Genomic DNA, 288,358 nt, shown 5'->3' with positions numbered 1-288,358 from the left:
CCTTGTTCTAGACATCGAAGGAGAGTACCATCAAGACTGCGTCGGTATAGGGTTTCGGCAATAATGGTATATCGAGCAGTTTGGCGAATGAAGGTTTTACGTTGGTTATTTGATTGGTTGGGAGGAAGGGTGTGATCGCGGAGATAGGTGTAGAACTCACCGTACCATGGGGATTCAGAACCAACAAGGCAACATATCATTTCAGATTCGGGGATATCATAAGCGGGGATCCAAAGTTGTTCTACCAAGAACTCATAGCGTGTTGAATTCTGTGGAAGATCTAAGAGAGATGCGATGGTAGCCATGGCGTCAGCAGCTCGATTCTGATCTCTTGGTATCTGCTCAAAAGTGATAGTAGTAAATGATGTCTTTAGAGTGTCCACCATTTGCTTATATGGCATGAGTTTATCATCCTTGGTCTGATATTCATCGGTTGCTTGTCGAATGACCAGTTGTGAGTCGCCATATACTTGTAGTTCTTTTAATTTCCATTGTACGGCTAACTTGAGTCCTGTGATCAAGGCCTCATACTCTGCTATGTTGTTTGTGCATGGAAATGTGAGCCTGTAAGACTTCGGGATGCTATCACCTTGAGGTGTGATAAACAGAATGCCTGCCCCCGAGCCGTGCCTAGTGTATGAACCATCAAAATATAGTTTCCATGGTTGTGCTTCTGTGATCATGAATATATCTTCATCTGGAAAATTGGAAATGAGAGGATGATCGCCTATGAGTGGTGCATCGGCCAATTGATTTGCAATGACCTGACCTTTGATAGCTTTACGGTCCACATACTCGATGTCGAATTCACTTAGAATCATTACCCATTTGGCCAAACGACCTGTCAATGCTGCTTTACTGAGTAAGTACTTGAGTGGATCAATCTTTGTGATGAGTTGTACCTTGTGTGTTAATAGATAGTGTCGCAATTTAGTGGCTGCCAAGATTACTGCTAGGCAAGCTCGCTCAATAGGTGTGTAATTGAGTTCATAGCCAACCAGTGTGCGAGAGATGTAGTAAATAGCACACTCTTTACCTTCTGCATTATGTTGTGCCAGTAGTACACCCAATGCTGTACTTGTCGCTGAGATATAAAGTAACAACGGTCTACTTGGATCTGGTGGCATCAGCAAGGGTGGATTCATGAGATAGTCTTTAAGTGCCTGAAATGCTTGCTGGCATCTGTCATCCCATTGAAAGCGGATGTTCTTGTGTAGCAGGTGTGTGAATGGGTGACACTTATCAGCCAATTGTGCAATGAATTTGCGGATGGATTGAAGCCGTCCTTGTAGTGTTCTTAGCTGACTGATATTCTTTGGAGGTGGCATGTCCATGATTGCTTTAACCTTTGCTGGATCGACCTCAATGCCTTTGCTTGAGACAATGTATCCTAGAAGCTTCCCGGAGGTCACTCCGAAGACACATTTCTTTGGGTTGAGTCGAACATGGTATTGTTCCAGTCTATCAAAGATTTTATCTAAGATGTGAAGATGTCCTTCTCTAGTAAGTGATTTTGCTAGTAAATCATCCACATAATCTTCCATTATAGTATACATCATGTCATGGAAGATGGTGGTCATTGCTCTTTGATAGGTCGCTCCTGCATTCTTTAGACCAAAAGGCATTACATTCCAGCAGTATGTGCCCCATGGACATGTGAAGGCTGTCTTATGTTGGTCCTCTGGTGCGATCTTTATTTGATTGTATCCTGAAAAGCCATCCATGAGTGAAAGCATGGCATGTCCTGCTGTCAAATCTAATATGATGTCAATATTTGGTAGAGGGAAGTCATCCTTAGGACATGCTTTATTTAGATCTCTAAAGTCTGTACAAATGCGGATGCCCCCTTTTGGTTTGCCAACTGGCACAATATTGGAGATCCATTCTGCATAATCAATTGGTCTAATGAAACCAACATCCAGGAGTTTCTTGAGTTCTGTTTTGACTAGCACGGCAATCTGAGGATGCATCTTACGAAGCTTCTGCTTGACAGGTTTGGCTCCTTTTGCTACTGTGAGATGATGCATAACTAAATCCGGATCAAGCCCAGGCATGTCTGCATATGACCATGCAAAGTTGATCTGACGCTGCTGGAAGAACTCTATAAATGTAGGTTGTTCCTCTGGAGTGAGAAGAGATGCCAGATGTATAATATGAGGGTTTTCAGGAGTCCCCACATTGTATTCTTTGGTTTCCTCGATAAGAATCGTTGATCGTTCCTGTTGTGTACTAGCAGGGAGGATGTCAAACCCTTCATCCTCAGGCGCCTCAGAGAGGTTTTCATCATTGGATACGCTCTTTCTTTTTACTTTTGTCGGATCAAATAGTGCCACAGTGTGGTTTTCACTGGAAGATCCATGTTTTATTGTTATATTTTTGCAGCTGAAGGGTTTGGCATCCACCCCGAAGTATGCTGCGCTATTAAGTTCAATGGCGAATCTAGCTTTGTGATCCCCGCTTGGTAGATTATCCCTTAATTCCAAAAAGTCAATGATAGCCTCATCGTTCTGGAAGAGGTCAAGACATGGGGGATTTGGTTGGTTCCATTCAATGAGTTCAGGGTGGATAATGGGCATTACTTCATCGATTAAGTTAAGTGCGGGAGATGTATCAGTGAGGGTTAAGACAGTGTGGTGAAGGTCGTTGATGGTACTCTCCCTGTCAGAATCAGGCATAGGATGAGACGTAGGGTCTGTGGAAGATGTTTCCAGCTCAGGTACCCAAGTGGTCTTTATCTGTGCTTCTCCGTAAACAGGGATGTCTTTGCGGGGTGGAGGTGGTGATGTGTCTTCCTCATCTGAAGTGTTAAGTTGCACTGAATCGAATTCCCACTCATGTGAGTCGGTCTCTGAATCACTCTCCAACATCCGATTGCTATACCATACTGGGATGTCTTTGGAGTTAAACACGGCAGGTGTGATTGGTTTATGTATCCTTGTAGTGATCGGTGCTGCAGGAATTGTGATGGGGTTTAATGGATTTGTCACTGGAAGTATCAGTAATGGTGACTCAGTGGCTTCTGCTGGAACTACTGGTGCCATAGATGCTGCTGCGGGTTCCAATATAGTTGCTGCTACAAATGGTGTTGCTGATAGGATTACTGGTTCGTTTGATGGGATGAGTGACATTGGTGATGGTGGAGTTGTGAGCCTTGAGGGGGCAGTGGGGATAGTGCTTGATGGTGCTTTGATTATGAAAGGTATCCTCTTTGCAGTAGGTGGGCAAAATGGTTTGCTGGGTTTTCCTTTGAATTTGAGTTTAGGAAGGATCTCTTTTTCAAAGCCAAGGCCTGTATTACCTTTGGGCTTGAATTCTGGTAGTAGAGGTTCGTGTCGTCCTTGTTTGCAGTATCCCAAAGCACTCTGACCATCATATCCCATTCTTTGCATAATGAGGAGGCCTTTGCCATATTGTTCCGTAGGAAGTGTAACTTGCGGTTTGTCAGTGGTGATGGGATCTTTATAGATCCAGTCCGCCAGGTCCTCATCTTGTGTCTCTTCCTCTTGACTCTTTCCAAGAATGAAAGGCGTTAAGGCACATGGAGGCGTGATTAGTGGTTGCTGGAGCAACTGTTGTGGTTTACCATGTGTTCTTGGAGAAGTGGGCATTTGTCCCACACAAAAGAGCTGACTCAAGTTGTATTCTCCAGGACCTTCCTCTGCGACTTTCATCTTAAGCTTTTCTTGCTTGGGTATAGGGGTGTTCGAACTGGCAAGAGAGGCGGGATTTACATATGATGTGGAGGAAATGGCTTCCCTATTATTAGGAACAGTAATCTCTGGTTGATGGCTGATGTTATGGCAAAACGCAAAAGGATTTGCATCGCCCAGGATTGTGATCTCTGCACCATTATGTGGGAACTTGATACATTGATGGTAGGTAGATGGAACAGCTTGCATTGCATGTATCCAAGGTCTCCCTAATAATAGATTATATGGCAGAGGAAGGTCCAGAACTTGACAAATTATGTGTTTTACCACAGGGCCCACTCGGATTGGTAGCACCACCGCTCCTTTGGATGAACGCTCTGCATCATCATAGGCCTTGATGGTGATCTTCTTGCGAGGATCCACTGATTCTATTGCATATCCCAATGCTGTGACCAACTGTAGTGTACAAATGTTTAGGCCTGCTCCATTATCTATCAAGACTCGCTTGATCCTGTGTTGGTTGACAAAGCCTTCAATGTGGAGTGAGGCGTTATGAGGTTGCTGGAACGAAGAGTTGTCACTTTCGGAAAAAGTGAGACAAGGTGATGACTTTAGAGTTCCAACCATGGCTTGAAATTGGTCCGTGTTTAGGTTTGCAGGGACTAACGCCTCTTGGAGTGCGTGATCCAAGATTGTTTTATGAGAGGGTGACAGACGCAAAAGCTCCAAAATGGATATAAGTGCAGGGGTTTTGTCTAATTGTTCCACAAGATTGTACTGCTTTGGGATGGAGGTGGTGCCTTGTGGAGCTGCCTTTATGGTGACCTTGCCACGATGTGTAACAACATTGCAATTTGAGGTGGGATTTTTGAAGGTGATAGTTGCAATTTGTTCACTGGCATCATACAGGTGATTGACAGTGTAGTTATACGCAGCTTGCGTATAATCAGTGGTATCAGGACCTCGTTTGGACGTGGAAGGACCCCTTTGATCTTGTGATGGAAGTGGATTTTTGAACATCTGATGATCATTATTGGTTGTTTTTGGGTCATGCCCTTCAATTTCAATTTCTCGTTGCCTTGACCGTGATCGAGTTTGAGCCATTTTGTTTGCAAGTTTGTGTTGAAGTTGATTGAAGATGATGATGAGTTGTTTGATGAAGGATTGATGATTAGTGGATTGTAGATCTCTAGCACTCTAAAGGTAAATGTAACCAGAATTCTTTCTTTGAATTGCTTGTTTGTTTTGATGAGTTTGGATGTGATAAGGTGTAGAGAAATCTGAGATGTGTTACAGATTTTGACTACCTAGTAATGAGAGGATTCACTCATGAACTAGTTTTAACCTGCGTAGATGTGTCTCTTAGGATGAGCTTATCCTAGATGTAGAAACAATCTAAAAGTGATGTGATGTGTTTGATTTCAAGCAATATCTAAAAAGGAATCTTGGGACAAGAACCTCTTAATGTTTTGAGAGTTTTGGGATGGATTGATGATGATGATGTATGAATGAGATGATGGATGTTTTGTTTTCAACTTTAATAAAAACTTTGTGTTACAAATGGAACAAACTCTACTTCTTCCCTTTCAGGCGTTGGTGGCATTTCTCGAGCTGTGTTGTAGGTGATACAGATGTTTGGGAAGAAGTTGGGATTAATCTTTCCTCCTTGATTTTTGTGATAACTCAGAGCTCTATATTGCATAAAAGCTCTACTGTTCAATGATTCTGAATCAAACTCGTTTGTTTTACCTTAAAGGTATAGACGCATGCGATGTAGAAAGACTCTATGGGAGACAAAAATTTGTCTATTGAGATAGAAGAATTTCCTCCTTTTGATCAAAGCCTTTGAGCTTAGTGGTCTCCTTTTCAAGGTGATATTCTGATGACACTTCTTCTTTCGCAAGATGTGAAGAATGGTCATAAAATTTGTCTCTTTGTTGTTTTGCACTTTGTTTTTGGTACTTTTGGTTGTTTTTGAGAAATGTTGGATGAATACTTTGTTTTTGGGATTGATTTTCTGATTTTTCTTTGACAAGAAAACAAAGCAAGCACACAAACACAAAATTGTAGCCTCAAAGGCACAAATGAGTATGGGTCTAGATCAACCCAATCCTTGGACTTGTTTTTGACCCTTCCTTTAGATGTATTTTAAGGTGTATTTCCAAAGCCTGAAGTCGGCTCAATTTGCTCTAGGTCTGTAAAACGAACACACTTCAAACACTCTTTATCCCTATGGTCAAATGGCCAGTTGTGATAAATTTAGCCCACATCTTGATATTTCTTCAACTTTGGTACTACATACCTTATGAATCCCGCCGTGGCAGGTAAGGATGTGATATACTAAGTCTTGCACGAGCATAACAAATAGATGATCCCTATGATGGGGGAGTCACCACTTTTATCAAGCCACAAGTGACTTTTCAAAAAGCTATGTTTCTACTCAAGGAAATATGTATGGTGAGTATCTTGGGAGCAAAACCATCTATGCTCTTGCACTAAATTATACCTCAAATATCCTCAATCAATAGAACAGGTGGGCTACTACTTAAAGGTGTTTAGTCATGTTCGATGGCTTTGGACATAAGTTCATTCTGCAGTGACTCACTTAAGAGCCTTGTAACTGGTGGTGGGGCCCATTTGTCCTTTCGGCCAGTTACACTATAGGAACAGCTATACCCAAGGCTACAGCTTTCGCTCTCACCTGATTTCTATAGCGGCTCGAAGGATTTACCGCTCGAGGTCGTTCCCAAGAGTATCGATCCCTTGGCAGGCCTCTCTTAAAAAGATAAAATGTGAGTGTTACTAACACTTTTCTCTTGCACCTAGGACCACGAAAGCCAAGGGAGAGGATAGTGTGTGTTAGAAGTAGGACCACTCGACCAACTCTTTGCACAAGTGTGCCAAGCACGAAAAACACCTGTTCTTTTTAATCTATCATTGCAATGTGATCTAACTATTTGGAGATGTTGCTCCAACAATCATGGTGTTCTTTTTAATTTTCAAAGGCAATTGTTTGAGTAAACTAGAATTTGAAAATCCTGGTCAACTTAATGAAAAACACGTTTGCATGAAGTAAGATTGCTTTAAAAATGAGACAAGTTGATTGTGAATTTTATTTGCACCAAAAATGGAAGTGTGGATTGTGAGTTTTATCTTGATGCAAGAAATAAAATTTGCCTTGTTGATTTTAAGCACCAAAACGAAGTTTGTTTCCTAACTTGCAAAAAAAAAAAAAAAAAAGTTGTTTTTGTATAAGTTTGTGGTTCTTTTTACCTTTGAACAATGAAATTCTTTTTAAGAGCCCCAAACAAATGTGTGATTCTTTTTCAAAAGCCCAAATTTGAAATGTGAAGTTAATTTTAAACCAAAATAAAAAGTGAATTCATTTTTAAAACCAACTTCAAAAAAACAAGTTAGTAAAAAATATAAATCTACTTTTTAATCTAATTTAAATCTGCACAAAAGAGAAAAATAGTTAGTAAAATCCGCCTATTTGGTGGGCTTCTACAAGCCTAATTTTTTTTTTTTTAAATTTTTACAAGGTGATTTGTACAACGTTTTGTTACAATAGCGCTAGTCTGCGTTTGAACAGAGGCACTATTTAACACAAACGCACTAAAAGAAAGGGAAAGACAGAGAAGGGAAAAGCACTGAAACAGAGTGAATAGCGCCAAAATAATGTCAAACGCACCAAAACAGTGTCAAAAGCGCAACCTGTGTGACATTTTCAACATTCAAACATGTTATTGGTTAAAAAAAAAAAGTTGATCTTTTTGGTGTTTGGATTCACGTCGGGTTCACCAAATGATGCTCTGCAAAAAGGATTAGAAAATCTGTTTGATGGCAACACACACAAGAGCACAAGAAACAAACGTTAGTGTTAGCAACAAAAGATTATCCTAAACAGGCATATCAAGAGAGATATTAAGCATGAAATAGAAAGCATATAAACATAGAATGAAATAGCTAATCAAGATGCTCATAGTTGCTCCTCCCTTGTTCCTCTCCTCTCCAAGTCCCAAATGAGTGTAGCTCTCAGCTTTTAGCACTAGCCATGGATGCCATATGGAGATTCAAGATGGTTGAATATGATAAGCAAATACTATGCAAGAATAGATAGTGATGCTATGAAAAAGCTCTATGCTAATGCCAGTATAACAACAATACTCTAAAATGCTTCTCCTTTTGCTTGAGGAGAAGGGTTCTATTTATAGAAGAAATAGGGAAATGAAGGGTTAAGATTGAGCAATCTTAACAAGGGTTAGGATTGAAAGTTGGGGATCCATGTGCACAATTGGCACCAATAAAATGGTGACAAGTTTCAACATAGGATTGGGTTGAGAGAAGAGGTTGGAGGCATTAAAGGCCTGAGAAGACCTCATGGTTATCTAGAAGGCAAGGGTCAAGTCTAAATTAAGATTACCCACTGGATTAAGAGTTAATCCAAGGATAAACCTTTGTGCAAATGTTTAAGAGATAATCATGGTCAAAGCATTAATGGCCTGATGAGACCTTTGGGTTGGGTAGAGGTTGAGTCAAAACAAATGTTTTAACCATGTGGGAGGGTTGAATTAACCATTAATGGTTATTGGAGACTTTGGGGATTAAGTGGTTGAAGGTTGGAAGCTTTCAAAGGTTATCCAAGACTTTGAGGGTTAATTTGTTGAACACACAAAGCATTAATTGCTTTTCAAAGACTTTGGAGTCTTTGAGAAGTGACTCCAATTTGCTTAGGAATGTGACAATATTTAGGGGATGGATTAGGCTAATTAGGAAGGGTTTAGAAGAATCTAGAAGGGGTTTAGGCATACAAGTGGATTTTGTAGGAAAATGCAAGTGGGAGAAATTTTGGTATTTTCAATTAAAATAAAATCATTTATTTCAATTAAATGGTGTAATTTGCATTTGGATAAATATTCAAATAAATATTAATTTATTTAAATGAGAAAAATGAAGATAAAGCATTAAAATGCTTGAAGACTTTGAGGGAAACCATTAAAGGCTTGAAGACTTTAAGGAAAACCATTAAAGTCTTAAGAAGACTATAGAAGGAAGCCATCAAGTTTGAAGACTTTAAAGCCATCAAGTTTGAATACTTTAAGGGAAACCATTAAAGGTTTCAAGTGGGTGAGGATAAATAGGATTTTAAATAAATAATTTATTTAAAATAGTTGTGCAACTTGCTTTTGTAGGAAAATACAAGTGGGTGGAGGATAAAGGTGATTTAAATAAATTATTTATTTAAAATAATTGTGCAACTTGCATTTGTAGGAAAATGCAAGTGGGTGGAGGATAAAGGTGATTTAAATAAATGTTAATTTATTTAAATGTGAGAGGTGGGATTTTTGGGGGATTTAAATAAATATTAATTTATTTATTTAAATGTGAGAGAATATTTAATTAAATAAATATGATTTATTTATTTAATTAATGGTCTGAATTTGGTTAAGTGAATTAAATCAAATAAATTGAATAATTTATTTAATTAATAGGAGAAGAGGGTTAAGATGAATTAATTAAATATTAATTTAATTAATTATTAATTGATGGTTAAATAATCAAATAAATACTAAGTATTCATTTAATTAAGTGGACAGATTTATGTGACTACACCTGGTTTACAGACCAGGCTTATATCTCAGTCGGCTTGAAAAGCTTGTCGAAAAGCTATTGTAGGGGAGACCAATATGATGAATACTAAGAGGGGGGGGGTGAATTGGTATGCCAAAAAACTCTGCACTAAAACACTTACACAGTCTAAAGATAAACCGGTAAAGCAGTCTAACAGTCAACCGGTTACCACACATGCAAACCAAAATGTGAATAAAGCATTCACCCACAAAAGCAATACAACCATAACACAAGATATTTGACATGGAAACCCAATTGGGAAAAACCACGGTGAGATGGAACTCACAAGTCACTATTTGCAGAATAGAAACCAGACTGGTTAAGGTCAGACTGGTTAAGGTCTTACAATGTTCTTCACTAGAACAGATCCTATTAGGAATCTCACTCTCTGTTAGGAGATAAGTTCGATTAAAGACTACCTTGTTAGAGGAATTTAGATTCACATGTGTGAACCACCTTGTTAGAGGATTTTACAAAGGCTTTAAGGCCTACCCAGTTAAGGGCTACAGACTTGTCAAAGATGTGAGTAATCAACAAGTGTTTGATCTATCTAATATCACAAACTGCTTGGTTAGATCCAGTATTGCTCACAGCTAATGCATTCTAGCATTACTTTAGTCTTCTCTATCTCTCTCTCAGTTACAACTTGATCTTCTCAGATAAGATCATTCTCAACTTCCACCTTAAACCCTAGCAAGACATTAAACCTTTCAGCAACAACTTAAAACCCTAGACATGATGTCCTTTTAAAGGAATCTGATTTCATGTCGGTCCAATAGGATTACATTACAATTTCCTAGGTTCAATGCATCTAGACATACTCAGTAACACGACACAAAAAGCACCGTCGATGTATCGGCACCGTCAAACAATCGGTGGATTGGTAATTCATCACAAAATGCCGGTTGGTAACTCATCACAGAGTATTACCAGTTCATACAAAATACTGGTTACTGGTTTGACAAAAATGAAGACTGGTAAGAATGTGTTGTGCTGCTTTGCTCCCTCACGCCGCTTGGGATCTACGAAGCGCTTGGGGTCGACATGCCGCTTCAAACCAGTAAACACATTCTGCAAAATCACCACTAGTCTAAAGACTAGTATACAACATACCGGTTGGAACAAATACCGGTTGAGCTTGAGCTCATACATATAAAGGGGATCTCAATACAAGTGTGTGTCCATCAATGACAATCACAACATAAACAACAAAAATGCCAACAATCTCCCCCTTTGGCATTGATGGCAACACTTAGGAAAATAAAATTTTGACATCTAAGTGTTTTACAACAAAAACTTTCCATTAACAAAATTGCTCCCCCTAAGCATATACACTATCCCTTAATCAACACAGTGGATAGCAATGTTGCATACAAAGTATAATCATCAGAGCATATAGCATATATCACAGTATATATCAAAATTTCAAAACCAGATACTTCTCCCCCTGTGTCAGATGATCAAAATTTTAAAAGCAAAAACCAGATATGCTTCTCCCCATTTGCCAACAATGACAAAACACTACTGAATAACCCTGTTTTCATATATGTATAAAAGAGTTTATGACAATAATGAATAATACTTGTCAAAAACCAATTTATAGTCCTGCAAAAATTGTTTCATGGATAGAGACCAGGACTCAAGTAGGGAGGTTGCCACTTCCTTCTCTGTTTGCATCTGGGATACCTGTTCCTCCATGGCATCTACTGTGCTCAGTTCCTGTGTGAATGTCAAGGCATCCAGGTTCAGATAACACTTCTGAAGAATTTGTAGTCATGGAAGTAAAACCAGTTGAAGCTCCTGCAAATCCTTAGACCGTGTACTGATCTCTTGCTCCATCTTGGCTGACTGGATCTGGAACCGGTGAACGGTTTGCCCATATGCTGCAAAGGAATCATAAGGTGTCTTAAATGTACCCAAGTAGGACTGTAAGTCCGTTTGAAGCTTTTTCTTCTTGGCTAGCACATCATCATAGAATAGATGAGGTTGACAGATTTTGCTAAGTAGCAAGTTTCCCTCATCCAAGGTATTCCTTATGTCCTTTTGATCTTTCAGCAGTTCAGTCCTAAGCTCATTCATCTTTTTCACTAGAGCAAAATTAAGAGACTTTTGGTGCTCTTTCTTTACATTGGCCTCTGCTACTTCTTCTAGGCTCTGCACCTGATCATCCACTATAGTACATAGTAGTTTGAGTTATGCTAGTGATGATTCAGTGTCAGGAAGATTGGTACCGGGGATTAAACCGGTAAGGGTGTCTACAGCCGCCTGAATAATGTCCTGTTCCCTTTTCCTATGAATGACTTCAAGGCGCTCTTGAGCAACCTTGATGCTCTACATAAGCTCAAACTCACTTGTAGATTGGAGATCAATAAGACTCGAGATAGCAGTCGGTTTGGCTTGGCTCCCAATTGCCTTAGGAGTCTCCATCTGCGTGCTCTTCATTGCTTCAACTGTCTTGTCTGCTTCTTCCTTCTTTTTACTCTCCTTCTCTTCTTTCTCTTTCTCTTCTCTCTTTTTCTTCTCTTCCTCTTCCATCTTCTTCTTGTCTTCCTCTTCTTTCTGCTACTGCTCTGCTTTTGCCTTCTTCTTTGCTTCCTCTTCCTTCTTCTTCTGTGCTTCCTCTTCCTTCTTTGCTTGTTCTTCCTCTTCCTTCTTCTTCTTTTCTTCTGCTTCCTTCTTCTTCTTCTCTTCCTCTTCCTTCTTCTTCTTCTCTTCTTCTTCCTTCTTCTTTTTCTCTTCTTCTTCCTTCTTTCTCTTTTCTTCCTTATCCTCTTCTTCTTTCTTTTTCCTATCATCTTCTTGCTTCTCCTCTTCCTCTTTTCTCTTCTCTTCCTCTTTCTTCTTTTTCTCATCTTCATCCCTCTTCTTCTTTTCTTCCTGTTCCTTTACTGCTTGCTGTGTGTCCTCAGCTTGTTCACCACCCTATTCGGCTTGTTGCCCCTATTCAGTTCCCTCAGAAGGTATGTCCTGAGTGACATCTTCTACATCCAGGGTATCAACATTGATAGTGTCGATTGGTTCTTCCACCAGGTTTCCTTCCTCATCAAAAACCTCATTTAGTTTGGAAATAACTGGTTCTTTTTCCGCTTGGAGGTTGGCCATTCGTGCTTTGTGAGAGTTGATAGCATGAGCCATATGCTGATGAGTATCTTTTTCAACATCATCAATTCTCCCCTCCAACAACCAAAGTCTTCTTCTCCTTGTGAAGAAGAGACCTTTATTTTGATCCAGGGCATCGAATAATTCTGAGTTTGAGAGTTCGGGAAAGTATTTTGAAAAGACTTTCTCCCTAATCTCTTGTTCCTTTTCAATGGCAATGCGCCATTTATTATCTAATGCTTTAAATAATGAATCCAGTGTCTGAGATTTAATCTCTGATGGTGACCAGTCATTTTTACACAAATAAAGAATGATTTCCTATAGTACTTCATCTTTCTCCTCACTATTAAATTCATCATAATAGTCTACTAAATCATGAAGTAATTTTCTCCTAATATTTTTTACTGTTCTTTGACAATGTGTCAAAGGTTTGTATGAGGAGATATCAATATTTACCGGTGTGGATGCTGCCGGTTCATTCTTCTTCATCTTCTTTATCTGTCTTGCCTTCTTTGGCTTTTCATTAGACTCGGTTTCTTCGGAGTCCAGTTCATTTGTCTTAGTCTTCCTCTTTCTTTCGAAGACTTTTGCCGGTGTTACCTCCAGTTTCTTCTTTGCCGGTGACCGCTTGGTCACTCTTGGAGTCGCAGTGGTAGCCGGTGCCGATGTTGCAGGCACTGCCTTGGCTTTCTTAGCTGTCGGTTCTTTTCCTTTCTTCATCGATGCTTCTTCAATCAGTGCAATCCTCTCCAAGTAGGTTCCGGTCCTCTTAGCCTTTGGATCAAGAGGCGAGGAAATAAGGGTTGAGGCATACCCTTCCAGCATATCATACATGACTTCATAGCCCATTGGCTCCACTTCCTCCATTCTAGGCTCAATAGCCTCCATTAAACATTTGTCCACCTGAATAGTGAAATAGATGTCATATTCGTATTTCTTCACTATGTCACCTGAGATTCTTACCCTCTGACTCATCTTTCTTCCAAACTCATTGAAATATTTGTTCAATACTTTAGGGTAGCCGGTTCCAAGGGCTTGAATGCTTTCCTTTATCTGCTTGGTTACCGATTGGTCAGGGGACCACTGGACATCTCCTACTCCAGGAAAGTAGCCTTGGAAATAGAAGAACCACCCTACTAGTAGTTGTCCAAACTTAAACCTCAGTGAATTGTCCTGTTTGATTGCCTTTAGATTCAACAGGAGTTGCCTCTACATACCGATGCATAAGTCAAAAGATGCATCCTCTTTTATCATTCGGTAAGTGGCATTTACCGTTGCAGCAGATACAGAATTAATCCTGCTGGCTGAAAATGTTCTATATCCTATCACCATACAGGCGTATTTCACCAGATCATCCTTGATAGGATTAACTGTCATACCCTGTGAATCACTGGTTGAACCGATGAGCTTGGCTATTTCGGTTTTGCTCACTTTTCTCAGGGCTGGCACTTTGCCTGTGTTACAAAAGCCGGTGACTGCATGAATTACCTGAGATGTAATATCATGTGTCCTCTCCAGGTACATCTTGTCACCATGGACTCTGCTCAAAATAATTCTGATGTGGTCCTCCGTAAAATCTTCCTGAAAATATACTGCGATATGGAATTTCTTCTTCTCTAAGACACTAAACTCCGGTTTGATCTTTTTGTCCTTGCTGCAAAATAGACCTAACCGAGTGTGAATGGCTAAAGACCCTAGGTCTTCTATTTTGCAATCAATATAATCAGAAATTCCCTCTTCAACTATGACTCCAGCTGGAACTTGTGATAAAGCATTATATTTGGACTTCCTTTAAATAAAACCTTTCAATTCTATGGATGTACTCGAACTGGTATGAGATGCGGAAGCCATTGTAGAGTATTTCAAAAACATGAAAAATACCTTTCAAATGTGAATTTAGGACTTCCTAATTCGGCTTCACTCCACTCTCCGTCGGTTGCCAAATCACCGCTTTGTGTTCTCCACCACCGCTTGCAAACTGGATTTGAATCTCTTTCAAAGTTTATCAATTTCTTGAAATCTAAGTTCAAAATTGCCTTTTCTTCGCTCTGCACTTGAAAACTTCTCTTCGCTCGAAAACAGATAGTGAGAAATGATTTGAAAAATGCTTTTATACATGTCTCTCACCTACCGCCATTAATGCTCCTCTATTAGGGCGTAAACCCTAATTTTCCTTTTTACCATTTTCGGTCTTCTGCCAAGCGACAGGTATAGCATACCAGTTAAGGTCTTTTACCAGTGTCAACTGGGGGTTCAAAAGCATTTCTCCGTTTGCTCCCCCTAAGCCTTTGAGTCTTAGTTTGCCGATTCTAATATTTCCACACTAGGTGCAGAAATCGGTTCCTCTTCCAACATTGTTGGTTTCTTCCTCCATGTTTTCTTCATGTCCCCTTGAACTTTTTCAACATCAATTTCTCCTTCTTGAGTGATCGGTATATCATTAGATATACTTTTTCTACTTCTGTAGAATCTTGCAATGTGACCCGGTTTGTTGCAGTGATAGCAAACAAGTCCAGGTGCTCTCCAAGGTCCATTGTACATGTTTCCATTCTTCCTTCTACATGTTGCAGCAGTGTGACCATGACTATAATAGATCATACAACTTTCTCTCCATCTGGTTGCTGCTTGATGGCCACCGCTTCTTGACTGATGATTGAAGACATTAAACCGGTTGTGGTTCCGGTTCACAAAAGGTTCAGGACCAGTTCCTTGGGTCCTTTGAGGATTTCATCCAGTGTTATCCATCACAGACCTGCATTCAAATGCTCTCTGCCCAAACTTGTTGCATGCATAACAATGACCATTGAACTTATTGGATCTAGGTACATTGTTGATAAAATATGGAAAATTATTGTAGGCTTTGCTCCTACATACATTGGCAGTGTGTCCTTCTTTAAGACAGTTAAAGCAAATAGGTTTGAATTTTTGCTTACCTTTTCCTTTGAGTGCCGGTTGCTTCTTTGATGCTTCAACATTTGTTCCTGAGGATTCTCCTTCCTCATTTCCAGAGAAACTAAGACCATTGGTATTGTTTGCCGGTCTAGATGACTCAAGCTTTTGCTCTAGCTTGACAGTACTTTTGCCAAATTTAGCTAGTATTTCCTTTGACTCAAAGAGTTCTTTGGAAATAACAGTATTTGTCTCCATAAGACTTGCATTTTTAGAGATGGCAATATTTAGTTCTCCTTACATGTCTTCCTTTTCCATTCTGCTCTCATGAAGGCGAGCAGTCAGTGCACTAATCTCTTGTTTCAACTTGGAGATCTCACAATCTCTGTCCTTTATCCGATCTTCAGCTTTTCTCCGGTTCTCAAGCTCTTGAGTAAACCGAATAGTTAGTCCTTCCAACTCCTTTCTCAGATTGGAGTTTGAATCATTCAGCTTATTTACTTCAACAATCATGGCTTCCATGTTAGCTTCATCTTCAGAACTACTTTCAGATAGTTCCATCAGCTTTTCTGCATGTTCTCTCCTTTTTGCTTGAGATGCCTTGTATTTGACCATAAGATCATCATAGGCTTGCTCAGACTTAGTGAGCCATTGAGTAAGTTCCCTCATGGTGTATTCCCCCATATCTCTTTCCAAGTGGTTAAACTTATAGAAAGGTAGGCTCTGATACCAATTGATGAATACTAAGAGGGGGGGGTGAATTAGTATGCCAAAAATCAATGCACTAAAACACTTACACAGTCTAAAGATAAACCGGTAAAGCAGGCTAACAGTCAAACCAGTTACCACACATACAAACCAAAATGCGAATAAGGTATTCACCCACAAAAGCAAATCAACCATAACACAAGATATTTGATGTGGAAACCCAATTGGGAAAAACCACGGTGACATGGAACTCACAAGTCACTATCTGCAGAATAGAAACCAGACCGGTTAAGGTAAGACCGATTAAGGTCTTACAATGTTCTTCACCATAACAAATCCTGTTAGGAATCTCACTCTTTGTTAGGAGATAAGTCCGATTAAAGACTACCTTGTTAGAGGATTTTAGATTCACATGTGTGAACCACCTTGTTAGAGGATTTTACAAAGGTTTTGAGGCCTACCCGGTTAAGGGCTACAAACTTGTCAAAGATGTGAGTAATCAACAAGTGTTTGATCTATCTAATAGCACAAACTACTTGGTTAGATCCAGTATTGCTCACAGCTACTGCATTCCAACATTACTTCAGTCTTCTCTATCTCTCTCTCAGTTACAACTTGATCTTCTCAGATAAGATCATTCTCAACTTCCACCTTAAACCCTAGCATGACATTAACCCTTTCAGCAACAACTTAAAACCCTAGACATGATGTCCTTTTAAAGGAATCTGATTTCATGTTGGTCCAATAGGATTACATTACAATTTCCTAGGTTCAATGCATCTAGACATACTCAGTAACATGACACAAAAAGCACCGTCGATGTGTCAGCACCGTCAAACAATCAGTGGATTGGTAACTCATCACAAAATGTCGGTTGGTAACTCATCACAGAGTATTACCGGTTCATACAAAATATTGGTTGCCGGTTTGACAAAAATGAAGACTGGTAAGAATGTGTTGTGCCGCTTTGCTCCCTCATGCCACTTGGGATCTACGAACCGCTTGGGGTCAACATGCCACTTTAGACCGGTAAACACATTCTGCAAAATCACCACTAGTCTAAAGACTAGTATACAACATACTGGTTGGAACAAATACCGGTTGAGCTTGAGCTCATACATATAAAGGGGATCTCAATACAAGTGTGTGTCCATCAATGACAATCACAACATAAACAACAAAAATGCCAACACAATATTCCTCAGAAGGGATAGCCCGAGCCTTGAGAGCTTGGAAAATTTGATCCAAATCGCTGACATCCTTGAAAGGAATTATTTCTGGTTCTTTGTTGGCTAACTTGAGCATGATAAGGAGTTTGGCTGAAGGATGAAAGAATGCCTCAAACTTGTCCACTTCAGGGGGGTCACTCAATTCTTGAAGGGGTGATTGATCCTGCTCCTTCTACACTATCAAGCTTGAGAATTTCTCAACTCCCATGAGTGAACCATTTGGAAGAAAATGGGAAGGTAGGCCGAGCTTGATGAAACCTTCGAGGCACTTTGTAACAAGGCTGATGGAGTCTTTTAAAACTGACAGACTTGAAGCAGCTTGTTTGGCCATTTTGCCGCAATTGATGAATCAGTTAATCCTTTGAATTACTTCTTAAGAATATGTGATTCCTAATGTAGTTAACTCTTGGGAAGAAGCGACGTAAAGCCAATTAACTAACTTTTGAGCCTCAGAGATTTTAGGGGCTGATGCTTGCATGGTGTGCTCAATGAAAGGGTCAATCTTAGTGCACAAACCTTGAGAAACTGCTAAGAACCACGAAGCTGGTTCCAGGAAGGAAACAAATTGTTTTATCTTTTCCCAGTATGCATTATGAAGCGCTCGTACTAGATAGTGAAATTTGTGAGGGGGAAGCAAGTTGGGAATTCGATGGTTTTGAAAGTAGTTCTACTTCAACCTCTTTGGATTCCAACCTCTCATGCATTTCTTTTAAATCCTTTGCTTGCTATTTCACTTGATGCTACAACACTACTATTCTAGTCTGCTTATCCTGTGCTTCTTCCTGCAGTCACTTGCTTTCTACCTGTTGATTCACAACGATTGCTTGAGATTCACAAAGCTCTTGAGAGAACTGAGCTTGCAAAGTATGGAAGTCTTGCAAGGCTCTTTCCTTTGCTACTCTCTCTTTTGTAAGAAGGTTTTGAGTGTTGACCAATTCTTGATGTTCATTTTCTTTATCTGCAATAGCTTCCTGCAACCGAGCTTGCATTTGAGCCACATCAAAAGAAGCAGCTTGCATACGCAATAATTCTTGCGTTTTATCATATAACTCTTGGAATAATGTATTCTTAGCAAACTTCTCTGCTCGTAGCCGACCCTTAGAGATTTTTAATGCATTTTGGAGTTTGTCTTTCTCGCCCTTTTCTTGAAGTATTGCAAATTGTTGGTGAGTCATCTCCGATTCTCTGGCCTTCCCTTCCTTCATTAGTTGCTCATTTGTAGCTTTTACTCTCTCTAGCTCGATCGTGAGTTTCTCTAGGCAATGGGTATGCTTTAGGTAGTCTGAAGAGACCACCTTCTGTGATTCCTCCATGATCTCTACCTTGTCTTGCGGTCGGGCTCTGCTTAGATCAATGCTAATGACATGTATAAAATAATCTTCAGGCCGCATTTGATAGGCTGGTTTGACAACATCCAACATCATGGCTGCAAACACTAAATTCTGATGATCCCCCCTAAAGATAGTTTGAATACAAGGCTCTGGAGGCTTCTAAGAATATTTAGCCTTCCTCTTTTGTGCCCTCTGAGCTCGCGTGAGCTTGCCCAAATCTGCATCTCGATAGAAATCTGATGGGGAAGAGATCATTTGCATTGCAAAAGGAGCTCTTGCATGTGGGACAAAAGGAACGTGAGCCACACTAGCTTGCAATTGGGCTGGAGTTGTCAAAGAGAGTGCAGCTGGGAAAAAAGGAGGGATCCCGAGGAAAACACCAACAGGCAAGGAGAACAACGACCCACCACTGGACGAGGTGGCGGGTGAAAAACTTGCGAACCCAAGGACGCGTAAAGAAAAATATATCTCAGTTGGTTGGCTTGGGGTCTGAACAGAGTGGGTCATGCTAACCGTGGTGTTGAAAGTGACAACGCTAGGTGGGGAAGACACAAACGGGCTAGCAGAGGTTGCAATTGATTGGGTTTGCATAGAAGGCATGAAAGACATGGTTGTCTCAGGATTACTTATCGCAACAACAGGGTTGATTGAGGATGATGTTGACACAGAAACCAGAGATTGAGAAGAAAGAAGAGGGACATAAAAAAGTACTTGCATTGCAGAGGTTGTTGGTGTAAGTGGGGCTTGCATTGATACAAGAGCCTGAGTCTGCAAACTCTCGGGAATACTAGAAGTGTTATTTTGCTTCTTTTGAGAGGCCGTGACCTCCTCTGGAGAATCCTATTGCTTTGGGGATTGACTTGGCCGCTTTCTTGAAGTCTGAGATCTAAGCCTTTCGACAAACTTCTCTACAGAGTGAAAAGTGGTATCTGGTTCAGAGCCCAGGACAATGATCTTGATTTTCTTTCCTTTCCCTTTGGGTGCCTCAACCACTTCTACAAAAACTCCTTCACCAGTGGCGCTTGGAGGAGGATCATAATATTCCTCTTTGTCACTGTTATATTTACGCCACTCTCGCTTGAAATCATTGTCACTGGGAGGATTTCCTAATCCCAGTTTGTTTTCTTTGATCTCTTGCCTATATCTCCAAAATGCCTGCCTTTTATCTTCAGGCCAACTCTCTTCCTGCATTTTTTTAATATAAATGGAGTGGTAATTTCTTGACCGGGTCATACTTTTCTTTCACCTTATAGAAGGATAGCCAAGGCGGTCTTTCTTCCTTGAGAATGAGATATAGATTCACATATACTATCGGGCTATCTTCCTGTGGGTTTCTTCATGAATCCCAAACATGACCGCATAAAATATGCACTATTGGGTTCTTTCTTGATGCTAGACATCCGTCTGGGTCATAATTCCATTTATCATCAATAACCACAAGGCATAGCTGAACCAACTTTGAAGTGAGTACATTTTTTGCATGCAGCATTTTGATGACAACAATGGGTCTAATTACTACGTTGTCCTTAAAAATGGCAACCCCATGCTTTCCCGAACCTATGCATTGTTCAATAACGACTAGCTACCTGAACATTTCTAGTGCCAAAATGTGATTCAGAATGGATTGCGGGAGGCAAAAAGGTTCTTCAATGAGCCCATGAGTTCTGATGAAAGAAAAATTTGATCCTAGATACCAATCACACGAAAGACTATTGGATCTCATCCAGGAAATTTGTGTTTTTCAAAAGCGCGTGATTGAATCTATATCCATCTTAATCATATCCTGCATTGCAGGGGCCAAGAAGGCATCTGAAAATGTATAAGCATCATGTGTGATAGACAACTAAGGGGATCACATTGTTACCAGAGGTGTACCTGAACCTGCGGTGCCTTTTGAAGTTCATCAACTGCTCCACCATCTCATGTACCAAGATTTCCGCAAAGTTAAGATGGAAAAATTCCTTCGGCTTGCAGAACTTGAATAGGAAACCCATTTGAAATGGGTGAATATCTCGATCATCATTCAGGCCAAAAATGTATGCCAACATAGATGCATCATCTTTCACATCTTGTTGTTTGAAAGTTCCATAAGCTATTGGGAATTAAGGAAGCTTAGCGATATTTGGATCTGTCTGCATCAAGTCATTATATAAACTATCAACGATATCTCTATTTCTCCAATAAGATTCTAGTGCCTTCTTCTTAAAAATTACTGTATTACTGGCAATGTGAGGAATACACAACATATCCCTGATGGATTCAACACTTATCACTACCTTTAGTTGTTTTCCTTCAAATACAGGTGGTTCTGGGTAAAATTTTTAGTGCATTCATTAATAAAATTAGGGCAAGGAGGCACCATAGGAACCATGTACTGTGGGAGGCCAGAGTGCCAAAGCTGAAAGGCAAGCCTAATTGAACCACCCTTCTTCCATCTCTAATAGGTGGCCTCTTGAAAAATATTTGGCTAAATGCGGAAATCTGGGTCAAAAACATCTTCAAACCTATCTACAACCACGATACAACCACGACTGTGTCCTTGACATGGCTCTTTTCTTTTGGTTTTGTGAAAGGATGACCAGGCTTCAGAGGCATTGCATGGGTAGTAAAAGATGCCTCTTGAAAAATGTCCACATACTGGCAGTTGAAAGAGGTACCAGAAACTCCTGCGGATGATGCCATTCTTTTGTTTTTTCTTAGGGTTTGCACTTAGAGGTTGAAAAAAAATTATTCTCATTTCACCTCTCTGTTGCATGCACTTTCATTCTTGATAAAACTATATTCATGAAGATGGGGTCCTTGAAAATCACGCTGCATGGTATGTTAATTGAGAGTTATCTTGATGAAACAACCAACTCACACATATGTGCAAGATTAATTCATGAGCCGTGTGCCTTATTGCTAGCTCACTAAAGAGTGAGGCAATTATGCCCTTTAACGTTGCCATTTGAAAGCTTTTTGCATTGGCTCGTATGATCTTCTTGGTTGAAGGGCTCCCCACTTTATGGAATATTTATGAAAGGGTGTCAAACATATCGAAGCAAGAGATTACCCAAGACTTGTTGCAAAAGGAAAGATCGCGGACGAACGCGTGGAGGCAGCTCGTAATTTGTACCTCCTCCAAAAAGACTGCATAGGAGGGATGGTTAAGGTTGATCTGTGCGGTAATAAACCTCATTAATCGCTGACTTGTGCTAATGCAACAGCCATTGATACTATTTTTGGCATAAAATTTTCTATAAATACCACTTGAGAAAGCAATTTTGATCATACTGAGAATTAATTCTTAGCGGTTTAGGATAAGAGTGAGTAGCTTCTTAGAATAAGAGTAATGTATATCCTTGTTAGGATAGTGAGCCTAGGCCGCCAAGTCGCTTTTCTAGGCAATATATTAGACCATCATCTGTAGAGGATGACATACCACACTAACCCTATAGTCATAGCTGCCATTAAGTGGGTCTTCGGGGAAGAATTTGTAGGCTCTAAGGACTGCTACCATGTAAACATAGACATTACCTCCGACTTTGTAGCTTCACTGCTTGACATTTATATGCCTAAACACCTTGTTCTGCGTCTCACGAACCAAATTTTCCAAAATAAGTACTTAGGTGGGATGGATGATGTAGTCTATTATGAAGACCCCATTTGGGGTATTCTAGTTGCTTCGGACTTGAGGCATTTCATCGACGATGACAAGGTAGTCCCATGGCTACCTTTGGTTTCTAGTTTCAAAACCATGTCTATAATGACACTCCACTATTGAGCATGGTGAGCAACTGATTTTCTACTGAATATACACATGTTGATTGAGGTGATTGGAGTAGCATGGTACTTAGATTTCAAAGACGACATCTTCCCAATAATTCTGACCCTGAGAATCCTTGTATTCTCTAGGTGCATCTGTGCTTCTCTGATTTAGATAGATCCGGATTTTGATCTTGGGGATAAAGACAATGATGATGATGACGATGATGACACTAACTTCGATGAACATGAGCTCAAAGAAGATGATGACTAAGCAAGACAATTCTTCGCAACAACCTTTCTCTCTCTCTTTTTTCATTTTTTCTGAATGATATGAGGGCCTAGGAGACCCTCTTGAAATGTATATATGTAAAGAAGCCATACATATAATATAAAAGACATTTTGTTTTTTTGCTTAACATGGCTTCTTGGACTCAAAATTTTTGTTAAATCTTACTTTTTCTTTTCTTGGGTTCAAAAATAATTCATAACTAAGAGCTTAAAGAAAAATGACTAGGACAAAAGGAACTCCAAAAAATAGGAAGAAAAATTATCTACAATATTTACATATGAAAACAAGGATAAGCCTAATGAAAATAGTTGAGGTTGATCCTATTGACTGGGATCTCTAAAATCTCACCTTGCAAGTCCTCTAACATGAAAGTGTTAAAGCCTTTGCATTCAACAATGCAGAACAAACCCTCCCACAAGCTGTCGAATTTGGCGTGGTGTCCCGAATTTGCACCGTGTTCATTATATTTTAGGACGAGGTCTCCCTGTTTAAAACCAGGGTCTAAGATCCTTTTGTCAAACCATTTCTTGACAATTTTCTGGCATTTTTGGAGAGATTTGAAACCTGCCTCTCTTTCTTCTTGTAGCTCCAAGAGCTCTGCCAACCTTACCTCCATAGACTCATTTTCCTCTAGCTCAAGGGATTTTAGGAGCTGGAGGGTTGGAATCTCTAATGAAATTGGAAAATGTACCTCTTTCCCATATACGAGCTTGTATGAGGAGTTCTTTAACACTTTCTTAGGGGTGACCTTGTCCGCCCAAAGTGTGCTTTTCAAATGGAAATGCCATTTTGTTTCATGTTCCGCTCCAATTCTCTTGATAAGACAGATCATGTTCTTGTTTGTAGAATCGACCAAACCATTGCCTTGTGGGTAGTAGTTGGAGGAGGTCTTTAAGTAGATGCCATTATCTAGAGAAAACTGGGTGACCCTGGATCTAGTGAATGCTCTTGCATTGTCTGATATGATGGTCTTTGGCGGACCAAACTGTGTAACTAGCTCCTCAAGGAAACCCAACATTTCAATTTCGATGGAATTTTTTAATGGCACTGCCTCTGTCCAACAGGTGAAATAATCCATGGCTGTGAGAATCCATTTGTGACTAGTAAAGGATATCGGATTGATCATTTCTATAAAATCTAGCCCCCATTGAGTGAAAGGCTCATCTACTACTATAGGCTTGAGTGGCATGGTTGCATTCTTACGCTTTCCAATGTAGAATTGCCACTCTTTGCATCCCCAGATTAGAGCATGTGCATCCTTGAATAAAGAGGTCCAATAATAGCCTACATGAATAATTTTCATAACAATGGTCAGGACCGAGAAATGACCTCCCGCAAGACCGCTATGGAGCTCGTGCAAGATTTTTTCGGCTTGCTGCTTGTCCACACAATGGAGTAAAAATCCGTCAAAATTTCTTTTGAATAGGACACCTTCTAGCAACCGATAGCCGCTATTCTGGAGCCTGTAAAATCTCTTCTTCTCTGTGGGGAGGTTTGGAAGAAAACCTCTGGTTTGCATGAAAAATTTACGATCCTTTTCCTCTGGCTCTGTATGCATTAACACAATCTTGTCTTAAGCCTCTCCCAGATCTTCAGGTTTCCTGAGCTAAGTACTCACAATCCTCAGATCACCTTAATGGGCTTGACATCAATTTCATACTCGAGGATCTTAGTGATCCATTTGACTCTCTTTTCCATGATTTCTCCTTCCATGCTGTACTCACGGACCATATGATGAGCCACATAGATGGTCGTCTTGTTACAAATAATTAAATACCTGAACTTCTTCAGGCCTTTTACAATGGCAAAGGTTTGTCTTTCCACAAAATTATATTTGATTTCATATGCTTTCAATGTTTTAGAATGGAAAGCAAATGGATGCTTACCTTTAGACTCTGCATCCTTGTGGGTTAACACAACAACTATGCTGAAATCGCTGGCATAAACATATATTATAAAATCCTTGGACATGTTCGGATTAGCCAAAACAAGAGTGGATGAGATAGCCTCTTTAATATTTTCAAATGCTCTCTTGGCCTCCAGAGTCCATTTGAAATGCATATCTTTTTCAAGCATGAGGGTGATAGGCCTTACCATTCTAGCGAAATTCGAAATGAATTTGCTGACGAAGTTGATCTTCCCCCAAAAATACTGGACACCCTTTTTATTTACTGGAAAGGAAAACTCTTTGATGGATTTGATATGATTGGGGTCAATTGACACCCCTTCTTTGGATACCACATGTCCTAGCAGTTTCCCTTGAGGCACCCCAAAGATGCATTTCTTGGGGTTCAAGGAAATTCCAAATTCCAAGCATTTTTGGAAAACCAGTTCTAGATGATTAAAGTGATCCTCTTTGTGTTTTGAAATCATAGTTAAGTCATCTAGGTAAATCAAAATTATCTTGTTTATTAGTTTCCAGAAGGGTATATCCATGGCCCTCAGAAAAGTAGCACCAATATTAGATAACCCGAAAGGCATCTTCTGATAGGCAAACATTCCCCACTTGGTGGTGAATGTGGTTTTATGCTGGTCCTCTGGTTTGACGAGGATTTGATTATGACCGGAGAAACCATCAAGCATGGAGAACATTTCAAACCCATCCACTGTATGCAAATTTTCTCCATCGGAGGTAATGGGTAATGATCCTTCAGGGAAGATCTGTTTAGGTCTTGGAAGTCTACACAAAGGCGGATGTCCCCATTCTTCTTCTAGACTAGCACCAAGTTGGAGACCCAGGTGTTGTGCTAATTGGATATATAATCCTAGAATCAATTAGCTTCCGCAACTCTTGCAACATTAGGGATTCAATCTTGAGGTCGATTGGACGTTGCTTTTGCTAGACAAGCTTTTTTCCTTCTTCCAATTCGATTGTATGCTGGATTACTTTCGAATTGTAGCCCTTCAGATCATCATATGACCATGCAATCACCATGACATATTCATCACAAAAATGGATGAGCCTTTCTCTATCACATCGAAGAACATCTTTCCCTACTTTGAAGTTCTGGCCACCCTCAACTTCGAGCTCCGTGTAATCCCCTTTATCTGCTGTGAACTTCCTCTTGTCATTCCTAGAATCTTCATAATAAAAAAGTTTCTCAAGAGTAGAAGTTTGTTTGTTTTTCAGTTGGATCACTTGGTCGCCATATGCCTCAGACACCTTAGGTTGCAATTGATCCGCAAACTCCCTGAATTGTTGGATGAACATGGCTATATGCCCATCACTTTCAAAAACTTGCCAATGGGTATCGTTGTCTGGTATAACAGGTCTGATGACTACTCAGACTGAATGTTAGTTTTCTAATAATTTTGATGTGGGATCTAACTATGATCTTATCATGGCGATGTGGTTAGCGGATTTGTTTTTCTTCCTAGGAATCCTTTGAATATTAAAAGCTTTGAATCTCTCAATCAGGTCCTAAACTCTATGGTGGTATGAACACATGCGGACATGCTTTGCAACTGATATTCCTCGGACTTGATGAATGACTAATTGTGAATCCCCCAAAACTCTTAGCTCTTTGACCCCAAGGTGTTCTGCAAGGCTCAACCCATGAACCAAACCTTCATACTCGACCTCATTGTTGGAATAGGAAAACTAAAGACAGAAAGACCTCAAGGTCTTCCCTCCAAAAGGAAAAATGAGACAAATGCCTACTCTAGATCTGGTCTTGCATCTATCCCCATTAAAGTGGAGGGTCGAGAGTTTGGAAGTTAGGTCTTCTTTTTCTTTTTCTTTGTCTTGTAGGTCCTTTGACACCTTAGGAATTGGTTGGTCTTTATTAAAAATCACATACGTTCCCATTCTGGTGGCGTGGTAACTCCCGTAAAGATCCACATCTATGAATTCATTCAAGAAAACCTCTTGATCTGCAGATCGGTCTCCAATTATTTCTTCATCTTCTAATAGCTCTACACATTTCATTTCACTTCTAGAGATGGACGTGTGGGCAAATTCAAAGTTAATCATAGCTTCATTGGCTATGTGCTCTGAATGGATATTTTCAGACAATATCTTTAACTTAGACCCATGCTTAGTCCTAATGATAAGGTGGGACCAATCTAAGTAGAGATTTCCCTTGACCTTGGTGGTGAAATCTCAGGACAAACAAAGGCTAAAAATAGGGGGAATGCCAATAACTGCTACCTCTTGGGTCACTATGATGCTAGGGAAAGCGAATAAGGTGAGTGAAAGGATTTTTATAATGCCCATGGTTTGTACTTTGTTTCTATCTAATTGCATGACCCCCTACTTACAAGTTCATATTTTAAATTCAAGAATTTTGCTATTTGCTTGGGCATGACAAATGTACTAGCACCAGAATCAATCATGGAATTGTGAAGTAACTTATCCCCAAGGATAAGAGTCAAAAAGAAAGGATTGGGATTTGGCTTACCTTCCTTCATGTCAGTAGTGACCTCAAGGCCTTTGTTGGGTTTCTTGAAACAGGTCCATCACTCTTCTTGTGCGGTTCTTGTGTCGCTGACTTAGTGGATACCTTTTTATTTTCACCGAGTGCCTCCCGTAAACGGTCTTTCTGTTTAGGAATAGTGAGTATATCCCATAGGGATACATTCATGGGAGCTTTCTTCAACTGCTACACTATGTCAAGGATTGTAGGAATGGGAGCCTTGGAGTATTTGGCCTTGTAAGGTATAAAACCTTTTGCCTTTTGAGAACTGGAGACTACAAAAGGCTGTTCTGTCGGCTTCTCTATATTTTCTTATGGTTACTGCATCATAGGTTATCTGGTAAACCATCGGTTGGAGTGGAGGTTATAATTAGACTGCACTTGCGATACTTTGCAGATGAGGTGGAAGCATCATTTGTGAGGACAGTCTCCCCGTCCTCCATCCATGAAAAGAGGGCATGATTTAGAGCGATCTTAACTTCTTGCTCTGAGGACATGCCATGTATTTGGGTGGTCAGTGAAGCATTATCCATACCTGGAGAAGCATAGACCCTAGCATGAGGACCCATTCCCCAAATCCTTTTCTCATCCACCTTTTGTTGCAAGTTTCCTCTTGGACAATTTCATGGCATATGAGCAGCGTTGCAAGGGAGGCACCATGAATTGGTGTCGTCCGTAAAGTTATTTTGGCCAACCATCAATTCTTTATTGTTATTGGGGGGTACAATTTGCAAAGGGGTAGGCATAGGTACAAGTTGGTTGTTTGAATGAGTTTGATTAGCTTTTGCACCACTTTGATATTGGTTTTGCTGGTAAGGGGGTCTCACGCTTTGGTAATTTTGAAAAGGGCAGTGAGAAGGTGCTTCTTGTTGCCTCTTAAGGTTGATGATCTCATTTGAAAAGGTTCTAAGCAAATTTTTTATATCATTAACCTCACCTCTACAACTAGAGTAGAGGGAGCAAGAGTGCTTGTCTACTAAGCATTAGGATAAATATACATAGATCGAGGTGTGGATGTGCTTGAAGGTGACGATTCAGGTATTTGGCTTGATAGGTTAGGAAAGATGGGGATTGGCAGTCTTGGTGGGAGATTCCCTACATCAATTAAGTTGTTCTCTGCCTGAGTAGCTAGCTCATAAGAAATTGGAAGAGTGTTACCTCCCAAAGATTGGATCATAACAGATGTGTCAGAATTGAAATCTTTCAAGTAGAATACGAAAGCCATGTCCGCAGGGGGACGAACATATATAGGTATTCTTTGTCATGTCTTCTAGAATCTGGTATTAAAATCTATCATAGCTTCTTGGGGGGCCCTTCTTATCATGATCAACTCCTACATCAGGGAAGATCTATCACCCTTTTCAGTAAATCATTTGAAGAAACAATCTCCCAGTTGGACCCAACTTCCTATTGAATTTGGCATGAGGGATCTATACCAATCATGGGCTTTTCTCTTGAAAGAAGTTGTGAGCAATCTTAATGTTATATTTTGCTGTGTGACATTATGTATAGTGCACACATCGGCCACATCCTCTAAAATTTCCTCCAGGGTCTTAGAATCATCTTTGGTGAATTTTGGTAGAGATTTTAATGCAAATGTGGGGATAACATCCCATTGAGTAGAGGAGATAGGTGTGATAAGAGGACTCCTGCTATTCCAAGTGACAAAATTTCTCAGAGGTTGGGCTACCATTGGGACGTGGGCTGCCTGAATAGGGATTTGCACTCCAACTTCTTATACTGCTTGGATCACAACTAGGGGTGGTAGCAATAAACTCGAATTTGCTGTGGTTTGACTCCTGGTAACTGGTCTATGGCTTATACACCCTCTTTAAACAAAGTAAGCAAAAAATGGTTCCACCGAGCGTGCCATAAAAAGAACTATTGATCGATAAAATTTATTTTATGAATACAACCTTATGGGAAACTCAGTGATGGGGGACCTGCACGTGTTCACTGAGTGACCTCCAGGATTTTAGAAGCCGAATCTTCATACATGAGGGGAGAAAAGGGGAAGAAGGAAAACTTAAAGAAAAACTATTCTATAGCGATGCATTGAGATGATTTTACAATACTACTAGCACACATAAAAGTTCACATACGTGCATCTCTAAGGCCCATTCAACAATCTACATGCCCAAAAAATCAATATGAAAAATAAACAACAACCCATTCAACATAAAGAAACATATGCCATCCATCCACTAGATAACAATTTTAAAAGACAATTTAATTTGCAGTCTTACAACATATATTCACGAAGTTACACAAAATTAAAAAATGCACAGAAAGATATCCTTGCACACTGAAATATAGTGATCATAAAGGTTGAAGGCACAATTTGATTATCATAGTCTGAGAAGCACAATTATAAATTAAAGGCGTAATTCCACAACAATTGTCTATAATTCTTCTCAAAATTCTGAACCCCTACAAGAGGAAAAAATATTAGTTAAAATAAAAAGGAACCAACATCTTGGTGGTGAAAATAGAGAGAAAACCAAAACCAAAAGCACCGCTGGTAGTGCCGTTAGTAACCACAAAAAGCCCAATCAGAAGCTGGATTAAGACAACTTCAACCTCTAGCACAACTGCCACCAAATCTACTAACAATGAATCAAAATGGAAGAACTTGCAACTGTTACTCAATGCATGCTGTTGGCAACAAAACCCCCACTAAGACGCCTCAAGAGGATCTCCCATGCGACATGAATGCAAACACCTTTTAGAGACATGAGCCCACAAACAGAGAGAAACAAGGCAACTTGACATGCGTCAACATCTCTCAACTTCTTGGCAGTGGGAAAAAGAGATCTTGGACAACACAAGCCATGCCACCCCATGGAAGATGCGAGGAAGCAAAAATAGAAATTCAACTAGGGGAAAATTAAAACAAACTCACTAAAAGGGGCACGATATACGAAAGTCTATAGATGGAATTGAAAAATCAATGATAAGATGGAAAACAAAGGAGCAATGTCGGTATGTTAAGTGTGCCTTAGAGTATGATGCACATTTGAAGAGACATGCAAAGATCACTGAATGTGGAGGTTCTCTTGAAGCTATTTTTGGAAAGGCAATGGGAGTAGAACAACTGGAAAAAACTGTTTAGTTAAGTATTGTTTTTTATATTTTGACTAGAGGGCATCCTATGATAGACTACTCAGAAATTAGTACTTTAAATTATACTTTTTGGCTGCTACTAACTTTCCTAACACTCATTGGTTATTGAATAGTGGATGGAAATATGCAAGTTGTCTTGCTAATGTTGAGAAACAAGATATAACAGAAAAAATGAGAGAGTCAAACTTTATTGCATTGTCTTTGGATGAAGTTATGGCAATAGATAATATGTATTGGGTATGTATGCATGTTTATACTATATAGAATCGTGTCAGCCAACCTGAACTACTATGTGTTTCTAAAATGAAGGAGAGTTCAAGAACAAAAATTCTATTTCAACTAGTTAAGAATTTTTTAATTGAATATGGAGGTATGGATGACTTGACAATTGAAAAAAAAATGGTATGTGTAGAAGTGGATGGTGCTTTAGTTTTGCAAGGTCATAGGAACGATCTTTGCCTAAAGCTATAAACTTCTTGTTCACCCTACATGACTGCCATTCTTTGCATGGACCACAAAATGAATCTAGCTTTTAAAATTGTGAACAAGTATCCTCTAGTAGCAAATGTTGAAGATTTAGTCAGAGAGATCTACTCATTGTTCTATCGAAGTCCCAAATGGTTTTTGGAATTCCAAAATTTTACCGATCGAATAACCGATGGGAACAGGCTTCTTAAGGATGTTGATACCATATGGATCTCCTTGCATGGTCCAACACATCAATTTTATTCAAAATATCGATCCTTTATTGGATTAATGTACAAACATCGCCACACAGTGGACAAAGCTCCTGACTTGCTTCACAGATTAAGTGATATAGAGATAATCTTAACTTTAGTAGGCCTTCTCCCCATGCTAGAGGAAATGAACCTTCTTGTGAAAAAAGCCCAAGAAAGAGCCATGTTTATTGCAGAATATGCTAAGCTACGTAAAATGACATGCATGACCCTCAATAATCTCTATCACTCAAAACAAACATTTGTAGATGTAAAATTTGCTAGCTGGCATACATTGACAGATTTGAACAATCCTAACAATTTTCTTTCAGTTTAATACAAATGGGGAGTTTATTGGCAACAACAATGAAGGAAAACTGAGAGGGGGGGGGGTGAATAAGTTTTCACCGTATCTAGAAACTTAACCACAAATACAAAACCAATAAACTGCAACAACAACAAAGATAAGAAAATTGATAACACAACACAAAACACCAAGATTTTGACTTGGAAAACCCGGTTAAGGGAAAAACCAGAGTGGGAACCTACCCACAATAAGATGATACTCTGCAGTAGTATGTGAAATGTTACAATGGGGAATGCACCAACATTCAGGCACACTTCCTAGAGCCCACTGCTCAAAATATAATAACCCAGAAGGCTACAACCCTCAGGGAAGTATCACGGACTTACAACAAGATTCAAACTACAATCTGAAAGAAATGAACTACAAGAATAACATCTCCAAATGCCTGATGACAGTTCCGGTTAAGCACATATGTCTTCTCTGCAACACCAATCTCCACATAAAGATAAATTTGCTTAAGCACCACATATACCACTCTCTGATAATGCAGACACTGCATCAACATCCAAATTACATGACTAAACCACCTATTTATACCATTCATCAACCTTGACAACAAGGTCGGCTAAACCCTCAACTCACAATTACAGAATTACATCACATGATACAAAGATCGACCACCAGATGAATATAATGATATACATGACATAACATGCACCCAAAACACATCTTTAAATGACCATCTTCGATAATCATGCCAAGATCAACCGCAACACGCTACACCACCAGGAAAACCACACAACATGAAAAACATCACCAGTTTAGAAAAATCACCAAAAACTCGCACAATGATCAATGCAAATAATCAAAACAAATATGACACAATTAGAAAACACCAACAAGAACATTAGAATCATCAGTAATAGTTGCAGCAACACCACTTATCAAATCTTCATCGATCAACATTTGAACCTCAAGAATACTCAAACAATAACAACTATCACGAAGAAAGATAACTTGCAGAGAACCAAACCACAAACCATCTGAAATGAAGATACACAAGATCATCCCAAACAATCTTTGAAAATATCAACTTAGGATCTGATCACACCGAAATATATTGGAGGAAATACTGAACTCTGCAAAGCACTGATAAAAAAAGTAAACTGCAAACTGGATCATATGATATGATCAATTAGGCTTCCCAGATCACTAAAACCAATAAAAAAAGATATAATGACACTAGAAATACTCCATACATTAAACCATAATCCCAATAAACTAATCCGCAATCATCAGAACAATAAATCACAGGAATATGCTAACATCAATGACAACAACATATCCTAGCAACAATAATGTCCAACAAAGTTATGTGTCAGTGTACGTGGATTTGAGATACCAATGCACCACCTTGCCACGATCACAAAACTAGGAAAGTAAGTGTCACAAGGGAATATTTTAGCAAGATTGTTGATTCTGTGACCGCTAGTCTGAATAAAATCGCCTCTTCTATTTCCTCATGAATTAGAAAATGATTTCCTTGTGATGAGTTACTTGAAGCCATGTCTATTGTGTTTCCTCAATATTGGGAACTCAACAATGTAGCTAATTATCGTCAGAGGATAATGACTTTGATAAACCATTTTTGCAAATCTGTAGAAATCAATGGACAAACTATAGAAGAAATTTTAAATGAAACAATTCTTAGAGAGAAATCAACCCATTTTGCATTAACTACGAGGCATCATTTTGAAGATTCAAAAAAAGTAGAGAACCCCTTGGAAGAGAGATTGGTAACAAAGGTTTGGACAAAGATAGGTCATAGCCCAAAATTGGCTAATTCATTATCAGAATTTCTCAAACTTGTTGATTTATGTCAAAACATGATATTGGATTCAGTGGAGGATGAGAGAGTTTTCCGTGCTTTAGGGTTCTTAAAATCAAAGATAAGGAAAAAAAATAGACAAGAAATTGGAAACTTTCTTATGACTATATACATCGAGATATGATGTCCGAAGTTTTCCTTATGAAAGGGTACTTGGAATCTGGAAGTCCAAAACAAAAAGAAGAGGGTTGGGAGACACTACAGACCAAAATGGGACAATTGATAGTGACAAAATGAATGCCAATGACACTTGTACTAGTAGTATTGAGATGCAGTTAAGAAAAGGTATGCATAGTGAACAAAACACATACAATAATTAAGGAATCTCTCCATTTGATGATTAGGATGAAAAAATGATTTGGCAAGTTTAAGAGATTCAACACTAGCAGTTACTAGGTATTTATTAAACTTTTATTGCATAATGCATTTCATCATTCATATTAAAAAATCCTAAATGTGGTTGATGATATTTTATGTTTTTGCCAATGTCATTTAATATTGATAGGAAACTGCATTTTTAAAATTTCTATTTACAAGTTAATAGCTTAACGTACCACTATTTTTCAGTGTTCAAGAATAAGGTTGCATTAGTAATAATTTATTTGATTCAACATTCAAGAATAAAAAAAGTGTAGTGTTAAATTTAGTAATTACATCATGATCATGGAGATTGTTATTATTTTTTATTACTACCTTCAATCCTAAGGAGAAGCACAACACCAGATTATGGGGTTGGTAACCTAGAACATGAAATCAACACTATCACCACTATCCATAATCAACTTATCATACTGTCTCCAGTCAAATTTAAATATACTAACATAAAACTAAGAAAATCCCATAGTTATGACTGTACCCATATTAGGGTTTGTTCCTATTATTGAGGGTCAGGGTGTTGGCATATGATGAAGCGGTGATAATATATGTTGTCATTGATGTCAATAAGTGAACCGGTATATAGTGCTCAAGCAGGTGAACCAGTATGAACCGGTATGAAGACTAGAAGCAGATATAGTTAATCGGGATGGAGTGAACCGATGTCGGGGTTCACAGCTTGACTACTGGTTTGTAGTCTCTATTCAATTCGAGGGTTTCCCATTTGGCGACATGACTTGTGCGGTGCAACCGATGACATTATGTGATGAGTTAGTCAAGAGATAAGGGTGAGATCAAGATGCCACATCAGCTATGTGCATGTGAATAATCTCTTTGAGGATCTTGCGCGTGAGGAGCAAATGCATTGAATGTCCACCTCGGGAATGTGCGTTTCTCTTAGCGGTATGAGAAAAGCGTGTGATGGGCTACTGATTTCTAGGTGCAGTGAAGGTTGGATGATGCAGAATGACTTGAGATCTTTCTCAGATTGTTCTTTTCCAAGCAATGCATTTTAACGGCCAGGATCAAACCTCTTGTAACTGAAAACCTAAATGTGTAGGGTTTAGGGTTTATGCTACCGACCTAATTGTTGTCTATAAGGTCGATGATGTTTGTTATTGTTTGCGTTGGCAAAATTTTTGTTTATGTCTATGTGTTGAAGACTTGATACTTGCCAAACCAGAGTAAGGAGTCTGTAGAGTGTGATTATAGAAGAGAGGAACTAAAAAGGATCTGCCTTAGAAAAGTAGTGCTATTATCAGATTGGAGTTTTATCTGTTGTCTTCTAACCATTTCAACAGAAATAAAATCCCTTGACCGGGTAGCTTTAACAGGCTTGTTGCAAATCCTATAACCAGGTGACTCAATCTCATTGAGTTCTTTAAATCCTCTAGTGAGGTAACCTTTAATAGGGTTTATAGCCATCCCTTAACCGGGTGATCCCTAACAAGATCAGTTCCTAACAAAACCTTATTGTAAAGTCTTTAATCAGACTAGGCTCCTAATAGAGTGGACTTCAAAAGTGTTCAAAAATAAGCTTGTGGGTATTCATCCCCACCGTGGTTTTTCCCATTTGGGTTTCCACGTGAAAAATCTGTGTGTCATGGGCTATGTATTTTTCATGTGATGATTGAGTAGTTTTTGTTCAATTGAATACACATTCAAAGCAAATGGTTGTGATATTACTAATGCAACTCATGCACGATCAAACTGGTAAAATAGTGATCTAGATTTGAGAATTGTTGGATGGTATTTGAAGTACTTTTGTTTTACCAGTTTAGCTGTTTGAAGTATTTTTGTTAACCGGTATTGCTATGGTTAAGTACAATGATATAGACAATTGATTATTTGTGTTCAGAGAGTGTCATAATATTAAAGCAAGTTTTTGTCTGTACTAATTCACCTCCCTCTCAGTACCGGTTAGAGTATTAGTTGTTCATCATTATTCATCAATTGGTATCAGAGCCCTCCAGGTCCTCGGTGATATAAGCTTAACTGCTTGAGGCAAAATATCCTGCTTTAATGATGAAGAGGGAAGGTCCTAAGTTCAATAGGGACAACTTCAAAATATGGAAGGACATAATGAAGATCTATATCAAGAGTTTGGGTTCTCAACACTGGAGCTATGTTGAGAATGCCTATGTAATCCCTACTGGCACTCTGACCTCAGTGTTTCTATACCGGTAGAAGCTGTAGTAGGAGAAGAAGAAGATGAAGTGGAAGAAGAAGAAGAAGAGGAAAAGCAAGTGGAACCAGCTAGGGTCATTCCTAGGTATGTAAAATTGCATCATGATCCAAAGAAGATCATTGGAGACAAAGATGCAGGGATACTCACAAGGAGAAAGGTGAAAGAAAATTCTTGCATGATTTCAGAATTTGAGCATAAGACCACTAGAGAGGCACTTACCGATGAAGAATAGATAAAGGCAATGGAAGAGGAGCTGGACCAGATAGAGAAGAATGCAACATGGTCCTTGGTGCCCAGACCAAAACACAAGAATGCCATAGGTACCAATTGGGTCTTGAGGAATAAGCTGAATGAAGAAGGCACAGTGGTAAGAAATAAGGCAAGACTTGTATGCAAAGGATATGCTCAGGGAGAAGGAGAAGACTATGGAGAAACCTTTACCTCAGTGGCTAGACTGGAAGGTGTCCGAATGCTACTTGCATTTGCAGCATTCAAAGGATTCAAGATATACTAGATGGATGTGAAGTTTGCATTCTTGAATGGAATCCTAGAAGAAGAAGTGTATATTGAGCAACCAGATGCGTTTCCTTTGTTAGAGGATAGTAACATGGTGTGTAGATTACACAAGGCCCTGTATGGATTGAAACAAGCACCAAGGGCATGGTATGAATGGTTACACTCTCATCTTGTGAAGATAGGATTTCAGAGAACAAGTGAGGAAAACAACATCTACCTGAAATCAAAAGGTGTTCAGATACTGATCTGTGAAGTATTTGTAGATGACATAATCTTTGGAGGAGATGATGAAATGAGTCATGCATTTGCCGATGAAATGAAGAAAGAGTTTGAGATGTCTCTAATTGGAGAGATAAAGTTCTTCATCGGTCTACAAATTCAGCAGATGAAGGAGGGTATCTTCATTACCTAGTCCAAGTATATCAAAGAGGTATTGAAGATGTTTGGCATGGAGGAGAGCAAACCGGTTGGAACATCGATGGTGACCGGCTGCAAACTGACTAAGGAGGATGATTCAGCATTGGTGGATGAGAAGGAGTATCGGTCAATGATCGGTAAACTACACTATGTGGTGCACAATAGACCGAATATTGCTCATGCAATGGACATAGTGGCCCATTTTTTTTAGAGTCCAAAAGAATCCCACTTGGTAGCAGTAAAGAGGATTCTTAGGTACTTGAAAGGGCCAATTGATTATGGATTGTGGTATCCATATAATGGTGACTTTGATCTCAAAGTGTTTACCGATGCAGATTGGGTAGGTAACGTGGATGACTAAAAAGAGCACAACCAGTGGAGCATTCTTCCTCGGTGGAAGACTAGTCTCATGGACGAGTAAGAAGCAGAGCTATATCTCATAGTCTACAGCTGAAGCGAAGTATGTGGTAGCATTTATGAACTGTACTCAAGCAATCTAGATGAAGCATGTACTAGATGGCTTCAAAGTGACTGTATCTAAACCGGTGAGTATTTTCTGTGATAATACTAGTGCAATCAATATTTCCAAAAATCCGGTATTGCATGCTAGGACCAAGCATATTGAGCTCAAGTATTATTTCTTGAGAGAAAAAGTTTAGAATAAAGAGGTTGTATTAGAACATGTTTCCAGTAAGGAGCAGCTAGCAGACATATTCACTAAGCCCTTACCAAAGACTACATTTACCTATTTGAGAGGTGAATTAGGGGTTCTGCTCCTTCATGAAGTAAACTAAAGTTGTGTGCTCCATATCAGTCAGGTACTACCATGTCAGATCCTACAGGATTGATCTGTTGAAGGATGCTACTCCATAGGGGGAGCAACATAATGGAGCTTGGAAGCTTGTGCCTCCACTTTGGCATTGCTGTCAAAGGGGGAGAAGATATCCTATGATGTAGTGCACACCGACCAGTCCAGGTGGTGGTGGTGATCTTTCTAGTTGAATCGGTATATGTTATTGAGCATGGTGCAGATACTGAGCAATGATACACTGAGTATTGCCATCAATGCCAAAGGGGTAGATTGTTGGCATATGATGAAGCGGTGATAATATATGTTGTCATTGATGTCAATAAGTGAACCGGTATATGGTGCTCAAGCAGGTGAACCGGTATGAAGATTGGAAGCAACTATAGTCAATCAGGATGGAGTGAACTGGTGTCGGGGTTCACAGTGTGACTACTGGTTTGTAGTCTCTATTTAGTTCGAGGGTTTCTGGTTTGGCAATTTGACTTGTGTGGCGCAACCAATGACATTTTGTGATGAGTTAGTTAAGAGATAAGGATGAGATCGAGATGCCACATCAGCTATGTGCATGTGAAGAATCTCTTTGAGGATCTTGCGCGTGAGGAGCGAATGCATTGAATGTCCACCTCATGAATGTGTGTTTCTCTTAGTGGTATGAGAAAAGCATGTGATGGGTTATTGATTTCCAGGTGCGGTGAAGATTGGATGATGCAGAATGACTTGAGATTTTTCTCAGTTTGTTCTATTCCATGCAATGCATTTTAACAGCCAGGATCAGACCACTTGTAACTGAAAACCTAAATGTGTAGGGTTTAGGGTTTATGCTACCAACCTAATTGTTTTCTATAAGGTCGATGATATTTGTTATTGTTTGCACTGGCAAAAGTTGTGTTTATGTCTGTGTGTTGAAGACTTGATACTTTCCAAACTAGAGTATGGAGTCTACAGAGTGTGATTGCAGAAGGGAGTAACTAAAAAGGATCTGCCTTAGCAAAGTAGTGCTATTATTAGATTGGAGTTTTATCTATTGTCTTCTAACCATTTCACCAGAAATAAAATCCCTTGACCGGGTAGCTTTAACAGGCTTGTTGCAAATCCTCTAACCAGGTGACTCAAGCTCATTGAGTTCTTTAAATCCTCTAGTGAGGTAACCTTTAATAGAGTTTCAACCTTTAACAAGGTTTATAGCCATCCCTTAACCGGGTGATCCCTAATAGGATCGGTTCCTAACATAACCTTATTGTAAAGTATTTAATTGGACTAGGCTCCTAACAGAGCGAACTTCAAAAGAGTTCAAAAACAAGCTTGTGGGTATTCATCCCCACCGTGGTTTTTCCCATTTGTGTTTCCATGTGAAAAAACTATGTCATGGGTTGTGTATTTTTCATGTGATGATTGAGTAGTTTTTGTTCAGTTGAATACGTATGCAGAGCAAATGGTTGTGATATTACTAATGCAACTCATGCATGATCAAACTGGTAAAATAACTATCTAGATTTGAGAATTGTTGGATGTTATTTGAAGTACTTTTGTTTTACCGGTTTAGCTGTCTAAAGTATTTCTGTTAACCGATATTGCTATGGTTAAGTACAATGATATAGACAACCGGTTATCTGTGTTCAAAGAGTGTCAAAATATTAAATCAATTTTTTGTCAGTACTGATTCACCCCCCCTCTCAGTACCAGTTAGAGTATTAACTGTTCATCAATATTCATTAAAGGGAACATGATATAAGTTGCACGATAAAGCCCAAATATGAATCAATCCCAAGCTATTTTGTACTTTGATAGTAATTACACATTCATAGAATCATAAAACAAAGTTAATTCAGGCCATGACAAATTACAATATGCTTGAAATTACAAAAAAAGTAAAACAAAAAACCTGAAAGTATTTGGGAATATAAGCTATAGAATACATATTATGAAATCGTTGTATCAGCTTCTGTAGCATGCTCCACTCTCCATTTGATGGAAGTCCAGTTTGTTCCAACATATAGTAAGTAACTTGCAATTTTGTCAGCAATTCATAATTGGAAGTGAAACTTGACATCAATGTTTCATCCAAAGCTACATTCAAGGTTATTAATGGTTTGGTGAAGGCCAGAAAGTTAGCCTCATTTGTTTCCTTAGGAAACAGGTCCAAATCAAATTTCATTTTCTCCTTCATCTTATTAATGAAAAGCAACATTTCCAATGTATTGTTGTGTTGTATCAAAAATCTTCGGTAAACCAAGATCTGTCAATCTCTGTACCTTTCCATGCAGCTTCTTCATCTTTTTTTTTCAGCCTTATCCAGACATTTATGTGCTTCCCGTAATTTCATACATTTTTGAATGACAGATGATTCCCTTACTGAGGCATCAATGTGGTCATGAATTCCCTTGGATGCCAAATATTTGTCATTGGCTTTGTAGACTGTTTGCAAAATTTGATTTGCAATTTTCTCTCTTGAATTCATGTTTCTATTCTAAGTAATGTATTCAGTGAGCTTCCCATAATGTACTATGAGATTTCCATTCAATTCAAAAAACTGACACAATTGGTTAGTCCTCTACATTATTTGCTCCCAAATGTTTTTTTTATATACCTCATTGTTTATTTCCAAGATCTGGTTAATTTGTCTTTGGAATATTTAATTTCATTGTATGCCTTCTGCAGCTCTTGTGTTAGTCTTTCATTGTTTTTTCTTTCTTCCTTTTCTTTTTCTTCCCATCGATTTTCTCTTTCCTTCTCATGATCCAATTGGTTTTGCAATTTTTTTGTTGAGGTAGTGACATTCTCCAACTTTTTGTAGAATTGTACTGAAGAGGGTATTTCATTTTCAATTTTTTTGATTCTTTCAGCTAAGCTTTTCTTCAATTCATTCATTTCCACCTTTGTTTCTTCGTTCTCTATACTTATAGATGTAGAGGCATATTTTTTATCCTTTTATGTAATTGACTACTCTTTTTATCTACAACTTTCCTCTTTGCTTTATCATTTTCTATATCTCTCTGTAACTTTTGTATTTCTCTCTCCATCTTTTCTCTCTCTCTCTCTCTCTCTCTCTAACAATGATGTGTACACCACTTCATTGGTCTTTCTTGACACATTAATTTTTTCCACATTTTTTACTCTTGAAAAATCCATTTGGATGGTGCTAACATGAAATTTGGAGGGGTCAATCTGATTTTCTTGTTTATTTTGATTTGAAATTGGGGGCATAACAACCATGTACTCCATCATTTCTTTATTTGGGTCATATGTGGGAAGTACCCTGTTCATTGCAGGTTATTCCTCTACAGCTATAATACTTGCAACCTTCATCATTATCTTCCTATTTTGTTTATTTTTATCTTCTCTCCCTCTAAATTGATCAACAAAATTATTGTAATTAAAAATCTGGGGTTGCTGACACAATTGAAAATATGAAAGGTGAAATAGAACTTGCAGTGATGTAGGCACCTCCACCTATGCTTGTGGCCCTAACTATTTCATTCTGAGGTCTAGAAAAAGATGCAAAACCCATTCCTAATCCCATCCCACTCTCACTTACAGTTATGGTTATCACACTCGTTTGAGGAGTTTGTTGTGAAGCTGGAAATAATACCTTTGCGCTGGAACTTGATTGAGTTGGAGTTGTACTCGTCATTTCTATCATAACCTTTTTCTTCTTCATAATGCCTTGATCATTGGGATTCCATATAGTATCTTCTACTATTGGCCTCTTCTAAGTGATTTTTTGTTGTTACACTTGTTGACCACAACTAGTACTAGTACCCATACCATCCCCAACAGTGGCAGTAGCACTTGGTTTACCACCATGTTTTGGTTGTGATTGAATCTAAGTGTCAGGATTTGAAGCTCTAACAAAATGAGGTTTAGGTGTGTACGTATTACCTTTCCCTATTGATTCAACTCCAATGCTTCGATGATCTGTAGTATTTCTTGGTTGTACCTCCAGTGGTGTCCAAGGGCCTTGTCCTTTGGATCCCATACCAACACCTTGATAACCCATTTTTGCTATTATCGCTGCCCTTGAAGTACATGTTTGTTTCACGGTCTCACTCAAAATAGATGTTTTTGCAGAGTCTGCAGTAGCTGTTGTAGTGTGACCTGAGGGTATCTCATTATCACTATCATTATCTTTATCATCATCAGATTCATCACTACCGTCATATGCTTAAGAGGGATTCTCTATATTCACAATTTACTAAACTCAAAATCCTCTAGGATATCTTTAAAATATGTAATAGTCTTTGGTTCACCTAGATTCTTCCTCATAGACCAAAAATATTGATTTTGTTTCATGTCCAGTTTGCCTCTACACAATATTTTGATAGAGAAACCGGGATACTTATTCTATTAGTTGGAACAATAGCACTTTTGTAAAAATTGTCGGATGTCTTGATTTGGATCTCTTGCTCTGTTGTTCTTTGTGGGTGCAATGCCATAATTTCTGTTGACAATTTTTTTAAAGAAGTAATTTTCTCAGCAACAGTTTCCTCCATCACTTTTTTGACCTCATCCCAAGAATCCTTGTTTTTCAACATTTCTAACAAGGGTTTACTTTCATGTTGGATTTTACTTGCAGAGTTCTTATTCATCACAACCATTGGTTTAATGATGTTGCATGGATCATACTGCAAATAATTGTCAACATCAAAATTATAAATTTTTAAATTTTCATGTACCACACTAAATGCTTTTCTCTAAAATGTGAACCCTCCACATGAAAAAGGTAATGAAGGAAATATGCTCTTCTTTTGCTAACCAGCAAAGTAGAGCTGATCTATACTCTCCATCTATTGTACATATTCCAATGCAAAAACCCTCTCCATCACATGTATTGGAAGTTTGTAGGGTTCTACTCCCCATCGATAAAACCTTTACACAGTATATTCTTCCATGAGGAACTAGTCAACCAATTGTATTTTAGGTCCTAGTTGAATGCAATCTCTACAAGACTTAGGCAATCTAGGCATTAGAGTGTTTGTAAGTGCATGATACATTGGAGCCAAAAAGAAGTCTACAAAATGGTTGCAGTTCCTTCTCTTATCATGTATCCTTATCTTAGTGGTCCATTCATATATTGGACACACTGTTGTTGCATCATCAACCTTATACACCCAAATCTAAAGCTTGTTGGTCTTGAAGGTTCCACAATATTTCACTAGAAGAAGATGGAACATGTAGGTTGTAAACCTAAATGTCTTAGAAGAACCTTTTTTAATCATTACAATTTTATTTTACATGGATTGAACAATATGCTCAATAAAATTATATTAAATAGGTTGATTAACATAATGGTTATTAAATACCATTTCAAGGAGGATTGTAAATACTTCCCTATAGTTTTCCAATCTGAGGCAAAATGTTAGTATGACAATAGTATCCTGAACCCACGACACAAAAATATCTTGTTCATATGGAGGCTTATGATTTTGATCCAATTGGATACCAACCATTGTGATAGCTTTGAGATAATTATTTTTACCCTCTTCATTGATTGCTTCATAATCGTATGCAATCTTTTCTAGGTCAATGTGGACATTTAAGTTTCCAAAATCTTCTACTCCTAACCCTAAGTCCAACAAAATTTTGAATTCTTCATTTGTAATGGATAAAATTTCCTCTTGGATTTTTTTTTAACAATTTTTTTTCTATTTTCATCATAATTTTGGGTGCAAACCATGAAAATTTCCACGCAAGGTAAAACCTCAGGTAACATCATCTGTCCCAATCCAACATCCCACGCTGCAGTTTTATTTATGTTTTATCTTATTATTTTATTGTACACATTTTTGGGTGCCTTGGCCCGTGGGAGTGTGGCCTTGTTCTCAAATGAAAATCTAAGTTCTGTGGTTTGCTTAACATGGATTACAAGATTATAAATATAATGGTATTCATTAGCGAAACTTGGGGTTTTAACCAGTTCAACATAGTCTATTTTTTGTATCTCTTTTCCTTTCCCTATCGCTGGTAGCCTAGTATGATAGTGGTGGTAGACAAGCTTGAAAATATAAACCTTCAATGCCTGGTCCCCTAATTCCATAATATAAACTTTAAGAATGAATTAAATGAAAATATGGGATGTAGGAGTTCTGTATTTCTCTCAGGAAATTAATTGAAATTTGAATTTGAAGCGATGAATAAATAGATTGGTATGAAAAAACTCTATTGCATCCCCAAATCCGGATTCTGAATCTCCCTGGTTTATTGGTTACTCCAAAGTCCAATATCCCTTAATTTCAAGAGCTTCCTCAAAGGAAAAATCCATGGTTGAAATTTGTTTCTTTATCTTTCTATCTTTTCTTATAAGCTTTCATTCCTAACAGTTCTCACACATCTCTATTCTGAAGACTTTTAGTATAGTCTTGTGTCGTTCAGAACTTTGGCCTGAAATAGAGCTTGTGACATTGATATGCGACCATCCAACGGTCATTATATTGAATATAATTTATTAAGTATAGACTTATATTTAATTAGGTATACAATTTAGTATAGTTAATTAGACCGTTCTCACAAGTGTCTCTAATCTATAAACTTCTTGTACAAACTTGTGTCCTTTAGAATTTTGGCCTGAAATATAGCTTATGCCATTGATCCGTGATCAACCAATGATCATAATATTGATTATAGTTATTTAAGTATACAATACAAAATTTAGAATAGTTAATTAGACAATGGGCCCACACACATGACACATGGGCCCTGCTGATGTTTGACTCTTCTTAAGTGGATCAATAAGCTTTTGCATGTTGGAAGTCAAAGGACACATCAGAAAGGGTGGGCCCAATTTATTCACCTCGTTAGCCATGATATTGAGATGTGAGCGGTCACCTCCTGTTAATCAGATGAATTGAATCATTGTGCAGTTGCATGATTAATAAAAGCTGCGTGCCAAAACTAACTCCGCAAATCCGCTTGCACACATGGCACATGAGCCCTACCAACAATGATGACATACACATGGACCACTAAATGAATGACATATGGAAAGCCACATAAAATTGTGAGGACATGGGTCCAACATGCTTGTCTCCTAAGTGTAATAATGTGCGGCTATCTTCTATAAGATCAATGGCCAAGATCTTCATGCGATTGCACAGTTAGCTGAAAGTGCTTGATGAATCCACAATGCTAAAGGTTTTTATAAATGGTGGCAAATAAAAAATAATAAAGAAATCCACATGGACCAATAAGATTATGCATACTGGAGGTCAAAGGACACATGGGAAAGGGTGGGCCCAATCTATCCACCTCATAATCCACAGTATTGAGCGGTCACCTCTTGTTTAATCCGATGGCCCAAATCATTGCACAGTTGCATGATTAATCAAAGTTGCTCACCAGAACTCCACAAATTTGCCCACACACATAGCACACAGGCCCTACCAATAGTGATGACTTACACTTGGACCACTAAATGAATGACATGTGGAAAACCGTGTAACATGGTGAGGACGTGGGTCCAAAATGCTCATCTCCTAAGTGTGTTAATGTGCGTCTATCTTCTGTAAGATTAATGGATAGGATCTTTGTGAGATTGCGTAGTTAGTCAACAGTTCTCAATGAAGATAACTCTATAATGCCAAAGTTTTTTATAAATAATGGGAAATAAAAAAAATAAAGACATCCATGCCGACCAATAAGATTATGCATGCTGAAAGTCAAACGACACATCAAAAAGGGTGGGACCAGTTTGTCCACCCCGTAAGTCATAGTATTGTGCTATCACCTCTTGTTTATCCAATGACCCAAATCATTGCGTAGTTTCATGATTAATCAAAGTTGCTCGCTAGAACTAACTTTGTAACTCTGCCCACATACATGGTGCATGAACCCTACCAACAGTGATGACTTACACTTGGACCACTAAATGAATGATGTGTGGAAAGCCACATAACATGGCGATGACGTGGGTCCAACATGCTCGTCTCCTAATTATGTTAATGTGCAGATGTCTTCTTTAAGATCGATGGACATGATCTTCGCACGATTGCACAGTTAGCAGGAAGTGCTCAATGAAGCTAACTTTGTAGTGCCAAAGGGTTTTATAAATGGTGGGAAATAAATAATTATAAAGACATCTATGCACTTGTTTCTCATTCACCACCGCCTAACAAATAATGTTGGGACCAATATTTAATTCAATGACTAGTCCCTGCCATTAAACTAGTATTCGTTCCTACAGTAAATACATCCAATTTCCTATAATTTTTTTTTATATTAGCTTTACTCCAGTTCTGTTTTATGTTTACCATGCTCTAAAATGCTTTGTATGTTTTTTGCAATTCGAATTTACCATTGTAAAGGTTTATGCTATAGGGTTTTCTGGGCGGGCTATAGTTGCATTTGTTAAATTAATCATTACTTTCTCTATGTGCCTTTCAATTTCATGAGCCTAATTGATCATCTAGAGTTGCAGAGAGAATTGTTTTTTATTTTGAATCCCTACATATTACCTGTTTCTAGTAATGGTCAAGTCTTATAGCTTGGGCAAGAGGAATTTCTCAGAGGAGATAATTGCACAACTTCTTGGATCCACAGAAACACGAAAGAGGTCTAGGCTAGGAGCTAGGCTCGATGAGTTCATAATTTATCATTCTTTGAGATGTAGGATGCTCTAATCCCCACCACGAGGTTTTAGCCTTTGGAGGAGAAGATACAACAAGAAGAAGGAACACATACTTGTGTCTAACGTCTGGATTTGTAATCTTGCAAGGCTTGTAGTCCCAAATGTTTATGTAAATATTGAATTGGTTGCTGCCATTTCCAACAATTATATGCCAAAGACCAAGGAGGTTTTAGCCAAGGAAGGTGGTAGATTAACAACTATCGCAAAAGAGGTAATTGATTAAGTGTTCATGTTAAATCCTAAGTTGGATTGGATGATCGACCCAAAGAAATTGGCAAGAGAATACAAGAACAATGAAGGGTTGTATAGAGAGAAGCTGAAATCTATGAGGCCTCAAGGTCTGAGAAGAGATCAGAGGCAATTAAATTCAAAGGAGGTTTCCCCCAATAATACTAATTTATTTTTTTGGATACTTCAGAGACACATACTATGCTCTGTGTCAAGTATATGCTACAAATGCCAAGAGCACAATTCAAAATTAGATGTTGGTGCTATATGTGGGCATCCAGAATAGAGATATCAACAAACATTTTGATTATGCTACTTTGGTGGCTGAAGGTCTTCACAATGTGCTCTGTGAATTAAAGAGGGAAAAGTCAGTGAACTTTAGGTACTACTCTTTAATGATGCATATTTTCTTGTACAAGGGTCTTAAGGTCTGGCATCCTGACCTACATGTCACTTCTATTGTAAATGGTGAATTACTTCTAGTCCAAGCGTGGACTTATGTTTGGGATATGCCCATGAATGAGTCTAGTTATCTTTCTTTTGAGAACCATTTTGTTATAAAGTTACTAAGTATTCTTCAAGGGGAGGTAAGATGGGGATTAACCAAAGAAGTAAGGAAGTTTTTAAGACTTGGGGATCTTGTACCTGAATTGGGAATCTCTCATAATTGGGGGTCATGGTTCTACTTTAAGGACCATACTATTATTAGGGTTGTTGGTACCCCAATCACCCCTAGGCTTTTTCCTATTACTGTCCAAGATAGAGTTGTTTTCTTGGAAATAATACATCAACTAGCAGAAGTAGAGAAGTCCCTAGTTAGAGGGGCTCATAAGAAAGGTTCATTTCTCTCATCACAAGTTGTGGTATTGATTTATCACTTTATAAATAAGAAAGCATATGACATTATAGACTCTATGCTAAATAAGTATAACCTTCCCCAGGCTAAGTATAGGTACTATGATTTTGAGTGGTTTATTCAAGGCCTTGGGAAGGCAAAGCCTCAACATCATCAATGGGATGATGAAGATTTAGAAGATCTTAGTAGAAATGTTGAAGATTATAATGATGTCTTGAAGAGAAAAGAAAGGTGGTACAAGATAGAATATGAGGAACATAAGAACAACAAAGAGGATAACTCATATGATCCATCATGGTAGGTGCTAAAGATTCTAGAAGAAGAATGAGAGCAATTTTTGCTGCCTATCTAAATATGGACAAAATTCCTTTGCCTCATGAGAGGCCTAGATTGGTGGTTGAGCCACAAGTTGAAGAGGTAGAGGAAGAAAGGGCTATTTCTCCTCAATCTGTTGGATCTCCTATTGGTCATGCTTTCCCTCCACCATATTCCCCACTAGGCTATTATGAGTCCCCATTTTATTCCATTCCTGCTCAAGTTTCAGTACTAGTCTCCCAAGAGCCCCAACCATCTTAGAGGATACTTACAGAAGCTGTAAAGAAGAAACCAATGGTTGCATCTTCCTCTTCAAGTAGGAAACCATATCAGATCAAAGAGTCCTAGAGTTGTGACTCCTTTGCATACATTTTCTCCCAGAAGAGACTTTCCACTTTAGTCCAATGAGGGATTTAATTTTAGGGAGTGGCATCCTTGACTCCACATAGATTTTACACAAGATTTGGTGTCACAAGTCAGGGCCCTTCGTAGGAGTGGGCCCTTGATGATTTTAAGCTTGGAGGTGACCTCAATGAGGACATAAGGTTGAATGCATGTGAGAAGTTTATGGATGACGATGAGTTTATAAATATAAAGGAATTATGGAAATTTGTAATAAGAAATTTGGTAGATTAGATGGAGAGAAGAAAAGGTGTCAAGCTTGACAACTTGAGAGAGGATGAGAGACTTAGAATGAAGAATGAGCTTCGAAGGGCAGCCAAGGAGCAATTGGCTATTATGACTCCTGAAATGGGAAGGCAAACTGTAAAGAAGAGTGGAGTACTTCTCTTAGAAGGTTGGGATATATCATCTGCAGTGGCTTTTGATGCCTTAAGAAGGAAGCATGACATTAAATTAGACACAATCGATCCTGAACATAGAAATAAGGTTCTCTTTGGAGCAATTTTTGATGATCACCTAGATCAATCGGTCATCTGGTATTTGCACCCGATTACAAGAAGGACAACTCTAAGCCATGAGATGGATTAGGTATTTGGGAGTCTGCTTGTCAAGAGAGTGGTAGGTACTATTACCATAGAGGCCATAGGTATGACCATGCAAGTGACAAAGTTTGTTGATAAGGTGGCAATGAAGGTAGATGAGGAGGTTCATATTTTAAGGGACAAGGTAAAATCATTAGAAGAACAATTATAATAAGGCCCAACATACAAAACTCTTGAGATGATTGAATATTCCTCTAAAGAAGGAATGACATTAAGAAGAGACCTAGCTTAGGCTAGAATAGATATGACAAGGATGAATAATGATATTGATATGTTAAAAGAAGATGCCTTGAGGATGGAGAAGAAAACAATTACAGAGACAACTCAATCCTTGCTTGAGTAAAAGTTTAGCACAATCCTAGATCATGTAGTTACGGCCTGGGATGAGCACAAAGAGCTATTGGAATTTCTTAAAGAGCATTTTAAATGGAAGAAGTTTCTTGCTTTCTCTTTAACTCATATGAGCAATTTAATTGCAATATTGGAAGTTGTTTTGACCAAGCCATTTGTTGCCTATTTACATGATGGTTTGGTATAGTTCAAATCAAGGTTTGAGGTAATGAAACAAGTCTTAATTATCCACATGATGTATACACAAAGGACAAGGACTAAGCTTAGAAGCTTCCAGTGTTTGGTTACATGCCACATAGCAGTCTTGTTTGGTAAAGAGAGGAGCAAATTGGAAGGAAGGAAAGTGTTAAGCTCTAAGTTTGTGTGGAAGAAAGACATTGAGACAATATTGGATCCAATATTGATAGAAAGTTTTGTAGATGAGATACATATATTGAAGAAGCTGGAATCACATATGGATGCATTGTCAAGGTTGATAGTGGGATGAAAAAAATTGAGGTGGCTAGAAGAGAAATAGATGATAGAGACTACCAACAATATATCAAAGGACTGCAAGACTTCAAGCATAATGGATTTTTGTGGTCTATTGGATCAAGATGATGACTTAGGCGGAGGTGTATAAATTGGCATTTAATTGCCATTATAGTTTTGCATGACTGAGAATGCTGGGATGGGGTTTGATCATTGTTTATTTATGCTTTGGCCCATTTTGCATGTGTCTTCGGGTAATAGTTGGTGTCTGATATTTGTTCATAGGATTTGGGGGTGAAATTCCGTAATGGTGTATTGTCTCTGACATGTGATTGGGTTAGCCCTTATAAATAATGCTAAATGATTTTTGGTACTTGGTCAGGTTTAATGGTGGTAGTTAGTACTTGGTGATGGGTGATATGTTGTGTGTGTGTCTGAATGGTTCAAATATTCTGCACAATTTTGTATCGGCTATGTATCTATAGATCTTTTATTAATAAAATATACCCATTACCAAGCAATTTTTTTTCTAATATTTAGTATAAAATTTTATATCAATTTTAATATTACATAGTTGTTATATTTGCATGAATAAATAGTATTTTAATTTAATTTATGTTATATTTCTTCAAAGTATTAACTTATTATTCAACATAAAATAGATTTGGCAAATACATAGTTGAATTAAATATGTCTTATATAAGATACACCTAAAACTGTCTTGGCATCAAAAACTTCTAGAAATGATATTATCATGAAAGAGCTTGCATCTATCACATATCACACTTCACTTCAGATAAAATAAAATCTCATATGACATATCACTTCATCAATAATATTTATATAAATCATTTGAACTTATTTTTTTGATAAGCTTATAGCTAGGTAGGGCCAACACCCATTATAATAAGATAATATTAAAAATAAAGATATATAGCAGTATTTGGCTTATAGTAAAAAATATATTCCCTATAGTTTTTCCAATGATCACACTACATTGTATGTCTAGTAGTGACAAAAAATATGGCACAAGTACTTAAAAAAAAAACTTAACAACCCCATAACCCACAATATAAAATTCAAAACAGAACAAAGGAGTTACACCATACTTCAAGACTAGGAGACATTGTGAGCTCGCCTTGATACCTCCATAGTTTCATGTTCCTCTTTCATTATGTCCTACTTGACTTTCTTGGCTTGTAAGATGAGAATGCAATCCTGTCCGTAGTGAGCATGAGCTTCTCTTTCTGCAATTTCCTCCACATTGTGTTTGTCATCCGCAATCCATTCTTCTTTTCTCCCCAACTCCAACGCTCCTACAATCTGAGTTGTATCTGCCTCATCATATTCATCTTCATCTAGGAACCCTCTAGTGGTCAGGTAGTCCCAATGCTAATCGTCCTCCTTAGGTTCCTTGATCTTGGCTACATAAAAGAAGAAATTGATACTACATAGTATATCACTCCTCCGAGCCTGTAGCAACTCCACATTTTGCATTTGCACAATCATAAATTTACACACCTCACCCCTTCTAATGTAATAGTTTTGCGGGAAGGGAATGAGGAGGTTGTCATCCACATTGTTGATCACCACATCAATGTCATGCAAATATGCATGCTTGAACACCATCTTGGTGAGTTTTTTCGCCCACTCCTTGGAAACCCTCATATATAACACCATGACAAGAAAAAAGGTCAAAATGTCCGAATTGACCCTATGCTTGTGACACACCATTGGAAACTCCAAACCTAACACTGTCTTGACTATATGCATTATGTGTAAGTGATCATTCACCAAGACCCCGCCTAACTGTTTATCGGTGACTTCACCTACAAACGTTGCTTGTGGTTTCATTGCACTAACAATAATCGGCGTGTCCATCACTCTCACCTCAATGTTTCCAACTTGAACATGTAATGTAGAAATACAGTAATACCCTAATGTCCAATTTAAAGGCATTCGATCAGCTTCATCATAAATGTCTCATTAAAATGCACACTTACCATAAGTTGCCTTGTGCAATATATATTAATAGTATATGTATCTTTTGTTTTTTATTTTTCTAAGTTTTGATACAAGTTCATAAACCCACTGCAATAAATGTGTATAAATTTAATATCTTCCTTGAAAAGATCCCACAAACATAATTACACTTTCACAAGAGATTTGCAAAAACAAATAAAAAAGTCCTTGATATTATTATTCATGTGATATCAAGAAGTACATTATGGAGACAATATCTATGGTAATTGTCATGACATATCATAAACTAATTAATATTGCTGAAGAAATATTTACATTATTCATTGTAAAAGGCCCCACATTCTAACTTAGATACTACTACTCTACCGTTTTCCAAAGAGACCAAGATTCCCTCTAAGAAAACTCTCTTAATTACAACTTTGAAATTCCTTTTATAGAGTAAGAAATACAACAAGCTTCAGGCTGTTTACAACTACCATCTTCTCATTTGACATATGTTTGTTTTATAAGCATGGAAATGAAATATTCCCAATATGAAACCTAAAATAGAAAAGGATAACTTATTGAACCATATACACTAAAACTATTATGAAACTATCATGGACCACGGTGAAGAATAAAATATCGTTGAAATTCAACTGTTTGAGCTACACCACCATCACATTGCTGATAACTTTATAGATGCAAGATTATAACTATACAAATTATAGGAGGAGCTTTATGGATGCAAGATTCCATCTATAAAAACTAGAGGAGGATCTCACAGATGCATATTGTTGATGATATGATGAAAGAATAAGTATCCGGTAGATTATTGAGAGGGGGGGTGGTGAATCAGTAAACTGAAAAACTGATACAAACTTCCCAATCTCAAACTCAAACTCACAAAGTAAAATTTCACTATCAAGATCAATACTCATAAGAGTACTCAACATCAACCGGTTAACTGTGATAAAAACTTAATAGTAAACAACTTCAATCTTGTAACATCAAAATGCTTAATCATATATCAACACAGTTCATCTCTCAATGCTTCCAGTTATCATGCCTTATCAGAATAGTTAAGTAGTCAATGAAATCAACAAATAAGATCATAACCACAAAAATATTCACCACATGACACAAATATTTATACATGAAAAACCCAAATAGGTAAAAACCACAGTGAGATGAGACTCACAAGATAGCTATCTGAACTCTTCTGAAGTTTGCTCTGTTAGGAGATAAGCCTGTTAAAGAATTTACAATAAGTCCTATTAAGAACTGATCCTGTTAGGAATCACCCGGTTAAGGGATTTACAAAATGCCTTGATGAAAAGAAAATACCCTGTTAGGAGTAGGATTTGAGAATCCAAGCTAATGGACCACCTTGTTAGAGGATTTAACAAGTAACCAAGCTTGTTAGAGCTTACCCGGTTAGGGGATTTTAGTTCTGCTGTAATTGTTAGAAAACAACAGGTTTCTTGATCTATCTGAATAGCACTACATTTGCTTGATCAGATCCTTTTTAAGCTTCAATCAGCTTTTACACAAACTACAGATCCATTCTCTGGTTAGGCAACCACACACTCAACTAATTTCTGCCAACACTTTGGGGTGAACTCACAATAATGGTTCCCACTTTTTTGCCACTTTTGACACCGAGATGTACATTTTAAAAATAATCTTAAACTTTCGAGAACTATAACTTTTAAACTATTAAAAATTTGAAGATGATGTAAATTAGTGATTTCTAGCATTTTGTTTGTAGATTCTATATACATTTTTTTCAAATTTTTTTGAAGGATTTTAATTTTTTTTTTCCATCTCCCTCGAAAAGTAGTTTTTTACAACAAACTACATTTTTAAAGAGTGATATGCCCCCCGAAATGCATAACTTTTTTTTCTATAATTGATAAAGACTCAATTATTTCGAATTTTGGTTTGTAACATCAATATCCAGGGCTTGCATTTGGTTTTATAGTGATATGTTCAATATTTTTCATTTTATAAAGTTTTGAAATCCGACTAGTCATAATTCAAACATAGGTTTACGTTTGAACACATAACTTGTTCTATATAAATCAAAATTCATTTTTTTTTTTTGCTAGAAAGGAGACATCAATACCAGGGGCATAGATATTTTTCAAAATTTTTTTGAATTAGTTTCTTATTTTTCCCAATGTGTTGAACAGAGAAGTTCATGTTCGGTGAAAAACCAATTTTCCATAAAATTAAAAAAACAAGAACATAATAAATTCAAAATATAACAAAGTTATACTCGTTGGAAAGCTTGCTCCGAGTACTACCATCTAATATTTTTGGGTTAGTAAGATTATTTCATTCATGCTTTGAACCAGAGCTCCGAAGTCATTAATTCTTCAGAACTCTGAAATTTTTTGGGAGAAACCTTTAATTTGAGGGTTCGAATGAACAGTAGTTTGAGCGAATTGGGTTCGCTCGAACCTTAAGGGGTTTGAGCAAACCCCCATCTGTTCAAACCAATGGGCTCGATATTGGCACACGCATTTTTGTAACGGTCATGTTCGAGCGAACCCAACCATTTTTAACTGTCGGGTTTCGTTCGAACTCTGGCCGACGCATTTTTTTTTTTCATTTGTGGAGTCATATAAATGTCCATAATTTTTTTCATTTTTTATCACACAAATGATTAAAATAATTTGCATTTTTGGATGAGAGAAGACATTTGAAAATTATTTTGAGGGAAGGTTTTTTGTAAAAGCATGGGGAACAAGAAGAGAAGGCAAAATAAGACTTCAAGGAATTATTCTCCCGAAACGGAAGAAAGATATCGAGAACAAAGAAGACAAAGATATCATGATGCAAGTATGTATTTTTAATTTTATTTCTATTTAATTTAATATTTATTACGTATCAATTAATTAGAACTCAATATTTTTTATCTAATATTTTTAATGAAAATTAATTTAAAAAATCTTAATTAAATTAATTGGAAATAATAGGATTAAAAATAATTTTTTTTTAATTGGAAAGTGTAATTAATTTGAGATAATACATGTGTATTTGCAAATTTCAAATTCCATCAACTTTCTTGTTGTGTAATTGCATTTTTCTCCTATATAATTAAGTCCATTTATAATAGATAAGACCTATTAAGTCATAAAATTAATAAGACCTATTATGTCATAATTTCTAGGTTCTAAATTATATATATTGAATATTTAATCTACATGTACAAGTAATTTCATGTGATAGGTCCTTTAATATCACATAATATATCTGTCTTAAGGGTAGTTAAGTATATTAATTGTGAAATGTTTTTTCATACGTGGTCATATTGATTTTAATAATAAGGCCTATTAGGACTATTACATTGATTATAGGTCTTAAATGTGACATAAATTTATAACCTATTAAACATGTTGAATAATTTAGGTGAACTATTTATATTCAACTTCACGTACGTGCAAAAACATTTCAGATTAGGAGGTCTATTATGCAATAATAGGTCTTAAATATACACACGTGACAAATTATAGTCCACCTACATTATGGTCCATAACAAATTAATATGAGGTCACCTAAGTTATCGTATGCATGCATCAAAATATTTGTACTTTTAATTTTCAAAATTGGAATTTCTAATTTATCAAAATTTTATTTTATGTGTTAAATTAGTGCTCAAAATTAGAGATTGAACTTTAATCCTAACCTGAGAACAAATTGAACTTTAAACCTAAACATATCTAATTTAATTAGAGTTATAACAATAAGGTCCTGAAAGTAATTAAATTTAATAAACCAAATTGAACGGGCTAATTTTAACATGTAAAGCTTTAAGCCAAATTCACCCCTATTCTTAAACCTAATTGAATAATTTTTGATTAATTCAAGAACCTTATACAAACTCTTAAATTATGTGCAGAACGGGTAAACGAACCTATTGAAGAACACAATATAGTTGATGAACATAGGGAGGAGATTGTCCAAGTTGAACCAATGGAGACCTTTGAAGGAGAGGGATCAGGCTCCTTACCTCCTACCACTGATATGGATGAGCATATTGTGGATCTAGCTAAACAGGTGAAGAGAAATATTTCTTATAAAAATTTAGATCATTTACTTGAAATGGATGTGGATGAGTTGAAACGTCTCAGTGAAGAACCTAGACATACTAAAAGGAGGTCAATGAATAAAAGTGGTAAAGAAATAATGTCTCATTTCAACAATCTTGATACTACACTAGAAAAAGCTCAATTGTTATCAATTGTACTTACTCATAAAGACTTAATAGATCCAATGAAATTGTTGGGTATAGATACAACAAGTCAAAAGAGGAAATCTTCTCAGCTACAAAACTCTATTGTTGATAATGTTAAGAAAGGTTTGGTGAACATTGGTAAAAAATCTCAAAAACTAGATAAGACCATTTCAAGAAGAGTGATGTTGACATCTTTAGTAAATGAAAGATTGCCTCAAAAAAGACAAATCTCTTCACTGTCATCTGAGTTTGGTTTTAGTAGAAGGACAATATCTAAATATGTTAAAAGGAGAAAGATTTTGGATGATACTACCTCAGAAGGGAATTGGGCAATTATGTGTAGAGCTCCTCGTTCTGATAGAATTGAAGATGTTGTTAGGAACTTTGTGACAAGTTTTTGGAATGATAATACTCGTCCTTCATCAAATAGTAGAGATGTTATCAAGCAAAGGATTGGTCCTGATCGTTATGATCTCCATGTAAAACATTGGATAGACACAACAAAACATGAATTGTATGTATTGTTTACTAAAACAAACCCTCATATAAAGATTGGACAAACCATGTTTGAATGGTTAATGCCATATTATGTGAAGTTAAACAAAGTTTTTGAAACTTGTTGTTGTCGTTATCACATCGAATTTGACTTGTACTATCAGGTGTTTCGAAAGATTAGAGAAGATAGTGATGGTTATGAAAATGCTCCTCCTAAACGAACAAGTCAATTCATAGCATCAATCTTATGTGATAAATCAGATGATAATGCAACCAGTCAAATAAATTGCATAAGAGGAATTTGTGGAACATGCAGGGACTTGGCTAAATTGCCTTTGAGAGATGAAGATACTAACATGAGGAAGATGGTAAATTGCAAGAGTTACAAGTACAAAAAATTTGAAACAAAATTTGGAAAGGAATCTACAAGGCTAGATTATGTAGAAGAGGAAATACCTATTGGAACATTTATGGAAAATTTTTGTAAGTTGATAAAACCATACATATGCCATGGTTTTTTTGCCAAGTGGCAAGCAGAACAATTTAAAAGATTAAGAGACACTTTCCCACTTGGAACTATTCTATCTGTAGTTGACTTCGCAGAGAATTACTCTTTTGCACATCAAAAAGAGATTCAATCAGAGTATTACTTTTCAAAGCAAATCACTATTTTCGTGCATGTGTGTTATCGACATGCACAGATGAATTTGGATGGTGTTGATAGTACATTTTAAAATTGTGTCATTAAGAAAGAGTACCACTTCTATATCAATGATGATAAGGAGCATGACACACTTTTTGTACAACATTGCTTTAAGAAGTTTTTTGAATATTTGAAAGATAGAGGCATAACAATAGTTAAACATTTTGTTTGGTCTAATGGATGTGTGGCACAATTCAAATCTCCAAGGCCATTTTATGCACTATGTAGATATCATCGAAATGACAAAATACCACATGTTTGGAGTTTTTTTGAGAGTGGTCATGGAAAGGGTGAACATGATGGTGCAAGAGCTTGTATCAAACGTGCTCTAAGAAAACATCGAATAAAGTACATAGGAGAACATATAGAAGATGCACATGATGTTGTTGAATGGTGTAAGAAACACTTTGAGCAACCTAATTATCCTAGGGAATCATCATCAAGAACATACAGGCCCATTCCATATAGAGTGTTTTGGGAGATAACCGGTACGTGTTCTCTTTTAGTATTTTATTTAATTTTTTTTAATTTAACAACTTGATCTACATGTACATTCTTAGTTCCTAGTTCAAATGTTTCAATTTAACAACTTGATCTACATGTACATTCTTGTACACATGTACATTTTGTAGATGTGGATAGAAAATCAATGCATGGATGCAAGAGTGTGGAGAGGACAAGATCTTTGCATTGTGTCATGAGTACAGATAATCGTCCATGGACATTATACACTAGGGATTATTCATGTTTTTGTTCTGAATGCATTTTCAAAAACTATGTTGATTGCAAGAACCAAGAGCTTGGATATGTTAGGGAATGGAAAATGGTGCCACTAGATGTTTCTGACACATACGAGGATTCAAATGAGGATGAAAACTTTGAAGACATTCCTATTCCTTTTCTAGTGATTACGATCATATTTCAGGATTGATTAAAAAAGTTACATACATGATGTACACATGTAAATATTTCCTTAAAAATGACATATAACTTAGAATTTATTTAACTTGTGTCAAATTGCAGGAGATATTTTTGCAGTCATAGCAGAAGATGGAAATATAGAAGGTGTTAGTTATTATTTATTGCGTTGCACAGAAGAGAGAAAGAAGTTATCAAAATCTGAGATGAGTGATGGAATGTCATTTCCCACAGGTTTGAGTTCTGATTTGAATATGTACATGTACAAATCGCTTATGTGGAAATTTTTAATTTCTCACGTTTCTTATATACATGTACATGCAGGATCAGTTGTAGTGCAAGGGACATATTTCAAACAAGTTAAAATTGTTCAACATGGGATTCATTTCACTGAATACCAAATTGACAACAAGGTATATCAGTATAGTCACTTGGTCATTGCTGTTGGCCTAATTCTTCAAATAGTTCCACGTCGAGGGTGGTCTCAAAAGTGGAGACTAGATAGTGAAGATCATGACAAAATATTAAGTATTATTAAAGAGCGTTGTGAACCACTTGATGTGGTATGGACTATATATACATTTAGTAATCCAAAGTACACATGTGGTTCAGCCCACATGAATTGAATTTTAATGTACTCAAGATAAATTCTAGATCTCTTAACTTGTTTTGAAAGTAAAGAATAAATATTTTTTAAGTTTATTAATACATTATATCAAATTAGGTTGTATTCAAAGTTAATTCAAGTACATCTACATGTTTAAATGTGCATGTTTAATTGTATGTAATTGTATTTGTATTTAATAAAAAAATGCATATTTAAATTAGAATGTAATATGTACATTTGTAAAATTGATATTTAATATGGAATTAGGACATTTGTAATTAGGACATGTACATGTTGTGAACTATTTAACTACAATATACATACCTAGAAGCTCACATACCATGTGAACTATTCAATACATGACCTATTAAGTTTAGTTTGTTCATTTCATACATACTCTTTTGTTTGAAAATCAAACATGTATAGTCATACATACTCTTTTGTTTGAAATACATTTCATATAATCAAACATGTATAATCTGATCAAACACTAATCGGGTATAAAGTATAATCTAGAGTCTAAACTTCATTGTACATGCATGAAATATACAATCTAATCAAACATGTATTTAAATCTAATCTAATCAAACATGTATAAATCTAATATAATCAAACATGTATAATCTGATCAAACACAAACCAGGTATAAAGTATAATCTAGAGTCTAAACTTCGTTGTACATGCATGAAATATACAATCTAATCAAACATGTATTTAAATCTAATCTAATCAAACATCATGTATAAATCTAATATAATCAAACATGTATAAATCTAATATAATCAAACATGTATAAAACTTATAAAGTATAATCTAGAGTCTAAACTCCGTGTATAAAGTATAAAGTATAATCTAGAGTCAAACACAAACCAGGTATAAAGTATAATCTAGAGTCTAATCTCCATGTACGTGCATGAATATATACAATATAAAAGTATATAAAAAGATAAATGTAAATGAGCTATAAAGTCTGGAGCAAATCAACAGGGATCATGTCGGCTACGAACTGAGCGACCATTTGAGGGGGAGTCCTGCAAAAGTAGAATTTATTTAAATATTAAATATAATATATCTATCTCTCTAGACGTGCATGTACATCAAATCCAAGTAGAGTTAAATAAAAATTTAAATATAAATTGTAACGTGCATTTACATACATACATGTACATATATGTACCAAAAACCATAACTAACATGTACACTAACAACATCTAAAGAATCTGTCCTACGCACATGCTCAGAGCTCAAGGAAGGAGTGACATGAGCTAACTGTCAATTTAAGGATTAGTCCACGATCAATTTAAATGATCTACAAATTAAAACTTAGAACTCTAGATTATTTATTAAACATGATCTATATATATAGATTTATCCTACAAATTTGCAACATGTATACATATCTTCTAAAAATTTAAATGCACATGTACATGTACATACTTGCGTATCACCTGGAGTAGGCTGTATAGTCTGATCCTGTCCCGTGATCATATCAACAACATCACTCATGCTTGCATATCTCTCTCTAGTTGTACGTATCACTGAGGAGTGCAAGGGGCTAACTAGATGAGTGGGCATCGTGGATGAAGTGTTTGACTGTAGTAGCATGTCCATAAATCCAGTATGGCTTAAATCTCTCAGCCGATCCTCAAATGAGTCCAAAACCTCATCTATGATATGGACCTAATCAGCTTGTATCTCCTCCTCAAACAAATCCAACCGGCCCTCATCTATGATATGGACTTGATCAGCTCGTAGCTCCTCCTCTGCAGCAATAGAGTGATCTGTAGGTGGGTTAGTGCCTGAAGCATGCATAGAGTGATGAGAATGTTGTGACTACCTCGGGGTATGCGTCAATGTCGTTGTAGCCTAACCATCTTTAAGAATCTCCTCTCTAACATCAGCCAATGGTATCCCAAGTCAAGATGAAATAAAACTATAAGCATGTAGTAGGTCCTTGGCTAAATATTGTGACATCTGTACATGTCTACTACCTCCGACTATAGCTGCTACCTCATCTCGGGAGGGGATGCCAACAAAAATATACCGATCATCTGAATTTGAAGCCCCCCCATGACTAGAAGATGCATGATCTGTGGATGATCATGAATGTGGTTGACTCATCATATATCTGCCCACCTTGTCAGAAGATATGGTGGCTGCTACTGTTACAATCTGTCCAATCCTATCAATTGCTTCTCTTTGAGAAGCAATCACAATGTGATCCGCTATGGGTGCCATGGCTGGGACTACTGCAGGAAATCTCTGGCCAACAAGGTCCCTATGTCTAGGCGGAGCTCTATCACGCCTACGATATGCATCTCTATCAACAATCCTGCCCCTCCCCTGTCCATAATATCCTATAATATCAAGGTAGTTTGGTTTCATCTGACAATGAACCTCAACAAATACCTACTGTGCAAAGTATAATGGTATCTAGTCATTATTAGGATAACGACCATGGACAACTAAGAATCGTGGGTAAATTAGTGATGCGACCTGTGGGTCGATACATCTGATAACCTGATATCCCCTCACCTTACTCTTCTCCTGATATTATGGGAAGCATCTCTCCTTGATGGTCTCCTTCGAGACCATCCCCACCACATCAGCAAAAGAATGAGGACCCCTCACCTCACTCCTCAATTGTCTATATATATCCTCTATAACCTTAGGTGAGAATGAGGTATGAGATACTAAGCGGTCCCTCAATGTTTGCAAACTGTAAAAAATGGACGTGCATGTACTCTTGTACATGCCATCAGTACGAGGGTCATCTAATATGGCCCTCAACCTATGTAACTCTTGATCACTGTAATGAAAAATAGTAGCAATGTTGGGCAAGGGGGGATCCTGATGTGGAGGATCCTGGTGTGGTGGCTCTTGATGTGGAGCCTGCACAGGTGGATCCTGATCAGGAGCTTGCGAAGGTATATCCTAAGATGCCATCTATCTAGGTACATGTCATAAAGTTAAAATAAATACGTAAGCACAGAGAGAGAGAGATTATATAAATATAAACCTTCATGAGAGAGAGAGATCATTTTCATTTTCAAAAAATACATGTAAAAATTTCAAATATTTTAGTGAGAGAGAGAGAGAACATATATTTCAGATCTAGAGATAACATATATTTTAGAGAGATAGAGAGATCTAACACGTGTACATATTTAACTCTTTGACATACATAAAAAATTCAAGAATAGAGAGATCTAACACGTGTATATTTAAATCTTAGGACACTATATGATCCTAAGGGGAATGTCATATGTTAGGACACTATATGATGCTAAGGGGAATGTCATATGTGTATAGTAGGATGTTATAAGGGGTCATATGTGACCTAATAAGGGGTCACACATGTGTTAATGCATGTGTGACCCCTTAGGACAACATACGACCCCTTAAGACACTATGTGATGGACTAAGGGGTATGTCATTCACACTAGGATTTTATAAGGGGTCATAGACAGTTCTAAGGGGTCATGCATATGTTATAACACATGCATGACCCCTTAGGACCACATATGACCCCTTAGGACACTATGTGATCCTAAGGGGAATGTCATATGTACAGTAGGATGTTATAAGGGGTCATATGTGACCTACTAAGGGGTCACACATGTGTTAATGCATGTGTGAGCCCTTAGGACCACATATGACCCCTTAGGATACATAGGAAATGTCATATGTATAGTAGGATGTTATAAGGGGTCATATGTGACCTACTAAGGGGTCACACATGTGTTATAACATATGCGTGACCCCTCAGGACCACATATGACCCCTTAGGACACATAGGAAATGTCATATGTATAGTAGGATGTTATAAGGGGTCATATGTGACCTACTAAGGGGTCACGCATGTGTGTCAATGCATGCGTGACCCCTTAGGACCACATACGACCCCTTAAGACACTATGTGATGGACTAAGGGGTATGTTGTTCACACTAGGATTTTATAAGGGGTCATATGCAGTTCTAAGGGGTCATGCATATGTTATAACACATGCATGACCCCTCAGGACCACATATGACCCCTTAGAACACTATGTGATCCTAAGGGGAATGTCATATGTACAGTAGGATGTTATAAGGGGTCATATGTGACCTACTAAGGGGTCACGCATGTGTTAATGCATGCGTGAGACCTTAGGACCACATATGACCCCTTAGGACACATAGGAAATGTCATATGTATAGTAGGATGTTATAAGGGGTTATATGTGACCTACTAAGGGGTCATGCATGTGTTATAACACATGCGCGACCCCTCAGGACCACATATGACCCCTTAGGACACATAGGAAATGTCATATGTATAGTAGGATGTTATAAGGGGTCATATGTGACCTACTAAGGGGTCACACATGTGTGTCAATGCATGCGTGACCCCTTAGGACCACATACAACCCCTTAAGACACTATGTGATGAACTAAGGGGTATGTTGTTCACACTAGGTTTTTATAAGGGGTCATTTGTGGTTCTAATGGGTCAGGACCACATATGACCCCTTAGGACACTATATGATCCTAAGGGGAATGTCATATGTACAGTAGGATGTTATAAGGGGTCATATGTGACCTACTAAGGGGTCACACATGTGTCAATGCATGCATGACCCCTTAGGACCACACGACCCCTTAAGACACTATGTGATGAACTAAGGGGTATGTCGTTCACACTAGGATTTTATAAGGGGTCATATGTGGTTCTAACCACATATGACCCCTTAGGACACTATATGATCCTAAGGGGAATGTCATATGTATATTAGGATGTTATAAGGGGTAATATGTGACCTACTAAGGGGTCACACGTGACCCCTTAGGACCACATACGACCCCTTAAGACACTATGTGATGAACTAAGGGGTATGTCATTCACACTAGGATTTTATAAGGGGTCATATGTGGTTCTAACCACATATGACCCCTTAGGACACTATATGATCCTAAGGGGAATGTCATATGTACAGTAGGATGTTATAAGGGGTCATATGTGACCTACTAAGGGGTCACGCATGTGTTAATGCATGCGTGACCCCTTAGGACAACATACGACTGCTTAAGACACTATGTGATGGACTAAGGGGTATGTCCTTCACACTAGGATTTTATAAGGGGTCATATGCGGTTCTAAGGGGTCATGCATATGTTATAACACATGCATGATCCCTTAGGACCACATATGACCCCTTAGGACACTATGTGATCCTAAGGGGAATGTCATATGTATAGTAGGATGTTATAAGGGGTCCTATGTGACCTACTAAGGGGTCACGCATGTGTTAATGCATGCGTGACCCATTAGGACCACATACGACCCCTTAAGACACTATGTGATGAACTAAGGGGTATGTCGTTCACACTAGGATTTTATAAGGGGTCATATGTGGTTCTAACCACATATGACCCCTTAGGACACTATATGATCCTAAGGGGAATGTCATATGTATAGTAGGATGTTATAAGGGGTCACGCATGTGTTAATGCATGCATGACCCCTTAGGACCACATACGACCCCTTAAGACACTATGTGATGAACTAAGGGGTATGTCGTTCACACTAGGATTTTATAAGGGGTCATATGTGGTTCTAACCACATATGACCCCTTAGGACACTATATGATCCTAAGGGGAATGTCATATGTATAGTAGGATGTTATAAGGGGTCATATGTGACCTACTAAGGGGTCACACATGTGTTAATGCATGCGTGACCCCTTAGGACAACATACGACCCCTTAAGACACTATGTGAAGGACTAAGGGGTATGTCGTTCACACTAGGATTTTATAAGGGGTCATATGCGGTTCTAAGGGGTCATGCATATGTTATAACACATGCATGACCCCTCAGGACCACATATGACCCCTTAGGACACTACGTGATCCTAAGGGGAATGTCATATGACCCCTCAGAACCACATATGACCCCTTAGGACACTATGTGATCCTATGCGGTTCTAAGGGGTCACGCATGTGTTATAACACATGTGTGACCCCTTAGGACCACGTATGACCCCTTAGGACACTAGATGTGATCCTAAAGGGAATGTCATACATGTACACTAGTATGTTATATGTGATCCTCTATGACCTCCTAAGGGAACGTATAGTGTCATTAGGGCATATGTGGTCTTAAGGGGTCATGTTGTGCATGTAATAGGATGTGAAAATGGGTCACATTGTAGAGGAAATTTATTTTGTCTAATTTGTTTAAATTTGTTATCTAAATTTTCTAATGTTTATTTAAATTAAAATTTATTAATTTTTCTAACGTTTAATTTATTATATTTACGTTTGCAACATTTTTCTAATTTTCTCTTTTTGCTAATGTTTTTCTAAGTTCTGATTTACTACCTTAGTTTTCTATGTATTTCATAACAATTTTTTAAAATGTTGAAAAAAATATACATCTATACAATTATGTAATTTTAAAAACAAATTGACACATTTCAGTCAAAACATTAAATTATCAAACATTTTTCTAAAATAATGAAAAACAATAAATTATCAAACATTTTTCTAAAATGTTGAAAAACAATAACTATATACAATTATTTAATTAAAAAAATAAATTAACAAACAAATTATTTACAAATTTAATAAAAAAAGATATTATTAAACCAAACAAAGGGTTATTTTGTGCACCTGATATAATAAAGGTCGAAAACTGAAATAGGAAAGATGCTAGCTGCTGCAGACAAAGCTCGGTGACGTGATGCTGACGACTGGTTTGATCCAACCCCCACCAGATAGAAAAAGACAAATTTGATAATGACCTTTTAACTGTCATTTTCGTTATTTATAAATTTTAAAAAAACCCTAACTGAAAAAGGGTTCGAGCGAATGGGGGGTTCGCTCGAACCCATTAAAATAATAATATTAAGGTGGGTTCGCTCGAACCCAAAAGTCACTCGTGGTTCGAGCGAACCCAGGTTTGCAGTTGGGTTCACTCAGACTCCCAGGGGTAGTCCGAGCGAACAATGCTATTTCACTCGAACACCGAGAAAATCAAAGTTCCCACTTTCACCAAATTCCTTTGTTGGCAAAAGTGGGAACCACCTTTGTGAATTCACCCTTTGCCAACAACTTTACAAACAACTTCATCGACCTTAAATACAAATAAATTAGGTCGGTAACACAACAAAAACCTAATTCTCTCATAGAGATTACAAACAAATCAGTTCAAGTGTGACCATTGGATTTACATAACAATTTATACACATTCTTCAAGAAAATTCCGACCGCTCCATGATCACCGCTTCATCGGACTTGTAACTCATCACGTGTTATGCATTAGATGCAATCCACTTTTCTCATTACCTAGACAATCAAACAAACACGCCAAAACAATCTGAACTTATCCTCATACAATGATCACACATGTCACTATCATTACCGCTCATCATTAGATCTTAAACCAACAAACTTGATTGGTTAGGGTTTAACAAAAACAACTGGTAGGGTTTACTGGTTACATTGCATAGAAAGGGTTTTAACCTTATACACTGGTTTACTGGTTCAACTCACAAACTTACATACTGATTTACAACATCTTCCTCAAAGCTCTTCCTACTGGTTACAAGGCAATATCAATAACAACAATAATATCAACAATATCATAAATACCATTACTGGTTCAATTAACATCAATGACAACATAACATATCATTAATGCAATCTTTATACAAATTCCAACACTTGTCTCTATAAGAAATAGAGGAGGAGCTCCATAGATGAATATTGTAATCTATACATGTAGGTAGCCAGGGAAAGGCCATCTGCAAGTGTAGTGGCATTTTAATACCCCTTTACCTATCTCCCAGGATTTCAATGCCCCTTTAACTACTAAGCAATCTATTGTGCTCCTATAAACACAAACTTCCTGAAATATTCTCCATTTGGTGTCATTAAACATATATCTTATGAACAAACATGAAACATCTACATATGGGCATTCAATTTTTGATACTGTTCTTGAACAGGTGTAGAGGGAAATATTTATAATGGTCCTTGATCAACTCAACAACTATCAATTTATGAAAATCCTTGAAGCTCTAAATTTAGAAGTTCAAAATATTCGTTTCCAACTTTTTGCCTTTTCAAAAAATGAGAACTTATTTGTCACAATCATTTTAAACTTCCATTTCAATTTATTCTTTAGGAACAAGCTAACATTCATACACATGTAGGCATGCAACTCTTCATGCCACCTATTAAAAGGATCATAACTTATCAGTCTTCTATAATCATTTAACCACCAATTCAATATTTTCTTCAAGAAAAAGCTAACATCTGTACCCATGCAACTCTTCATGCCACTGACACACATAAAGTACTCTAACAGGCGAAGTGTTTTCCATGTGAAAGGATCACTTAGAATCTTAGATCAAGATTTTATATGAGCAAAAAAACAGGTTTCTAATTCCAAGGGATATGTAATACACTTATAGCGAAGATGTGAAGTGTTTGCTATATTGATTTTTTTCTCAAAAAATAATGAAAGATTCACCTTAATCATTCTACATTCAATTGCACTTTGATTTTGATGTATTTCTGAAACAAATCTCAAATAGCTTCAATAGACCAGTGCTTATGTCCAGGGCATAGAGTCGAATTAGAGATCAAGAATGCAAGCCCAAGCAATAGATCATTTCAAATTAGTGAGCTACTCAAGCATTAATGCCTAACATTAACACAAATCCATGTTTAGTTGCAGGAATTGTTATTATAGATCCATTACATTACTCTAGACTTACTATAACTTGCAAATAAACTTTAATTCCTATCTTAAAGGAAACCCACATACACACTACATAGTCACACATTGAGAAGGAAATTGCCAAGACAAATCAAAATATCCTTAATATTATGATTCATGTAACATCTAAAAGTACAAATGGAGACAATCTTAGCAACAATATAGTAGTCTATTAAGAACTAATTGAAAAACTACTAAGAGAAAGTGTACATTCTTTCACCATGAAACCACCCTACACACTAGATGAGATAAAGTGTTGTTTCTACTCCCCTAAGAAGAAAACTTATAATTCTTTTTTACAGCCTTGGTATTCCTTTTATAAAAATAAGGAATGCAACAAGCTACCGATTGTTTACATGTGATCCTCTTTTTACCTGCCATTGGTCCATTCACAAGAGAATATTCTCCCAAAAAAACTCATTGCCTCTATTTTATCTTGAATCAAAACCACTAGGCCAGTACACATGAAAGCTTTAGTGTCGATGCACAGAAAGCTTCCATGAATGTCAACTATCTTATGAGCCATACCACTATCACATATTTGTGGTTATTGATGCAGAGAATACTAGGATGAAAGATTCTCATTTAATTTCCTAGTAGAGGAGAACTTTGAGAGTTTTGATCAAGCAGGTATGCTTGAATCCAAAACTGCATCTCTTGTGTCTCCACCTAGCTTTCTCTCTTCATTCTACCCATTATAAGGGGGAGATGGTAGCTGGTAGAGAGATCAAAGTTGTTTGCAATAGTAACCAAAGTCTGTAGTTGCACTCAAGCCTTTCAATAACCCTTTGGTTACCTTTGGCAATTTCAATACCCCTCTAGCTACAAGGTAAGTCATCACTCTGCTTTACTTCATGGCATCTACAAGTCTTCAACAATGTAGTTGTGTGGTGAAAAAAGTGAGACTAGGTTAACATGCCCTAATCCTACCTTTTGACACACATTACGGAATACGAAAGAGCCTAGAGATATCGCACAATTGGCTACTTCTTTTGGTGAAAGAGAGAGCCACAGGATATCTATTAGGATTTCTATTCCCTTGTTGAAATTGTAAGATCAAGTAATGCAAGTTCAAACCCTAATCCCAAAATGCAAGTATGAACTAATAACAAGATTGCAGAATTGAGATTAAACATTGAACAGCTGTAAATACAAGGATGAAATAAGAATGCAGATGTGTACCCAAAGTCAAAATCGGACTGAAAATGTTCGGGACGGGGGCGCGGGCACCACTGTCCTGAAAACTGCACCGGAAACTGCTATTCTGCACTCTGGAACACTGTCGGAAAGCTATCTAAAAGCTGTCTGTCCAGAGGACCAGGGTGCCTAGCGCCTCTGTCTCAGGGACCAGGGCGCCCAGCGCCCCTGTCCTGGCAGGACCAAGGCGCCCAGCGCCCCTGTCCCAGTCTTCTGCTCTGCAATTTGATACAGAGTGTTGTCTCGACCTTCTCTCTCCGGATCTGTATCCCACGGCGTCGTCTGAATCCCGAAACCTGCAATGATATCTGAAAAAGGGTGTATGGGAAGCTATATAGGGTTTTGCCTTAGTCAAACCCCCGCTTCGGTGATTTCCACCTCCACGAATAGCCAAGTTGTTTTGTAAAATGTATTGTGTGTGCAGACCTAGTGTGTGTGCAAGGTCCTAAAATTCAAGAAAGCAAACTAGAGCAACCTAGAAAGTAAAACCTAATTGCTTGTAAATGATAATGTAAATGCTCTAAATCAAGATGCAAAGTGATCTAAAGCATGAATAAATGATGTATTGAAGCTTATGTAAAGACATGAAAACAACATGAAATCATACCCAACCCTCAAGGGAGGAGTACAAGCCAATCTTCAGTCGGTAATCTCCTATTGTTCTTCAATGTCTTCCAAGCCCTAAATGGATGAATGGAATTGATAAATGCTTGATAGAGGGATGTTGTAAGATGTTGAAGTCTTCAAAGATCTGCTCTTTCACTGCATATGAAGTTCCTGAAAACAAAAATCGGATCCTTTCAAATGAAGAAAGAGAGCTCTTATGTATGAAACCCTAGGTCGCAATTTCATCTTTTGGCCGACCTAGAGATTGAATATCCCACCAATTTCTTGGGGTTAAGCTTTATTTTATGATTGGATCACGCTCCTAAAATTTTGGGAAAAATGTTCGGGACCGTGTGCACTCCGAGCGCCACGGTCCCGACAACTTTTCACCAAATTTTCAGGACCGTCAGATATGATGATTTTAGAGAGAATCCTGAAGTTACAGGTGATTTCGAGATGTTTTGACCCCCGAAATTAAGCCCCCAAGCTCAGAATAGGGCCTAATTAGGGTTTTTGATTAAGTGATATATTGGAGGAATAAAATGAAAGGGGCACGCTTTAATGAAAGGGCCCAACTTTGTGATGTGGAAAATGGTGAAATAGCACCTTTAGACCTAATTAATTCAATTAATTAAGTGCTAAAGGGGAAATGTAATGCAAAATGCAACTGCGCCAAGGCGGGTGCTAAACTAAGTGTTAAATTGTACCACTTTTAGCAAGTGCGTACAATTTATGACGTTACATTTATCCCCCACTTTAGCGGTCATATGAGTACTACGTGCATATGCAAGCTAAAGTACAAAAAGTAAACATTATTTGAAAAAGGATATATCCATAAGTTGTCGAACGAAGCCCTCAGCGGTATCTGCAGTACACAGTTAGGAACCGCACCCTACAAAACAAACGTTAGATCACAAAAATCACCTAATGCTTACTAAGGAAAGTGATGAAATTTGTGAGTAGCTGTATGCCCCCCCCTGTTTCGACTTGCTTATTAGGGAGGTGAAACAGGGTAGCATGTTTACTTACGACAAATTGTGTAAGAGAGTATTGATGAGGGATGTTCACTGAAAAGGCTTCATCAAAGCACTTTTTGGAACATCCCGAGAGTAGGGGACTGAAAATACAATTCCTACGCAACAAACGGTTTGAAAATCGCATCTCCCAAACTCAAGTTATGATGAAATGAGTGAAAGAGGAAAATTAGGGTTTTGAAAATAAAGGTACAGGAATGAACGTATATACCTTGAAAGAGACACTTGTATTTGTCACTTTGTTGATTCCGAGTACTGTTCATTGCAGCGGAGCCCACATAGCTATCATCATGCCTTCACGATGACCAGAGCGTCCCACGAGGGTTGAGATCCTGCGCCAGGCCGTGATTGACGACGAGCCACTGGATGAGGTGAGTTGACTGAACTTTGACTTTTGATTTTTTGCATTTTGACTTTTCTGTGATCGTATGCGGACCTTGAAGGCTGACTCGGGGCCCACCCAGGGCGCCATGGTCCCTGACAAGGGTGCCATGGTCCCTTCAGGGCGCCATGGTCCCTGACAGGGCGCCATGGTCCCTGACAGGACACTATGGTCCCCAATCAGGGCTTGGTGAGGGGTTTCAGGACTAGCACACAATGTTCGACAGTTTGCATTAGTGATTTTGATGATTGAGTACTGATTACGGTTATGTTTTTGTGTTGCAGGGCCTTCCGTACATGAGAGAGCATACAGTAGGACATATTCTTCGCAGTTTACGAGATCAGATTCCGCGGCTTACTCAGTCAGAGAGAGACACACTGTCGATAGTAGGATTATGGTATGCGATCCTCATGCCAGCCATTCGGTTCCATCCTGTGATGCTGATGGCATTGATGGAGCGATGGGATCCTGACACATGCACATTTCATCTTCCAGTAGGGGAGCTGACGGTTACACTCGAGGATGTGTACCGTATACTTCGTCTGCCTATCAGAGGAGCGACTGTTACATACGTGATCGATTGGTCAACGGAGGATCATCAGAGAGAGTAGGTGTATTGCATAGGGAGAGTCATGCCGAGCAAGACGAGAGGTCGCATCATGGTCAGCTGGCTCTTACATCCTACAGGGGAGGTACCCCTTCTGAGATGCCTTATGATAGCCATCATAGCACTAGCCATCTGCCCTAATGGGCGAGGGACGCACATTCATGGGGGTCTCACATGGTGTATCAGAGCGATGGAGAGACACAGGAGAGTGTATGCTTGGGGTCGGAGTATGCTTGCACATCTCTATCACGACCTTGAGGAGTACATATTTGGACAGGGGTTCAGTTTGATGACATGCACACTTCTGCAGGTGTAGATTTTAGAGCACTTCACATGCACCAGGCCCGTCGGCTTTCCACTGAGTACAGCGAGCGAGCGACCTAGGGTGTTCGCTTATCCACTTACCAGCGAGTGGAGATTTAGAGATTTATTATATTGGAGAGTGATTTTTGACAGACTGACAACCGAGGTGACAGTGTGGAGACCTTACCTACGGATGCACAGATGGGATGGGATGGAGAGATAGTTAGCATGCCTACAGAGGAACCGCCTACTGCGGGGACGATATGCACACATCATAGTCCCTTTCTACTTCGACCAAGTACGGAGGCAGTTCAGGCTAGAGCAGTGTGTTCCAGCCGATGTGCCCATCTATACTCGACACTCGCGGGTCCTTCCCAGACCTAGAGCAGTAGCGAGACCGACGATAGATGACATCGAGACTACAGACTTAGAGGGATCTGATCAGGATGTAGTCACTAATTACTCTACAGAGCCTGGAGCACAGCGCAGGTACGTCTCATGGTTTATGAGATCATATCCAGGTCCTATCTTTCCACTAGATCATCCGAAAGGATATCGAGGCCCATGGAGACATGGAGACCAAGACGAGGACCAGGGATCTAGGTCAGAGGAGCCAGAGGAGGGAGAGGAGGAGGGAGAGGAGGCGGGAGATCCTGATCCACCTACAGGCGATCAGCCCAGTGCCGAGGAGGAGGAGGATATAGATAGAGAGGAGGATGAGGGAGACGCAGGTGATGACGCGGATGAGGACGAGGATGAGGATGATGAGGAGGACAACGAGGAGGAGGATAGAGATGATGAGGAGGAGTCAGATGCAACTCCCCACCATTCAGGAGATGATACCATAGCTCTGGATCCACCTCTTATTCCCCAACAGGGGGAACATGAGGCGATACGGAGACCTGTTCCTAGTACCGTCCAGCCCACACCCATCGTGCACAGATTATTCGAGCGAGGGGAGCCTAGTGGTGCCCAGGCACAGATGCTACCATATCATGATCCCTACTGGCGTGAGGGAGATCCAGGTATAGTAGTTTTATATTGATTGATTAATGTTTTGATGATATAGAATGGTACTAACAAAAAATCTGTTCTACTGCCACAGCTAATGTGCAGGAGTGGCGTTCCTTAATTCAGCAGGCAATGACAGACATTTCCATGATAGCACAGATCCCCAGTTCCTCACAGATTGCCTATAGGCCTCAGGGGAACGTGGGTCGGCATGAGGACTTGTTTTCCCCATTCCGAGTATAGGTAGATATATGGAGGGAGAGAGAGAGAGTCCTATCAGAGGACCTCCAATAGGCGCGGCAAAGAGAGAGAGTCCTATCAGAGGACCTCCGGCAGGCGCAGCGAGATCTAGCAGCGGCTCAGGCTGAGACTACCACCTATCGCGCGATCCTTATGGATAGGGATCGTAGGAGTTCCTCTCGGAGTCACTCACGGTCTGTATCGCGCTACACACCCATGGGTCCACCTTCATGGCTAGATCAGGAGGGAGCGTCCAGTCGACACTCTCCAACCACTAGCCCTAGGGATAGGAGTTGATCTTATGATGTAAAAGAGAGGTCACATTTTGGATATACAGTGACCTATATTTGTATACGATCCACACATATATATATGTATATATACATGCTTCTCTTTTGTCTCAAATGTGTTATCTTTAATGCTTAAAACAATGTATAGTTTGTTTTGATTAAATTTAATACATCTGGTAAATGTACATGTATGTTCAGAATTTAATTTCCATGTGATTGATTTCTCAATGCTCCATGATTAAATTGATACATGTGTGACTTAATTAAAATATTTAATCAAGTACAACATTGATGATAAGGAAGAAATATGCATTAAGTCTAAGAATCATATAACTAATGTGATTTAATTTTGAACTTAAACACAACATGATACGATTCTACTTAACACATAACGACACTGTATAATATGCTAGCATAATGGAATGTAAATCTTTCACAATTTACATAAATGAATTCAAGACAAACCATGAAGTAAAGAAACACACTTGTCAAGAACGAAGCAAAACATCATAACATTTAATTCTATTTTGCTTTAATTAAGAGACACTAACATATTATCCAATGTTGAAGAATTGAGGAACGAAGAATTAAGCATAATATCTACGCAAGTGCATAGCATTTATAGGTTCTTTAAGAGGCGTACCGTCTACATCCGCTATTTTGTAAGCACCTGATCCATAATCCTCAATAACGATGTATGGTCCAAGCCAATTAGGACTGAATTTTCCCTTTTCTACAGGTAAGGCATTCACATTGCGCTGATTCTCATAGAGGACTAAGTCACCTACTGAGAAGGAATGTTGAATAACCTTATCATTATAGCTTCGTTGTAGAGTTTTGTGATACGCTTGAATATGCTCAAGAGCGTTTATATGCTGTTCATCAAGCATCTCAAGCTGTTGAAGTCGTTGTTCTCTATAAGAGTCATCATCTACTATACCTTTGAGAGAAACCCTAAGTGATGGAATCTCTAGCTCTAAAGGCATAATAGCGTCAGCACCATAAACAAGATTATAAGGAGTAGTTCCTATGGCAATTCGTACACTCATTTGGTAAGCCCAAAGAGCATAGATTAGCTGGTTACTCCAATCCTTACCATGCTTATTCACGGTTTTGCGAAGAATTTGTTCAATTATCTTATTGGATGATTCGGCTTGACCATTTGACTGAGGATAGTATGGTGTAGAAAATTGATGTTTGATATGATAATTCTCGAGGAATTTCTTCACATCCTTGTTCTTAAATGATGTTCCATTATCTGAGATTATAGTAGAAGGTATCCCGAATCGAGAAATGATGTTTTCTAGAAAAAAATGACAAATCACTTCAACAGTAGTAGAGCGAAGGGGAATAGCTTCTACCCACTTCGTAAAGTAATCTGTTGCGGTTATAATGAAGGTGTGTCCTTGAGATGAAGGAGGAGAGATTTTTCCGATGAGATCCAAACCCCATGTGGAGAAAGGCCAAGAAGCTACTTGAGAACGAAGTTCTTGGGCAGGAGCATGAATCAGATTATTGTGTTGTTGACATTGATGACATTTTTTAACAAATGAAAAGGAATCCTTCTGCATAGTTTGCCAATAGTATCCCATATGAAGCAATCTATGAATCAAGGATTTGCCCCCAAAATGCCCCCCACAGGCACCTGAATGTGCCTCTTCAAGAGCAACAGGGATTTCCGACTTGTTAAGACAACGAAGGAGAAGACCATCATAACCCCTTCGGTAAAGGACATTAGAAAGAATGATATACCTAGCAGACAGCTTGCGGATTCTTGCCCTAGTGTTCCTATTAGCGGAATCAGGAAAGATACCATCGGTCAAATATCTTACGATATGTGAGTACCATTCATCTGAGTCTATAAAATCACAACATATTACCAAGCTAGAATCGTCTACAATAGCTGGAGAAATAAGGTTGTGAATAAAAAATTTAAGATCAACCACGGGGTCCTCTAAAGATACAAGAGAAGCCACACATGCCATTGCATCCGCATGTCGATTATCTTTTCGAGGAACAGGTTCCATGGTATAAGAATCAAATTTCTGTAATAAAGAGATGGCAAGATCTTTATATTGTGATAATTTGTCTTGTTTTGCTTGATATATTCCTGTTACTTGTCTTATAATCAATTGCGAATCTCCATAGATATGTATGTGTTTTATGTTCAGAGCTAAGGCTGCTTTTATTCCCGCTATAAGAGCCTCATACTCAGCAATGTTATTGGTACACAGGAAATTTAGACGATAGGATAAGGGAGCAGGTTTCTTTGTAGGAGAAATCAGAACAACACCTGCCCCCGATCCCGTACGACACTTAGAGCCATCAAAGTTTAACTCCCAAGTTTCATCTTTCTCTATAGAAAGAATGAAGTCGTCAGGAAAGGACTTAGGGTTAGGGAAGGAGAAAGGTGAAGGGGCCTCAACTAAGTGATCGGTCAACGGTTGTCCTTTAATTGCTCTTTGTGAAACAAATTTAAGGTCAAATTCAGTTAACATCATAACCCACTTAGCTAGACATCCTGATAAATCAGTTTTAGAGAAAAGATGCTTCAAAGGATCAAACTTTACCATGACATGGACTTCTGAATTTAAAAGATAATGTCTCAATTTCTGAGTCGCAAATACCAAGGCCAAGCATTGTCTTTCTATCGCAGAATATCGGGTCTCATAATCGAGTAAGGTACGACTTATGTAATAAACCGGACATTCCTTACCATCTTTATCATGTTGTGCCAACAATGCTGCAAGAGCATTAGAGGAAGCAGCTGTATACAGAAGGAAGGGTTTAGAAGGTTCGGCAGGTTGAAGAATAGGAGGACTAGCCAAATACACTTTTAAATCTTCAAATGCTTGCTGACAATCCTCATTCCATTGAAAGGTGATATCCTTTTTAAGAAGTTGAGTAAAAGGAAAGGTACGATCCACAAGCTGAGACACAAACCTACGAATAGCTTGAATCTTTCCTTGTAAGCTTTTAAGTTGAGACACATTTCTAGGAGGTGGCATGTTGACAATAGCATCTATTTTCTTAGTATCCACCTCAATCCCACAATGCGAAACTATGAACCCTAATAGTTTTCCACTATCCACACCAAAAACACATTTGCGGGGATTCAAGCGCATGTGATATTTACGAATTCTTTCAAAGATTTGACGAAGGATTTTAACATGATCCATGCGAAGAAAGGATTTGGCCAAAATATCATCAACATAATCCTCTAAAATCTTATGCATATAATCATGAAAGATAAGGGTCATCGCTCGTTGATAAGTTGCACCGGCATTTTTAAGTCCAAAAGGCATCATTATCCAACAAAACGTACCCCAAGGAGTGGTGAAAGCAGTTTTGAATTGATCTTGAGGGTTAATAAAAATTTGATTGTAGCCTGAAAAACCATCCATGAAGGATAACAAGGCATGTCCTGCCGTAGAATCAACTATCATGTCAATGTTTGGAAGAGGGAAATCATCTTTTAAAGAAGCCTTATTTAGATCCCGAAAGTCGGTACACATTCTTATTTTTTTGTCTGGTTTAGCCACAACAACAATATTTGAAATCCATGGGGAATAGTCAATAGGGCGGATAAATCCAGCCTCCAATAATTTTTCAATCTCAGCCTTAACAAGCAGAGCCACCTTAGGATTCATTTTTCGAATCTTTTGTTTCACGGGCTTAGCATCAGGAACTAAGACAATATTATGAGTAACGATCTTAGGATCTATACCAGGCATGTCAGAATATGCCCAAGCAAAGATCTCAGGGAATTCATGCAATAGTTCTTCATATTGTTTTTGTTCCTCTTCATCCAAACATTTCCCAATTTTAATGACTTTCTCTTTATTACAAGGATCCATCTTAACATCAGTGGTATCACTTATGAGAAGATTACTTTGTTGAGGAGTATCCTTTAACTGAGGGAATTCTTTCACAATCTCATCATTATCAATCTCTTTTCCAAAATAGGCTTCAGTGTTCAAACAATAAGGGAGTCCCCTATTGTGATGATAACGAGGAAGAGTGTCATAGGCTCCCAAGAACTTAGCTAAAGCATTGTCGGTAGGGAAGACATCCAAAGCACAGGCACATGAAGGATCCCCATCAATATACTCAGGATGTTGTATTGATAGAGATGTAGAAATAGCATTAACACTAATGCATGGTCTTTTAGAAGCTTTAGTACGTTTGCAGGGATTAAAGCCAAGTCCAAAGGCATAATTGTGAAAATTAGTCTCTAGAGGAACTCTTATCCCTTGTTCATGAGCACCACAACCTTTTCCATGATACCCATGCTTAGCAAAAATGCGAAAACCACGACCATAACGATCAGCCATTTCAGGAAGAGAAGGTGGTTTTTCATAAGACAAAGAATCAAACTCTTCATAATTAGAGATGTGAGGAGAAGAAGTTTGAGAGGCGGCCACAAAATTATTACTCATAGATTCAGGTAAGGTTGATTGATTTTTAGTTTCTTCTTTCTTTTCAACTTTAATTTCTCTAGAAGGAACCTTATATTCACCCACAAAGGTAGGATTAAAATCAAGGGATCCCCAATCGTCGTCTTCGAGGATCTTCCTAGGATCAAAATCCTTCTTATGTGTAGTTTCAAGTCGAGAAGAATCTTCTCCAAGAGCTCCAGACTCATCCAAAGAATTTTGATCATCGGAGAGCGAGGATTCACCGATAGGTATCTTATTTAAAGATTCATCACTAGATGAGGACGGCTTAGAAGAACCCCCCTTAGAAGTGGATGTTTGCAAACAAGCTTGAAAATTAGTATCACCTATCAAGGTATATGTCTTATTGTTATAAATAAATTTAACTTGTCTATGCAATGTAGAAGGGACAACTTGCATACTGTGAATCCAAGGTCTCCCTAGTAGCAAGTTGTACGTTAGATTTCCCGACATAACATGGATAGGTGTAGGCAAAGTAACAGGCCCCACTGTGATGGGTAAGGTGATAGTACCTAATGAAGTTTTAGCCACATTATCAAAGCCTCGAATAGGACGAGAGTCCGGTTCAATTAAGGATGTATCCACATTCATCTTATGCAAAAGATTAATGCTACACACATTAAGACCAGAGCCATTATCTACTAGTGTTCGCCTTATAGCAGTGTCTTTCATGATAACCACAATCATCAAGGGATCATATTGATGTTGGATTTCACTAGTAGGCAACTCATCTTGGGTAAACACAATTTGAGCTTTAGGATTCATCACAGAGTTAACCAAAGATGCTATATTACTAGATGTATTCGGTGGAGGAACATTCAAATCTTTCAAGGCATCTTGTAACATTCCATGATGAGCGGAAGAAGTTTGAATCAAATCCCAAAGGGATATCTTAGCAGGGGTAGCTTTAAGTTGTTCTATGAGATCATATTCCTTTCCAAGAACTTGTGAAATACGTGGAGCTTGTGGAAGAACCGGTTGAGGATTTGGAAGGGAAACTGGGATAATAGGAGGAGGACTAGGCTGCCTATTATTTCTAGTATGATAAGTATGGGCAACCGCATGATAACTCTCTCTAGTTATTTGCTTGGCATAATTATAAGGACTTATAGGTTTTCTTCCTTGAACAGTGATAATTGGTTTATTCGGAGTACGAAAGGAATCATGATCATACCCTCCTTGGACAGTAAGGAGAGGTGACTTAGAAACTTGAAAGGTGGGAGAAGGATAAGCTCCTTGGACTTCAAAGAGAGGCTTTTTATGCTCATTCAAGTTTATCATGTTAACTAATTTAGAAGTTTTGTTCTTGTTTAAAGATTTCGATAAAGCCACAAAGTCATCAAGAGCATCATCCAACAAAGCATGATCATATCTATTGAAAGGTTTATCTTTTGATTCAAAAGGAGACATCTCCTCATAGAGGGGATTGGTGAAAACAACCATGTTACTAGATTTAGTGGAAGAGTTGATAGGAATGTACCCTTGAGAGGACTCATTCAACTTATCTTTCTCATCACAACGAAATGGCATAGTAACAAGGTTTATGAGTTTTTGGTAAAATGAAGGTTTGACATCTTTAGGGTTTAAAAACTCATCTAAAGCTTCATCTAATTCATCTTGGCTATACTCATAATAATCATCGAAAGCATGAACATTTTGCAAATAAAAATCTGACATTTTGAAAAGATTACACAAAACTTAAACACCCAATGCAAAGAAACACACTTTTTTTTTTCTTTTTCCTTTTAATGAAAATGAAATGAAAACACACTAAATCTAGATCTAGATCTAACAAATGCAATGCAAGAGGAAGCAATGATAGATTCACGTCGGGTTCACCAAAATGTAAAGCGGAAAAATCGAACCCTAGTCGTTCTCCCCTCCCCAACTCCGAGGAGGGAGAAGGGAGAGTCACTAGGGTTGATGGTTTTCACTTAGGAGGGACTTTACATTCAAAAGAGGGGTTGAAACCCACAAGATCCAATCCCATGCAATGCAAGATTGGATTCTATATGAGTTTCAAGGGTTGTGATAGCAAGGATACCCTCTTTTGTAAAGAATGTAGATGGAAAGATTGAACTAGGAATGCATAGAAAGTGAGAAAGATTCACTTATAAACTGAGTTAGAGATATAGGATGAAGCTGCAGACCTGGAATTAGCAGTAAAATGTCGAGACGGCCCTGTCCTGCAAATTTGAGCAAAAGTTGACAGGACGATGGCGCCCGGCGTGCACACGGTCCTCCGAAAAATCCGCGAAACGAAGGGGGATCTGTTCGTCTCTGCACAAGGATTCCAGATCTTCAATTTCAGCCGCGTACCTGCAACCTACACACAGAAAAGCGAAGACGATTGGGGGGTTAGGGATTAGGGGTTTGCCCTTAGGTCAAACCCCAGTTTTGGAATTAACCAAGAAATGAGAAATGCTGTAAATGTAATGTAAAACAAGTACTAGTACCTTGTTGTAAGGATGTTTGTATCCTTATGTGCGAAGGTATAGATGTTGTTGTTTGTTGTATGTTGTATGTTGTAGCATGTAATGTGTTGTAAGTGATCTCCTCTTCAATGGTTGAATCCTTGTCTTGAATGCAACACTTAGCCTTGAATGGAGACTTAGAATGATCAATTGCTTGAAGGAATGCTTGAATGCTTGAATGCTTGAGTATAGTTTCCATGTCTTGTACACATATATCCTTCCTCCTCAAATGGGAGAGGAAATGTAATTTATATACTTGCCAATTAGGGTTAAAAGACTGATTTTCCCGACCTTAGGCCGACCAGGAAATGTTATTTCCAATTTGCAAACAAAAAGACTCAAAGTCCCATAGGAGACCAGGCCCAAAATAGGGCCAGGGACTAGGGCATGCCCTGGTCCTGAAGGACCACGACACTAGGCGCTCTGGTCCCACCTCCCGGGACAACAGGGTGCAAGGAGGATCAGGCCAGGGTGCTGGAAAAATGCAGTTTTTGGTGTCATGAGCAAGTTTCGGGGTCTCCATTCAGGTTTAGTGTTGCGTCGCCATCGTGAAGACCCAAATGCGGTCAAAATTGCAAGTGTCGCAATTTTAGGACGCTACAGTAGTCCTCTTTAGCCATATATCCTTATGCCATAATTCAACTGCAACTTCTTTGCACTCTATTTTACAACCTCTACAAGAAGGGAAATAACACTTCTTAATAGTTTATCTCTAGAAATATATCTATCTTCTACATTCTGATATGCAACATGCAAATAATGTAATTACTTTTCTGAGGAATGTTAATTAGAAATGACTAATGACCATATTTCTTGATTTGCGAAGTGGCAACAACTAGTTGTTGTTGGCATTGAATTGCCATTGCAGGATGACAATTCAACAGACTCATACGACAGAGTTCTGGACAGAGATGAGATTCTGGCAAACAGAGTTTCAGCGACTGACAAAGACCAATTTTTTATAAGGACTGAGTTTTTGATGACCGACAGAGACCAGTTTTGGACACAGACAGTTTTGATTACTGAATTTTTGATTTGTTTTCTCCAATTTCAGTATTTTAGTTTCAGTTTCAGGGATGAAAACATAGTAAACATGCAAGATGTATAATGACTTCAATCACAACACACTAACCCTATGGAAGTTGTCTTAGAGAAGAAAATATTTGCTTGCTGACTTAGGTACACACCCAATAGCTAATAAGAAAATGATCGTTGAGTCTCATGCAATGGATTCTCAATGTCGTATTAGCCGACTCCAAACGCTATGGGGGCATGATATAGCAAGTGTCTTGGGAGAGTTACTATCTCTCTTGCACAAATATTATCCCCCTTTCAGAGGTGAATCGGGTAGCCTCTATCTTATAGTTCTTAGTCAGGAATTTCATTCGAAATTATCCCTTGAAGTCATGCAAGCATGATTGAGGCCTAGAGCCCGACAAGGTACTGAAACAAGTTGTATTCACGTAAACATGATTGAGACCGCAATGCCCTACAAAATGCTTGATATGAGAGATCTCAAAGAGAAAACTCAAATAATCCCATCCTCTGAGACTTTAATCATCATAGGCCTATTTATTATAGTGAGTTGGAATACTCAGGTCCAGTTGTACTCACTTGGGTCATTCTCACAAGGTGATTACTTTTTCCCACTGTGACAGGCCTGCTAAAGGTACACAAATCTCAAAACTTAGAAAAAGCTTCGAGGGTCTATATTTTTGATTGTCTGTAAAAGACAAGAGCATACTCTCCTACCTCTAAGATTTTTCTTGAAGCACAAAAGATAGATTTGTTCATTAACCAGATAGCAATTTAAGTGCCTACAAAAATACTAAATGAATACACAATGTTTAATTGATTCTCCTTAGGCAACCTACAAGAACAACACATTAGTAGTCATTTTGCTTTTGATTCTTTGACATGCATATGTTTGATTCATAAATTCTTTGATGCACATTTTGCAGAAAACCAGTTAGGCTGTGAAAAATCTGAGGCAGACAGAAGACAGACCAGGGTTAGCATCAGCATCAGTAAAATCCAAATTTCATTCACAAAAAACCCTGAAAAGTATACTTCTTTTGAAATGATAAAACATAAATTTGTACGATAGTCTATACCTTCCCGTACGAGTATTCCCACACACTTGAATGACAAAACACCGAATCAAATATTCAAAGCAGAAACTCGTACGAGTATTCTTGATGATCCGAACGATAAAATACTGAAATAGACTGAAACTCATATGATGCTTGGTAAATACTGGTATGACCTTTTGCAGAGGCTTGTACAAATGAAACATGAGAAATAAAAAGAAGATTTTGAGGTCGAAAGATTGAATTCCAAGCCCGACGGTGGGCGCCAAAAAAGTGTGTGTGAAAAGTGGATCATATATGTATCAGGAATACACAACACTTCAATTAAGTCATTAGATGCATGGTTAGTAAATCAATCAACAATGAATAATAAACCATCACAAAGCGACCAATTGCCTTCTAGTAGATGCGAGTTTAGTCTTGCTCTCAGATTGTTATATGCAATACTAGTGACTAGACAACACCTAATGAAGGATTTAATCTATATGAGTACGAAATTGAGCTAAATGGATGGAAGATTAAGCTAGATAAATGCAAGATATGCAAGATTAATGAATATTAGGCTAACATGATTAAGCTATGAATAAATATGAAGCTAAATGATTTAACAAATATGCAATAACTAATATGCAAATATTCTCAATATAAAATATTAATGAACCTAGAGCAAAAACAACATGATAACAATATATTCTCTAGGATCCTTGTTTAGGAGATGAGAGCCCGAATTTATAGAAAATTCAAAAAGAAACCGATGGTCGAGATCAAATGATGATGAGCGGTCAAGATTTTCCTAGAAGAAGCACAATCCAGGTGAATTGATGTGATTGGCTGCTTTTCTCAGTTTTAAAGGAAATTGAACTAAAATTAAGATAAAATCAGAAAAAACTGATTTATTCTCTATTTTATTCAATTTTGAGATTTAATTGTTTTAATTGCTTTTCTGAGATTTTTTCAATTTTTAAATTGATTTTCAAGATTATCTCCATGTGATTTCTTTTCTCAATTTTTAATTCTTTTTTCTCAATTAATTCCTTTTTTTTGTGATTTAATGGCAAATTTATTTATTTAATTAAATATACTAGGATATTTAATAAAATAACTAGGATAATTGTTTAAAAATGATTTACTTGAAATGGTCAATTAATTAATTCGGACTGATTAATTTGCCATTTGACATTGATGATTTAAGAAATTAATTGTGTGCTCAAGATTAATTTTAATTACCTTTGGTTAGGACCTTGGTGATGAAATCGAGACTAGGGGGCCTATGGTTTTAGATGACCATTTTTTAGGGTATTATAGGGGGAGGGTTTTTTCTCTCTTTCCCCGCTTTATGAGAGATTTCATTGCATTGGTTTGCATGCATTTGCATTTGTACATGGGTACCTAACATGGCCTCGTAGCCAGGACCCATCTTGCATTTCTTAGTTGCATTGTAGACTTAAGTACATTCCCCTAAGTTGCACTTAAGGGGGGGTGTTGGTGTAATTATTTATTCATGTTGGATATTATTACACCTTTCTTAAATTTACTTAGGTACATGCATATCATAGTAGTTTGGGTGTGAGACACTTGGGTGTTTGTGCCACATTGGGATAGTGTGTGTAGGAGAATTTCCACCTTTTGTGATCTTATCTTGTTGTTACATTCCACCTTCGATGGGTGATCCACCTGAGGTGGAATATTTTATTGTTTCTCCTACCTACCACACCTATTTCCTACCTAGTCTTATTTCTCATTGAGCCACATGTCATGTTTGTGTGCTCACATATCCATATAGCCTTGCCTATATAAGCAGGCTCATATTCATTGTATGTAACGATTGGTTGATGATCCAGTTGATTAGTATTTTCATCTTGATAAAATACAGTTTATTCCTATCAATATTTTGTCTATATTTTGTACTTTTCATTGAGCTCTTTATCTTGGCAAAATCTCATAGTATTATCTTGCAACAATTGTCTTCATGTAGGAAGGAATATATGAGCTCTATATTGTGTTTTCTAGTGTGGAGGAACTACTATTGAATTATCTAAGGGCCAAAGGAAAGAAGAGGAAGAAATCTTAGAGTTGACGTTCAATATACATTAGCTACTTTAGTAAAAAATTACAACCAAAGATCACAGTAAAAAGCTCATTTGGTTATGTCTTTTGTTGAGCAGATGAAAGCCATTTCATTATAGTTATGGAAATCTTTCACTTGCTTTTTTTATGAAATTGAGTTCTAATATATTTCTTTGTAAAAAAATACAATGTTTTATTCTAACAAGTTTGAAGAGGAAAATCCAATACATGGTTGAAGATCATTTGAAGTCTAAGGCCAAGGTTGGTGCTAAGAATTATATTGGTGCTTTAGGAGTAAAGGAGTTTGTCCAAGGTTAAAGTACAATAATGGTGATAATACTATCTTAAAAGGTTATGAAAAGACACTGAAATAAAATATGTCCTAGGAGGAATGAACCAAAACAAGCCTTATACAAGTTCTATGATATTTAGTCATCATAATCAAGTTGTTGGACCTATTGAATGACAATATACAATGGTAATATTTTGGCACTATGTCAACCTAGATGATATACGAGTGATATTGCTAAGGAGTAGAAATTAAAATGCCATGACAGTGATAAAGTGACAAGACAAAGGGATGATAGTACTAATGAGGATGGTACTAATAATGCATGTCATAGTCAAACATCATGAACCTCATGATATTGAACTAAGTAATCATAGTGAAAAAAGGGTTGCAAAGACACTAAACACAATAAGAAACTTAAAAAATGTTAGAATGCCAAGATGAAAGTCTCAAGATAGTGAACAAAGTTTCCATGGATTAACCAATAAAGAAGAGATTCTTAATAAGGACACATTAACAACAAAATAATTCCCTGGGAAGTATTCTTCTCCCTCTTGAAGCATTTTATATTTTTCAAATCCATTCCACACATGAACTATATACATATGAGGTTTGGTTGAACCATTTATTAGGGCATAAATATTGTTGCAGGTTTATTAGAAGTCAGATAACAATGTAAGTCTTTTACCAGCTTCCCCAATAATGTAGGAAAATGGAGAGTAAATGAAAAGGGGCTAGGCATAGATAAATGAAAAATGGTAGCAATCATCATGTTCTAAGTTGACAAGGAAAGTACATGCCCTATATTCATGTTAAGGCAGTTTGGAGCTGATTATGATATTTATGGAATGGGGACAATAGTCACAAGTGTCAAGGGATAGTTAGGATGACTAAAACAACAATTAAAGACATCATGCAAAAACATCTAGGATAAGATTTAGGAGCCAAAAAGATTTAACTTAAAAGAAGGAACAATCAACATTCCTTAATCCTCTACCATGTAAGAGCTTCAACATTCAAGGCAAAGATAAGGATGATTTCCACAACTCAATAGTGGTGGACCAATTCATTGACTTCTTGACACATACCTTTTCATGAATGGATCCTAGGTTGAAAGGTTTTAGTAGTTATCCCTAGGGGAATATCTATGACATCATCTATGTAGCCCCTACAATGCACCAACATGTAGCTTGGGCATATATGTTACACATAGATCATAACTGCAGTTGATAAATTTTCCCTTGTCTTCAACGAATTCACTTTATCTCAACTTAACAGACATAAGCTTAGTTAATTGACTAGTTAACTCAACATACCTATTGCTGTAAATTTTCCACTAGAAGTTGTGAGTGAGATACTGCCTAAAATTATTCTTGATAAACGTTGTCAAAAGTAATAATTGTAAATAAATGTTTTTGCATTCTTTTTAGTTAACTAAGGTTATGTCGGTTAAGTTGAGATAAAGTAAATTCACCAAGGGAAAGGGAAAATTTATCAACTGTAGTTATGATCTATGTGTAACATATATGCCCAAGCTACATGTCGGTGCATTGTAGGGGTTGTATAGATAGTGCCTCCTACCAAGAATTAGTTTAGAGAAAGCACTTTTTAGTTTGACACAAGCATTTTAGAATAAAACGACTCTTTCTTGTAAGAACACATTGTTATGCAACTCTCAACTAGTTTTCTAAAGACTAAAATCAATGTAATTTTCACCAGTTTCAAGAAATATCAATCAATTTTATAGATTATGTACAACTACTCCATTTTGTGCATTATATTGATTGATGGACATTTATATAAAGTCCTATGTACTTCCTTTAATATTTTTCTTTTTCAACACTTTTAGATAAAAAAACATGCTTATTTTTGTAGGTAGTAAGCTATGCGATGGCTTCATAATAGTGATTCAATAGTGGAAGCTATAATTTTTCTTCTCAAATATTCTTGCAAAACACTAATGCATTGGTGTATGAAAACATTGGAGTTGTGTAAAACCAAGTTTATTATTGAATAATTGTGTTAAAAATAATAGTACAAGTCTAAAACATTTTCCTACATCACCATAGTAGTCATAGGTTTCATTCTAAGCACTCTTTTCCCTTTCCTTAAGAAGTTAATAGTTTAGTTTAGATTTGGTAATTACAACAAGGGAACCAAACCTCTCTGGAGGTTTTCACATGTTTCACTAGGATTTTGAGTTGGTAACTCAATAAGGGTGCAAACCTATGTGATAACCAATAGGAAGAAATAGCACATCTACGTCAAAAACAAGGAGAGAGAAAATAATGAGGTTAATGATGACTCACATTACAAGACGTTTACTTGTTCTTACCATCACTAGATACATGACATGACTCTTTGCAAACAATGTTTTCTATGTATGAGAGTCATAATGTAATTATAGTCTTCTTGGAAAATAAATCATCTTAAAGTAGGATTGGCTAATAAAAAATGAGTTATTATTTCAAGATGGAGGGGTTAAAACGTACACTAATGAATTGCAAATTGTTGGTTTAGCTCAAAATTTTATTTATGTACTCAAAATGAATGATCTAGGTGTGTAGGTTATCTCTAACAAGGATGAATACATAATGGTTAAATGGGTCATGGTATCATCCAAATGGATTCTTATTGGAACACCATTTTGTCTTGATACAAGCACTGTGATTGAATATACTAGTATTGAGGCACCTAGTTATGATAACTAGAAACTTCTTACCAAGAATACAATGTTGTGGAATTGGCTAATGAGGAACTTTAGTGAAAGATACAAGGTAATTTAATTATAAGGACATGCTTGAGGAGCTTGTAAATTCTTTTAATTTTGATTTCTATGAACATTGTATCTATGAGAAATAAAATCATGTTTAGTTTTACTTAATGTCTACAATATTTGATAAGATTTTACTCAATGTCTACTATATTTTCCATGGGGATGTGTCCCCTCCCTTTTTCCTCTATTTTTGGTATGGGGATGTCCTTGGGACCTGAGTACGTCCCCACAAAATCATCACTATTTTTGGGATGCCATAGAGATGGTGGGGACAATGGGTATAATGGGACATCCCCAAGACATCCCGAGTTTCTTGTACTTTGAGTTATATTTCATATATAAATTGGTAGGATGTTTGAGAGTGGTTTCAGATCTCTAGGAGTTATAATGTAGAATCTAGGTTTTATAAGATTTATAATTTTTCAAACTTAGGTCAAATTTCAATAATCAAGAATCTCTTGTCAACATTCTCTTGCCCTCTCCATCTCACTCTCTTTATCTCCCTCAAACTCTAGACCTATCTCTCTCCCTATCACTTTTCCCCTCTCCCTTCTCTTTACCTATCTCTATCTCACTCTCTTCCCTCTCCCCCAAGATCTAGACCTATCTCTCTACATCTCTCTCTCACCCCTAGACCCCTTTGAGAGATGCTACCCTCGACCTTGTTTTGGTGTTGTCACCAAATCCCATCACAACTCTTTGTTTTGGTGGTCTGTAATGCCAACTTTTATTCAAGTAAACAAAATTGAAAAGTAGCAAGAATTTTTTTTTTAGACAACAACATATTACATAATCATTAAAAGAGATTATGATTGTACTCACTATAACCTTCAATTGAAACTAAAGTTAATAATTAATCTAATTTAAACAATACTCAACTAAATAAACATGCTACTTCATAACTGATTTTCCTCTTCCTTGTGCAGTACTTGGCCTGGCCTGTCACATGTTCATGTATATATGTCTACACTGCCACTAAATGCATAATATCAGATCTATCAAACATTAGATTCAAGATCAACAAGTTAAACCATATTATTACCTTAACTAGATCAATTGCATAGCAATTTACCATTGAAATCACAAGTACAAACACACAACATTAGACAGGAGTGGCAAGACCAAACAAACTCAAATGAAGAGCCAGACCTAAAGTCTCGGGAGCTCATTGTAGATGGCCTTTCCTACATGAAAGCACAGAGACTTCGTAGTTCGACTTTAAAAGATATAAATTCATAAAATCGGCTATGCAACCCTTTCTAGGGCCTCATACCCTAGATAGTTCTCCCGTCGACTACCACCCACTAAGGTGAAACAAAAATGAAGTCCCAACTGGATCTAATATTAAGGCTATTCTCACATAGGTCTCCCAATGAGGTTACTCAAAACAATACGCTGCGAATGATCGTGTATAGTACACATAGTAACAATCTTACGATATAACCTACCCTATCAATAGATCGACACAAGGGAGACATATCCAAGACAAGACTCACAAAAATAAGAATTCGATAAAAGACATATATGGTAACCGCATCTAAATGATTATATTCAAAACCTTAGTTATTAAGGTAATCCAAAGCAGAAATTAATTAATGTCCAAATGTCTACAATGAGAAGATAATTTAAAGAAAAGAAACATGACCTAGTTTAACATGACTCTTTAATAGGTTCCATTCATTTCTCAAGTATTACAAAACTATAAAATCCCTAGAATCTGTGTTATCGTAACAATATACTTTTCAAATAGGCATGAAATAATATTATCACTATTAACTAAATAAGGTTAATTGAATCATATTATGTTTTAAGAAATGGGTCATTTCAAGAGTCGTCACTAATTGAAAAATTGTGAAATTATTTTACTATATAGTTCCCGAGCTTAAACTTTAGCCATAACAATATTATTACAAGACAATAATTAAAGTTTGATAATAATGATAAAGGTTAATGAATATTTTCCATGCATTTTTTATTTCATCAAAACATCACTATGCATCAATTGACTATGATCTTATTAAGTTACGACCGATTATTCTCCCCATCAATACTATTTTAAGTAGATTAGAGACTTACTTATATTTCCTAATCCTTTCTTAAGGTATTGAGTTAGAGGTGTGTTACATTGTCACCAAACCCCCATCATAACTCTAAGAAAGTAATAGGCCAATGATGGATCATAATAATAAAATTCTACATAATACATATCCTTGGTGCAAATCTTTGCATATTCATAGTCAAACCCACAATCAAGATCCCCGCAAGGGGCATTGCCCTTGACCCCAAACCTCCACCCACAATTCTTATTGTTTATGCAATCATTTCCATATTTTTTATGTTTATTAGTTTAAAAATTTAAACTTCACTTAGTATCCCAAAGTTTCAATTGCAATTCTCATACTTATTCTTGATTTGCACTTTTCTCCCAAAGATCCAAAACTCTATCCACCATTATTAATTTTCAATGCAATCTTTTTTATGTTTTTAATGTTTATCAGTGTAAACTTTGCATAGTGTGACAAAGTTTCATTTACAATTCTTATACTTATTCCTTACACTATAGCTAATTTTTTAAGTAATAAATTTACTTAAACCACCCTCTTCTTTGTCCCCCATCATCACCAAACTTAGGCTCTTAGTCTTGTTATGCCCTGCATACCTAACCCCATTAGTTTCCTTGTCTTGAAAATATCAGTCCCCTCTCTTTAGCTTTTTTTGTAGTTTTCCTTTTTAGTTTTTGCCTTTTGCACCTCGGAAGCCCAAAGTCCCGAGGTGTTCTTTTTTGTTTCAAAGTCCTACCTCTAAACCCCAGAGTTCCGAGGTAGGATTTTGTTTCCTGTTTTCAACCTCGGAACCCCGCAACCTCAGGATCCTGAGGTCTTGCCTTGTTCTTTTTTCATTGAAGCCTCAGAATCTCAGAATTCCAAGTTCTTTGTTTTTTTTCATTTGTTTTTTTGTCAACTTCGGAACTCCGGGTCCCCGGAATCCCGAAGTTGTTTTGTGTTCTTACCTCGGAACCCCGGAGTCCCGAGGTGCCCTACTTGTTTTCAACCTCGGAACCCTAGATTTCTAAGGTGTGTTTGTGGTTTCCTTTTTTGTCACCTTGGAAGTCCAGAACCCCAGACTCTCGAGGTCATGTTTAAGGCAATCGTATGGACATCTTATCAGGGGGTATATATAGGGAGAATGAACTTTTCTAAGCTCATTTGTGCATTCAAGCTTTCTAGTTTTCCAGCTTTGACCTCCCGACTTCATGCCTCCGTGTTGTCGATCTTTCACGCATTTTATCCTAGGTTGATGGATTTCTTCCTTCTCGTGTTTTCTTGTTTAGATTTTCTAAGTTTTTTTAGTTTAGATTTTTTTTCTCTTTCCCTGTTTTGCGTGTTCATGATTTTTCGCATGCCCTAAGTTCAGGATTTCGAGTCCCCGGAATCCTGAAGTCTTGTGTTTTGTCTCACCTCCCAGAACCCTAGAGTTCCAGGCTCCACAATTCTTTTTACCTCGAAGTCCCGAAGTGGGTGATATAATTGATATTTTTACTATGTGATAGGCAAATTTGTGGTTATTTATTGTAGATCAAAGCAATTAAATGGACCCAACCTCCATCAAGAAGTTAAGGAATTGGAAAAGCTACCTGCAACCATGAAGTACCACTACCAAGGACATGCATACACTTCTAAATTAGATGACGAGATCAAATGGGTAATAGATACCGAGGCGGGACATGTTGAACTAGAGGACATCAAAACTCAGTTAGACAAGCCTAGATTGGATGCTCCTTATAGAAGAATTAAGAGGTCAGGGCTAGTGGAGGCAACCATCTTTCCACAGTCTGTCCAAGCCCCAATATTCATTATGGCCATTGCACAATCATACAATGTAAACACCAGGAGGTGCACGAATGATAAAGGCCAAATGGTAATAGATTTTTTAGCGGATATGCTAGGGTTTGTATTTGGAATTCCTTCAAGGGAGGGAGTTTTGCTGACAACTGAGGAGGAAGCTGCTAGGGTATGGGATAAGGATACCACCTCTTGCAAGAGACATGTGAATGAAAAACAACTTGAAGAGGAGATAAAGATAGGGTTGAAGGCCAGTGACATTCTAAGGGTTGATTTCAAGGAGCTGCAATGGGATTTGATTACCATGTTGAGCAAGGCCTTTGGCAAGCTAGATTGTTGACATTTTCACCCTTTGATATTTCAATACATGACTACTATTTTGATTGGGAAGCAATATTTTGATTGGGCCCAAACCCTCTTAGATAATATACATAAAGAATTGATTCATGTACACAAAATATTAAAAAATTCTTCTTTACTTCCTATGTTATCTAGGTAGCTGCTCAGGCAGGTAAGTTTCCAGGACTGCAGACAGAGGGCCAACTAGGTGATGAAGAGGGATAGAAGAAGGTGTGGGAGTATTATACTCAACTCCCTCTGTGTAATGCAAAGATACATTTTAAAAGGATAAATGATGCCTTCTTCCCCATTATTATAAACTTACAGGTGATACGGGTTACCAAATAAGCCAAGAAGCTATGGGGATAATAAGGGAATGGGCATGTTGGTTCATCCAAAATCAACAATCCACATACATCAGGTTAGTGGCTTCACAGGTAATCCCATGCTACTGCCTAGATACTACAATGACCGAGTGATACTCTTAGAGTATGTAAGGTATATGGTCGGGTTTTTAATTGTTGTTGTCCTCCAAACACAAAAGTGGTGTGGAATTCTCTATTTCAATTGGTTATTTTTCTTGTTTAAAAATTCAAGTAGCTAAGGCAGTTGAGCAAGAATTACAAGATTTGCATTTAAAAGAATTTAATTATGCTTGGGAACACTATGATCCATATGGAAAATTGAAGTAGATGATGCCAAAAGGTTATGATGGGCATAAACCGAGGTTAGAGGACTTTTGGGACAACCTACAAGACAATTTTGAAATTAGAGAGAAAATATATTCTAGGCTCCTAGTCCCACAAGTAAAGAATTTTCAAATAGAGACCAATCTCCCTAAAGAATTGAGGGATGATGGTGAATTATTAGATCAAGCATATAGGGAACAATGAATCGATAAGAAGCCCCTCTCTCCAATAAGATGGTTAGGGCAGGAGGAAATAAATATAGAATCAGTGACTCAAAATTTTATAATGAGGACTAGACAATGGTTGAATTCAAGGATTAGACTAAGCACTTCGAAAGGAAAGAAAAAAGAATCAGCCATGAATAATCCCCAATAAAGGGTACACAGGGAATATGCCCGGAGAACCAGGTCGAGTTCAAGAAAGAATACATCCACTAAACTAGATGAGACTGCTGGACTCGAGCCAACCATAGGAGATCTTTTGGAATTGTTCAAGGTAAAAATGAGAAAGACTGAGATATTGAAAAAGGCAACAAATTTTGGAGTAAGAGAGGGGCTAGGAGTTGTGCCACTTGCAGAAGTACATCCCATTAGGGATGCTATTGAGAAGGTACTAGGAGAAGGCACTAAGGAGAAGGATGAGGAAGAGAAGGCTGATAAAGAAACATCTACATCTGCTCAACCCCCTATTGATACAACAACAACATCTACTCAACCTCTGCCCACCGCAACAACACAAGCTCCAATTTTGACATCATCAACCACTACAATCCCTGTGACAACGCATGTGTCTGCACTAGCTGATATTTTGGCTACGACATTAGCAACATTACCTCTATTAACAAAAGTATTAACTCCTATAGAAAAGGTTATCATTCATAACTTTGAGTTAGATTCTGATCAAGAGGATGAGAAACCCATTGTACAATTGGTATAAAGAAAAACTAAGAAGAAGAAAAGAAAGAAGTATGTTCGGCTCGAGAAATAGGCACCGGTGGAACCTATGGACATAGATGAACAAGATTTACCAGCAAAGTAGCTAGTTGAAGAAGGAAGAGAAAAAGTTGACCTTGAGGATGAACATGATGAAAGGTTGCTTTTAACCCTTGAAGATCAAGAAAAATTGTTAAAGCAAATAGCAGCTGAGGGGGAATTGGAAGGAACAGGAAAAAATGATAAAGGAATTGAAGACGAAATAAGTGATAGGTTGGGAGAGTTTCATAACCAACAATATTTGAATATTGATATCTCTCTCTGGTGCAGGATCACCCCTCTAAGGTCTTCCTCTATGTGACCTTTGTTGGAATTTTGCTTCTTTAAGAAGCCATGTAAATGTAATAAGAGCCAAGAGCTCATTGATCTTGTTTAGGTCCTAGTTTAGGTCCTAGGTTCATAAGTCTAGGTTGATTTTTCTTGTGGAGTAGAGGGTATGTGTGCCTTTCATGTGTTTGGTGTCCTTTTGACATGGTTGTGTCCATAGGATAGCCCAAGGTAGGCTCAAAAGTCAAGAAAAGCAACATTGTAGAAGTTGCTCAAAAGTTGTAAAAAGTTGCATGACAACTTTCCAAAGTTGTCATGCAACTTTTCCACCAAATAGGTCATAACCTTAGTTTGGCATTAGGAACCATAACCATGGCACACCAACCAAGGTAGAGACACTATAAACTATTGCAAACCCTAAAATGGGGGGTTGGATGTCAGATTGTACGACCAAGAGAAAAGACCTTGATTGTGACTGTGTTTTTGTTTCCAGTCGGCACAAATGAAGCATTAACAGGTTGATAATGGATTTTTTTGTAAACTGAGTGGTGTTGAGAGTCTTGCATTGTGTTTATACTTTCATTTTGAGCACCTAGGTTAGGTTCTTGTGCAGGTTTTTGTGTGTTTTGTAATTATTTTGTGAAGTTACTCTTTCACTGTCCAGTTTTGGACTGTTTTGTGTAATGGATTGACAACTCCTATCCCCATTGTGGGAACACCATGAAACCATGGGGAATAGGATTGAAGACCTTGTATAGTATCCCAGAGAAAGTAGGGCCCCTGAAGATGCAGGAAATATTTTCAAAGACCCACTCCTAGGCGAGACTGGACTGTGCTCGACTAGGAAGGGTTGAAGTTGCAGAGGTCCATCAGAGCAAGGTAGGACAAGGAAGGAGGCACCCTTTGTAGGAGCTGTAGAGGGGTGAGTGGAGCACCAATGGTGAGAAGGAGGAGCTTCCACCAATTTAGATAAGGTGGAAAAGATAGCAAACCATCATTGTGACCCAGGCAGGCCTTAAAACCCTTATAAAAACCCTCAAAAACCCCAAAATTCACCTAGGGAAGTGTACGGACACTTGGAGGCCCAAAACCAGGAAAATATTTGAGCCCTTTCCAAATGATTAGTAGTCCTTTTGGGAAGTTTCACAAGTTTGTGCATCATTTGCAATAGGAAGTCCTAAAAGTCCGAAATGGAGGCCTAATTGGGCACATTCCTTGTAGCCCTATTTTGTAGGAAAAGAGCAAAATAGTGAGATCGGTAACAAAGTGGAAGGTTAAAACATCTTGGGGGCACTTGAATGGATGGAAAAACATGTCAAAGACCTATCCTATCCTTTCTAGGACCTAAGAAGGTGTAGGAGGAGCTAAACCCTTATTAGCCTCTGTGAGGGTTTTTGATGCTTGTGAGTAGGTGTGACCTTAGGAGAAGTATCACAGGTTGTTGGTGGGTGGATTGGGCAAGGTCAGGGGATTGAAGCAGAAAGACCTTGATGTGACCTTCTACATAGAGGAGTTTCAAAATCTTTGTCTTAGATCCAAAGTCCAAGGAGAGGAATCTATCAAGGTGGCTAGGTATCTAAGTGGCCTAAAGTGGAACATCCAAGAAGAGATAAGCCTATGGACTCCTACCACTATCCAAAAATGTCATCAGCTTGCTACTAAGGTGGAAGAGAGGAACAAGAGGAAGGGAGACTCTAACAACAGGGCTAGAGGCAGAGGTAGAGACCAAATGAATCACCGAGGTGGTTACCAAAGCAAGGCAAATGAGCAAAGGAATCAAGGAGAGTCCAAGTTGACTGAACATAGCAGTGAAACCAATCTTAGAGGAGGCTATTCTAGAGGAAGAGGTGCACAAGGGGGCCCAAATAGGGGTAGAGGTACCGATAGGGGTAATTCCTACTTTGCAACCATGAAATGCTACAACTGTGGTCAATTGGGACACCCGACCTATAGATGCCCTGACAAGCCTACCTCATCAAATAGTGGAAAGAGGGTTACTTATGCCCATGAAGACACATTAAGCAGCAAAACACCTAAGGTGGACCATATTGAATCAGAGATAGGAGAGAATCTGATGTTCAATAGAGTCTTGATAAGACAACCAGTTAAAGATGAACCTAAGCATAGGAGAGAATTATTTAGGGTGAGATGCAAAATCTATGGTAAAGTTTGCAAGGTGACAGTTGATTCAGGGTCAACTGATAACATCATATCAGATGAGGCAGCCAAGAAGTTGAAACTTACAAAGATACCCCACACTAGCCCTTACAAGGTGACATGGTTGAATCAAGGACAAAGTGTGCTTGTCAATGAACAGACTTGGGTAGAGTTCTCTATTGGAGGATACACGGACAAGATCCTTTGTGATGTGTTACCCATGGATGCTTGTCATCTGCTGCTAGGTAGACCCTGGCAATTTGATAGGAAGATGATCTATGATGGAGAAGAGAACTCCATTTCCTTCAAGAAGGATAGCAAAACCTTTAAGATTCAGTCTCTCACAGAGAGTGATGAGGGAACCTCAAGAACACCTAGTGTCTTACTTAATATTGGTAAAGAGTTCTTACACCTGCTACATGAAGAGGAGATAGTGGGATGTGCCATATTTGTGAAGCCAAAGGAGGAGGAAGATAAGTTGTAGACATAGGTACCTAAGGAGGTAAAACAAATGTTGCAAGAGTATGAAGACATAGTGAGTGATGGAGCACCTGCAACACTCCCACCAAGAAGGTCTATAAGCCATCAAATAGAATTTGTCCCTGGTGCATCCCTACCCAATAAGGCAGCATATAAGCTCACACCTGACCAAAATAAGGAAGTGGCAAGGCAAGTGCAGGAGTTGTTGGATCAAGGACTGATCAAGAAGAGCATCAACCCATGTGTAGTCCCGGTAGTGTTAGCAACAAAGAAGGGAGGCAAGTGGAGACTTTGCACTGATTCAAGGGCAATCAATAGGATCACCATAAGGTACAGATTTCCCACTCCTAGAATAGAGGATTTGATGGACTATTTAGGAGGTGCCATGTATTTTACCAAGTTGGACCTTAAAAGTGGTTATCATCAGATTAGAATTAAGGAGGGTGGTGAGTGGAAGACTGCTTTTAAGACCATAGAATGGTTGTATGAATGGCTTGTGATGCCATTTGGACTTACCAATGCCCCAAGCACCTTCATGAGGTTGATAAATGAGGTGTTGAAGGAATTCATAGGCAAGTTTGTGGTAGTGTACTTAGATGACATACTCATCTATAGCAGAACCAAAGAGGAGCACCTTGAACATTTGAGGTTAGTCCTAGAGAGGTTGCATGAAGAGAAGTTGGCAATCAACTTAGAGAAGTGTGACTTTTTGAAGCAAGAGTTAGTCTACTTGGGGTTTGTGGTGTCTAAGGGAACCTTGAAGATGGATCCAAGAAAAGTGGAGGCAATCTTGAATTGGCCTGCCCCTAAAACAGGGACTGAAGTTAGGAGTTTCCATGGTTTAGCCCAATTCTATAGAAAGTTTGTGAGGAACTTCAGTGGTATATGTGCACTAGTACTTGACACCATAAAAGGAGGCCTTAAAACTAAGTTCCAATGGACTAAATAGGCTGATAAAGCATTCCAATTATTGAAGCAAGAAGTAGCCACAAAACCCATCCTACTCTTACCTACTTTTGACAAACTATTCACATTGGAGTGTGATGCAAGTGGCATTGCAGTAGGGGGTGTATTGAGCCAAGAGGGAAGGCCTGTGGCATTTTTCAGTGAGAAGCTTAATGAGGCAAAGAAGAGGTATTCAACATATGATCTAGAGTTATATGCACTAGTTCAGTCTCTCAAGAAGTGGAGGCATTACCTACTCCCAAAGGAATTTGTGGTGTTCACAGATAACCAGGCTTTGAGTTACATCAACACTCAAGAGAAACTTAGCAATAGACATTTGAAGTGGATGGAGTACCTCCAATACTCTACCTTTACCATCAAGCATAAAAAGGGGTAGCTTAACAAGGTGGCAGATGCTTTGAGTCGGAAGTTGTTGACTGTCCAAGAACTAAAATTGCAAAGCATAGGGATAGAAGGTTTCAAGGATCTCTATGAAGAGGATGAGGACTTCTCATCAACCTAAAAGGTCTACAAGGAGTTTGAGAATCATTTTCATGGTGAGTATGTAAATTACACTCTTCAAAATGGTCTCTTGTTCAAAGGCAATCAGTTATGTGTACCTAGAGGACCCATGAGAGAAAATCTCATACAAGAGAAACACAATGGTAGTCTAAGTGGACACATTGGACTCAATAAAACTTTGGATCTAGTATAGAGGTACTACTATTGGCCTAGGTTGCCAAGGGATGTGAAAAGGTATGTGGAGCAATGTGGTGTGTGCCAAAGGGCAAAAGGAGGATCAAGTAATGCAGGCCTCTATCAGCCATTACCGGTCCCAAATAGACCTTGAGAGTGTGTGAGCATGGACTTTGTGGTAGGACTCCCCAAGACCAAAATAGGTATGGATAGCATCTATGTGGTGGTAGAAAATTTTTCTAAGATGAACCATTTCATTCCATGTAGAACTACTCATGATGCTAGTTATATTGCACATCTCTTCTTTAAGGAGATTGTAAGGATTCATGGACTCCCATTAAGTATTGTTTCAGATAGGGTTAGCAAGTTCATGGGCCATTTTTGGCAAACCTTATGGAGGAGACTAGGGACTAATTTGTCATTCAGCTCAGCTTACCATCCACAAACTAATGGTCAAACTGATGTCATTAACAGGGTGTTAGGAAACTTGTTGAGGTGTCTAGCCAAGGAGTATGGGCAGACATGAGATCTAGTTATTCCACAAGCTGAGTATGCCTACAATGATAGTGTAAATAGGACCACTGGAAGGAGTCCTTTTGTCGTTGTCTATGGCAGACACCCTAGAGGAGTGTGTGAACTAAGAGAACTTGGTTCCATGGAGATGAAGAGTGGGCAAGCAGAGGACTTCACACAAACCATCAAGGAAGTACAAGAACAGGTCAAGAGAGCCATCCTAGAGTCTACTCAAAAAATGAAAGCAAAAGTGGATGAAAGAAGCAGAGAGGTTCAGTTCAAAGTGGGTGACTATGTGATGGTCCATTTAAGAAAAGCTAGAATGCAAAGCGGCAAGCCTACTAAGCTACAAATGAAGAGGGTAGGACCTTGTAGAATTCTATCCAAATATGGTGAAAATGCCTACAAGGTGGACCTTTGTTCAGATTTGGTTATATCACCAGTCTTCAATGTTGCTGATCTAATACTATACAAGGGTGAAATAGCAGGGAAAATTGAGAATCAAGCCAAGGTACTGCAAGACTTGGATGTGAATGCCTTACCTCAAGTGAAGCAACCCATAGCAGAAGAGATCTTGGAGTCAAGGGTGAAGAAGTCTACTAGAAACTAGGTCTACATGGAACACTTGGTGAAGTGGGCAGGTCAACCTGAGTCTGAAGCCACTTAGGTTGAAGAGAGCAGGTTCAAGAAATTTGGTATTGACCCGACTCTCATCTCTCCCCTAGTTCCTTAATTTTGTGTAGAGGGGGAGTATGGTGCAGGAGCACCCTTCTAGGGTCTTCCTCCATGTGACCTTTGTTGGAATTTTGCTTCTTTAAGAAGCCATGTAAATGTAATAAGAGCCAAGAGCTCATTGGTCTTTTTTAGGTCCTAGTTTAGGTCCTAGGTTCATAAGTCTAGGTTGATTTTTCTTGTGGAGTAGAGGGTATGTGTGCCTTTCATGTGTTTGGTGTCCTTTTGACATGGTTGTGTCCATAGGATAGCCAAAGGTAGGCTCAAAAGTCAAGAAAAGCAACATTGTAGAAGTTGCTCAAAAGTTGTAAAAAGTTGCATGACAACTTTCCAAAGTTGTCATGCAACTTTTCCACCAAATAGGCCATAACCTTAGTTTGGTGTTAGGAACCCTAACCATGACACACCAACCAAGGCAGAGACACTATAAACTATTGTAAACTCAAAAATGGGGGGTTGGATGTCAGATTGTATGGCCAAGAGAAAAGACCTTGACTGTGACTGTGTTTTTGTTGTCAGTCGGCACAAATGGAGCATTAACAGGTTGATAATGGATTGTTTTGTAAACTGAGTGGTGTTGAGAGTATTGCATTGTGTTTATACTTTCATTTTGAGCACCTAGGTTAGGTTCTTGTGCAGGTTTTTGTGTGTTTTGTAATTATTTTGTGAAGTTACTCTTTCACTATCCAGTTTTGGATTGTTTTGTGTAATGGATTGACATCTCCTATCCCCATTGTGGAAACACCATGAAACCATGGGGAATAGGAGTGAAGACCTTGTATAGTATCCTAGAGAAAGTAGGGCCCCTGAAGATGCAGGAAAGCTTTTCAAAGACCCACTCTTAGGCGAGACTGGACTATGCCCGACTAGGAAGGGTTGAAGTTGGAGAGGTCCATGAGAGCAAGGTAGGACAAGGAAGGAGGCACCCTTTGGAGGAGTTGTAGAGGGGTGAGTGGAGCACCAGTGGTGAGAAGGAGGAGCTTCCACCAATCCAGATAAGGTGGCAAAGATAGCAAACCATCACTGTGACCTAGGCAGGCCTTAAAACCCTTATAAAAACCCTCAAAAACCCCAAAATTCACCTAGGGCAGTGTACGGACACTTGGAGGCCCAAAACTAGGATAATATTTGAGCCCTTTACAAATGATTAGTAGTCCCTTTTGGAAGTTTCACAAGTTTGTGCATCGTTTGCAAGAGGAAGCCCTAAAAGTCCGGAATAGAGGCCTAATTGGGCACATTCCTTGTAGCCCTATTTTGTAGGAAAAGAGCAAAATAGTGAGATCGGTAACAAAGTGGAAGGTTAAAACCTCTTGGGGGAACTTGAATGGATGGAAAACCATGTCAAAGACCTATCCTATCCTTGTTAGGACCTAAGAAGGTGTAGGAGAAGCTAAACCCTTATTAGCCTATGTGAGGGTTTTTGATGCTTGTGAGTAGGTGTGACCTTCGGAGAAGTATCACAGGTTATTGGTGGGTGGATTGGGCAAGGTCAGGGGATTGCACAAACAAGGGAACTCCTAGAGACCCTAGGGTGTGCTTGGAACACCTGGTGATCCAAGGAAAGGATCAAGGAGCATAGACTAGGCTAGTCCAGTCTCGCCTAGGAGTGGGTCTTTGAAAAGCTTTCCTATATCTTCAGGGGCCTTGCTTGCTCTGGGATACCATACAAGGTCTTAACTCCTATTCCCCATGGTTTCATGGTGTTTCCACAATGGGGATAGGAGTTGTCAATCCATTACACAAAATAGTCCAAAACTGGACAGTGAAAGAGTAACTTCACAAAATAATTACAAAACACACAAAAACCTGCACAAGAACCTAAACTAGGTGCTCAAAATGAAAGTATAAACACAAAGAAAGACTCTCAACACCACTCAGTTTACAAAACAATCCATTATCAACCTGTCAATGCTCCATTTGTGCCAACTGGCAACAAAAACATAGTCACAGTCAAGGTCTTTTCTCTTGGCCATACAATTTGACATCCAACCCCCCATTTTAGGGTTTGCAATAGTTTATAGTGTCTCTGCCTCGATTGGTGTGCCATGGTTAGGGTTCCTAACACCAAAATAAGGTTATGACCAATTTGGTGGAAAAGTTGCATGACAACTTTGAAAAGTTGTCATGCAACTTTTTACAACTTTTGAGCAACTTCTACAATGTTGCTTTTCTTGACTTTTGAGCCTACCTTGGGCTATCCTATGGACACAACCATGTCAAAAGGACCCCAAACACATCAAATTCACACATACCCTCTACTCCATAGGAAAAATCAACCTAGACTTATGAACCTAGGACCTAAACTAGGACCTAAATAAGACCAATGAGCTCTTGGCTCTTATTACATTTACATGGATTCTTAAAGAAGAAAAATTCCAGCAAAGGTCATATGGAGGAAGACCTTAGAAGGGTGCTCTTGCACCACTCTCCAAACTAGCCAAGTTCAACTGGGTACGTCAACCCAAGGTAGTCAAATTCTGGATCAAGAGGAGGAAGAGAAGGATGAAGCAGAAGAGCAATCAAAGGTACACAAGGTAACAACAGAAATTACACCACATGAAGGTGATAAGCACAAGGAAACTCCATAGTGGTTGAGATTCACCTTTGAGAAGAAAAAGAAAGTGGTACTACCGAAGATTACCTTGCAACAAGCAATTACTGAAGAACCCAGGAAAACAAAGAAGGCAAAAATTGTGCATCATTTGTCTAGAACCGGTTTTGGTGAGGTTTTTCCGATATAGAAGTTCCTACACAAGTTGAAGGCCAGAGCTCCCCAAAATACCAAGTTTCACAAGTAAAATTGGGCAAACAGACCAAGTGGGGAGAATTGGATACTTTGGAACTAGCTACCAGTGTGGTGAGGAGCAGAATAGAGAAAGAACACATTTCTCACTCAGAGGTGAAAGCATAGTTGGAACAATACAAGAAGTTTATCGTAGAAATGGGCAAGCCACTAGATGTCTGTGTAGATGATAGTTTACCTTCAACTTCATCACTTCCAGAAGGCGACATGAACACACTCATTGAAGTGAGAAAGGTGGTTGCAACTGCAAAAACATGGGCACAGAATAATGCTTCTAAGATTAGATTTTTTTGAAGAATACCATGGAGGTATATAGGAGAGCCACACAGGTGGGCAGAGCTCTAGCTTCATGTTCTCAGCACTGGGAGTGAAAGCTCCACATTTTTTATAAACAATATCAGATTTTGAACAAGATTTTGAATCTCGGGGAGGACATCATAATGGGTGAAGATCTCTTGGGAGGAGATAGTGTTGAAAATTTGCAGTCCTATATATACATTTTGGAGTTGAAGAATGAGATGCTTCAGCAGTATGGGAAGGACATAATAGATGCTTTTTCTCCTCTCCTTCATGTAATAAAGAAGTATGAAAAGTTTGTAGGGCAGTTGTTGGGTATTTTTAAGCTTGGTATCCTTAATGCTAGATGCTTAGAGGAAGACAATGTAGTCCATCAGTGGGATGCATATGTGGCACGATATTTTACAACCTTTGCAGAGTTTAATGTTGAGTTAATGGATAGATATACATACTTAATAACTCAATGTCAATAGGCTTAAAAGATAATAGAGAAGTTAGAAGATAGAAGTAAGAATGTAGAGGAGATTTTGAAGAAGTACAAGTTTAGAATCAAGCATGTTGTTGATCCTCCTACTGAGGTAGTTGCATGCATCATTAGTAACTACAAGAGTTATAAAAAGAAGAAGGAGTTGAACATACAGTTGCTAATGATAGCATGACATTTTTTGAAGAATTTTGCATGTCACTATGACCGAGACTTCAACTGTTGCTCCAGTATTTACCTAGAATTATTGAGAAAGTTTTGTATGATTACAAAGTGTGGGCTCATGCAGCACCATTTTCGTAATGCTCACCCAGTCATAGTTTCATAGTAGTTAATTGGAATTCCTGGCAAAGACTTGCAAGTCAACTGTGACTCCTTTCTTTTTAGAGATAGGTTTATTTGAGGCCCAATTAGATATTTTTTTAGAGTTTTTTATGCATATTTTATGAGTTTGAGTAGATGTTATGATACATTCTTTGGAGTTGATACAAGAAGCATCTTATAGATTGCCTGATCTATGCTTATGTGCTATGAATTTGTTCTTTGCAATCTGGTAATGTTTATTGTTTGAAATCACCAACTTATTTTGATCTTATGTTTTATTGCTTTATGAATCATATTATGCACTTAAGTGGTGTATGAGAATTAATCTGATAGAATATTATTGTGGTGGTATTCGTTTCCATGAATTTGTGAGGTTGCATGACTTTGCATGTTTATTGGAGGTCCGTTGATGAATGCTGGTTTGAATGATATTGATGATATTTATATTGCAGGGTGCTAATTGTGTAGTTCATTAAAATTGTTATTGTATCGTTTCATTGTTATTTTCTTGTTTCCCTTATCCATCTTTTGCAGTTTATTTTGAAAGAGAATCTAAACCATAAAAAATACAAAAAAAATATAAGTTAAGCTATTGGAAGTTGTTTCAACCAGTAGGACCCTTTAATAGGTACGACCACATCAACCATTGAGCTATCCATCACTGTCGAGAACCGACTATAGAGACCTTGGAGCGGTTAGTTCCCAAAAACTTATCGCTTTTCAAGAGAGGTGGGGAGTGTTCACATAAATTACCTATCTGTTGGTGAGAGTGTCAAAACACTTGTCAACAGGTCCCCTCATCCTTAAAACCTACCTCCTTGCCCCCACGCCTTCCAATCACAAAAATTTGTAGAACTTGTAGTGATTTTTTTGGACATGGGTGTGTACACAAAGATGGGGCACCAAAAGTGGCCATCCCACTTTTATGCCCCCTAGAGACCATAATGTGGGCACATTATGACATTCTTGCATTATGAAAATTTTTGAAAATAAAAAGAAAAGTAATCTTCAAAACCCTCAATTTCTTCATTTTCTCTTTGCAAACTCACACCCTACAAGTTCTTTGAATTAAGATCGTGTTGTTGGAGACCCCATTTTCACCATTCTTTTTCTATATCATCATCAAAATGTTGCCATGATGCAACCGAGGTCAAAGAGGTACACATTTTTAGTTTTTTAGTATAACTTTTGGATCATATAGATAGATTCAATCAATTTTTTGAATAAAATTTATTTAATTTTTAGGAGTTGAGAATGCATCCCCAAATGATCAAAACCCTATTTAAGAACAATCACAACAAATCCTCCTTCAATACCTTTGCATCCTCTAGGAGCACAAAAATATATTAGGTCAAATAGAAACAATAATAGAGAACTTGAAGCATTGATTGTAAGATTTAAAGGTGAAACAACAAAAAAGTCCCATAGGTCTACCCTTGTTGAATTATTACAATCCATTGTCTCTCACATAGAATCAATAAGTGGGAAATTCAATAGTTGGTCCAACAAGAGGGAAAAACTAAGACAATTTTATGTTGACAAACTATTTCATGAGCAAGTTAAACAAAAAAAAATGACATAGGATTTGTGTGAACTATTCACCAATCTGCAAACCGATAAACAATGCACATCGCTTGGAAAAAGCTTCCTATCCATCAGTGCCACCACCAAGGGATAAGGAATAATTTTTGGGATAAGTAGTGGATGGTTTTTTACCATCCTTCATGCAATAACAATGAGGTCCCATAATACTTTTTGAGGAAACTCTATTGTGAATGCCCTCAATGAGATCCCTAATTAATTAGACATGAGGGATTTATAGGGTAGATATTAGAGCTTCACATAGGATATTGTGGGGGCAAAACATACCCAAAACTAGGCATTGAGACTCTTAGGTAGACTAGAGTTCAAACATGTCACTATTGCTTCCATTGTGAAGAAGGATGTTGAGGTGGAGACCTTAAATTTCATTAGCTCATGCAACACACTAGGCCTATAACATAGGGTGATGTGGGCAAGTCTTCTAGGCATTGAGTTCCACCTCACTTCTATTAAAATTGTGGGTCTCTTTGTGTTTATGATCATAAGGATGATCAAGATGCATGTGGTCAGGGTGCATCTATGGTGAATCCAATGGTCATGACAAGTGAATTGTTGGATGAAACATTTAGCATCAATAGTAAGGTAAATTTCCACAAGTTCAAATTTAATTTATTATATTTAATTTTGAAATATAAGATTATTGGCTATCCCCCACCTCCTAATTACATGTCAATGTTGAGTCCACTGATTTGCAAGTAGTAAAGAAATAATAAATATAGTACATGTGAATATCGTGTTCTTATATTAATGGCAATATTATAACTTGCATTAGATATTGAATAGGTTAATGTTAGGCCTTCGACATCAACACTTGCCAATCAAGGTGGTCATAAAACTTTCACTTTGACAACCTTGTCTATTTTTTAATCATTAATGATTTGTAAAGTAATGTTAGGTAGATTTTGGTATTTGAATAATGTTTTTTTAATTCTTAGATACTAACATCAAGTACTTTTCTTGCTATTCGTATCATAATGGAGCATGGGGTTGTTGTAGCTATATTTTCTTCAATGCCTTTGACAAAGTTATGAGCCACATTAGTAAATTTTACATTATATTTTTTGTTTTATCTATTTATTATTGAAAAACTAAATGATATTCATTTGTAGATTACTTTATATCTCAATGATTGCCACAAGGCTTCACAATTAGAAATCGTGAACATTCCCTTGTTATGATGAAGAGTTAAAAATATCAATTGAGAGAGATTATCAATATGTGCTAAGTCATTATTCTTTTATATTTTGATTTGTATAATTCAATTTATATGTATTAATGTGTATATTTTGCGTTGTTTTAGTTGGAGGTCTAGCAAAGTTTAGGGAAGAGGTTGAGTTAGCAGTTTCAAAAGCAATCATTATCATGTAAATCTCCCTCCACTCGACTTTCAAACGCAACTTGTGATCTCTTTTCTTCCCCCAGAGGTAAGTGACTACATCAAGGTCCTTGTTTGTATGCATATATGGCATTTCTATACATATATTTTATAATATAGATTTGTGACATTATATGCATATATGGATTTGTTGTAAGCCAATATGGATTTATTGTTATATATTGTACTTTACGTAACATATAACACTATATGCCTATATATTTTTATTGTACATATATTGTATTTTGTCTGACATATAACATTGTATGCCTATATGAATTTTCGGTTAATACGAATCTATTTTACCAATAATTACACAAGTAAAATGGTAAATACATGGACGAGTCTTCAAGAATGACCATTAGAAAGATAAATTGATGAAGAATGAGAAGACATCGTTGTAGGCGATACACCATGATAGAATATGCAGAATGGGCATCTTACAAATGATAGACATTCACACTAGGTTAGATGTGCATGTTGTTTCACTAGGCTAGTATTATTCTTATTTACATTTATTTAAGGTCATTCCATTTTAGTAAGGATAATTAGGTAGTTGTTTCATTCAAACATATATGCATATTTTTTATGCCATTCAATGACACCCAGCTAGTTTAGTTTAAGTTATATCCTATCTACTATCTTAATTTTGTTTTATTTATCTTCAACATATCACACTAGATAAGATTTAGTTAACTCCCACCTAATATGCTAGTTCAACAATAGTTAGACCTATCATGCTAAAATATATTTAGTTAACTTCCATTCTTCATATATTAATTAGCTTTATCTTTACTCCATATAAGAATGGTCTCATCTCTACTATATAAATGATGCAAGCATTGTGATTAATCATTCATTTAGTTAATGAAGCTAAATGTCTATTATTTCTCCATGTTCTCATTATCTTGCATTTTAGATCTAGGTGCAAGGTTATACCACATTACTATCTAGGTTTTCCTTTTTTTGTCCTATTTCCCTCTTGTTTTATCCTATTTAGACACCCATAAGGTTGTGTTTAGGTTTTCCTTCTTATTTGTCTTGTTTCAACACATAAATTTGATAATTTTTGCTCAAGAATTATGCTAAAAAAAATTGAAATATCTTGTAAGAATAAAGATCAAGGTTCGCAACCATTAAGCTCAAAATAATTGAAATATCAAGTATAATTGTAAAGATAAAGGTTCAGTAACTATTGTGCTTAAAATAATAAGATTTTTTTTCAAATAAACATATGGGGTTTGCTAACATATGTGGTTTATTTTATCATCAATGAATTGTAAAGAATATTTGGTCATATGTAAAGTAGTTTTACATTTTTAGTTGTATATGTAACCTACTAAGATTTTTTATTGATTGATCTCTAAACTTGCAAGACTAGTAAAGTTCCCAACCATTATGCTCGAAATAAGATTAGAATTTAGGATAACCCGAGAAAATCATTTCAAGGTGTAGAAAGATAGACTCTAAGTGAATGCCATTCAGAAGTGTATATTTTTACAAAAGAGCCTACTTGAATGAGGAAAAAAGATTCATTATAGCCTAAATTGATGGCTACTCTAGTATTAGTTTAGCTTTAGTTAGCTTCCACCTACCTTGCATTGATTTGCTTCACATTTTCTCATATAAACATGGGCCATTTGTACTATCTAAATGATGAAAGTTATGTAATTAATCATGCAATAAATCAATGAAGTTGTCTACCTATTATTAATCATGCACGTAGTCTATACTGACCAAATTTTCCTTATTTTCCCAATTCCTCCCAATTCTTCCCAATTTCATCCAATTTGACCTAATTTGACTTAATTTGATCGAATTGAGGTCTCTGGACGTCAGTTCGACTCTTTTGGCCACTTAGGTTTAATTAATTAAACCCCCTTATACTAACAATTCTTCTAAGTCCTAAATAAATAAATTTAATAATTTATTTATTTGTCCCCTTTGTCCATTAATTAAATAAATTCATTTTACATAATTAACTAATTCATAAATATGAGCAATAAATTAATAAATGATATTTATCTTCCTCCAAAATAAAGAAAATTAATAAATTTTATTTATTAATTCATCTTTATCTTCTTTTTATGAATAAATCTTATTTATTAATTATCTCTATCTATCCTCTCATGTGAGGATATTTCCTGCTTTTCTTAATTTTATATTCTTTCGTTTTATCCTCTTATGTGGAGATATTTAATAAATTTTTTTTATTAAATCTTCTCATAATATCCTCCTAATTTTTGAATTTCGAAACTAATTTCTTTCCTTGATTTTAAAAAATTGATCTTTTTTTTTTTAGTACAACCTAAGTTGGCCTAGTGGTGGAGAACATGTGCTCTTAAAAGAGAGGTCACGAGTTCAAATCCCAAAGGGGGTAGGGTATGTACACCTTATCGGTTTCGACCCATTACCTATAAAAAAATAAAAAATAAAAAATAAAATAGAAAATCGATCTTTTTGGCAATATCTCTTTAATTTTAATTTTATATTCGAAAAAGAGGTGTGCATCTTTCAAAATCTGCTTTTTTCCATTTCCTTTGTGTTATCATTGTCATCTTCATCCTTCATCGAATGACAACTTTGTTGTGCACTCAATCAGGTCCATCCATCTAATAAAAAAATCTTTTCAATCTTGTTCATTCATTAGGTCTCGAGTTTTCGATAAATTGAGGCCTCTCTTTCAATCAAATCATCTAACTTTAGGCACTCTTATTCTGTTGAATTGTCTAGCCATAATCTAAATTTACGCATCTTCATTCTATCGAAATATCTTAGCAAGTAGTCTCATTTTTCTCTTGTTATTTTGTCAAAATAATCTAGTAATTAGCATCATCATTCAACCTTACAATCATGTTCCTAGTAAATCTTGTATATCATGTCCTTGCTTTCACTTTGTATTTGCACCTGCATGATGAAAGCAACATATCAAAATTGGAGATGAAAGGAATAACAACGAAGTTTAATTGAAGAAGCATGCAAGGATGGTTTGCATTTGATTTAAATTTTGTTTTAGTTATATTGTTGGTCAGATTAGGATAAATTAGTGTGATTGATTATGTTTTGCGATTATCTTAGTTTTGTCTTTCATGCTTTGGTTTTCTCATCTAACCCGAATTCTTGATCCACATCTGGTGAACCCAACGTGAACCGCGTGTCTAATTCAACATTTTTGTAAGTTTTTGATTGTGTGCAAGTGTTCAAGGTTCATTTTTTTGTGGCAAAAATCAAAATTTTCACCTTTTGAGCACTCGAAGGTCAGAACTGAACAATTGGTCAAGTGGATTGATTTTCATTGTTGATCTCTAACATGTGGGGATTTTTCTAGTTTAATTCTATCACATGCAGGAATTTAATCAATTAGGATTTTTCATTTGTAGGTTTTTGAGAATATCTAATTTGTGCTTGCAAGATTTGATGACAATCTAAATGTCTGGTTTCAATCAAATTTCTTAATTCAAGGCTTTAAAAAAACCACAACTTGCACATAGATCTAAATAGGCGGTTAATTGAGTCTCAATTTTAGTTTACAAATTGCACTTATATCTAATTAGGAAGTTAATGAACCATTTCAATTTTAGTTGACAAATTGCACATAGATCTAGATAGGTGTTAATTGAGTTTCAATTTCAGTTGACAAATTGCACATAGTCTAATAAGGGGATTAATTCATAAACAAATTTTCTTTTTTGCATCTCGCTTTTTCGATTTGCATGTCGCTTTTTTGATTTGCATGTCACTTTTTTATTGCATTTCATTTTTTTGATTGCATGTCATGTTTTTTATTAAGGCAAAAACAAGTTTTGAAGGGACCCGAAACCCTTTACACATGATATATCATTTAAGCCCCTCAAAATAGAGTAGACCAAAAAGACAACAGGATAGACAGGAAAATGAGACAAACAAAGAAACACACTTCCCAATAACAACAAAAAGCAGAGAGACCGAACAAGACCAACAAGAGGGACAACACTAACCCAGATTCTTTAAAGTTTCAACAACTTCATCTTCGAGCCGATCCATCTTCTGAACTATATCCTTCAAATCTAGGATATCTTGGGGAATCTTAGAAGACCTCTTTTTTGTACTAGCCCTGGTATTCTTGCTCAGACTTGAAGTGTCCTCACTACCCAAGTCCTAATCCTGGTCTAAGTCAACAATTACCTTGTCCTGGTGAAACTTTTCCAGCTTAGCCACCACAATTCTCATATTATCTGCCGCAGACAACAATTTTATGACTGTCTTCCATATTTTTTGCTAGGTATTTTCACATTTGCTAATCCTCTATTTCACTTCCCTGAACTTGTTATCATACCTATCTTTCATTTTCTCAATAGTCTCCACATTCTTGGTTAAACAATCCACCATCATTTTCTTCTCATTTTAATTCCAAAGGGCACAAACAAAGGTCCCTTGATGTTTCTCCTTCACACCACCATATTGCATCGACTCAGTAGTACCTTGCAGCTTCTCCTCCAAATCCCCCTTAACCTGTAAATCTTCAAATTTGGAGGAAAGGGATCTTTGTTTTAGGTTGAGGCTTTTAATCTTGTAAAAAGCCCATCTAAAGAGTCGAAAGAGATAAACAGAGTTGTTTTTGGCAATCTCCAAAAACCCAATAGCCATCTCTTTCTTGGGCTGAAAGTCCTTTCCCCTTGGTTTTCTTCGTAGACTTATCTCCCCTCATTGAAGGAGAAACCTTTCTCTTACTAGTCCCAAAAGACAAATGCTTATGCTACCTTTTAGGTTTCTTGGGGGGGAGAGGGGGGGGGCTCTTCGTCATCATCCTCAGTGTGCTATCCCCCATTCTCAGAGCTTCCATTGCCCTCCCCATCATAATCAGAGACTGAAGGAGACATATTAGGGTTCTCAGAGGCCCTAGCCCTACAATGCTCATAGATAAGCAAAATTAACCCCTGATGTAGAATTAGATTAATGTGGGGGTTCTCTCTATGTTCATTAATGCTGACATTCAGAGAAGATGGCAAGTAAAAGGGGAAATAATTCTTCACCTTATGACTGAAGTGGTTAAGAAGAATGAAGTGGTATCCATAGATCTTTGTAAACTTGTTGTCTAGAGTTAAGAACTCCATGATGGATTTCAAAAGTTCCCTCCAAATGGGCTTAATTTTATTTGGCTCAAAGTTGGACTTGTTAACCTTAACCAAATCCACCTTCACCCTCGTCGCCTTAGGGAATTTCTTAACAACACCATCAGAAAGCTTCTTGTCCCTGTAAAATTTAATTCCTTCCATAGAAAGGTCTGTAACCTCTGCAACAAGGCTCTCATCCACCACAAACGCCTTAAGAACAAAAAGATTGATCTTCCAATTGTGAGAATTTGTTGAAAATAACCAAGATCTAGGGTACAATGAATAGCACAATAGAGAGAGAAAATATTTGATAAGAATAAACTGTATTCTAATCAAGATGCAAATACTAATCAACTGGATCATCAAGAATTACATACAATGAGAATCCAAATAATATGAAAACCGCGAATACATCTGCGAAAGGCAGAAACCCTTCTGCGAAATCCCAGCAATTTCTACTCGGGTTTGGGAGGCATCTCGGGCAATGGAAGAATAGTTTTTCTCCTCTGGAGGATCAAAATCGTGCTACCCGCCTGGAGAATTATCTTAATGCCCTCACCCCTGAAGTTATAGGGGCTAATTTAACAACTTTAAAGCTCAATGAAATTAGTAGAAGAGCCCTAGGGGCTTTGTCCGACCGTTTTCCTCTTTCAGAAGTTCCCTCCACTTCTCCAGCGGTGAATACCCGGTAACAAACTATAAGAATGGTAGAGTCTCCCTGTAAAATTCAGAAATCCACTTTATTTCAGAAGAAGGAGGTGCCCCTCAATTACTCAAGAGATTTATTATCATCTGGTTGCCCTAACAAAACAAGATCTCCTATCTTGTGGACAGAGACTCTCTCGAGGATCCATGTAAATGTGGCTTCTGGAGCAAACAGAACCAAACTTGGGGTTAGAAAACCCTCATCATATAATCCAAATTTTTTCACTAGAAGAAGGGAGGATGTCCACCCTAAGAAAGGTCCTTTAAACTTTCAGAAGTCGTCCGGCTTCAATACAGATAATATTATGATTATAAGTAATAATCATACCGATGAATTGTGGGAATGTTACAACGCTTGTGGGCTCTTAGGCAAATGGTTCGGTTTTGGCGCTTCGTCCTCGAAGATTCAGCAATGGTTGAAATCCTTCACGAGAAACCAGATAAGTATCATGAGCTTAGAGAATGATTTTTTATTTATCAATTGCAATACTGCAGATCTTAAAGATAATTTACTTAAAAATAATCATAGGTTTTTTAAGGGCTACTGCTTCAAATTTTTCAATTGGAAACCAAATTTTTCCCCTAAAGATGTTGAGAAAATTAGGGTTCCAAAGTGGATTCGATTTCCTAATATGCCAGTCGAATTAATCCATAATGATGTCCTTAAAAAATTAGGAGATTTTATAGGAGGTTTTGAGGGTTTGGAGGATAACTATCTGGAATCCTCTGATATCAAAATTTTAGCCAACATTGAGATAGGTAAATCAACATTTGATCCCATCAAAATTATCACAAACCACTCAATTTATGAAATCAAACCAGAGATCCCCGCGAAAGACTTCACTCCAAAGACTGGAATCTTCCCTTATCAGGGGTCAAAAAAAACATGCATTAAGGCTTCTATGGGGGGGGGATTTGAACATTAAATTCAACCCTATGGGAGGTTTTATGTTTAATAAACAATATCTTGGGTCTATGGAATCAAATAACACACACAAGAAATTAGAATGCAAGGAAAATGAAATTTCACTTGCGGCACCAGTAGAGGAATAGAGGAGGATAGCTCCTGCGAACAAACAAAATTTATGGCCGATTTCCACACCTGCAGCCAACATAGCTCTTATTGATTTAAACATCATAGGTGAACTAATGACTCTCTTATCTTTGAAACCACCCCCATTCACAAGGAAGCTTTATCAGCTCAAAATAAGATCACATTGGAGGAAAACAACACACTAAGCAATCTGGCTCTAAGTATGGAAGATAGGGATAAAAATAAAAAGAAAAAAGAAAAGAAAAAGAATAAGAACAAAAAAGGCAAAGGGAGAAACAAAAAACAAAAGAACAAAAAGGGAAAAAATCACTCAACAGATAAGAGTTCCATGATGATGAGTGTAGATGAAAGAAGAGCCCTTGAAGATAAATGCATACTTGAGTATGTGGGTAACTCTGTTACAGATGACCTTATTGAGTTATTTATTAATGAGATAGCTGGTGAGGAAGAACTTGCACTGCAAAAATCATTGTTAGCCAGAGAGTTGTGCAAACCCATCTTTGAGGATATGGCCACCTCCCCCTTTTTTGATGTGGCAAGCGATATTGTGGAATGCCTGGGGATCGCTAACACTATGGAGCACTGCTCCCCCCCAGACTTTGCCGCTGACCAAAAAAAGCATGGTAGGAAATCCATTTCTGAATTACTCACCAGAGTTGGTAGTGCAGTGGGTCAGACTAAAATCACTAATCTTTTTGAGGTAGGGAAGGGGAAGATCCTTCCCAATGAACTATGAAACTCCTCACATGGAATGTTAGGGGCATGAATGCTCCTAACAAACAGTGTATCGTAAAACAATGCATTGCCAAATACAACCCGAAATTATTCTTAATACAAGAGACCAAACTAAATAACAATGAATTAACAAACTTAAAGAAAAAAATAGGTATCAGAGAACTTCAAGGACAAACTGCCTCTGGAGCATCTGGTGGACTGGCCATCATATGGGACCTAAGGCATGTTTCCTTCAAAATTATAAGGAAGAACCCAAATTGGATGTGTAGAAGGGTTGTAAGCATCAAAAGCAACTTAAATTTCACATTAATTAATGTTTATGGCCCCACACAAACACATGCAAAAAAACAAGTCTAGGATGAAATTGGGAATTTCCTTCTAAATGAAACTGAACAAACCTGCCTAATTGGTGGAGACTTCAATGCAATTCTGGATCCCAAGGAAAAGTGGGGGGGCAATAACAAAATGAGTCAATCATGCTTAGATTTCAGGAATTGGACGCATAAATGTAACTTGTTGGAATTAACAGCCAGGAATGAAGCCTTTACTTGGAATAACAGAAGACAAGGCTTCTGCAACATTGCAGAAAAACTGGACAGATTTTTCCTGTTTGGTAATCTGTCTCAATCCTCTAAAACCTCTGTCCTCCCCCTCTCTAGATCAGATCATTTCCCGGTCCAATTAATAATAACAGAAGCTCTAAAACCGACAAAAACCCCCTTTTGCTTTGAAAAAATGTGGTTCAGAGATGAAAATCTATTACAACTTATTGAAAATTGGTGGAATGATACTAAAGTCTTAGGTTCCAAGACTTTTAGAGTAGTAACCAAACTTAAAAAAGATTAAGCAACAATTAACAATGTGGAATAAAGAACACTTTGGAAATATCTTTTCACAAAAAATAGAGTTTGAAAAGGAGATGGAGATTATCAATGAAGAGGTGATCAAGTATGGGATGAACAACTTCTTATATCAAAGGGAAAAAAGCAATTTGGCTCGTTATGAAGAAATTTTAGCTCGTGAAGAAATTTATTGGAAACATAAATCGAGGGACAACTGGCTTGATGTCGGTGACAAAAATACGAGTTTCTTTCACAATAGCACTAAACATCGCAGAACTATAAACAAAATCAACAAGATCAAATTGGCATCGGGGGATTTTACTGATAACCCTGAACTTATTGCTAAAGCTGCTGTGGGGTATTTTGAGACTATCCTTAATAATAGGGAGGGCTCTAAATGGACTAAGGAGAGTGACTTCTTAAAAAATATCCCGAAATTAATATCAAAAGAACACAACTTAATGCTTAACAAAAAATTAACAACAGAAGAAGTAGAATTAGCCTTATTCCAAATGGGTCCAGATAAGGCTCCTGGTCGTGATGGGTTCCCGACTCACTTCTATCAAAAATGTTGGGGCTTCATGGGTGTGGAAATTACTGCGGCCTTAGAGGGGATGAGAAACTCTGGGAAAATTCTCAGAGAACTTAACAATACATTTATAGCCCTAATCCCAAAGAAGGAGGTCGTGGAAAGTTTTGAGGACTATCACCCAATAGCTTTATGTAACACCCTATATAAATTACTCACTAAAACAATGGCAAACAGATTACTGACCCTCCTCCCCATAATTATCAGTGAGGAACAGACAGGTTTTGTGCCTAATAGATCCATTTATGATGGTATAATCATTGCTCAGGAAGCTATTCACACAATACAAAACAACAAAGTACCAAGTATGCTGATTAAACTAGACATCAAGAAAGCATATGATAAAGTGGATCGACACTTTCTTTGCAAATGTCTGGATGCTTTTAGATTTAATAAGCAATGGATTAATTTGGTATTTGAATGTATCGCTACTCCGAGGATCTCAATCCTTGTCAATGGGGCCTCAGAGGGCTTCTTTGAAATTTCTAGAGGCCTCAGACAAGGGGATCCCCTCTCCCCCTTCCTCTTCATTATAATGGTTGAATCTCTAGGGAGAATGATTAATTGGGCTAGATAAAAGGCTCAGCTTAGTGGTATCAAAATCACCTCTAACATGGAGCCTATTACCCATCAACAATTTGTGGATGATACCATGTTGTTTGGGTCAAGTAGCCATATGGAGGCTAAAACAATTAAAAAAACCTTGAATAACTACACTAGCATCTCTGGTCAAGAAATTAACACTATGAAGTCTAATATAACCTTTTTAACACAAATAACGAACTTCGAACAAAAATTCTGAAAGTTCTTAAATATAAAGCTGTAGAATTGCCATGTAAATACTTGGGTCTCCCCATAGACAAAGGCACTAGATCATCCAATCTTTGGAATCAGGTTGTGACCAAGATTAAAAATAGAATATCCTCTTGGAAAGGTAAATGGCTTTCCTTTGCAGGGAAGGCCACTATGATCAAGGAGGTCCTCTCGACCATGCCTATTTATCAACTCTCAAGTATGGATTTTCCTGCTTCCAAGAGGAAGGAGATTACTAGACATATAAGGACTTTCTTCTGGCAAGGTTCTAAAGACAAGGTTAGACTTTCGTTGATTGCTTAGGACAAGATTTGCTTACCCAAGGAAATGGGAGGTTTGTGTATCAAAGACCTTCTCATCCAGAGCAAAGTGTTGGGGGCCAAGTTAGTATGGCGGATGTATTCTAACCCCAACGCTAAATGGCCGCGCACCCTTTTTAACAAATATCTGCACAACCTAGATCCTATAAGCATCTTTAGGACTGCTCACCCTCCTAAGGGCTCTAGATTCTAGAACTTCATGCTAGAATGTAGAAGCATCATATCTGACAAGTTAACTTGGTGCATTGGAAATGGGTAGGATGCCATGTTTTGGAGAGACTCCTGGGGATCCTTCCCCCCCCTCAACACTCTTCCTAATTTCATCTCAATCATTCCCACCCTTGAAGGACTCTGGGGTACTCATGTAAAAGATTACATTGAAGAATTTAGCATAGGGCGTCTGAAAAAATGGAGATGGAAATCATTGAAGCATCTTGATATCCCGTCCCAGGAGAGATCCTTCCTATCTCAGATCCTGTCCTCAAGAAATATTGCCCTAACTCCTGATTCTGACAAATTGATATGGGCTGGCTCTAAAAAGGGAAGATATGAAACAAAGGAGGGCTACAAACACATGCTAAATAAAAATCATATCCCTCGCTCCAATCTACCCTTAACTTTGTGTTGGGATAAAAGGTGCCTTCCGAAAGCAGGTTTGTTTGCATGGCTGGCTATTCAAAACGAATCCTCACTTCTGATACTTTTAGGAAACTTGGATATGAAGGACCAAGCAGGTGCCCTTTATGTGAAAAGGATGAACAGACTTCTAATCACCTTTTGGTGACATGCGATTACGCTCATAATTGTTGGGGCTGGTTAAGAAAGCAGTTGATCTGGTATTCCCCCATTCCTAATAATATTTTGGATCTTTTCCATGCATGACCAATCCGGAACATTGGTTGCATGTTTGAACATTTATGGATCATTGCCCCATCTATTATGATTTGGAAAATTTGGAAGGAGAGAAATAGGAGGATTTTCAAAGACAGCAAAATGCAATGGTATCAACTGATCAATAAAATTGAAGCCACCATAGTTGAAATAATAAATAACCAAACCCTAAATCATCAGAGAGACATCAATATGTCATACTGGGATGAAAAAATGAGACTAAGATGGAAAGGTCTAAAGATTCCCCCCTTCATTGGTAAAGGTCCCTCAACAAATGGGCTATCTCGCAAAGAATGTAAATGGATCCCTCCTATCAGTGATTGGTTTAAATTAAACTTTGATGGTGCCTCGCAGGGTAACCTTGGGAAGACGGGTCTGGGCTGCTGCCTCCACAATTCAAATGGGGACGAGGTGGCCTTTATGGCTCTTCCCTGCAGATCAAGTACAAATAATGTTGTAGAAATGCAAGCACTTGATGCAGGAATAAACTTAGGCATTATACTTAATATTAAGAGGATTGTCATTGAAGGAGATTTGGCTATTATCATCAATGCCCTTAGAAAAGGGTTTATGCCTGATTGGAGACTAAATGCTTCCCTGGCAAAATTTTTGACAAACATAAAAACATTTGATAGGGTCATCTTTAACCACATTTACAAGGAAGGCAATAGGAGAGCTGACTCCCTCGCCAATATGGGAGCTGATGGCAAGACAATAATTCATATAGCTCCCAACATCAACCCTTAACTAATGGTTGTTATATTAGCAAGAGCTGATTATAAGCCTCTATGACTAAGACAAGTCATCAAACACATCTATCAATCTCTGTATATATATACAGTTCCATTTATATATATAATCACTAATATATATAGACATATAATTAAAATCATATATTCTCATATCCACATATAAACATCATCTTATTCGTGCTTATAATCACTCATTTGAACTATATAGATACCTGTATGTATATATATGGGGAGGGATATATAGATAAACAAGTATTTATATAATCCATTTATAAATAAGTATATTGACCATATATATTAACTTAGATATCCATATTACCCAAAACTCACAATTATAGAACATAACTTACCCTTGTTAACTATAAACACTCTTTTAAACATCTTTAGATACTTATATAATAATAAATAGATTTTACAATCTTTTAGAAAAAAAAAAGAAGAAAAAATAAAACTCTTATTTAGATAATAGTGTATCTAATTTATTTTATAAACCCGAAGTAAATAGCACTAATTAATAAACACTTTCCTGCTAGAAATGTACTCTAGCTCAACCAAAAAACAAATATAGAAATTTTCAGTTAAATACAAAGGATTAAGGCTCTACATTTAAGATCTCGAGTATCTCTATCAGTGGCCTAAATGTCCTTTTACTCATAACATAGAGGTCGATCATTAATTGTGCGATCGGTGACACCCAGACTAGGAATTAAATAACCCATAGTTATGGATTAATTAATATTATAAAATGGCAAGATCCCCTTGTAGTCTTAATAATTATGATATGTTAGAGCTGTAGTATGAAGCATATGCGCTTTCTCTTCTGTCAAAATTATTTCGAGCTCCTCCACATGATTTCACCTCAGTCGGCGCATCATTCAAGGATATGTGTTATTTTGTAACTAATGAAATCCCTCCAAAGTGGAGTTCTGGCGTGATTGTTTTCAAAATGAGCTAACTCAACTCTTTTAAATCATTCGGCTACCAACCTTAGCTTCAGTTCTCACATATTGATACTCTGTAGTTTTCCTGAGACCCCGTGTTGTGAATTTTCAGGCGATGGATACCCCAATTAAACTCTGCAGTTCAAAGAGACAAATGGCCTTTGAAGGGGCCATCACTCGTGACCGCCTCAAGCGCATTATGCGTCTCCCTCACACCTTGGTGATTGATGTAGTTGAGAACATCTTGGGCCCGGATTTCCTCACAAATTCGGACAGAACCAGGGCCAACTCGGACGTGGCCGCCATGTTTCTCGCTGTGACTATGAGTTCCACCAAAAATCATGAAGATACTAGTGCTCTATGTAGAGAGGTCTTCACTACCTCTATTTTGGGCGATCTTGAGCGGGTTTTAGTCAATATTGACAATGAAGGGACTATTCTGCGACCGAGGAATTATAACATTCTCATTCGAAATAATAGGCTGGTGCCTCGATTCCCTATCATTTCCACGGATGGTGAGCCTGTATCCATGGAAAGGATTGAGGTAATCAACAGAAATGTCAACTTTCTGCTTTTCTTATTCCATGTGAGACACCCTCCTAAACCTACATGGTTTGAGGACTTCGTCAGAGCCGAGGGTCTGGTTCTGGAGGAGGAAATGGCTTCTTCTTCGTCTTCTGGGGCGGAATGATGTGGCTCTGCTTTTTGGGAGCCCAGTTCCATTTTTGATATTAATACAGAGCTATGGGGCTTGGCTTAAATTGTAACTGATCACAAGGGGGATCTTAGGAAAATAGGGTACAATTTACAGTTAACAGGAAACCAGGGCTAAGATAGCAAATAGTATCGAAGCTTTAAAAACAAACTTAAGTAACATATAAGACACTAAATTAGTATGATATTAATCCTACAAATTACTGTGACTTAATGGGCATGAAGGAATATCTACTATATAGATATACATCAGCATTTTGCTATTAAAATAGTTAAATAAATACTCTAGATAGTTACTAGCATTTGGATGCATAATACTAGTGGTATTTACTTTGATTTATTTCGAAGGACACTTGCTGAAGTTTTAATGCCATCTGTTGATGTTTTCTATATTTTGATATCTCCATGTCATTTTTGAAGTCGGTGAACTTTATGTGGCTAACATGCAAACTGTGAACAACCATCCATTCAGTCATCTCCTTTTGCTATAAAACTACAGGGTAAGGTAGGCTGGATTGACTGAATCTCCTTTTTCCCACTCTTGTTGTTGTAGCTTGGATTTTACCCTTATTAAGGACAACGTCCAGGAGCATAAACAAGAGTTGGAAAACTGAGGATTTTTTGGTTGGTAGGATCTTTGGGCAATCTAGTTCTATCCTAGTTGTAATCGGTACTTCAATTCTGTCTCTTAAATTTTATTATTTTATAATCTTAGTGGATATGTTTGCTTTGGAAATGACTTGAGGGTTTGTATCTAGCAATAAACTGTCAAATGATATACATGTCCGGATGACACTAACAAAATTGCCAAGTGTTTGAGTAACTGACAATGCAGGCCTAACAAGTTATCATGGGCAATTAAGGAGCGACTCTAAGTAACTAAAGAACAACTCCGGAATCAAAGAGGAATATGATTGTAAGGCTACTAAAAACATCACTTTTGGGCTTGTAAGGGAAGGAAAAATAAAAAACTTTCCCACGTGATCACCCTGGCTCGGGGTTTTCATATATCAATACTGTAACTTTTTTAAGAGATTTGCTGGACTATGGTCTCGAGCAAGGCCGGAGGTTTTCTCGACTCCACTCTTTCCTACCAGCACCCGCATGAGTGGAGTTATGTATAATTTTAAAAATGAATAATAAAATTTTTTGGCCTCGGCCTCTTACTGATTAAAAAAAAAAAGAATTACATACAATGATTAATGAGCCTTCTTATAAAGGCAAGGCTAAGAGACAAGAGAGCACACAATCATGACATGTGGCTCAATGAGATGCAAGGGTAGGTAGGATAAATAGTAAAATATTTCACATGAGGTGGATCACCCATCAAATGTGGAATTATCACTCCACAATAAGTTGATATGATAAAGTAACAATAATATCACGCCATAAAAGGTGGAAATTATCCTACATACACAGTCCCAATGTATGCACATCTCCCTAAGTGTCTCATATGAAAACTACAATGTTATGCATGTACCTAAGTAAACTTAAGTAAAGTGTAATTATATCCAACATGAATAAATAATTACACCAACACCCCCCCTTAAGTGCAACTTAAGGGAATGCAATTAAGTCTACAATGCAACTAAGCAATGCAAGATGGGTCTTGGCTACAAGGCCATGTAAGGTACCCATGTACAAATGCAAATGCAATCTTCCATAAAGCAGGGAAAGAGAGAAAAACCCAATGGGATAAAACCCTCCCCCAAAAGACATAAAAACTATATACAAAGGAACTCTCAAAGAAGTATGCGAAGGACAAAATACAATGTGAGGAAAAAGTCACCCCCCCCCCCCCCCCCATATGAGAGAAGAAGAGAGACCAAGTTGTCCATTGCAATATGCATCTTTTGAAAATGTCAATATCAATTCCTCTAGTTTTTTATGAAACATCTTTGCGTCATTTGGATTATCTCCAATTGAATGTCAAAATTCAGGATACACACAACCCATGGCTTCAAGTATTTCTTCTCAAGGGAATCTTTCACAAATCTCAGTTGAAAGTTCATATGCAATAGACTTTAAATTATCACTAACAGATTTAACAATCCTGTCAAAATCTTCCTTTTTGACTGGCAGTGCTCTGCCTCGCTTGCCCGTCTTAGATTGGTGCATTGGTATCTGAAATCCTTTTACAAAGACACATAACTCATTTTTTGTACTGAAATGTAAAAAAATTTCAGCATGATTCAAATCTATAATTATCTGCCACCTAAAAAAATTTGGGCTTCACCCTGTTAGATCTAGGTATAGACCATCCAGGCTCAAGCATGTCATTTTACGTAGAGTGTTATACTCATTGATATACATAGTTATGTCTTGGGCTTTCTTAACAATTTTTCTCATTGAATCCAGCATGGGGAGAAGACTGGCTAAAGTTAACAGGGTCTCTATATCACTTAACTTATGTAAGAGATCAAGAGCTTTGTCTACTGTGAGACATTGCTCATACATTAGTTCGATAAAGGATTGATATTCTGTTAGAACTCGTTCCGCTGGTCCATGCAAGGAGATCCATCTGGTCTCAACATCCCTGAGAAGCTTGTTTCCTGTTGTTACTCCCTTAGCAAAAATCTAAAATTTTGCAAAACGTTTAGGACTTCGACAAAAGTATGAGTGGAGCTCGTGGACTAGATCTTCAACTTTTGACACTGTAAGGAAATTGCTTACAATTCTATATGCTAAATTCATTCGATGGGCCATGCAGTGAATGCCAACCATGTATGGTGCAATACTAGTTTGTAATCTTGCGGAAAGACCGGTCCTTTGACCTTGCATTACTGCAGCTCCATCAGCTCCAACACACACCAACTTCTTGGCAATTGTCAAGTCATCCATACCAGCAATTTCATTCAAAGCTTTCTTAACTTCCACGTATTAATTTTATGTTGTTGAATTGCCCCTCATTTTACGAACACAAAGTAGATGAGCTCGGTAGACATGTTCTTTTACGGTATACACATGCATACAAACCCAAGCAGTGTTATTTACCGCAGTAACTTCCTCGATGGATAATGAAATGAAATTTGACTCTTTTACACTCTCTTGTAAATTTTGCTTTTCCACCTCAGCGAGACAGTTTGTCATTTCCCATCCAACATTTATTGACCAATGTCACATAGGATAGTGAGGGACATTCAAAAAAGATAATAAATTACTAAATTCTAGGAAATCTTTCATAGGACGTCCTCTCGACAGAATATGAAAAACAACACTCATCTGAACAGTCTTTGCCAGGTTTGCATCTTTCACTGCATGTTCAAGCCTAGCCTTGATTGTATTTCCAAATCCACTATTACCAATCAGTGTCATTTTGTGGTTATGCTCTTCATATTCCGCGGCATACTTAACATGAAGACATTCTTCCTTTGATTTCCATCTTACTACTTGTGTTTCCTTTCCCTCTATGATCTATTTTTTATAAACCTTACCAATATGCTTTTCTATGGTGTCAAGCTTTAGCTGCATCTTCTTATCTCTTTTAGTTTTCCAGCTACAAATCTTACACTTGCATTCTGTTGGTTGTTCATCATTGTTTGGGACTGGTTTAATGAATGGGTACTTTGCTACCCAATCAATCTTAAAACTCCTTGTCATCTCCCACTCTCGCCCTAGTTTTACTTTCCTTTTTCTTTTCTTCCTACCAACATCATCTTCAGTACTAGCATTTGCATCTGAGTGAATTATCTCATTGTGTGTATCCCTTAGAACATCTTTTGTCATGTCGGTATCGTCATCCTCATTTGATGCATTTAACTCAATGACAATCCCACCTTGTGGTGGTGGTGATCTACTGTGAATGGCTTCTGCAACTGCAGAAGTTGATGGACCAGAAACTTTGCCAATTCCAAAGAAAGACTTTATGGTAGTATCTTTAAGTTTAAGTTTTGGGCGTTTTGATGGCCTCTCAATCCCTTCAGTTTCACCACCATGAGGAGTCTTACCCTTGTCTGACATCCCAATCCCTTCACCACCCTAAGGAGTCTCAGTCTCACCCTTGTGTGACATCTCAATCCTTTTACCACCCTGAGGAGTCTCACCCATGTCTAACTGTGACATCTTGAGTCTTGACCTCTCACTACGAATTTAAAGTTAAAACTAATACTATCAAGTATGAAGAAATGATTACTCACCTTTATGCCTTCTGAATTCTCAGAATCAGGAATTAGGAATGCCTGGACCTGTGTTGCAGGATTGTAACTCTGGCCCTCCGCCCTACAATGCATTTTGAATTTCCAACTCAATTTGTGGAATGTGAATCGAGACTCGAGAGCTCCCAATTTACTAATCAGACACAAACAAATTGTAAGAAAGAGTGTATTTATAGCAATCCATGATTGCATTTTTGGCGAATTGCGTGGGGCCCGGGCGTCGCAATTGCCAATAAACATTTAATTTAATTGCATTTTTGGCGAATTGTGTGGGTGTGCAATGAACATTTAATTTAAGTGGGGCGAAATGGGTCCTCGAATGCTTATAATGTTTTAATTGATATTGGTGAATTTGGTCGACGCATGCAATGAACATTTAATTTACCATTGGCGAATTAGGTCCTGGGTACGTGGTCGTTTTACTATTGTTGGTGAATAACGGAGGTGATCTAATACCCACGTCCAAGTGATTCCAGACGAATATTACGGGCATGCTCATCGACAATGTGTGGTCAATGGCGAAGCCAGATTCTATAGTGTACCGTTAACCCCGAAATTCTGGGCGATTTGACCATGATGTTGCCCCAGACTATTCGCGTGGAATTCACCAATTGGCAAAGATTCGCATCTAAAAAACTCTTTGAACCAATGTTTTAGTAGCCTAAAATCCCTTTTCTTTCTGGTGCAAGAGGTTGGACCTCCGAAGCCACCCCACATTGCTACTATTCATTGTAGAGAAAATTTTCCTTGGTTCATAAGATCTCCAAATCTTTGGGAAAAAAAGATTTGGTGTGCCCGTGCCATGGAGGGGAGCCAGTGTCACCAATATCTCTAGCTATCTGCTTTATTTCAGTACTTAGATTTATCCGAGTGGGGACTCAACAAGTAGTATCCTCTTTCTAGGCTAAGCAGTGCATGCTTCAAAAGTGCTTTTTTTTGTTAATACCAGTAAAATTTTGGATAATTTAGGCTCCTTTCTCAACTCTGAGTGTGTTTCAGAGTTAGGTCACAAACAACGATATTTTTCTACTTTGTCTTCTATGACTATTCATGCTAAACATTGTCATTTCGAAATCCAAACATGTCCAAGACTTCATACATTCCCAACAATCGAACAAAAAAGTTGTCCAACAACTTCAAACATTGAAAATCACAAAATCAGTGTCAAAACGTTACAAAATCAAAATTGTCTCAACCATACATAGGTTTCGTCATACATATGCATATTTGTCATAGCCATAAGTTTAGGTTCATTTCCATAAATCATTGTCATTATCCTTGGTTTAGATTCATTTCCATATCATTATCATTATCCTTGGATTAGGTTCATTTCCATATCATTGTCATTATCCTTCAATTAGGTTTATTCCCATATCATTGTCATTATCCTTGGATTAGGTTCATTTCCATATCATTGTCATTATCCTTGGATTAAGTTTGTTTCCATATCATTGTCATATCCTTGGATTAGTTTTATTTTGATATCATTGTCATTATCCTTATATTAGGTTCATTTCCATTTCATTGCCATCATCCTTGGATTATGTTCATTTCCATATCATCGTCATTATCCTTGGATTAGGTTCATTTCCATATCATTTTCATTATCCTTGTTTTAGGTTCATTTCCATATCATTGTCATTATCCTTAGTTTGGGTTCATTTTTATATCATTGTCATTAACCTAGGTTTTAAGCTCATTTTCATACTACATCAAAATCATCTTAGGATTGCATAATTACCAGTATCCTAAGTCTTACACTAATCTTTTCATCAATCCATAAATCATTTTAGGATAATCTCTTAGTAATAATTATTCTCCCTAGTCTCTAGGTCCATCCTAGCATTGTTCAAAAAATCATTGTCAATATAAATCCCATCATTGTCTTAGGGTAATTTTTTACACTCCTTCTCCTCATGATTCATAAGGTCAAGTCATTATCTTCATTTGCATTATTAGGGTGTTCCCTAGTCCAAAAAATTTGTCACAGTAGTCCATTCATTTCCTCTTTAGCACATATCATTGTTATCTTCATTTTAGGTCATATTGTTTCATTAAGTGTTAATCGTCACATTTCACTTAGATCCTAAAATCAAAATTTTGAAAATCCAAGAATGTCAAATCTTATGGACAAAACCTTGTGTTGTTGTCAAAGAAGTCAAAACCTTGTCAAAATTTCATCCATTATCAACACTATCAAGTCAAACCCTATCTCATCAAACTAGCTACAAACCCAATGTTGTCATAATCTTGTCCCTTCATCCTTTAGAGGTCTCAATTTCATTGAAATTTCTCAAGGTCACACCTTTAGACTTGTAGCCTCAAATATTTCCAAAAATCTTGAAAATCAAAACAAAAAACATAGGTTGCATTTGTTATCCTTAGTTGCATTTGTCCATTTTCAAAATTCCCAAAATCCAAAAACAATAGGGTTGTATTTTTCATCCTTAGGTGCATCTCATTTCATCCAAAATTAAAAAAGAAATCCAAGAAGAGTTAAAAAAAAAAACAAAGAAATCAAAGCATTAGCCCAATTTCATCATCAAACATTTTGGACCTTAGTTCAAAAAAAGAATAATGACTCAACATTACTAGTATTGTAGAGAAGTCAACCTTCCAATGGAAAGAGCATCATCCCCATATCAACCTTCCTACTCCCATGGGACCATATCATCGCAATCAACCAATCAATCATGTCAATCCAACGTATACATGTCCCAAATTTTGGATCAAGCTTATCATGACCAAACAAATGGCATCCCCATTTATTCATCACTAGAATAAAAACTAGCTCAAGAAATAGAGATTTTGGAATACAAAGTTAAAAAAAGTGAAGAGACTAGATCCCAGATGGCCAAACTATTTCAAAATTTTAAAGGTCCCAATACAAACCTAGAGTTAGTGGACGTACAAGCTCTTATCACAAAATTAGACAAACCAACTCTCCTCTCACAAATAAACATGAGAAAACAATTTCAAACAATGAACACAAATCAAATCCCATTTGATCAAAGTCCAAATCAAACCCCATTCAATTAAGTCCCAATTCATACCTCGTTCAATCAAGACCCAAATCAAGCCTCATTGGACCAACTCTCCTATCAAACTATGTTCAATCATATCTCGAATAAAAAATTGTTCAACCCAACACAACTAGAGTTTGGTATAATTCAACAAGAGTCACCACCAAAGATTGAACCAATTTTTATTCCAATACAACCAAGTTTTCCTTAAGAAAGAACACAACTCCCAATGCCACAAATAATTGTACAAACAAGTCAACTCCTACCAAGGTCACATACAATCACGCAACCAATTTCACCTTTGGTTGCATCACATGTCAATGAATATCCTCTTATGTCCTCAAATACACCATCGAGTTTGTCCCAAACAAACACAAGTGTATTTACAAATACACCACCCTTTGGATGTCGACCAAACATAGTCAATGTGTCACCTATCACACAACAAGGTCAATCTACAAATATCTTGCAAGATTCAAACGTTGAAACGATATCACAAACAAGATCGCACAAACAACAAAAATGCCAACCTAAACTTCTCGACAATTTTCTTCAACAACTAGGTTGTACACATGAGACTATTTCTGAACATGATTGTCTACCCATGTCTATCAATGACTTGTTCTTCCATCAAGATATTTCTCCTATTGGTCTCCATATCTCCCATCATTTCCTCATCCCCTAAGGTTTCATAAGAGCAGTCTACACCATTTTCATCACATGATACAACCTCCTAAGGGCTATCCATAGTAGGTTTCCAAGCTAATCCAATTCATGATGCAAGTCCCTTCCATGCTTCAGGAATGCAAGACCCAATCACACCATATGCTACCATTACAGAGATTCCCATGCAAATTTTATCGCACTTGTGTCAAAACATTGATTCCTTCCCTGAATCCCCCGTGCATATTCAAAAACATACCCCATGTCAAGAGAATGATCTAGAACACAAAGAAATAAGTCTTGAAATAGATCAAGATCAAGAACTTAAAGCCTTCCCATTGCATCCAACATTTGACCAAGATCTCATATCTTTTGATGATACACTGTCCCTGACCATCCTATCCAAGGTGACCCCTTTTTGCCTCAAGAACACATTGTCCTTTTATTTCTTTCACCTCTTAATCTTATCCCTCCATTTTCTAAAGCATCTTCTATATAAGAGGATACTCTCATCATTATCAACCCTAATGCGTCAACCTTATGCAATCAATCCTTCTTGCGATCAAGCAACTTTACAACCACTATCTGTTCTTCGTTGAACTCTTGTGCATATACAAAATTTGAGAGCAAATATATCAAACAAGATCAATGGATATAGGAGACAATGGAGATTGAAACCCTACTTGGCATGTGAATGGTAATGTTCATTTGTTGATTTGCATGTTCTTAGGTATCTTCATTGGTGTATGGTGGATGTTTGGTTGTAGAACTAGGGTTTATTGTGGTTGGATATTTGTGGTTTTACAATAGTTTATAATCACCATTTTTCACCGTATACAATAACACATTATGATTATTACCCCACAATAGATGAAGACATGTCAGTGTAGTTGATTGTACAATTGTGCTTTGGGTATGTTAAATGAGGGCTTGAAGTGCAATATTTTATTTCTCTTTAATTTTCCTATTAAACAACCTTAGTGCAATATTTCATTTCTTTAATTGTCTTCCCCTTAGCTTATTTGTATACTTTTATCACATTAAGTAGAATAGAATTAGATTAGGGTTTACAATTGGATAAGTGAATATGGATAAATGAAAGGGTATTTTCTTAATTATGAGACAAGGTAGTATTTCAAAATAAGTGGAATGCAAGAATGCCATATACTCTACAATGTAGCACTTGAGCCTTGTCAAGCATCATTGCTTTTATGTTTTATTGGATGTACTAGCATAGTGGAATAATTAAACTATGATATGAGGTCTTTATGATACATGAACACACTAGTTGACATCAATAGAATTGAAATTAGAAGTCATAATAAATTAAATGATGTTGATTTACCTTATTTTGGAGTATTGCACATAACCATACACATAAAAAGAGTTTCAAATACGTATCTTATAAGAGACATGATTGTAGAGGAAAAACAAAAATTTACTTATACGAATATATAAATCAACTGTACATATATACAAATCTACTTGACATTACAATTTTTTTCATTTACAATCAATCCAATGAACCATCTATATTTTCTCTATTATTTATTGTGTCAAGTATTGTTTCATGGCTATATTGACGAGCATTTCACAAGTTCATGTTAAATGGTCTACCACCATATTTGATTAAATCAATGTTTGTTACCACAACAAGGTGTGTGTGTGTGTGTGTGTGTGTGTGAGAGAGAGAGAGAGAGAGAGAGAGAGAGAGAGAGAGAGAGAGAGAGAGAGAGAGAGAGAGAGATCAATAGATAGGAAAAGAGTGAGGGAGGGAGAGGTAAACCCTCAACCATTTTCAATTGTAAACACAAAACCCTAGGCCCTAAATCCTAAATGATAAATAATTTAGAGAAAGGAAGAGAGGGAGGGGGAGGAGAGAGAAACCTAGAGAGAGAGGGTGGGAGGGAGAGGTAAAGAGGGGAGAGAGTTAAAGAGGCGAGATAGATAGAAGAGAGGGAGTGAAGATAGGGAGAGAGAGGTAGGGATGGAAGGATTGTTAGAGAGGGAAGAAGTGAGGAGGGGGAAGTAGACCCTAAACCCTCCATCATCAACCATAACCCCTAAAACATAGTCCCAAAATAAAAAAACATGGGTCCTAAACCCTAGATCTGACTAATTTGAAGAGAGGAAGAGAGGGAGAGGGAGGGAGGAGAGAGGGAGGGAGGGAAGGAAAGGTAGATAGGTAGAGAGGAAAGGAGGAAAGGATGGAGAGACCTAGAGAGGGGAGAGGCAGGTGTGTGTGTGTGTGTGTGTGTGTGTGTGTGTGTGTGTGTGTGTGTGTGTGTGTGTGTGTGTGTGTGTGTGTGTGTGTGTGAGAGAGAGAGAGAGAGAGAGAGAGAGAGAGAGAGAGAGAGAGAGAGAGGCCCTCAACCCTTCATCATCAACCATAAACCCTAAACCTTGGACCTTCAACCCTAAGCCATCAATAATTTAGAGAGAGAGGAAGGGAGGGAGGGAGAGACTTAGAGAGATAAAGAGAGTGGGCGGGGAGAGAGAGAGAGAGAGAGAGAGAGAGAGAGAGAGAGAGAGAGAGAGAGAGAGAGAGAGAGAGAGAGAGAGGTCGTATTTGCCTTCAACCCATAAGATTGGAATGGCATTTCAATGCCCAAAATGTGTTTTTTTAAATTCTAAAAAAGGAAAATTTTGAGCATATGCTCTCTATCAAGTTTGCACATATTTCAATGTCAAGTCAAGAAAAATAACATTGTAACATTGAGTTTTTTCTTAGTTTTCTAACTATGTAATTTTTTATGCGTTTCAATTAATGTTAAGGTTTTGATCTTTAATTTCTTTTACTAATGTCTCCATTTTTTGTCAAAAACCCGTGTATGATATTTTTGGTCTTATTTTTTACTCATTCATCAAAATTTGAAAAAAAAAAAACATTTTTAGAAAGTGGACTATTCTACACATTTACAAAAAAGATTTTTGATTAGTTTTCAATAAGATTAGGGGTTTGCATACTCAATTTTTTGTTTTTTAGGATGTGTCCACTCTAAAATTTAGTAAAAAACATATAATAATTAAAATATTAATAAAAATATGGAGCATAAACTACACGGTGTTAGCTAATTTCTCACCAAACTGATTTTTTAAATATTAAAAATTTAACATTTAGGGGCCACACACTAGATGCAATAATGATTTTTTAACAGAAACAAGACTAGTTTGTGTCACCCCTATTTTAACCCCTTAATCTCTACCATTTAAAAAAATAGTAATTTACAAAGTAGATTTCATAGCACTACAACTCTTGTTCTTGTTGTGTCTTCACAATTTGAGCATAAGAATCTTCAATTTCTCATCCAAAACTTAGTCTTTTCTAATTTAAAAAAAAACATGGCCACTTAAGACTCGCTTTTGGTCCCCCATTTTGTGCACTTATTTGCACGTGTATGTTCTCTTTTTAAGAAAAAAAATCATGCCTTTTATTTATGATTTCTCTTCGAAATGTGGATATTCTTTCCCAAGCAAAAAATTGAGTTTTCATCAAGTTCATTGATTTTAGGACTCTTGTTGAGAACCAACCTAAAATGAATATCAAGATACAAAACAAACAATAGTGGATAATACTATTCAACAAAGTTTAATTTTTTTAATAAGGAAAATGACATATCAAGACAAAGTACAACCCCATATACCCCTTAGCAAGGTGAAGTTACAAATTGAACGAACATAACAATGATGGAAATGGCTACTAGTATACTCAAATGTATTGATATTTCTTAATATCTTATCAATTGATCTCTTCCATTAATGCTTATTGATAAGATTTTTGAGGAGGTCTAGATGAGTAAAAAGTCCTCACTTAAACATATTAGAGTGTTCGATTGCAAGACATGTGTACATAGTGTATAAGTGTATCTTCATTGGTTAAGGTGAAGATGTGGAATGTTACGAGATTTGGAATCTTGAAACAAAAAGGCAATTGCTAGTTGGAATGTTATCTTTAGAGATGTCAAAAATTCTCCTATTCAAAACCTTAGAAGTGAAAAAGGAAGTACAATCATTCTCAAAGAATAAACTTGGGCTAAACTAGAAGTTTAGGACAGTGATGGAGTTGATGTAGATAAGAGCTCAAAAGAAGAACCCCATACCCCACTAGCCAAGAGGTCCACTTGGCTAAAAAGAGCATTATCTACTAATGCTGATAAATTATAAATAGGAATAATCAAAGGAGAGAAAGTCTTGGAAGAAGGCCATGGATGAGATATTTATTTAGTATGAGACTTGGGCATTGGTTCCCTTGTTTGAAAAAGGAAAACTATTGGTTGCAAATGCGTAGAAGTTTAGTTCTAAAGGCAAAATATGATAAAAGAGGTACATTGAGGGAATATATTTTCTCTATACTTGCATAGTTTTCTTCCATAAGATTCATATTATCTATTATTGTTGCATATGATTTCAAAATTAAGTAGATGGACTCTAAGATAAACTTTTTACATAGGGATTTGGAGGAAGAAATCCATATAACACAACCCAAGCACTATATGATCAAAAGCAAGAAAATTGATTCTAGTGAGGTTTTCTCCACATTTACAAAATCAACTTAGTTTTTTGTTTAATTATTATTTATAGGTGTTACAGATGATCTTGTGATTTAGTCGAGGTTTGTTAAGATAACCTTTTTATATAGGGGTTTGGAAATATGCATGACACATCTTGAATGTTATATGGTCAAAGTCTAGGAACAACTAGTTTGCAAGTTCAAAAAGTCTCCCCATGGCTTGAAGCAATCACCTAGAATGTGGCATCAATATTTGAATGCCTATGTTTTGAAGCTAAGGTTTGTTAAGGTAATGTTTTGAAGAAGTTGAGAAAATACAACTTCAGAGATCCCAAGAGCACCTACAAGCAAAATACTTGTCACAAGAGAAGATTGGAGACAAAAACGGAATAATGGCTCTGAAGAAAAAAATTTATCATTCAGAAAGGGAATCAATTAATGAAAAAGTACAATGCAATCCTTATAAAAGGATAATAGCAACCTTAAATATGTGCAACCCTAAAGGGATAATGTGTAATAATAATTATTAAATACCTATAATATTATTAAATGCCTAAGTTTAGCTTAAGCATAGAGTATAATAGACTAATAATTAAATAAATAATTATTAGCTACTACAAGATAACTCTAACACCCCCCCTTAAGATGAACTTAGGGAGTAGCTAAAAAAAATAAATGCATGAAGCAAAAAAAATGCAACTACATGATGAAGACAAATTTGGGTCCCAACAACTAAGCCTGATGAGGTACCCAATCACAACCAAATCTCTATGAACCGGAGAAATAGAGAAAACCACGTGGGAAAAAACCCTACTCCAAAAAGAGATGGAATAAAAGTGAAGGACTAAAAAAGCCTCCAAACAAGAATGTTCCAAAAAGATAGGAACAAAAGAAGAGCAAAAGAACCTACAAACATTGTCGAAGAATAACTGTCAATTTGAAGAACCTCCACTGAAATAGAAGATGATCAGGTAGAGAAGACTGTAATCTACATGAGTGCCCTCAAATAACACTACTCGAATCAAATGGCAAACAAAGACAAACAACTAAACTCGAAGATACAAATGGCATAAAACACCAAAGCCTGAAGAGTTGATCCAACGAACCAAGGAAGCATTAGAACAACAAGAGAAACGCCCGATAATGCGGACAAGGGTGAGAGATAGGTACACTGAAAAGGACGACCAACAAGAACTGAATGATGAAGAACAAGGAACATCGAAGGTGTAGAGAAAGTACATAGTGTCATGGAAGGAACACTCACTTGACACATATGAAGCTAATGTTGTGGAAGGAACACTCACTTGACACACATCATGAGGCCAATGTCATGGAAATAACACTCACGTGACAAAGGTAGATGGCAAACAAAGGAAAACATCAACCCCCCCATGGCACTTTATAATGTAGTGCATGTACAATAAGGCACAAGATGTGCAAGATCCCAAGTATACAATGCATAGTGGCACTTTATGTCTATGTGTTTGCATAAAAAAAAAAGATTACAAAAAAAGTCTACAATGATCAGAAGAGACAAGGCTGGAAATACAGATAAAACAATCAAAGACGAGACATCCTACTCAAAGAAAGAGATCTTGGGACCTGAAACATCCAAGATATTCACCAGAGTGCTAAAAAGCAAAAAACTGAATAAAATATACCTGGAGCAGAATCTTGAAAGAAAACTCATATGACTAGAAAGTGCAGAGAACAAGATTTCCAATGATATAAAGTTTTCGAAAAATAGAGTTCGAATGCTCAAGTTATGTCTCCCCGAGTGTAAAAATGAACCTCTGGCTTTTACAGCAGAAAACACCATCAAAAAAGCAAAATAAAAAAATCAAACCTCCAGATCTAGATAGCGCTTAGAAAGAGCTTTTTGACGATATAAGATTTATCGAAAAACGCCTCTGTGAGCCCACAATATGGCCAAAAGACTGAAGGTACTCTGAATGGGCCCAGAAGAGGCTTGAAGACTACATACATAGTGTTGACATCAGCAGAATATTCCCAAAATATTCTCTACCGGCAAGAAAAAAAATCCCTCCGCCTGAAAAAAAAATTGTTGCGTGAAAAAATGTCCTACCGAAAAAAATCCGATGCCCGAAAAAATCCCCCTTGTCGAAAAAAGTCGCTTGGAAGTTTGGCGATCGCCGAAAAAGGGCAGTCGGTGACCGACAGTGCCCGGTGGGCGATGCCCTGGGCGGCAACAAGGAGGCCAACGAGAGGGGCGGTAGCAACAACAAGGAGGAGGAGGACGACAAAGGTAGCAGGGAGGTTGACAGTAGTGATGACGACGAGGAGGGTAGTTGAGAGCGGCAGGCGGCTACCGTGAGGACGGTCGGGAGAAGTGGATGGTGGGAAGCGGGGCCATGGGCAGCGACAACACGGGCCGACGGGACCTGAGCGCACGAAGGCGTCGGACAGGGAGGCGGGAGTTGGGTCCACTGACAAATAGCAACAACTGTAGGCTCTGATACCATGAAGAAGTTGAGAAAATACAACTTCATAGATCCCAAGAGCACTTGCAAACAAAATACCTATCACAAGAGAAGATTGGAAACAAAAACACAATAATGGCTCTGAAGAAAAAGATTATCATTCAAAAAGGGAATCAATTAATGAAAAAGTACAATTCAATCCTTATAAAAGGATAATAGCAACCCAAAAGGTGTGCAACCCTAAAAAAACCCTAAAGGGATAATGTGTATTTAATAATTAAATACCTACAATATTATTAAATGCCTAAGTTTAGCTTAAGCGTAGAGTATAATAGATTAATAACTAGCAATTGCACCTTGGTGTGCAATGGGTACGCCGAAAACAAGATTATTGATCAAAACAATAAACATTAAAAATAGAAGAATATTTGTAAAAGAAAAAGAATTGATAAAGTGACATATTGTAAATCATTTTTTTTAAATAGGTTGAACAAGTTTAATAATTCATCATATAGAGATAATTCATTTATGACCAATAGAATGTCATTGAAATGAAGGATATGAAGATTCATATGTTAGAATTTGTGTTATATATAAATCTAAAAAAAGGATCAATGGTTAATGGTGTTTCAAATAAGTATGTAGAATATGTACAATATAATAACAAACAATATGGAGTTGACCACATGGTTTACATTATCTATGTTTGAATATAAGAACTTGAAATGTTCTTGGAAGTTGTCAACCCAATACAAAATCAACATGCATAGACAAGATCCTAATTTTTTTTATATCTTCCCCATTAGGTTTTGCTTCAATTGATTTTTGATCCTTGTAAGAGGATACATAATTACATAGTTGATTTCTAACTATAAAGAAGAATAGTGGTCAAAATTTTGATAAGTTTAACAAGTTTAATAATTAAACCTATAGATATCATTCATTAATCATCAATATCAAGTCCTTGAAATCAAGAATAGGAAGATTCATATGTTAGAATTTGTAGTATGTACAATATGTATCTTATCAATTGTGTTAATGATCTAATTGTAAAAAAATTAAATGAAATAAATTTTAAAAAATAATTTTTAAAAAATATAGGAAGCATCAATTTCTTTGATCAATTAAAAAAATCCATACCCTGTTTCTTGGTTATGGTTGTAACATTTAAAGGGAGTAAAATAATCAATGTCAGATGAAATATCTTCTATTGTAAATTTGCCATTTGTAGAGAAAAGTTTAGATGTGCACAAAAATGATCATTAAGAGGCAAGCTAATTTAAGAGCTACCTAAATTATCAAATGCACTAATACACCTTTATTAATAGAACAAAATAATGTTTCAATGAAGAATTTTTTTTTTTTAAATTAAAACAATTACAGATGGAGCATTGTTTTGACAGACATTTGCAGCAGGAATGACTGGGGATGATTTAGCAAATGGCTATGACATAATTCTTTGTGATAATTTTTTGACCACAACTCTCATTTATTAAGAATCTCATAGACTTTTCCCAATATTTACAGAAAATAAAGTAGTCTAAAACCTACCATCAATTTTTATTTTAGGAAATTTATTTTATTTTAATTAAAAAGGTGTAAGATGTTTAGGAATTTTGGAGTGGAGACCATATAAATTTTTATTTCCATCTAAACATTCTTAAAAGATTAAATGTGTACCAGGAAATTTATTACATGGTAGGACAATGGAGTTTGATAATGATTAGTAGGTTCCTATCCTTAATTTCAAGGAATTGATATTGGTGATTAATGAATGATCTCTATAGGTTTAAATATTAAACTTGTTAAACTTATGAAAAAGTTAAATTTTGCATTATGTCACTTTATCAATTATGGTTTTGACCACTATTCTTCTTTATAGTTAGAAATCAACTATGCAATTATGCATCCTCTTAGAAGGATCAAAAATCAATGGAAGCAAAACCTAATGGGGAAGATATGCAAAAAAAATTAGGATCTTGTCTATAAATGTTGATTTTGTATTGGGTTGACAGGTTCCAAGAACATTTCAAATTCTTATATTCAAACACAGATAATGTAAACCATGTGGTCAATTCCATATTGTTTGTTATTATATTGTACATATTCTACTTACTTGTTTGAAACACCATTAACCATTGATCCTTTTTCAGATTTATATATAGTACAAATTCTAACATATGAATCTTCATATACTTCATTTCAATGACATTCTATTGGTCATAAATGAATTATCTCTATATGATGAATTATTAAACTTGTTCAACCTATTAAAAACTAACCAAGAAATTGGGTATGAATTTTTTTAATTGATCAAATAAATTGATGTTTCCCCTTTTTTTTTTAATTTCATTTTCTTTAATTTATTTCATTTCATTTTTTTTACAATTAGATCATTTACACAATTGATAAGATACATATTGTACATACTACAAATTCTAACATATGAATCTTCCTATCCTTGATTTCAAGGACTTGATATTGGTGATTAATGAATGATCTCTATAGGTTAAATTATTAAACTTGTTAAACTTGTCAAAAATAAATAAAATTGCATTATGTCACTTTATCAATTATTGTTTTGACCACTATTCTTTTTTATAGTTAAAAATCAACTATGCAATTATGTATCCTCTTACAAGGATCAAAAATCAATTGAAGCAAAATCTAGTGGGAAAGATATGCAAAACAAATTAGGATCTTGTCTATACATGTTGATTTTGTATTGGGTTGAGAGGTGCCAAGAACATTCAAATTCTTATATTCAAACAAAGATAATGTAAACCATGTGGTCAATTCCATAGTGTTTGTTATTATATTGTACATATTCTACATACTTGTTTGAAACACGATTAACCATTGATCCTTTTTCAGATTTATATATAATACAAATTCTAACATATGAATCTTCATATCCTTCATTTCAATGACATTCTATTGGTCATAATGAATTATCGCTATATGATGAATTATTAAACTTGCTCAACAAATTTCAATCCCATTAAAGAATGAGTGGATTTGTCAATAAATATTTACCAGGATGTATAGGAAGGTAGTTGTGTTTAAGGCCATGTACTTATTATTGTTATTATAACTTTAAATGATAAGCGTAAAACATGAATTCATGCTGTCAATAAACTGAAGAGCTAAATAATTTATACATAAATTTCAAATTTCAAATTTATAAAATATTTATTGCCATATAAGAATTGTCTAATAATCCAATGGGCTCTCTCAACAATGGTTTAGATATATATAAATTAAAATTTTCATTTTTTTATAAGTATTATTCTCCATGAAATTTTTATCAATTTTTTAACGCTCCACTAATTTATTTTGCCTAGTGAACAATATCAGAGGTAAAGAGAGGGATATAGAGAGAGTAGGAGACATGGAGTGAATAAGAGAGAGATAGAGATAGAGATAATAAGATATGGTTTGGAAGGGAGAGGGAGAGATAGGAAGATAGAGATGGAGTGAGAGAGAGTGGGAGAGAAATATAGAAAGGAAAGAAGAGAAGTAGCGCAATATAAAAAGAGGAAGCAATAAGGAGAGAGGAGAGATAGGGATAAATAGATAAATAAGAGAAAGAGATTTCAAAACATATTTCAAATTTCTTGTTAATTATTTATCTCAATTTATTTTCAACTATTTATTTTAACAAAATAAAAATAATAAGTTTTGTATAATAATTAAAAAATATGTTTTATTTTCAAGCTTGAATCTAAATTAAATAATAAAATGGAGAAAAATTAAATGTAAAGTCAAAATGTATCAAAATCAAAATATTAATAAAAATGATAATTTTAAAAAAATTAAAATAAAAATATTTTTCAATTTTAAAATTAAATACTTTATTTTAATATTTTTTTTTAATAAATTAGTATAATATTTTTTTCCAAATTATATAAAAAAAATTAATAAATATAATAAAAATGTATGTAAATTTAATAATTATTTAAAAAAATTAAAATAAGAATATATTTCAATGTTAGAATTAAATATTTTATAAATATTTTATTTTTAAATGAAGTAGTTTAATAAATAATTCAAATTATATAAAAAAATTAATTTTAAATAATTAATAATTTTATAATAAAAATGATCTAACATTATTATGAAAATACATTTAATGATCTTCATATTCTAATGGTTTTTTTTTTTTTAAATCTATTTTATATTATGTAAGCTTTTATAGGTAAAAGAGGCATTAATATTTGGAAGGAAATAATTGCAAGAGGTTCTTGGGGGTAGAGCCCGCTTGGGAACGTGTCCCTAAAACTTTAATTTTTTTCATTTAATTTCCTGCACCTAGCGGTACTATGGCAGCGTATAAACAGATAAAGTATGAAGTCGCAGAAAAAAGAGCAGATATGATTTACAAAAAGCATTATGGCGGACGGAAAATGGCAACAGGAAAATGGAGACGGGAGAAAACAGTCAAAACGGAAGGGAAAAACGATCGGCGAAAATCATATCTAACGGTTAAATAGTCGTGAAAGGTGTGAAAGGAAGGAAGGCAGTCTTTTTACGCACCGACACCGTACGCAGACGACGAAATAGGGAAAAGAATAATCAATGGTGGAAACATCTCCAATGGTCTTGCATTCGTTTTGGCCGACTTTCAGCCATAGATTTTAAAGATTGTGTGGTTCATCTCATATAGGGAACGCCTTCGGCGTAATTAAATAAATAATTATTGATTAATACAAGATAACTCTAACAATTTGGTTATTGTGTTCACTTTAAACAATTATTATTTTGCATGTTGACAACATGTCAATCAATAGTCTACCAATTTTAAAGGGCACACCTTGGTTTCTTTTGGTTCTTGTTTTTGGTTAAGGTGTGCTAGGTTTGGGAGCCTAATATCAAGTTGTGGGAGCTTGGTTAAAACCCTCTTGCATGGTTGTGGGTGCGTGCAAAAACCCTCAGTGTCTTTCACGTTGTGGGATCCTATTTAAAACCCTCTTATGTGGTTGTGGGAGCCAATCAAAACCCTCAAAGTCTTGTCTCTTTGCTTAGGTCCAGACTGATATGTAATGTTTTCTGTTGTCCTTTGGTTGGCGTTTCTCTAGAGGTTGGTTGTATGGAATCTTTGTATATCTATTGATCAGTTGTTTCTTGCTAGGTTCTGGATGCTGGTTCATCCAAGGGGTTTCGGGTCCCCTCAAAACCTGATTTTCCGTTAATCAAAAACATGTCAATCAATAGTACTAAGGAAATGATCAAGGTGATTAAATTTCAATTTTCGTCACTTTGAAATGAATGTTATAAGGGTTGCTAAAGACATTTTGGGAATGACAATTAGGTTATAGGATTAACAAGAAGCTTCGGTCGAGTTAGAAAAAACACACCTTTATATTCATAAACGATTGGCTTGTGTAAATCATTGCTCATGAAATATGTCTACAATTTTGACTCGAAAACTAAGTAGTTGAACTCTTAAAAAACATCATACTAAAAAAATGTATGTTGAGTCTAGGTTACAATGTTTAACGATGCAAAATTGTAAGCTAATGAGCATAAGCCCTTGATAACAAAGTTATATGGGGAACAATGCCCTAAGACAGATAATGAGTCACACTCCATATGCTAATGTTGTTGGTAACCTAATATATTTGATGATTTGTACAACACTAGATATTGCCCAAGTTGTAGGAGTTTTAAGTGGTTTTATGTCTAATCAAGAAAAAGAACACTAGATTGCAATGAAGGTTTTCAAATACTTTTGTGGCACTGTTAAGTTTTTTTATGCTACAATTGAGAATTGATTTGGCCAAAGAGCTAGATGTAGAGGGCTTTATTGATGTAACTGGGTTGACGACATTGATAACAAGAGATTTACCATTGATTATGTGTAACATAAGCAAGACATAGGTAGATGCATAGGCTTATATTGATGTAAATTATGTTGATGACATTGATAAAAAGGGATTTACCATTGATTGTGCAACATAAGCAAAGCGTAGGTAGATGTATAGGATTTTATTGAAATCAGAGAAACGAAAAAATCACCAAAAATCACCCAAACTTAGCGAGTCCAAGTCCGAGTCCGAGTCACCCCCCACGAGTCCAGCAAACTCGAACTCCAACTCGACCGAGTCTAGGGTCCAAACTCCCCTGGACTCAACCAAGACTCGACCAGACTCGACCAGACATAGACTGGGGTCCAAAATCTTTAAAAATATCTAAATTTCTTGAGTTTTCTACTTTCCCGAGTCCAGCCGAGTCTGACTCCGAGTCCCGAGCCCGAGTCCGAGTCTGAGTCGGCCTTGCCGAGTCCGAGCCCTGTTTCTTTGATTGAAATTGATTACATTGAAACTATTCATCTTGTAAAAAGGTGTGTGAATTAAAAGATTGTGTCCAATTATTTGCTTTAGACTAGATGCAATGATGTTTGACTATAATATTATGAATACATAAGAACCCTATGTTTCACACATAAACAAAGCACAAAGACAAGGGTTTTAATTAAGGTGGACACTTTATTTAATGTCCTTGAATCATTGACAAGGCCAATGAATATAAGTTTAGTTGTCACTAATTAGATATGGGCATCTTTGCCCCTAAGAATTTATTTATTTTTATTTATTTTTCTTTGATGTTACCCCTTTATGCTTTACAATTTATATAAGTAGAAAAATGTTAGGACTAGGTTTTATAAACCTTGCACATCATGAAATGGGGTGCTGACTTTGACATTTGTATCATGATGTATTACATCGTCTATAACCTTATAAGAGACGTCTACGAACTTTTATGATGTAAGATGCATAAGAGCATTGAAATGGGGTTACATAGAAAATCAATTGGAACATCTCTGATTGACTATTTTTAGTCAATGTGTAAGAGCATGGTGGACATATGGGTTTGGGTGCCGATATGGAGGAGCCTTGGTATTGAACCATGGTTATGGAAAACATTTTGGTTTCCTATATTGCTCTTGGCACTTGGAGGTTTTGCATAGAGTTTACTATGGTCGGGACAAGTTCTTCTAGAGTGAGGTCAAATCATCTACAAATGTCAATTATCTCCATGCTACTTATGTGATTGTATTCATAATCCTCTTATTTAGATAATGCAATTTATGTTGGGTTTTTCTCAAGAGTTTTCCCAGGGTATATCCTATGTTGTGGTTTTTCTATTCTATTGGAATTGCGAATCCTGTTCTCTATTTGCAAGCTATCTCAAACCAAAACTAATTAAAAAAAAACTACTTTTAGAAAGTATTCCCATCTAACCTAATAACACAAACTTCAACCCACCAAATTCTCAATCCTATGTTGTGGTTTTTCTATTCTATTGGAATTGTGAATCCTGTTCTCTATTTGCAAGCTATCTCAAACCAAAACTAGTTTTAAAAAAAACTACTTTTAGAAAGTATTCCCATCTAACCTACTAACACAAACTTCAACCCACCAAATTCTCAATGTAAAAAACATGAAAATAATAACCCGAGTCGACGATAAACATGTCCGCAAATTTTGAAGAGAAGGGCAGGCAAGCTAAAGAATTCAACGGCAAGGAAATGCCAAGTAAATTACATGTTCAAATTTTGCTTATGCATGGTTATCCCCTGTGCCTTCTACTCATCTCTTGCCATTTCTGTTTCTGTTTCCCATCCCTTGGAATGTGGCTACACGAACAAATTAACACATTGAAATGTGCCATTCCAGAAGCTTAGTTTCTGATTTTTCAAATGCCGAAGATAAAATGCTTTTCCAAGCCTTGAAGTTGTCGACTGTCATGGATTGAGTGCTATGTTGAAATAGGCTATCTGGGATCCAAATATTTTGTACCCGCATAGGGCATCCATTTGGACTGCATAGCCTACAGCTTACACCCATTATGAATAGGATTAAAGAATAATTTGCTGGATAGTTGAAAACAACAAATTTGGATCCTTTGACTGGATAATATATAACCATCAAGAGCTGGATCAATTGGCTCAGGGAAGTACGTCAGAAGGTTTTGAATCAGCACCACCAATATTTTAATGGGGATTGTCACATCTGCAACTCTTAATCCATTTTCTGCTGTTGGAGACTGAAAACAAGAAGTTCGCTAAGCCACTCTTTAGCCTTGCAAATGATTTATATTTAATCTATGAAAAGAATAAAGAATAATCTGCTGAATGGTGGAAAAACACAAATTTGGATCCTTTGACTGGATAAGCTCTAACCATCTAGAGCTTAAACAATTGGCTCGGGAACGAACATCAGAAGATTTTGAATTATCACCACCAATATTTTAATGGGCATGGTCACATCTTTGCAACCATTAATCCATTTTCTGCTGTTGGAGATTGTAAAAGACGAGTCAACTAAGCCACTCTTCACCCTTTCTACACAACGAATACATAGAACAAACCCATCTCGGTTTACCGGCATTTTATTCAGATTGCATTTTTGCACGCTTCCAAACTATTACAACACCATCAGAATCAGATGAAGCCAATAGATTTTCACCATGATTCCATGTCACTCCAATAACTGGAGAACTGTGCCCCTGCCACCACAAATATGTAAACAACGTGTACAGGTAACGAAGCATTTAGAAATCACAATAAAAAAAATAACAATTAGGATGAGTAGTTCACCTGTAACTTATTTACACATGGGTGCTTTGGTCTGGTTAAATCATAGAAATACACATTTGAATCCTCACTCCCAGAGACTGTCAAAATTCACAAATAATATTAGAACATGTGTGTAGTTTGAAAGGTTGCGTTTTCAAAGGTTTTACTAAATCTTCACTTTCAGACACCAACCATAACCACAAGGGACCGAAAAGACATCAATGTGTACCAAAATAATGCTGAAAGAGTAAAACACAAGAAAGGTTAAAAACAGTAGCCTCGACAGAGTTATGAGTTGGAAAACAAGACGGTCAGATTATATATAATTATGGAACTGGAAATTTCATCGTCGTTTTGCACACGAATCAAAGCAACTAAGCAACCCAGATTCTCAAAGACGAGAACGAGCCATTAATTTACACACGGATGCATTTCTACAATGCTTATGGTGCAGGTTGTTTGTAACACGAGGAACAGTCATACCCGTGAATATTTGTGACAGCCTTTAATATGTTTCTTTGACCAAAAAGCATGACAGAATGCACAATATGCAAGTCGTGTCGATTCTTATAAAATACAACCCTTCTGACAGCCAGGAGAGCTGTGAATATATCCTACATAACATGTTCATAAAGGATATAAATTATAAATAAAATAAAAACAGGGTAGAGTAAACCAGATATTGGGTCGTTTAGTCAACTTGAAAATCAAGTCAATGAGCAGATGGCACAATTACTGAGGATGCATATGTGGCAGCGTAAGGAGATCAATAACTTATGGAACATCTATAAGAAAATGGTGTGCGTTATTGAATTTTGTCCCGATAGAGATCCCACCATATGCATATTCTGAAGTGCCTTCTGTTTCTCTAAGAAATATGTAATTCCATTTGATTGATAGCGCTCAATTCAAAGCATACCAGACACGAACAAATTGGAGAAATGATGCATCTTAAAAGCCAATACATGCAACACTGAGGGAGCTGTACAGCTCTTTCTAAAATTTATGTAAATAATAAAAATATTAATAGAAAAGAATAGTTATATTCAACAAGACATGGCATGGCTGACAAAATTAGAGCATTAGAGTAGTTTGAAACTCATCATACACTTCTTACCCATATAGATTATAGAAGAGAAGAACAAACCTATAAATTCGCCTTTCTCCAGTGAGAGCAATGGACAAAAGGATGCATGTATATTTCTTGCTCGAGGAGCCAACTGGAGTGAGCATCGAAGAGACAGATAACCCCCAACTTCCAAAGCAACACTGCAGATAATAATATGACAGTTTAATACAAAAAGCTTTAAGACTTAAACTACCCAGTCAGTCGAAAATGCTGACACACCTGAAGAAAGATAGGTTGCCATCTTTTGTACAAGTGAGGAGGACTGGACCTCGTGCTAGAAGAGAAAATATTCTAAATTGCACAGTTGTAGTGGGAGATTTGTGCTTAGCACCAGTACGATTTCTGTGTGTTCGAGAAAGTGTCCCAGTGTGTGAATTTATTGTCAAGCTATGAATGCAACCCTGCAAATTTCCAGTCATTGATCTTCATATCACACAAATGCCATTTTATCAAAACGTTATGGAGGAAATTCTGAAGGGAATAAAATACCTGGGAGTCGCCAGCAAAGATATACTGTCCAGTATGATCTGTGTCGATTGCCGTAATCTCATTCTCCAATGAAATTTTTTTAATTAATCTGCCGGTACTAAAGTTGATCACCTGATACAGAAATTAGATCTCATCATAACAATTCATAACTGTCATCCATTTAAGAATTAAGATAGATGATAGCTTGCATTTGTTTCATAATCATTTGGAAAAACATACATAACTTAAGTCTTAAACAATGAATCAGAATATATAACAGATTATATTATTGATTTGCAAGGTTTAACCAATAACTCTTGAATTATGGTTGAATGGATCCAAGAGTTTCCAAGGGTCAGACTCTAAAGACTGGAATAAGCAGATCATAATGAACAGCTTAAAAAAATAATAAAAATATTAAAGGATATTTGTTTTTGCTTGTCCTTTATCATCACGAAACTCACCTTGGTGATTAATCTCCTATGCTGGTAGGTTCAACGAAACAATTTTCCTACATGAAATCTGTTGGATGCATGTTATATGCATTGCTGTTTTACACCTCTTATAATTGTATATCCTGCTACAATTGGGGGGAAACATTTTGGGGGTCGTTACAGGTGAATATTTAAGACCATGGTTTTATACCTATCATATTGTGATACTGCTTCGTGGTTTCCTGTATTGATAGGCATGTGCCTATAAATACTTGCACATGGATTAGAGTTAAGCACCAGTCTGAGACTATTTCTCTGAGTTTTTGGGATGGGTTTCTGGAGACCGTAAAAAGTTTACAAAATTTTGGGTCCGGTGGGGGATGGCTATATATATTAATATGTACTAACATATATAGTTTTAATTTGTAATACATCTTTGTGGACTCTTGTACTGATGGGCATATGCCTATAAATACTTGCACATGGATTTCCGCATTAGTGTGTGACAGTGTTTCTTCAAGTTTTGGGGATGGATTTGCAGGGATAGCAAAAAGATTCCAACATATCGGGGACAGTATAATAACTTGTAAATTTGAATATACTATATATAAATGTTCTTGGAGGAGAATAAGCTTCCAAAATGAAAATTATAGCTCCAAAAACCTAATCGGACCCAAAAAGCTACATATTTGAAATTAATGATAACCAGATCCAATTTTCTTTATAAATTGGAATGCAATGCAATGAACAGGTCCACCTTGCCAAGGTTTAATTCCTATAGTAAAGGGTACATTAATTTAAAAACCTATATGAATAAAGCCAAAATTGTGGACGAGAACATTTGGCAACATACAAATGATGGTGGCCATATTTATTGAATCATATTTTAAGTAAAGTGGCTGAATGTTCTAACCAATTGTTGTTAACTATTGTCATTGTTTTCACTTTGCAGTGGTGCAAGGAAGTTGTCACATCCCCCATGACAAGTCACGTTGTAATAAATACTCTTAATTTATTTTTCAACATTTTCCAACTGAAAAGAGATATAGCAATATCCTTGTCACTTTTCGATCACCTAGTTCCCAAGATGGGCAAGGTGAGAGTATACAGTATATAGGGCAGACAACCATCTAAAAAAGCGGCAACTTACAAAGAATCACACTAGGAAGCAAGCTGGCCAAATTCACTTCTCCAGTGGAGTGAAGTATGTTATGCAAGAACTGAAATGAAAGTGCACTTCTTTGCTTATTCAGAGGAGAGTGTAGTTACAAATTTACAATAAGCATAGGCATTTCCACTTATTCAGTGGTGAGTGCAATTACAACAATTCTAGCCACTTCCACTTATTCAGTGATGAGTAATTACAGTACATCCACTTATTCAGTAGGGTGGGCAAATACAACACTTCCACTTATTCAGTGGTGAGCAAATATAATATTTCCATTTATTCAGTGGGGTGAACCAATGCAGCACTTTCCTCTTATTTAGTAGGGTGAGAAATTACAGTAAAGAGCAAGATAAACCACAAGCGGTACTACCAACCAGGGTGTTACAAAATATCAAATGTATTACAACTGCTGCTTCACTCCATAATAAGCTGAACAATCATATTAAACTATAGCATACGAAGTGCTCAACAAAGATGTACCTCTAAGTTAATAACGGCTGATGTAGCTCTGATATTACTTTGTTGTTGCTGTCCTGCTGATACAACTGAGCTGTATACATTGAGAATTCACTATGAATTGCTAAATTACACACTAGGAGGCACACTATACCATCCAAACTGGCAAACAACTGAAAATAAACATCAAACCCCTTCTAAACACACCTGACACTGGAATGTCCCCATTTTTACACCATCCTGTTCTGCAAGCATTGGCCAGTTTTTTGGGTTTGTTCTCTTTGGTCCTCAGAGAACACTGTTATTTATAGTAACTGCTTGCATGGCACCAATCTTTCTAGGTTTGTTCTCTTTGGTCCTAAGAGAACACTACTATTCATAGGAAGTGCTTGCATGGCACCAATCTTTCTGGTTTTTTTTGGGTTTGTTATCTTTGGTCCTCAGAGAACATTGCTATTTATAGTAAGTGGTTGTATGGCACTGATCTTTCTGGATTTTTCCAAGTTTGTTCTCTTTGGTTCATAGAGAACACTACTATTATAGTATACGCTTGTTCCAGCACCAAGTCTCAGCATGTTCGGTTTCAGTCTCCAATGCTTTGGTGGGCCTTTCTGCTTTGTGCTTGGATTTTTTTTTTAATATTTGCACTTGAGTTATAAAGTTATGATTTAATATTTACTTTAGTGTTAAATATCTAAGTTACCGATTCGGGTTCGAGCACCGGAACCCGGTACGGCAAAATTTTGAAAAGGGGTTTGGGTTCATTTGGGTTCGTTAGTACAAAACATGTAAATTTTATATATATATATATATTGGTATTTATGAAGCCTATAAGCATGAATTAAAATTTGCATGTCACATAGCATCATATAAACAACAAAACAAACATAAACTTGTAATCGTAGCATCATATTCATCAAGTTTAATATCAAAATGACAAAATATTCAAGTATCATTGTTTCAACTTTCAACAATATAAACTTAAAGTTTAATCATCAAATGGATCATCTAATTCATCCTCCTCCTCCTCCTCCTCCTCCTCCTCCTCATTGACATTGACATTAGATGAGCCAATGCCACTTGCACTTGCACTATAAGTTGGCTCAATTTCCGAGTCATCAAGTGTCAATGCAAGAAGCTGAGAAGCAGGAGCATCCAAATCAATATGCTTTGACTCTATATCCCACATCTTTGTTTCGCCTTGTGTGTAGTCATGTTGTTTGTGTGAAAGAAGACGTAGGTTGGAATGCACATATATTAAATTCTCTGCTCTTTTTTATAGCAGCCTATTGCGCTTTACTGAGTCGATGAAAGAGTATGTGCTCCAATTTCTTTCTAAAGCAAATGAACTAGCAACCTATGAAGACAAAGTAAACAATTAAAGTTATACGTTAATAAAAATAAAACTACTAGCAACCTATGAAGACAAAGTAAACTATAAATAAACGAAAACTTGTAAATTTTAAATTTTAATTAATTAAACTTGTGATAAAAGTTTTATAGCGAGGGGTTGTAGGTGTTGGAAGCATGTGCCATGGAAGTACCACCAGCTATGAGCATCCTTCTTGGATCTATGACGAAGTGCATCAACACTTAGACCATTCCCATTTGCGAATTCTATGAACTCATTTGTAACATCTCGCAAATCATCATCGGGATATAGTCTAAGAAATGCTGCCTTGTACCCATCAGATACTTCTAGATCTCTCCATGGTGGAATCCTTCCTGGTTTATCAAGAAACTGACTGCTATAGTACTTAGGTCTCAAGGCATAGGCAAGAAGGTGCAAAGGAGTGGTCATCTTATTCCACCTTTCTACAATAATTACTTCCAATTCTTTGAAGAATTTCTCCTAAGGATCATTCTCTTTTTCATTTATAGTGACCTTTATTTTTTCAAGCATTGAGTCAATGCCATCATAAATCTCACCTATGCAAGGCCTATCCATGTCTGTATAGCGAATCATGCTCATGATGGGCTCAGTGATACTTAGGAGATATGTAACAAGATCCCACCATTTCTCATTCAATATTCTATCCCTAATTTTTTCTGCCCTCTCAGTGCTACTTTGCTTCCATACAACCCAATTGGTGCTAATCACCATATTGCATAGTGCCACTCTAACTTTCACAAGTCGTCTTAAGACGATTGTGTTTGATGCAAAACGGGTCTCAGCAACCTATAACACAAATTAATGCCAAATGATTAAAAAATAAAGCCAAACTTTAAAGAAGAATACACAATATAGCTTACACAATGATATTATGAACATTGAAAATTAAAAAAAATCAGAAAATGTAAAATTAAATTACTGTTTCACTTACCTTCAATAGCTCCAAATTCGAATAGGTTCTAAAAATCCCTTGAGACATGTGGTGGTTTGTGATGAACATCTGGATGTCCTCAGCCTCTGCATACACATCTCTGATCCATTTTATTTCTTGCCCAATCCTTTGTAGCATAAGATTGAGTGAATGTACCGCACAAGGTGTCCAAAAGATGTGATCATAGCATTGCTCAACCAACAAACCAGCAGCTCTACAATTTTTTGCATTGTCCGTTATGACTTGGACAACATTGCGGGGTCCCAGAGACTCAATGGTAGAGATAGAATTTCTGCAATAAATTGGCCATCTTTTATTTGACCCTCACAATCCACAACTCTCAAAAACATTGCCTCTTTAGGGGACACCGCTATGACATTGATCAAGGGACGGGTTTTAGCATCTTTCCACCCATCTGAAACAATTGTTACACCTATCTCAACCCATGAATCCCTTATGGGTTTCAATGCATCTTCAACCCTCTTCACCTCTTTCTCCAATAATGTTCCACGTACCTTCTCATAACCGGGGCCCTTATACCCTCTTGGTGCCTCATTAACACTTTTTATCATTTGCTTCCAATATGGGGAGCGAACAACATTGAATGACAACCCATTTGCATAAATGCACCTTACTATATCTTGGTCAGCATTGTCTCTACTCTCATTTTGGAATGCGGTTTCTAAAAGCCCCTTTGTTCTTTTACGTGTCAAGGGTGGTTCACTTTGAAGTTCATTTGTGGCAAAGAAGGGGTGGTCTTCTACTACAATACTGAGATTAGAAGGGCCTTGCATTCCCTTTGTTTTTTTTTATGCGGTTTGGTTCAATCGACGGGCTTCCCTCTCTTCTGCCGCCTCATGCTCCCTAATATATTTCATCACTGTCTCATCTAGTATAGGTTTACCATTTTTTCCAGGGCATTTTTTGATGCCTCTTCCTTTTATTCCACACAAATGGCCTACCACCCGATAATATGAACTATTACGTTCAATATCACATCCATGGCATTTCCAACGGAATCCCCCACCTCCCGAAAGTTGTTTTATAATGTCCACATATTTCCATAAGGGAGAATTTGGATCATTTCTTTGTTTTGCAATTATTTGTTCATTGCCAATGGAGGAAGATGTAGATGCCATTCTAGTTCCTATGGCAAGAAATAATATAAACATATTAAAAAACAAAAACTAAATAATGAAAAAAAATTCAAGTTTCATGTTTGACAATTTGTGAAACAAAAATAGTTGGAAAAAAATGTTTAAAAACCTACCTCTTGTAGCCAATGGAAGCTTGAAAATGTATGGAAATGATGCTGCAACACTTGTTGAAGCTTCAAAAATCAGTCTTCAACTCCTCTTTGATCTTGGAAGCCAAATTTTGTTCACCCTTTCTTCAACCTGCTCTCATTAAACTTTTGTTTGCAACACAAATGAGGTGAAATGAGTCAATAAAATGTTTTAGAAGTCAATTTTAAGTTATAACTTTCACTTTTTACAAGGCGGAATTGAAAAAAAAAATAAAATAATTGCATTGTTTTTTGACTTTACGGGTCGCCCAACCCCCTGGGTTCGACTAGGTTCGACCCCGGGTTCGATTGGGTTCGACTCTGAGTTTTTCGAACCCTGGTCGAACCCAATTCGAGCCGGACCCGTACCACGGCCCCAGTCGAACCCGAACCCGTACCAGGGGGGCCTAGAGGCGAACCCGATAACCTAGTTAAATATTATAAAGTTAAGTTATATTCCTCAACTGGATGCTTATGAGAGATAAGGGGGGTCTTTGCATATGAAATGTTTATAATATTTCTAAGGGTCTTTCTGAGTGGAAAACTTGTTTTTTTTGAAAAAGCAACGAAAAAAAAAGTACATTTTCAAAAAAACAACAAAAAGGTAAAAAAATGGATTTTCTAAAAAAAATAGCGAAAAAGCAATGGAAAAGCAAAAGGCATTTTTTAAAAAAAGTAGCAAAAAGTAAACAATTTTTTCCTTAAATAGCTCTCAAAAGTTATAAAAGGATGATTGGAGCTCTCATTTGGCATATTCAAAATTTGCACACTTAAGGAGATGAATGAACAAAGAAGTTCTTCTAAGATTGATTGAGGATGCAAACCCTCATCAAATACACTAGTTTCGGTGGTGAAAGATCCTCCCTAGCTAGTTTGGTGTTTTCACATGGGAAACACATTGGTTTTCACAAATTTTCCAAAATTAGGGTTTAAAGAAAATGACAATATATTTGTGCGTTTTCTTTGTGGTGTTTACCAAAGAGTTTTAGGTGCTTTTTTGGTGGTTTTTTCAGGTTCTCTTATTGCTAGCCATGCAATGCAACTGAGGGTTTCAGATGATGCCCTAGTTGTAGAACCTTCTTTTGGCATTAAAAAATGAAGTTGGAAAAGGTTTAAATTTGTGGATGATCATTGTTAAGTGTTCCCTTGCTGATTGAAGCTAAAGCAGTTCATTATCAGCCCAGACATTATTTAGATCTGGGTTCGACCAGATCTGAAGCTGAAATCAATCCATTTCTTTGCTGGGTATGTTAAAAAAGGTGAATCAGTTTTGATAAAAAAGCTATTCTCTGTTAGTATGGATGTGGAACAGCAGTGTTAACCGATGGGTTACTGTTTATGACCCTTTAAGTGTCTTGACCAAGTCCAAAGGGGCATTTGGAAGGTGCATCCTTGCTGCTATGCTCTGCAACAGTGGTGTTTTTCAGTCATATTAACACCCAGATTTATATATCAAATTGAATCACAAAAAATAATGAGCTTTTTGGAAGTCATTGGAGTGATTCCTAAGTGGTTGGGACTCTTTCAATCAAGTGGAAGTGCATTGAAATGGAGGTTGTAGGCTTGCTGGGTTCCAAACAATCACTGTCATGCCTGTAGCAGCGCTTTACAAGTTATATCAGATCTGCCATAACACCTACAGCAGTCCACACATTGGGTTTCAGACCTGTTAATAGCAAACAGTCCTTTGGTCAAGGTATTTGCCAATACATCCATGTATATGTTTCCCATTTGATGACTTGTTCACCAAGAAATGTAGCATGCCAATGGTTTGCAAATTTATGTTATGATCTTAGTTGACAAAAAATTCCAAAAGAGTACCTTGGTTCTGCTTATGTAATTCAGTATTGATAAATGATCCATAACAGCCCTTTAACAGTTGTTTATCTATTCATGAAAAGAGGCTTCAATGTTAAGTGTGAATCTTTCAAAACAAGCTAGTAACAGCAGCAAATAATACATCTGTGGTGCAGGGGCACTTAGTTAAGTTGTGCAAATTTGGTCTAAGGATAAGTTTCTGTGTTGTCGAGTCTAAATTTGATGTAATAAGGTCATTTAAGACCATGTCATGTGTGTTTGAGTCAATATTAGGTCATTAGGTGGATTGGTAAGCCAAGTTGCAAAGTATTGTCACTTTTGCAAAATATTGTAAAAATTGCCACAAAGTGCAAAGTTGTGGAATTTGAACAGTCACATTGGAAGTTGGACGGTTGGAATCTAAGTTACCGGTTCTTGTGGTTTAGGCCTGGGTCCGGGTCCTGGTTTGTGCCCGGTCCTGGTCCGGCCTGGGTTCGACCTGGGTTCCACCCGGGTCCGCAGGACCCACAGGGAACCCAGCCACCTGGGAAGGACCTAGGTGGAACCCAGGTCGAACCCAGGAGGACCCGAGTGAACCCAGGCCCGTGGGTTCCCAAAAACGGGGCCCACGGGTCAAGAAACAATAAAAACCAATAAAAAAGTACTTAAAAAAAATAGTTAATTAATAATTAAACCCTAATTCGCCCCTTTATGATGCATTTCATGCTTCAAAACATTCATTCAACTCATTCTATTTGCATTTTTGAAGATTTTTTCTCTAAAGCCGGGTTTCTTAGTTTTTGCATTTTTCTTCGAAGGTAGAGACTATGAAGATGTGAGACACGCATAAAAGGCATAGGAATCACTGGAGAAGGAAGATTTAGTCATCAAAGGTGAGTGAATCTGATTTTTTTACAAGTTTTTAAGAATTTTTTTAAGTTTTTTTCAAATTTTTTAAGTTTTTCTAAAAAATTTTAAATAAGTTTTGTATATTTTTTTACACTTTGTATGCATAGTATGGGGTTATAATGCCAAAATTTTATCAATTTTTTTCAATAATGTTGTGTTTTCTCTTTTTATTTTACGTGCATTATTCATATAATCATACATAATGGCTGAAATTGGAAGTGCAAGTGCAAGCTCTAGTTCAATTGCCCATGCCCGAACTGAAAATAACCCCTTTAAAATTGATCAAGATTCACCACTTTGGCATTATACAACAATGATCAAGCAAGTGTCTGGTGGTGGGGGTTTTGTTTGGAAGTGTAACCATTGTGGCACTGAGTATACCAGCTCATACTATCGAGTGAAAGGCCACCTTTGTTTCATCTCCGGGCGTGGAATAAAATTTTGTAAGGGATCAGATGGCAAGGGGCTGCCAAAAGCTCTAGTTTTGGAATATATTAGAGAACAAGAGGAAGCTGATAGGAGAAGTGGCAAAGCAAAGACTGATCATCCTCTTGTCCAGTCAAGCTCGAAGACTACGAGGCCTTCTAGTAGTATTGGCTCTAGAAGACCAGCCGGATCGCATCCTTTCATGCCAAAACCACCAGTTGCTCCACTAGAGAATCAAAATGTTGTGGCTTCACGGAAAAGAGGCCCATTGGATACTGCCTTCAAAAATGAAATGAGAGAGATTGCATATCAGAGCATTGGGCGTTGCATTTATGGCAATGGGCTTCCTTTCAACCTTGTTAGATCACCTTACTTTCGGAACATGGTACATACCCTTTGCAACACACCTTCTGATTATGTTTGTCCAGGGTATGAAAAGGTGAGAACCACCTTATTGGCAAAGGAGAAAGCATCCGTAGAGTCACAGTTGAAAGTCATCAAAGATACATGGCCGGAAACAGGTTTGACCATCGTTTCTGATGGATGGAAAGATTGTAAAAATAGGCCACTGATCAATGTTATAGCAGTGTGCCCTAAACGGGGCAATGTTTTTGAAAGCGGTGGATTGTGAGGGGCAAGTGAAAGATGCAAGTTTCATCGCCAATATCCTCATAGAATGCATTGACATGGTGGGGCCTCAAAATGTTGTCCAAGTCATAACGGACAATGCTAAAAATTGTAGGGCAGCAGGGACTATAGTGGAGGCTACATATAGTCACATCTTTTGGACACCATGTGCAGTCCACTCACTCAATTTAATCATGCAAAAGATTGGCACACAAATTGATTGGGTGAAAAAACTGTACGAGGAGGGCGAGGAGATTCAAATGTTTGTGACTAATCATCATATGTCACAAGCCATTTTTAGGACCTTCTCCAAGTTGGAGTTGTTGAAGGTAATTACTAATTTTATTTTTAATTTTATTTTTTAATTTTTTAATTTTTTATAATTGATATATGTTGTGTATTTTTTTATGTCATGTTAGGTAGCTGAAACACGATTTGCATCTCACACACTCGTCTTAAGACGACTTGTGAAGGTGCGAGAGGCCTTGAGTTCTATTGTCATCAACGGATTGTGGAGTGTATGGAAGCAGGCCCAGACAGAAAGAGCTCTAAAAGTAAGAGCATTGATCCTTAGTGAGAAATGGTGGGATGATGTGGAATATGTTTTGAATTTCACTGAGCCCATCATGAGCATGATTAGGTATGCTAATACTGATCGCCCATGTTTGGGTGAGATTTATGACGGCATGGATTGCATGGTGGAGAAAATAAGAGAAGTAATAAAAAGAAAAGTAAATGACCCAACGGAAACATTTTTCAAAGTTGTGCAGAATATTATTGTTGACCGTTGGAACAAGATGACCAATCCCTTACATCTCTTGGCATTTGCTTTGACACCAAAATTTTATAGTGCAGAGATGCTTGCAACACCAAGGAGGGTACCACCATATAGAGATGCAAAGGTTGCTTCTGGCTATAGAGCTGCCTTTAAAAAGATATATCAAGATGAGGAGACAAAAAATGTTGTCATGAAGGAGTTTGGCCAATTTGTATCCACAAAAAATCATGATGTTGTAGCTCTCAATGCTAGATATGGGATGGATGCTGATGAGTGGTGGTATGTACATGGTCAAGGCTCCGTTTACTTGCAGCCTCTTGCAATTAAACTTCTCTCCCAAGTATGTATCTTTTTATTTTTTATAGTTTTCCAATTCCATTTGATGCTATCATATTTTTATTTTATAATTTATAAATTTCTAATAATGTTTTAACTTTTAACAGGTTGCAAGTTCTTCTTCAGCTGAGCGGAATTGGAGTACATACTCCTTCATCCACTCAGTCAAACGTAATCGTTTGGGTGCAAAGAGAGCTGAGGATTTGGTCTACGTACACTCCAACCTTCATTTGTTGTCACATAAGGACCTTGAATATAATGTGGGTGCAACAAGGAATTGGGATCTAGCCTCTGAGTGTGCTGATTTAGATGCTACAATTGCACAACTTGCCCAAGTCTCTATAGACGAGGCAGCTATGGAACTTGAGAGAGACTTGGCTAGTGGGTGTGACATTCCATTCGATAGTGGTTCAATTGATGCTAGATTTGAACCACTTGATGACCTCGGGCTTGGGTTGGATGGTTCAGATGAAGATGAATATGGAATTTAAATCCCATAGATGGCTTGTGATTTGAATTTTTATTGTGTCATGACATATTCACATTTTGAAACTTGAATCAGTTGAAACTTGAAACTTGAATATTATCTTTTTAGCAAATTATGAATATGATATTAGACTTTAGTTATTAGTTTACTGATAACATTTGCGATATATGGATATTTATTGGCATTGGCAATTATGGATTTATGATTTATGTATGGAAAGTCACATTGTATATTTTATTTTTGTATGGATTGTATATATTGAAGATATATATAATAAATGTGTATATATATAAATTTATAATTAATATATGTACGGACGAACCCGTACCCGTACCCAAGAAAATTTTTTTTTTGCCGAACCCGCGAATCCGAACCCGAATCCGAACCCGAACCGGTAACTTAGGTTGGAATGCAAAAAGGCAGTTAGAAACTGATGAAAAATGTTTCTATAACCTTGAATGGTTGACCCAAGTGGTTGGTTGGCGTTTTTGTAAGAAAGAAGAAATAAAATCTCTGTTTTCCTGCAAATCTGGGTATAACAGTCCTGTTTCTTTGCTTTTCATGTTTTTGTATGAATAGATAATGCTGGGGCACTGATTGGGGATGAAATTACATTGAGGCAACTTTCATTTTGCTTCTGGTGGCACTCAATTTCGTTAAGATTTGAGCGAGTTATTGCATGTTTGCTCCAGGCGGGTTCAAACCCTCGATGGGGTAAGCAGTGCTAAAGAAAAATGTGTAAATCACCACTCCACCTGTGAAAATCCTTGTACATTGGTGGAACGGTCCGTGTTAGCATGTACTTTAATATTCTTGGAGTTGCAGGAGCAGGGAGTGGGGATTAGGGCAATTTGGTTGATGCCCTAGTTGATTAAACTCATGTTTTTAGGCAAATATGATGCTTAGATGTTAGTGTTTAATAAAAAGCTCTTGCGAATTGGTTGGTAGGAATTGTAAATGATTGGGCAGACCCAATTTGACATGTTTGGTGACTTGGTTTGAAGATTAGAAGCCTGGGCATTAAAAACCTTGGTGTGGCCTAGTGAAGCAAGCCTAATTAGGCCTAATTAGGCCTAATTGGACTAGGACAGTCCAATTTTGAAGCATTCTTTCCAAAGGAACCCATTTCCATTTTGACAAATGTTGTATAACGCCCAAATGGGTATCCAAAAGTGGTCTTATATCTTCTATATCAGTTCTGGTTTGAAAGTTATGGTCAAAATACACGAATTGCTGCTCTAATTAGGCCTAATCCACTACATAGCAGTCAATATTTGAGCCCTTTGTTCTGAAGTAACCCTATCTCAGTTTTTGATATGTTGTTAAACTCCCAAAAGGGTACTCAAAATTGGTCTTAGGTTGTTGGGATGGCGCATGGTTGGGAAATTGTGCCCTATTGAGCCCTTCAAGAGGGCTACTAGGAGAAATGAGAGTTTGAGTGTGGAACCACCAAAGTTGGGGACTTGGAATTTGCAAGGGCAGTCAATAGTGATTGTTTTCACTTGAAATGGATTTTTGAACCCCTGCTCTGCATCAATCTGAAAATCATATCAGAACTTTATGGCAGCTAAGTATCCCATTTGCATTTTATGTTATTGCTTTCATTGAGCCAAATTTTCATAAGAAAAAAAACAAAAAACTTAAGAGGTGTTATTACAAACACACTCAAATGGATAAATTATCAGACTGGTAATATAAATCAGGTCTAAACATGACTAAAACTAAAGTACATATTGCTCATACAACAAGTACTAAAGCTATATGGCGTCCCAAAATGAGCTTGCAAGTCACAACTTCGACACAAAAGTTTCAGGAATGTTATCACTTATCCAAGGTACCTCAAAACCAACTTAAACAACAAAGAAAGAGGCAATGGTTCTGTAAAACGCTTCCCACGCCCTTTAGGTGATGTACGATCAACAATAGCTATGGTACATCCTCTCCAATCAAGGTCTTCAATTTAAATGCATTATCTCCCAAAATTTCGGAGATTTGGTAGGGACCCTTCCAAAGTTTGCCAAATTTATTGTGTCCACCCTTCTTTTCATGAGATTTATCCCAATATAACACCAAATCAAAAATCCTGAAAGACTTAACTTTCGCTTGCCTATCGAACCAACGCTTCACAGCTCCTTGATGTTTAGCAAAGTTGTCTAGGGTTGTGTCTCTCTTTTCCTCAAGGTTCATCAACTGTGTCAATCGTGTTTGGACCCTATCTTCACCTTCTAGGTATTCTTGCATGAATTGCAAGGTTGGGATTTTCAATTGCACAAGGAAGATTGGATCTTGTCCAAACACCAAATGATAAGGAGAAGTTCCTAGAGAACTCTTGATTTGGGTTCCATCTGCCCAAAGAGCAAATTTTCACTGTGTGCGCCAGTCTTTTGGATTAATATCTAGCAACTTCTTGATGACACATAGCAAATTATTGTTAGTGGATTTGGCCAAGCCATTACCCTTGGGATAATAATTCAACAAGAATTTCAATGTTATTCCATACTCAAAGGCTCAATTTGAAAATTTCAAAGATAAGAATGCAATACCATTATCACAAACTAAAACATAAGAACACTTGAACTTGGTAATAATATTCTCCTCTAGAAACTTGATCACAACATCAATAGTACAAAGTTTCAAAGCTTGAGCCTCTAACCATCTAGTGAAGTAATCGGTAGCAATTAGAATATACCTATGTTGCATAGAGAAAGGTGGATTGATCATACCAATAAAGTCTAGTCTCCACTTGACGAAATGTCTTACTTCAATCATAGGCTGGAGTGGCATGCCAGGGTTGTTCTCTCGGAAGGCAGCTACCTGGCAAATGTAAAATGTTTTCACATGTTCATGAGCATCGCAAAACAAAGTAGGCCAATAATAGCCTGCTCTCAGGGTTTGGTGTGCGGTAGATAGACTAGCCCAGTGATCAATCTAGAACTTATTGTGAAAATGTTCCATGAACCATTTCTCTTCTTCCTTTCCAACACATCTCAAATAAATGCCTTCATGATTTCTTTGGCATAGCAATAATCCTTGGACCATGTAACATTGACTTTTCATTCTTACCACTCTCTTTTGTACTGTATTCAAATGGGAAGGGCATCTTTAATCAAGCAAGTAGCATACAATGTCTTTGTACCATTCGTCTGGAGTTACATCTTGAAGCTCATATACTTGTTGAACTAATCCAAGCCCATCAACTGCAATTGTTTGTGTCAATGTTTGTCATCGAACAAGCTTCATTGGTTGAATCTCTATGCCATTGTTACATCCCATTTGTGTCCTAGTTGTTTATATGCTAAATTTATGCCATGTTATTTGTGCCCTAGTCGTTTTATGCCATATTACGTGATGTTAATTGTGCCCTAGGTGTTTCATGTTATAATTGAGTGATGAGCCCTAGATGGTATTTGTGCTCAGTATAGTGAAATGATGAGTTACAACTGTTAAATTGATGTTTTGATATTTAACATGATATTTAAGATGTTTACTTTTGTTGATAATATATTTGAAATGTCAAAGTTATGACAAGATTTCAGGCCAACCGTTTGAATTGGCTAAGTGTGTGGTAGGAGTTCGTTGTCCTTCGAGAAGAAAGGGGAAGTATCATCAGGTCGGGATGTCATGAAAGAAAGTTCATGCCATCTGGAAACCCTAACCATAAGTTAAGTCAAGTCGTATCATGTTGACCATGTTTTCGTCAATCGGATGTGTCAAGTAACCCTAATTTGGTCTGTATAGGAGTTTTTAGGGTTTCACGACCCTAGTCGTGGATTGGTATACCAAATTAATTTATTAATTATTTTAATTAAGAAATTTAATCATTTTATTGCTCATGCATTAATATAAATATAAATATTAATTTATATCTCTTTTATCGTATATTATTGGCATTAAATATTTTGACCAATCTTTGATTTGATCTTTTATAAAATGCATTTAGGAGCCATGAGTTTGAGCAAGTCTAATTCATTTTATCCTTAACTTCAAATATTTATACTTTTATAATATGAATAAAAGCTTACTTTGAAAGCTTATTTTATTTTAATTTATTAAGACATTATATGAGGGCAACGGCATAAAGCTATATTTTGAATGGTGGAAAATATATAAAATGATTTTAGCGCAAAACATTATCGGGCATAAAGAAGGTGAATATCGTGAGTTTTGAAACCACCATCACGGCATGCCTCTCTTGTGAAATAAAATGCTTTCTAATTAATAATAATATAGCTGAAATGTTTAGGAGGCAAAGGCATTTGGCATGACTATTGTTATCTTCCCCGTCAAGAAATAAGGCATGGAAATGGGAAGTGGGAGAGTGAAATTCTCGTAATTGCATAAAAACAAATAGGGCAAAATGGATAATCCACCTCATTTTGGTGAAATATATGGCATGTTTTTGGAAGGCATGGGCATTATTTGGGAGAGTTTAGGAAAGGTGGAAGCTCTGCTATTACTGCCATTTGTCTTCATTTAGCTGAACAACTACCATTTGTGAAGGTATCCTTCCTCATAGAGCTCAAAGGGGGTCATGGAAGTGGAAGGGTTTCACAAGAAACACAATCAAATTGGATCTCACCAAATCTTACAGGTCATGTAGCATTATCCAGCATAGAAAAGCTTGAGTTTATATTCTTTCTTTCTGAATTTGAAAATTAAGGAAAGATATGTTAAGGAAAGAATTTTAGATACATACTGTTTATTTTCCTATACAGTATGACTGTGTATTGAGTATTCTGAAGGTTAAAAAAGAGAATACGCACTTTCTTTTTGCTAATTTCAGCTGTAAAACCCTTCTTGTTTAAAGAAATTCAGGTTCATTGTGCAATAAGCAGAATAACTGTAGCTTATCTTAACAATAAGAAAATATAACCCCACACCATACCTTATCATGTTTGGCTGTGATTATTTTTCTTCTGTGAAAGATGAATACATCACACAAAACATTATGAGGTATGGTTGTGAGTACATTCTTGACAGCTGTGAATTATAAAACTCAGGGCATAATAAAGTATGACTATGAGGAATTCTTGATAGCTGGAAATATATAAAACTCTGTGCTTATAGTGAACAGCTGAGAGTAACTCTTTATCAGTAGATAAAACATTACATACTGAGTAAGTACAGTATGGCTGTGTATTTACAGTATGGTTGTGTATTACAGTCTGACTGTTCTTTTTCAGTATGGCAGAATTTAATTCTTAAATGAGATGGCAAAAATATTTGCCTAAAATGTTAAATTGGTCTTTATAGTCTTGTATTAAGGGAACCTGGTTGGGATTCTCAGTTAAACACTTAAAACCATTGAGGTACATTAATACTTAAATTTATCCAAGAAGGAAATGAATGAGATGTTTAGATTGCCTTTTTAGCTCTAACATTATGAAATACAAGAAGTGGGAATTATCAATAAGAAGTGAAGTTGCTCCCACGTTAGAGATTAACCATCCCTAGCATGACATTGAAAACTAAACCCTAGCTTAAAAAAGAAAAATGGGTAAGAGCAGAACAACAGTATCTGTAATGCAGTTAGCATTTCAATTATAAAAAAAAATACACTCTTATATTGTAATGACAGCAGAGACACGTCATGTTTGATATTCATGCAAAACTTAAAGATTACATGAGAAGTTGGTGGCTCTTAAGCCATTTTACCTTTCCTAATCTAGGGGTTAGTTATATTTCTAATATTTTATACAATTATTTATGAGAAGGTTAAAACAGAAAACTCATATGAGAATATAACTCCGAAAATAAATGAAGTTCGTGGAATATGACTGAGACATGTAAGTCAGATCCATAGAAGGGCCAAGAGACACAACACTGGTAATATCTCTAAAATTAAATTTGTTGTTAGATGATTATTGAAAATTTATATCAGTTTTGAAGCTCACCAAGCCAAAGTTAACTAGTAAGCAACTTTCACTCATGGATAATGCTTAATCAATCCTTAGTATGAAAAAGGTTAGATAGACATAAGGGAGCTCGGTGGTGTTCCTTAAAATACAAATGATTAATATCAAGCTTTAACAACTCGAATTCATAGATCATGTTGAATATAGAAATTTGGTATAAACATGAGGGTTAGATACCCTATTGCCTACCTTACCCTTTTTCACACTAAGGTAATATTTTTCAGACTAAGACTGTGAAATAGTGAATCCAGGGGGAAACAAAAATACCTTTTAAAAACAATGACACTAAATCTAATTTCGAATAAGCTATGATACTCACTGAAGAAATAATGTTCAAACTCAAAATATGTACTTTGTGATTGAAATCCAAGTGATTAACAAGTGGGCATCCACTATTTAAGTTCTTAGGAAAGAACTCATGTCCTAGAAGTTCAAGATGCAGCCATGAAGGGTAAAAAACCATATGCAACTCAATGGCTAATATCAGCTAATAAAGGTCAAGTATGGGCTACTTTTCATGAGTAAACAGTATTGAAGCTGTGTGAAATGTGAACTATTCAACTGCTGTAATTTAAAGACTGATAAATTTGTACAGGGAATTGGCACAATAATAGAGGGATAGTGAATTCTGCATATCCATTAAGCATGGATTCATTCTTGTACTCGTGACAGAGCAGGTTGCTATCTCAAGTGCACAAGTGTGAACTCCGAATTTAATTAAACTAGAGTTCTGTCAAAATATAGGTTACACCCTAAGAGTATAAGTCACCTCAAGTTTGTTGACCAGCATGTGAAACTTGGGTCCAAACATAAATGATAGCCAAGAGCCTCAAAGAGTCAAAATGCAGTCAGCATAGAGATGGACATGACGACTTGAACACCTTTGGGAATTTGATTCGACCAAGTAGGGTTATGGACAATGACTTCATGAATTAATGTGATTGCAATTAGATTAAAACCTTCAACCAAGTGTGTTACTTTTGTAAGCGTCGACCTGTTGTTAATCCAAATATACAACCCGGTCAGAGGTCATACTAGTTAGGGGTAGCCTATGGTGTATGGCCGACTAGGGATCTGTGTAGGAGTATCCACCAGTTCAAATGGCATGAGTTAGATTTTTTGTTACCTCCCTGCAAAGGGTCAGGCCAATCCAGTTGGATATGGCACGAAAGACTAGTAAGTCCATGGTTGGGCGGAAAAGCGCCCTGATGATACTTTCCCTCCCCGATGGTCTATTGGTAAAGTTATGAAAGATCAGAATTTTTGACGTCTAGAAAATGTATCTTCTAAACCTTTCTATACACTTAATTTGAATTGTTAAACTTTTCATTTGTATCAGTTATTTTGCTCATAGCATAGATTTCAATTTGAGATCAAGTTTCCTTTCAGTTAATTTATGTTAAAAAAAAAACTGCTAGTGTTTCCTTACTTTTTGTTTCAAGTTGAAAAGTTGTAATTATTTTTCTTAGTTTCTATTCATCATGTTACAATCATATTCTTGGATAGTGGCAGCCCACTCTCTTCTCTCTCCTACCTCATTTTACATCAAGAGGGTCTTTACTGCAACATCTGGAACTACAACATGAACCTTGCTTCTCAAAATGAAATGTTTGAATTTTTTTTATGGCTTTCACTAGGCCATATGCTTGTTTCTCAATGTTTGGATACCTCAACTCTGCATCCTTAAGTGGTACACTCATAAGCAGAATGGCTTTGTGTAATCCAAGCTAACAAGAACAAGAGCATCAATAATTGCTTGCTTAATCTCCTTGAAGGCTTTGTTTATTAGGGCAGTCCACTCAATCTTTGCATCTTTTTCAACATCTCGTTCAATGGTCAAACAATTTCTGCAAACCCAATTATAAACTTCCTCACAAAATTAATCTTCCCAAAGAAGGATTTTAACTCTTTTTTACTTGCCGGCAAGTTTATCTTGGAAATAGCCTCTACATAGTTGGGGTTGATCAAAATTCCATTTTTTGAGATGACATGTCCCAATAACTTTCCTTTAGTGACCCCAAATATGCATTTCTTTGGGTAGAGAGACACCACGTATCTCCTGCATCTTTGAAAAATTCTTCTCAAATCATCCATGAGATCTCCTCTCCTTTCAGCAATATTGTGAGATCATGCATGTAAATTATGATACATTTTCTGACTAAATCTCGAAAAGCAATATCCATCACCCTATGAAAAGTTGCACCACCATTGATGAGTCTGAATGGCATTTCTATATGCAAATGTGCTCCACTTTGGTGTGAAAGCGGTTTTGAGTCTGTCTTCTTTCTCAAATATGACTTGATTATATCCTGAATATCTGTCCAAGAAAGACATCATCTAGGATCCATTCACAACTTGCAAAACTTCATCCAATGATGGCAAGGGGTAGATGTCCTTTTTAGATGCTTGATTGAGATTCCAAAAGTTGACACATAGTCTTATCATTCATATTTACTTGGAAGATTGCATCATCTTTGTGTAGTTGTTCCTAATGGCGAAGCAAAGTTTGATTTGGTTTCACTAAGTCACCAATAGTTTCTTGCATTATTAGAGATAAATTAGATTCCTAAGCCTCATTCCTTTTGCATTTTATTTTCAAAAAGCTTTCATAAATTTTGTTGAAAGAGTGCTTCATTGTCAAATCATAAGTCATTTTGAGGAAAACAATTAGTAGAATCCTAGAACAATTGCGTAAGTCCCTTTGTGCGAACCAACATATCACATCTATAACCTGAGTTTATCCATAATTCAAAGTCTACCGTTCGCATTGTAAACCTTGGGGTCACCTTGTTTGATCACAAAGCTTAGCATTCAAGTTTTCCTTGTTTTATTCTATGTTCTAAGTGCATAAAAAACACATCAACACTCCCTCCATTGAAAATGTGTAAGCAACAGATGCATTGAATGAAGGCGCACCTCCTTATGGGTGGGTCCCTGTTTCAAGTGGTGACACACTCATTACCTAGTTTTAACAGACGATGTAATTATTTTTTCCTCCATTTTTGTTTCTCTTTTTCAAGCATGGTTCCTATTCCCGTCGTAAAATTGTGGCACCCACCTTGGATGCTCTCTAGTTAATTTTAAAAGTTTCAATCGAAAAACATATTTTGTATTTTTAAAAGCTTGATTATACTACTAGACATTTTGTGATAATTTAAAAAAATATATATTTATTAAAAATTATAACAAATTATTGTAATAGAATTATAAAAGGAATGTATCTCTCTTTCACTCTCTCATATATAATTTGAAATATTTTACAACTAGATATATTGTAATAATTTGTTGCATATTTTATAGTTTTGATGTTTAAACATATATATGTTTGTGTATAAATGTACCCGTAACTATAAGCAAGGAAAAAAAAAGTTGTACTCGCGAATCCATCCCTGTACTCTAATCAAAAGTACAATTAAAACACTAAAGTAAATATTTTAACGTTAACTTAACACTTTAGTGCAATAATTTAAATAATCCAAACAACTTTGCAGAAAGCACCGCCAAGGCACCGAAATTTGGAACTGATGTCGAGTGCAAAAATGGGCACTTACTAAAAATAGCCATGTTCTCCAAGAAATGTGGAGAACAAACTAGATGGCCAAAAGTGCTACAAAGAGTGTGATTGCAATCCTGAATGCCAACTGAACTTCCAACCGTTACCAGATGCCAAGAAAACCTAAAACTAAGCTCTCCAAGAACATTGGAGTTCTCCTAACTTATCTGGAAATTTATAGAAAACCTCGAAAACTAATCAACACTCACAAAACAATATGGTGTATAAATGAGGACATTGCAATCTTTTCCAATATTTGCAATATCATTTGTATAATTGTTTCCAATATTTGCATGTAGGGCCCAGCTTATGCGTGGATTCGCCCAAATTGTCCTTCATTCTATCTTCTTTAAGGTGACATATAGTGGTTACCCAAACATTCTCAATCCTAAGTCTGTAACTTTGTAGCTTTTACTTAAATTCACTATTCATAATTTGATGAAATGAACATCATATTATGATTATTACATGAATTATCATTGCAGATTCAATACTTTGTTGAGTTCTCTTTTAATTTCTTTAAAATATTTTTTTTATTTTTTTGAAATTCAAATACAAATTTTACATATTATTTTAATAGTTGCTTCCCATTGTCTCCAAAACCCAGAAAAAAAGTTGTTACAAAAAACATTTAGGTATGGTTTATGTTGAAATGGTTAGCTAGTTCGGATCATATTTTAATGTTGCCTTGTGGCAATAAAATATTATCTTATTGTAATAAGGTTAAGCGATTTATGTCTAATAGGGTTGGGCCCAAATGTAACGTGTGGTTAAGCAATTCATGTCTAATAGGGTTGGGCCCAAAAAAGAGGAAACGTGTCACAACTTACAAGTTATGTAGGCCCCAAATTGGGCGCCAAAAGTGCAAATTAAAATATGTAAAATAAAGGAAATTTGGTTAAAGCCAACTTGGAAAACTTGAACATGAATCTTGTATATAAACAAGATTCATTCTACATAACAAACATCTTTATCAAATGTCACTAGCCTTATGCAAATTCAGTCAGCAAACTTAGGGGTAGAGAGCGATCCATATCTTCATGCTGCTGCAAGTCTATCTGATCCTTGAGTGAATCCATTGGACAACTTGCTGGGCAAGGTGGTGCTCTATACTTCAGTGATCTCCTTCTTCAAATGGTGTTGATATTCTACTCTCTCTAAAGACATACTACAGCTGCATATACTAAGTTCAGTCTGCCCTAGATTGGCACTCAATCAGATAAGTAATCTGATTCATGTAATCCGCTTATAAATAATGGAACTGATCTGAATCTTTGATGCTGGGTTTTTCCTCCAAGAGGGAGGGTTTCCCACGGTACTTGTGTCTTGTGTTGTGTGCTTTTATTATTATTTCTGCTTATTATCAGTCTGTTTATAATTTAAGTAACTAGATTAACATCTGATTGCCTAAAATCAACATGGTATCAGAGCCAAGTTCGAATTAGGGGTAATCAGATTGATTGTAGTTGTTCCTCCTCTTTTCAATTTTCTCTTATTACTTCATTCGAAATGTTGAACTGTCTCAGGGTTGAAGATAGATTGGATGGTGCCATGGAGATTCTGAATCATGCTTGCATTAAATGGAAGTGATCTTGCAGACCTTGTGGAGAGATCTTCCATTGAACCTGAGGTAGAAGAGGAAAAGACTTCATGGAGGAAGAAAGATTTTCAAGCTCAAAGAATGCTGGTTGACTCCGTGAAGGATCATATTGCACCTATCATCTCTAAGCTGAAGACTGTCAGCGAAATGTTCAAGACATTGGAAGAGACGTACGAAATCAACAACACCAACCGTGCCCTAGCTTTGAAGCAGCAGCTTCATCACATCAAGATGATGAAAGGTGAATCCGTCATAGCATACTTCATGAGGATTTCTGATTTGAGAGATCAACTCTCATCCATTGGGAAGGTTGTTGATGACAGTGACTTGACCATGCTTGCTCTCAATGGTCTTCCGGCATCCTGGGAGTCTTACATTCAAGGAATTAGTGCAAGACCAAATCTTCCCAAGTTCAATCGTTTGAGAGCAGATTGCATACAAGAAGAGTCACGATTGATAGCAAGAGGAATTGAGCGTGATCATTATGATGTAGACAATCAAGTCCTTGCTTCGCATATGGTTAAAGGCAAAGGAAGGAAGTGGGATAGAGACAGAGATTCAGATCCTGCCCCTAAATCAAAAAGGAAGGACTTATCTCACATCCAGTGCTTTAAGTGTGACAAGTATGGTCATTTTGCTCGGGATTGCAAATCCAGGTCCACTCCTCTTGCTTCCTCTGCAGAAGTTGGCATAGGGACATCTCAGGAGGAGCAAACGACAAATGAAGACTTCCTTTTCTAAAAGGAGGAAATGTTAGAGGGAGCTTGACATCTTTAGCTTCAGAGGGAGCCAGTTTCTTTCCGCTTCAGAGGAAGCCTCATTTTTGTGTAATAGTTTTTGTTCCACCCTCTGCGCGTAGGCATGGTGGTGAAAGCCCTCGTTCCACCCTCTGCGAGTAGGCATGGTGGACCCACCCTCTGCGAGTAGGTATGGTGGGCATCATTGAAGAAATTCCACCCTCTGCGAGTAGGCATGGTGGTCCCACCCTCTATGAGTAGGTATGGTGGGTATCATGGAAGAAATTCCACCCTCTGCGAGTAGGCATGGTGGTCCCACCCTCTGCGAGTAGGTATGGTGGGTATCATACCTATGGTGAGTTCATTCACCCTCTAGGAGTAGCTATGGTGAACATATTGTGTTTCATCCATGGGAGTAGCCATGGTGGTAGCCACTTTGAGACTTGATTATTCATAGAATCCTCTCTAGCTAAGAGGGAGTGTTGAAATGGTTAGCTAGTTCGGATCATATTTTAATGTTGCCTTCTGGCAGTTAAAATATTATCTTATTGTAATAAGGTTAAGCGATTTATGTCTAATAGGGCTAGGCCCAAATGTAACGTGTGGTTAAGCAATTCATGTTTAATAGGGTTGGGCCCAAAAAAAAGGAAACGTGTCACAACTTGCAAGTTATGTAGGCCCCAAATTGGGCGCCAAAAGTGCAAATTAAAATATGTAAAATAAAGGAAATTTAGTTAAAGCCAACTTGGAAAACTTGAACATGAATCTTGTATATAAACAAGATTCATTCTACACAACAAACATCTTTATCAAGTGCCGTTAGCCTTATGCAAATTCAGTCAGCGAACTTAGGGGTAGAGAGCGATCCATATCTTCATGCTGCTGCAAGTCTATCTGATCCTTGAGCGAATCCATTGGACAACTTGCTGGGCAAGGTGGTGCCCTATACTTCAGTGATCTCCTTCTTCAAGTGGTGTTGATATTCTGCTCTCTCTGAAGACATACTACAGCTGCATATACTAGGTTCAGTCTGCCCTAGATTGGCACTCAATCAGGTAAGTAATCTGATTCATGTAATCTGCTTATGAATAAAGGAACTGATCTGAATCTTAAATGCTGGGTTTTTCCTCCAAGAGGGAGGTTTTCCCAGGGTACTTGTGTCTTGTGTTGTGTGCTTTTATTATTATTTCTACTTATTCTCAGTCTGTTTATAATTTAAGTAACTAGATTAACATCTGATTGTCTAAAATCAACAGTTTATTGCCAAAAAAATTTACCCAGGTTTAGTGTGGCTTGGATATGACTGTACAAAAAAATCATTAATACAAATAATATGAAAACTCTTGCCAAATAATTATATTTTATTCAAGCATCATGTGCATAGAATAAACAATCAACCATAAAACACTATTGACAAATCGACTCGTTGAGAATTCAATGCATTGTCATTAGGTTATAGTTTCTCTTTTTAGTTTATGACTTTTAAAATTGAAAATCTCATTTCTGAGGAAATAAACACACACAGCTTTTACCAAAAGATTTACACAATAATTTAAAATCTCGTTTCTATAAATTTTGCTACTTAGGTGCCTAGATTCACCTTGGGTTCAACTCAGGCTCAAACGAGGCATGGAAAATAGAAGCGCCCAGGGCAATTCTGTATGGGAACCCTCCTCGCAATCGATACCTAGTTCCAACTGGGTCTGAGTATGAAGTGTTTGGAGCAGATCCTTGTAACAAAGCAAAAACGTACTCCCCCATCTTTGAATTCATAAAGTGGATTCAAAATGTTGGGATCTAGAAATCTAGACATGGAGAACCCTGGAGCCTCTAACAAAATAATTGTCCCATTCAGAACACAGAAATAATTTTCTTTAGCTTTATAAAAATCTGAACTTTGCATCATGACACAATATTCTTGCATCAACAATAATTTGGATTCTTTAGTATCTAATTAGCATTACTATCTTATTATCTAAAGCTTCCAAATGATTTGATTTCATCTTTTTATTTTTGTGTGTTATCCATCTTGTCTTTGTACTCAAGTAACCATCTTTAAGGGTCCACATCAGATACTACAATGCATTCCCTACATGCCACTGTGCCATCAATGATCAAACCCATGCTTCCATAGAGTTTTGAGAGGATTGTGCTTTAATACAAATACCGGTTTTTATGAATGGACAATGACGAGAAGATGCAAACATTATCTATAGGAGTGTGCAAAACATGCTTGAAGGGAGCTACAACCCGATTCACAAAATAAAACAGCTGTAATTTTACAATGAATCAGTGGAATTTGAATATTTATTAATGTAAAAGCCCAAATTACATAACCAATATATATCCTTTTCTCCAAGTAAAGAATTCATTGATTCTTAAACTGTAATTCATAAATACAAGCACATTATAAGAGGACACAAGAAAAATCCTAGCTGTAATTTAATAGGAGTTAAAGGAGATCATCAAAGACTCTAAAGGGAAAATCTCAAACTTACAGTGATCTCTTTGTTTGCATTTCCTACCAACAAGTTGTTATTGTTAACCTGTAATATAATTCAGAGACATCAGAAGTAAAAGTATGGATGACAAAATATCTAAAACATTCTTCCACAAAATATCTAAAACATTCTTCCACATGCTTCATCTAATAGACATATTCTAGTGACTTGGATACAAACATCAGACAGTTTATATTGTATGCCATCATCTGAACTAATAAAAGATAAATGACAACAGAAAAAGCTACAAGTACAACAAATGACATATGCAACAAGATATTTGGTCAAGCATAAAATCTGAATCATGGCAGTTTGTTTAAGAAAAAAATAAGAAAAGATTATAACAATCTGCAGTTACTGAAATGAAGCAATGGTATTGGATTTACTTAAATTTTATTTTTTATTTTTTATCGATGGTATTAAGAAGTATTTAAGTCATCTACTTTTGTTTTGAACATGTGCAAAAATAAAGTGAAGAGAAAAAATCTACTAGAAACCATGTTTTATTCAATTTCCAAAGGTAATTCTAGAGACTTGTAATCATTTCTTAATTGGAAAAGGTGACCAAAAAGTAACTAGAGATACCAAATCTGGCACTACCACATCTACGGAGATTAAACAAAAGATTTTAGATTGAGCACTTGTTCATATGGAAACACTCAATATGTGTTGCAAGGCTTAGTCAAAGATACCTCTGTCCCTAACTAAATAAAGGAAATACTACCCATTATCTTGCTTCTGCAAAGATGTGAACTGTTGGAAATTGTTGTCATTGATGTCAAAAGGCATTTGAAGACCAAGATAGGAGGATAGACTGCACAAAAGTTATGGCACCATTTTCAGTACTACGTTGGACAAATAAGATGGCAATTTAAATATTAAATTGCACAAATAATTATGCATGGGCTGCCGCATAATTGGAGGAATTTGAAGTAAAATAAAATAAATAAATTTGCTGCCAAGGGCTGACCCTTAGACTCTTGGCACCCTTCCCAAAATCATTTAAAAATTGCAAAATATTTTTTTTCATTATGGCCAACCCCTCTTGGAGCCAACCCATTCATGGGAGTTAAAATGCATTTAAATATTATTCCATAGAAGGATGACCCCTCGAGAGTTGCGCCCTAACTTAGGTTGCAAATAAATTAAATAAAAAACTTTTTGCTTGGGCTGACCTCATTGAGATGAGAGCCCACTTGAGGAAGGGATAAAAAAATAACATAAAATGCTATCTTGGCTGAACTGCATGAAGGGTTGCATACATTGGGATAATGAGTGCATTTGTATGTATAAAAAGGAGATCATGACGTTCATTTCAACAAGAATTCATTGAATATCATTCCCATTTAGAGCAGATCTAGCGCAGATCTCATGAGCAGAAAATATTGAAGATTATGAGCAGATTTTAAGGTGAATTATTGCACACCTGTGAGCAAAGATTATTGAAGATTATAAGCAGATTTTAAAAAGCATTTTTTTAGCAGATTTGTGGAGGAGTGTTAGGCCTGATTCAAGAAGAAGATCAAGTACTCATCACATCATTATTTTGGAAGTTGGTGCCTTGTATTCAAGGAGATTGGTGTTTTTGGCTGAGTTGGTGCTCAGCTGTGGGGATTGGTGTTTGCAGTGGGTTGGTGCCTATGAATCATCTAAGGGGATTAGTGTCTCATGTGGGTCGGTGCCTATGAAAATTGTAAGAAGTTTCTATTACAAAACCAATATTTTGTCATGGTTTTCTCCTACAAGACTTTCCATGTAAATCGTGTGTTCCTATTTGCTAGATCTTGCATTTATGTTACTGCTATGGATGCCTAAGTTTTGAAGCATTGCTATTGTGATTAATTAAATTTTGGAAAGTAAAAGTTTGTTTTTATACTCATGGTTGAAAAACTCGGAATTGGCAAGGCCCAAAAATGCGACTCGGCAAAGACTTGGCAAAAATTTGACAAAAAACTCTGCAACTTAAAAATTGCTTAAATTTCTAGAAACGCGTTTGTTTTTTTTGCAAAATTCAATGAGATGCATCCAATGAGTCAATAAATGAGTACATAAAAGAAACAAGATAAATCTAGTTATATTTGATTGATTTAAATGCAAATTGGGTACAAAATGGCATCCACGTGTGGAATGCTGATGGATGATATAGTCTGAAACAAAATGAAAATAGCAAATTGATTTCGTAAAACTAAAAGTAAATACTACATCAAAACATTTTACATCTTCCTCTTCCCAGCTCTAGTGAAAACTATGGGAGAGGTAGAACTAGAGGGTCTAGTCCTAGAATTCCAATGTAGCTCCTCCACCTTGTCAAAACAAGGTTGAGGGTAGCGCCCCTCGCGAGGGTCAATGGGTGGGAGAGAGAGAGGTAGAGAGATAGGTCTAGATCTTGGGGGGGTGAGGAGAGAGTGAGATAGAGCAGTAGAGAGAGGGGATAGAGAAAGAGTGATAGGGAGATAGATAGGTCTAGAATTTGGGGCAGATAAAATTAATGAGATAGAGAGTGAGAGAATGCTGATAGGAGCCTACTGGTTATTGACTAAGTCTGAAAATTTATAAGATCTTCTAAAACCTAGAATTTGCATTATGACTTTTAGAAATTTGAAACCACTTTCAAACATCCTGTCGATATATATATGATACTTAAATGTTACATTTCATGTATATATTCTAATGAAGAGAATAAGACTGACTTGAAGAATAAAAAGATTAGATAATTTTTTTACGCGTTTGGGCCTCTTTTTCTATGCAGACGAGTTTTTGCCAGAGACTCAACGAGTTCTCTACAAGTCTTCAATCTATGATTATACTAATTCACACCCCCTCCCCTTCTCTCAATATAATTGAGTGCTCTTTGATTGGTATCAGAGTGGATTCCTTCGAATATAGCCTAACTGCTTGAAGGAAGATCTATAAGAGCACTTATGGTCGGGCAAGAAGGATACAAACATATTATGCCTTTTGGCGCATAAGAATGGAAACCTATTTGAATGATCGAGCTAGCAAGAAAGGAAGTGAGAACAATGCAAAAGACAAGCATGCAATTTTGTGTGGATTATCCAAATCAAAGTTTGTGAAGGTTATCCTGAAATATCCCCCTATGGATATTTGTTCCAGATTTTCACCAATTGAACCACAGGAATTTTAACAAACAATTTGCATGAAACTGATTTCACTTTACTCAACAAATAATTTTGAAATCATAAAATACCAGACTAAAATAGAGATTTCTGAAATTAATTATGAAAATTGCCTTTAAATCTTCAGTAGAGAAATAACAAAATAATCCAATCGTAGCCACAGAACTTACAGTCGGATTGGATAACCAGAAATATGAATTTGAAGCACAAAGTGAGCCACCTGCATGATAACTCCAACTGACAATGGGTTTTCCTCCACTGCCTCCAAGTTCGAGGGTTTGCGTCCTCAAACCTGCTGAAAACTAGAGCTTCCCAGAAACTCTCCAAGAAAAAACAATTTCAAACATTAACCAAGCATGCCCAAAATGAGCCTCCTTGAGATATTAAATAGCTCAACTTTATGACTCTTCCTTTGCCCACTACCTATCTCTTGGTATTCCCTTTTATGAATAAAGTGACTTTATCTTATAATTTGATGTTGACTGTAGTTGGCATAAAATGCATATTGTTATGTTTGATAATTTTGGTTACCCGACAATGTATTAATTAATTGTATTAAGTGGGTTGTCACTCTTGGGTAGTTATGTGCCGATTGGCTAACGGTTGTGTACCTCTCGGCAACCATCGAAGCCTTTAAATATGTCGTGTACCGCCAAGGAAGTAGTACGGGATAGTCGGGTCTATTGTAATCCTTGGCCGACCATCTCTGGTCTTCTTCTCTGTAATAATTACAAGTGTGAATAAAGATATATTTTACTCCCGGGTCTGGTATGCATTGTCATGTACATTATTATTTTTTGTATTTAATTTACCAGTTGTAGCGGTAAACATTTTGGCGTCGTTGCCTTAAAAGAAATCGGGTCAGCCTTGAGCGATTCATGTTCGTAGATCTCATTAAAGGTGAGAAGAGGCCACAAGGTGGTCAAGACCAAGCGATTAGGTGATCCACCGACCCTCGGTCGGAGGGAGCACAGAGACGAGTCGAAGCTCGGAAGTACTCGGAGTGTTGGGACGTTGGAAGTACTCTAAGTGTTCGGGACATTGAAGGTGGACGTGTAGAGGACGCCTGCGTCGCCGAGAGTGCAGGGAAAGCATAGGAACGTAGCGGTCAAAACAGTCCACCTAGGTCCGACACACAAGACGAATACACATGTACCTTCCGAGTGAAAACAATGTTGAACACCCAGGAGAAGCACAAACTACCGAAGTTCACAGGAGACAAGTCGGAGGACCCCGTACGGCATTGCAAAACATGCATAACCATTTGGGAGGCAAATGGCCAAGATGACAGGGACTACTAGTTGAAGGCATTTCCCTCCACCCTTCGAGGGATCGCCATTGACTGGTACACAGACCTCGACGCCCAACACAAGACGAGATGGAGTGATCTGAAGAGGGCGTTGCAAGAGGAATTCAAACTCCTGAGGGATGATAATGAGATTGTGGCCGAAATCTATAATACTAAGCAAAGGAAAAATGAGAGTGCACGCGCTTACAACCGTAGGCTCAAAGAATGGTTGAACAAGATGGAGAACCAACCAGCTGACGAGTTGAAGAAGAGGTGGTTCATGGAGGGATTGATACCTTCATTGCGCAAGAAGATGAAAGTAGTGCCTCCTTCCTCGTATGTGGATGCTTACAATCGGGCGATGGACATTGAGAGTGAAAACAAAACCTCCTCTCGAGAGAAGAGCAAGATCGACGATGATGAGAGCACCGAAGGTAGCAGTGACAAAGAATCTGAAACCGTACGAGCCCTTCAACGGGAAATGTTGAGAATGATGAAATAATTGAAGGCTGAGAAAGGAACCAACAAAGAAGGTAATGAACTATGGTGTATTGAGTGCAAAAGGGAGGGGCACATGAAAGGTAATTGTCCAAGAAATATGTTTTGTGAAATTTGCCAAGTGTTGGGGCATTCAATCAAGGAGTGCCCGTACAATTTGAAGATGAGAAGTACACAAGTACTCTTCACATGGGGAGAGTCCAGCCCATCGAAATCATAGAATGTATCGCCAAGTGGTTATGGAAATCAACGAGGGCGAAACCAAATACAATACCACTCCAGAGGACGTCCTATCATACAGTGTCGACAATGTCATGAATGGGGACACTTTACGAGAGACTGCCATAACAAGAAAGACAACGTATAATTATTGTGCAAATGGTGTGGACCAGGTGACCATGAAGACACCAACTGTCTGAAACAGAAGGGTACTAATATGTTGGATGTGGAGGAACAAGAGGACGTAGTTTTGGCAATCACAAGAGCACAGACAAAGAAGGCGATGGATTCAAACTCTGGTATGGAAAAGGAACGAGCCGCAATAGAACAAGTGTTAGCGAAGGAACAAGTAACTTCCAATGGAATTGCAAGTACATCATTGCGGGAGTTAGAGAAGAACATAGTCCGGCAGGTGCTACAAACAACCGTACCCATCAAGGTGGTAGACCTTCTTCAAACTATGTCGTAATTGAGAATGGCACAGACGATGACGACACAGTCATCCAGAAACAATGTAAGCCACGCAAGGAGGAACTAACGAGAAAACCATCACCCGAAGGGAATGAATCCAGTGATCCAATGTTGCTGACAGTGAGCATGGGGAGGAAGCCGGCGGTCGTCAAGATGGAAATAATGGGGAAGAAGTTGACAAACACCATTGTCGATGGAGGCTTGGGAGTAAACGTACTGCCAGAAGACACTTGGAAATGTTTGGGGAAGCCGACACTCTGGCCGCCAACCTTCCATTTGGTAGGTGTCGACCAACACGGCATCCAACCGTTGGGAACATTGATGGCACAAAAAGTAATGATTGGGACACAACAATTTTTTTTGGACTTTGTAGTCATCCCATTATAGAAGAAGGCATAAGACGCACTCCTCGGGAGGGGATGGTTGATTACTGCCAAGGCAAATCATAATTGGAAGCGCAACACACTCTCAATTGAGAGTGATGGGAGGAAGCACATCATTGACTTGAGGAACCAGGCGGTGAGTGAAGAGCTAGCATCCTCCGACTCAGAGTCTGAGGGTGGAAACGACATGGAACCCAACGATGAAGTGGAAGATTGCTTTGAAGATGAGATGAATTCCTTGAATGGACTATTCCACTGGCAAATGGAGGACTATGAGGTATTTTCACCAACATGTGATTTTCTTGAACCTAACACTCTTCGTGAAGAGCAACCGATGAAAGCATGTAAAGTTATGAATGATACATCTGGTAGTACGGAGATGGAAAGTGGAAGGGAAAAGCACATGAAGGAAGAACAAAGGCAGTACGAACAAGGCACCCGAAAGGAATTACAAGTTGTCAAGTACCGGAGCACCTTAAAGGCCATCCAAAGCCAAGTACATAAACAAGAAGCAAGGAAAAATCGAAGGTGGTCCAGAGAAGGAGCACCGTACACATCTCCCCAGTCCATACGAGCAGCAAACACAACAAAAGTCCGTACACATCTGTACGACAAGGGGAAAGTGACCCGTACAAACCCATACACGAGGAAGAAAACATTTTGACGAAGGCAAAATTGAGCAAAGGGGGAGGACAACTATACGGAACCACACAAGTCAATGCAAGGAGGAGATTAAAAGACCATACGGAAGACATCCGTACACAAAGAAGAGAAATACGTACGAAGGGTGAAACAAACCATACGAAGACAGGATGGGTCGTCTGTACGGGGTGTGCAGAGTTCTGTGGAGTCCGTACAAGGTGTGTAGAGTTTTGTACGAGGGCAGAAGTAATCCATACGATGAAAAGCAAGAAAATCTGTACCAAAATTTGCACAAGATTTAAGGAAACTCCATACGGCCAGACACAGGGAAATCCGTACAGCCAGACACAAGCAAATTTGTACGGCCGGTCACAAGGAAATCTATACAACTAGCCACAAGAACTCCCGTACGAACAAATAGGAGAAATCCGTACGAATAGTGAAGACATTCGTATGAAGTTTGGAGCTATCTGTACAGAGTTGGTAGGGAAGTTTGAAGAGATCCGTACGAAATTGACAGAAATCCGTACAGAGTTGGAGGGTAAATTTGGAGGAATCCATACAGAATTGGTGGCTGAGGAGATCTCATATGGTGACAGTTGGAGGCATTTGCACTGGTTGTACGGAAGTAAGGAAACTCCTGGTAGTCACGAGCTCTATTGGTCAGATGGAGGAGATGCCACTGTCAAGGGAAGAGGGGATGCTACCATCACCTGGTGGACATGGCGGTCCTGGTGGAGTTGGAGTTGGCAGTCCTGGACATGGTGGAGTGGAGCTACCATCTAGCGGTCGTGGCGAAGTTGGCCTTCCTAGACATGGCGGAGTGGACCTACCATCTGGTGGTCATGCCGGAGTTGGCGGTTGTGGACATGGCGGACTGGACCTGCCATCTAGCAGTCGTGGTGGAGTTGGCGGTCCTGGACATGGTGAAGTGGACCTGCCATCTGGCGGAGTTGGCGGAATCAAACTGCCATCTGGCGGTCCTGGCAGAGTTGGCGGAATCAAACTGCCATTTGGCGATCCTAGTAGAGTTGGCAGAATGGAACTAGCTAGCGGTCCTAGCAGAGTTGAACTTTCATCTGGTGATACGGAGCCCCATGGAGAGATGGAAATTCCATCTAGTAGACAAAACTCAGGAAGGGCATTGCAATTTGCAGGTACAACACGAGCAAGGGGCGCTTCCCCTTGACCCCATTGGGGGGCGTTGCCCCAAACTTGCTTTTGATTTGGCAGGTACACTACATGTTGGGGTTGTCCAGTACAAGTCTTGGCCTACACTCTTGTCATTAGTCTTTCCAGATATTACTTGATGTTTCCTTGTCGTCTAGAAGACAACTTTTTCTTTTGGGGGGAATAATGTAGTTGGCATAGAACGCATATTGTTATGTTTGATAATTTTGGTTACCCAACAATGTATTAATTAATTGTATTAAGTGGGTTGTCACTCTCGAGTAGTTATGTTTCGGTTGGTTGACGGTTGTGTACCTCTCGGCAACCGTCCAAGCCTTTAAATATGTCATGTACCGCCAAGGAAGTAGTACGGTATAGGCGGGTCTATTGTAATCCTTGGCCGACCATCTCAAGTCTTCTTCTCTGTAATAATTGCATGTGTGAATAAAGATATATTTTACTACCGGGTCTGGTATGCATCATCATGTACATTATTATTTTCTATATTTAATTTACCAGTTGTAGCGGTAAACATTGACATTAAATTCACTTAATCTGCTTTAATAAATAAATAAAATAAGTTGTCTTTTAAATTATTAATTTATTATGATTAGACAACTTAAACTTAATTATTTAATGGGTTTTCCTAATGTCCCAAAAAAGGGACATTACAGTCCTCCCTCCTTAAAGATTGCTTGTCCTCAAGCAATCATGAATCTACATACCAATACCAGGATCCCAAACCATCCTCAAGAACACTGTTCTACAAATTTGTTGTGCCACACTAATTAAAACCTCTGCATACCCATGGTAAATTAGCATATCTTGGTCCACAAGAATCAATGCACCGAACATGTCACTGCCTGGATCAATGCACCAAATCTGTAGAACCTACTATAAGTAATGGAAGAGTTTGTCAACCAATCACCCTGAAGTAACCATCCATGCCGGTAGAACAACCCAATCAAATGAAGATGAACCCCCTCATGCTAATTAACAAATAAGAAAGAATACCAAATCTCGCTGCTATAATTATGATCAGCAACATAAGTGTTTTCAAACATGTCGTCAAACCCATGCCAATCAAAGAAAAACCTCTCATACTCCATCTCTATCCAAAAGAAACACCCCTCAACACTCCTGGACCACTGAATCATTGATGTATTTAATGCAAAATCAGGAAGTGCTCTATGATTCCAATAAGGATAGCCACCATGCCATAAGAAATCAAAGTGAATGAAGTCACCAAACAACAAATATACCGCTTCCCTATCAAGAGAAAAAGATGACAGTCTCAAGAATGAGGTGTGTATGCCTTCACTACCCAACACTGGTAACTCTTGAAGGTCTGGTTCACTACAAGTGTTATCAATAAAATCAACTTCTTCACCCATGGATGGATCACCATTAAGTGAATTTTCAGAGCTAGTAGAGTCTTGTTTATCATCATCCTGGAGCATGACTTCTTCCAAATTTGAAAGCTCATAAGTAACCACTGTCCCATGACTGAAACTACTCTGAAATCTGCTTGTATACCCTGTTGTCACAGCCATTTCATTGCTGCAACTTGTTTTTTCATCATCAAAATTTAAAGGTTTGTTTCCTTGCTGGTCCTTCTTCTTATTGTTATCATTTGTATAACAAAAGGTAGGAACATCGTGCATTGTTTCTTCCCTACCAATAGTATTGATCCTTTCAATGATTTGCATTGTGTCCATGCTCTTAGAATTAGCTTCTTCTTCCTTGAGAGTCACTGTAGTAGAAGTTTGATTTGCTTCTTGGGCTAATATATAATGCAACATGCTCAACTATAAACAAAGCTCATCTACCTCCTCCTCCTTATCCTCTGCAAACTTAATAGCAAGATCCCTGTCCATAAGCAGCTGCAAATAATCCGATTTCATCCTTTCAAAGGCTTCTTTGATCATGCTCAACTAAGTGCTAGTGATTCCACCTGCAACTCCTTCATGTCTCTCCTTAATTTGTGTTTCCCAAGTAAGATCCTCTATGTACTTGTGAGATTCATCAGCCCTAGATAGGACTTGTATAACCCTTTCCCCTATAACTAATAATTTGTCCTTCAAATCTTGCAATGTTAAGGGCTTGGGTTCAAACTTTTCTAAAGTAAATGAGCTGTCACATATCATATTTTCTGATTGGCTATCAATTGTAGAAACATTTTCAAACTCATCTATCTCACTAGAGGATGGCATGCATTCTTCATGAAGCTCTACTGGGGCAGCATTGTGATCATAAATAGTTTCATCAAGGAATTTCCCTCACATGTTTTATCAATAATAATCTACAAATCGTCAACAAAGAGTTTGGTATACCTCTCATCTATAGCAACTGATTCTTCCTCCATAACAACATCCCTAGCTTCTTGGAAAAATTCATCTTGTTTGCTTCCAACATTCCCAATGTCAGGTGTAATGGTTTCAGCTTGTTCCTCATGAATCAAGACACTATTCTCACCTGAATTTTTGTCCTCATCACCACTTTGCTGCAAATTGTCCTTTCCATTATTAATTTCGCAAATATGATCAAGTGTCCATGCCTTCTGACATCTGAAACAAAACCACTCTCTTCTCATTTGGTCCTTGCTCTTTTTTGGAGATCCTGAAACCTGTAAACCCAAGGAGATTAGTTCCCTTTCAGTCATCTGTCCCCTGAACCTTTCAATTTTCTCCTCAATCAACCCTTTGGCTAACTTATAAGCACGAGGTGAGACTACCAGTTCCTCTCTCCAAATAGCTAACAAATCTGATTGTAACTGTCTGCAGATATCATCATCCTCATCTAGGATCGTGGACAATATGTCAAACATATTTGTCTTCACCTTATCTGAATGGCGTTTCCTGATTTCAGCAATAAAACAATTGAACATCTGAAGGATCAACTCATTACATTGTAGATCCAACATAAGGACAAATGATCTTGATCTTGCAATAATCTCTAAAAATTTAGCCCTCTTACCAAAAGTAGGGTCTTTGACATTATACAACCCATGATGACTCTCCACAACCAGTTGTAAAACCTCTTTCATTGTATCATCATCGTAAGGTTCTTGGGGTGTTATAATCCATGATCTCAGCTAAGCAAGAAGCAACCGCCAACTTAATCTCATCATCTGGATGCCTTAAGCACTTGTGTTGTTTCAAAGTAGTCATTATAGGAGACATAGCTAACTGCGACATATCAAACAGTCTTCCACCCTTTTTAGCATGTTCATGACATCATCCTTAGATCGTAGTTGATCACTGAGTTCAGTACCTGCTTCATAGAGTGATCTTGCCAAATGTTTAATATCTTTAGTTGCCATGGTTCAAACTAAAAATCAAAACTCTGATTCTTCTTCCACTAGGCTAACAAACTTTGTCCCAGATGAGTACAGAAAAAAGAAGTGGCTTATCTGCTATTAGTTTTTCCTAACAATCACTGCTCTTGGTATTTCCTCACAGATGTCAGTCAAACAATTAAGGTTTGAGTTTTTTCTCTTTCCTGGAGTTTTTTCTGTGTACCACGTAATAGGATGCCCTGACTTAGGAAAAGATTGACTGATTTTTGTTTGTCTGATACCACTGCAACAGGCTGCCCTATCCAAAGTTGAGGAAGACTGATTTATTTTTTTGTAACTGAGTTTAGTTGTTCCTGGTACATTTGGATTTGTAGTTTGGTTTCTTAAAACATATCAACATTCAAGAATAATGCAAGATATATACATATCATTCATAATACTTGCTTTTTGCACCAAACATGAAATTCATTAATGATCACTAATACTGTTTAATTTCCAGATTCACTACACTTAACACAACAGTGATTACAATCTTTATCAAAGTGCTCACAAGAATTTAAAATAACTGTTTCTCAATGCTAAAGAGTACGAACTAAATGAACCTGGTCATAGGTTATAATTGGCTTTGCAACTGTTCAATTCACTGTGGCATCATCCAAATTGCTGCTCAGCAACACCCAGCCACTTCATTTACACCAGCCAAGAGTTCTTCAACCCTGCTATAAGTGCAACACCCAGCTACTGTTAAAATCACGCCTACCCTTCAATACTATCCACGACCGGTAGTTTCAACATTCCCACGTCTGTGACAAGTAGCCATGACTAGCCTTCCAAAACCACAACTATCTCCCAGTATTGACTTCAGATTAGACGGCAACACACAGAGATTTCTACGGCTCCCTCAATGAATGTAACAAAATCCAAACCTGTGCCCATGTAAATTTACCCAGTTTCACTATGACTTGCTACTGTGTGTTAATGACGGCAGGAGAAAGGTATGCTGGCAGAATACTAACCTAGAGTATTATCGACTTTCTGAATAAACCAACCCCTACGTCCTTGCTCACCCAAGCTTAAAACTCTCCCAGGCGATGTCTACTTTCAGGTGTCTATACAATTTCAGCTCTTATTCCAAGACAAGAATCCACAGTCTGCAACACCCCTATGCATACAATGTCAAATTTATTTTTTTAAATCCTCAATTTGAACTCCAGTATGGCGTGGTCAAGTCTGGTTGGCAAAAATGGAAATCATAAGCAAACGATGGTAATTAGAACCCTGCTAGTCGAGCCCCAACAGCCGTAATGATAGCTGTTAGTCAATACAATTTTTCCCAATTGTTCATTAATGCAACAAACTTAAACTTCTGTCAGTTTCAACTATTGCAAAAAACGGCTTCCTTCAAATTTAGTAACTGCTCCCGAACAAATGAGAGTCCACGTTCTAGAATGGAAGCTGACAACCCAATTGTTCTCACGCAACGAAGAAGCAGAGACGTTGCAAAAATTATATCTCCACTAGCAAATGAAGAGTCACACTTAGCTGCACACAACAAGAAGACATATCTGCTATCTTCTCCACCTAGGAGCAAAGATGATGTTCCCAGATGCTGCCAATACAAAGCTATCAAACATTGCATATGAAACTGATTTTGGCAAAACAGACTTAATCATGAAAAATAATCGGATGGGACAAATAAACATTCAAAATATAAACGGCTTCTAAATAATTATTTCCTTCCTTAGAAAACTTGACTTGACAATGAATGAGCTCGACGGAAGATGTAACGGTGATACCAAAAGAGCCCGATGTTGGAAGAAATTCTGATAACCTTCAAACTAATGCCAAAAATAGCCACGCCACCAACCATGAAGCAGTCGAGCCAATCATTGAAATAACAGCCTCCAAAGAAATTTTAATAGGTAGGAAATTTTCATTTTATTTAACTTTGATTTCAGTTTGAATATTAATTCAACCTATGTAATATATGAATTCAATCCACAGTATGTATATTGAATTTCGTATGCTCGAATATAATGAATTGCTGTACATATTTATGAATAGATCATGAAGAAAAATACAGATAATCCAATCTGTAGAATTATGTATCTCCACTATTTCTTAATATCGATAGACTAATGTACGCACAGACTGTAGTATTTAATCCTTTATCTATCACTGTATCTATATGTTCCGACTAAAGAATAATATTAACTTCTTGCATAGTATAAACTTCATCGGCTGCAAATGTTTACCGGCAGTAGTATTGTCGACTTTCTATTGCTAGGTTACCGGGTTCGCCCCTGGGACGCCCTGGTACGCGTCCGGGTTCGACTGGGTCCGTGGTACGGGTCCGGTCCGACCTGGGTTCGACCAAGGTTCGAAAAACCCAGGGTGGGTCGAACCCAATCGAACCCGGGCGGACCCAATCGAACCCGAGCGGCTGGGCGGCCCATAAAATCAAAAAACAAAGCAAATTTTTTTTTTTTTTCAATTCCGCCTTGTAAAAGTGAAAATTATAACCTAAAAAACACTTCTAAAACATTTTATTGACTCATTTCACTTCATTTGTCTAGCAAACAAAATTTTTATGAGAGCAAGTTGAAGAAAGGTTTAACAAAATTTGGCTTCCAAGATCAAAGAGGAGTTGAAGACTAATTTTAGAAGCTTCAACAAGTGTTGCAGCATCATTTCCATACATTTTCAAGCTTCCATTGGCTGCAAGAGGTAGGTTTTTAAACATTTTTTTCCAACTATTTTTGTTTCACAAATTGTCAAACATGAAACTTGAATTTTTTTTCATTATTTAGTTTTTGTTTTTGAATATGTTTATTTTATTTCTTGCCATAGGAACTAGAACGGCATCTACATCTTCCTCAATTGGCAATGAACAAATAATTGCAAAACAAAGAAATGATCCAAATTCTCCCTTATGGAAATATGTGGACATTATAAAACAACTTCCGGGAGGTGGGGGATTCCGTTGGAAATGCCATGGATGTGATATTGAACGTAATAGTTCATATTATCGGGTGGTAGGCCATTTGTGTGGAATAAAAGGAAGAGGCATCAAAAAATGCCCTGAAAAAAATGGTAAACCTATACCAGATGAGACAGTGATGAAATATATTAGGGAGCATGAGGCGGCAGAAGAGAGGGAAGCCCGTAGATTGAACCAAACCGCATCAAAGAAAACAAGGGGAATGCAAGGCCCTTCTAATCTCAGTATTGTAGTAGAAGACCACTCCTTCTTTGCCACAAATGAACCTCAAAGTGAACCACCCTTGACACGTAAAAGAACAAAGGGGCCTTTAGATACCACATTCCAAAATGAGAGTAGAGACAATGCTGATCAAGATATAGTAAGGTGCATTTATGCAAATGGGTTGTCATTCAATGTTGTTCGCTCCCCATATTGGAAGCAAATGATAAAAAGTGTTAATGAGGCACCAAGAGGGTATAAGGGCCCCGGTTATGAGAAGGTACGTGGAACATTATTGGAGAAAGAGGTGAAGAGGGTTGAAGATGCATTGAAACCCATAAGGGATTCATGGGTTGAGACAGGTGTAACAATTGTTTCAGATGGGTGGAAAGATGCTAAAAACCGTCCCTTGATCAATGTCATAGCGGTGTCCCCTAAAGGGGCAATGTTTTTAAGAGCTGTGGATTGTGAGGGCCAAATAAAAGATGGCCAATTTATTCCAAAAATTCTCATCTCTGCCATTGAGTCTGTGGGACCCCGCAATGTTGTCCAAGTCATAACGGACAATGCAAAAAATTGTAGAGCTACTGGTTTGTTGGTTGAGCAACGCTATGATCACATCTTTTGGACACCTTGTGCGATACATTCACTCAATCTTATGCTACAAAGGATTGGGTAAAAAATAAAATGGATCAGAGATGTGTATGCAGAGGCTGAGGACATCCAGATGTTCATCACAAACCACCACATGTCTCCAGGGATTTTTAGAACCTATTCGAATTTGGAGCAATTGAAGGTAAGTGAAATAGTAATTTAATTTTACATTTTCTGATTTTTTTGAATTTTCAATGTTAATAATATCATTGTGTAAGCTATATTGTGTATTCTTCTTTAAAGTTTGGCTTTATTTTTTAATCATTTGGCATTAATTTGTGTTATAGGTTGCTGAGACCCGTTTTGCATCAAACACAATCGTCTTAAGACGACTTGTGAAAGTTAGAGTGGCACTATGCAATATGGTGATCAGCACCAATTGGACTGTATGGAAGCAAAGTAGCACTGAGAGGGCAGAAAAAATTAGGGATAGAATATTGAATGAGAAATGGTGGGATCTTGTTACATATCTCCTAAGTATCACTGAGCCCATCATGAGCATGATTCGCTATATAGACATGGATAGGCCTTGCATAGGTGAAATTTATGATGGCATTGATTCAATGCTTGAAAAAATAAAGGTCACTATAAATGAAAAAGAGAATGATCCTCAGGAGAAATTCTTCAAAGAACTGGAAGTAATTATTGTAGAGAGGTGGAATAAGATGACCACTCCTTTGCACCTTCTTGCCTATGCCTTGACACCTAAGTACTATAGCAATCAGTTTCTTGATAAACCAGGAAGGATTCCACCATGGAGAGATCTAAAAGTATCTGATGGGTACAAGGCAGCATTTCTTAGACTATATCCCGATGATGATTTGCGAGATGTTGTTACAAATGAGTTCATAGAATTCGCAAATGGGAATGGTCTAAGTGTTGATGGACTTCGTCATAGATCCAAGAAAGATGCTCATAGCTGGTGGTACTTCCATGGCACATGCTTCCAACACCTACAACCCCTCGCTATAAAACTTTTATCACAAGTAAGTTTAATTAATTAAAATTTTAAATTTACAAGTTTTAGTTTATTTATAGTTTACTTTGTCTTCATAGGTTGCTAGTAATTTTGTTTTTATTAATGTAGAACTTTAATTGTTTACTTTGTCTTCATAGGTTGCTAGTTCATCTACTTCAGAAAGAAATTGGAGCACATACTCTTTCATCCATTCAGTAAAGCGCAATAGGCTGCTATCAAAAAGAGCGGAGAATTTAGTATATGTGCATTCCAACCTACGTCTTCTTTCACACAAACAACATGACTACACACAAGGGGAAACAAAGATGTGGGATATAGAGCCAGAGCATACTGATTTGGATGCTCCTGCTTCTCAGCTTCTTGCATTGACACTTGATGACTCAGAAATTGAGCCAACTTATAGTGCAAGTGCAAGTGGCATTGGCTCATCTAATGTCAATGTCAATGAGGAGGAGGAGGAGGATGAAGAATTAGATGATCCATTTGATGATTAAACTTTAAGTTTATATTGTTGAAAGTTGAAACAATGATACTTGAATATTTTGTCATTTTGATATTAAACTTGATGTATATGATGCTATTATCAATTATGGTATGATCATGATGCTATGATTACAAGTTTATGTTTGTTTTGTTGTTTATATGATGCTATGTGACATGCATATTTTAATTCATGCTTATAGTGATGCGGAGCATCCACACACAAACTCACAAACTAGGGACAGCCCATCCCAACTTCCCCATTCAAGGCATGCAATGTATAGCCACAACCCATATGCACCATATACATTACAAGAAGGATTAATGACATAATAAACATGAAGAAACTCCCAACACAACTCATTTAATGCCCCCTAATATTTCTTTAGACTTGGACCAACTTATACAACAAATTTGATACAAAACATGAACTCGCTGCCAACTATGACAGAACTGAACTCAGTCACTCATAACTTGCACACCAGACAATTTTAGGAAGATCCCTTTGGTGAGAACTTAGAAAACTTGTTTAGGGACAACATATAAAAAACTTAGAAAGATCCAACGGTTAAAATAAAAGTTATACCATCTGCACCGTGACTGTACTTTTGTTTTATGACAGACATTGTGATGGTTAGGACAGTCATATACAAACAAGGTTTGGTTTACTCCTTAACTTATCCAACACTTGTTTCATGCCAAGAGGACTTCTACTCATCATTATCTTCACTCACAACACCATTCAACATAAATTTCACTCCTTAACATGTAAAGTGCAGCGATTACAAAGTGCCATCAAACTGGAGCAGTCATGTGGTCTAGTGGACAGTCACAAGGTTTGATTGGTAGGTGTATAAACACAACTTGAAAACCTTTGTAGCATGTAATGGTAACCTTAAAAAACTTCCCTCTCCCTTCACTAGACCCTCCAAGATTCATTGATGCATTCACACCACTCAAACCCCATGAAAACCATTATGTTTCAGACTGTGACTCAGAAATCAGTCCCTTACATTCAAGTAGCACGTGCCAAAATCATTCTTGAACCCCTGCAAACACCAAAATATGAAAATACATGATATTTTACAAGTTCCCACCAGTTTTGGTGGATTTCCAACAATTACAAACAAAGATTTACATTATTTGAGGACACTGTTAACCCTAGGAAGGGTTTTGACAGGGTTTCACAAAAATTATGATTTCTCCTTCAATACTTGGTCAAATCAAATGAAACAAAAGGCACAAGAAACTAGATTCATTCCCCTTCAATTCCAAATCAGTTAGAAAGGTCGATCAATGAGTTTTAATGGCGAACCAAAAGCATGAACAGACTGTAATATGGTGATTTCCAGAATTTAATGCAGGAATTTCTCAATTTTTATTGATTTTTCTTCACATATATCAACAACAAACATGACTGAACGAGGATAGGCCTGTTTATAGGTTTTATAAACCTCCACATCAGTTACAACCACCTTTTGTAATTGTTTTAACAAACAAACTCCTAATTTCTCTTATAATGCAAAAATTGCTTTAAGCATTTTTGACAATGTGAGCAATTTTGCCAATTTTAACTCCTAGACCCAACCTATGATATTTTAATGACACAAATAGGTCCAAATAGACATGAAAGGACCTTTAGAACCCAAATTGTACATTATTACATCAATTTGACCCATTTTGCAAAGTATTTTCCAAATCAAGACCTTCTTAGGACCAACTAGACAACTTGGTTACATGAATGGTCAAATGACCTTATTACCATGCTATTGATCTCATTAGACCTTATTTAACACAAGAAACCATCTATAATTAAAAAATTTCATATTTGACCCCATATAGGTCATTGGAACCAAGAGGTACACTTGGTTCACTTGGTGCTTCTGCACCATATAGGCTTCACAAATATCAAAATATATATATATATAAAAAAAATTTACATGTTTTTGTACTAACGAACCCAAACGAACCCAAACCCCTTTTCAAAATTTTGCCGTACCGGCGTAGCGGGTTCTTCGAACACGTACCAGCAACCTAGTTCTATTGTTTTAATATTCACTGACTGTAAGTCGATTTCCTGTTATTTTATATTCACTGACTCTATCACTGTCGGTCGATAGTCAACCAGTCTTTTTCAATCAATTGTTGTGTTTGGCTTATTTACTGACTATTGTGTTTGGCTTATTTCGTTGTCATCTTGGTTCCACCGACTTCCAATTCTACCGCTATCCCTCTTGTTCGACAGCACTGATATACAATTGACTTTAACTATGTCCTCACCAACAGTATGAATGAGTGTTGGTTGTTTCTTGGTCAACTTACGAACTGCAAACAATTATAATGTCGTTGTTCTATTCACCGACTCTAGTTTCTATACTTTATATCGCCCTGTTCTTATTCCTTTTTTTTTTCGGCATCATATCGATTCAAATTGAATGTGTATAAATATAATAGCCATGAGGGAGACACGACTCTTCATCAAGAGTTCGATTCATTATAATAATCGCAAGGTATAACTAAACTAATGCACAATCAGTAATTGGGATATAACTAACGATATACCATATTAATCGGAATAATGATTAAGCCGATTATACAACACTAATCGGAATAGATAACCAACCCGATTACAATAGATTGATATGAATGGTCAATAGTAGTAATAGATAATTGATAATTGAACTGATCATACTACTTGACAAATGAATCAACATGAATGAAATATGATGTAGTTATGAAAGAAATCTGAATAGTTTAATAAGATTAATTGATAGATCAAATGTGTAAGGCCGATAGGCCACTTACACATTTGATCTACAGAGTTAGTATTTAGGATTCCGACTGATGCTATATCTTCAAAAAACATAAGATGAATAGTAAAAAGTGCCCCCCATCCTTGTAACTTAAGTTGTTTTCAAAAGGGGGCCAAGTTCACCATGAGGAATTAGACCCTCGATGATATTTTATGATTTTTAAGGACAAATAGTAACCCAAAATAAATAAAACGGCATTTTGTCTATCAATTGGATTCATTCTTATGCTTCCAATTTTCAGATCAGCAGCAAGCTTGAGTGTTTCAGCGGTTTGGAGCTTCCAGGAACGCAAACCTCTAGAAGAATTTGGAGATTTGGACGAAAACCCATCTCTCCTAGTGACAGGTTACATTAGTATATAGCTTCAGTGTGCATTTGGCAGCCTTCATTGGGGATTATAGTGCAGATTTATCAGTTTGAGGGCATGTTTCCATCAATTAATTGCAGGGCAGACCTTCTAGAGGTCATCACCACTCATTTCCAGCATATTCTTAGCCAGCCGCTCCATTTTGGAAACAAGGGTATCAAACCCTAGGGTGTATTTGGAGTTGCAGCTAATATTAGAGCTGATTTCTTATATTCTATCTGCTGGAAATTTGTATCAGACTTTTGTGCTCAATTAAAGGTATTTACATCGGTTTTTTTAAGTGAAAGAAAGTTATCTTAATTGCCTTCTTAATGTGTTATGCATTATTCTATATCATATCAGCTATTTCTTTCACTTAGCATTCAAAACATTGTTCAAAAACTCTCAAAAACCCAAACAAAACAAAGAAATCAGTCAAACCCCCACTTAACATACGCTGGCCAAAGACTTTATCAGCAAATAAAACAGTTGGTTTGGATCAGATTTGGTTAGAATTGGGTTGGGGATCTTTCAATGGTATCAAAGCTTGGATTCTGCTAGCCTGTTGGGTTAAATCAAGTTGAGTATACTTTAGTGGATTGGTTTCCAGTTGGGACAGCGAAATAGGTGATAATGTCGGGGTTGTTTAGCAATAAACAAGCATTGAAAGAATTTGAACAAACACAACACAAGATCATTCGTAAATTGTAGCATGTTGAAGATTCCCTTTCAAGGAAAATTAATCACACTAATGGTTCATCTCCATATACAAGGACAATTAAGAGACCTCATGCCATGGCAACAAATGATGCAATTATAAGCAGCTACCATAAGTATTGCTCCCTTCCTAAGAAGATATGTGACCTCCTTTCCTTCACACAATTTATGGGTGTACCTAAAAAGGATGATGATGATTTGGTATCTATAATTTCAAATCAGCAGTGTAAGAGGAAAGATTATTCAAATGAAGCATGCAAAAATCTACATGAAGAATGTGATAAACATGCAAATCCGGTTCATGAAGACAAAAGGATAGCATTGGGGAGTGACTCACATGAGATTTCATCATCTTTACAAGAAGATTCACAAGAGGATTCTATAGGAGAGATAAGCATGACTTCCCTTGATGTAGGGCATGAGATTGGCATGGATAATGATGGTATGGATTCTTTAGGTAATCACAATGCATCTTCTAGTGTGATAGGTGATCCCAATGATGACAAAATTCCTACACATGAAGAAAAATGAGAACATGGCACTCTAGATTTGGTAGTCAAACATGAAGTATATATTGTGGATTCGAGCCACAAAAGTTTTAACCTTGTACATCATACCATGGAAGATGTTAAAAGGACACAAGATATGTGTGATGGGTGGTTACAAAAAGGTAAGGCGGCAAAGATGCTTGCTGCCCAAGCAAGACAGCACCTACAAGAGGTCAAGGAACTATGCAACCAGCTAGATAATGTAAGGAAACAAAGGGAATCATATATTAGATCATTATTTCTTCCAAGAGAAGAATGTATACAAGTGGAGCATGCAAAGGAAGATATTCTTGAGGTAGACAAACAAGAAGAACACGTTGTTGTGTGTGAACAAGAGAAGGGGTATAATTCAGAAAATTCAGAATGTTTATCTAGTTTGCATCATGAGGATCATGAGTTTCCTCTTTTAGAGAGTTCTTTCAAGGTTCAAAACTATGATGATAATGGACACACACTTGGTGGACCAGCCACTAGTATTATACCTATTTGTGTAAAAGGAAACATTATTGATTCCGTTTTCATTGAACATGCATCATCCACAATGAAAGAACAATTGCTAAGATCATATGAGGCATTTTGCCTCAGACAGCTGACTATAGAGACTAAGAGATTCCCAAATAATAAGATCTTACAATTTGATAATGTTTGGTTTGTTTTGTATACTATACCATGGCGTTGGTTAGTAATGCAAGACAGATCAGCTTTAGCAGCTAGAAATTTATGTTACTTGCAGCAGGTCACACCTCATAGGCCAGCACTCATGGAGGAACCGTCTTCTCTAAAAAAAGATACAAGAAAGAGCAATAAAGACACCTTGGAAAGGTATGAGCATAATTCTGGTTCTTTAAGTCGGGACAGCAATATTGTGACATCACATGGGCACAAATCCAAGAGGGATAGTGGTTTAGTGAGTGGATTGACAAGAATGAGGTAAAGGTTGAAACTTCAAATTGCCAACAATCTGATTTTATATCAGTAGTTGAAGAAGGGCATGAATCAATTTGTGATACATCGATGGAGCATGATAATGAATTGGCCTCAATACATGAAATGCTACAAGTTAGGGACGCCAAGTGTATGAAAGTGTACTAGTATTGAAGACTTACAAGGCACCGAAAGAAAGGGTACAATCAGTCCTAAATCCCTGATTAAGGACCGCAGCACTATATCTCTATATACCCATGAGTTAGTTGCCTATTTTCATGAAAAACTAAGTGCTATGGGCTCTCCAATTAATGGGGTACAAGATGCAAAGGTTAGACATAATATTTGTTATAATGCATTGTTGATACTTTATAGCTTCAGTAAGATAAATGATTGAATGGGAGATAAATGAAGTCTCCCATAGAATCATCTATCCCATCGATAGATAAATCCAGATCTCAAATGATTATTCGTTTATCTATAATTGCTCTCCTTATCCTATTACAGTCAATTACGTTACTCATGCAAACTGATCGAGTGCAAAATATTAAGACTAATAAACCGATAATGATCGGGTCTTATTCTAATCCCCGCCTCGATTCATTATCGAGTTATCACCTTAATAGCCACCAAGTTTATAACTATCGGGCTTAATGCATTTCACCAAATAACTAATGTTATCGAGATAAATTGATAAACCGACTAACTTATGTTATCGGGTTTAAACAGATTAATAGTAACCACCGGTTAATATTGACACCGATTGATATTGCCACCGATTATCATCGGATTAATTATATGAATAATCGAAGTGACTTTGGTGCTTTTGTATATGTGATAAACACCGATTAAGCAATCGGTTAAGGAGGGACACGACCAAGGGGTATCTTGGTTGATCATGTCCAAGGGACATGATCGATCAAGGTACCACTTGATCGATTCTCTCCATGATATACATACCCAATGATATGTTGTGGAGAAAACATAGAAAATATAAAATGTTCTCTCTCCACCTGCAGTAAACAAAATCAAATTCATTATATTGAGAAATAACATATACTTGAAAGAAAAATAACCTTGAATATAACTTGCTCCTTGAATTGTTAATTGAATAACATTAACATGGTATCAGAGCTATAGTTAAATCGAACCTAAGGCTATTCACTTTTGTGGAAAATTCAAGACAAGCATATATTCAACATCACATTTCTCCAAATGGCTAGCACTATCAGATTCGAAGATGGACTCGGAGGAGGTGATGGCTTCTCAACATGGAAGTTCAGAATTAAGATGATTCTAAGAGAATAAAATCGAATCATTTGTAAAATCTGAAACTACAGAACCTGAGACGGAACCTGACAAAGCAACTTGGATAGAGGGAAATGAAAAGGCAATCAAAATCATAGTTGATGGGGTGAGGAATAATATTATGCCCATCATAAGGAAACATGAAACGGCCTACAACATGTTCAAAGCACTTGAAGATGCATTTGAGATATCCAATGCTAGTAGAACCTTGGCTTTAAAGAGAGAAATAAATCATATAGCTATGATCAAAAGGGATTCAGTCAATGCCTACTTCATGCGGATATCAGCCCTAAGGGATGAGCTAGCAACCCTTGGATATGAGATCCAAAGCAAACAATTAACACTCATTGCTCTAGATGGGTTGCCTAGTATATGGGAAACATTTGTCCAAGGCATCAGTGCAAGGGATAAATTTCCAAAGTTTGAAAGGCTAAAGGCAAACTATCTCTAAGAAGAATTAAGGTTAAATAAGAAAGGGATCAAACAAAAGAATATAGATGAAGATCTATATTCAAGTCCTAAATACAAACTCCAATAAGAAAAGCAAGCAGAAACAATTTAGGAAGAGGAAAGGTCGTCATGGCAAGAACACCTTCAAGAAGGATTTTTCACAGATTGAATGTTACAAATGTGACAAATTCAGACACTATGTTGCCAAATGTCCGGAAAGAGCCAAACAACAAGCCACATTTGCCAAAGTAAGAAAATCTAAAGGGGAAGATGACTCCGAGAAGTATGTACTCTATTCAGCACTTACAAGCCAAGCATCAAACAAGGTTAACTCCTGGGTGATCGACAGTGGCTCATCCAGACACATTATAGGGTTTAGAGAAGTGCTAGACTCCATGATAGAGGAGAATGATGAGGAAGTAACTATCGGAGATGACTCCTCACATCCAGTCAGAGGAGTTGGAACCTACACCATCAAACTGAAGTCAGGCGTATCATTGCAACTTAAAGGAGTACTATATGTCCCAGGCATCAAGAGAAATCTAGTCTCTAAATCAGCAATAGAGGATAATGGATACAGAGTAACCTTCATGGACAACAGAGTGTTGGCTTGGCCAAGGAATTCTTCTATCAAGAAAGCTAAAACCATTGGTCAAAGACAAGGCTATTTGTAAGAGCTGTGCATAGAGCCCAACCTAGCCCTAATCCATGAAGCCACATATGCTAATGAAGTTTGGCATAGAAGACTAGGCCACCTGAATTTTAGAGCTTTATCATCAATGGGAAACCTTGTCACAGGTCTACCCAAGTTAAAGCAACATCATTCAGGGGCATGCAAGGGATGTGCCCTAGGTAAAAATACTAAGGGTGCCTTCCAAAATAGTACAAGGAAAACAAGCAAAGTTTAGAGTTAGTTCATTCTAATGTATGTGGACCTATGTCTGTACCCTCTCTAGGGGGATTTTTGTATTTGTTGATGACTACTCTAGGAAAACTTGGATCTACTTTCTGAAGTGTAAAGAATCAGAAGAGATCCTCAATAGGTTTAAAGAATTTAAATCGCTAACAAAAAACTACTCAGGAAATAAAATTAAAACCTTAAGAACTGACAATGGGGGGGAATACACTTCAGATTTGTTTAAAGATTTTTGTAAAAAAAATGGGATTAAGAGGGAGCTTACAATAACTTATAACCCTCAACAAAATGGGGTAGTTGAAAGGAAAAATAGGGCAATTGTAGAAGCTGCCAAAGCCATGATTCTTGATCAGAATCTAAATACCAATCTTTGGGCATAAGCAACAAGCACTACTGTATATATACAATATAGATGTCCTCACTCCCACCTTGAAGACAAAACTCTTGAGGAAGTCTTTACTAAATAAAGCCAGATATCAGCCACCTTAGGATATTTGGGTGTTCTGTCTATATTCATATACCTAAAGAGAAAAGACTAAAACTAGAGCCCTCTGAAAAAAGGGGAATACTTGTGATATAGTGAAACCTCCAAGGCCTACAGAATCTATATATTTGGTCAAAGGAATATTGAACTTAGTAGAGATGTAATCTTTGAAGAAGACTTAGCCTTCAAAAGAGCCCAAAGCTCAAATAGAACCTGAAACCTATATCCCTACCCCTAACATAGATGAAGATCCTGCTCATGAGCTTCAGAGGGAGAATCTTGAGGAAACTGAAGGTGAAACTCAAAACCCACCTAGAGAAAATCTCAAGAAAAGACCACCATGGGCCACCAAAACTGTAGAAGAAGCTCAGAGGTTTGCTACTCCTTTAGGAACCTTCAGAGAAAACAAAAGGCCTAACAAATTCACCAGCTATGTTGCACTCATGAATGATCTTTCTAAAACTGAACCCAACAATGTATCAGATGCACTTAAACATCAAGTATGGAAGGATGCTATGTCTGAGGAGTATGCTAATATTGATTTTATATGTTGATGATCTATTAATCACAGGAAAAGATCACCTTATAGATCAATGCAAGAAAGATCTATCTAAAGAATTTGATATGAAGGACTTGGAACTCCTTCATTACTTCCTAGGCTTGGAAGTATGGCAGAATTCTGATAACATTATACTAAACCAAGGCAAGTATACCTTGGACATTTTGAAGAGATTTGGAATGCTAAACTGCAAACCCATGACCTCTCAAATGGAAACCAATCTTCATAAACTTAAGGAAGCAGCAACAGAGTCACAACCCACTGATTCTACTCAATACAGGCAAATGATTGGGTCCCTGATGTATCTGGTAAACACAAGACCAAATATCTGTTATGCAGTTAATGCTTTGAGTCAGTTTATGTGTGAGCCAAAGGAGATACACCTGGTTGTAGTAAAACACAATATGAGATATTTACAAGGCACCTTAAACCTTGGCCTCAAATATGAGAAAGTTGATCTAAATCTACACGAATTCACAGATTCAAATTGGGCAGTGTAACTGACAGGAAAAGCACCCCAGGATGCTATTTCAGTTTAGGTTCAGCCATGATATCCTGGATTAGTAGAAAGCAATCATCAGTAGCACAAAGTTCCATCGAGGCCGAATACATTGCAGCCTCCATGGCTGCTCGAGAGGTAGTATGGCTTAAGAAGCTGCTTGTGGGGTTATTCGGTGAACCAATGAAGCCTACAGTTATTCATTGTGACAACCAAAGTTGTATGAAACTTTCAGTGAATCCGGTGTTTCATGATAGATCCAAACATATTGAGATTCCATATCATTATATACGAGACATGGTAGATAGGAATGTGATCCAGTTGGAATACATTTGTACAGGAGAGCAGACATCAAATATTCTTACCAAACCACTTTCAAGGGTGAAAGTTGAGCACTTCAGAAAAGGTCTTGGTATGATTGAAATTGAATTTGCTTTGTACTCCTATACTTGTTAAGATGTTTTATGTGTAAACTTCTTTGTCATGTTAGGACTTTTATGGGCTTAACCCCCTGTGTTCATGTCTAAGAGGTGACGATCTTTCAGATAATGAACACTTGTATGTAGACATTATAAGGTGATGATCTTATGATGTTCAAACCAGTTATCATGTTGGATCTCTGGTATGCCATGGATGTGCCATGATTGTGTTGTGGTAAACATTTGGATAAAATGTTAGTGCACACACCACAACTTGGATAAGTTGAGAATTTAACTATTCTCACGTGTTTATCCTTAAGTATTGTGTGTTTAGGCAATACTGATATCACGTGTTTAGGTGATATCTTGTCATCACAAGGTGATGAATCTCTTGTATCACATGTTTAGGTGGTACTCCATGTCACGTGCTTAGGTGATATGGTTTCTTGTATCATATGCTTTGATGATACTTCATGTCATATGTTTAGGTGATGTGAACCCTTGGAGATTGAGATTATAAACTATGTAAGGAATTATGGTTATCAAGAGAAATGTGATGCTGGATGCTTTATCTGATATTTATCTTCCCTAGCTAAGAGGGAGTGCTGATACTTTATAGCTTCGGTAAGATAAATGATTGAATGGGAGATAAATGAAGTCTCCCATAGAATCATCTATCCCATCGATAGATAAATCCAGATCTCAAATGATTATTCCTTTATCTATAATTGCTCTCCTTATCCTGTTACAGTCAATTACGTTACTCATGCAAACTGATCGAGTGCAAACTATTAAGACTGATAAATGATCGGGTCTTATTGGTTGGGTTGTGACATAATTTTCATGGATTTATGGTTGACACATGACTGTCCTACATGGTTATACATTATATTTCCAGATTTATCTGGGTCTACCTCAGTTTATGGGTTGGATTGGAGAGTGTGGAGACACATTTACTCAATAGGTAAGGTGTATGTGATGGGTTTCTTTCTTATGCATGGGTATACAATGTACATACATCATTGACTTCACTTTAGTTGCTGATCTAATTTATAACAGCAGCCTTGTGGTGATAAATTTGACAGCTCATGAGGGGAGTTTTCAGTATGTCACACACCCTTGGACAGCAGGCTATGAAAGCATCTATGAAGGCAAACTTGGAAGGTACAAAATAAAGGTGGGTCTCATGTTGATGATTAACCATCTCCCATTTTTACATGGTTTCATTCATCTTGTTATGCAAGAGCATGTGATGAGAATTAAAGAACCCCATTGCATGCAAGGTTGGGCATTGTGCCTTTGTTTCATAACAATATCATTCCTTGATCACACTTGGAAGGCATATTTGGTTATGGAAGAAGATAACATGGAGCTTGAGTTTACCCATGGAAGTAAAAAAATTGTGTCGAAGGCTACCAATAATGATAACCCAAAAATTGTGGCAGCCAAGTGTATGCAAGCATACCTTGATGATGATAATACCAATTGGAGGTATGGGGATAAATCAGATTATTCCCTTTATGACAGCGGCAACATATCTCCTTGTACTCATGACATGGCAACCTTGGTACATGGTGCTAGCGGCAATATAATATCTTCATGTGATTATACTTCATTCTTGGCAACGCGACTTAATAAAGGTGTACATTCAGAAAATTCACTGGTAGCAAAGGAATTGCATCATCATTTGGTAACTTTACTGGGTACATCTTTAAAACCAGCCCTTGATGTAGCCAATATGCTCGATGACTCCAAAGGTATGAATACAAGGGAACAATTCAGTCCTCATTATCTGACTTATAAGTTATAACAGCAGTGACTCATCCTCCCCTTTTCATGACATTGGTGTTTCTAATCATCGGGAAATGAGTCGTGGTAATTCTATTATGGTGGGTACTCATGAAGCATGCTTTGGTCATGACAAGTCACATAGTATATCTCATTTTAGGACTGGGTTTAGACACTTTGGAGCAGCTGATATAACTCAGTCCCAAATGATGAAAGATGATTGGCTAGAAAGGGCAAGGCAAGCCAAGTTATTGGCTCAACAAACCAAGATCAATCTCCAACATGTCCTTGATGTTCACCATTCATTTGATGATGAGAGACGTGAATTGCTTAATTCAGAATTTCCAATTGAGGTATTTGATCATTCTCTCGGTGATGATGGTGAATAGTTTGATGACTTTCTTAGTGGGCCGGCCACTCGAGAGTTGTCTGTGTGGAGTAGTGATGGCATAGATACTCCATTTGTGAGTTTATCACCTATTTCACTTGATATGGCAGCGATGTCTTTGTTGATTGGTGACTTCATATTCTTCGATTCCCTATGGACTAGTGACTTTCCTAGTTGGAATCATATGGCATATCCAAACTTTTCATTGTCTACATCAGTTTCCCAGCGGTATGGAAGTGTTTGGAGGTGTACCTTTGGGATAGAGTTTAAGTATGGAGTGATTTTCGTTGATTGGCATTGGTTTGTTGACATGTTTGATATCACATATATTGCTGATCAGAGTTATAACAGCAAAGTTGGGTGGGCATTTATGTTGGTTGATTGGCATGTGGGGGTTCGCTTTCACATTGTTTTGATATTCTACATGCTTGTATGGTTACTTCATGGTTACTTGATGGTTACGTCACACATGATGAATGGTACAAAGATATTGTGACATCCTGCTTAATCACAGATGTCCTGCTCGCATGACATCCACACAGAAGAGAGCACTAAGGATAAAGTGTCAACATTATATGCTTCAAGGATTTGTTCTATATCGCAGAAATCACGAAGGAGTATATTTGAGGTGTGTTGGCAAAGATGAGGCCAAACAAATAATTGAACATTTTCATTCCAAGTTTGGGACCGGACATGGAGCCAACCTCGCTACAGCTCATCAGATCCTAAGGGCAGGATATTACTGGCCTACACTTTTCAAAGATACATTTAATCATATTAGGACTTGCCACACATGCCAAGTCGCAGCCTTTAGAGAAAGAAATCCTGCCATGCCACTGAATCCAGTGATTGAAGCTAGGCCATTTGCTAAATGGGGAATGGATTTTATTGGTGTCATCAACCCCGCATCCTCGGCACAACATAAGTACATCATCACAGCTACAGATTATTGTACCAGATGGTCGGAGGCCCAAGCACTCAAAGTTTGCACTACTGAAGTTGTAATCAAATTTATGGAGGAAAACATAATCACAAGGTTTGGATGTCCTTATGCGTTGGTTTGCGACAATGGATCGGCATTCACATCATTGAAATTCTCGAATTGGGCTTTTAAATATGGAATAACCCTCAAGTTTTCATCAAATTATTATCCTCAGGGTAATGGGTTAGCTGAGTCAACCAACAAGAACCTGCTCAGCGTTTAAAGGGATCCTGGAGTGTTTTGGCCTAGTCATTTCCAGTTTGGGCCAAAATGAAGTTGATTTACTTAGTTTCAGGCATACTTACTATTTTTAGTAAGTCAGCAGGACACAACGGGTGCTAGTTTTGGTGATTGGATTTGATACTCCTTGGCGAGAGCTTTCCGACGAGCTATCACTCACGCTATTCGGAGTCCGATTGCTAATATATTTTAATGCCTGAAGTTTTATTAAAGTAACATTTAATTTAATTGTAAAATATTAAAGTGTTACTTTAATATTTATTTTATGGAGATATGTGTAAATCAAAGGGGCAACCAAGGGAGACATAAGTGAATATTTTAATATGTTTTATATTGAACATGTTTTATCCCACATTGCTTGAGTGAGTTGGGTCGCCCCTTGGAGAAAGAATACAAGGGAGCTTTTGTGGCTTCATTGGGCATGTGGAATATGAGAAGAATTTGGTGTGTGAGTTGCAGATCCGTTCTTGGCATTAGAGGACGTCTATCCTCTCTTGTGACATTCTAGACGTCATTCCCTTGGGGTTTGGCCTTTGGAATCCTTTGCTATCAGCTTCATTTACAGGCAGATTGGGTGTTTTTTCCAGCTACAAGCAGCAGCATTATTTGGTTGCATTTCCAGCTACGGGCCGCGACACTATTCACGCGGGCACTATTCACACGGGTACTATTCACGCAGCACTATTCACGCGAGTACTATTCACGCGGCACTATTCACCTGGCACTATTCATGCAGCACTATTCATGTTACTGTAGCAGCAGAATTAGAAACTTTGGTTGGAACATTATGTCAAAATGCTGGAGTATTTAGTGAGTTGAAAATAACCTGCTATGTATTTGATTTTGTTAATTCTGGAAATAATATTATAACAGCAATAGTTCAATTTCCAGCTTGCCTATTATTGTAAATTCTTTTTAGTTCATGTTATGTGGTTCCATACCTGTGCAAAGACTTAAAAACAAAAAAAACATTGAAACATTAAACGGAGGAATAAGGAGTTGGCTGCAAACTGTTTGACTAAATTCCTATCAGCAGTGGGGTTAGTTTTTGGGCATTCTAGGGTGTCCACTACAGTGGTATCAGAGCAGAAGATTCTGCCATCTTGTGGGAAACTTTCACCAAAACATATTGCAGAAATAAAACAGGTCTAGAATGTATGATTGAGCATGCGACAGGGGCATTATAATTTTCGCAATACCAGGGCCAGACAAAATAGAAATCCGGATAGTCAGAGTGAGCAGTCTAGTTCATCCGTGCAGGTGGACATAGAATCCAGTCATACAGACATAGAGGAAATATTCTTCGATCAGGACAGCAGTATGGGTGACCGAGATGAGAGGAATATCGTTCCAGATCAGGGGGAGGTAATGTTCAGACAGTTGTTGGGTACGTTAGAGCAAGGGCAGCGTATGCAGCAGGAGCAGAATAGGCGAATGGACATGATGTTGCAACTAATTGCTAGACAGATGGGCGTTAATATTAATCCAGGTGAGGCCAACAATGGAAACAATAACAATGGGGGAAACGATAACAATAGGGGCAATGATAATAATGGAGGCCGAGGCAACAACAATGGCCCTGAGAATAACATTAATGGTAATAATGGACATGGCAACAATGGAATTGAGGCGGATAACTTTAGACACATTGCACACCCAGCTCGAACAGCGAGCTCGAGACCTCTTCTACCCACCTTTCCACCTAGAGATCCGGTTCAACCAGTGAACGAACCGCAGATTACTGAGTTACAGGGTCAGTTCAGGAGGGACTGGGAGGCCAGTGGACTCGAGTTTCAGGCAGATATTTCCCTCAGAGATTATATGGACTTGAGGATGAGACATATGCCTAGAGCAGGAGGGAGGAATCAGAATTTTGAGCTGAGGAAAAAAGTTGGAAAACTTTCCTTGCCTTATTATGATGCTTCAGGGAAGATGACTGCGCGAGCTTGGGTGCAGAAGGTAGATACATACTTGCAGCTAAATCCTATGCCTGAGGATGAGGCTATCAAGTATGCGGCTATGCATTTGGACGGCGTTGCGCATGAATGGTGGCATCATGGCATGGTGACTCTGAGGCATAATCAGATTACATCCTATGAGGAATTCACAGAAAGATTGATTGAGAGATTTGACACTAGGGATCCCGAGTTACATTTCAAGGAGCTAGCACAGTTAAAACAGTCAGGGTCAGTGGATGCTTACATCGCCGAGTTTCAGTGTTTGGCTGTACTTGTTACTGATATCTCTCCTAGAAGATTGGTGGTGTTATTTTGTGATGGGCTTGCTGATCCATTACGTGGTTGGGTGAAGGGACATGATCCACTCACCTTAGCAGAAGCAACTAAAAGGGCACGAGATTTAGCCCCTTTGGTATACAAAGGAAAATACCATTCAACAGATTCTTCCTACCGCAAGGACAAAGACAAAAAACCATTTCAGAAAGAGTATAACAAACCCAAAAAAGGATCAAAAGGACTAGACAGTGAAACCTTGAATGAACTTCGAAAGAAGAAACTGTGCTTCCAGTGTAGAGAGCCTTGGGACTTATCTCATAAATGCCCTCTCAAGGCTAAGGCAAATCAAATGGAGTATTTTTCAGCAGAGGAGTCAGAGTCAGAGGGGGAGGATCAACACTCCGATTCAGATGAAGGTAACATGATAGAGGAGAGCAGCATTCCTAAGGATGATAGATCGTTGGCACGCTTGACAGGGGCCCAAAAGGCAATCACATTTAAGGTCAGGGGTACTATCCAGGGGCAAAAAGTGATTTCTCTCATTGACACTGGGGCTACACATAACTTTATAGATACACAGTTGGTAGCCAGGAGAGGTTTATAGACAGAGGAGCATGATGGTTTTAGGGTCATGGTGGCTAATGGCCAAAAGCTATTATGTACTCAGAAGGTTTCAAATCTTCACATTAGATTTGGAGATGTCTATGAGTTGGAGGATGATTTCTACGTTGTGGACATGGGAGATTACGACGTCATCCTCGGTATGACATGGATGGCATCGCTGGTTGAGTTCACTTTCAACCTAGCGAAGTTGGAAATGAGGTTTCAGCATGAGGGTAGGACTGTTGTTCTCAGAGGACTTTTAGATGGGAGTTGCAGGGTAGTCTCTTTGAAGAGAATGGAGAGACTTTTTCGACATAATGACATAGAGTGGGCAACAGAGTGCTTAGTTATGCCAACTTCACCGGAGCCTCGGGTGAAGAGTCATCCATCAGATATACAGGAGATTCTTGACAGGCATGCCAAGGTATTCAGTGATATTCCTCACGGGGTTCCTCCTGACAGGGGTGCAGAGCATGTTATTGAGCTCGAGGAGGGAGCCAAACCAGTGATGATCACTCCCTATCGTCATCCTAAGAAACATAAAGATGAGATAGAGAAGGCAATTAAGGAGTTGTTGGAAATGGGGCACATCAGGCCTAGCAAAAGCCCCTTTGCTTCAGCTGTAGTTTTGGTAAAGAAGAAGGATGGGACAATGCGCATGTGCATCGATTACAGGGCACTGAATAAGAAAACAATTAAAAACAGGTATCCCATTCCTAGAATTGATGAGTTGATTGATGAGTTGCATGGGGCATGCTTCTTCACCAAAATTGATTTGCGATCCGGATACCATCAGATCAGGATGTGAGCAGAGGACATTGAGAAAACAGCCTTCCGATGTCACTATGGCCACTTTGAGTTTATGGTTATGCCATTTGGACTAACCAATGCACCCGCTACATTTTAGAGTTGTATGAACCAAGTATTCAGGGAGCAGTTGAGGAGATTTGTCTTGATCTTCTTTGATGACATCTTGGTCTTCAGTATGACCTGGGAGGAACATTCACAGCATTTGGAGGTATTATCTATCCTAGAGAGAGAGTCTTTATATGCCAAGGAGTCTAAGTGTGAGTTTGGTATGACAGAATTACTATACCTTGGGCATATTATTAGTGCAGATGGAGTTCGAGTAGACCCTGAAAAGATTAGAGCTATAGTAGATTGGCCTACTCCCACGAACCTCACACAACTTAAGGGGTTCTTTGGTTTATGCGGGTTTTACAGGAGGTTTGTTAAGGGGTTTTCACAGACTGCAGCACCTTTGACAGACCTCACTAAAAAGGGAGCCTTCGTATGGACAGAAGCAGCGCAGCGATGTTTTGACCACTTCAAACAAGTGATGTCATCTTGTCCGGTTTTAGCTCTACCAGATTTCACGAAGCCATTTGAACTTCAGTGTGATGCTTCAGGTGATGGGATAGGGGCAGTATTGATGCAGGAGAAACATCCCATTGCATTCGAGAGTAGGAAGCTCCGAGGTGTTGAGAGGAGCTATTCTATCTATGACAGGGAGATGTTGGCCATAATGCATGCATTGGCCAAATTCCGATCATACTTAGTAGGCGGACGGTTTGTGATCTTAATGGCCATAATGCATGCATTGGCCAGTGTGATCTTAATGACCGGCAACAGAAATGGGTTACTAAATTGCAGGCTTATGACTTTGACATAGAGTTTGTCAAAGGTAAGAAAAACGTGGTGGCTGATGCCTTATCTCGGAGACCTCACTTATGTGCTCTAGCAGAGATTTCAGGAGATTGGAGAGATCAGATTATAGCAGAGTATGTCGGAGATGCTTGGGCTTCTGGATTGATTTCAGGTACTATACAGGATGATCGCTATGAGGTGATAGATGGATTGATCAGAGTTCAGGACAGGGTTTATTTGATTCCGTCATCACATTTGAGAGAGGTGATACTAAAGGCATTTCATGATGCACCCACAGCTGGGCATCCGGGGATCTTCAAGACCTACAGGCAGATCCGAGAGCGGTTCTCATGGAGAGGGCTCAAGGATGATGTTCAGAGGTATGTCAGGGAGTGTGCGGTTTGTCAACAGAATAAGGGAGAGCACACATTTCCTGCAGGTTTATTACAGCCCTTGCCCATTCCTGATAGGAAATGGGAAAGTATTTCGATGGACTTCATCACTGGGTTACCACGAGTGCAAGGAAGGGATTGCATCTATGTGGTGGTGGACCGCTTGACGAAGTTCGCTCACTTCTTTGCTATTCCGTCCATTTACACAGCAGCACAGGTGGCAGATCTTTTCTTTAGAGAGATATTCAGGTTACATGGGTTGCCCAGATTCATTGTCAGTGATCGGGATAGTAAGTTTATGAGTGTTTTTTGGCAGGAGTTGTTTAGGTTGTGTGGTACAGATCTTACACCTAGCACTAGTTATCATCCGCAGACAGATGGGCAAACAGAGATTGTGAATAAATGGGTGGAGGGATATTTGAGGAACTATGTAACTGCACAACAAAAAGCTTGGATCAGATGGTTGCATATGGGAGAGTATTGTTATAACACCACTTATCATATGTCCATCAGGATGACTCCTTTCATGGCACTCTATGGTTATGATGCACCTAGCTTCATGGATTTAGTTTTGGGGGACAGCAGAGTGCCCAAAGCCAAAAACTTATTTCAGGATAGTCACGACATCTTGAAAGTGCTCAAGGAGAATATACAGCAGGCCTAGAATCAACAGAAATTGTACGCTGATCAGCACCGAATAGAGCGCAGTTTCGAGGTAGGGGATATGGTTTACTTGAGGCTACAACCATATAGACAGTCATCACTCAAGAAGAGCGGAGCTGAAAAGTTGAAGCCTAGATTTTATGGTCCCTACAGGGTGATTCGCAGAGTGGGCGAAGTTGCCTATGAGCTTGAGCTTCCAGAGGGCAGTCGGGTGCACAATGTATTTCATGTGTCTAGGCTTAAGAAAGCTATTGGTCAGAGTGTAGTACCTTCTGCAGATTTACCTCCTTTGGATGAGGAGGGGAAGCTCGTGTTAGTACCTGAGGCTATTCTGGACACCAGAGAGAGGAAACTCAGAAACAAGATAGTGAAGGAGTATTTGGTCAGATGGAGAGACCTGTCGGAGGAAGATGCTACATGGGAGAATGAGCAGGTGATACAGCAGGCTGGACTGAGATTGCTTGAGGACAAGCAATTTCAAGGGGGGCGGACTGTAATGTCCCCACTCTAGCAAATTGACCAAGTATATGTGCGTTAGCCTAGCTCTACATGGTCCCGAGGGCTAACGAAGGGTTTAAAGGGATCCTGGAGTGTTTTGGCCTAGTCATTTCCAGTTTGGGCCAAAACGAAGTTGATTTACTTAGTTTCAGGCATACTTACTATTTTTAGTAAGTCAGCAGGACACAACGGGGGCTAGTTTTGGTGATTGGATTTGATACTCCTTGGCGAGAGCTTTCCGACGAGCTATCACTCACGCTATTCGGAGTCCGATTGCTAATATATTTTAATGCCTGAAGTTTTATTAAAGTAACATTTAATTTAATTGTAAAATATTAAAGTGTTACTTTAATATTTATTTTATGGAGATATGTGTAAATCAAAGGGGCAACCAAGGGAGACGTAAGTGAATATTTTAATATGTTTTATATTGAACATGTTTTATCCCACATTGCTTGAGTGAGTTGGGTCGCCCCTTGGAGAAAGAATAAAAGGGAGTTTTTGTGGCTTCATTGGGCATGTGGAATATGAGAAGAATTTGGTGTGAGTTGCAAATCCGTTCTTGGCATTAGAGGACGTCTATCCTCTCTTGTGACATTCTAGACGTCATTCCCTTGGGGTTTGGCCTTTGGAATCCTTTGCTATCTGCTTCATTTACAGGCAGATTGGGTGTTTTTTCCAACTACAAGCAGCAGCATTATTTGGTTGCATTTCCAGCTACGGGCCGCGACACTATTCACGCGGGTACTATTCACGCGGCACTACTCACGCGGGTACTATTCACGCGGCACTATTCACGCGGGTACTATTCACGCGACACTATTCACGCGGGTACTATTCACGTGGGTACTATTCACCTGGCACTATTCACGCGGCACTATTCACCTGGCAATATTCATGCAGCACAATTCATGTTACTGTAGCAGCAGAATTAGAAACTTTGGTTGGAACATTATGTCAAAATGCTGGAGTATTTAGTGAGTTGAAAATAACCTACTATGTATTTGATTTTGTTAATTCTGGAAATAATATTATAACAGCAGTAGTTCAATTTCCAGCTTGCCTATTATTGTAAATTCTTTTTAGTTCATGTTATGTGGTTTCATACCTGTGCAAAGACTTAAAAACAAAAAAAACATTGAAACATTAAACGGAGGAATAAGGAGTTGGCTGCAAACTGTTTGACTAAATTCCTATCAGCAGTGGGGTTAGTTTTTGGGCATTCTAGGGTGTCCACTACAATTTTTCACAATCGATCCAAACATATTGAGATCCCTTATCACTACATAAGAGATATGGTAGATCGAAACGTCATAAAACTAGTGTACATCAGTACTGAAGAACAAAATGCTGATATCTTCACCAAGCCACTTGCAAGATTGAAGATAGAATACTTCAGAAGTAAACTTGGTATGACTAGATTATAATTGAGATTATTAGGATGAAATTCCTACCAATTTTAATTTGTTCATGAATAAATAAATAAAATGTATATTGCAATATTCTAACTGTGTTCAAGAAGATGACGATCTTCTTATGTTTAAGGTTACTATTTCAAGGTGACGATCTTGACAATAGTTGACCAAGAGTCAAGATTGACTACATTAAGTTATTGTCCCGGACTATGCTGGATATCTTGATCCTAAAGTATGTGATCATCTCATGATTGACTTCTTAAGTGATTGTCCCGGACTGAGCCGGATATCATGATATTGAGTTTATTGTCATGACAAGACTATATTAAATGTTCTCCCGAATTGTGTCAGAAGTCATGACAGAATATGCTCCCAAGAAAATTACTTAGATCCACTCCTACTAAGAGGGAGTGTTAAGATATAGCCCTCATGAATCTAACTAATGGTAAATCGGTTATTATCTGGAGAGTGATATATTAACAGAGCATACAGTTTGGAAATTAAACATAAACAAACTAATTGTTATGAACGGTTGCCTCCGTAGGGACATGTCCATACGTGGCAACTGCCACGTATGGACATGTCCCTACATAGGCAACCTTTCCTCTTGTATTTAAACCGGATTGAATGATGGAGACGATCAATAACTCACGGCAATCAGTCTTCCAGAATCGCTGTCATTATTCTTCGATCCATATTTCACAACAATGTGATCCATTTCTTTTCTTGCTCTCACAAAACAGTTCTGCAGTGGTAGGCTGATTTCCATGGAGCTTCTTCAATCTGTCCCATAGGTTGTTTGTTGATTTGCATCTATCCACCTATGAAGAAATATCACCGAATAGCCCATGGAGTATAGCATTCATGGCTTCAGCGTTACACTTAGATCTTCTTTCAGCTTCAGGACCGGTGGGAGGACTGATCGGTCTAGAGGGACCATTTACAACTGACATCCATACATCATACCCTAAAGTGAATAGGTAGACTTCCATCCTGCAACTCCAAATAGAATAGTTTGAACCATCAAACACCAGAGTAGGGGTTGACACAAAACAGACCATTGTGTTCTCAAAACCAAAATCTGCCCAAGCTAGAGAAAGCTTATCAACCGGGAACCTAGGCTCTGATACCAATTGTTGAACACAAGATGCCACTGAGAGGGGGGATGAATCAGTGGTTTCCAAACTTTAACCTTTTAATCCTAAGTGTATGTATACCAGTTAGCAGATCTAACACAAGGCAAATATACCTGTGAGATAGGGGAAGACATCAAGATGCAAACACACACAAAGGGCACATCACATGACACCGGATGTACAAGGAAAACCCAAAATGGGAAAAACCTCGGTGAGAAAAGTTGTTGGAGTCTACTGCTCCAATCCAGCCTCGCAATAAAAGCAATGGTTACAACATTCAGGGCACCAACCCAAGGAGCACCACCCCTGCTTTAGCGCACCAACCCAAGGAGCACCAACCCCTAATTTAGGGCACCAATATTACATTATTGTCATTGAGCAGATATATCTTCAATCAAGCACAAAACCCAGTAGACATCCCATTTGTCTACCTTACTAACTTGCAGCAATCCAAAACTTGTCGATCATATCAACATCCTATGATAACCTCTTCATCTGGTAGGAGTCTTATTGATTGGCATCCAACTGCATAACAGTTGTCTGTCCTTCTTCATTAGCTCAACCTGCATCCAATCACCATGCATACCGGTTGGCAACCGTACACTGCCAACACATCACTTACCAGTAGTCATACCAAACCGGTCTCCAATACTTACGTCTTCAACACAAGCCAACACTAACTTGTGTACCGGTAACTCCAATGACTACAATGTTGGTTGATATTATCTTCTTACTGGTGACAAGCTATACTAGTAACCTGCTATACTAGTTGACATCAATGACACCATTACTGGTTGACATCAATGATAGTTATACCAACAATCTCTCACACCAGTAGCCATGCTATACTGGTTGACATCAATGACAACACAATGCCAAAAAAATATATCAAACACCTATGAATTTTGTTTAAGAAAACACACCCACATTTTGCGACTAAAATCATAAACAAATAACAAGAAATACCTAGACCCAGTAACTGAAGGAGTGTTCATTGGACCACAAATGTCAGTATGAACCAATTGCAATACCTTAGAAGCTTACCAAAAAACACCATCCATAAATGGAGTCCGATGCTTCTTTCTAGCATGACAAGCTCCACAAACTCCATGATTTTGAGTCTGAATCTCAGGTAAGCCAACAACTAGACCCTCCCAAACTAGCTGAGAGAGATAATGAATGTTTAGATGCCCATATTGCTAATGCTAGAGATTGCTGATGGAAGAACTTTTGGCTGCCATGGCATGTTCTTGAGAATCACCAGTGTCAACAACTCTATAAAGACCATGATCCTCAATGCCTACAACAACTGTAATGCAAGTCTCCCGATCAACAATACTGCATTTGTGTGAGCTAAACACCACATCAAGACGAGGAGAGTGTCTCATAATCTAACCGATAAAGAGAAAGTTGAGTTCCATGCTTGGAACATGGTATACATTGAGGAAAATTAAATTCCTCCCACCAGACTAAATCTACACGTTGCTCTTGCTGACAACAGTATACTCTTCCCCTCCTCCAAATATCACTGAATCGGTGAAAGGCATGTATTTTTCGAACCAATCCCTCTGATGAGTGAAGTGTCGAGAAGCACATGATTCAATGTACCAGGCAGAGGACTTAACATGATCTACAGGTCTTTTAGCCATAAAGGCGTAAAAGGCAAATTCCTTATGCTCAGTGTGCTCTGCAACATTAGCTTTCGGCGGAGACCCTCCTTGCTTCTTTTGTTCAGAAGCCAAGCATTGCCTACAATATTTCTTTATGTGATAATACTTGTCGCAATAATTACACTAAATGTTCGTTTTCTTGGAGTTGTCCTGGTATTGACCGGGGCCTTTCTACTGAGAGGACTAACTTTTCCCTTTATCCTTAGCAAAGGATTTAGCTGAGAAGGCCTGTTCTGTGGAGGACGAAATAGCACCACTACTAAACTATTGTTTCCAGTGATCCTACTACAGAAGTTTGTTGCAAAACTCTAGAAACTTCAAGTCAACATTAGTCGAGGTAATGTTGAGCATCTCAATAAAGTGCTCATAAGAATTTGGCAGATTTTTCAAAGTGATGAATACCATGTCTTTTTCCTCCATCTTTTGTCCAATCGCCTCCAACTGATCACGGATGTCCTTGATGTTCATGAGATGCTCTTGCAGAGACATCTTTTCAAGCATCATTATGGAGAGCAGTTGGTTCTTCAGAAAGAACGCACAGCTCTTGTCTGATGTTTCATGGAGATCCTTCAGATGGGTCCTATCAGACGACACTTGAGGCAACTGATCATCAGTAACTAAAAGTTTGATAAGCATCACAGCTTCCCAATTGAGCTCATCAAATTTGTCCAAGTCTAATCCAGCTATTGTAGGACAAATTTCCTTACCCAGAATGAGCGCATCTAAGCGGCGATTCAAATATGGTCATCCTTTGCTGCTTCCAAGTGTTGTAGTTCTAGCCATTGAACCTTTGACTGCCTTCCAACATAATGTTGGTCAAAGACACCATTCTTTCACACTTTTTGAGGCATGAAAAATGAGGTAAACAAAACAGGCGAAAAATTGATATAAGTCTAATTGCACAAAACCTAAGGCACAAATTCCAATGCTCAAAAATAGAGGCAGATTTTGAAGCACGAATTCCAATGCAGAAAATAGAAACAAGGCACGACACAAGATGATGGCACAAATTCCGTGGCAAAAAAAGCTAGGTCAGCAAACCCTAGGTTGCCTGTCAAAACCCTAGTTGTCGATCAAAGGGTCACACTACGGTTTGAAAACCCTAGATCGTCGACAAAAAAAGGCCACAGAAAATGCCTAACAAATCGTGCCCTAGTCGTCACAGCTGAACAAAACCACGATTTTCTTCTGCAACAAATGCAACCCTAGGTGGAGTTCCAGAAGCATGAAACATAGCTAGGTTTGCAACAACAAAATCCATCAAGAAAAAATGCAGGAGCACCACCGTTGCACACATACCTGACGTGGAACACTGAACCCTTGTTAACACAAGGCAACACGAAATAATAACCAATTATGAGAAATACAGAGAGAGAAATCCCGTGATTTTAAATCGCGTCAAAACATGGGTCTAAAACACAAACAAGTCACAGGCAAGAAGAACAAACAGTTTCGCAAAAAAAAAAACCGTTGCGGAGACCAGAAACAAGGTTGGGAGAAACAATAAAAGGCATGCCACAAATCAAAATCGTGCAGAAAATAAAATTTGAGGCGAGGCACAAAAGATGGCGCCGAAACTTTAGATGGTTTGAAATCCAGTCATGCACTCCAAAATGAAGCATAGTCTCATTAAGTATAATTTTTTCAGGGAACAGGTGGTTGATCAACAAGTAAAGTTGAAATATATTACTATAAAGGAACAAATTGTGGATATCTTCACAAAGCCTCTTACAAAAGAGACATTTGAGTAGGTAAGGGATAAATTGGGAGTCATATCACTCTCATTTATTCACTAAGTTCTTCAAGAGATGCATGTGTTTAGGGGGAGGAGTAGAGTCTAGGTAGCATTTCAGTCGGTGGGAGACATCTAGTCTTATTAATAAACTATTTTTTTACAAGGTTTCCATCAATGACAAAGGGGGAGATTGTTAAAAAATGTTGTCATTGATGTCAAAGGCGTTCGAAGACCAAGATAGGAAGATAGGTTGTGCCAAAGCTATGGAACCATTTTCGGACTTTGTTCTGCAATCAAACCATCAAAATGTTACACCAGTTGTAAACCAAACTCTTTTTGATTGCTGCAGTTTGTTACTCTAGCTATATTCTTTCTTTCTCAATAAGAGTTGAGTGAAACATCTCATAGGTGGATGGTTTATACCTTGCCAATTCATTGATAATAGCATTGACCATTGCCTCACAATAAGGCGAACAGGCAATGTTAAATGCTATGTCATTTGCATAAAGGGAAATGAAATTGTTGAATCAGTTGAATCTTAACATTATTGCAAAAGGAAAGAAAAAGCTTGCCTCCCCACAAGTTACTCCTGAGTCCTCTTTGGCCACTAAAGGAAAAAATGAAATTACTACCCCAAAAGATACCTGTTGACGTGTTTTTTATGACAGCGTCGAACACAGAATAAACGACCAACAGTCACCTTACCCTCTCTTGATCAAAATTAGTCCGTATGCTAAGATTGCACAAAAGTTCAAACGACTAATTCCAAGATTCCTTCAATGCGTGGACGTGACTCAGTTGATTGATGGGTTTGTTGTTAACCCAAAGGGCCTTACCTATGTTCAATTAAAGAGGATAATAAACTCGTGCAGGTTCAAGGATTTCTATATGAATAATTTGCAATGAAAGCCCTAATTTTGGATTTTTGAAATATGCTGAAAGTAAATGAGTAGGGTAGAGAGAACTACACTAAAGCTAATCTAATCCTAAGAACAAGAGATGGGATCACTCATGCAAAATCAAACCACGCTTCGCTTCGCCAGCAGAGCACAACTACGCGAAGGAGGTGCAATCTTCAAAGGGTGTGTAGAAGTTTTTCAGATCACCAATGTAGACCATCAAATCGAACAATCTCCACTGATAATCGAAGTTAAGCATACACACATAACAAAGGGCTTCGGCTAACTTTGCACAATATGCAACAATCAGCTGCACACTAAAAGTATGAGCTCGGATTCTGCAAAACAAGTAATCCTATCAAATTCGCTTCTCCTAACACCATGTAAGCAAATCTAATCTACGAAGAGAGCAAGACCATGCAGATTGCTAAAATAGAACAAGAATACACCATCAAAATTGAACAATGTATTAAGTTGGCTACTTCAACAATCCTGATGCAACAATATCAGATAATATTCTCTCCTCTTTTAAAAATGAGGGGGATCACCCCTTTATATAGGCATCAGGTCATGCAAACCCTAATTAGGGTTTCACCCTAGAAGATTCCCCGTTCAAGATGCAACAAGGTGGGAATCAGCAACAAATACCCCATAAAGCCCATATACAATTATTCCATGAGCCCAAAATGGCGCCCACTAGTGCACTAAATGCACCCCACTATACCGAACATGCCCAAAATACAATCAACACCCCCATGCAAGAAATAAATGCCTATCATTCTTCATGTGACGGCGACATGCACGGAGAATCTGTCATAGAATCATAAATAAGGTGATTGCATGCAAGAAGATTCCTCATGCATTGACCGGACCACCACTTAGTCAAAAATACCCCAACAATAAATACGCCACCACTATTCAACTAAAAGATTCTCGTCCAAGAATGGACGACCATTACCCCGTTTATTTATGGTGTATGCAATGAATTTGTTGACGACTGTTTCTAGCTCTTCGATGGAGACACTTGGCACGTTTTCAATATCAAATTCCATCAAGGCAATCTCTTCCTCGCTCTTGGAAAAGAAGCTTTCCCATTCCATCATGATTTCCTGTGTCTCCTTCATTATACTGGAAAATGAAGAAACATTTGCAAAATGTTCCTTAGGGAATGAGCCTACTAAGAAGAACTCATGCAACTGAGATTTAAGGGAGTTCACTGTTATTCCATTGTCATTGAGTTTCCCTACGAACAGTGCCTCAATTGCACTTAATGATTTCCTCCTGCACCCCTCTGATTGAATCTTTCAAAGTTAAGGACTCCACGTTGAACTTATCGAAGGTGTTCTTTCCTGAGAAAATGGCGTAGAACCATCAAGGAAAGTCGTAAGCTTCGTTCTCCTAAATTACTTTCCCATCAATTAGAATTTGCCTTGGAATCTTTGTCAGAGCCCTGAGCCGCGGAATGGTTAAGCCTTGGTATACGTGCACATCTTCCCACAATCCTTCCGCTGCCTCCAATCTACTTCGAAGGGCCACGAACTTTGAATGAAGCTAAGCCAGGTCTTCGATGAATTTTCCCACTTCAGCGTAAACATCTTCTATCCATTCCCTGGAATTTTGTGCCATTGCTCTAATTAACTTTGCATCATCAACAACTTCCTTAGGAAGGGAAGAAAGAGGAATTAATGGAGGACCTGCCTCCCTGAGTGGCCTTTTAAAACTTCTGATGTACTCGCATAGGGCTCTATTTTCTTCCCTCAGACTCTTACACTTCGCCTTTGATTTCAGTATCTTTTCCTTCACGGCTAAGGAAGATTCTTCAAAGTCTCCCATTACTTGACCTGTGAAAGCATGACCAAGATCAATCTGTCTAATAACATAATCTTCCTGCCTGATTTCGTTCCTGTCTTTATCCATTGCAGGTTCAGCAATGTGCAGGGTCCGGGATCCAGACTCATCCCTTACAACCTTAGAAAATTTTCGAGGAGCCTTCCTTTCTGCTGGCTGATCCATCTTTTTCAACAACTCTTCTAAATCCCGGGTTGGATCAATTTCTTTTTCTGGATCCTTCCTCAGCCTTCCTATAAACCAATCTGGAGCGGGAATGCAGTGACTATGAACTTCCACGTGTTTCTGCTCCTGTGATTCTTCTTCCATTTCACCAAGGATGACTTCCACGAAGCTATCCTGACGAATCTCTTCTTGGTGTGGGGGACTTTCTTGTCTTTGACTTCTTGGCTAATTGGGTCCGTGTGAAGCATTAATGCTGAGTATATCTGGTGTCGGAGTGTTTTCTGGAGGTGGACCTGCTGGATGTGCAAACATCTCTACTTCCTATACACTTGAGGAACTCGCCGGTGAATGCTCCCTCTCTATCCTTGCTCTCTTTTGCAGAGGTTCTTCCTATTGGACTTCTTGTTGAACCTCTAGTGGAACTTCCTGTTGGATATCTTTCTTCCTTGCGGCCCTTGGTCTCTTTGGGGCATTTTTCCTTTTATCAATCCGGACTTCCCCTCCCACCTGGGCCTGTGAAGAACCTTAGGTTGCTTCACTGTGGGAATCTAGACTTCCCATTAGCTGATATGCCAAATGAACATTTCCTTCTTCCAAGTTCCTTATATGTCGATCAACCCAGTGCCTAGTGAATTTCAGCACTGGTCTGGCCAAGACATTCAAATCATCAATTTCGGGCTCTGACCAATCTTGCAACTGAATGGGTTGATCTTTAACTTTCTCAAATGCGGGTTGCACCAAATCTGAATCCTCCTTCACCTGATCCGGCACCTGGTAAATTTCATTTATCCTGATGGTGTCAAGGGGCAATCTGGAATGCATTCTCGTCCAGACCCCAAGGTCATCCTCGGCACCTACCCAATAATCTTCTAAGTGAAATTTGTGTATGAATTTCACGCCAGCAACCTTCCTGATTTGGCGGTAAGGATCATACTAGGCCCTGGATGTATAAAATGGCAAGCGACAGAATGCCAACTCCCCTGCTGCACTCTCAGCGGCCTCCAAACCTGGGCACATTTCCATGAAGTCACTTAAAACAACTAGGAATTCAATTGATTGCTTCTTCTTCTTCTTCTTCTGCAATTGATCATAAGTTGTTAACTGCCTCATGAGCTCCAGCAATATGAGCTTGTTCGATGGATACCTCGGCAACTTGTATGACTGGAATGAAAATCCTTGTGTTCTGATGTAGGTGAATTTAGGAAATTGTAAGAACGTGGCTCAATACTTTTGGACCAAGGCTCTTGCTTGCGGCAACACCCTTACGTGCAACTGCTTCTACATAAGCCGTGTCAAGTACATAGCGAAGGTGTCATTCGCCAACCTGTAAGAACTAACATTGTGAAGGGGATAACACTCATGCACTTTCAGATGTGCTGGTCCGCAACCCATGATTCCGCTTGTTGACAAACCATCAAATCCTCCCCTTCACGCAAGCATATAGATTAGGTAGGAGCTCATGAAGAAGGACTGGGACTTTCTTTCTTTTAAGTTTTTCAGTTGTTCGTGCAAGTAATGACTAGTCAATTTGGCCCAGTCAACTAGCCCATTTGCATTCATGATCTTGCCTATATAGAAGAACATCCATGTTTCAAAGTTCACAAAATGTGAACACCCCATTACTCTGCTCAGCATCCTTATCAGGTCCACATACTCCTACTTGAACTTAAGGATAGTGAGAGTCTTTGGCAACTTGGAGGCATGCATCCTAGGCTTCAGCAACCACTGTTTATTAATCAAGTCAGCACACCTCGCAGGACCTTCTTCATATACTGCTTTAGCTCCGTTGTTGGTCCTGTACGTCATGGAATAGTGTGAAGGAATTCCGAAAGCCTCACCAATTGACTCCGGGGTTAATGTCGTCAGCAGCCTGCCATCTAATGTTGAAATTGTCTTCCGCTCCGGATTATAATGCTCTGCACACTCCAGAATCAAGTCTAGACACTGAATAGTAGGAGGAAAACCAGCTGCCACAACAATTCCGCTCTTGACAATTTTAACAGTTGTTGGTGATGGACTATGCCCTGCTGTCCTGAACATTCCGATCTTGAATGCAGCCAGATTGAATGTGCCCAAATTTGTATCGCTGATTTCCTCCCATCTGGAATTCATCTAGGAACGAGGAAGGAAACCTTTCATCTCTGCCTTGATCAATGCCTTCCTAGTGAGGGTAGTTGCCTTGCTTGATTCTGCCATCCTAAAAAGCACCTTGGAAATGATGACCAAAAAGACTAAGTATGACCTCTCTTCACTTCTCCAATTCTTCTTTCTTGAATCCTGCACGTGAGAAATGAAATGCCTCTCCATGCTTATATAGAATCCTTCAAATCGTACTGCTAAGTTAGGAGGCATCAATTTAGCAATTGAATTTATTATGCATCATACTTTCCCAATCACTACGCCATGCAAAAGAAACTTCCCTTGTGAGTGAGTTCGAATTTAGAAGTTTTATTTAATGCACTAAGTTATGCGTCATACTTGGAAGATTCCCTTCGCCAACTCATTAACCTCCACTCTTTCAAATTTCGGAGGGAAATTGAAAGATTTTTTAAGATTTGCTTGATTTTCATTCTGACTTCTCCTCTTCTGCTTCTAAAGGAATTTTCACGCTTCAACATCCCCTATTTTTTAGGGTCGTCCTAAAATTTAGGAGGTAGGTTCTCATTGGATCAAGAAATTCCTCACAATTCTGAATCTCTAAAATTTTCCAAATTCTGATAAGATTCGGTGTCTAAAAATAGAAAATCCAAAAAAATTCCCAGGGGGATTTTTACTTTTCATTCCTCCTTGGCCCCTAGACTTTCATGCCTTAGACAAATTTTCAATTTTCAAGCTTAAACATGGAATTCACTATGTCTTGGAATTTGATCATTTTTCCATGTCTTAATCATTTAGGAGCACATCTCTGTGCATGGGCGTGGATTCCACTTGGGAAGGAAAATTCATGCTTTTCACACTTTCCATGACTACCTAGGCCTGGCGCCTTCATCATGCCTTGGGCGGAATTTTACCTAAGGCAAGGAATTCACATTTTTTTCTTTCCTTCCAAGCATATTTCATTTTGGCGCCTTCCATTCATCTTGGGCGCTATTTCACCTAGGAGAGGGAATTCACAACTTTCTCCTTTCTCCATGACATTTCACTTTTGGTGCCTTCCTTTCATCTTGGGCGCTAATTTGCACTGAAGGAGGAATTTCTCATTTTGGAGTTCTTCCTTGACTCCCTGACTTTGGCGCCATGACCTTACCTTGGGTGCTAATTCTTGATGAAGGAGGAATTTCACGTCTTTCCTTCCCTCCCTGAGCTATCCACTTCAGCGCCCTCTTGAGAAGTAGGGCGGGATTTTGCCTTGGTCAAGGATTTTCATTCTTTTCATGCTATCCTTGCCCTCTTCCATTTGGTGCCCTCCACAGGATTTGGGCGGATTTTTACTATGGCCAAGGAATTCGTCACTTGTCCTATTCTCCATGCTCATGCCATTTTAGCGCCCATCCTTGGCTTGGGGTGGACTTTTACTGTGAAGGGGGAATTCAACATTTCATGCTTCTTCCGGACTTGGATGGATTTTTTTTTTTTGAGTTTCTTCCAGATCAGGCCACCATATATGAATTTGGGGTGATTTCTCGGACTTTAGACAAATTTCTTGAGCTTTCCACTTTAGGAATGGGCTTCCAACACTTAACCATTTTCTAACTCTCCCTGTCTGCTTTCTGACTTTCCGGAAGTAGTAGTTGCGAATGCTTGATCTTCATCACCTTGCCCGAATGGTCCTGTCAGAACAAACTTTCCAAAACTAGAAACCTTTAGAACGCCAGCGTTAGATCCCTAGACAGGACACAAAAATGACTTACTATAAATACAAAACTTACTAAAAGTACAAATTACTAAAAATAGTAAGTTAGATTTTTGGCAAAATGGCGACATTCTAAGACTAAGTAAAATCCCTAAAAAATAGGAACTTTCTAAAAATAAAAAGTTGCTCCGTTTTGGCTCAAATTTTACTGGGAGGTTCCTGGAAGGGTCCTGATTCCAGTTGAATGTTTAGTTTCTTCAAAACCCTCATAGAAACCCCTAAATCTAGGACTAAAGGAAGAAACCCTAAAATTGATGAAACAGGCCCTAGACTTCACCAAATTTGCTCAAACGAAAATATGACTAAATCAAAATGACCCCCAAACACTCGCAAAACCGAGAGACTAACGAGACTGCCACCAAAACCCACAAAAAACCAAGACCAAACGACCAAAAGGGCCTAAAAGGTAGGGAGTCCCTATCTGGGATGGGGTGATGTGTGATTAGGTCAAATCAAAATGACCCCCAAAAACTCGCAAAACTGAGAGACTAACGAGATTGCCACCAAAACCCACAAAAAACCAAGACCAAACGACCAAAGGGGCCTAAAAGGTAGGGGGTCCCTATCTGGGATGGGGTGATGTGTGATTAGGTCACAACAATACCCCCGAGTCTTCCCCGAGTGCTACTGCCAAATCTAGCCCCCCCTTGGTCTTGTGACAACCAAATTTCCTAAAACCCTTGCTCCTCTTTCCAGAGGACAGTTCCTGAAAGCCTTTGCGACCTAAAGAACAACCCTCTAAGGACCCATGTTTCTAGCAAGAAGGGTCATACTAATAAAACCAAAAAGCCTAAAAGAGCCTTGGTCTAATTTTATGTCGAGGAAGTTATTTCTGATGGGGAGGCAGAGTCCGCTAAGGCTTCGGAAGGCAGGGATGAGGTGGATAAAACTGTAAATGTTTCTGATACTGAATGACATTGAGAGTTCCAAGTTGCGGTGGTGCAAAAGGTTTGCTTGCCCACCAGCCCCCAACATCAACATGAATGGCACTTCAAGTGACTCTAGGACTGTGGCAAACAAAGACAATGAGGGAGAAAATAAAGGTGCTGAGGATGATGAGGAAGATTTTGATAATGAAGGTGCTAGTCTTTTTTAAACGATGAATTATCCCCATACAAAGTTGGAGAGCATGGATACCACCTCCATTACTCAACCTGCTCAAAACAACTGTTCTAAGTGTGACCAATTGCTGCAGAGATCGGTTCCCTCAAGGCAAAATTTGTTGATCTCAAAGGAAAATTGGTTACCCTCTCCAAGTTTGGTTCAAAAGTCACACAGGTCTGCGATCACTCTGTGTGCTGCAGGAGATGGAACTCAAAAAACATGGAGGTGATACAAGAGCCAGCTCAAGCAAACATAAGAAACTCCTCAAATTTCTTACAGAAGATTGGGGGCAGCTTTATTAACTTCTTTAGTGAAATGTGAAACAAGAAACATTGAAACTGCATAATATAGCTAGGGGTTAGTTAAAATATGTGAAAGATTGAAATTTATAGAGCTATTTTATAAAAGATAAACTTACATTCTATTGAGCGAAGAGACTAATATTACAAACATTCAATAATGAAATATTTGGAAATCAAAACTTATAAAGTGAAATGTGAAACGAACATTGAACATTCCATCTACAACTAGCCATCTACAATCATCAGAATCAAAGGGGCGTCTTGCCAAGGAACAAAATGGAAACTTTAAAAATTTGGGCAACTAAAATGAGGATCCTTTCAAGAACTACTGCTATAAATAAGTTTAAAACAACAGCTTTAATAAATTAGGTATAATAGGCAGAAGCACTGTGCCATGAATTGGGAAGTTATTGGTAGAAAACATAATCATGGTAATAGTTATGAAGCCTAAAACCCCTAAAACTTTTGTCCACTTGCCCAATTTTCAATCACATCTAATTGTGATTGTTGCATATAAATTCCACTGACCATCATGGCAGTAGTTATATTGACTAAAACCCCTATAATATTTGTTATTTAAGAAAATCTCAATCTCAAGTAATTTTCGATGGTCATAGAGATTCCACTAACCATCACAATACTAGTACTAAAGGATATAACCCAGATATTTTTTCTTATTTCTGAAAAAACTTAATCTCACCTAATGTGTGACAGTCATAAACATTGCACTTCATCTAGCATCATCTCAAACCAGAATGTTCTAAATCAGGTTTAAATCGAACACAATTCAAAAGATGAAAATGCCATAGGAGCCCGGTTTCAATATATGGAGGGAAGATCAATGGTTTTATCTAGAAATTATGCCTCACCTGCTTTCAAGCATTCATGAATCCAATAATAGCCCTTGACAAAGTTGTGTATATCTTGCAAAGGTAGGAAAAAACATGCCTAATTACATTGAAAACTAAAAATATTGACTCTAGATTGTAATGCTCAATGCAAGTGTCGGGGTTAAGAGATTTCTTCATAAGAGATTTTCTAAATTTGGCTATGGATGTGATTCATTGATTTTCAATAAAAGCTAGAAATGAATCATTTCAGTTGATATCACGCAAGAAACTTGCTCATTAGCCCAAAACTTGTAGGTGTGCATAACTAATGCCCTTCAAGTTCAAATATATTATTTGCCAGTGACTCATTTCTAAAATATTGCATAAGAAAGACAAAAAACTCAAGCATTGTGCACAGTCCCCAACTAGAGCCTAAGATTTCTGAACAAAGTTTGATCCTGGATTTATCATGGTTAATAATTTCAGCTGTTAGGCATCCAGGTTTTATAAGCACTAAAAACAAGCTCAATTTTACTGCATTAATATTAAATATATAGACAAAACAAACACAAAGAATTTATTCACAAAATTCAATCGAGTGTCAAAAGTGAATGCATCAAGACAATAAGAAATTCTTATTCTTTCCCAGTGATTCATAATATTCATAATCAAGCATTCACATTACCATGTGCATTAATACACTATCTGAGTATGCTCAGAAAATGTTGTCATAGCATATACTTGCCACAAGTTGCTCAAACCACATGTGATGCATGAGATAAAAGAAAATAGGATTCATAAGTTTCCATGTGGACACTTTCAAATGTGAAAAAGAAAAGGAAAAGCAACCAAATGCCTTGAGCTAAAACTTTTAATGAGGACATTTTTAATAAAAGAAATTATCCAAATCCTGGTACACCCATCCATACAACTTATCTGATAGAGGTAACTCACAGGATGGAAACGAATACATAACTGTGGAGTGGTCCCGTATATAACTCTTATGCAATGTCCTTTTCCTGTGTCCCAAACTCTTACACTCTTATCCGTTGATGATGAAGAGATATACTGATTGTTGGATGTAAAATCAAAATCTGAAACAAACAGTCAATGTTAGTTTAACTAGTTTGAAAAATGAAAATGGTTATTGCATCTATGATCTCAGTCACTAGATTATCACAAAAATGGAATCCCTGAAATGTGCAGCCTTTTTACATTAAAGAAAAATAATTCATAATTGAATTTGTCTTCATTTAATTTTCCTTCTTGTTATTGTAGGGAGAGATATAATAATTTAACTCTTATTAAACTTCTTTTCACTTGCATGCATCAGAGGTCAATCTAAGTTTTTATAGACAGGAAAACTGAAGCTTGCATATTTATCACATACACCAAAGAGAAGAGGGAACAAACTATTTTAAATGTGAAAAGACTAAGGATAGGTGAACGAAGTCGGCAGATTAGTGAGAAAAATAAAGTTTGGTGCAACACTTCTTACAAGATATCCAGATCAATTTCTTAAACATACAACTAACTCATAAAGTAAGCTCTTGGTCTCGATTTTTAGATGTCAAAAACTATCACACCAAAATGCAAATACCATGCCATGATTGTTCTAAAGATGATAACATATGTAGCTTTCTTTACATATAGTGGTTATAACTTATTTCCATTGCATCCCCATAAAACTCACTTTTATGACACCCACAGTCCTGCTTTAATTTATTCTAGGTCAGAAACTTAAGAAAAGGGTTGTTCATTTTGGATTGAGTGTCCTTGCATTTATGATTAAATGCTTTGATTAATGAGATGTTGGTATTAATTGCACTTTTTGTGAATTAATTGGTATGAATATGTTTATGACTAGTTGAGTGCCAATTTCTGTTGGTGAATTATGTGTGAGGAACATTGGTTTACCTTGCAGATGCCAAAGTGCAAGGTGATGTGGATTCCCTAGCTCTATCAAAGAGGAAGGTTCTAAAGCTTGATTAATCCTGCACCCATTTGAATGTATGTTTATGTTAGTCTCAAATTTGAGGTTTGGTCTAGATGTAACTACCTGCTATATATCGGTGTCCATTCACACCATCACCATAACCAATGAAGATACATTTCTCAACTTTAAGTACAACTTAGAACCCTTCTCCATTGAAATGTGTACATATGCATCACAAAAAAATACTATAAATGTCAAAGAGAAGGCTTCTTGCCCATCCAAAGCTCCCTGGGGGTTTTATCAAGTAGGAGGTCTATTGATTAGATAACAAGTAGAATTCATTGCTTTTGCCTAGAATTTTTGCTCTAGTTTGGGACTTCTAGACATAATTCTAGCCCTTTCCATCAACATGCTATTCATTCTTTAGGAAACTCCATTCTGTGAAGGGATGCATGGAATTGTCTTTTTGCCTAGCAATTCCATTATCCTTACAGTACTTCTCAAACACTGCAAAACAAAATTCTCCTCATTGTTTGTTCTCAACACCTTGATTTTCTTCTCCTTTTAATTTTCTTCAAGAGCTTTAAACACTTAGTATATCTTCAATACCTCAAATTTTTGTCTCTGAAAAAACATTTGTGCTCTTTTTTACAAAAATCATCTGCAAATGAAACATGGTACATGGCTTTCACTAATGAAGTTACATTTACAAATCCAAAAACATTAAGATGGATCAAATGCAAAATTCCATCAAAACGTACAAAGCTATAGAAAAACTTTACAAGATTTTTATTCCCACGGGAGAGAGGACCCAATAACTACTAATGTAAAGAAACAACTTGCACAAAACCTGCTGCAAAGTTGAGAGTAATAGGTCACTTAAAGAGGGAAAACCTCCAAAAGTCTCCAATACAAACACAATTCACAATTTCATGATCAAATAACACTCACTACCTCCTATCTATACCCTACTTATGCCTTGGATATCACCTAGGCTAACTTGGATACCAAAATATATCCCATAGGCCAACTTGACTAATTAAATAATTACATAAGTCATATGTCAGCTACACATGTTCCATTACAATTGTTGGGTTAAGGGCATAGCATGCCCCCCCTCTTCAAAGAGGCATTATACTCAATGCTAATCAATGGATGCTTCTAGTCAAAATATTTACCTTCCTATGTGGCATCTTCAACCAAAAAATTCTTCCACAGAATGTAATACTTTGTGATTGTCCTAGTATCCTAGTCTTCAACTTCTATGTACAGTTATGGAAAATTAACTATTCATCTAAGATGACTCTTACTTCTTCATCTAGCTCTAGTACCATTGTCTATGCAAGGATCTATTGACCAATCATCTTAAATAGGAAACATGAGAAATGGCACGTCTCTTTGTTGTTGGAGGTAACTTGGGTTTGTAGGCTACATTACCAAACTTCTACAAAATCTACTATGTACCATGATATTTTGGTGAAAACTTGTTATTCTTTGTTTGTTTCTTTAAAGGCATTTGCCTATAACTTTAAAATCTCAGGAAAACCCAATCACATATTTCAAAACTCATTTGGCTACATTATTGGTGAGCCTATTATTCATTTGATTTTGTGTCATGGTCGAATTCTTCTTAAGTCCAGAAATTACCTAGTGTTGATAAGTCATGTGGTCTTCCACAACCTGAACCCTTGGTGTCACCTTCAATGATGATATGATATGTGTTGGATGGTATCCATATGGTGCCATGAATGGGGGCATTCTTTGAAGAACTATGGAAGTACTATACCACTATTCTACTAGTGGTAACCAATCCACCAATTGAGATTGCTTATTTGAAATGGAACATCATAGATACCTTTTCAAGCACTTATTGATGACCTCAATTTGCCCATTTAAGGATGGTATGGAGAGCTACAAACCAATTGAGCACCCAAACAAAAGAATGGATGTCTAAAAGTTACTAGTAAAAAGAGGATCATTATCATTAACAATAACACTTGGGGTACCATGTAACTTTTGTATATTGTCTATAAATTCTTTTGCCATTGTACTTATCATAATAGGAAGGGTTAATGCAATAAAATGACCATATTTGATGAAGCAATCCTCTACTACCATTATGACACTCTTACCTTTAGATCTTCGATGAAATTCGTGGAGACCTCTTCCCACCACTAGCTAGGAATAACTAAGGGCTGAAAAAGACTAAGTGCCTAAACTATAACCCCATTATTTCTTTGACATACCAATAATTTTGCCCATATATTTGGACATTGTCTTTAACCCCTTTCCAAAAAAAAAAAATCTTGATTCGATCATATGTCTTCAAAAATCTTGAATGGCCCCAACTGGAGAACCATAAAGCTGCTTAAGAATCTTATGTTTGAGGGTGGAATTCTTGAATAGGTACAATCTTTCTTTATATCACAAAGAGTTTTCCTTCCAACAAAACTTATCTGAACTACTATGAGCATTTTACAATTATTGAAAGAGATTTCATGTAGCCATATCATTCCATCATTATGCTTTGGCTTCTTCAACCCACTCTACTTGTAATATTGAAATGGCACACAATAATACCTCATCCCTATCATCCTTCCTAGATAACGCATTAAATACTATATTCTCCTTCCCTTTTCTTATAGATAATCTCAAAGTCATAACCCAACATCTTAGTGACCCAATTTTGTTTCTCCTTAGAGAATAACCATTTATCTAGAAAATATTTTAGGTTATCATGATTTGTCTTAACTTTGAAGTGTCTACCCATCAAATATGGCCTCCATTGTCTCACTACATGATGAATAGCCAACAATTACTTCTCATAAATGGTTTTGAAGTGATTTGTAAACTTCAGCTGATTGCTTTCAAAAGCAATAGGCCCAACTTCTTACATGGGAATTCTTCCTATACCATTTCCTAAAAAATCACACTCCACAACAAGAAAAAACGAAAATCATGTCTATGAGAATTACCAGCATAAATGCTTTATGAATCATGTCCTTGTATCATCAACTTGCATATCATGCAATGATGTTATGATCAGCTCTATAAGAGGTATATGTGCAGTTTGCTATTCTTTAACCCAATGACAACTTTTGGGGCTGAACTTGCTCTAGATACAACAACAAAGATATTTTATTGTGCTACCTTTCATCATCTTCAATCTCATTTAGGATCACCTCTAGGAATACCCTCTTGGATTTACATTGAGCCCAATGTGCAAGAGAGCTTATCCACTATCCTTCATTGGCATTTAACCCTCCATAATCTAAAAATGAACTTTGGTATTATTTTCCTAATGACAAGCCATAGCCTTGAAAGTGAAACATGTTATAGGATTTTGGAGCAATAGCCTAAAGACTTAGCATGGCCCTTTTCTGAGTTATCACCATAGCAATAGTTTTGCATCCCTTTGCACTCAACTTGAGGTATCGTCTTGGCAACACATGATATCTTTTCTATACTACACCTCGCAATCTAGCATCCTTAGGTATTGACTAGGTGATAACTTGCTTATGTGTCTCACTATTACGACTTCCATGGGCTATAAGTATAAAGTTTGAACTTAAAAAGAGGTCCCTTTTTTAAAATTTGCATAGTTTTTCAATACGAATCCAAATATGGAAGCTCTTTATCTCCCAAAGGCAATACCTTCTTTTCCACCACAATCTAAGTCCTTTCCTTCCAGGGTATTACAATAGTTGGCCTCTTGTCTAGCAATCACATGTCTCTCAACCTTTTAATGTCCTTCAGAAGCAACAACTTGTCTCCATGTCTAAGATATTGCCTAGGCAATACTTTGTATCACATTGGCAATAGCTTGTGGAAACAACACATTCACTACACTTGGTACTTGTACCAAGGTTAAACAAGGTCTCAACCCAAACCCCCTTTAATAAAGTGGTAATCAAAGAAATTGGTCCATCACAATTCCACAACAAAATTGGGTCCTCCTACGCCATGTTGCCATATTTATCTTGCCTGCCTCAAAATAACCCCTAAGTAGCAAATTTTGTCCACTCGATACAAATTATGTCACCCTCTATAGGATCATACATCTTTTCAATGGCCCTAAAGAACTCTACCTTCACCTCAACATCATGTATGGGTGTAACTCTACCAAGCCTTTCCTTGTACCACTTGGGGTTCAATGCATAGGCCTCATTTGATCAAGCACAATATCAATGCACTCATACACCTCTCCAAGGCTAGGTGCATTGGCATCCCCATATCTAATGACTTGGAAAATTAGAGTAACGAAGGACATTATATATTTTGCATCACCCCAAAAAACATCACTCTTCACTACATCCTTCACCCTCTTCCCCTACTCTATTTTGGACTTGACCCACCAATTCCATTTGGTTGTCATAACCATTAGTTGCAATGCCTCTTGCGACTCAAGCATTCTCACCAAGAGAATGAAATAGGATGCATATCTAGTCTCGACAAGTTTCAAGAATTCCTTCTTAAAGAAGCTCTTGAGTGCATGTGAAGTGTGGTGGTTGTAGATAAGCATTTGTACATCTCTAGCATCATTGACCATTGCTTTGATCCAATCAATTTTTCACATGTCCTTGAGTAAATTATTCATGCTATGTACACAAGGAGTCCACCAAATATGTCTATAAGCTAGATCAATTAATTTCCCTACAGCTTTGCACACATGGGCTGCATCTATCACTATTTGGACCACATGTTGTGGCCCAACCACCTCAATAGCAACCTTGAGGATCTGAATCTGAAAATCGACATCTTTGCAATGCCTTAAACAATCAACTACCTCAAGAAAATATGGCCCCTTTGTACATGTAACCACAAATATTGATGAGCGGACGATGCCTAATGTCTGTCCACCCATCCATGACTATACTGCATCTAGTTGCCATCCAACATTCCTTAATTTTCTCCATTAACACGTTTATCTTGGAATAGTTCTTCTCCAAGATTGTGGTCCTTAATTTTGTCTCCCCTAGTGGCACATATGATGGTCTTGCCCATGCTATCATTGTCATCGCCTCCTTATAATAAAAAGATTGAACCACATGGAATGGTATGCCATTGGTAAACAAGAATTTTCCAATGGCATCATGTACATCATCCCTCATCTACGAGTTGAATTGGGTTAGGAGCATCACTTCTTGACCTATGTTTCCCCCTAGCCACTACTACATGGATCAAAGGACCCTTTAGTAAAAGGTACCAATATTGTGGAGGGGCAATTTGTACTTGCCATGGAACTAGTGGTTTGGGTTTCACTACCATGATCACCCTTCTTAGTCTCAGCCTCAAAGTGCATAATTGGATTCAATTTCACTTTGAGATTGAACCTCAACCTCATCATCACTCATGCCATGAGAACTCATTGTGACACTACAATAAACAATACAAAATTTATAAGTTTATAATTTTAAAACTCAAACTCAAATTATGCAAGCATCATAATGCAAAGAACTAAGACACAAATATTTTCTTTTCTTTTTCTTATTTCAAGTTGCATGAAGCATAGAAGCAAAGGATACACAAATAAAAATCTTTGATCTTAATTTTTGTCAACCAAGGATTTCACTTTTGGTTTTCTTACTCTAGGTTCCACGAAGTGCAGAAGCAGAGGATACACAAAAGTTCATCCTAGTTTGACAATTAAACTACTAATTTCAATTTGTAAAACAATAAACTACACTTGAATAACAATAAATAAAAAGTATGAAAGCCATGTCTATGAATATGATTTTTTTTTTCAAATTTCAATGTTGAATATAGATGACAATATGCACTTGCAACCATGCCTATAAAATTATGAATAAAATTAAAATATGAATAGGATAATGAATCTAACAAAAAAAAATTAAAAAAATCATAAACAATCATAGAATCCTACCTTATGCTTGAAAAATCCTTCCAACTTTATGTAGAATCCCTCCTCTTCCTCTTCTTCTTGCTCCTTCTCCCCCCTCTTGCACTTGCAGCACTTCACTCTCACTCTTTCACTCACTCCTTTGCTTCTTTTCAACCTTGCTGAAATGAATGTGTAAAAATGAAGATTATGGGGTGATTTATAGGGATTGGAAAGCATTGGCGAGGTCGATTGGTCATTAGGTTTGGGGCTTGAGCAGCAATTTCAAAAAAAAAAAAAATCACTTTTTTCCTTTGACCGCTACAAAAGACACCTAGGCATGCCCATGTCAATCGAGGGACTCCTATGAGTCTCCAAGCCGAGGGAGCTCGTGTGACAACGGGGCGTCTCCCCTGCATCCCCACATCCCAAAAACGTCCTCGTCGCGGAGATGTGAGGAATTTTGTTTTTTGTGGGGGTGGTGGTCGTCATTGAATGCTTACTCACATCGTCTATAAGCCAGTCCAAGTGAGGTGTATTTTTCACTTATTGTTCAACAAAACCAAACACCTAAAATCTAGTGGATCATGTATAGGTCATTAAATCTGTCTGAGTGGGTGGTAACACAACCAACAAATTCAACATGAAATAAACTCATAGGACAACACGGTTAAAGTACATATTGCTATAAGATGTCCACGACATGCCAAAATTTAGTCTAATAAAGGAGTCATCTTTTATTGCAACACGCATAGCTTGTCCTTTTCATCCTGAGATGATAATCATTCTAATAAATCCTACAACAATTTCAATAGATAAATTTATTGCTCATACTAGAAAGACAAAAGTTAGGGAACATACTCTATGAATAACAACCAACCATATTGTAGGACCTAGCCAACTTTCACTAGTAGCATGCAAGTTATTGTTGTTCTAAGATCTCATTATGCACTGAAATTTTTTGGCATGTCTTGTTCTCTTTATATACTGTATTAATCTATGTTATTAGCATCTTATTATATGTTTTGTGCATTTCAATGACTTGTAGATGTGATGAGTTTTGCAAGATATGATGATGTTCCTTTACGACCTTATGTGTGAAAGAAGTTTACTGGTTGTATCTCTTGAAGGTATATGTGAATGGATGTATAGTGTATCCATAAGAAGGATTTGTATTAATGAATGAAATTGCTCTTATTTAAGTGTTGTGGGTTGTAGTGGAAAGAGAATAGTGAAAGAAAAAACTTATTATTAGTAACCAGATGTGGTTATTACAATATCTAGCTCCTAAGCCACAAGTTTATAGTTACCTGGAAGGAGATAATGTAACTTCAACCATGTATATAATTACTCTATTTATAATAAAACTAAATCATTATGGTTTGGAGTCTGGACCAGCTTTGCAACCTGTAACATCCTTTGAATGCCCTTTTAGCTGGTGCAGTATAGTTGGTGGTTCAGTAACTGTGCAGACTACTAATCTTCCATCAGATACACCATAGGCTAGCAAGTCCGATCTCAAGTGCCCAAATTTTACCACAGTCACAGCTGATAAAAACTCAAGTTAGTAAAATATTGTCACAACCAAAATCAGTGAATCCATAAATGATGCGTATGTATTTTATTTTCAAAACAATAAGTCTCAATCGGAAGGGTCTTCATGGCAGCCTATTAGCATATTATGAGAATAAAAGGACCCATATTTTCTGTCGAAACAACTACCTGCACCCTTGCAACAGTCAAAAATACAGTGCATGCCAACAAATGAATAGCCCGGTTCTTTAAGTATCTGTGGATAATCTACTGCACTTGTAGTGGAGCTGAAACTTGTACGCTGACTGCCTTCAAAATTCAAACCATGCATATCCTGCAAAGAAGAAAACATGATGCAGAATTCAGACCTCTGTGTACATGTATGCAACCGTGCCTTCCAAAAAAAAACTATTTACAAACAATTATGAACATTTAACCATTCATGCTAGTTCTAAGTTCTGATGACTTAAAACGCTTTTCTCTTGCAATATTTTCCATCATCTATTTACGTTTGAGTCTTTGACAGGATATTTTATGCATTCCACTAGTAGAAAATTAGCATGCCCACCAAAATTTACATCTGCATTTCTACCGCAAGAATGCCAGGATGATTGTTATTAATACCTTGATTGAATTCCAGCTGTCCCTTTCATAACCAAGTGATAGAGGACCAGGAGACGATACCCAATGGCTGCCATCTCATTATTTTACATGCATAATGGAACATAAATAAGACAATTAGCAATAACTTCACTTCGAAAAAGACAAAACCAATTTAGAGATTTAGCCATAACTAGAAAGATTGGAAAAGTGTCATCTGGAAGCATGTTTTATAAATCAATTCGACCAATTCAACTAGAGATCTTCATTGTATCGCTTAGACAAGACTTTTTCTATTGCCATGTAACCCAATTAAAATTATACAATATTTTGTGCAACTTTCTGATTCATTTATATTTTTCTGAATTTTGAAAACCAAACCCAAACTGGAAGAGCAAAAAAAATTGAAAACAAATGAGTGGAAACACTTTAGCAAAACCTCAATTGTTGATGCATCATTTGATATGATCAATCTCATTAATTACAATTGCTGGAATAAACCCTAGATTATTTGAAATACTCAGGTCTGAATTGATTAGATTCTACTTGAAAATTTCTCTGATTAAACATTTTTTTTTATTTTTCTCAGATGCAAACATGTTTATTGCTGTTATTTTGAGGTCTTATTAAGTTTATGAAGGTTTTAGAGTTTCTTATGATAGTGCAATCTCTATGAATAAATTTCAAAAACAAGTAGTTTTTGTCTCTTTTTCAACATTTTTTAATGTTTTTTAAAATCCGATTTTTTCCCCTTTAAATCCCATTTTTTCCCAAAATTCTTGTTCTTTTAGTTTGCCAATTTTTTCCCCAAAAGATTTTTGGGGCTATGGGTAAAAGTGCAACAATATTGAAGATGATGAAATAGGGTGAGAGACACCACACAAAAGATGCCACATTCAGATGTTAGAGTATTCACAAATTAAATGGATAAATGATTTTATGACAAAGGAGAGGAGGAATGGTGTACATAGAGCTAATGAAAAGACCAATTTGGAAATTAAATGCATAGTTGTTATTCCAGGATAAGAGTCATACTGCCAATACAAGTTTGGGATGATTGTACATGTTTATCATTTCTCATTGTCAAAGACTGTCTTTTTGAGTATTAATTGATTAATAAATTACATATATCCCACTTTGGTATTTCACTTCATGTCAAATTGTAGTATTCCCTTCTTAAATGGGATTTAATAATAAAATAATAAAAAAATTTAAAAAAACATATATAATATAATTTAATAATTATAAAATAGAAATAAATGACCAAAGGGCATGAAATAGAGATTTCTGAATTTCGGTTGGTCATTGTATCTATGAACTTATAGAGTTCACAGTCTTAAGGACATTCAGATATATTTATCAGAATTGCTTCTACAAATAATATGTTATACAGTAAATAATATATATTATTCCATTATATTTTCTAATGATTCATTTGAAGACATCATATCCTAATATATTAAATCATTGCTGCAGTTTAATAATAATACAGTAGTATTAATTGGTGCATTATTCCTTTATGTTGCCAGCCGACACTTCTATAAAGGAACCCCCATGTTTAGAGGGACAACTTCTGACAATTTCTGACACCAATAGATTTATCTGGCTTTTCTTCTAACTACCGTACAAGTTCTAAAGAGAAAATATCACTATGTCATGCCTTGACAAGTTAATCACAGCCTTATCGAGATCGCTAAGATAATTTAGACATTTAAATAATGATGAATTAAGAAACATTGGCAACAATAATTAAAGACATGAAATTAAAATTAAAAAGGAACTCAAGACCAGAGATCAAGGGTGAAGAGTTAGGGACTCAAGATCAGCGATCAAGGGTGAAGAGTTAGGGACTCAAAATCAACGACCAAGGGTGGAGGGTTAAGGAAACATTTGTGGAAGGTTGTGACTCTCTCGATAAGCTATAAAAGGGAAATCAACTCATTTGAAATGGAGCATCAATTAAGCAATAAAATAGGAAATAACCATCTGATCTATAATCAGAAAATAAGACAAAAATGAGAGATCAGATCTGACATTGATAACCAATTCAGGCATACAACAGTTTGGTATTGTATCTGTGATTTGGTATGGGTTTTCTTGTGATATATACAGCATAATGAATACTATTAGCATCTGCATACTACTGACTAATAACATAACGCTGCTTATGATTACTTAATATAGCATAATGAATGTTATTTCTATCTGTTCATTACTGATCCATATTATGTTATTGCTTATGACTGTTTAATATATAAAGGTATAGGATACGTGATATAATATAGGATGCTCTATATATTCTGTCTGATTATTATAACCGGCCATGCTAGGGGAAATAAGGTGTTACAAGGAGGGGAACGGTGATGCGGTACTCTTCTAAGTACGCCACCTCATGGTGGTGACTGAATGATCCCATGAGGCCAAGGGGGTACAAGGGGTACTACCTTTGGGCTTAAAAGAGATGGGCTTTTGTGGCACCCTATTATGAATACACCTCATCCCTCTATCATGATGAATTAATACACCAAGAAGTCCAATCATAGGAAGTGAGAGATGGATGGCAAGATGAAAGGGGAACGGGTATAGGACACCTCACTAGGTACACCACCTCATATGGATGGCACGGGCTGTTATGGAAAATCGATGTATTAAACAAAGGAGACGAAGACTCCTTAATAGATTTACACAGACGAGGTTTCTAGATGAAACAATTGTGAACAGAAGCTAGAATTAGAAACTACCTAAACTAACTAAGATGACCATTAAAGAAACATTACATTATTTTAATACCCTCCCTTAATGGTCGCCGTTCTAACTACCCTACAGAAGACATAAACAGCAGGTCTTTTGGTCACAAATGCATAGAAGGCTGCCCCCTTTTGGTCACGAATGAATAGAGAAAGTTGCCCCCTTCTCTTCATAACGCTCTGCAAAATGAGCCTCCTACTGAGACCCTCCCTAATTCTAAATGAAACAATCGTGTACAGAAGCCAAAATTAGAAAATACCTAAACTAAGATGACCATTAAAGAAACATTACATTATTTTAAGACCCTCCCTTAATGGTCATCGTTCTAACTACCCTACAAAAGACATAATCTGCACATCTTTTGGCCACAAATGCATAGAAGGCTGCCCCCTTTTGGTCACGAATGCATAGAGAAAGTTGTGTCCTCTTCAGAACGCTCTACAAAATGAGCTTGTTGTTGAGACCCTCCCTGATTTTGCATAACTTCTGGAAATGACCAAGAAAACCAAAACAAACTGAGATTCGTCCAACAAAACTGTCCCTCCCTATAGCCAAAGATACCGAGAACGGCTTCTCAAACTGAAACCATGTTTTTGAGGAGAAAATCGCCAAACTTGAACTTCTTCACAAAAACAGCCACAATTTTGTTCAAAAATTGCCAAGAACTTTTGTAGATGAGTACTGCTACCCAAAACATACTGCAAGAAACCACGATTTTTGTGGGAAAAATCGCCAAACCCTTGATGTGATGCTGAGATCACCCACAAAACAATTTATTTTTTTTGAGGAAAAAACTATAAAACCTTACAATATTTTTTTTTCTTAAAAAAATATAAAACCCAAGAACAATTCAGACACGATTTTTTAGGAAAAAAATCGATCAAAACAAAACACGATTATTAAGGAGAAAAATTGGCCAAAACCCATAAACGATTTTTAAGGAGAAAATTGCACAAAACCCAGAAACTGAAACATCAGAGAGTACCTGTCACAAAGTTCGAGACATGGATCAGCATCAGAGAAACGGGAATCGCCCAAAATCACCGAGTTTGGGCGATTCCCGAGTCGAGTTGCCCTCCCTGAGTTTGCCAGGCTCGGACGAGTCCATAGGGTCAAACTCGCCAAAATCGCCAACTCGGTGAAATCTCCCAAAATCGCCCAAAATCGTGAGTCCCAACGGCTGGACTCGGTCGGCGTCGGGCATAATGAAAGTCAAAAAAAAAACACAATTTAAAAGGTTTTTTATGATGTTTTTTTTTGGTTTATCATGCTATGCCCCTAAAAGTGAACTTCATTTCATTCATTTGGCAAAATAGGAGGAGAAAAGTGAGTTGTGAAGAGAAACAAGGGTTCATTGAAGAAAAACCAGCAAGGAGGAAGCTCAAGATTTCATCCATTCATCACATTGGAGCTGCATTGTACTTTGATTTGGTGCATCAAGAGTTGGAAAGGAAGAGTTTGCAGCTCATTTCAAGCTTGTTGTAAGAGGTAAATTTGATTTTTTGAGTTTTTTTTGTTTCTTGTAAGCAAATATTTCATTTTCTATTCATTTCATTTGAAAGTTTTACATTTTTTTCCAAAATCTTTTATATGTAGGGTTTATAAATTTATTTATTTTTAAAGTGGGGTTTGAAATTTTGATCAAACCCTACATTTCTTTTTAAAAAAATTTACAAACCCTACCTTAGTTTTTTTGAAAAAAATGTACAATGAGAATGAATGCACAAATTCTCAAATATTAATTTTTTTTTGTATTTGTAGTGTCTTATTGCAGCAACCTTCACTTTCTTATTTGCCTCAATTTTCACAAAACCATCATACAATGTCTTCATCTAGACCCCCACTTAGAAAGGACCTGTTGATGTGTATTTTGTACACGACCAAACACAAAATAAAATACCTAAAAGGTACCTTATCCTCTCTTGAACAAAGTTCCCGACTGCTGAAGATCTCGCCGAAGGATCAGTCAAGGCAACTCCAAGGTTCTGCTTTGTAGGATCTCTACTCGTGGATAAGCTCTTCGCGGTATGATGTGATTTTGCTGGAATCACAAGGGGACTTACACTCAATGACCTAAACATCTGATTTGCTAGAATCACAAGTCCTATTAACTAACTGGAAGACAAACAAATGACAAAAGATGCAGGGTTCAGGACATCTACTCTACTACTTAGAATGCGAGAAAATGGATGAATGACTAGGTGGAGTCCTACTGGGCTGGGTCTCACCATCAAGTTGAACAATTCAACACCAACTCAGTGCGATCTTCTAAGGGATGCTTCCAATATGTTCAAATCGTACACCATCTGACAATGATCACCATTCAAGATAATGTATGAACAATAGACGTGTAAAGACTTCAGATTAAGCTCATTTTATGCCAGTTGACCACGCAGGGCGCACTTACCATCAGTAAGAGGCTAGTGGTATGGACTAGACAGATTCCACACAGGTGCATTCAACAATTTTCTTCACTCAATTTAATCATCTATCATCAAAAATGAAGATTCAACAAGAGACCATGCACATTGCAAAGAAACAACATATTCCACCATATCTTCAATGAAAAGAAGTCTTTACAATTAAGGCAACAATGTCTTGCCTTCTCTTCTTAATCTACTCTAATTGCTATTCTACTATTCTGGCCTCTATTACTAACTATTAACTATTAGCTATCATTGACCAACTATTAGCCTTTACAAATGAGGAGCCAGGGCTTATATAGCGCCCTCAATACAATTCAATGGCTCAGATCACTTTGAGATCAATGGCTGAGAATTTACAATGAAACCCTAATTAGGGTTTGTTATAACAAACTTAATTCTGACCAATGAAATAATTGCATTATTTGGACACATGTCCTCTGGAATATTCGACCAATGGATAGCCGGGGTAGGTACATCGAAGTTAGTGCCATTTTTTATGAGTCAGGTACATTGAATCTGGACATGTTGAAGTGGACCAACCCGACTGGAGGAGTGATGACGGGGACGCCACCTTGTCCGACACTTGATTGATGTTCAATTTGGTGATGCTGAGAAGTTAACTTTAGTTAACTCTTCTGAAACTGTCTACTTCTCCAACGGACCCTCGCTCTAACCTCCTTTCTCTTTGATGTGCAGGATGGATGATGTACCTTTCCTTGGAATGTTGGACTGGAAGAGGTCGTCCTTGATGAGGCTGGGCTGGAGAAGGTCGTCCTTGTTGATGCTGGGCTAGAGAAGGTCGTCCTTGTCCTGGCCTAGTCTTCTTTCATCTACCAAAACAAACCAAAAGATGATTAAGGACACATGATAAATTCATTTCAACATAGCATTTTCAACTTAAATCATCAACAAAAAGATATTCACATCAAACTTGCCCAAGATTTTCTCCAAGAACAGACCCTATAAGAATTTCGCCCTGGACCCTTTGGAAGGGTCAGGAACGAAATTCCAACTTTAGCTCAAAATTCACATTTTTGAAGGTCAAACATCCTTCCAAGGCATTCCAAATAGCTTTTCTCACCCTAGTCCAGGCCTGACTTAGAACAAAATTTGAAGAAAAGGATGGTTTTAGTGATTTTCGCTCTGGACCCTTTGGAAGGGTCAAGAGTGATTTTCAAGTTTTGAGCATGTTCCTCCATCCTTTCAACTTCAATTCTCCTCCAAGACTAAGGACACATTGCCTCACTCCTATCTAGGCCATAAAAATCAAAATTTTAACTTGTCTTGCAAAGAAAGTAGGTGATCCTAGGATTTTCGCTCTGGACCCTTTGGAAGGATCAGGAGCGAAATCCTTGGTTTGGGCTAATTTCCATCATTTTTCAACACCAACTTCAAAAGGCAAGAACATGTCTCCTCGCACCCATCCAAGCCATGAAAACCTAACGTTTGACTAGACTTGCAAGGAAAATAGGTGGTTTTAAGATTTTCGGTCTGGACCCTTTGGAAGGGTCAGGAGCGAAAATCACTTTTTGGCTCAATTCCTTCAAGTTTGATAATCATTGTTAAGTTAAAGTCGTTCCTGAGGACCTCTCCCATCAAAACTCGCCCTAGTCAACACTTGGCTTAGCACAAAATTGGGAAAAAAGGTGATTTAGAGAAAATTCGCTCTGGACCCTTTGGAAGGGTCAGAGGCAAATTTCTTAATTTAGGCTTATTCCTCCATCATTTCAAGTTGCATTCACCTCAAAAGGCTAGAAAACACTTCTCCTCTCACGTCCAACCCAAGTTTAACTTGATTTTGCAAGGCAAAATAGGTGATTGAAGGAATTTCGCCTTGGACCCTTTGGAAGGGTCAAGAGCGATTTTGATCATTTGGCCTAAAATCATCATTCCTGGAGACAACAATCAACTCAAGGGCAATCTTAAGGTCATCTTTCACCTTGGTCTAGGCATAGCTTAGCATAAATTTGAAAGGAATAGGTAGATTTTAGAATTTTCGCTCTGGACCCTTTGGAAGGGTCAGGAGCGAAAATCTTGTTTTAGGGCTATTTTGCCATCCTTTCAACTTCAAATCTCCTCCAAGGTATAGAACATCTTGTCTCACTCCTCTCCAAGGTATTAAAACCAAAATCTTGTCTTGATTTGCAAGGAAAAAGGGGAATCTTAGAAATTTCACTCTGGACCCTTTGGAAGGGTCAGGAGCGAAATTTTCATTAGGCTTCAAAATTTGCATTCTTGGCCACCAAAATCCACTCTAAGGCATTCCAAATGCCTTCTCACACCCTTGTCCAAGCTTGGCTTTGCTCAAAATTTGGAAAAAAAGATGATTTTAAGGATTTTCGCTCTAGACCCTTTGGAAGGGTCAAGAGCGAAAATCACTTCTAGGCTCAATTCCTTCATCTTTCATGGTTTATAGCAAATGAAAGTGAGTCTTAGGGGCAACTTCATCTTGATTCTACCTTATCCCACACTTGATCTAGCAAAACTTGATAGCCAAAAGATGTTTTGAGAAAATTCGCTATGGACCCTTTGGAAGGGTCAGGAGCGAAATTTTCATTCTTGACCAAAAATCATTATTTTTTCAACTTGAAACTTCTTTGCAAGGTAGGATTTCATCTTTCATTGCCCTAGGAACAGGGTTTCATGTCCAAGAAAGGTCAGAAAGTAGTCTAATAAGGAATTTCGCTCTGGACCCTTTGGAAGGGTCAGGAGTGAAATTTCCTTTCCTGGCTAGAATCCTTCATTTTCATAACTTCCAAACATTCTCAAAGCCTAAATCATGCTCATTCTTCTTCTCATCATGTCTTGGACACCAAAATTTGGCCAAATAAGGCAAGAAATATCTCTTAGAGAGATTTTCGCTCTGGACCCTTTGGAAGGGTCAGGAGCAAAAATCTTGACTTAGGCTAGATCCTTCATTTCTCCCTTTTAAAACGACCTCAAGAGGCAAAGACAAGTTATTTTTCTTCCATCCATGTCATAACAAATCAAAAACTTGACCTTTTTCAATGCAAAAATATGAGTTTTTAGGAATTTTGCTCTAGACCCTTTGGAAGGGTCAGGAGCGAAATTTCCCTTTTGGTCCAAAATCCTTCATTTCTCAACGCTTTCAAACACTTCAAAGGCAACAAGAATGTCCATCCTTCCCTCCAAGATACCCTGCAAATCAAAAATTAGTCAAACTTAGGAGGAAATGAGCTTTAAAAATATTTTCGCTCTGGACCCTTTGGAAGGGTCAAGAGCGAAATTCTCCTTTAGGCCAAAATCTTGTTCTTCAAAATCAATCAAACTCCCTCTCAAGGCAAAAACATACCCATTCATCTCCCATCAAGCCAACACCTAGCCAAAATAACGAGGAAAACAAGAGTTATAAGGATTTTCGCTCTGGACCCTTTGGAAGGGTCAGGAGCGAAAATCATGTTTTGAGCTTGATTCTTGACATTTCCAACTCCAATCCTCTTTGAGAGGCAAACATAGATCCTTTCTCTTGCATCTCCACCAAGATCCTGACTTTGGCTAGAGGGAAAATGAGTGCTTTCAAGAATTTCGCTTTGGACCCTTTGGAAGGGTCAGGAGCGAAATTCACTTTTTAGGCTAGAATCCTTCATTTTTTCACCTCTAATCCTCTCTAGAAGGTAACTAACATCATTCTTCACCCAAGGGACAAGGTTTGGATGCCAAACAAGGTAGCAAAAGAGGTTTATAGTGAATTTCGCTCTGGACCCTTTGGAAGGGTTAGGAGCGAAAATCATCCTTGGACATCAAATCCTGACTTCATTTTCACATTTCCTCATTCAAACAAGTGTTTTTATCTTCATTCAAGCCTGGGAATGCGTTAGTTCTAGGTTTTGGTCAAAGTAGAATGTCTTATGGAGAATTTCGCTTTGGACCCTTTGGAAGGGTCAAGAGCGAAATTTGACATTTTGGACTCTCCGTCAGGATCATTTTATAGAATATAACATTTAAGTATAAGTTCTTATACTTTTAAGTTATATTCCATATATACTTTCAGGATGTTTGAGAGTGGTTTCGGACCTCCAGGAGTTATATTGCAAAATCTAGTTTTTGGAGGATTCTTCAGTTTTCCAGACTTAGTCAAATTTCAGGATCAAGACATTCCAGACTTAGCCAAATTTCAGGATCAGGACATTCCAGACTTAGCCAAATTTCAACGCATTTGAAGATCAGGACGACATTTCAGACTTCATCACTCACCAACTCGACCTAGCTCGGACCTTCAAGAATGATATCCACTCACAAAGCAAGACACAATTAGCAACGAGAGCAAAACCAAGCCCTAAGGAAGACTCTCAAAGAAACCCTAATTCTGGGGCCCTGTGGACTCACCCTGGCTCAAGCAAAGCCTGTAATCCAACGATCCCTCGACAACACTCATCCTGCAAAGGCTAACAGCGAAAACCCTAAAAGACCTAGAAAACAAACCCTAGAAAGCAAAAAGAAGGGGTCCCCATTTGCAATGGGGCGATGTGTGAATACGTCACAACAGGACCCCACTTGGAAATTTCATGAAGATTTTCCTAGGCAAAAAAAAGGGCAGACAAAGTGTATGCTTTGCAAAACAATATTCCATGGAGGCATTTATAGATTGAAATACCATCTGCTGGTGTACGTGGTCATGATGTCGAGCGATGCCCAAAAGCAACTATTGAGGCTACACACGAGTGCTATGTAATGGTTGAAGCACTTACCATATGCCCTTATTGGCAAGAAATGGTTGATGCCCTTACCATATGCGGAGCGGGGTTCAAAGCCCCTTCTAATCTAATTTAAGGGGACCAATTTTAACTGAATTGGTGCATGATGTGAAGAGGGAATTAGCTGATCAACGCCGAATATGTTGTACTAAAGGTTGCACCATCATGACTGATGGTTGGACGGATAGGAGAAATAGAACTCTCCTTAATTTTCTCGTTTCTTCCGCAGGTGATTGATTAATTTTAATTTCATTTAGTCATTAATTTTTTATTTTTCATTTAATGATTTATTGAATGGTCATTGATCTTGCTTTATTTTTTATTTTAGGGGGCATTGTTTTCATCAAGTCCATTGATGCCTCCGCACATTGCAAAAATGCCACATTCCTGTGTGAGAAAATAGAGAAGGTGATCGATGAGGTGGGTGAGGAGAACGTGATGCAGGTAGTCACCGACAATACAGCAAATTATGTTGTTGCAGGTAAAGTTTTTATTACAAACTAATTTTGTTTGCAAATTAATTACTATTTTGTAACTTCATTAATTACAATGCAACAAATTATGTTGTAGGTAAACTTTTGATGGAGAGGCACCCATCTATAGTTTGGACTCCATGTATCGCCCATTGCATTGACCTCATGTTGGAGGATATTGGAGAACTCCCATGGGTTAAGAGATGTGTGGAAAGGGCGAGAAATATTTGCAAATTTATATACAATCATTCATGGGTGTTAGCTCTTATGAGACAATACACAAAGCAGAGGGAGTTAGCTCGTCCTAGAATAACCAAATTTGGCACTAACTTCATTACATTACAGTCCATGCTTCGTTGTAAGGTGGCCTTGAGACGTATGGTTGTTGGTGAGGAGTGGTCTTCCTCTTCCTATGCTGCTACCCCTGCAGGGACAAATATGGCAGATTGCATTTTTGATGAGGGAGGCTTTTGGAGTCCTTGTGATGAGATTGTGAAGGTATTTTTTTTATAAATTCTACAATTTAAGTTTTTGTTTTATAATTTATTCATCATTTTCTCTTATTTGCTCATTTTTTTAAATTACCTAATATTTGCAATTTTGTAGTTTGTTAAGCCCTTGGTGGTTCTCCTGCGAGTTGCGGATGGAGAAAAGCCTACAATGGGCTACATATTTGAGGGCATGGATAGGGTCAAGGAGGCCATCAAATCCGTCTATGGAGGAGATGAGAGCAGGTATCGTCCCATTTGGGAAATCATTGATAGGAGATGGCATAACCAGCTTCACAGGCCCATCCATGCAACAGCATATTACCTGAATCCGGCATTCCATTTCAGCCCTACTTTCAAGGCTGATGGGGAGGTTCTTAGTGGGCTGTACTCAATTATGGAGAGGATGGCACCTGGTGGTTGTTCTCAGACCGAACTTATGCGAGAGATACAGTTGTTTTCCAATGCTCAAGGGGAGAACTTCTCTCGTCCTATCTGCAAAGAAAGTAGGACATCTATGATGCCAGGTAAATATTTAAAATACATTCTAAGGAATAATTTTAATTTTATTATATATTGTTAAATAAGAGTCCACTGATTTTTTTTATTTTTCTCATTTCAAATTCAGATAATTGGAGTTTTTTTGGCCCAAAGATACCAAATCTTCAGAAGTTGGCCATTCGCATTTTGAGCCAACCATGCAGTGCATCTAGTTGTGAGCGCAATTGGAGTATGTTTGAGCACATACACTCCAAGAGGCGCAATAGATTGTCTATGGAGAGGATGAACGATCTTGTCTTTGCTCACCACAACCTCCACCTCAAAATGAAAAGGAATGCATCAGCTGACAACTCCCCTATTATTCTAGCTGAGGTCGCTCCTCAAGTCAAGTGGGCCACTAAGACAAAACCTATCTTTAGTGACGACGACATTGATTGGGTCGACCAAGCAGATGCAGAGGCTGAGGCTATAGCCATGGCAGAGGAGGAGCAGAGCCAGAGGCAGACAGTGACACAGGTATTCCTGATGTTAGTGAGGGTGGCATGGTGTCATGGGGAAAGGCTATGGTTGCCGAGTCATCCAAGACCTACCTTAGATGCCTTCAAAGGGGGCCGAGGCCTGGGGATGCAGGCTCCTCTAAGCCATAGGCTTGTAGTTGTTTTTACTTTTGGTATTTGTATGGAACATTTTGATTTGAACATATGATGACGTGGATTTTTTATTCCATGAGTTTTGTAATATTGTATACATTTGACAATATTTATATATTTATGTTTGTTATTTCCTTCAACTACAATTTGCGTTTATGCTTATGTGATTGATGTATACTTGTGTATGTAATCAAATTAGCTTCTATTTAATGATGTTATTGTGTCTTTAAGGTGTATTTAATAAAGGGTGAATGAAACAAGTTTTAAATCCTTAAAAATCTCTAAATTTCTTGAGTTTTAAAACCCTTCCAATAACTTTTAAGGAGAAAAATCATAAAAACCCACCACTAATTTTTATGGAGAAAAATTCGAAAAACCAACACTAATTTTTTATGGACAAAAATTAGAAAACCCATAAAACTAGAAAGCCCTCCCGACCTGCGGAAACCCTAACCAAGGCATACAGGACCAAACACAAAGCCAAAAAGAACTCGAAGGACTTTGTGCAGGTTGCGAGTTCTAAGAAAAAACTGTGGACAGAAGAGCCCAAAAATCCACATAAGGGTGCCTTGATGCATCTGTAAAACACGGCCTTTGCCAAAAAACACGGCATAGAATTCCAGAGAACGACTCACAAAACCTTCTCTCGGGCAGAAAAAATAAAACTCGAACAAAGAAACTGCGTAAAAAAACCCATCGCGAGCAGACAAAAGGAGGGTCGTCACACACAGCATGAAAACCTATTGCGAAAAACCAGAGGTAAAAAAACCTGTCATGAAAATCAGAAGGGTCGATACAAGATCCGGTTCATCCAAAAAACCACTCAATTTGGTGAAAACGACGCCCAGAAAAGGAAGAAAACTAGATGAAATTGAAGATGCAAACCGCACGCAAGCTCTACAGAGAAAAACCAATGCCTCAAATTCCCACGAAAAACCCTTGCCTCCAAGCCACAAACCAACAGACATGGGTTTGCAAACAAAAGCCCACAAACACAAAAATCGGCGCTGAAACAAATTCCAACGAATTTTTTATTTTCATAAAAAATCAAAGAACAAATTTCTAGAAAAAATTCCAGATCAAAAGAGGCTTGATTTTTTCTTAAAAAATTTGCCAAATTTTATGAAATCCCATCAACTCACTCTGATACCATGTTATGGTAAATCAATGTATTAAACAAAGGAGACGAAGGCTCCTTAAATAGATTTACAAAGACAATCTTTCTAAATGAAACAATCGTGAACAACAGCCAAAATTAGAAACTATCTAAACTAACTAAAATGACCGTTAAAGAAACATTACATTATTTTAATACGGGCCACATGAGGACAAGAGGGATGGTATATCCGCTCTTGGACCTAGGATAGGGGATCTCTAGGAGACCCTATTGAGTCACCTTATCCTAGCTCTCCTATGGTTGAGCTTCCTCAAACATATTTAAGATATCTTATGATTAAGTTGATATTTCTGCTATATGCTTCAATGATTTCTAACTAAAAAGATTTGCTTTATGAATTATTGTTGTAAATGGTTTCCTGACCTATTTTGCAGGGCCTCAACCAGGTGAAAGATATCTCTAGCCCTGCTCTTGCTCATTTGGAAATTGTGATCTAGGGCTAAATTAGGGCTTTGACAAATAGGGGACATTACACAAATATATGTGTTCTTTATTTTAAAGGTGTCCTAGCTTAAAAAGAATGCTACTGGATATAAAGATGCATCAATTTAACGAAGATGTTCAGAAATATTTACTGCAATAATTAGATAATGATCTTGTAGATATGCAGAAGATATTAATGACTGAACATAGTGCCCAGGAATATTTTAGCATCACAATGAATCAGTTGAGAAGTAAAGACATTTCAGAGTAAATGGACAAGTGGGCATATCTACAAAGTTCCAAGGAAGTAGACTATTCTTAATCACTATATTCTTGATGAACATTTGACAGTCCATGCAAGAAATAGCAGGTTCCTTAGCAAATATTTCCCGACATTTGTGAAAAAAAATACATTTAAATTTTCTTAGGGATTAGCACATCTTCAAAGCTTAAACCTTAGCACAAGTTGAAAATGACGAATATGAAGTTGCATGTTAAAAAGCTTTTTCTAATTCCCGGTTGACACATTTTAAGGACAAAGTTGATGATTATGAGCTATCTGGATAAATATTAATTCCAGAGGACTTTCAGTGTGCAAAAAGCCATTCTTTGTTTGGAATTGTTATGGGTTCTCAGCTTTCTACATGCATAATGAGTAATTACTTACATGAAGAGGTATGCACATCCTGCACTCTCTGTAGGAAATTTAGCATTATTTGACATTTCTTTCTTATCTGTACAGTAAGTTTTCAGAAACAAACCTAACTTGCAAATGGCCACCTTTTATGGTGCCTTTCCTATATTAATTGGGTCCATCTTGGCTTAGTTTTTGGAAAAATTATCTTACAGACTAATCAGAAAAGAAATATTGCATAGAAGTGATCTTGAGCAATATATACTCCTAGAGGACATATTCTATCGATATTTTACTCCTCCCCAAATGAGAGGACTTCCCCAAAAACTTGTCATTATCCAGTTGTTGAAAAAACTACCAATGTATATCACTGAACCATGCCTTGAAATTGGACACCTAAAGTGAGAACTAACATTTTTGCCCTACATCACATCAACCAGAAATCAATATAGAGGAACCATATATCAAAATTGTCCATGGCAAATGACATGGGGCTAGGGGAGAGTCCATAAGTGTCAGCAGAAATTGTTCAGTTTTTGTTGGTAGTCTTCAATTTATCGCTCTACTTCTGTTGAGAAACTTGTCAACCTCTTGCATTAGCAATAAGTTAAATCAAACTAAAATCAATATAGAGGGTCTTTCAAAATCATCCCATGCAATTGAAAAGAAGCAAGCAGACAATCCACAAATTTCACCAAACATTGAGCAGTCATTTTTGTAAGTCATTTGTTTCTTATCTCTGTTGATTTTCAGAAACCTTTTCCACCTCATGTCAGCACAAGTTAGCATCCATAATGCATTGAGGCCAGACATTTTAAAACATTGGACACAGATGAATCATGTTATATATGTAGCAGATAATCATATTCTCTGTGGTAATTTTTGATGATCTTAATTGATAGTCACACTTGAAAAAGCTCCTGAACAAAAATACATGACCACCTTGAATGTCAATGATATTTCTGCTGACCTGAAACCATACACCTCAAATAGAGGTGATGCTAACAACAATTAGATTCAAACAAGAAAAGTACTTGCCACCTCAAATTCTGATTGATTACCAGAATGAAACTGGGAACTAGTATGGCCTTTAAACTTGAAAAATAATTACTATACAACAGAAGGAATATTGATCTTCCCAGATACACTGAGAGATCCACAACATCAAAGTACTCACTGCCTTAAATTCTAATTAATTACTAAAACGAAACTAGGAACTAGTATGGCCTTTGAAATTGAAATGATTAAACACAGAAAATATTGATCTTCCCAGATACACTAAAAGATCCACTAAATATTATCTATATCAAGAAAGATTTTGGCTCATTAACACAAAATTTTTACTTCAAATCGTTACATAAACTACTAATAGAAAATAATGTTGATGAAAACAACTAACCTGTTCCCTGGTGTACTGGGCTGGCTTGTAAGTTGTAAGTGGTTTGAATTTTTTTGGTAATGGATGTAGTTACGGTATGCAACATAACCCTTTCCATTGCATTTCCAGTCCTTTGGACACAGAAAAATATTTTAGGAAACGGCTATCTTTTAAGCAAATGCATTAAAATATATTTTTACCATTTTCAGCTTTAAAGACATCATAGTTTCACAGTACAGAAACAAAAATTGACACAAAGTGTTTTCCAAAAGATTTACAACTTATATTCTCAGCATTATTTTGCATTCTGCCATAGTGATCCATTATAGAAGAAATGACAAAAGAACAAATAAATTGTGATCAAATAAACAATCATTAAAAAAGATGAAGGCTATTGCTATCTTGATTTTATCTTGTAACTCATTTAAGTATTAAATGCCATTTTGAGAAGCCATACCAGTGACTGATAGATTCTCTGGAACCAATCTTGAGAAGCAAAATTTCTAATATCAAATATATGACATATACACTAGATACATATATTTAAGATGGAATCCAGAGAGGACCAAGTCAAAAACCTAGAACATATTTAAACAAAATAACGTGTCTTTGGAATGTGGATGAAAATGATTAGAGCAAATAGGTTCAGACAGTGCTTATAAATGAGAATAAAAGTTTGTCTAGGGCACTTAACTCACGGTGGAAAGAGCATATCTGCTATTGTAGGGCCATATCAAGTGTCGATAAGGCAGAGTTACCACAATTTAAGATAAGGAGATTTGAAAAATATACAGTTTCCAGTAAAATATGTGTAAATGAGTTTATAAGGAGATCAGAGAATATACAGTTCTCAATATGACATATGGTTACATGAGTTTACAAGGAGAGTTAAGAATATACAGTTTTCAACAGACCATGTGTGTACATCAGTGTATATACATACATTTATGCATATTATGCAAGTAACTGGAAATTGAGACATGAACATTGTGAACAAGTTCAATAGCCTATCTTTCACTGTCAACTTTGGATAGCCTATCTTTCACTGCCAACTTTGGACAAATAGCAAGTGGAGCTATCACAAAACATAATGAAAATCAAACAAACATAGCAAATACTGATCTGTAACAACTTGAGATTCCAAGAATGATTCACCGACACAGATAAAATCTAATTGGATATTCCAAGAACAATCCCCACTAGAACGAACAAAATCTACTTATCTTAAAATTGATAATCAGTTATAAGATTTTGGAATAAGAAGTCTTTTTAACCCAATTCTTTATTGCAAAAACGATGGTAATGATAGTGTACTTGTTATCGTATATGTTGATGATTTTGCTATTACAAATTACAGAGACTGCAATTTAGCCGGTATAATAAGATTTGTGTGCAGCTTCTGAGAAATTAGATCAAAGCCTCCTACGTTATTGCCTAGGAGTTGAATTTGGGCAATCTGCTAATAGCATATTCATAGTTCAAATCAAATATGTCACAAGACTTTTAGAGCATTTTCGGATGGCAAATTGTAATATCTTCACACAAATACTGATCTGTAATCAACTTGAGATTCCAAGAATGATTCACCAACACAGATAAAATCTAATTGGATATTCCAAGAACAATCCACTAGAATGCATGGTGTAAACATGGGAGCGGGAGCGGGAGCGAGAGGAGTTTCCTGCGTAGGAGTTGCTGAAGATGGGGAAGACGATGCTGCGGATGAGGATGATTTCAACCCTCTCCTCCTATCACCTTCTATGCCGTCTGATGGGGCTCTTTGTGGCTCTTCTTTGCTGGAATGGTGGGTGGAGGAGTTTGGTACTGAGGAAGGAGTGGAGGCTGCGACAACGATGGAGGCGTTTTGGCAAGGGTTTTTTGTGGCCTCTGTTTTTGGTCATCAGGGGTGTGCGGTGGTTCCTGTCAATGGCCTCTTTTCTGCTCTTTCTTTGGTAGGGGGTGTTTTCCTGTTGGTGTTTGGGCAGATCTGGGACCCTGGCGGATCTCTTGTGGAGAGGCTCTTTGTGTTCTCTCCTCTCCTTTGTGCTGAGGATTTGTTGTTGTTCTGGCCTTTGGCGCTCTGGTTCTTCAAAGGAGCTTCCTTTTTCGGTTCTTCTCTGTTAGGCTACTCTCCTATGGAGGTGGAGAGTTGTCTTTGGTGTGAACCTTTAAGAGGGGTTTCTTGGCTCTTGCTCTCTTCCCCTCCTTGTCTATTAGAGGTGACCATATTTCCTATGGAGGTGGATTTTTGGTGGAGGGGAAAGGGCTGGTTTTTGCTTGTTGCTGGAGAGTGCTAGTTGTTGTCTTTCTGCTTCATTCTTCGTCCTGTAGAGATGGAGCTCTTTCCTATTGAGGTGGAGAGATGGAATGTTGGGGATTTTCAACTTTTGGTGCTCCTCTTGCAGAGTTGTCCTTGGTGTGAACCTTTGAGAGGGGTTTCTTGGCTCTTGCTTTCTTCCCCTCCTTGTCTGTTAGAGCTGACCATATTTCCTGTGGAGGTGGATATTTGGTGGAGGGGAAAGGGCTGGTTTTTGCTTGCTGCTGGAGAATGCTGGCTCTTGTCTTTCTGCTTCATTCTTCGTCCTGTAGAGGTGGAGCTCTTTCCTATTGAGGTGGAGAGATGGAATGTTGGGGATTTTCAACTTTTGGTGCTCCTCTTGATGCTGGCTATGGATGCCGGTTTCTTCTCTCTTGGGAGTCTCCTTGGGTGGGGCTAGAAGTTCTTTCTTCCAGACTCCCAGCTTGTCTCCTGCTCTGGTTCCTTTTTGTTGTTTCTTGGTTTGGCCTCCTTCCTTCTGGTTTTTGGGGTCTTTGTTCCCCCTTCTTCTAGTTGTGGGTTCCTGGTTTATCCTATAGGCAGGATGGTTGCTAATAGTTTTAAAGGGCATAGTCTGTCTTTTTGCTGTCTTTGGTTTGGGGAAAATCCTGTGTTTGGAGTTCTGAGCTCATCATTTAAGGTTGAGGGTGCCTGGAAAAACCCTTGGTTGCTGGTTTTGGGTTCCATTTTAAAACCCAGTTTGAAGGTTGAGGGAGCCTTTCAAAACCCCTACTGGCCAGATTCAAATTGTATGAATATCCGATGTAATTTGGTGTTGTTATTGAAGGTTAGGGGTACCTTTCAAAACCCTGATAGTTGGCTAAGGGTGCTTGGCATACCCTCGATTATTACTGTTTCGTGCTATAGTTTGGAGCTGTAGCTTTGTTGGGTGTGGCGTGACTATGCTGGTTGTTGCTGGTTTTAGTCATCTTTACTAGATTTTGGCTGTGGTTTTTCATAGTTTATTTCTTTTAGCAGCCTATTTTGTTGGGTTCTAGATCCCGGTAAAATCTATTGGGTTTCGGGTCCCTCCAAAACCTGTTGTATGGGGTTTCGGGTCCCCTCAAAACCTGTTTTTCCCCTAATCAAAAACAATCCACTAGAATGAACAAAATCTACTTATCTTAAAATTGATAAATATTTAAAAGATTATGGAATAAGCACTCTTTCTAACCCAATTCTTTATTGCAAAAACGATGGTAATGATAATGTAGTTCTTATTGTGTATGTTGATGATTTTGCTATTACAAATAGCACAGAGACTGCAATTTAGCCAGTATAATAAGATTTGTGTGCAGCTTTTGACAAGTTAGATCAAAGCCTCCTACATTATTGCCTACGAGTTGAATTTTGGCAATCTGATAATACCATCTTCATAGTTCAAATCAAATATGTCACAAGACTTTTTGAGCATTTTTGGATAGCAAATTGTAACATCTTCTCACCTCTGGAGGTTAGGCAGAAGTTGTCAACTTCCAATGATTCATCTCCAGTTAATGAATCACGCTACAAACAATTGGTGGGCAAACAATTGGTGGGCAGCTTGGTATCTCTTACAACCACTAGCAGATCTTTGTTTTGTTGTTAGCTATCTCTCTCGATTTTTGTCAAAACCGAGGCTCTCTTATTGAATAGTTGTAAGGTGAGTTTTGCGATATTGTAAAATTCCTCTTTAATTTTTATTCATAATGTGCATATCACTTTGCTGTGTGTCTTCGACACCAACAAGCTGTTTGAGCATTAAAAAAATCACATTATAACGGAGTTGCATAGTGATCTATGGAGGACGTTTTCTACAAAATTAGGCATCCATGCTGCATATCTAATACAAGCCTTGTGATCAAGGGTGCCATTAGAGTGTGTCTCTTGAAACCTGCAAAGTAGAGAAATCTTGAAGGGAAAAGATTACAGAGCTACTGATTCCTCAATGTGTCGATTTGATCAAAGCAATAGTGAAGTCGCGGACCTAGGAATCTATGACCCTATAAGATTATATTTCTTGGTTGTGATTGATGAGCACACAGTTATACCGAGAGGGGGGGTGAATTAATATAATGATAATATTTACTTTTTACAAACTTAATATCATATATAAAACTTGATTAATAATAATAGCATCATTTACTCAAAATTAATATTCATGCACAAGAGAAAAACACAATAACACCTAATATTTATGTGGAAAGCCTTACGGGAGAAAAACACGGCAAATTACTTGCTTATATAATAATCTCTTACAAATTTTGTAGGCTTAACCTACAAGAGGCACCAACCCCCCCATTCAATTCATGAGCACTTGCCACTAGAGGCACCAACCCCTCGTTCAAATTGTCTTCACAAGAGCTATAACTCTCTTCTTCAATCTCCTCCATTCAAATCTGCTATAAACTGATCATAAAACTCCCACAAAACCAATTACTATCCCCTTACAAATCTTCATATATTCTTGCTACCAAATCTGCATACATTCTTCTGTTATAGTTTCATTTATTCATACTTGTTGATGTGTTTTTTATACACAGAATACACAGAATACAATACCAAGGTATCTTATCCTCTCTTGAACAAAACCTCCTCAAATGCTGAACTAAGTGATCACTTGAGGTGACTCCAAGGTTCCAAATGTCAGTTCTTGACATGTGGATAAGTTCAATGGTTGATATGATATTGCTGGAATCACAAGGGGGACTTACGTTTGTACTTAAATTCTTGCTTGAATGCAGCTAGAACATGGAAATTCACTTGATTTAAAAAAAAAGACTAAAGGGATTGAGGGTTTAGAGAAATCTAATCTACTCCTAAGATCAATGATAGCACTGGATCATGCTTGGATGGACACATTCCTTAAACCGAGATTTGTTTCCACATGTTGCCAACAACTACACAAAATTGATGCAATCTTCCAAGGGAAATGAAAGGTTTTCATATCATGAAAGTTCATCCAAATAACCAATTCATTGGCGCAACTTGAATAAACATATCCACAATTGAACTTAGCAGATTTTAATGTTCAGGCTAACTATGCACTGTAATTGAAAATCATCCAACCACAAATAGTGTGAACCAAGGAATTATCAACATCCACACATTACTCTATCACAATCAATGAACTTCATCTAACATGAGGATATAACAAGAAACCATACAATATGCAAAAGAAACACCACCATTCACCATAAATTCAATGAAAAGTATGTTTATTTACATGTTTGGCCACAATTTTTGCCTTCTCCTCCTACTATACTCTAACTACTAATTGCTTTTGCTACTACCTATTGTCTATTAACCAACTATTAACCTTTACAAATGAGGAGAGCAAGCCCTTTATAGGCTTCCCTTTACAAATGAATGGCCAGGATCAAACCCAAATCAATGGCGAAGATTGAAAGATAAAAACCCTAATTAGGGCTTGTTACACCCATTACATAACATTTAATGCTTGAGCAATGAATGATGAGTTTAGGTACATCAAACTTTGTGCCTCCACATGTGGTAGTTATCCTCATTGGATGAGTCAAGTGCATTGAATCTGGACGCCTGTGATTGGGTTGGTGATGACTAGGCACCACCTCAGCTTACTCCTTGTAACTCATCACAAGTGTTTGTGATTGAGCAATATCTCTTGATACTCAACATTTCCAAGCCCGTGATGAATGAGATGATGGTGGGAGATATTCCCAAATTGCATCACCTTATCTAACTTGATCAACTTCACCTATCCTTGATCCTAAATCCCTTCACTTGAAGCCTTTGTCTTAGATTACTCTCTTGTTGTATTGGCAACAATTCTTGGATTTTTGGAGGAAATTCAAGATTGCCCAACTTCCTCCTCATCGTGAATGCTTGATCCTCTTTGTATAACTTGATTCTTGCAACCACCTCTTGTATTCTTGAATGCCTTGATGACGGGCAGATCTTTCTTCTCTAAAGGATAAATGTAATCCACCTCCGCCTTGTTGTCTTCTTCATATCCACTTTCAGGTTGGTGTTGAATCCTCATGTGGCCTAATTTTGAGGTGCATTCTCCCTTTCTGAAGTGCTGTAGAGAGAACTTTGGTGAAGTGTTTCCCTCGAAGTACATCCCTGCCTTGATGTTGCTTGCAGCCAGCTCCTTCACTCTCTTCCTTAGTCACCTGCAAAAACAAACAGGATACCATCAAATATACCTGATATATACTGATTTCACATATTTTTCAAACTTTCTAATTGATATGCATTCCTAATGGGGTTGAAATGGTGCTATGATTTCTGTTTTCATGTCTGATTTTACTCACTTCAGGTCTGATTGAGGTTCTAAGTCTGAGATTTTTTAACATTTTGAAGTTCGATCGTGGATTCTACCAAGTGATAGACAAACTTCACCTTCCATCTTAAGGTCGTAGATCTTTGCAACCTAAGGAAAAAATGCTCATTGTCATGGATTTTAGCAAGTAAAGGAAATATTCTGATGACTGTCATGGATATTGGCCAGCCAAGGAAAAATGTCATGACTGTCATGGATTTGAGGCAGTGAAGGAAGAACTTGAGGATAATTGCCATGGATTTGAGGCAATGAGGGAAGTACTTGAGGAAGGTCGTGGATTTTGGGAGGTGATGGAAAGTTTCAAGTTATGAATTCAGTGTTTCCGTTCACCTTCAACACCAAGATCTCCTTATTCAATTCACCAAGGCAGCTTCATCATCAAGGCATTAGGATAGCATTGCTTTCATTCATCATTGCCTTTAAAGTACTTCAATCTGAGCCTCCACTAGTTGTGGATTCTAGCAAGTCAGGGAAAAATCATCATCCACCTCCTAGGGTGGGGATTTGAGGGAGTGAGGGAAAAATTCTACCTTGGCCATGGATTTGGGTAGGTGAAGGACGAACTTACTTCTCTTGTTCAGTCTTGCCAACTTCAAGCACCTAACCAATTAATTCACCCCCAATATGATATTGATCCTCATTTGATTCACTCTAAGTCAAGGATTGAGCAAGTTCAATGTTTCATCTTCACTTCAAAGATCAATCTTGCCATCTCCATGCCTGAGGCATGGATTTTAGCAACTCAAGGAAAAATGCACCCAAGGCCGCGGATTTTGGGAGGTCAAGGAAAAATGACTCCGAGGCCATGGATTTGAGGTAGTGAAGGAATAATTCTTCCTTGGTTGGGGATTTGAGCAAGTAAAGGAAAAATTACCCCTACCTCATCACTCACTAATTTCACCAAGAGTAAAGTGACTTCTTGATAAGGTTGACTTGGTGTTTTCTTTCCCTTTAACATCACCTAGACCTTCATCGATCTTCATCAAGCACTTCATCTTATTCATTTGATTGTCACTTCTTGATTGTCCCTCGCCTCCATGCTCTAACCTGAGAAAGTCTACTTGCTCGCTTGACTGCTCATCACACTTAAGACTCATACCTTGACCTAACCTAGAAGTTGCATTATGAAGCGTCATCCAATGACTACCTTGCCTCTCACCTATCACTTGAGCACCTAGAGCTAAGAAGACCCTGTTGACATGTTTTTTTATGACAGCGTCGATCACAGAATAAAGTTACCAATGGTCACCTTATCAAAATTAGTCTGTATGCAAAGATTGCACAAAAGTTCAAACGGCTAACTCCAAGGTTCCTTCAGTGTGTGGACGTGACTCAGTTGATTGATGGGTTTGTTGTTAACCCAAGGGGCATTACGTATGTTCAACTGAAGAGGATAATACACTCATGCAAGTTCAAGGATTTCTATATGAATGATTTGCAATGAAAGCCCTAATTTTTTATTTTTTGGAATTTCGAAATATGCTGAAAGTAAATGAGAGTAGGGTAGAGAGAACTATGCTAAAGCTAATTTAATCCTAAGAACAAGAGACGGGATCACTCATGCAAATCAAACCACACTTTGCTTCGCTAGCAGAGCACAACTACGCGAAGGCGGTGCAATCTTCAAAGGGTGTGTAGAAGTTTTTCAAATCACCAATGTGGACCATCGAATCGAACAATCTTCACTCATAATCGAAGTTAAGCATACACACATAACTAAAAGGCTCAGGCTAACTTTGCACAATATGCAACAATCAGCTGCACAGCAAAAGTATGAGCTCGGATTCTGCAAAACAAGTAATCCTATCAAATCCGGTTCTTCTAACAACATGTAAGCAAATCTAATCTATGAAGAGAGCAAGACCATGCAGATTGCTAAAATAGAACAAGAATACACCATCAAAATCGAACAATGTATTAAGTTGGCTACTTCAACAATCCTGATGCAACAATCTCAAATAATAATCTCTCCTCTTTTAAAAATGGTCACCCCTTTATATAGGCCTCAGGTTATGCAAACCCTAATTAGGGTTTCACCCTAGAAGATTCCCCACTCAAGATGCAACAACGTGGGAATCAGCAATAAATACCCCATAAAGCCCATATACAATTAATTACAATCCTGCCAAAAATGGCACCTATAAAGCATTAATTAACCATTACATTCAAAAGTGCCCACTATGCAATGAATGTACCCTCATGCAAAAATCGCCCATAATGCCATAAATGCACCATCATCTCCTGAACGTGACGGCTGCATGCAGCAGGAATCTGCCATAATGCCATAAATGTGACAGTTGCATACGAAAGATGCTCCATTAATTCTTCATGCAATGACCGGGTCGCCATTTGGTCAAATATTCCGGCAATGAATGTGCCACCATACTGCCATGTGTTCAATAGATCCTCGCCATGCAAGTGGACCCTACCGTCATATATCCGCTTCTGCACATCTAGAATTGTTGGAGAGAGAAAATTTGATTCAGGAAGAATTTTCTTGAAGTCTCTTCAACTTTCCTTGCTTGGAGAAGGTTTTCCATCAATTTTCACCATCTCCTATTTTTTAGGAATTTTCCACAAATTAGGGTTTCAAACCCAGGAGGGAGAGAATTCTCCTACGAATCCAAATCTATAAACATTTTGAAATTTGGATGTGATTTGATGCCCGAGAATGGAGTTTTGAAAAAAAAATCCAGGGGAAATTCTACTTTTCATTCCATCTTGACCCTTGGATTTTCATGCCTTAGACAATTTTTCATGTTTTCAAGCCTGAGCATGGAATTCACTCTTCATGGTGGAATTCATCACTTCCTTGATTCTCCTTGACTTAGTCATTTCAACATCCTTTCTTTGGCCAGAGTGCAATTCTCAATTGCGAAGGGATTCATGAGTTTTCCACGGGACCCCATCTTTAGCACCCTTCATCTTTGCTAGGCGCAATCTTGCATTTGTCATGGAATTTCAACATTTTCTCCATTTCCAAGGCATCTTGAGTTTAGCACCTTCCTCCCATCTAGGGTGCTATTTCACCTTTGGCATGGAATTCACTCCTTTTTCCATCTCTCCATGCACATCTCTTTTTGGTGCCCTTCCTTGTCTCATGGTGGAATTTCTTCATGGGGAGGAATTCATGATTTAGAGGACTTTCCTTCATTATCCCTCTTTAGCGCCCTCCCTGAGTGTTAGGCGGATTTTTTAAGGTGAGGAGGAATTTGGCAATTTTGAGGATTTTCCTTGCTTCCCTTGGTTTTGCGCCCAACCCTCATCTAAGGCACCATTTTGCATTGAACATGGAACTCCATCCACTTCATGAATTCCATGGACCTTCCATTTTGGCGCCTTATCACTTTCCAAGGCACAATTTTGACTAAGGGAAGGAATTCATTGATTTGCTATGAATTCCAAGACTCATTGAATTTAGCGCCCTTCATCACCCTAGGGCGGCATTTTGCATGTGCCATGGAATATTATGATTTTTTGAATCCTCCATGGCTCCTCCAGTTTGGCGCCCTCTTGAGTGTTTGGGCGGCATCTTGCTTGAGGAAGGAATTTGATGTTTTCTACCAATTCAGGACATGTATATATATGAAATATAACATTTAAGTATATGAAGCTTATACTTTAAGTTATATTTCATATATATTGGCAGGATATTTGAGAGTGGTTTCAGGTCCCTAGGAATCATAATGCAAATTCTGGATTTTGGAAGATCTTTCAAATTTTCAGACTTGGTGAAATTTCAAGCCATTTTCGGATCAGGATGACATTGGTGGATTGATGTGAATTTCCAGACTTGGATGATTTTGCATGCTTTCCTCTTTTGGAATAGGAGTTCCAAACTTAACCATTTTTTTGATCCAACTTGTCTGCCTTCTGAGTCTTACGGATTTAGAAATGATCTTCAGGAGCGTTCAGTCTTCAGGGATGTTCAATTTTCAGTGTATTCCTGTGAAGAACCTGCCAAAAATAGATTTTCCCAAATAGTAAGTGTTTCAAAATGTCAAGGTTTGGGCAAAATAGGTCAGAAAAGCACTTACTAAAAATAGTAAGTTTGATTTTTGGCAAAATTAGACCAATCTGGGGAGGCAGACAAACTTACTAAAAATAGTAAGTGCTCAGAATTCGCTCAAATTTTACTAGGAGGTTCCTTGAAGGGTCTTGATTCCCGTTGTATGCATAGTTTTCCAAAAACCTAACAGAAACCCCTAAAATCTACGATTAAAGGAAGAAACCCTAAAATTGACGAAACGAGTCCTAGACTTAACCAAATTTGCTCAAACGAAAAGCAAACTTAATCAATATGACCCCCAAACACTTGCAAAGCAGAGAGACTGACAAGACTGCTGCGAAAAAAGACCCAAAAAACAAAGCCAAAAGACCGGAAGGGCCTAAAAAGTAGGGGGTCTCCATTTGTGATGGGGCGATGTGTGAAAACATCACAACAGACCCCAAACTAGTCTAGAGGAAGACCCGACTGTTGCTAGACTACCTGACTTGATCACATCCTGAGGACAAGGCATTGTGTCCCCTCACAAGCAAGAGGTTAAAGACTAAAGAAACTACTGCCAAGCTAGACGACTAAGCTAAGACAACTACGCTACCAAGCAAAAAGTGGGAGTCCCCATTTGCAATGGGGCGATGTGTGAAAACGTCACAACAATACCTTCTTCATAATTTAATGCTTCTATCTCCTTCCTAGACTCTGCTTTACATCTTAAAACTGAATGATCTTCATATGCATTGCCTTTTATTTCTTGAGAAAATCTGCTTGCAGTCAAATCTGCTCTACTCTAAAATAATATTTATTCTTCTTCACAATTATTTGCTGCCATTTATTAGATCTGCTTAACAATTCGGCTCTTCTTAATGATATTTCATTTTCTCACTACACTTTTATTCTTTTTATTTAATTTCTTCAATATGGCCCAAAAATCTACTCTAAGATCTGCTTTTTGTCTTCCATATCAATCTATTTCAAATCAGAATGACATTTTATTTTATTGCTCACTCCACACACACTTCTCTTCCTTATTTTCTATCTCTATTTATGCCTTTAACTTCTAAGATTCATACTCCTTGGCATAGATACTTCTTGGAAGAGACATGTCTTCCCATTTACTAATCGTTGCCTTTATCTTTTCTTAATAATGTTGCTGCTAATGAAATGCATCTTTTAATTATTATTCTTCATAATCGCATCTCTTTGGATAATCACATCCTTTGAAAACTAAGTTCTTTGCACATAATAACTCTTTAAAGAATCTCACCTTTATTTCTGTCTTATCCATTTTTGTTTTATTCTTTTCTTGTCCTAATTCTTTTGTCTTATTCTTTTTTGTTTTATTCTCTTTTTGTCTTGTTCTTCTTTTGTCATATTTACTATGAGTTTCTGTTTTAATTAATTACTCCTTGCTTCACTTTAATTGTTGTTCTTGGGTGTTCTAATACAGATTTGAATTTGAGTGTTACCATTAATTTTCAAATATCTAAATTTGATTATTATAAATGTGACTTAGACATTCTTTTCCATTTCTAATATGTCTTCAACTTCTGTATATCTATCAAGTGATAAATATACTAATGTGATTCAACTCTAATGTGCTAAGGCTCGATCCATTCTTTACTTCCTCGATCAAATTTCTCTATCCTTTTTGGTCCATGCTAGTTGCCATATTTTGAATGCAGATGGCCAATTTTGTATACAGCATTTGCATCATAAACTTTCCTTGTAAAGTGATGTAAGATGATTGCTGCACTCTTCACCTCCTCTTCTTTCAATCTTGCAAACATTCTCTCTCATTCCTTTGACATCGATGACAATATTTCCAACAATCTCCACTAAGTGCCTTTGACATCAATGACAATATTTCCAACAATCACCCCCTTTGACATCAATGCCAAAGGGATGTTTATAAAACTTCTATCCACAAATGGATCATGAGAAACATCCAATGCAACAAGAGAATACTTCTCCCCCTATTGGAGATTCTCTAATGCTCACCCTTGCTCTAATACTCCTCTTTCTTGGGTGATTTGCTTTTTATATAATTGTTCAAAAGAATTTGGATCACCTCCTTGAGTTTCACAAGTTGGTAATTTTATTTAGTTATCCCATCACTTTCTTACGCATGTTCCTCTATCCATGGCTGTAGATGAAGATCATCCTTTTGATCTCTTTGTAAGAGTCTTCTTATCTTCTCTCTCTTCCTCAAGATTTCTGATTGCCATGATTGAATGATTGTCGTTTTGCCATCCTCTTACATGGGAACTTTGAAACTATCTTATTTGCTCTTTAAATTGGGCCATTTGACACTATCTTTGTCAATTCTGGAATATTTCTAGCTACTCAGATTGTAACCCCTCTTTTCGTTTCTTTCTTCTTGTACTTTACTATCTTCAAGACCTTCTAAGACCTTTCTCTTTCCAAGGGCTGCCCATACGGAAATTTTACTCTTTCATTACCTTGATGCAATTTTCTCTTTTACATGCTTTAGATTTCTTTTTTAGGTTCCTTTCATAATTCTTCCTCTTGACATCAATAGTGAAGGTATGCTCATCATACTTCCATCCATGTTTTCTATGGCAACATTACATCAATAGGAACATTTTTCATGTAAAGTTGAATATAAGCATCTAACTTTCCTCTATCAAATTCTTATTCTTTTGCCAACACATATGCAAGCATACTTCTTTGAATTGTTCTCATCCCTCTATCAAAGTTTTGAAAAACTCTCTCATTGTCTTAAGTCTTCTAAACTCTTTATCATCTTGACATTGGTTCTCCTTCACTTCATTATATGGTAAACTTTTAATATGTAGTTTGCTACTACCATAATAAAATTCTCATCCTTCTCTCCAACCATGACTTCTCTTTCCCTAATATTCTATGAGACTTTATCTTTTGAGTTGTCTTTTCCATAGAGTTGAACAATAGTGCAATGACAAGCTCCCCCTAAATTCATGCATCTCCTCAAATTTGTGCATGGAGTGCATAATGCATAATCATATAATCATCCTTCTCATTACCTTGCTCTTGCTTCCTTCTCCATACCTTAGTAGGCTTTCCTTTTTGTTTGTTCATGGTATCCTGTCACGAACCATATTTACCAATAATTATTTTATTAGGAAAATAATGTTTTTGATCAAGGGAAAACAGGTTTTGAGGGGACCTGAAACCCCATACAACAGGTTTTGGAGGGACCCGAAACCCAATAGATTTTACCGAGATCTAGAACCCTACAAAGCAGGCTGCTAAAAGAAATAAACAATGAAAAACCGCAACCAAAACCCAACAAAGACGACTAACACCAACAACACACCAGCATAGCCACACCAAAACAGACAAAGCTACAGCACCAAACTATAGCATGGAAGAGTAATTATCGAGGGTATAACAAGCACCCTCAACCAGCTTTCAGGGTTTTGAAAGGTACCCCTAACCTTCACTAACAACACCAGATTACAGCAGATATTCATACAATTTGAATCTGGCCAATACGGGTTTTGAAAGGCTCCCTCAACCTTCAAACTGGGTTTTAAAATGGTACCTATTGTGACCATTTCACACATCGCCCCATTAGAATGGGGACCCCCTCTTTCTCGCTTTAGTTTTGCCTATTCTTCTCTCTGCTTTTAGGGTTTTGAGTGAGTGAGTGGTCTGTCTGGGCTAGGGCTAAACCTTAGGGGTTTCTTTTGGATATTATTCGAGCTGAGTCCAGTCAAATTTTGAAAGTTGTTAAGTGTCCTCCCTAGGATTGAGATTGTTGAAATAAGGTAAGCCTGTCAGGAGAGTCAGATAGGTCTCAGGTTAAGTCTAGATTCAGGGTTTTGGGGTAAAATCCAAATTTTGTCTAAGTGTTAGCATTTTGAAGGTGAAATTGTGTGTTCTTGCCTAGGTAAATTTTGATCAAATTTTGGAGGTAAGATGATGCCTGAAACAGAGAAATCGCTCCTGACCCTTGCTGAGGGCCTAGGGCGAAATTCATTCTAAGTGCAATTTCTTGTTTTTGATAGGCTTGCTAACTGGTTCCTGGCCTTGAAAATGACCTAACTCTGCCTTGTGAAGTGATTGGAGACTTAAATATTGGATGGATTAGCCAGAAAGGATAAAATCGCTCTTGTCCCTTGCTGAGGGTCCAGGGCGAAAATGTTATTTAAGGCATATTTGTCACTGACTTTTCTAATTTGTTTTGTGTAGGGTCTCCAGGAGAGATGATTGGACGTGGTTTTGATGCTTTTGAAGATTTGAAGGCATGAAAATGATGAATTTTGAAGGTTAAAGGAAAAATCGCTCCTGTCCCTTGCTGAGGGCCCAGGGCGAAATTTTGATTTCCCTCACCTTGCAGTGAAAATAGGCCAAGTGTTGAACATGAATGGAAAGCAAGTGACTTTCTCCACCCGCCTGAAGGAGTTTTAGCTTGGGATGATGAAGGATCTTATTGGAATCATCAAATTCGCTCCTGTCCCTCTCTGAGGATCCAGGGCGAAAAAGCTTATTAGAGACATTCCTGACCTTGTTTGGTCAAATTGACATATCAAAGGCATGGTGGAGGACGAAATGAGCGTGATAAAGCATCCAGACCTGATTGAAGATAATGAAATGATGGAGTTTTGCCCATAAGGGTAAATTCGCTCTTGACCCTCTCTCAAGGACCAGAGCGATTTTCTTTATATGTATCATCTTGTGACCTTTTGGGACATGAGAATTTATTCATAGCATGAAACAAGATAACATCTTCCTTAGCCAAGGAATTTCGAGATGAAAAGTGAAACAATTTGATCATGATGGCAAAAGGCGCTCCTGACCCTCACTGAAGGTCCGGAGCTTGATTTTCAAATTCGCACTATTCTTGCAAGATCAAAGTGATTTTATGATTGAAAGAGATCAAGGAAAGCATGTTCTATCCGTTGAATATAATTTGAGTGGTCAACAAAGGAGGAAATCGACCCAGAAAACAAAAAGCGCTCCTGACCCTCACTGAATGCCCATGGCGTTTTTTCAAGATTCTCCTCTTTGTTTGAAATTTTGAGGCAAAACCTGACTAGGATAGGAGGGAGAGATGATGTTTTGTACCTTAGATACGATTGGGAGTCTAAAGAACAAGGAAATATACCAAGAAGCAAAAAGGGCGCTCCTGACCCTCACTGAAGGTCCGGAGCTAGATTCTAAAAGTGCAATTTTTTGGCAAGGACAAAGCAAGTTTTGTGATTGAAATGAATGGAAGAAGGTGTGTTTTGCCCATTGAAGATAATTTGGAGGGCTAACAAAAGATGGATAAGCTTGAAATTGCAAAATCGCTCCTAACCCTCTCTGAGGGACCAGGGCGAAAAACCTAATATCCAACCTTTTTCTTCAAAATTGGGCGAAGCTAAGCCAAGGCGCAAGTTTAAAACGATGTTTGAAATGCCTTGAGGTGGAATTGAGATGCTAGGATTACAAATTTTGATGACAATGGGGAAAATCGCTCCTGACCCTCTCCAAGGGTCCAGGGCGAAATTTCCAAGTATGCCCATTTACCTTACATTTCGAGATGATATTTTTGTTTCCAAGACTCAAAAGGGAGTGAAGTATGATATTCTACGCCTTGAGGGTAATTTGAAGTTGAAGTAATTAAGAATTTGTGCAAAAGACTCAAGATCGCTCCTGACCCTCACTAAAGGTCCAGGGCGATTTTTACAAAACCAATGGCTTCCCTCCAAGATTTCGCTAAGGCAAGGTTGTGCAAGGATGAAAAGGTCTTCTAAAGCATGGTGAACAAAGATTTGACTTCAAAACTTGATAATCCTAGGCTAAAATACAAAACTCGCTCCTGTCCCTCACTGGAGGCCCAGAGCGAAAATCTTTGAAACACCTATTTTGCCTTGCAAAAGCAAATTAAGCATGCATGGAACGAGTGAAGGAGATCATCGCTTATACCACAAGGGGGGTTGGCAAATAAAGGATGAAGGATTGAGAGCAAAAGTGAAAAATCGCTCCTGACCCTCTCCAAGGGTCCAGGGCGAAAAAGTCCTAAAGGCACTTTCCTCCTAAAGATCAAGTGAAATCAAACTCAAGACTCCAATTAAAAATGCCATTTTAATACCTAGATGAAGTCTTGGACAAGAAAAATGAGGAATGCAAGGTCTAAATTGAAAGTTCGCTCCTGACCCTCTCCAAGGGTCCAGAGCGAAATTAATAGCATTCTTTATTTTTACCATATTTGAGCATTAATATCCTCCAAATTGCATTAGATGCCAAATTGCTAACTTCGAAATATTTGAAAAAATTAAATTAAATTGGCATTTAATAAAGGACGTATTGGCATTTAATAAATTAATTTTGAGCCTTTAAAAATCGAACTTTTATTGTTAAGGCATTTAAAATTAATTTTTGTTAAATTAAAATTAAAAATGGAGCGCTTGAGGTCTTATTTTTATTTATTTTGCCAAGTCGGCCTCTCCTTTTTGCAATTTTATTTATTTTTTAGGCCTATTTTGACAAGTCGGCCTAGGGGGAGCAAGGTGGTGAGCACTCTATATATTGGAGATGTTTTTTCACCATTTAAGTCATTCAATCATTACTTCAAGTGCGAATTTGGAGAGCAAGAAGGAAGTGTGAAATCTGGTCTATTTGGAGCGAATTTATCTCAAGTGTTGGAGATTAAGAGGAAGGGGAGTTGATTCTTGTGAAGACTAAAGGAGGCGCATTTTATTCAAGGAGAGCTTTGATCTACATTTTGCCTAGCGAAATTCACCTCTTTTGCATCATTTCTTAGAGTTAGTACTCAAGTGGAGGTATGGCGTAATCACCTTAGCACCATTGTTGAAGATTTGAATTTTGAGCTTTGTTTTGAAAATTCTAAGTTTGACGTAGTTAATTAGGAAATGATAACTCAAGATTTACCATGAAGTTTCCTAATTAATATCTTTTATCCTCCTCTTGAATCTTCCTTGCTACTCTTCAAGATATATTACTAATAATGAAATGTTGTGTAGGTGTCAAGATGGCGACTCCAAAGGCAAGAGCATCTACTAGTCGTCCAGCTCTCATGAAGGAAGATCAGAAGAACAAAGAAATGGAGACCAAGATCGTGTCCAAGTGGAGCAATATCGGAGATACCAACTTGGGAAACTTCAGTGTGAAGAAATTTCGAGAGGTCCCCTACATTGGCAAGCCATCACCTGTCGCAAAGAAGATAATTGAAAGTGGCATCATCAAGGCGGCCGGTTTCCCTCCTGCAGTCCAGTGTCATGAGCTGATGATCGAATGTGCCCGTCATTATGACTCACAATCAAGATCGATCGTATCCAAGGAAGGGAACACTTTGGCTTATCTTTCAGAGGAGGTTATAAGTGAAGCTCTCCATCTTCCAGAGCATAAAGATATGATTTACAAAAGCCTAGAAGAAACCAGGTCAATGTATGAAGATGATCTTGACACTTGCTTGAATATCATCAATAAGAATTGGTTACTCAAAAGTCGTCCTCGCCTGAGCAAGGTTCCCAACACACCACATAGGATCGATTTCCAGGAGGAATACAGAGATTTGATAACTTTGCTCAATCGAGTTACAGGAGCTCCACAAGCCTTCTACTTCGAGAAGTGGATGTTCTACTTCATCCAAGTGATAGTCCAAGGAAAAGGAACGATTCATTGGGCCAAAATTATTAGCCATTGCCTGGATGTGCAGTTGAGAAGACTGAAGCCTACCAGATCATTCCACATGAGCTCATATGTCATTTATGCCTTGATCAGGAGTTTCGAATATGCAGGGCTACCTCACAGAGGAGTGATCGGAAGAGGACCCGGAGAAGTGAGAGTTTGTGACTCTTATGTTCATTTGCACCATCCTCCTAGAGGTGACTACAAGTTAGTCAATGACACCTTCACGATGAACATCACTAGGATATTGCAAGGTGGGATTCACAGTCAACTATCTCTGGATGCACAAGAGCTTGTGAAGAGGTATGGTGCTTGGTTCATCCAGTTTCAAAAGTTTACATATATCAGAGTTCATGGGTGTCCTTCACCTCCTTGCATGTTGCCGAGGTATCCGACAGACACGATAGTGCTACTTGAGGTGACCAGACAGTTGGCAGCTTATGCAAAGGCATTCAGACACAAGCATGGAAATCGAATTCCCGTGCCCATCATATTGGGGAATTCAGTTGAGGTATGTCCTGATACTCAAGCCTTGGATGATGCAGAGAAGGAATTGGTTTTATATTCATTCACGTTCTTTGCCTCGAGGGAGAGTTTCGATCCTCATGGTTATATGGAAGAGACAGCTAGTAGGAAGTACAAGCACGAATTTCAGGTAGAGGACTTTTGGATGAATCTCTCAAGTGATTTAGAAGTGAAAAGAAAGATGCATTCCAGATTACCTTTAGATTTCATCAGGAAATGCGAAGTTTACAGAGTAGCCGATCAAGCTCAGGACAGTGGTAGACATCTCCAGTCATCCTATGACAGAGAAGACAAAGCAATGAAGATAGATTGGAACGAGCCTGAGATTTTGGACTTGAGAGCTTTGATGGCTCCAGTTTTGTCATGTACTCGCAGATGGGTGGATGTACAACATCAAAAGTTAAGAGAACAGAACATACCAATGACTTTTACTTTGGAGGAAAGATCAGAGGAAGGAGGAGCAAGCGCAAGTGAAGGCAATTCTCATCCTAGAGGCGCAAAGAGGAAAGAAAGACCTGAGAAAAGAGAGCCCTCCGAGAAGAAGCAAGAGGCCAATCGAGATCACTCATCAGGCACATCTTCTCGACATGAAAAAAGGACAAGTCAAGTTGAAGGGCAAGAGAAGACGGTGCCTGAGGTTGATGAATCTATGGAGTCGATGGTACAGAATGATAAACCTGAAAAGGGGCAGGCACCTCAGCATTCATCAAGTCAATCTCCCCAAGTCGATGAGCTACATGAAGAGAAGAATGATGATGAAGTGGCATCCCCTCTCCGAGAAGACGAACCATTGCTTAAGGAAATACAAGTTAGAGAGACAAGATCCGCCATTCCGGATTGGTTAAAAGAGAGATTGACAAGGGTGATTGTGATTGAAGATGAAGATGATGTAATTGACTTAGAGAGCCTTATAGGAAATTCTCAAGAAGTAACGGAGAAGAAGAAGGCCACCAAGATGTCCAAGGTGATCAGGGATGAGGCAGGATCCAGGAAATTGCAGATAGCTACACCAGTAGTGGACAAGTATGAAGGTGAAATTCTTGCAGAAGAGTATGATGTAGAAACATTTGAGCTTGGTCCACTCACTACTGAACAGGCACTGGATGAGGCAACCGATTCATTTGGAGCACTTAAAGACAAGCTTAAGGAAGAAATGGAAAAGAATAGAAAGCTTGAGAGAGAAGTCGGTGCTTGGAGAGGCTACTTTAGTCATCTCAATCAGCCTTTGGGACATCAGGATCCAGCAGTATCTCCCGTGCAAGCACTTTCCCTTGAATCAGTTGGCAAGGCAGAAAGAGTCAAGAGCTTGGTTTAGCTTATGAGCTCTTCGATTGACAAATCCCACACAGTAGCCGTTGAATTTACAACAAGAATGATGAAGACAATCCACCAAGCTATCCAGGTCCTTGAGATCGTCCACAACCTAATGATAACGGTAGCCGCTTTCGCTCACACTAGAGATGTTATCATTCCTATTCTGCAACTAATCAGGCAAACACCAAGGAAGATCCTAGCACAAGAAAAGATAATGGATGGAGGAGCTCATAATTTACTTCAGTGGTCAACTCTGCTCCAGATGAAAGAGGTTCTTTTTGAGGCCATCAGCACCAAATGCAATCAAGTTGAGGGCGTCATCCATCCAATTCAGGATAAGGTGTTTGAAGTGTTGTGTACCATTCTTGGCAGGAGGATCGAAGTTGAGACGGATGTGGACCTTCAAGAGTTGGAAGAAAGAGTCAAAGTCATCTTTTGCCAAAATGAGAATGTCATCACAGATGAGCAACAAGATCTAATGTTCACTACTATGCTCCTGATTGAGAAGATCAAAGAGCTCGAACCTGGATGGGAAACGACTCTTCTCACTGCCTTTGATCAAGTTATCCACTTGGAGGAGCGAATGAGGAATCTTCCCGAGATTCCTATTGCTGAGATTGAAGGAATTGTGTCCAGATTCGTTGCATATGCTAAGAAAGAACATTGGAAGGGGAATAAGGTTCTAGAAGAGAGGTTGTTATAAAATGATGTGGCATCTTAATTATCATTGGTCTATGTTCCCTCGATTTTTGTGGCAATTAAATATTTGGCTATGCATTTAATAATGTTCAACTAAAAGGGGACTTTTTGTAACAAACCCTAATTAGGGTTTAGGTGTCAAAATCTCAGCCGTTGATCTTCTTTTGATCTGGGCCGTTTATTGTAATTGAGGATGCTATATATACCCTCACTCATTTTCATTTTGTGATTAGAAATTAGAAGATTAGAGATTAGATATTAAGGAGATAGTTAGAGCTTTTGGAGAGAAGAAAGTTATTTTGTAGCAAGATTGAGTATTGAAGAAAGAATTTCAAACAATTGTTGTCTATTTTGGCTTTGAGATCAATAAAATATTGAAGTTATGGTGTTTTATTGCAATTCTTGTGGCTATCATCATGGTTGTTTACTTTCTTGAATCATTCTCGGTCGAAGTAGTATTTAAGTTTGAAGGACTAAGTGTTGGGCTTGATCTCTGGTGAGATTCACGTTCCAAACCACTAGCTTCTTACTGATTGTAAGGACGCCTTGTGTGGTCAACTGGAGATATTTAGATTGCTTGAACCTTCAATCATTATCGAACTATTGATATGTATCTTTATGGTAGTATCTATAATTCTTGATGATTTGAAAAATCACGAATCACCTTAGAAGATCACATCAATTCCAATAGAGTTGTAATTCCTTGGCAATACTGAAATTGGTAGAATCTTACTAAGTCTAGCCTACATTGAGTCATTCTTAGAATTAGATTAGAATTCATCTCTTGCAAACCCTATCTTTTGATTTTTTTTAAGAACCTGTTAGCTTTAAGAAAATCCTGTTCCTGCAGATCGAAAACGTAAGGCCCCTTGAAGAAACAGCATTTACAACGACCACTGGTGCTTATCCACACGTAGAGATCCTACAACGAAGAACCTTGAAGCCATCCTGATTGATCCTTTTTCGCGATATCTTCAGCATTCAGAGGCTTTACTCAAGAGAGGATAAGGTACCCTTGGGTATTTTATTCTGTGTTTGATAGCATACAAAATACACGTCAACAGTACCCAAGACCAGCAACCAGGGGTTTTGCCAGGCACCCTCAACCTTAAATGAAGAGCTCAGAACACCAAACACAAGACTTTCCCTTAACCAAAGACAGCAGAAGGACAGGTTGGGCCCTTTAAAACTATTAGCAACCGGCCTGCCTATGGGATAAGCCATGAACCCACAACTAGAAAAAGGGGGATCAAAGACCCCAAAAACAAGAAGGAAGAAGGCCAAACCATGATACAACAAAAAGGATCTAGGGCAAGAGACAAGCTGGGAGTCTAGGAAAATGAACTTCCAGACCCACCCGAGGAGACACCTTTGAGAGAAGAAACAGGCAGCCATAGCCAGTAGCAAGAGGAGCACCAAAAGTCGAAAATCCCCAACATTCCATCTCTCCACCTCAATAGGAAAGATCACCACCTCTACAGGACGAAGAATGAGGCAGAAAGACAACAACCAGAGCTCTCTAGCAGCAAGCAGAAACCAGTCCTTTCCCCTCCACCAAATTTCCACCTCCATAGAAAATCAGGTCACCTCTAATAGACAAGGAGGGGAAAAGAACAAGAGCCAAGAAACCCCTCTCAAAGGGTCACACCAAAGAAGACTCTCCAACTCAATAGGAGAGTAGCCCAACATAGAAGATCCAAAAAAAGAAACTCCTTCGAAAAACCAGAGCACCATGGTTCAGATCTGCAATAAATCCTCAGCACAGAGGGAAGGAGAGAACACAATCCTCAGCACCATTAGGAAAATAATGTTACTTTTCGTTTTTTTTAATAAAATTGAAATAGAAATGAAATTGTTAATGAAAAAGATAGGAGATTGAATGCAATGAAGTGATTTACATACAATTGAATGATCAGTATTATTCTTATTGTGAAATTGGGATCATCATTGCTAATGAGCAATTGAGTGCAAGTGAATGCAGGAACAGGTGAACGCAAATGAAGGCGAGAACATCGTTCAAGTAGAATTGTTTTAGCCCTTGGATTTCGCTAGAGTAGATGGAATCTCACACACCACTGTAATATATACATCTTTATGTGTGCATTCGTTGCATGATTTGAGCTGTGATTGAAGTTGCATGAGTGATGGAAAAATGATATGTTTTATTGTTCAATAAGAAGGTAATTTGTTAGTGATTGGAAAAAAATGAACATTGACCCTATGAATACTCATTCTTTTGTGCAAAAATGTGTGACTTGGTGAAACAATATATTTATTTGTTTACTTGTGATTATATGTATATATATAATTATACATATTATATATGTATATGAGTTCGAATAATAACTCGATCATATACATGTATATACGTATGTAATTATTGTTAATGCATGATAGCATCGGTAAGATAAATGATTGAATGAGAGATAAATGAAGTCTCTCATTCAATCATTTATCCTATCGATAAACCATCAAGAAAACTTCAAGCTATTTTCATCTGATAATCATTCATCTTTTATATATAAAATCTACTTAGTCGATCAATATCGATAATCATGTTATAGCATGGTATATCGGTGATCACTAATGGTTATCGAGTTAACTATGTATTCCGATTCACATCGGATATGTTCCCAGCAATAAACAAATAATTATCGAGTTGCTTTCAGGTGGCAAAGTATGTACCACTTGGGATATATAACCTTTAGTTAGTGATCAGTGTCAATTAACTTAGACACCGATTCCCTTCGGTTAATATGCCACGCCAACACCATCGTGAATACCGATTAGCATATACACTATGTTACGTGAACCCCGATTAGTATCGGGCTGGTAATAAATTAAACACCGGTTGATAACATATATCAAAGGGTGCGATCAAGTAGTGTCTTGATCGGTCATGTCCATAAGACATGACCGGTCAAGGCATTGCTTGATCCTCCCCTCTTGCATATATATATCATTTGATATTTGTGAAGAGGATATTGAAGTCGAAAAATACTCCTCTCACTTGTCAAACAAAGAAGATAGTCAGATTTATAATAGAGAGAGAAAATTACATAGATATAGAGAATACAATTAAGAATACATCTTGCATATTGAATTGTAAATTGAACATCATTTACATGGTATCAGAGCTATAGTTAAATCGAACCTAAGGCTGTTCAATTTTACGTAAAATTCAAATCAAGCATATATTCAACATCACAATTCTCTCAATGGCTAGCGCTATCAGATTTGAAGACAGACTCAGAGGAGGTGATGACTTCTCCGCATGGAAATTCAGAATTCAAATGATTCTAAAAGAAAATAAAGTCGACTCATTTGTAAAGACTGAAACTGTAGAACCTGAAACTGAACCTGACAAAGCAATTTGGAGAGAAGGAAATGATAAGGCTATTAAAATCATAGTTGATGGGGTAAGAAACAATATTATGCCCATTATAAGGAAACATGAAACAGCCTTCAACATGTTCAAAGCCCTTGAAGATGCTTTTTAGATATCTAATGCCAGTAGAACCTTGGCTTTAAAAAGAGAAATAAATCACATAGCCATGATAAAAGGAAAATCAGTCAATGCCTACTTCATGCGAATATCTGCCCTAAGGGATGAACTGGCAACCCTTGGATATGAGATCCCAAGCAAAGAATTAACCCTCATTGCTCTAGATGGGTTGCCTAGCATATGGGAAACATTCGTCCAAGGCATCAGTGCAAGGGATGAATTCCCAAAATTCGATAGGCTAAAGGCAGTCTCTCCAAGAGGAATCAAGGCAAAATAAGAAAGGGATCAAACAGAAGAATATACATGAAGATCTTCAAGTTCTAAATACGAACTCAAACAAGAAAGGCAAGCAGAAGCAATTCAGGAAGAGAAAAGGTCGTCACGGCAAGAACTCCTTCAAGAAGGACCTTTCTCAGATTCAATGTTACAGATGTGACAAATTTGGGCACTATGTTGCCAAATGTCCAGAAAGAGCTAAGCAAGCCACATTTGCCAAAACAGGAAAATCTAAAAGGGAAGAGGACTTCGAGAAGTATGTACTCTATTCAGCACTCACAAACCAAGCATCAAACAAAGTGAACTCCTGGGTGATCAACAGTGGCTCATCCAGACACATCACAGGATTCAGATAAGAACTAGACTCCATGAAAGAGGAGAATGATGAGGAAGTAACTATCGGAGATGATTCTACACACCCAGTCAAAGGAGTTGGAACCTGCACCATCAAACTGAAGTCGGGTGTATCATTACAACTTAGAGGAGTACTATATGTTCCAGGCATCAAGAGAAATCTAGTCTCAATATCAACACTAGAGGACAATGGATACAAAGTAACCTTCATGGACAACAAAGTATTGGCTTGGCCAAAGAACTCATCCATCAAGAAAGCTAAAACAATTGGTCAAAGACAAGGCTATTTGTATAAGTGATGTACAGAGCCCAACTTAGCCCTAATTCATGAAACTACAGATGGCAATGAAATCTGGCATAGAAGACTAGGCCACTTAAATTTTAGAGCTTTATCATCAATGGGAGACCTTGTCACAGGTCTACCTAAGTTAAAGCAATATCATTCAGGGGCATGCATAAGATGTGCCCTAGGTAAAAATACTAAGGGTGTTTTTTAGAATAGTACTAGGAAAACAAGTAAAATTTTAGAGTTAGTTCATTCTGATGTATGTGGACCTATGTCTGTACCTTCATTGGGGGGATTTTTGCATTATGTAATATTTGTTGATGACTACTCTAGGAAAAATTGGATCTACTTTCTGAAATGTAAAGAATCAAAAGAGATCCTTAATAGGTTTAAAGAATTCAAATCACTAACAGAGAACTACACAGGAAATAAAATTAAAACCCTAAGAACTGATAATGGGGGGGAATACACATCAGAATTATTTAATGAGTTTTGTAAAAATTCAGGGATTAAGAGGGATTTAACAATACCTTATAACCCTCAACAAAATGGGATAGCTTTCAAGGAAAATAGGACAATCGTTGAAGCTGCCAAAGCTATGATTCTTGATGAGAATCTAAATGTCAATCTTTGGGCAGAAGCAACTAGCACTGTTGTATATATTCAAAACAGATGTCCTCACTCTCATCTTGAAGATAAGACCCCTGAGGAAGTATTTACTAAATCAAAACCTGACATTAGCCACCTTAGGATATTTGGATGCCCTGTCTATATTCATGTACCTAAGGAGAAAAGATTAAAATTAGAGCCTTCTGGAAAAAGGGGAATCTTTGTAAGATATAGTGAAACCTCCAAAGCCTACAGGATCTATATACCTGGTCAAAAGAATATTGAACTAAGCAAGGATGTGATCTTTGAAGAAGACTTAGCATTCAAAAGAGCCCAAAGCTCTCTAGACCCTAAAGTCTATATCCCCACCCCTAGCATAGATAGAGATCCTATTCCTGAGCTTCAGAGGGAGAATCCTGAGGAAACTATAAGTGAAACTAAAAGTCCACCTAGAGAAAACCTCAAGAAAAGACCACTATGGGCCACCAAGACTGTAGCAGAAGCTCAGAAATTTGTCGCTCCTTCAAGGACCTTCAAGGAAAGCAAAAGGCCTAACAAATTCACTAGCTATGTTGCTCTTATGAATGATCTCTCTAAAGCAGAACCAAACAATGTATCAGAAGCTCTTGAACATCAAGTATGGAAAGATGCTATGTCTGAAGAGTATCAGTCTATTATGAAAAATGATGTCTAGGAGATTGTTCCTAGGCCAACTAAGAAATCTATTGTTTCATCTAAATGGCTTTTTAAGATCAAACATGCTACAAACGGTAGTATTGAAAAACACAAAGCTAGATTTGTAGCTAGAGGGTTCTCACAAAGGGAAGGAATAGATTATGAAGAAACTTTTGCACCTATTGCCAGATATACATCAGTAAGAGTTGTATTAGCCATTGCAGCAGCTAAGGGTTGGAAGGTACACCAGATGGATGTTAAGACAGCATTTCTAAATGGTGAGATCTCAGAAGAAGTCTACCTAGAGCAACCTGAAGGGTTTGAAATTTATAATGCAGAGTCTCATGTGTGCAGACTCAAGAAAGCTCTCTATGGGCTTAAATAGGCTCCCAGGGCCTGGTATGAAAGAATTGACACCTATCTCTCAGGACTAGGCATCTCTAAAAATGATGTAGATCCTAATCTCTACTACAAAAGAAATAAAGGTGATATGTTAATGTTAATTTTATATGTTGATGATTTATTAATCACTGGAAATGATCATCTTATAGATCAATGCAAGAAAGATCTATCCAAAGAATTTGATATGAAGGACTTAAGACTCCTTCATTACTTCCTAGGATTGGAAGTATGGCAGAATTCTGACAACATCATACTAAACCAAGGAAAGTATACCTTGGATATTTTGAAGAGATTTGGAATGCTAAACTATAGGCCCATGACCTCTCCTATAGAAACCAATTTACATAAACTTAAAGAAGCAACAGTAGAGTCACAACCCACTGACTCTACTCAATACAAACAGATGATTGGATCCCTGATGTACCTAGTGAATACAAGGTCAGATATCTGTTATGCAGTTAATGCCCCTTAAGTCAGTTCATGTGTGAACCTAAGGAGATACACCTGGTTGCACTAAAACACATCATGAGATGCCTACAAAGTACTCTAAACCTTGGTCTCAAATATGAGAAAGTTGACATAAACCTACATGGATTTACAGATTCAGATTGGGCTGGAAGTGTAACTGACAGAAAAAGCACTTTAGGGTGTTGCTTCAGTCTAGGTTCAGCCATGATATCTTAGATCAACAGGAAGCAGTCCTCTGTAGCTCAAAGCTCCACCGAGGCAGAATACATTGCAGCTTCTATGGCTGCTTGAGAGGCAGTATGGCTTAGGAAGTTGCTTGTGGGGTTGTTTGGAGAACCTATGAAACCCACTATTATACATTGTGACAATCAGAGCTACATAAAACTTTCAGTTAATCCAGTGTTCCATGACAGATCCAAGCATATTGAGATCCCATACCACTATGTGCGAGATATGGTAGACAGAAATATGATTCAATTAGAATATGTTTGTACAGGAGATCAAACGGCGGATATTCTGACCAAACCTCTTTCCAGAGTGAAGGTTGATCACTTCAGAAAAGGTTTAGGTATGATAGAAAGGTAATTTGCTTTGTAATCTGTATTTACATATCAATAAGATGTTTAATGTGTAAACCTCTTTGTCATGATAGGACATTTTGGATTTTTATCCCCTGGGTTCATATCTAAGAGGTGACGATCTCTCAAGATAATGAACACTTGTATCGAGACATTATAAGGTGACGATCTTATAATGTCCAAACCAGTTATCATATTGGATCTCTGGTGTGTCATGGATGAGCCATGATTGTGTTGTGGTAAAACATTTATATGAGATGTTAGTGCACCTACCACAACTTGGATAAAGATGAGAATTGAATATTTTCTCATATGATTATCCTTAAGTATTGCGTGCTTAGGCAATACTGATATCACATGCTAAGGTGATATCCTGTCATCACAAGATTGATGTGATAGACACTTTGTATCACGTGTTTAGGTGATACTTCATATCATGGGATTAGGTGATATGATTTCCTAAAAAGTTAGATTGTGTAAAGAATGCTAACTATCATTTGAATTGTGATGCTTGATGCACTGCTCTCATTTATCTTACCTAGCTAAGAGGGAGTGTTAATGCATGATAGCTTCAGTAAGATAAATGATTGAATGAGATAAATGAAGTCTCTCATTCAATCATTTATCCTATCAATAAACCATCAAGAAAACTTCAAGCTATTTTCATCTGATAATCATTCATCTTTTATATATCAAATCTACTTAGTCGATCAATATCGATAATCATGTTATAGCATGGTATATCGGTGATCACTAATGGTTATCGAGTTAACTATGTATTTCGATTCACATTGGATATGTTCCCAACAATAAACAAATAATTATCAAGTTGCTTTCGGGTGGCAAAGTATGCACCGCTTGGGATATATAACCTTTGGTTAGTGATCGGTGTCAATTAGCTTAGACACCGATTCCCTTCGGTTAATATGCCACGCCAACACCATTGTGAATACCGATTAGCATATACACTATATTACGTGAACCCCGATTAGTATCGGGCTGGTAATAAATTAAACACCGGTTGATAACATATATCAAAGGGTGCGATCAAGTAGTGTCTTGATCGGTCATGTCCATAAGACATGACCGGTCAAGGCACTGCTTGATCCTCCCCTCTTGCATATATATATCATTTGATATTTGTGAAGAGGATATTGAAATCGAAAAATACTCCTCTCACCTGTCAAACAAAGAAGATAGTTAGATTTATAATAGAGATAGAAAATTACATAGATATAGAGAATACAATTAAGAATACATCTTGCATATTGAATTGTAAATTGAACATCATTTACAAATATAATATATATATATAAATATATATTTGATTATTCATGAAATTTGATTAGTTTAGCTTTATAAAATTTCAATTGTTTATATATATTTACATACATACATACATACATACATATCTATATATATTATATAATAAATAGTGATTTATTAAAAGGCATATTAACCATATTATATAATAAATAGTGATTTATTAAAAGGCATATTAACCATATGGTTGGCGGACTTATCTTCTATCGCATGTTTTAAAAGAAACGTTGCATGGAGGATAGTCGATAGTAATATCGACTACCCCCCCCCACCCCCCCAATAATATGTGGCAGGAGTCAATATTACCACCAACTACCCACCCGAATCTCTACTCTCGCATGCGCAGCGACTGCCATTTAGACTTGGCAGCATAGAGACTGTTACGTGGAGAATTGGTATTAATGCGACTCATAGAAAACTATGAGTTCAGTGGAAGTCGATATTATTATTGACTCATGAAGCAAATACTTTGAGTTTGGAAGGAACACGGACTTCTCAACTGGCAGAGTTTGAGTTAAACATGAACATCGCATGTAACAAACATTGTGTTTGAGGAGGCTACATGGAGGTTAAGGTTGAAATAAGCCCCTCGTGGCTAAGTTAAGTGTTAGATATGCTGCAAGGTGGCATGAGAAACTTTAACCATGGAGTTATGTTGGCATTATGTGAACCGGTATGTGGACATAATGACATTGTATGTTGTCATTGGTGTCAATATGCTGAAGAAGTCAGAACCGGCATATGAGAGAACCGGTAGAACACTGTGAACCGGCATTTGTGCCAAAGTGAAGCGTTGTGTTTGTTCATGATGAACCGGCATATAGTTATGGGAACCGGCATATGGAAGTGTTGTATGACTACCGGTTGGTAGTCTCAACTTCAAGGTTTCCGGTTTAAGTGCTTCAAGCCTGTGTGGCTCAACCGGTGACTTTGTGTGATGAGTTAGCATGATAACAAAGAACAGATCGTGTTGCCACGTAAGCCTTGTGCCCGTGAAGGATCTTGCATGAAGGAGATTGTTCCTATCTACCTTGAGAATGTGAGAAGTCTATAAAACGGTGATAACATGTGATGGGTTATCAGCCGCCATAAAATCGGTGGAAATGGACGATGGAGAATGTCTTGAGATTGGATCAAGAACTGCTGCATTTAATGCAGTGTGCTCAACGGTCAAGATTGAACCGTTTGAATTCCTTAACCTAACAGGTTTAGGGTTTAAGGTTTATGCTACCGACCTATCTGTTTTCCTATAAGGTCGATGTTGTGTCTCTTTCTGAGGTTGTTGGCAAAAGTTGTGTGTGTGTATCCAAGAGAAGGGATACGTGATTCTTGCCAGACCCAAAGGAGAGAAGTGATACCTGCAGAGTGTAAGTGCAGAAGGTGAAGAGGAGCTTGAGTGGATCTGCATTGGCATTGAGTGTTGTTACCAGATCATTGTAATACCTGTTGATCTCTAACCACCTCAACAGTTGGAAAATCCCTTAACAAGGTAGCCTTAACCAGCTTTCTATAAATCCTTTAACAGGGTAATTCAAAGCTATTGAGTTCGAAATCCTTTAGCTATTGAGTTCTTGAAATCCTCTAACAAGGTAACCTTTAACAGGGTTTAACCCTTAACCGGGTATTCTAGCCATCCCTTAACCGGGTGATCCCTAACAGGATCGGTTCCTAGCAGAACCTTTTGTAATGTCTCTAACCGGACAAGGCTCCTAACAGAGTGGACTTCTAAAGAGTTCAAAAACAGCTTGTGGGTATTCATCCCCACTATGGTTTTTCCCAGTTGGGTTTCCACGTGAAAAATATGTGTGTCATGTGTGATGCTTTTATCTTGTGATGCTTTCCTATTGTCTGTCAAACATATGATGGTTCTGTGTTTTATGCCTGTCAATAAAACATGTTGAACTAGCTGTTATTATGATCTGATGATAGATTACCTGTTTATGCATAAGGGTGAAATGGTAGTGTAGTCTTGAGTTGAGTGAAAAGCTAAGTGAGTAACCGGTTAATGCTTGTCTCAGTCATTCTTAGCTTTACCGGTTGCACTTTGTTTCAAACCGGTGTCACTGTTTGCCAGTCATTTGAAGTGTCTGCTATCAAACCGGTTTAGGACTGTATTTTTGTATGTACTGATTCACCCCCCCCCCCTCTCAGTACCGGGTTAGTACTATCCGTTCATCACTGAGTTATCAAGTTAGTCAGCCAAAAACATAGGAGATAATATAGCTCGCAATTAGCATAAATAAGACTGTGAATTTTGTAAAACAAACACAGCGACAGACTGGAAAACTTAGAAAAAAGAAGAATACTAAGAAAGTTAGGAAGAAGGCAAAAGAAAGTAACACAGTCAGAAGATAGAGAAAGGAGAATTAGCATCGATCATCTTAGATTTGGCTCCAAAATTCACAGGTAGGCACTTATTTGAGAAAGCTTTTACGGTATCAATCTAAAAGAATAAAGTTTGAATCACTTTGAGAATAGTTTGATTTAGAATGATAAGGTAGAAAAGAATTAAAGTTATAGGTTAGATTTCTACATATAAAAATTATGATTGTTTGAATCAAAATGCAATTTTGGGAAATCATATAAACGTAGATGCATTATGAAGATATTTCTATTGTGCAACTCATTGTCGAAAACATAGAAACTAGATAATCAAAACACGTAAACCATAGAAAATGAAGTGTTAGTTATTGAATAATTATACTTTTTGAATTTTATTAGAAATAAATAAAAGAATGTATACTCATATTCTATTCGTTTATATGTAAAAATACATACATGCGTTACACCTTATTTTAATGCTTGTCTTTAATTTAGTTTTCAAAATAGAAGTGAAAGATTATCTCTTTTCAGATATATATTTGTTTATCCATGAAAGATTGCTTTCATGTCAGATATAATTGGTTGTAACGAAAGATTGATTCCTTCTATTTCTATTCAATGAAAGATTGTCTTCTATATATATTTTAGATTCATATGAACAAAGCTAGATAGACTTGTGTTTGTGGAAAGTTACCTTCCAGGACGGGTGCCGAATGTGGGTTATAGAGAGAGAGTTTGTTTTTTTTCCAAACTATATTTAATTGCTATGCATGGCATTATACTCGGTCGAGTAACCGATTGACCATTGAAATAGATGGATTTATTTATTTATCCACTCTACCATATCCTTGATTGATCTTGCTTGTTTCTTTATTGAACTTGAAAATTGAAAATGCATGTATCATTCTAGGCACGCACCAGATTCCATCTTGTCTATCGAATTCTTTTTGCTAAGCAATTCGTGCAGGTTTAGGTATTCTTGATTGACCAAGAATTCTGTGGAAGTGTAAACTTCAAGGTTGGGTGGAAAAAGAACCTGAATCTTGTTCTCATCTTCATTCTAAAGATTATATTGAAGATAGCTTGGATTGCAGATCAAAGGACGCATCTCATCCTTTTCTTTATGTTTTGTTATTTAAACTTAAGGCATTAGAAAAGCCTAAGTATTGTATGTAGATAGGATGAAGATATTTCAACAATTTACCTATTGTATGAAAATTCTTTATCTATTTATAGAAATATCGTGTTTATTATTATATCATTGGAATCATCAACTACAGCTTAGGATGGAAAAGTGTAAGAAAAAGACTTGTTAGAAGAATTATGAGTTTATTTAAGAATAAAGAGTATTTTGTTTCATAATTGAATTTATAATAAACTATGTCTTTACATATCCTTCATTTTGTACTCTCTAGGTGGTTTCATAAAACCACTTCTACAATGTTGTGCTATATGTCCATAGTTACTACATTTATAGCATATAACAATATAATTCACTAAAGGAACATATGAGTCATAATTCCTTAAAGGAGCATATGTATTGTATTTCCTACTTGTGAATCCATAAGGTCTTCTATCTTTGTTCCAACCATAATCATATCTCATATGTGTTCTACAGTCCCTTGCTCTATGCCCAAAATGATTACATAAATAGCAATAATTATAGAAAGAATTCTTGATCCTAGATGTATGTGCATGCCTCGGAGGAAAGGACTTCTTGAAATTACCCTTGTTTGTTTTAGGAGAAGTCTTTTCCTTCTTGCTACCTTCATTTCTGATAGGACTTTTAAAAGTATCTTCAAAGCTTTTTGTCTTTCCCTTATTTGTTTTCATAGGAGTCTCTTTCGAATCTTCCTTGAATGTTTGATTTCCTTTAAAGCCAAGTCCTATTTTATTTGATGGTGATATTTGCCCATTAATGATGTCATCTAGGATTTCGGTGCTCTTTTTGAACTTGAGGCTTGTATTCAGCTTGGTGGTTGTTTTCTCTAATTCCTTCCTTAGAGAGACAATTTCATATTATAGCTTATCACAATTTTCTTCCTTTGCTTTCAATTGGATTTTTAACTCTTCTTCACTCTTTTTTCTTTCTTCAATTTGAGTTTTTTTAATCTATGATCACTTCTTCAGATTCTTCACAAATTTTGGCCTTTGATCTACACTCTTCTTGAAACTATGTTTTTAGTTCAACAATTATCTTCTCAAGTTCTTCATAGTTTCCTATTAACTCCACATTAGATTCATGTGACACTCAAAATTGTAGCTCAAGTTTCTGGTTCTTATTTCTACGTTTTTCAATCTCAGTGATAGCACGATAGAGTTCTTCCTAAAAACTCTCTTCATCATCATCTTCATTATTCATATCAATATTCTCATCATATTCTTTTGACTCCTCTTCTAAGTTCATCTCTTCTTTACTCACAAGTTGTCTTTCTCTTTCAAAGAATTCATCTTCTTTTGTCAAGGGTGTTTTATTTATAACGTTATTAATTGTATTTGATATGTTTTCATAAATACCCTGCTTGGTATTTCCTTTTCTTTTTGCCATATGTGCTCTCTTGATCTACCTTCAAGTGGTTAGACTTTTTTGAAGGATTCGGAACTGATACTAATTGATGCGCACACGGTTATATTGAGAGAAAACCAATTACTTGCTTATATAATATCTCTTACAAATTTTGCAGGCTCAACCTACTAGAAACACCAACCCCTCATTCAATTCACGAGCGCTTGCCCACTAGAGGCACCAACCCCTTCTTCAATTGTCTTCACAAGAGCTATAACTCTCTTCTTCAATCTCCTCTATTCAAATCTGCTATAAACTGATCATAAAACTCCCACAAAACCAATTACTATCCCCTTACAAATCTTCATATATTCTTGCTACCAATTCTGCATACTTTCTTCTGTTATATATTCATTTATTCATACCTTGTTCATAATTTAATGCTTCTGTCTCCTTCCCAGGCTCTTCTTTACATCTTAAAACAGAATGATCTTCATATGCATTGCCTTTCATTTCTTGAGAAAATCTGCTTGCAATCAAGTCTGCTCTTCTCTAAAATAATATTTATTCTTCTTCACAATGATTTGCTGCCATTTACTAGATCTGCTTAATAATTCTTAATGATATCCCATTTTCTCTCTACACTTTTCTTCTTTTGATTAATTTCTTCAATATGGTCCATGAATCTACTATAAGATCTGCTTTTGCCTTCCATAAAAAGCTGTTTCAAATCAGAATGACATTTTTTTTATTTCTCTCTACACTTCTCTTCCTTACTTCCTATCTCTATTTATGCCTTTAACTTCTAAAAGTCATACTCCTTGGCATAGATACTTCTTGGAATAGACTTGTCTTCCCATTTACTAATCGCTGCCTTTACCTTTTCTTAATAAAGTTGCTGCTAATGAAATGCCTCTTTTAATTATTATTCTTCATAAACACATCCTTTGCAAACTAAAGTCTTAGCACATAATATCTCTTTAAAGAATCGCACCTTTATTTCTGTCTTATCCATTTTTGTTTTATTCTTTTCCTGTCCTGTTTCTTTTGTCTTATTTTTTTTTCTTAATTCTTTTTTTGTATATCTATCAAGTGATAAAATACTCATTTGATTCAACTTCTAATGTGCAAGGCTTGATCCATTCCATGCTAGTTGCCATACCTTGAATGAAGTCGGCCAACTTTGTATACAGCATTTGTATCATAAACTTGCATAAACTTTCCTTGCAAAGTGATGTAAGATGATTGCTGCATTTTCCGCCTCCTCTTCTTTCAATCTTGCAAACCTTCTCTCTCATTCCTTTGACATCAATGACAATATTTTCAACAATCTCCACTGAGTACCATTGACATCAATGAGAATATTTCCAACAGTGATCTGAGATCTAGTTCGGATTTTCCAGTGAAGCCCCAAGGCATGTTTGTAATCAGGTATTCGAGCCTATACATTTTATTAATCGAATTGGTTATTCCAGAATATTATTTGTTTTTAGTCATTTCTGAAGTGTCAGTAATTGCGAATCTTGACTGCTAAATCTGAAATTATGTGCAATTTTCTTCGTCTGCAAATAAGATTATAGAAGTGTGCGGTCAATTGCACGAGCAAGTTGTAGTTTATTACAAATTTTCTCCTGGTGTACCTAAACACCATTAACACTAATCACATGCCCCAAGTAGAGAATTTCAGTCATCCCAAACTCGCACTTTGAAGCCTTAGCATACAAGGATTGTGCTTCCATGATAACCAAAACCTCATCAAGATGTCTCAAATGTTCCTCCCAAGTCTTTCTATATATGAGTATGTCATCAAAGAATACCAGAAGGAACTTCTGCAACTGTTTGTTAAAAATGTGATTCATATAAGATTGGAAGGTGACCAGGGCATTAGTCAACCCAAAGGACATGACCAAGAACTCAGTGCCTGTAGAAAAAATAAAATAAATGGAGCATCTTTCCTCATTTCATGATCATTCAAGTTATTCATCAATTTGTTCAATTTAAGGCATCCAAGAATGAAATCCTTTGTTTATTCATGGTTTAAGAGGACAAAAGCCCTCTTGAATTCCACATTTGAAATGAAGGATGAAAACACTTGCTTCTAATCTTGGGTGATTCCACCCAAGAATCACAATTGTGCCAATTTGTGGAAGATTTGGAGATATTTTCAATTTGCTACAGTGTCGTTACACTAATTTTTGCAAGCAAATATCATCATTTCATTGCCCAGCATATTTGAGGATTTATATATTAATTTTCAGATTTTTTGTGAATTTTTTAGCATCATATGAGAGATGGATCTAAGTTGTTTCAGTCAACCCTAGCTAAGCGCCATATTGGGAGGGCAAAATTCAGTCATTTTGAATATTATATTAGTCATACCAACTGGTGTTTGCATCACTTCGATCATCATTCATCACCATTATGGGGATAAAACCATATTTTGATAAGTTGTTAATGTCTACAAGACAAATCTGATCTTTACCAACATATTTTGACAATTATGCAGGGATTTCAACTTTCAAGGGCAGGTCAGACTTCACCAGCCAGTTGCACATCATCAGCCAACTTCCATACTATCTAGGGTTTCAAAGAAAATTTATAAAATATTATTTATGGCAGTGTCCAGCAGCAAACAAGGGTCTCTAGAAATTTGACCTTTTGTAGCAGCCCGTGCCTCTATCCCAGATCATACAGCAGTTCTAAATGCTAAAAAAATTCAATAAAAATTTATTCTGTTGCTATTAGTATTTATAATTTTATAATCATTATACTTTCTGATCACCATTGCAATAAAATAAAATAAATTCTTGAGGGTTTTATATTGCTGGAACTGAGCATATTATCCTCCTGTGTTTATGGTTTGATGACATCAGCAAAATAAGGGTTTGAAAATTGTAATCAGTCTATGTACTTGCAGTTTTGGATTGATTTTATCTCAAAAAATCAGAAAAATATAATAAAACATTGCATATGTCCAATTATGGACATCACAGAGAAATAAAGATGACAAAAGATGGATCGCCAAAAGTAGATGAAAGAAAATACAGAAGTGTTGTTAAAAAATTTATCTATCTGATAGCTACAAGGCTTAATGTAATGTCTATGGTATCATTGATTTCAAGGTATATGAGTGAACACACATAAAGATATTTATAAGCAGCAAAAAGAATGCTAATGTATGTGAAAGGAATAAAGGATTATGGAATCCATTATCATGCAGTTGGATATTCAAATTTGTTTTGTTAGGTCATTTTTGGATCGGGTGAGAGCATCAGATGATAGAAAGAGCACATCAGAACATTGTTTTGCATTAGAAAGTGGATTTGATTACATGGAATTCAAAGAAGCGGAATACAGTTGCATTATCCAATACAGAAGCAGAGTTGTTGCATTTATAGTAGCATGTATACAGATAGTTTGCTGAAGAAGAGATTTAGAAGATCTAGGACCAAAAAAAAAGAAAATTGTATAGTTAATGGAGCAATACAATTAAGAATCCAGTATTTCATGCAAAGTCAAAACAGATAGAACAAAACCAACGTTATGTAAGAGAGTTAGTACAAGATAAGAAAATTGAAATTCAGTTTTGCTTATCCAAAGGACAGTTTGGCAAACATCATGACTAGAGGACTAGAGAAGATAATACAATCAAAATTGAAGACAGAGTTGCGGATACAGGGATTTGATATCGAGGAGGAAAATGTTGGAAAATCTGATGTCAAAAGGGCACTGCCTGAACAGCTGCAGCAGAACACCACAGCAGGAAAACCAATTTTGAAGGTAAAACTAGAAAAGCAGGACGCCAAACACAGCAGAAAGATGATTATTAAAATAGGAAAAGCCGAAAAGTGGCAAAAATAAGAGGATAAAAATAGAATTCTCTTGGCAAGATTTAAATAGGAAAAAGTAAAACCCTCTTGTCAGGTGCACAAAGGCTAGATACTACTGGGTTTTATCATTTGCAGGGCTGAACAATTCCTCCCCTAATTGATTAATTATAATTCTCAATTATCGATCCACCTTCTCCAGCAATTAATATATATGTCTTGAGAACCTGTCCTCCATAAAGCCTTGATTCGTACAGCCTAATGAGTGTGATTTCGTATTTGAGAATTGAGACTCAACAGCTCAAAAGCAAGAACAAAAAGATGTTTCTGCATTAAATTCTCTTTGATGGGTCACATGCTCCATGATTGAAGGATCCAGCTGAGGAAAATCTCGTGACCATATCTAGTGAAGACATTGGAAATTATAATTTCGACTGTAAAATTTACTAACTGGAAGAACATTTTTACCAGTCTATTGTTATAACCATGGACATCAATCTAGTCTGTTGAATCTTGTCCATTATGGTGAATCAAGCGATGGTAACACGGAGTTGCAACAATGAAGACCCTGGTTCAAACCCTGGCGGCCCAAAAGCTCCCTTCAAGTTACAATCGTTCAAGGAGTTTAACCTCGTTTATAGAATTCAGATGTACGAAACCTCTTGGAAACTCGTTTATAAAATTCAAATGTACGAAATCTCTTGGATCTCAAGTGATCGGCAACGACAATTGTAGTGATTGCAGATATAATTAAATATATGACTAGCTCTCTTTTTAATATATAATTGCGTCAATTGGAATGTGCTGACTCTTTTAGATGAAAGGTTGCATGAAAAAAGTTAAAAACCAGCCATAAAATCTTTAAACTTCAAAATAGAGCAATTCGACCTCAAATCAAAAAAATAAAGAAAGTTGTCCAATGTGCACGATGCCTCGCAGTTACCTCTGTAATTTTTAATATAAAAAAGCAATAGTCACGTAACAAATTCAATTGCAATGTACTCCATTTGATACAGGAAGATCATGGGATCAAAACCCCTCGAATCGCAAATATTTAAATTTATTTAGATAAGTACCTGACGCTGATCGCAGCCAGCAAAGGCCTTCCTGTATAGCAGCAATCGACGCATCCCCACATATGAGGGATCCAGTCCGCCATTAGAAGGTTGAAGAATGCATGCAAACAATTCGGACGCCTTTTGTTGTTTCAGATTTTCGTTCTCTTCCGTCTGCACATTTTCTTCTCTGCCGTTTTCATCGTCTTCATTCTGCACATTTTCTTCACTGCCGTTTTCATTGTCTTCTTTCTGCACATTTTCTTCCCTACCATTTTCAAGTCGGGCTTCCTCTGTTTTTCCCTCCATGATGACATTATTGGCGTACTGGTGTTCCATCTGTTACATTTTTTGAGAGGAGGAGAGCATTGCAATTTTCATTGTGGATCTGAACCAAATGCCCTCGTTTTCTAAATCACTTAAAAACAACACAACTGCCAAGTATGCTTCTTCTAGATGTGTGGACCCACGCTCTCATAGTTTTTTGGTATTACGGACTCTATGCCGTGTCACTTTCAAACGGTCTATTTTTCGAAGTGTTTGAATCCAAGAGCGTATCATTGCATAGCCATTGTTGTTCTAGTTCAAATATTCGATCTAGTCTAGGGTTATTGATTTGTTCTTGATTTTCTTTGTTCAGATTTAAATTTAATTGCAATTAATTGTTGTTTACTTATTCACATGTAAAAAGTTGTAATGGTCACTTAAGACATGCATCACCTCTTAATAATTTCAATCATTCTAAGATTTCGCAACTCTTTTGAATCCACTAAAAAAAATTACTAGATAGTTACACTTATGTGACCAACTTTTTTTTTTCATTGGCCAACTTATTTTATCAATTTTTATATTAATAAATGTCAAAACCTTAGTTCTTGCATTAGGTTATTTTGCCATTCATTACATTACATTTTATTCCATCAATTTTTAAACAATCGTCAACATTACATCACATTATTATCAGCATGTTGCAGCATTGCTTAGTGTGTCATCCAATTTTCCACAAAATATTAAATTGTTCATTGGAGGCTTGACTAAGGCACAAGGTGAGAAGCCTATTGAATTATCATTCTAGCATGAATTTAGCATGACAAGTTTTAATGGTGCTTTTTGTAATAAAATAAAGTATGCAGAAATAACTTTCCATGCTAATCTTGAAGGAAGTGTTGTAAGAACATTAAATGTGACTCAAACTTATTACAAAATGTAGAGAAATACACTCTTAAACAAATAAACAAATAATACCATGACATAGTGATTTATATGAAAGGCACAAGGCACAAGGTGAGAAGCCAATTGAATTGTCATTCAGCATGAATTTAGCATGACAAGTTTTAATGGTGCTCTTTTTGTAATAAAATAAAGTATGCATAAATAACTTTCCATGCTAATCTTGAAGGAAGTGTTGTAAAAACATTAAATATGACTCAAACTTATTACAAAATGTAGAGAAATACACTCTTAAACAAATAAACAAATAATACCATTTCAAGAGAAAAATTTCACACTCCAAAATCTACATAATGTATTATCAATGCTAAATGGGCTTGACTAAGGCACAAGGTGAGAAGCCAATTGAATTATCATTCCTAGCATGAATTTAGCATGACAAGTTTTAATGGTGTTTTTTGTAATAAAATAAAGTATGCAGAAATAACTTTACATGCTAATCTTGAAGGAAGTGTTGTAAAAACATTAAATATGACTCAAACTTATTACAAAATGTAGAGAAATACACTCTTAAACAAATAAACAAATAATACCATTTCAAGAGAAAAATCTCACTCCAAAACCTACATAATGTATTATCAATTCTAAGGAGGCTTACAATACACTTGTAATGCGATTTTTTGTAGGAGTATTCACCAACAATAAATTTGGAAGAATTTCTACATCATTCTAACATGACTTGTGCACCTACAAATATCTCATATGAAACCACTTCCTTATGTAGTGATTTAAAAACCAATAAAAAAAATTAGTGAATCACAAATGGTATAAAAGTGGTTCTTGACTTGGGCACAATTTTCATTGGCAACCGTGAAGATTCTATGTTACTTGCTCAAAATAGCAAGTTAATAATGTACCAATATCTCCAGTTTGACCCACTCAATATGGGCACCCAACTTGCTTTGCCATACAATCTCAAAACATACACAACATGATAAATAATAAAGCATGTCATAGTTGGTCAAGATTCTAAAATAACTCCCACCATTTTTCACTTAAACAATACAACATGCCATAGTTGGTCAAGATTCTAAAGTAACACCTACTAATTTTAGCTCTTATTAGTCAAGACATTGTCATAACTTGTCATAAAGTCCCACAATAGAAGAACACTCCAAAATCAACCATATTTATCCACCTTATAACAACTTGCAACTTATCAACAAAAGTACTAACACTTGAATTTAGATATCATGTACACAAATTCCAAAGTACTAACACTTGAATTTAGATATCGTGTACACAAATTCCAATGTCTCATAGGAGGCGGAGCACAAATTATACTAAATAAAACATAATCAAAATATGATGAGTAATTATGAAAAATACCTACTAACAAAATAATTAAATTGGGTACTTGCAAAACTTGAGATACTTAATCCTCATTATTCTCCCACTTGTCAAATACATTTCAAGAGTCATGGGTAAAATACTATCATGGAATCAGCTACTAGAGACCAAGAGGCCCATAGAATCTGTACACCTTCTAAACTTCTTTATGATCATGGGTTTGGTCAATGCAGTTCTAATATTTATCAAAGTTTCAACAATTTCTAGCTACACCTTACCATCCTCGATCATGCCTCTCATAAAGTGATACTAAATATCTATATTTTTGTTTCTAACATGAAAAGTTGGGTTCTTCACTAGGTAAGTTATACTTTGATTACCATAGTAAACTATAGTTGCTCTTTATTTTAATAGGATGACTCAATATCTTAAGTGAAATGGTTTTTACAAGCATGAATAGCTATCATATATTTTCTCTCTAGAACAAATAGAGTGACCATAGTTTATTAATTGCACATCCTGTTGTCCTCATTTTTGTTTTAAAAAATGATGGACCATTACATTTTTTTTTTGTTAAAGGCATGCTTCCCGAGGCAAGCCCTTGGACTGGCTTAATTCTCAGTCCATCCTCGAACCACGTTTTGAATTTCATCGCATTATGGGTTCGTTTGCTATGTTTTTTCTTCAATTTCGAGTTTTTTTTCCCTGACTGCAGGTGGGAAATTTTCCTTAAGTTGCAAGTTTTATGTTTTTCCTTTGTTTTAGTGTTGTAGGGAAATTTTTAGTTAATTACAAGTGCACTTTATGAAAAATAGAACTTGTAACTTACTTTTTATTTCCCCCTTGGTGTTTTTTGTCTTTTAAGTCATTGTAGGAACTTTTTGGGCATATTACAAGTGAACTTTAAATTATAAAGTTAAAATAAAACTTGTAATTCTTTTTAAAAGTTCTACTTAAGTGATTTTAAGTTATGGTAGGGGTTTTTCTCCTCCATTACAAGTTTTATAAAGTCACTTTAAGTTGTAATAGGGATTGTATTTCCCTATTACAAGTTTTATTTTTAAGTTGTTTTTGTGACTTGTAAAAGGAATTTTATTTTCCCTTTACTAGTTTTTTGTTGAGTTGTTTAAAACTTGTAATGGGGGTTTTATTTCCCTATTACAAGTATTTTAAACTTGTTGTTTTCTCTCACAAACCCGCTTTTGCCTTTTTACATGAAAAGTGAATATATTTAAACTTGCAAATGGGTTTTAGAAACCCGATTTCATGTGTTCTTTGTAATTTTAAATTTGTTGTTGTTTCCCAAAAACTCGACCAACAATATTGGAGGATTTTGTTGAAGATTTCCAATAATTTTTGTGGAGAAATTCAAGGAGGAGGAAGGCGTTTTGGATTCTTTGCTATTTTCATGCATTTCCCAACTCTCTTCATGCTATTTGGAAGACATTATTGTTGGTTTTATGGTGTTTTAACAACAAAAACATTTTTGAAAAATTTCACGATCTTCAAATGCCACGAATCTTGTCTTTCCTAAGTCGTTTTGGCTTCTTTCACCTAGG

At 37.4% G+C, this 288,358-nt stretch overlaps 1 protein-coding gene across 1 annotated transcript; it reads right to left on the bottom strand.

Moving 5' to 3' along the window:
• Window positions 1-140,892: 140,892 nt before the first annotated feature.
• On the bottom strand, window positions 140,893-284,746 carry LOC131029004 (uncharacterized). Its single transcript, XM_057959384.2, has 12 exons — window positions 284,301-284,746; window positions 245,316-245,425; window positions 229,706-229,772; window positions 229,271-229,415; window positions 228,956-229,096; window positions 220,728-220,867; window positions 168,975-169,022; window positions 143,666-143,776; window positions 143,396-143,577; window positions 143,195-143,316; window positions 142,069-142,145; window positions 140,893-141,977 (listed from the first exon to the last, which is right to left on the bottom strand). Exons 1-12 carry the CDS (start codon window positions 284,616-284,618, stop codon window positions 141,861-141,863), a joined length of 1,578 nt encoding a protein of 525 aa, XP_057815367.2. The 5' UTR covers window positions 284,619-284,746; the 3' UTR covers window positions 140,893-141,860.
• Window positions 284,747-288,358: the final 3,612 nt, after the last annotated feature.

This window comes from Cryptomeria japonica, chromosome 1 (assembly GCF_030272615.1).
Source record: "Cryptomeria japonica chromosome 1, Sugi_1.0, whole genome shotgun sequence".
Lineage (NCBI taxonomy): Eukaryota > Viridiplantae > Streptophyta > Pinopsida > Cupressales > Cupressaceae > Cryptomeria > Cryptomeria japonica.
The sequence above is the reverse complement of the archived record's forward strand: the minus strand, read 5'-3'. Positions and strand labels throughout refer to the sequence as shown.

What these genes read in the sequence shown, in the direction of transcription:
- LOC131029004 (XM_057959384.2), bottom strand. Translation starts at nt 284,618, where the DNA reads ATGGAACACCAGTACGCCAATAATGTCATCATGGAGGGAAAAACAGAG. An exon ending in CCCAGTACACCAGGGAACAG is followed by an intron (nt 229,773 to 245,315) that starts GTTAGTTGTTTT and finishes ATGAGATGGCAG; the next exon opens with CCATTGGGTATCGTCTCCTG. An exon ending in CATGTGTAAATAAGTTACAG is followed by an intron (nt 141,978 to 142,068) that starts GTGAACTACTCA and finishes TTGTGGTGGCAG; the next exon opens with GGGCACAGTTCTCCAGTTAT.